Source organism: Coloeus monedula (genome assembly GCF_965178545.1).
Source record: "Coloeus monedula genome assembly, chromosome: 6".
Classification (NCBI taxonomy): Eukaryota; Metazoa; Chordata; class Aves; order Passeriformes; family Corvidae; genus Coloeus; species Coloeus monedula.
This window is the reverse complement of record NC_138786.1, coordinates 39,123,288-39,367,375: the sequence shown is the minus strand read 5'-3', so window position 1 is coordinate 39,367,375 and position 244,088 is coordinate 39,123,288. Positions and strand designations below refer to the sequence as shown.

Sequence of the window (244,088 nt, the reverse complement as noted above, 5' to 3'; positions counted from 1 at the left end):
TCTGCAGGAGCAAGGGGAGTTGCTTCCCAGCATCAACATTGCCGTTGATGGACTTTGTCTTGGCCCCATCTAGCCCAAACATTGTTTCTGGCACAGCCCAAAGCCTCAAAACCTGGTAGGTGACTAACAGCCAAAATCCCAAAGTACACTACATATAGAATATTTTCCCTAAATAAATGTCAGGTTAGAGCTGTTTAATTATAGAAGACATCTCTTAAATGCACTACATGCACTCCCAATAAATTAGTCCAAAGGACTGGGACTCACAGCTCAAGCTTTTTCCTTCAGCTTTTGCACTAATATCCTCATATAAACCTGAGCAAGTAAGGTCTTCCTAACCTCCCTGCAATTAAACCAGTAATGTTGTAAGGCTTTCAACATCAGGCCATGGAGAGAATGAATGTGAATGGAAGAATTATCTCAAGACACACACACCACAAAAACTGATATTAATTCTACATGAGGAGCCAAATAGCTCAGATGAAAAATACAGATCAGAGTATAAAATTTCTTTAAAAATACAATTAAAAGGCAAGCAAGTATCGCAGAAACACTAAAAGTCATCAAGCATTTTTATGACAATTTCATAGAATTGGAAGTTTAAAAAATAACATTAAAAGAAGACACCAAGAATTTCAAAAACCTCTGTTTTATTTGTACAGAGTAAAATACATCATATAGCGAACACTGTTTTCCACCCATAATCTAAAACCATTATTAAATGTTTTCTTTTCACCAAACATCCTGGCCAGAAGCACAGACAATGGAAACAGGAACGCTAATTAGTCTCTCTCTGCCAGAGCTACAAGGTGCACATCAATCTCTGCTTCTGTAAGGATCCTGAAAGAACAAAAAGAAATCTTGAATAGCTTAAATGATTTTTTCCCTTAAGCTCCAATATTACAACCTAATATCTATACAAATAAGTTTTACAGCAATGCATCTTTCTGCCCTTTAAAGCCCTGCTGCCAGGGCCACAGGCTGACATTCCGATTCTTTTCAAAAATAAAGGAAGAATCAAAGGCACTAGAGATTAAGGAGGTAACAAATGATAGAAAATGAACAAGTAATTCTTTGTGAGTAATGCATTTGCAAGTTGAGACCTAGTGAGAAGGTAGCACTTGACCCTTGAGTGGCAGTAGTAAAGGGGTCATGCAGCTCCTGTGTGCTTTCTCACAAACACTGAGCTGTTCTGTTGTCCTCAGCACACACCACCAAATGCAAAACCAGCCATCACCACCGTGTCAACCTTAAAAACGTTAGGAAGGAAGCACTTAAAAGATTGAACCTGTGGACCCCAAATGCTTGAAGCCTCTCTTCAATCCCCACTTACCAAGCAGTTAGACTACACTAACAGAGGACTCTGTCCCCCATTTAACTGTTCCTCTCTTTCTTAAAAAAAACCAAAAAACAAAAAACAAAAAAAAAACCAATAAAAGACTAAAGCAGAAATAACTGAATCCCTCTGCAGCAAGCCAGACTTACCTAAATTTTAGGTAAGCCAAACTTGGAGGGTTCTTTTACATTATAAAAAATCCCCAAAACTTTTTCTCCCACATTTAATTCATACTTCTGCAGCTATAGACTGTGTTGTGAGAAGGCTGCCAAGTACACTGTATCCCATGTGAAGCCTTCCTGCCCTCAGCAGGAAGCCTTCCAGGTATCTTGATACACTGACCAAGCAATTTTGGTGCACACAGTGCACTGCAGGCAATAATGGAGGAGTGAAGAAATAGCAGGTGCCTTGCTTTCATGCTAGATGGGAATGCAGCATACTCAGAAAGTAAATAGTTCAGCCATTTTCAAGTCACTAGTGATTTTTTAAATCCATGATCTTTTAATCTTACCAAATTTAAATACAGTATTTCAAACCATACAAATCCATGATCTACTGACTACATTTTAGATGTTCAGAAATGCTAGCAATTAAAAGATGAGCAAGAATAATTTAAAGATTCAATTTAGAAAAGGATTAAAGAATTTAAGTGACTTGTAAATATTCCATAATATAAACCAGACTTTACTGCATTAGTTAGCATTACTATGATTTGGGAGTGGACTCCAGATACCAATACTACGAACAATTTTTATGCTTCGAAGCATGAAAACACTTCTACACCAGATGTAACTATATTTCAATCACCAGAGGAAACAATATCCTTTTAAGAAATGAAAGAGAACACTTTTCTCTACTAAATCCTTTACCCATGTCACACATTTTAAAACTGTGGGGGTTTTTTTAGACAATGTTTTCCACCCCTACACATTTTGAAGAGGTACAAGTGAAAAACCCTTCAAAATTTCAACCTCTGAAATTTATCTCTTTTTCTCAATTTACAGTTACATAAGAAGGTAAAACTAATTGCACACAACCAGAGAAACACAACAAATTTTATCAACACTGACCACTTACCTGAACTTAGGATTTTCCACTGTGACTACACCAACTTCTATTTCTGAAGGTTTGAAATCAATGGATAGTACAGTAGACAGGCATGTTATTGCTGTCTGAAAGATGACAAAACCCCCTATCATTAAAAAGAAAGCACTAAGGCTTTTTTTTCTTAATAGACATAGCATTAACAACTACCCTTCCTTCTGGTTTAAAGTTATTTCCTTTCACTTCAAAATCTCAGCTTAGAAGTTCCAAATAGTTTCCCCTTGCTACAGAATACAGTCCCTCTCCAGCCCTTTCCCTAAAAGGCCCTATCTACAAAAAGCAAAGGGACATGTTTTCATAGCAGAAAAAACACAATGAAACCAAATCATTTTATCATGCAAAGATACTGTCTGAAATGCCTTCTAAGATTGTTTTAAATGTTACTAGAAGTTAAGTCATACTGGTATCCTCAAAATCAAGCACTGTAGTAACCAAACACTAGCTATAGTGGGAGTGCTACAATTATAGAATCTGCTTCATCTAACCTAAAGCAAAAAAAGCACATTCGATGACTATTCAAACACTTGGAGAATACTTTCAAGCGATTTTCTGGTCGGAATAGCTATATTTGCTCTGGCAGCAATACAGAACTGTAGGAAAAGAGGAAATGCCTAACTGCATTTCTCTACATTGCAAGCCTACATGCAGCATATTCATTAAAAATACTTTTAACAAATTTTCATTTCCTTCTGCTGGCCTACCTCTACTGTTTGTTCATATGTCCAGTCAAATTTCTTCTTTACTTTCTTTTCAAGAAAGCTGGTTGACTCTGTCTGTTTAACTCCTGCAGCTGTGGCCTTGAATCCACAATAGTAACCTGCTGGATCACACTTGTATACCTGAGGGCCATGTTCTTCATCAATACCAATCAAAATCATACCTTGAAGAGAAAATTTGTTAATTTATTTATTTCCCCAACTTCAGCAATTTAATTCAACTGAAGAACAGAATGGATACCGCTCTCTGCGAAAAAACATGCAGGCACAGCAGTTCATCTTTGGGAATCAGTCCCGTACCTGGAGCTGTGATTTCCTTTTTATCTCTAATTTGCCTTTTCTTACCAGCATCACATTACCAGGTGTGCAACTCCTTTTAGCAGACACTGTGTTTTTGTCATTCCCAAAGAAGGCTATTCACTAAACATACAAATGTTTTTGCCATGCTCAGTGTGTAGAGAACCACAAAGTCAGGGAATACAACAGTTTAATCCTGATACAAAGTTTACCCAGCCACAGCTCACATCACATTGTGTTATATGACACAAAAGTGTAAACAATAGTTCTATTACCATGTCTTTTTCTAGAAAGCAACTTCACAAACATGCTGAAACTAATAGAAATATTAAAAGACCAAATTTATCTTTCTTGTTTGTAATCCTGAAAAACACTGCATTGCATACCTTTTCCTCTTTAAATTAAAAAAATCTGAAATGAAAACTGGAAACATCAGGACATAACTGAGTCTTTGAAGACCATCTGACTAAGTGTTTGGAGGCTGGATAGTTTTCAAGTAACACAAACTGACCACGTCACTAAGATGCACCTATGTTCACCCTCACTTCTTGATTTACAGCTGCATTGTCTCAATATGCATATTAAAAAAATAAGTCAAAAGCAATACTTGCAATGAAAACCCAAAACAGAACAAAGTAATGTAGCTTTTAACTAGTAGTTAGAGCTGATAAACTTCTGAGCAGCAATACAATAGAAAAAAAATCCCCTCATATTTTCAAAAAAGGATAAGGGAAGTTTAGAAAAATATATTTTTATTCATGTATTTTAAAAAATAAATTTCCAGTAGTATCAAGGCATGGGAAATGCCATGGGAAGAAAAAAGCAATCCTTCCTGAAAACTACAAGCACACAAGCATAGGAAAATTGCCCCATCATGGAAACTGTGGTGTAACCCTGAATGTTGCTTCTTTAGTCACAAGTCTTAGTGCCTACTACAATTACAAGAAGTGATTCATCAATTCTGAAACTATTCTCCTTAAAAGGAAAAAAAAAAAAATCACCAAAATCCAACCAACCAAAAAGAAACCCAGACAGAATGTTTAATGAAAAAGTAATTGAGGAAACCTGTTAAGTCTTTTACCTCAGTTCCTGAACAGCCTAACAGCACAGTTATAATTTGCTTACAGCCAAACATAAGAGAAAAAACAACTCAGAACCAACCGCAGAACACACAGATGACCAGGAATACCTACAAAAAATGACTCAACACACAACTTTTTTTTAAGCTTGCTATAAAACTAGACATGTAGAAATATTTGCAAGGGAAATATTTTTAGGCACTTTTTCTCTACATTATATATATGATGGCTAAGTTAGGATCAAAAATTATGCAGATCTGTCCTATACATACTACTTAGATAAAAAAGTCACAAAACCTGCACAAGGATAATTGCACTCTGCATCTCTCTTTTAACAGTGATGTTTACCCAATGTATTGGGCTTGCATGGCAAGGTCTTGGTAGTGAGAGGACTACAGGGCTGGCTTCTGTGAGAAGCTGCCAGAAGCTTCCCCTATGTCCAAAGGAGCCAAAGCCAGCTGGCTCCAAGGCCAACCTGCCGCTGGCTGAGGCTAAGCACATCCACAATGGTGGTAGTGCCTCCGGGATAATGTATTTAAGAAATAAAAAAGAAGGAGATTGCAGACAAAGAAGAGAGGAGTGAGAACATGTGAAAGGAACAACTCTGCAGACACTGAGGCAAATGAAGGAGGGAAGGAACCGCCAGAGCTGAGATTCCCCTGCAGCCTGTGGAGAAGACCATGGTGAGGCAGCTCTGCCCCTGAAGCCTATAGACATCCATGGTGGAGATACATGCACCTGCAGCCCCTGGAGGAGCCCATGCTGGAGCACGTGGATGCCTGAAGGAGGCTGTGGCCCCATGTGAAACCTGTGTGGTGCTGTGGAGAAAGGAGCCCACATTGGAGCAGCCTGTTCCTGAAGGACTGCACCCCACGTAAGGTGGACTCCTTCCTGGAGCAGTCTGAAAACACAACTGCAGCCTATGGGAAGGACTCGCTTTGGAGAAGTTCATGGAGGACTGTCTCCCGTGGGAGACACATTGGAGCAGGGGAAGAGTGTGAGGAGTCCTCCCTCTGAGGAGGAAGTAGCAGCAGAAACAATGTGCTACAAACTGACCACAGACCCCATTCCCATCTCCCTGTGCTACTGTGGGAGAGCTAGACAATCAGGAAAAAAGTTAAACCTGCGAAGGAGGCAGCAGGAAGTTGTTTTGAAGATCCGGTTTTACTGCTCAGTATCCTATTTTTATTTGCTTGTTAATAAATTCAATTAATTTCCCCAAGGCAAGTCTGTTTTGCCCATGGTGGTAATTGGTGAGTGATTCCTCCTTGCCCTTATCTTGACCCACAAGCCTTTCATGGTATTTTTTCTCTTCCATGTCCAGCTGAGGAAGAGAGCGATGGAGAGGCTTTGGCAGACACTTGGCATCCATCCAGGGTCAAACCACCACAGACAGGGTTATAAAGATCATCTCCCGCTCACAGACATCACTGCAGTGTGAACAGATCAGTCCCCAAAGACTAATGTGAAATAGTATCAGAGAGGCTACATCATCTCAAATGCTGAGTCAATGGTAACATCATTGCTCCAATTCAAGACTTAAAACACTGCTTTCTCATTCACCTGTTCAGCCCTCTTACTCCCTCAGTTATTCATTTTGAAAATGGGTGAGAATTTCTTATATACAAATTTGCAAACTTAGACAAGAAACAGAAAAGATGATTTTCATACACTATACTTACAGCAACCAAGGGGCCTCATTTCAGCATTCTGTGTATAGACCTGAGAAATATCTGCAATCCTTTTACACAGCATATCCACAGGGATGTCATATCCATACTTGTACTTCCAGTTAGCAGCCTCATAGCGGGCTCTCTGCACCTGGGATCTGCTGTCAGCTAGACAGAAAGAACTAATATTAATTTCACTGAACATGTACCATGTTTATTTCTAGCATTGCCTGAGAATATAAATTCCAGGTCCAACTTTACATTGTCTTTAAATATATCCATTAGAAGTAGGTAAATTCTCCAAAACCAGACTGAGTGGAACAAATCTCCTAGAGCACTTATTTATTTTATATGATGTAACGCTGGTAAACTACATAAAAAATCTGACATATTTTAGATACTTAAAAAAGATGGTGAATTAAATACCTGTCATTCCTGTCATCACACAGCCAATATTTTCAGTAATCTTGAATAAATGAGTCACTGTGCTGGAATCCAATAACTTGTCCTAAAGAGGAAACAGAAATAATGTAATAGCAAACACTGTCCTTGAAGTAAAAAGAAAAAAGACAAAAAAGAAAAAAAAAACAAGAAAAATACCCCCAAGACAAACTCTGAATGCTCTGTTTTTTACAGAAAGGCCCAAAAGGACCCATAGCAGCTAAAAACTGTCTTTCAGGCTTTCCACTTTTTACTGCTGTAGACATGAGAATGGGGAAGACATTGGAGAATGGGGAAGATTAAAACCACAGTATCTGGAGAAGGATAAAATCAAGAACATGATCAACAACACAGTCCTCTTCTCTCTGAAGAAACTTTGAGAACCCACATACAAAAGCTTGCTCTCTTATTGCATGCTGGCCTTCAAACATAAAAGAATTTCCCCACTTTATCAACAGTACATCATCACTGAGCTGAAACACTCATTAAAACCTGTTCTACATGCTATTGGTATAACATTTGCTCAGCAGGAATTAAAGAAATCAGGGAACTGGTTATGAACAGCTCAGCGCTTACAAGCCAGAGCAATGAATGCACGCTCAATTCAGCAGGAGCAACTTCTATTTTAGCTTTACCCCTTCAACAACTACAGAGAAGAGCAATATTGCAGTACTTCGTGAGAAAATGTACAGTTGAGCACTACATGGAGCTAGAACTTGTAAAAAGCAGAATGATAATTAGATATCCAGTTCAAACAGCTATATGTCAGTGCTAATAAGTATAATATCAGTATTGCTGAGTCTCACCCCCACCTTTTTTTTCCTCTCCTTCCAGACTTCCCCTCAAAAACAGACTACTTACAGGTACTTTCTTCTGTGTTACAATTACTGCAGAATCTTTCCCACGAACAGCTACAGATGTAAGTCCACCTTGGTTTATGGCCTTAAACGCATATTCTAGAAAAATATATAAATGTTAGTAAAAAACTTGTGTCAGAGACACTAGTATAATAAACTCTGACACACCTTCCCCCAACACATGAATCTCGCCAACTTATGGCCTTTTTAATACTTTAATACTTGTGCAATACTTTGTATCCTTACGGTCTTTAGTACAATGTGCATTGACTCTCTTCACAAAACCACTGCCACTGCTTCCTTCAAATGTTTCTTATAATTTGATTTTTTGTTCAGTTCAAGCTTAACAATAACAGAATAACTTTTAGAACAAAAAGGCTATTCTGAACTTGATCAAAATTGTCTAACCTTAATGTACAGTAAGCATAAATTCTTACAGAATTTTTGACATGGAGTTTAGTATTTTAAAGGATATAAACTTCTCTTCTAATCTACTGATATAGATGGAAACTGATATGATAACACAGGAGGCAAAGGAGACAGGTTTTAACCTTACTATCATATTTTCTGACTTGACATTCAAACACTGCAATGCTTTTATTTGCTTTTTATAATGAAAGCTACACAGATGCCAACTAAACAGTGTTTTATTCATGTAAGTACAATGGATTAAGAAGCAAACACTGAGGTAATGATCATGAAATGATCCATGAAAAAAATTTCCCTTGATTAATGACTTCAAAAGCCTTAGGAACAACAACTTTAAAAACTGTTTGTCTGGCAACATTTGATAAACATTCAGAACTTCCTAAGTAAGTGAGTGGCAAGTTTCAAACAGCAGCTAAAAGTCGGTGAATTTTTTTGTTAGCTATGCATGTGAACCCAGAATTTAGAACATGTCTACAAACAGCATAGCAAATTGCTAAAACTATCTTAAAATAATGGGAGCAAGAAACTTGTCTGTTTTCAAAGCTGCACTCAGATCTATGGAAGGGATTGCACAACAGAAGAGTAATAATCTGAAGATGAAAAAAAGTCAAATCTTTCATCTTAATATTCAATCTGCTGAGTCAGTGTTAAGGAAGGGCTCATTGTTCTGTATTTATGGCACAGTATTTACTACTCTCAGACACCAGAGCATTTACTGGTTACCCAAATGTGCCATAAAGGATGTTCTCCCTTTCCCTCTGTAGAACTCCGCTCACCTGGGATGGTCAGCGCCAGACTACAGCAAAGCACAAAACCCAGTGAGGCATGAGCCAGCACTGCCCACAAACTGGTCATGCTTGAAGCCCCAAGCCTGGGCTTTGCAGCACTTGTCTGTTTGTCTGTACAAACACCTGAAGGGAGGGTGTAAAGCACATGGACAGAGCCAGCCTTTTTTCAGTGATGCCCAGTGACAGGATCGATTCAGAGGTGATTGGAACAAACTGCAACACAGGAGGGTCCACCTAAACACCTGAAAATATGTTTTTACTGTGATGGTGACTGAGCACTGGCACAGGTTGCCTGTACTACTCACAACCCATCTGGATGCAGTCCTGGGCATCCAGCTCTGGGTGGGCCTCCTTGGGCAGGGGCTTGGGGCCTGCTAATCTCCAGAGGTCCGTCCTAATCTCAGCCATTCTGTGGTTCTGTGACACTTAGGTGGCAGCAGGAATAGGTGCCCTCACAAACTAGTTTTTGCTTGCAACCATCAACAACCAGGCTTGCTAAACTGCAGTCCCTTCTGGCCATTAGGCACTATTATCACCTCGTTTTCAAAGAAACATGCCAAAAGGTGAAGTGGCTCTTACAATGTAACAAGTCCAAGTTGCTACTGCTGTTTTAAGTCTGTTTACTGCTATGTAAGTATTTCAGTAGCACTGCAGACAATCTCTCTCAAAACAGCAGCCCCTTGCAGTTCCCTGAATACATCACAACAGTCAGAAATTTGACTGCAGGAATTTTCTTCACCTCCCAAAACTCCACTTAGAAGAAACATCACCTTTGAAAATAGAAACTAACAGGTAGCAGGAGAACACTGATGCTCTGAGGGATTTTAACCACAGTAATGTGAAATAACTGTTAAGTTTTCTAATATGAGATCACTTCAAATGCACATGAGTTTTCTGAGCTTTGAAAGCAGAAGACAGACCTAAGACAAAGTATAGGCATTTCAGTCCAATATCACTATGCTGGAAATCTCTGTTCCCATACTGCCAAATTCCAGAAATTCCAGAATTGCCTCAAGTTTTAAGGCAGTCTTAAAGCAGCACATGTCCATGCTCATCCTTGAGAGCCCCCAGCTAATCTTAATCCAGCACAGGGACAAAGATAAAACAAAACCACCTAGATCTGGACATCTGATTGCAAGCAAACATGAGATTTCTGCCTGAGGCTAGATGCTGGGAAACAGCAACACCCATGTGCCACCAAGTCCGAGTTACCAGCCTGGCTGCAGGCAAAGTGAGCTCATTCTTGCTTGAAGTTAACTATGCACATCTACATATTTTTCTTCCTATAGCACATAGGTACTTAAAATAGCTTTAAGACAGCTTCAGACTGTGTGCAGAAGCTCTCAAATACACATGCAGATACTTGTTTCTACGACACTATTATGAGGTATGGAGGTACTACACACTTCTCATACATTAACCTAATGGCTAAATATATCCCAGAGGCAGAAAGCCAAGGCTTGGTTTCCTCTCTGCTACAGAATGCAGAAACCATTCCCAACAAGTAGTACAGTGACAGAGACAGTGAAAAGTGATGCAGACCAACCAGCCTGTTTTAATGGCAGCGGAAGGTTGGAGACCTGGCCTCTTCTGTGACAGAACCACTGACACCCTGTGTGAGGAAGGGCTGTCCCTACCACCCCTATGTATAAGGCTCACCATGCAAGCTGCTTGCAAGCATTATACATGCTCCAGATATATGACAGCACCCATATGCAGGTTATCTAGTACAGGTAACTTTCTGTCTGTGTACAGACACCTACACACAGGCACTTTCCTAATTCTTCCTTGCAGAAAGGACTGCTCGAGACTGGGCCACCTGTCCATGAGGCCTAATCCACACAGGCTTCTTCCTGAGAAAAACTCAAGGGCAGTCACAAAAAAACTATATGGCTGCCACGGGCAATTCATGCAATCCGGTCCCAGCAAAAAAGATCTCTCCTTTCCTGGAGAAGACAGCATCTGGATGATGCTGCAAAACAGTTTATCTGTCCCTGTTGTGAGGATCCTCCAGAAACACTCTCAAACTACTGTCCTGCCAGACTGTGAGCTGAACTGTGCTGTCATCAAGCATTCTACACAAGGACCACCAGGATGTGCTTCCGTACAACCTGGTGCACTGCAAAAATAGGAATAACAGAATCAGAGGCCTACAGAAGGAGCTGAAGCTTGGCTTCAGATTTTTCCAAGGAACCTGAAAACAAAGGATGCTTGCTGCTATCTCACAGGCCACAATGGACAGAAGACACGGCATTCAGGTCTAACAAGAAAGCGCATGAGTTACATCCAAGAACTGACTTTGTCACTCTGGCATGCAGGGTTTGAGGCAGTTCAAATCCCATTTCAAACAGCTATCATAGTTCCCAGATCCCAAAACACAGCGCTCCGAGGCCTGGCAAGATTCACTGAAAGAAACGCGTAAGGGGGAATAAACGCCTCTGGATAGCTGCAAGTTTGGTCTCCAAGCATCTGAAATCAAACACCGAGGACTCAGAGGAGGTCGCTCCCCGTGGCGGGGGACACTTGAGGGAGCCCACCACGGCTCTAAGTTTTCCTCATCTCATGCGAGGACCCCTTCCCCGGGCCCCACGCCGGCACGACCGGGACCGCCGCTGCTCCACGCTCCCACCAGGCTTCTCCCACACACCGCGGGACCAGGCCAGGTGGGAACCGAGACTCCCGAGCCACGGGAGGCGCCGCGTCTCCCCCCTCCGCACAGGCTGCCGGGCTCGGCGGAGCTTTCCCGAGCCGGCCACAGCCCCGCTCGGCGGGGAGCGGCGGGGGCGCGGGCCGGGGCGCGGGCAGGCCGGGCCCGTGACGGGGCAATTCGGCGGCGGCCCCGCGGGCCCGGACACGCACCGACTTGGTAGAGGCGGCCCTCGGGCGAGAAGATGGTGATGTGCCGGTCGAACCCGGCGCTGGAGCCGCGGGACATGGCGGGAGCGGCGCGGGAGCGGCGCGCGGCCGGGGGGAGCTGTCCGCGTGCAGGGCCCCGCCGCAGCCGCAGGCACCGCCGGAGCGCTTCCGGGTCACGCGCCCACCCCGCGCAGGCGCGGAGGCGCGCGCCGCTTCCGCACCGTCACGCTCCGGCCCCGGCGCTGCGCATGCCCGAGCCCCGCGGCCGCCGCGGCGCGGCCCGTCCCGCCCGTGGCGGGCGGAGTGCGGAGCTGGGTCAGCAGCGGGTTGCGGCTCTCCGGCTCCGCGGGGGTGCTTCTGATTCATGGAAACCTGAAAGCCCGTCGGACGTGCCTCAGGGAATGCGCACGGAAACAGCAGGAAACGGAATAAAAGTATCATCGCGGCATCCATCAACACTGGATAAAAGAAAACAAAACCCCTCCTAAAGTTCCAAACTAAGTATTTCCACGTGTCCTCTTCAATGAGAATGACTTTAAAGCGAATACTTAAAAAAAAACTTGTTTGAGATATTCATAGGTAGTTGTTGCCGCAGCTGCGTTATAATGCGATGTTTAAAAGACTTTTTGTCGGTGTCCAGTGCAAAGGGAAATTCCCCAAATTTAAACTCGTGAATGTATGCTCTTTTTGCCTTTCAACATCTTGGAATTCCCCTACTCTTTGTGGGAAGGCATTTTTTTAAAGTTGCTCATTTAAAGAGTTGGAAAAGTTTCGTTCTGGTATCCACACCTCTATTTAAAAATTATTAGGTGAGTTTATTCTTTGTTGAAATAACAGATAAAAGGTGGATTTTGTGTATGCCACACATTAAAAGTCTGCATTCTCAAATTTTTCAAAATACTTCTCTTTGTTTATTAATACTATGGGAGAATAATATCCCACTATGTATTACAAGACTCAGAGTTGGTCCCTTTCATTAGGGAAGGACTTTGTGGGCAGACATGAAACGTTCAAAGGTGTAATGCAAGCACTGGAACACGGAGAATGTGAAAATGTATGACTATGTCCGCTGGGTCAGACACGGAGCCCGTCTTATCCAATTCTGCGTCTCCAAATGTGGCCAAAGGGGGGATACCCAAGGTATTCAGATTAGAGAGATCCTTCAATGGTACACTCCCTGAATCCTCTCCCAGTTTCCAACCATCTGGAGGGACTTCCCAAGGCAGGGATAGTGTCTGTTTATTTAGTAACCCTTGCTGGTCTCCCCTTGAACCCCCGTGAACTTCTTGAATCCAAGACATGCCATGGCAAAGAGTTGCTCAGTGTAACAACATGTTGTGTGGTTTTGTCTGAAACCTCACCTTTTATCTGAACCTGCTATCTGCCAGTACCATTTGATGCTTTTTGTACTGACAGAGCCAAGAATGGATCCCTAGGCATTCCCTCCAGAACACTTGTGATTCTTATGACCTCTGTCTCTTAAGACTAGTTTCTCCAAGGTGATGATCCCTACCTTTACAGTTCTTCCATCTACAAAGCTTTTATTCTCTAGAATGATTTTTTTTTCCCTTGAGAAAAAGGGGATGAGAAAATGGAAGTAAGTATCAAGCATTCAGCTTGATTGCCAAATAGTAATCAAGAAAATCCTTAAGTTTGGAATAAAAGACTCAATATTTTAATTGGATAAAGGAAAGAGTAATAGTTGCTCAATACCATGGACACGATGGAGTGGAAGTCATGCTACTTTCAGGACATAGCTTCCAGAGTACAGCATTGTTTCAGAAGAGCAATCACATGGTTGTGGTTTAACATTAATCACTTCTGATCAACCATATGCAGTCAAATTCTGTGTTGTAGGATCGTGAGGAAAGCTGTTCTCACAGTCATCTTTTTAACACGGTAAGCAGTAAGTGGGGAGTCTTTGAGGTGATAACAGCTGGAGTGCAGGCTGAATCAGTTCAGTCCTTCTCAACTCTATTTTGCCAGTGTGTCTCTGTCTCCATGGCACACAGCAAGCTAAGCTAAGGGCACATTCCTTCTGATTCCTGTTCTCACTCAGTATGGTAGTAAATGGCAGTCAGTGTCTATCTGGGGGTACCAATTGCTGTGCTGTTTGGAAGAGTTGCCTTTCTGGCATTCAGCATGAACCCATGTGTAATAAATTACCTTGAATTTTTACTGTACCACTATATAAACAGCAGTAGCTGTCAAATAGATCTGCTATTAGCTATTGGCTTTGGTTTGGCTCTCACATTAATTTTTATTGCCAGTGAAACCCTCAGAATTCCTTTTAGATACTTAGAAGCAAATCCTCATATTCATTGTTATCTTGAAATGCCATATTTCAGTGATCTGAAATTTGAAGACTTCGAGCAACACAAAAATGTTATTTCACAGAGTCTTAAATAAAATTAAAACAATTAACCTCAGTCAGAACTGAGCCTCTGGATAACATGTGCATGTATGTAACAGGTATACAGCTGATAAAGTCTGTATGTTCATCACTAATATTTCCCCTCTGGTTCCAGAGAGGCCATTAATTCCCTGCAAGGATCTATAGAGAAGTGTATTATCAGCAAACATAGAAAAAAGAAGTCACAAGTCTGACACCAATGTTGTAACACCTTCCAATTGTATATTCCGTATTCCGTTCCATCATTCCCTAAATATACTAGTAATGTGTATTTAGGAAGTGTTATTATTTAGGAGGCATTACAGTATCTTTGTACAAACAGTTTTTGAGGTGAAACCCATGTGATTGATTAGGGACATGTCCTCAGTAAAAAGGAAGTAGAGGATGCATTTATTACAGTTACATATGGATATTATGCATGTCTGTTAATGACCAGGTTGAGGTAAAATACAAACTTTAACAGATGAACATGTCTGGCAATGAAATGGATATCCTGAAGGTGAAGTTTCTGCTCAGCTAGGGCTGACCTAAGGCAGAGCTGCTGCAGGGACCCAGCTTCTGCACCCTGACATTTGAACCCCATTCCCACACAGGTTCCAGTACTTGTGCAATGGTGCTAGCTGAGTGTAACAATGCCAATTCTGACCTAGCCAAAACAAATTTTTAAGACCCAGCTCTGCATTGCTTTGGGCTGCATGACCATCAGAGCTAGTACCAAACAAGGACTGTAACAGCGCTGATTCACAGCAGCTCATGCCATGCAGAACTTCATACAGAGGGTGAGGCAGCCTCGTACAGAGCAGTAGCTACTAACTAAGCAGTCCTGTATAGGAGCAGACACCTAGTTTGAAAGCAGTATTTCCACTTTAAAGGAGATGTGGCAGTTCTCTGACTTAAAGAATTGTAAAAGCAATCTTCTGACAAATTAAAAGTATTGAGGATTGAGAGAAGTAGATCCAATCTCTCTGCCTTCCCTAGTGGACTCATAGGAGCTGTTCTGTCAGGAAAGGGTCTGTGATGAACACTACCAACAATATGATGAATTTAAAGCCAAGGTTTTATGTTACCTTAAGAGGCACCCAGCTCCTCTACACTTTCTGTACCTGAAGGACATGACTGTATGCAAATCACACCTGCTGGTTTACAAACTGATAGCAGAAGTAGAACATGTGCCAGGATTGTCCTGGAAAAAAAATAGCAAGGAACATGCTTGAATGCTGAGTCCTGAGGGAGCTTGTCATGGGGCCCTGCAAGAACTCAGAACTGGAAGTTCTATACAAAAAGATCTTCATGGTTCATCTCAGTTTCAAACAGACGATTTTTGTACAAGACAAATGTGACAAATCCAGGATATTTCATCTGAGATTTATGTGGCATTTCTGTTTTTGGGGGAGAAAGGTTTGCATTAAAGCTGTAGGTGCAATAAACATACACGTTTACCACACATATGCTTACAAATAACTTAGAACACTTTTCCTGTAATTTATACTATTTTTTTGCTTTATAACTTGGGACAGATTTTATAGAAATGTAAAAGAATCAGTTTCATCCTATTATTGCCTTTAAGAATTTCTAGCTATCAATTTTAATTTTAAAAAATCCATGCATTTCCATAAGCAAATTATTGCAGTGATTCCAAATCCTGTCAGAAACGGAAAACTTAGGAGTGTGAAAGAGCCACAGACCATTCCACTGGTTGTTTTCTTATTCTTCCAAACAAATTATTGCTATCTATTGCTATAACCAACCTCTTGCATTCTATGTGATCAAGAGGAAGTATTGGGTCTGTGTGTGTCTGGCTAATGATAAATGCACCATCTGTCCCCCTTAGCTTCACTGACCAGAGGTAGACATTGTGCAACTCTGTTGCAAGGCCAGCCCCACAAACTTTGAAGGTACTTTGCAAGTCCTGCTTAATTTCTTCAACATACAGAGTTTATGCATTTCAGTGTAGATGAAAAGCTTGAGAAAAATAAAAGATAAAAATGTCCAAGCTGTAAATCCAACAGGAAAAATCAAGTTTTAATTCAAATCACAAAAATTGCCTGTAAAAATGGAAATAATGGACCTAATTCATCCCCCCTGGGCCCCACTGATGTTAACAGTTGTATGCAGGAATGATTTCGTCAAAATGCAGTCACTGAATTTTCTTTAGTTACACACCTCACACATTAATCCCATAATTGTCCTGCTGAGTTCTCCTAGCCAGCAACAGAGATTACGAAAAAAAAAAAGGCAGCTTCAGCTTGTCCAATTCCATTTTTCATCATTTCTGTTGAATGCAGAGCCATTTTCTTGGTACTTGATATGAATATTTTTCCTCAAAAACATCTTTATAGGGAATATGCCATGTATCACCTGTAGTCTGCACCACACAGTCATAATGGAAAGCAGGCTGTTGGGAAAAAACAGAGGAAAAACGGTTTTTTTTAGACTTTATACAACATATTACTAAAATATCAATTACAGGTAGTTATGACTTCCAATGCTTACCTTAAAAGTCTCCATAGTTTTATCTCTTAACAACTCTCATTTTATTTTCTTACACAAAACAAATTCTAAATTTTAGTACTGGAAAAAAAACTAAACTATCTTTCAGTATTTTGTGGTCTAGGAGTCATTATAAATTCTATCTTCCATCAGCACCAGATACTAATGATTTCAGCATAATGCACTCAATTTCTAGAAATAGCAAAATGATTGTTGTTCTGTTCAGTTAAATGAAATCATATGGGAATTACTCAGGATGTGGAGTTTATAGGCTTGAACATAGGATTTAATGACATTAATGACATCTTGTATTTGTTCTCCCAGTCTCTCTCTTTACAGAGCTGACTTGCTCTGTCCCAAGGAGATGTAAGAAAAGGAGATGTAAGAAGAGGGTTTATCACTAACACTTTCAGAAGCATCTGGTTGAACAAATAGAATAAACAATTTTTCTGTTCTATTATGTTACAGGTATACTAATTCAACATATATAAGACAAATGCAGAAGAAACATTACTGGTTGGTAATTATGGTTGTCAGGACATACTATCACTCCATACGTATAATCTTGGAAATCTACTTTCCTGTGGTAGCTTCCAGAATAACTTAGAAAACAGCTATGACTGGGAATATCAGTCATCCAAATCACTTATATGGGAATTCAGATGTGAAAATTAGTAGTCCCTTTGTACAAAAGAAAGAAACAAGGTGCACCCCAGGTAACCCAACATTCATTATGGCTCCATAAGAAGAAATGTATATATGGCAACACTGAATGAAAGGCTGTGTAATTCTTACAGACTGCTATCTCTGTTTGTAATTATGAATGTTATTTTACAATTTTAACCAGAGAAGGAAGAAAATTAATCTGCATAGGTGCAGTTTTCCTTTAAGCCAGCAATAACCAGACAGACCAGATGACAAAAAACTGCATGTAGAATGTCACAATGAATTTTTCCCTAGAAAAATCTTAAAACAGCTGCAATCCTGTTAATGTGTTGTTCACAAGGACACATGTCTCCTAGACAATAACAGTAGTATTCTGCCATAACATTACATTACTGCATTTTCTGCAGCTGAATATTAACTATAAACCTGACTGTTCTGGGCTTTCCCTCATGAAACTATACCTATGCTAGATTACTATTACAGTAAATACTGAAATACCTGTATTTTTCTGCTTCTTTAAAATAAAGATGAAATAATTTCTATTGTAAAATTAGAAGCATGATATTTTATAATACTGCTGCAGAGGAGAATAAGGGATTTCAAAGTTTAAATAAATTAAAACATTGACACTCAGGTTTTAATGAGGCCAGGAATGGTTACAGAGTTTCCAGCACTGGAAAGATTTGTATACACAAACTTTTATTTATATTTACACTGTAAGCATTTAGGTAGTATTTCTTGGCTTTCTGACAATTTTCTTGTTTGTGGCATGCTCTGTGGATCCAGTGAATTTTCAGTTAATATGGGAGTTTTGAGCACATTGCAACAAATCTATTTCTTAGACTTAACCATGATATTCTGGCATCCAGAGTTTGAAATAATGTATCTTCAGTGAATATGCTCTGTGTGTTTTCTGACTGCAGCGGGAAAACTTACCAAAAACTTCATACTCCTTCCTTCTGCAGAAGGGAAGAACACTATCTGGTGTCCACGCTGCCACTTACGGAACAGATGACGTGTCAGACTGTCGGGAAGACAAGCCTTGTGATCCCGGAGGAAGTCTCTAGTAACAAACTTGCAATGCTTGCCTGATCGGAGAGTGGCATATAACAAGAAGGCATCATCTTCAGAGCTTCACAAAACAAATGGAAAAGACAGTCATCATTCACACGGCAGTAAGTGGTTGCAGGAAGTGATTCAAATGCTGATCAAGATTTATTCATCAGCAACACTGAAAATTCCCACCACTACTCTAGTTCCCTGGTAAAATAAAAAATTACTTACCACAGGGCACCAAAAACTGGAGCGCAATAAAAATTAATTGCATGCTACATAGAGCACTTTTTTTCTCTCATCACAATCTGATAATAGGACAATATAATCTCCTGCCACAAAGTTTAAGAGTACCATGTGATGTGGAACAGAACTGCTAAAACTCAACAGTGTGTGCCCCACACAGCAGCAGACCACAACCGCACACTGATGCTACCAGAAATTCTGTAAGTTCAAGGCACTGTGCTCTTGGCAGTGGTTTTATTAGCCATAAATCCTAATAAACCACACAGCTGTCAATATGATTCTAAGTGATGAAAGTCACCTTTTACGTATTTTTGAAGCAAGTATAGTGAGGGATATGTTTCTTTCACAGAGATAGAGATACTAGTAATGGTACTAAAAACTAGAGCAAAATGCACATAAATCAGGTGTTGGTTTCTATTATATTGAGCCATTTATCTTCAACTTACATATTTTCAGCAAAGAAGAAGTCTGCCTTATTCTGCATCTCCTTCATAATCTCTCTTTTCCAATTTGAAGAGTTGATCAGCATATGTTTGCGGCCCAGCACAAGCAACCGGGCATTCTCTTTTGCCAGGCAGTTGACAGCATCAAACAGCTGCAGAAAACAAAGCAAACACAAATTTTTTTAGCTGTAAAAACAGAGTGACAGGGAACATTTTCATGTGTGTCTCAACTAGAGGGACTTTTAGACTACTCTCGTTTCACAGAGTTCTTAACTGCAATATGAATTAGGCAGTTAACCAATTTAATTCCCTAATCACAAAGAAAAAAAAGAAATGACAAACCAATTCATTGAAGGAAGCTGCTCTCAACCAGACAGAAAATACAGTGCTTGTATACGCCAGCTCTTGCAGTTTAAATGACATGAATGACCTCGGACAGAGTTGTATGGAGATGTCAGGAAGTTCCAAGACAGCTGCGGGAAGTGAATCACGCTGGGATCGAAGTAATGCCCGTTTCTCATCACGGAGCACCGGGAGCCCTGAGCACACCGCCTCTCCAGCCCCACCTGCTGGCGGAGTTGGAGAACTACACGGCCCGAGCTGCCCTGTGGGGAAGCAGCGAGCGGCAGGAGATGGAAATCCCTGACCGCAGGATTAAGGCTTTATGAAAACCACATCCAGACTGGCCGGCCACTTGTGAGCCAACACACTGAGGTGTGTTCACAGGGGCCTTTCAGCAGCCTCTTAGGGCTGTGCCTGTTCGGCAACAAGTACTTCTCAGGACAGACACTTGTGCCCGGGACTTTCCCTCCCTGCTTCACCCAGACTGAGTTCAGGGAGGACAAAGGTTCTGGCTTTCAGCATCCAGGTTATTACTGTGGAATGCTCACAAACAATGGCATTTCAGTTCGACTCAGAAAGACAGAAGAATTCTTTCTTGAGATTCATATATCTCTCATATTTGAAAGACACGGACAGTATGCACAACCACCGGGGAAAGGTATTTCCTGATTTTTACCTGCATTTGCTGCCACTATTTGTCAACATACAATCTCCTGATTATTCTTTAATCCTTCTTCCTGCTTTTCTAGCTACTTCTCTCTTCCTTGTTACTTTTTCTCCCTGTAATACCTTCAATTGCCCTTCTCCTCTTGCTCTTTTCCCTCCTTTTCTTCTATTTGTGATCCTTATCGTTTTTTGGTATCACTCACTTTTGGTTCAGGGAAAGAATTGTTCATGTAACTGTTGTGTGCCATTTTACAATGCATTTTGTTTCATCTACCTTCAAGTACCAAGAGAAAGGAGTGGCCCCACTCAGTCTTCTCTCAACACTCAGTCTTCTCTCAAGATGCACATTCTCACTACTTCTGTTGTGTCAGATCTATGTCACAACTACCCACAAGCTCACTAATCCAACAAAAGACATTTTTTTTGTAGGGTTGAGCTTGCAGCAACCCAACAGACAGACTTGAGTCAAAGGTTCAATGACTGATGGGAACACATTGCTGGAGGTGGTGAGGACAGGAAGTGTGGGACTGCCCTTCACAGGAAAGGACCTGCAAATGGCTCAAATTGATGCCATGAATCTGGATCTGAGATCAGGGAGAGAAGGCCAGAAGATTTTCTACATTAATTCAAACTGTTGAGCTATAAGCTGCTGTTGCCAGTATTGATTCTGAGGGACTAAAGGCTCTGTTTTCATACAGATATAGGGGCTTGGTGCTAATGAAAAGCACAAACACCTAACAGTACCTATTGGAACTGGCTTCCTGCTTCCAGGAGATCACACTGGCTATTGGCTATACATGCATACAATCTACTTTTCCCTAGTTAAAACAAACAAAACATAACATGAGCAGGAAAAGGTCAAATTCAGTAACTTCTCATGCACTGAACCAGGCCTGCAAATAGCTGGATACAAATACCAAAGGAGAATTAAATTGGTTAATCTGAGTTCATTAAAGCTAATGAAACTTAGGAATGTAGCTACTGCATCCACAGACATTTTCATGTACAGAAGTCAACAGTGAAGAAATAATAACCATGAGTAACTTTAGCAAACCCTTACAAATTCCAACTGAAAATACTTTTTGCCTAATGCTTTGCTACATTAAGGGAAGGTTAGCAAAAAATAATGTGAAAAACGAAGTTAAAAAACTGTTCCAGATACAGATTGGTCAATAGTGGCTGTTCCCAAGTTTATGAAAGACTTAAAGTGTCTTGGATCCAGCTCCTGTAAGTCTTTCTGGAGGTTATAACTAGTGGCACTTTGTACCTGTTAGTCATGTGGACTTCCTTGTCCTACATATTATTAATATATGAGGTTTTCTAGTGTGAACTGCTTCTGGAAAAAAATTGAGAGGCTGGTATACATTAGCTACAGCAATGGAAAAACTTGAACCAGGCTTAAAATGTAGGAAAATTAAAGAGTCAACATTTTAACATTTTGAAACTCCTGCTTACATAACAACCCACTGTCCCTCCTCTACTTAACACAGATATTAATCTTACACAACTAAAATACAGAATATAGAAATTATTTCTGTTTTCCTAAGATAAAAATAATTTTGTACTGCACACCCCCCCAATCTGACACAACTTTAGCAAAAAGCATTTTATCTCACTTTAGGCTTGGGCACTTAATGGGGGTGGTCTGAAAGGAGTCACAGAACTTACATGGAGGGTTTCCTAAGTGTGTCTACTCCCATGCCTGGCTGCTTCTCAAGAAAGGAAGATGTGAGACACTCAGTAACACTTTTTTCAGTCACAGAGGAAACTAACTGAACATAATAGTGTTAATACAAAAACAGCAGTAGTGATCTCTCATTTTAAAAGTCAGGGGTATTTTATTAATCTAGTATTTCCCAAAGTTATATGAGTGTATAATGGAACACAAGGAAGACAGATTAATTACTCTAACTCATACAAGGAACTATCTACAGAGCAGGATACGGATTTCCTAAGACTTCACTGCCAGTCCCTTTCTGATCACTAGGTCACACTGTGCCATGTGTCCCCAGTTTCAAAGGTAACCTGGAGGTAGGACAGCTTTTCTCCTTAGGTACTACTGGTAGATTCCCACTTGTGAAATGGGAAATCCCTACACACTGCTGCTGGGAGGCACACAACTCAGTGATTCAGCAAAAAGTGACTCACCTGTATACACCTATAGCATGAAGAAGTAACCACCAAAAAATATTTAAATCACATTTTTTATTAATAAATCATGCTCGACATTGCTTAAACATTTGGTTTCACTAACTGCCATTTAAAAGCAAAACTCACCTACAGGTTATCTGCTAGTAAGAGCAACAAACTGCTCTATTTACACCTGTTGTTAGTGCTGCCTCCCACCCAACTGTAGCTGTGAAACTGCAAAGGAAACTCCAACACAGACCACAGGTTCAGAGCTGCCATTACTGCACTCTGTCAGGCAGGGCTAAGCATAAGCATTGTCTCCAAAGTTTAGCAAGAAATTGGAGCCAGTCAAAAGAGGTGATTGTCCCACTTCACTAGTGCGGCCTCACCTCGAGTCCTGGGTGTAGTTTTGGGCGCCACAATATAAAACAGACATGAAGCTGTTTGAGAGCATCCAAAGGAGAGCAATGAAGATGGTGAAGGGCCTGGAGGGGAAGCTGTACGAGCAGCACAGAGGTCATGTTCAGTCTGTTCAGTGTGGACAAGAGGAGACTGAGGGGAGACCTCACTGCAGTTACAGCTTCCTCTTGAGGGGAAGAGGAGGGGCAGGCACTGATCTCTTTGGTGACCAGTGACAGAACCCATGTCCTGGGAATGGCCTGAAGCTGGGTAAGGGAAGTTTTAGATTGGATATTGGGAAAAGGTTCTTCACCTAGAGGGTGTGTGGGCACTGGAACAGGTTTCCCAGGGAAGTGGTCATAGCACCAAGCCTGACAGAGTTCAAGAAGCGCTTGGGCAACACTGTCAGGGACATGGTGCAATTCTTGGGGTGTCCTGCACAGGGCCAAGAGTTGGGACTTTGATGATCCTTGTAGGTCCCTTCCAAATCAGGACATTCTATGATTCTATGAATGAATTCCTTTCACCACCACATTTATTTAAGAGTTTCACCATTTTTGGTTCCCCTTTTCCATACTGTAGACCAAGAAAATAACCTCAAGAAAAACCTGTTTACTTTAGTCCACACACAGGAGAGAGACACGATGAGAAGCCAGAGATTTTTCCCACAGGACAGCCAGTTATTCAGGGAAGGCATGTGTGCTGCTTGCAAGAAAGGCTGGACTTTCTCACTGAGCCTGGTAATTTCACCAAACCACATTCAATACCATTACCACAGCACCAAATACAAATGCTGCTTATATTCTCCACATTATTATTGATGACACAGTATAAATTAGTCTCAAGTCCTCTTAACTCAAATACAAGGGCAGTATACACATTTCTTGATTTCCCTAGAGATTACCTGTCCCTGACTAGCAAGGGAGTAGCTACTTTGAAGGGAAAGCAGTGATGGATGAGTAAGTAACAGTCACAGATTAATCAGCCTGGTTTACTTTCTGCTCTTCAGACAGCCAACAGCTAACCCTTGGAATTATCCCTTACAACACCAGGGATCTCTGCAATACTGCAGAAACAATTTTGTTGGGAATATTTGTATCCTGTGTTACAGTAAAACTATTTAGATTGATGTAACACATCATGATGCAAAACTCTACCAGTGACAGCACGTCACACATCAATGATGGCAATCACACAATGTTTAACATGTTTTAACCTGTCTGCATTGACTCTGCACCTAGAATTGACTTATCCTCTCTTGACACATTACTAGAGATATGCCTTAACTCCCTATCACAGTTCATTAAAATTTGCAGTTCATTTTTAGATGTTAGCTTTTACTCTTAACAGTCAACACTATTAATCAAAGGCAGATTATTGATTGAGCAGGAAAACTAAACCACAGAAGCAGATTCCCAAGTTGATTTAATATAGATTGATGATGGTACAGTAGCCTTAGTTTGCTCAGATGAGGTGATGCCTAAATATAGCTCTGCTACTTGCAGAGTAAGTTTGTGTTCAGAGGCCAAAGATGCTTTTGCAGCCAGGTCCAAACTAACTGGTATCAAGTGTGTACCAAGACACCTGGTGCTCCTGCACAGTCCAGTGTTCCCACTGCCTGGAGGACTTGGCTCAGTTGCAACACTGGGTGAATGTAAATGCTTTCCTTTCAGGTCAAAATTAACTACAACAATACCCCATGGACTGTGACCAAGCTAATGAGCCATCTTGTATCCTGAGTAGTGGGGAGAATGAAGCAGAGTAGCTGTAAATATATTCAGGTCAGATACAGAAGCAACAGCACAATTTGTATTTTTCTGTATTCATGGTATCCTGGCTGTTATACCAGTAATGGGGATATCTTTAATTACAACTCCATTTGATTTCAACTGAAGATGCAATCTGCTCAAGATAATCCCTGAAACAATTCTGAATGTAGAAGGAATATGTTTGTAAATAATCTCTGAGACTACATTCTGCTGTATTATAAACTGTAGGTAAAGTTTCCAATTTCAAACAGAGCCACCCCTGTCTTTTATTCTACTGATGAGCTCAGAGAACAGCACAATATAAACCAAAACTGTGTAAATCAACTTCAGATTTGGTAAGACTATTATGAATTTCTCCTGTGCAGATAGGGAGGAATAGGTGCCTATCTTTCCAGCAGAGAACCATATAAGAAAAAAATGTTTTGAAATAGGTATTTTCTATCTAATTACAGTCATATTCTGCTCTGTCTTATTCTCAAAAGGCACAAGGAGTAAGCTGACCAGCAGTGAAGCAGTATTTCCTAGGAGAATTAACAGAATCACAGTGGGATGCATGCAGAGAGCGAAGAAATACATACACAACTTAAACACAGAATTGAAGTGTGTGTATGACATGAAGAACGGGGAGGTAGGTGGGGGATCATCGGGGGAGGAGCCACTAGCTTTTTGGAATCTGGCTTTTTAGAATGGACTGTCATCTTCGAAAGATCTCAGCCACTTTGTCAAACCTTACACCTGAGAAACCTTTTAGTGTGAACATTCTTGCTCACGCTTTTTGAATGTCTCTGCTTTTGAATGGTAATATTTTCATCACCATGATCTTTAGATGAATGAAGTTCAACCACAAATAAAAGGAAGAAAAATGGGTAGTGACAATAGTTAACATAGCATGCTATTAAATGAACAATGCCAAGAACTCTAGAAATGATGACTAAAGAAGATATGGACAGCTGGGGAATTGCTGAATTTTATAGTACAAGTTGCAAAAGAGAAAAACAGACAAATTTTTCTGACTCTTACAATTCAAGAAATACACAGACAAACAAATATTCTTCAGCTGTCTAACTGCATTTTTGGAACTTGAATACTGTAAATTATTTCAGTGCCAGTCAAGTTTCTAAATCCAAAAATTTTGTTAATCAGCTACAATACTATTTTCTTTCCCAATCACTTACTAAAAAATGTAATATTGATTTAAATGTACAAGCAGACCCTTTGATGTTGAGTCAGCAATTATGAAGTAGGAATAAAGATGTAAGAGAAAGGGTGAATCTGAAATCCAAAGCAGCATTCTGCTAGGATAGCAAGTGGGAAATGTCCAATTCACCATTAACTATAGCCCAGTCCTAACAACTTACTTTTTTTCTTTTAATTAAAACTTAGAGTTTTCTATTTTAGTTGTGGACTGGCACCAAAGCATTTTTGTTCATGAATTTAAATTTTCTGAATGTCTTCCTTTCTAGAGTCATGTAAAAGGACAAAGGTATTTGTCCTTTTCTGATCTTCTTTGAGGTATTTTTTCTCCATAGCTCATACTGTTGTATACTTTTATCTCTCTTTTTACTCATCTTCTTTCTTGTAAAAAAGAATAAATACCAAGATCTTGAGAATATATAAGGGGCAGCTTACGTGGATTCGATTTTAACCAGACATCTCCTGAGAACCTACTATTTTGTACCAAAACCTGGAGATTTACAAAAGATTAGAAAGTATCAACCTGCCACACCAAGGAGAGGAGTTAGGTGGTAACAGTCTATCTGTGATTATACCAAAGTAGGAAAAGAAATGTGTAAAACCTGCAAGTGTTCCCTTTGCATTTCCACATATCAATATTATCCTTTGTTCTCATCCTTTAATTCTTTCTGCCTGTACTGCTGTTTCTTCAACAGTTATTTTCTTACTGATCACTACACATTGCTTCTTGCACCAATATTACACATACATCATCTTTATACTCTTAAGGAAGAAAGTTACATAAAAATGAACAGGTAGGAGGTTTTACTCTTATTCTTGCATAAGCTTCAGATGTGAAACTTTACCTGTCAGAGCCACTGACTGTAAATGGAATAACTGTCCTGCTGAAGTCACAGCTTCAGGGGTCTGCCTTCTTTCACTAGAAAGCTAGTCTTTGCAATTACATTGGTAATCTTGCTTTTCTACTATTATCAGAGCACTGTATACAAAAAAGTAAGGACATAAGGCAGTTTCTCTTACCATTTTTCATTTTAGAAACAATGTAAAAATATAGCTATTGGAAATGAACTAGAAACCATGTAGCTGTTAAAAAGGAACATTTGTGAACCCAATGGAGCTGTGCCAGTCTTAAGATTTTCACAGAGTGGATCAGAAGTTATATTTAAGTGCTGAAAATCCAGAATGTGAACAGAATCTCCAGGTGGTGGTGGCAGCGGCAGTGGTAATGGGATGTTATGAAAATGAAAGCACAAGCTTGACTGATCCTTTCCACAGATAGGAAATAACTCGGTGCAGGACTGAAATCAGCTTTTAAGACTGAAACTGACAGTTTAAAAGGTACAAACACCTCAGCTCTCACCACTGTCCTATGCAGATGTCTGTACAGCGTGACTGACCTAGTGTGTTGTTAAGTGTTTTCCCTGTGTCCTATTTGTGGTTCAAAAAGTCCCAGACAGTACTTTTTTTCTTTGAGGAAAGGTCCTGCAGCAGCTGGGGACATCACTGTAACAGCAGGCACAGGCATGATGCTGTTATGTTATATTAAACATATGCTTCTACAGAGACATCCCAGATTTTAATAAACTTGAGAGTTCCACAAAATACTTTAACATAAGGACTCTTTCTATGCTCACAGGATAGCAGACATCCAGGTAGAATGACATGATAACCAAGAAAACATCAGTAAATTGACAACTTGCAGTTGAAAAAAAGCATCAGAGTACAACATGCTGCAAATATTTATAACACAATTTTCACACTGCCTTTCTGCTGTTTCTCATTAGTACTATTTTCCAGTTGCCTGCTACAGATTTTTATACAGAGGTTACCTTCAAAACTTTTATACACCTCCTAAAACAATTGTTTCAGTAAGAACCTTTGCAGCTCTTAACACATATAAATACATTAACAAACACTACTGAAATGAGTGGTGATTTCTCTGTGAAGGTCAGGAACAGGAAAATTTTGTTTAATATGAAAGAGAACATATAAAATATTCTTCTTCAACAGTATAAAAATCAGCAGAAGCAAACTAAAGCACAAAGGTCTGAGAGGGAGGAGCAGCTGTGTGGTCAGAGTCCGACCTATCAGTCCTGGGTCAACCATGAAACCAAAGCTTTCAGCAAGGACGAACCTAGGAGGGAATCTGTTTCATATTGATAAGAGCATAACTGTATTTACCAGATTGGAGAAAACCCAGGGCACTTTCATATACATGAGTACACCTTGCACTGCCAGTACCATGAGACAGAGGTTCAACTGTCTCAGTTGGATCAAGGCTTACCCTGGCAAGAAACCCACTGTTCCTACAAAACCAACAAAAATGTGATGCAGTGTAATGCAGCTGATGTAAAATGTGGGTCAGCATTATTTATCTTGACAGCCATTACGTTTGATTGTGAATCTTTGAAGACAGGTCATTTTACTACTAGTAACACTGCCAGCAGTGTCCATGCCTGGAGATCCTAGGCAGTGAAAGTCTCAAAGCCCACCATGATAGCAAAAATCCACAAGATCGAATCTTTTTACTTTGATGCTTTTAATGCAAGTATATTGGTAGCAGTCTGCAATACTCAATACCTGGACCCTGGGCAGGCCACTGTTTTATCTGAAGTATTTTTCTTTAACTCAGAAGATACAGAAATTTGACAAATAGATAATATTGTCAGCTCACACAAATGAATTACAGATAATATCTGCCATTTGTCTAAAGGCTCAACCCCTTGGGAACAACTGGTTATATGAAAAACTTTGTCTACTTAGCCATTTTTTTCCCCTTGTCAAGAGAAACAAGCTTGAGAATATGAAAATATGACCACCAGACAGGCTTGGACAACAGAAGCCAAATAAGAACAACTCCCAAGCCCCACCCCTATTTCATAAAAGGATCTATTTTTTTAAAGCAACTTGTGGCTTGGGGGCTCAGAGTTATGCTTTCCAGGTATCTATATGACTATACCAGCCAGCACTTTTGAGGAATTATATTGCATCTTTCCCTCTTTTGTCCCTTTCCATGGAAAAGATGCAGATACCCAGCTAACAACTCTGGAGCATCCAGGACTGAACAGCAGTGCTCAAGTGCAAGACAGAACTGTAATATCAGAAGTGTTTTGTTTACCAAATTTATCAGATAGCAAATGGTTAAAACTGTTTTACTACTGGTTATGTTAACTAGGCTGGTGGGCTAAATGGGCTTGTGGAAACGAGAGTGGGTGGGATGACAAAAAAGAAATCCCTAACCTATAGCATTTCAGATTTCTGAAAGCCCATTTGGGAATGCCCATTCAATGGAAAGTTAAGAAATTTCACTCTTTAAGGCATGATATGCAGATACATATCAATGAGAAGTGAAAATGTCAAAACCCTCCAATTCTTTAAGACACTTCCTCTCACTATTGAGTCTTATGGCCATTCCACATAAATGGATTTAAAGAGCACATTGCAATGTTTTACAGTGATACCACGTACATGACTTCTGATGATGAAAGAAGCATAGTGACACTAACATTAGAAGAGCCCAGGGTAACTACTCCTAATAAGGTCCTAATAAGGAGCAGGATAAATCAACATCATTAAGACTGACTGGTTCTGCTCTATGACTACTTCTTTGCAGCCCTCTTACTACTACTTAATTTTATTTATTCACATGTGTGGCAACTTAGGGCTGTGGTGGAAGCTAATTCCTATCAACCAATCAATCAGATATAGGTAGCATTCAAGAAATAGGTATTCCACTGTACTTTTCTTAAGCTTGCACTGAGTGTAGAAGCTCAAACTCCAGTGAACCACAGCTCTAACAAACACCTGCATCATACTTCTATTTTTTTTTTTTCCAGTGTATAGTGTAAGCGCTACCTAGCTTACCAAAGTATCACACAATTAGGAAATAAACAAGGAGCGAAGGCAGCAGCAAGGTTGATCTTCCCACACTGATATACCACGTAAGTCAGGAACAACTTCTGAACAGTAACAGCTTCAGAACCTTTGGAACTGAACTGGCTTTTAGCTGCTGTTAGAGAGCTTATGGCAAACTGTCCTGGGTTGCAGTGTATTCTATTACCATCCTCATGAGCTGTTGAAACCAGGTGGGGCAGTGTTTCCTTGCCTCCTACCCCCAGACTATCTTTCTGTTAATGGCCCATCAATGCCATGCCTCAGGACTCAGAGGTAACTCCCTCCGGACTATCTTCTCTTAATGAGCCTAATCAACACTTGGCCTCATGACTCATTACCCCATTGTGAGATGCTCCACCCAGAGAGAGGAACCAAGCATTCCATCCTGGATATAATCTGAGATTCTGAACACCAGAGATAACCTTTCCACTGGATTTCCAGAGGACAGGAGCTACATAGCCACCACTGGACCTTCTGAGGAAGAGCAGACCCTTTTCTACAGGATCACTGCTTCAGGACAGCAGCCACCATTCCACCGGACTGCTACCACCACCCTGACTAACAGGGTGTCAGGTTGTATCTTGACTCTGTCAGTTTGAACCAGTGTTTTCTTTTAGTTTTTTTTTCTTTTTCTTTAATTTCCCCATCAAATTGTTATTCTGACTTGGTGCCTCTCACGGGTTTGTTTTCAAACTAGTACACACACACTGTACACAGCTTGCTCAGCCATGTCAACGTGACTCCTTAAAAACTCAAGACTCAAAAATTCAAAACATTAGAGGCAGAAGAAATATTACTGCCAACTCACTGCTTCCTTTTTGTTGAGCATAGAAGCAAGCAGGTAAATGGATAAAAGCTGGACAATGATAAGGACAGACATAAGCATCACTAATACTTTCTGATTTATCTAAGAGGTAAGTTGGTATCAGCGATATGACTGAAGTACAGGTCCAGTTTTAACAGTCACTACAGGAAGCATTGTGCAAGGATAGGACAATGCAGCAGCTACCTGAATGAGATCTCCTCTTTATATTAACACAAGTAAACATATTAGTTTAATCTGATTTGATCTAATTTAGATTAACACCCCAGATAAAAGCATAAATCTGAATTAGCATAGGGACTATTTTATTTTGACTCTTAGTTTTTTTGCCTTGCCTCCTTGCTCCTCGGTTATTTGGAAGAACTACATAAATGTACCCTTACAAAATAAGTAAAAAGTAGAATAGGGATAGCCTCTTCCCTTTCATGTCTGTATCTGATGTACAAAATCAATACTGGCAAAAGGTGAGGTTTGCATTAAGAAGTGTTTGATACAGAATGTCACCTCTAATAGGCAACAGTATTTTGGGTAAGAGCTCTTACCATTTTATGGAAGTTCAGTTTGAAACAGGAATTCTTGTGAATTGGTTTTAAGCAAGAATACTGCCAGAATGATTGTCATTCCCAGAATAGAATTTTAATTCTGGTGACATCAGTCTCCTAGATTCAAATAGGAGTTTCTATTTCCATGTTCCAGACAACACAAAATAATCAGTTTATGAAGGGATTTAGATTAAAAGCTGTGGACAATTGTACTTGATTTTCTATGAGTCTAGATTAAAAAAATAAAATTACTTTAACTTCAGTGTTAAACTTCATTGCAGGTTATAATAATTTAATAATCTCAATTTAAATATATTTACTTATAAATAAATGTCTCTTCCAATCCTGCAACTAGAGAAAAAACAAAAAGTGCAGCTTAATGGATTGCTCGATCATTAAACATCATGTCAATATGCGGAAATCCCTAGGAATAACATACTGTTCAAAAAAATCAGGATTTCATGGCTTTATAAACAAATCCAAATGCACTTTAGGCTTTTTTTATGTTGTACCTTTTCTCCTTCAGATAACACAACTTTCAAATATGTTTTCTTTCCTACTTTTACTAGAAATAGCATATTAAATGTAAAAGCCAAGCATGAACCCAAAACTGGTTGCTTTTCAAATATATAAATAAATCCAGATGTACATGAATGAACACAATCACTGTCCTGAGGATTATCTATGCTGCCTTTAAGATGACAGTAAACCAGCACTTCTCACATTCAAATAAAATCTTTATTCTTATAGAGAACTGGCCTATAGTAACCCAACCTTCACATTTTCTGGCATGCTTTTCGTAGCCTTGCACTACTACGCAGACTTTTCATATGAGAATCACTTCTTTAGAAGCAGTTCAGTTCCCTGAAGACCAGGTTTCGAATTTGGAGGCCCAACACCTCTTACTGCGCCACTGATTACAATTCCATGATTATGTGAATCAGTTGAGCTACGCACAAAAAAACCCCATCTTGTGGTTTCTAAGGGAGAAGTGAAAACAGCAAGATAGAAGCTCATCCAGGTCAGAAGACATGTTTATTTGACTTAATCACCTAGATTTTAGCAGGCCTTCTCTACAGCAGATAACAACCAACCTGTTTGCTATAGTTACCAAGTTCACTGGAACATGAAGCATCAAGGCAGGTTCACTCTGGTCTGCTGAATTTCAAGCTTATATTCCTAGTGATTAGAAGAATCTTGTTATGAAACATATATGGTGCAAATTCACTTGCAAAGAAAAAAGGTGTGCTTGGGTGTTCCTGTACTTACATTAACTGTTGATTTTCTATTATCACCAAATACAAAGGTAAAAATCACAAACACCAAATGGAAACCAATAGAGATCATTAATTTAACCACATGGGCTTCATTGATTAATAGCCAGATACAAAGGTTACAAATAGTAATGGGAGGCAGCACCAGGAAGAATCTGACTCTGAGAGAAAGTAACAGGGAGAAGTTGTCAAAATGCCTGATAGTCAGATTTCTTTAACTTGATCAATTTCTGCTGCTCTATTCTCACCAGGAAATGCAAAACCAGAGCGGAAACCTCTGAAAGGAAAAGTAATTGCTTACAGTCGACTGATCAGGCATTTACTCAGGGAATCCTGTCAGCTTCCCTTCCCCTATTTCACAATGTTGGGAATTTTTAAGTTTTAAGACAGTTTCCCCTGTATTCACAAGTAGCCAGTCTGACTTTGTGCTTCCCTTCTTAAGATGTCCCATCTACCTCCTACTCTCCTGTCCCAGTGTTGCTGAAGCAGTGAAGGACAGTGGAGCATACCCTTATGGAAAGAGCCAGACTTGGTGGCTTAAGGTGTGTAGTCAACACGGGCATTTCCTTGGTGGAAGCACCTGTGCCAACCAGTTGTAGGAGTACTTCTAAAACCTCTGACACACTGATGTCCAATCCACCTTCACTTACAGTGTATAGGTATACAAAGTTCAACGCAATAAATGCCCTTTTACTTCTCTGTTAGCCACAACCAGGAACTGCTGGGCTTCAGAAGAGCTGCAGGGAGAGGAGAACTTGCAGGCCAGGCCTTCCCTCTAGATTTCACTGGCAACTGAGTCTATCTCCTTCAGCTCTCCTGAGAAACTTAACAGCTTTGTTCTTCTGCATCTGGTGACAAAAATTCTTGAGCTTGAGCTATGCTATATTAGGATAGCCCCAATACAGAAGAGGGGGAAGATTTCAACAGATTGGTATCAATCTCTGAGATGTGTGTTTGGAGAAGAACTGAGTTCTTCTGCTGGGATATCCAAGGAACCCCCAGAAACTAACTGATGAGATATGGATGCAATGCTGAATATTTCAGTCATGAATCTCTAACACTAAAAATACGCGAAGTTTCAAGAGTACCCCTTACTGCTTGAGCATCTTTCTTTTCTAAGATCAGGTTACAGATGCTGAAGGTGATTTTCAATGAAAACACCAAAAATCTTCATCTTTGTGCTTTGTGCAATACTTACAGGAAATGGAAGTACAGGTCTAAAGAATGAAACACATGTTGCAAAGACAAAAATCTCTCCAATCTTGAGCAATAGGCCAAATGTTTTGTTATCATGGAAATGCAAACTTGAACTACCATTAGAAGACAGAAAAAAAAAAAAAAGAGATGGAAAAGGCTGAGAGCAAATGAACAAACATATCTGACTGCTTTGTTGAGTGGTAAGACGAGAGTTGGTGGGAGGAAGAATTGATGAACTGTCACAGTATGACAAATAAGACCTCTGTTGGATGTATTGATTCTGAACAGAGAATGACTCATGGATCTACTTCATTCTTGCTTCATTTACAGACAGTAAAGTACTTGAACAAATCACAGATGCTGCCAAAGGAGTCAGAGAAGAAAAAAATTCTTTTCCATGCATGAGATTTTGGGGTCGAAATTATTAATAACTGCTTGTTTTGTAGGACAGCTCATACAGTAGAGCTAATGTTTTGTACAAAGTATCACTGTCTCAATAACTGAACAGATGATCTTTTAGGCACATTGCACAGGTAAGACAGACTTGAAGACTCGTAAAGATTACCACATGAAAACCTGAGCATACTAGTATGTGTATTTGTCAACTATGTATGCATGCATAGGAACTTTCTTGTGTGTTTCATGGCTTCAAAAACTGTTTAGTAACTAGAGCTCAGGAGAGAAAGTTTCATTCACTATTTTTCTCAAACACTACAAGCTCCAATACATTTTTTGCTCTCCTTGTTTCATCATAGAGGACTTATAGGCATTAGGCAGAGATTTCAAAGAAGCAAAATTATGTTTCAAAATTTATTTGGGTTATTAAGCCAAGAGAATCATGGGTCACAGATGTTCTGTTTTCCTTCTTTTTTTTAACTTTGCCTTCATTTGATGAGCTGATGGGGTTTTTTTTTGTCTTGATAATTGTCTTTTATATTTGGAAAATAAGCCTTGCAAATGTGAATAAAGTACATACCAAAGCAATGGCTCTGAGCTGAATTCACAAAGTATAATTCATCAAGGTTCTTTAATTCTGCGGCCAAAGTCGGTTTTTTTTCAAAAATTTAACAGGACCATTCACCATTTTCCTGTAGACTACTATGCTATGTCCTGTTTTTCTCCCTTATCTTGATGGAACTTCTTTTTCACTACCAGCTTTCCTTTCAAAACTGCAACTTCTCTCTACCCACTCTTTTCCCTACTGCTAATGCAGCCAGGAGTCCAGGAATAACTATTACAGAACCACTAGAATAACTAAAATGATAATATTAGTTTTAAACCTTGAATCCTCTTGTTAAATGTAATTTTAAATCTTTAACATACAGAAAAATCAAAATGCAGTAATATGTTTACACACAACTATTAGTACCACAAAATTCACTTAGTCCCTTCCCCAATTCAGAGAGCAATCCCCACTCAACAAGCCTGCTGCTCTTTCCCTGGAAGAGACAAGAAATAGATGCAAAACATGAGGTGTCCCCTGCACCTGTCACAGAGCAATCCAAATTACAGCAGTCAGGGCCTGGCTTTTTGTGACAGCCTGTGAGAGGTGCAGGAGGGCAGGTGTGGTGGCTTTCCTGGAAGGAGCTGACTGCTGCTTCAGGCCAGAGATGTGGTATGCTGGCTGCTGACACCAGATCGGGATGGGAAGGGAGTGGAGCAGCAAGGATCTGGCTTCCTCAGTTATTGTACAGGCCTACTGCAATTTACATGGGAATTACACAAACTCATGTAGTCCATTTCTAGAAGTGCTGATTAAGTTTAGGAGGAACTACTTTGAATTATCTGCCAAGAGCAAAAACTATTCCTTTGTGCATTGTCAGCCTCGAGTAACTCAATCTGGAACTATTTTACCAATCTTTTAGATGTCTGAGTTTAATACAGACATTAGAGAGGGTAAAGTTAGGGCAGAGCTGACCCCAGCTGCCAAACTGCTTGAAGAAGGGAATTGCGAGTTAGCTTTGATCCAACACACGTTTGAAATGTATGTTCAGTTACTTCTAACACCAGATGGGTACAGTGAAAAAAAAGGACCTGGCTGCATACTTAATTTACAGTATACCAAACTCACTGTAAACTAAAAATACCAAAATACTCTTCAAATTGTTCTTGCAGATCATGCTCTCTCACCCCTCTCTCACCTCCCACCCTGGTCCTCCACAGTTTAGGGGTAACTGAAGCAGAACAAAATGCCTTCACTCCTCTTTTGCAACCAAAGAGAGGTCTCTAGAGCCTAGATATCCTGCTTGCACTGGGATTCCCTCTCACTTCCAAGGAATACTTCTGAAGAAAATTGTGATAAACAGGAAAACATCCATTTAAGAACTATGTAACAGCTTGTTTAGTAGGAGAAATGGACCATTAGTGTGTGGAAATTCCCTCTCTTGACCTTTACAAGGTGAAAGGTGAGAGCACTACAGAGAGTTACAGCAGCAGAGGACAGAGAGTACCAAAATATGATTGTGTTGGGCAAGGATTTATGTAATTAGATACATCTGGAGGAAAGGATTAACTACATGTCATGATACAGCCTGAATCAACTTTGCTTTGTTAAACTGCAAGGATATCTCCATTTACAAACCACACGTTTGCAGCACAGTGACTGACTTAGTCGGGCAAATACGCATCAGGTACAGTCTTAAACAGCAGCAGAAGACTAGACTGAGTGATTTTAGACTTTAGGGAGGTTCGGGGTTTTTTTCTACTGTCTGAATTATATAGCAAAAATAATTTCCATTCTATAATATCTTTTACTAAGGAGTCAACTTTAATGTCTAATTTACAATGCTACAGGTAAGGAAGCAAAGGGTTGAAAGGAGGTGCTGTCCGGTGTTGCAGTTTTACAGTTTACAGTCACTGTGTGTGCAATGCCTTGAAGTCAAATGGTCTTATCATTTCCTAGCCCTCAAAAAATCTTTGTTACCATCCTCATGCTGCCTTTTTTTTTTTTCAGTAACTGATGCAGCCACATGGTGATTTCTACCACAAAACAGACCTAGCATAAGACCCACCTAGAAAAAAGGGGGATTGGGGATTATAATGACAAAGCAAGAGTGTCATAAACCTGAGAAACTGCCACAGGATGTTCCAGTAAATCTGCCAAGTCAGTAATATTCATGATGATTTGCTAAGTGCTGGCTATGAGGACTGAAGTTGCCTGGGTAGTCACATATCTAGTCTTCTAGAATGTCAGAACACTTTGGGAATTAAATGAGTAAAACTTAGTCCTTCAACTTCTGCTTTTTTTCTGTCTCCTCTCATCCCTCAAGGTACCTGTGCCTTGCCACACAACCCAGCCCCTCTCCAAGATGTCTAAGGGATGCCTAAACGGAATTACAAATGTTAGGCTGTTTGAAACAGAGAGGAATATTTCATCAATGTTTTTTTTATTTTAATCATATGAATAAGAGTTACTTAGAGCCTTGGTCTTCATCAGAACAGCTGCAGTTCTGGAAAGACTTCTAAATTATGAAGTTAAACAGTACTTTTTGTTAAATTTAAATTAAGACCAGAATGCATTTAAATTACCATGTTTTTGTCACATAAATCTTAAGCCTTCTCCTGTGTTTAACAACACCCTTTATTTTGCCATTCTCTAAATCACATAAGGGACGTGCTCCAAAGAAACTAATAATTTGCAAATAGTAACACTTAAGAGCGTGTTAGAAACAGAGCAACAATCTCATTTTCTCTTTCAACCATGCTGCATACTAACTACACACTCTAACAAAATAAATTTTATAAAACAATATCCTGTCTGGGTCTAACAGCTGTAGTAATGAACCCCTGAAAAGAACACAGACTCACCCATACCTGGAGACTCAAAATAATTTCACTTCTTGACAAGTAAAATAATTTACCTTTTGACAGGCTGGACAGCTTTATACAGGTCCTCAGAAACACTGCTCATTTACTACCTCTTTAGTCAAGCAGAAGTAGTCACAGCATACCTCTCTTCAAAATGGGACTGTCATGCTACCAAAGTCAGACAGCTTGACCTCACTAGCTTTCACTCTTGGCTTTTTCCATCCTTTGTGCTCTGCCTGTCACTTCTCTCACATTATTTCTCCTCTCCATCTTCTCAGTTCGGCACTGTGTTTCCCTACATAAACTGAAGAACTTAACAAGGCAGGCTGTAAATGCCCCATATGTGCCACTCCACATTTTCCATTTGGCTGTCAAAGGCAGGAGGATAGGAGCCTCCAGAAGAGGATGTTTTGTAGCAGAGTCAGCCCTCAAAGACAAGACTACAGCATTCAGGGAGGTCAGCATTCACAGATGGGGGACTACTTGGCAGCAACACCCATAACCAGAAAAGCAACACGTGACCAGATTACTGTGGCCTTCCCTTCCCTCCTCTGAAAGAAGTTTGGAGACAGAAGAAATGATTGCTCTGCTTTGTGGGTTTCTTTCTGTTTTTAGCAGTCTTGAAAAAACATTCAGAAAACAAGAATACATGCTTCTTGTCAGAAGTATCCAAAATAAGAACAAAGACATAGTCCTTTTTTGACACGTTACAACACAGAAGTTCAGAGTCATGAAGAAATTAAACAGGATCCACTAGCATCCAGCATGATCTCGCATTTAAACAATGTTTCCACTTGGAAAAATCTATAAACTCGATGGTTATTACTGTAATTGTGTACAAAGACATCTAGCATTAATTGAGAGGAACAATGCAGAAAAAAGTCTTTAGTAGTCCATGTGTCTAGAAGATTATTTCTTTTGGGAAATGAAGGAGCTATTTTGTTGCTTAGAGTGCAAATATACACTTCCCATGCCAACACAGGTACTATTCAGCCAGTGAGTATCTACAGGTCTACAGCAGAAATAACAGGCATCTCCAGTCTCTCATGTAATGACTCCATACTCCCAAAAATAGGATCTAGGAAACAGGAGCAGCAAAAGACTGGCTGGTAGAAGACCCAGTGATTAACATTTTTTGTGCATTACAAAATGTAATAATAATAAACAGCAACATAGCTCATAGGACAAGTAAATTCTAGCTAAGAGAACCTTCTGGAGATAAGCTGGGGTGAGCCCAAGTTACTGTTCTGTTGTGTAGGAAGGAAAGGCAGGTCTTCCCAAAAATCCCCTAATCAGTAAACAGCTGGGATTCAAAAGAACTTTGACATGTACCTAAAAGGAACAACCTAAGTGAAAGTTCATGCCTCCACAGAGTCCTTCTGGAGCTCTTTGGCACCAGGGATCCCAATGTCCTTCCATTACAGCATACGCTAAGGAGAAACTCAAAGGCAATTTATGCTGTTCAGCATGCTAATACCACCTAGTAACATTTCTGATCAGAAATCAGGAGTAATGATCTGTCAAAACCAGGCTGGCTCTTAGCTCCATCGCCTCCAGTTTCTACAAACCACACAGAACTCTGTTTAGAGTTCCCACAGAGGGACAGGCACACAGCTGTCCTGAGGAAGGACATTCCTTTCTCTTCCTCATCTTTGGCAGCACAGATCTGTCTTTCTAGATCCTAAAACAATGTGATCCTATGTTCTGCCTGAAATCCTTCTCAGATCATCAAAACTTCTTCCCTGATCCTACCCAAATAACTCGTGAACTTTTTTTCTATTTTTGTACTAAGTAAAGTAGCCTCTTTGTGAGACAGTATCTCACTGCCACTCAGAAACATCTTTTAGGGAGGTTTATGTAACCTCCCTAGCTCACTTCTATCTACATATATGAGAGTATACACTACTTCCTAACAATAGCTTTTAGGTAATTCTTAGAACAAAAATGCATTTCTTGTAATTACTACAAGTGAATTTCTTCTTTTATTATCAAGCTCATTTATAAATTCAATTTAATTTCAAGAGTGTGAAAATTTAAATTCTGGCTTTGGAATACATGTGAGCAGCTCTTTTGCTACTCTTAATTTAAAGTAAATATTTGATTGACAAAAAACTCCAAATAACCTTAAGCCAATTCTTAGTGAAATGCTACATGTGAGTATCAAGAATTCTCAAACATAGGTATTGACAAAAGAGCAGGATTTTTCTCCTACGGATCATCAAACAGAAAGAATTGAAGCCAGTTTGAGCTGCCCTTGTCAAACAGGACTCAAGTCTCAAGGCAATAGGAAGTGAAATAATGTTTAAATGTATACAGGATGCGGTCTGAACTAAGTAAGGGGTTATCTTAATGACAGCTTTTACCAGCATAACTATATTAGACTAAATTTTCTACACAGATTTACCCTGTTCCCCCAAATCCCTATTACTATGAAAACTTACACAATCACACAGTGTTTGTGTAATAATGTTATTATTGAGACCTTAGCTGTTACTATAAACATTGAATACATGATGAAATGTATGACATTTTACAGCTAATACAGGCAAATATATAAGAAGAAGCATCTCCCCACTAATAATTTTTAATTTGTGAAACTTAGGTAACTCTTTGAACTTCACTGTGACATGCTACAAAGTATTTGCTCATTTTCTCTAGAGGATAACTAATAATGAGGCACTCACTGTTTTACAATCAGTATACACAAAACACTTAATGAATATTTAACCAGCACTTACATTTTCACACTGCATCTTTCTGGATTTTATGTGGGAAACATTGAGTCCATCAATAACAATATCAAATGGAAGTCGATTTTCCACAAATGTTTGAAAGGCCTCAAATTCCTGAAATAAATAAATAAATAAACACAGGGGAGTAATACATCGAGCTTAACAGAAAGAAATTCCATTCTGTTTTTATTAAAAAAGGAAACAAAGCCCAAATGTCTCACTTTACCTTTGCTGGCTACACTTCACATCATTACTTGCTTATTTCCTAAAACAACCACACCAGAAAAACCCACCCCATCTTTTAAACCATAAGTCCTACACTGGATACATTCGATAAAATCATTACAACCAAAAATTACATTACAACTGAAAACCAAAACTTTGCAGTCATCCAGATTTTCAGAATTACAATCTGAACTGTACACTTTATATAAAGATACGTGCTATAGTCATTGTCACACAGCATCTGCTAAACAAAGCAACTTTACAAACCAGTAGACACTTTCACTACTACTAGCTCTTAACATATCCAAATGTAAAATAGTCATCATACTTAGGTTCTATGGAAGAATTATGAAATCTCTGAATGCCATTCAGTATTTAAATAAACATTCATTTAGAAAGACAGTACTCCATTTGTGAGAAACACGTGGTTTTAAGGCTAAAACAATGAACTTTCTTACTAGGTCAGAAATGTAATGCACTGATTGAGCAGAACAGCAGCATCCATCCAGTTTTTCCATCAGAAGGAAACCACAACTGCTTTAGGTTTGAGAGTCCATAAGAGGAGAACAGACTACAAAGCTATAATAAAATCTTCAGGAATTTCTCCCTTGATTTTTGAGGAAAGATTTAGTAGTTTTTTTGCAGACACTTGCATAAGATTTCTACTTTTTGCTTTTGACTGTTCTTAATAAGCACAAGAACTTTGCACTATCTGGATGGGCAATGACCTAGTTGCATAAATTACCTTTCTAGTAAGAAATAAGATTTATTTATCACTGACAGAGCTTTCAAAGTCCAGGCTATAAATTAACTTTCACTCAAAGGAACTCAAAACAATTAATATTTCATGCCTTCTGCAAAGGATTCAAGAAGTACTCTTCTAATCTTGCCTTCTTCCACGCAGCAATATGGCAACATATGTCTACATAAAAAACACTGCCTCAGCACCCAAAAACACATACAGCATATACAATTCTTCCTTGGAGAAAAAAAGAAAGAAAGAATTCATTTTTCCAGAAACTACAATGCTGTCAGGCAGTAACAAACGATCACCAACTTCAAATTTAGTTGGAATGCTTATGACAAATTATACTAGGAAAAGGGTTACTTGTATTAAGAGCACAAACCAAGCAAGATAAGATGCCTCACTCAGCTGTTAAAATTTCAGGAATAATTTCCAGGTGAACAGAGGTGTACCAGTCAAAGCACAGTGATAAGAATACAGACAACACAGGGCTCAGCCTAGCACCTAGGAATCAATCACCTTTTATGTGATCTTTCATTTCTCCATTGCTTAAATAAATGTTACTATTGATATAAAAAGCTGGCCAAGGAAATTGTCACCTAAAACAAAAATGAATTGTTGGTACTTGTGAAGTATTTTCCCTAGCCCCGTGCCCTAATCTCAACATATTTTCTACAGATGAATAAAAATTCTCATTGCCATCTGACAGGGACACCAAGACACAGAAGGAAGTCACTAGGAAAGGCAGTGGCAGGGATGGCAGGTAGAAACAAGTGCAAAGCCAAACAACATGGATTCCTGACTTCTGGGCGTACGCCATCCACGGACCTCCGCATGGTTCCAAATCTGGCGAGTCATCACTGCAATACTGGATGGCTGTCTGAAATGTGGGAGAGGTGAAAAGAAGCAAAATACACACAGCCCAAGTGAAGGTAAGACAGAAAAGCTCTGAGACAAAGATGAGTGAAAATAGAGAAGACAAAACAAAGTGGAAGCAGGTGAAACATGTGGTAAATACTCCAAGAGAGCATTATTTTCTCAATGCCAACAAATGGCAATATTATTTGCAGTAACATAGTTACAGTCAAGCAGACATTTTTTAGAAGCAAGCTGTACAAGTAACCTTGTCTTTACAGGCTCAGTTCAATACAAAACAAGCACTTTGCAGAGAATTTTTCAAGCTTTATTTTATTTCAAGGAACAATAGTTATAGAGCAGTTCCTGAAAAGGTGGTTTTCCCTGATGGGCAGAGTAGACTGTTTTGTTCAGGGAATACTACAGCATGAGTTGGGGAAGCAGCAGAGGGGTTCAGTGGGTCTGCACTCTGCCCACTCTTTGCTTGGATCCCTCTCCTCTGCCAGAAGGGCAGATGGTGCAAGGCTGTCAGAAGGGTCCTGCTGAGAGGCACCAGGATAGGCTCAGCGCTCCTCAGAAAGCCATCTCCTGGCTCTCTGGGATTTTCTTCTGGAGCTGGGGAGATGCTGCAGCTTTTTCAGTGTCATTCCTTTGGCCACTCCACCTTTCCCCACCATTTCCTCCTGCCCATATCTCCTAACATTCTCAACAGATGCCTGACAGACAGTATGCCCTGCCAGCCTCCCAGATCAGCTTAATTGTTGTGCATCTTTATGAGTAAACTGCGCAAAACAGGGAGAGAAGGTTTGCTGGTGGCAAGGAGACTTATCCATGCCGGGAGATGAGGAGTTAATAGCAAAGTGCAGAAGACAAATGGCCAACTTTAATTCATGTCACCAAACACAGAAGACTCCAATAAAAAGCCTCAGACAGACTAAAAAAATCCCAAGGGACAGTTCATTTTCTCCTCACCACCCATATTTCCCCAGCAACACACGAGAGTGTGTTCTCTCCTTTTCCAGAAAAAAAATACATTAAGAATGACAGAGAAGGTCTCCTCCCATGAGAGACAGTTTTTGAGCTGCCATATTTCTCATCCTGTCTGGACACAGGGAAGAAAAAAGGGCAAACCCTGGAAATAAGCAGCAGGCTACCTCATCCAGAAATAATACAAACACCCAAAGACTTACACTGTAGGAGTGTACTGGGTCTGGCTGAGCTGGAGTTAATGTTCCCCATAGCAGCCCTCACGGTGCTGTGTGATGCACTGGTAGCTAGAAAGGTGTTGCTAACACACCAGTGTTTTGGCTACTGCTAAGCAGTGCTCCTACATTAAGGCTGTGTCTCCAACATTCCCCTTCACCAGTAGGCTGGTGGTGGACAAAATCTTGGGAGGGGACATAACCAAGACAGCTGACTCAACCTGACCAAAGGGATATCCCATCCATATGACACCTCCTCAGAACAACATCTAAGAGAAAGAAGGGGGCAAGGTGAGGGCATTTGTTATTATGACCTTTGTTTTCTGGAGCAACTGCTATGCATAGTGATGCTCTACTTCCCAGGGAGTGGCTGGACATCACCTGCCAATGGGAAGTAGAGAATAAATATTTTATTTTTCTTTGCTTCTGCATGCAGCCTTTGCTTTTCCTTTAATAAACCGTCTCTATCCTGATTCACAAAGGTTTTTCCATCTCATTTTCTCCCCCTACTGGCCTTGTCCTGTTGAGAGGAGTGATAGAGCAGCTTGGTGGTCAGCTGGTGTCCATCCAAGACCAACCCACCACAAAGAGAGAAAGGAGACAATTCAAAGGATGTTGATCTTTTAAAGACTGGGATTTGTCTGGATTTTATGCAGATCTTATTTCAGCCACAGTGGTAAACAGATGATTCATCCACAGTTCCCTAAAGATATCTCCCCCATTAGCTAACTGTTAGAAGAAATTAAAGGCTTTCTTTCTAAGCAGTAAATGAAGTAGAGCACAGCTGCAGTTAGGGTACAACTAATCAAGAGAATCCAAACATGATGGCCATCAATGCAGTACAAGGATGACGTGAAGGTTACAGAATCACAGAATATGCTGAGCTGAAAGGGACCCACAAGGATCATTGAGTCCAACTCTTGGCCCTGCACAGGACCATCCCCAAGAGCCAGGTTGGTTTAGGCAAAAAAAGCGCAAGCTATTCACAAAGGCTTACTCTTCCAAATGGAGACTGCAACATGATCTACACGTAGCCCTGCGTATGCCACAGGAGCATTTACATGGAAACATCCTGCTCAACAAGACAAAGGGCACTTCTGATTAACTCCTTCAATAAGCCAACAAGTAGCAAATCACACCTCTCTCTTTCTCCCTGCCCCCCCTCCCCCCCCATCCTCCAGGTAAGAGCGCCAAAACAAACACAGCAAATCTTACACTAATTTTTAACTTGTTCTGACTGGGTTCATCTCACAAAGTTTTTAAGGAAAAATCCATTTTCCCAGCCTCAAAAACATGACTCAAACTGAAGGAACTAAACTAAAACCACATTTTGTATTGCTTATTGACGTGACCCTCTTAAGGCTCCGGTCATGCAGAGAAGTACTGCAATACAGCAGGGCTGTTACCTCACTGCACAACTTCCCCCCACACACACGCACAGCACAGCACAGTGCTCACAGTGGCCCCAGTGATATCCTGTTTCACACCACGAACAAAAGAAAAGGGAATTTTAAAAAACCCACCTGATTTCATTCATTGCCTTACTGGGAAAACAGAGGAAGGCCAACTACACAACCTTTAAAAATGATTCACTGCACCTTCTATTAAAAAAATCTTTTCTTCACAAACGGATACACACTGACTAAATCAATTTGAGAGAAAAAGCCAGCTATAACCAAACCCATGATGGAATTTACATTGATGTAAAGAATTTAAGAGTTTTAAAATAATTTATTGTTTAATCATTAGGGTGTGGGTGGCTCAAGTCCATTCATATCTTGGCAAAAGCACAAACGAGTTGCATTTTTTTTGTATTTCACACCAGCTGGATGGCTCATGCACTATTTCACCATCATTTTATACTGGTATGTACTGGTGCTGCCCCAGAAAAGGGTGTTTCTACCTTCTCCCTTTCCTCAGCCATTCATTCCTGGCTTTGTTCCCTCACCTACCTATGCACACATGTTAGCACATGGAGAAAGACTCAAGTGGATGAACTGAGCCCATACAACAGTTTTAGTCTGCACCAGTCTCCCTGTTGAGGTTACAACACAGAGGATTGTCCTGGCATGAAAATGCAGCCAGAATACGGAATGAGATTGGTAACAGCTGAGACTACTGGGATCGCCTTTTCCCATAGGTAGCCCTGACTATGCTGACTAAGTTATGAAACTACAACATTCTATGAAATGTAACTCCCAGCGTGGAATACTACAGAAAAGCAAGAGAGGTTGGTTTTATAAAAAGAACTATAGGAATTATTGTTTGAAAAAGCAAGCAAGAAAAAAAAGACTAGTTTTGCTATCTTAAATAATTCATTTAAAGGGTGCTTTCTTAAGTAAGTGTACCCTCAGACTTCAAAAGTCTAGTTTGCACAGTGAAAAGTATTTGAAATAGCAGTAGTAATAAATATGAAAATAGTAATTTTTGGTAAGACAATACTATTTCTGTAAATACATCTATAGCTTTATAGAACAGAAATATATGTTTTTCTTCTCATACTAGTGCACATACAGATTACAAGCTTCAAAACCACAACAAAAATGAGGGAAGGAATTCATTACTAGCATTTACAGACACTATGTTAAACATGATAACATAAATAAATATTTCAAAACAAAGAAAATATAGCTAAACAAGCATGTCCCTTGGCAAGTGCAATGAGAGTAATCCACATGAGTATTTTGAAATAATTTTAATGTCTGTAACAGTTCTAAGTGTTAAGAATAAAAAAAACTACACTAAAACCTATTCAAATCACTGCAGAAAAGGCTGTTTGTCACTTCCTCTAAACAATAAAGTTTTTACTCACTTCAGGAATGGTGGAGAGATACTAGTTGAATTAAAAAATGGAAAACTACAATATTCAACATGTGTTTTTTCAAGAAGAAGTCACAATAGTTTAAGCTTTGTACAACAGAGGCAGTGCTTCTCCTCTTGTTAAATGACAATATCCTCAAGTGCAAGGAAAGAGCAAATTCTAATTAACCAAATATTATACTGCACTTAATTATAATTTAACTATCCCTATTACCAAACAGGGTGTATTCCAGTATCACAAGAGCAGCTTTCAGAGAAGTGAAAACATTCAATTTTTAACAGTTTCATAAAATACAATGTTATGGGGGTTGCTTTGTTTTCAGCAGTGTTTCCTGATATCAGAAGAAAAACACAGGAATGAATACTAAGTGTGAGAAATAAAATTCAGCTGTCAAACTGAAATCCAGCCAGTTCTTTTTTTTAAGGTGCCTTGGTGGAGCACTCTTAAATCTAGTTGCTATGCCTGAAGGGTTTGAAAACTTCCCCTACAGTTTCAAAGCTTGGAAATCCCCTCCAAACCCTTCTAAACAGGAAGGCTTTTCTCGGTATTATGTATGGTATCCCTAGGTAGCCTGGATTGCACACAATTTGTTTGGCCTGTTACATGCATCTCTGAGTTTACAAATAATCCCAGAGTCAGGAACTCCTGTGGCTGTAGCCTTCAGAGGCACGGTCATGAACAGGAAGGTGCTTGCAGGCACCCTGGCTGCGATGTGTGCCGTGCTGGCCGTGCACAGCCTCTGTCCGCAGCGGGCACGGCTGGCACAGGACTCAGCTAACCCACATGAGAATACTGCAGAGGAGGTAAATGGCACACGTATCCTGGGCTGTGGCACATACTGTGCACACAGTATCAGCTGTTTGCTTGGAAGCGCTTTTCTCCTCATAGCCCCTGATCTTCCAAGGAGACACAGCAGCCTAAGTGAATTAACTAGCCTTCCTGAGCTCAAGCAAAGAAGCCGTGACATCCAAGATGGACAGCCATAATCACCCAGGCATCTCAGGGCAAGTAAGAGTAGCTCACCTTGCAAACAGCTAAAGTGCAGGCAATTTAGCTGACTTTGACCACAAGTTGAGAGTCAACGAAGCAGGTAGAAAAATGAGAAGATCACAGTGGAAGTTGAGAGTGAAGGCATCACCAGGTGGGGTTAGAGCAGAATGTGTCAGACAGAGGCTTCTTAAACATTAGTACATAGAGGCTTTGGAAGTAATTAATTACTCCATTCAGAACAGGACTGACATGTACCCAAAGCCCCCTTTGGGTCACTTAGCCTTTGGAGCAAATCATGGAGTTGGAAGGAGAACCAAAGCTTTACAGAAAAAAAAAAAAAGTATCAATCTAAAAGGTAAGAGTTAGAACTTTATCTTCAAGGTTCCTTGGAAAAAATACCGCCTCATTCAGCTGCAAAAAGAACACTGAGATGAATGGGCTACTTCCTCTTTGTCCTCCCCTTATGTTCTAGAAGAATATGTAAAATCCCTGCTTAGTCCAGATCTAGTGTGGAAACTCACATCCCATCCACAAGCCCATCTCTTCCTGCCTTCTTGACAGCACATAAACGTCTCCAATGAGCTTCCTTCCCACTGCACAACAGTCCTTTCAGGCTTATCAGAGGTATGTAGGAGCACAAAGGGAATGAAATTACAGCATTTGCGTAAACACCCAGGAGCAGCTGCGACATGAAAGTCATCACAGCTAAAGTTGATTCTGCATCTCAGCACACCAATTATAGCCTCCCAGGCTCAATGGCATAGCTCCCAATTAAATGCAGCCAGAGTAAACAAGCATCTGACTGAAAATATCACATAGAAATTTGGTATGAAAGGTGACAGTTTTATTGTAACTGTTTTCTTTCTATGGCAGCCTGCAAGGTTACAGCTCACTGTATGAGATCATCATATGACAGCCTGACAGACCTTCCAGAAGCTATGCATAAGGATCTGAATTGCTGCCTACTTTTCCTTACACAGATTTCCTTATCACAGATAATCATAGTTCATGCAAGCCATCTTTTTAACATATTTGTAAACAGTGTTCACTACCATTCTGATGTACAAACCCATGTTGTTTGATTTTCTTTCCTAAAACTAATTACAAAAAAGGTTTCTTTTTTTTTAATCACAGCACAACAAACCACTTTTGGGGGATCCTCAATAAACCAAGTCTTTGTTCCTAATTTTCTACTCTGATCACATTTATTCTTAAGTGACGGAAATAAAATAAAGCAATGATGCTGTTGCAAAAGTAAGACAAAAGACTGTTCCTCAGTGAAGAAAAAAAGACCAAATGCATTACACATTCAATTTGAAACTGTTGGAAAAAAAATACTGAGCTCAAAATAAACTGTTTCCCTGATTAATCATTTCATTGCAAGAAATACAGATGCACTAAAGAAAACTAGTTAGGAGAGAAGAAGGAATACAAAGCTAAAGTTTCCTACTTGAATTATGGCTACTACAAAAAAAGTGACTGACTGGAAAATGAAACCCCCCCCCCCAGCCTTCTCAGATATGTTTGCTTACATCCTTATTTCAGCCTCATCACCTAGTTCCCCTCTGGAAGCCCCTGGCTGCAGAAGAAGTCACACAGTCTGACATACCTAAAATGGGCAGTGTATTTTCATCACCACATGTCTGCTTTCACAGCACAAGGGCAATTAAAAAGTCCCAAATTTATTTCTGGAAACATCTGATACATCATGACACTGTTTTGCCACTACCCCCACATCCATGCTCAAAATTCACTGAGGAAGCAGGCTTTAAGCTGTACAAACAACAGTAAACTCACCAAGTTCATCTCCATTCAGGGACTGCCTGCTGATATAGAACTGGAACAAGATGAGTTTGAAACTAGTAAGTAGGTGGCCCCAGAGTGATAACTGATGGAATTTCAGCTATCACACAAACTAACAGAATCTACTGACATCAAAATTTAATATAGTGTATTGAGTCTTTGTTTCATTAGATTGTATTCATTTACTCAATCAGGTTCTCACACAGGGGGAACGTAATTTCTACTACTGTTCAGTTTGTGTGTGAAGGTCCTGTTACCCAGAACTCCCTTCCTAAATCTCCCCACCTTCAACTGGTACTGCCAATCTAGCCCTGCCTACTTGACACATTTGAAATTTTCAAGATATACAGCATTCGATAAAACACAGCCTTTTGTTTATTTTATGATATTATAGAACACCAGTACCTATTAAATACTTAAAATTACTGCTACATTTTAAAGGATAATTTTTTTCTCCTACCTATACAATTCACAGCTAGATCAGATCAAAAGTCCTGAACCAAAAATAGAATCTGTGTGGAAATTAGATGTTTGCACAATAGGCTGCACATATTACAAACACCCCAAGATTAATTATTTAAAGTTTCTGTAACTGATAAGCATGTTTAATGTCTGTGCCTGCAGAAAGCCTGAAGAATTAAACCTGGTTTCCTCTTCTATATTTTCAAAGCTGGTGAAGAACTGAGGTGCCAGCTGCAACAAATCCCAAATCAACTCAAAGATAAAGCAAACCTGCCCTGAGATGTGGTGTGGGCTCCATCTAGTGGGGCTCAGCTTTGTTCCATATCACTACCACCAAATCTGTTATCTCCACACAAAATGTGTCAGAAATAGAATCACAGAATCATTAAGGTTGGAAAAAACCTCCAAAATCATCGAGTCCAACTGATCACCTCCTTGTCAACTAGGCCATAGCACTCAGTGCACCATCCAGTCATTTCCTGAACACCTCCAGGGACGGCGACTCTACCACCTCCCTAGGCAACCCATTACATGTTTTACCACCCTTTCAGTCAAGAAATTCTTCCTAACATCCAACTTCAACCTCCCCCAGCACAGCTTGATGTTATGTCCTCTTACCCTGTTGCTAGTTGCCTGGGAGAAGAGACTGTCCTCCCCTTGGCTGCAGCCTCCTTTCAGGTACTTGTAGAGACCAGTAAGGTCTCCCCTGAGTCTCCTTTTCTCCAGGCTGAACAACCCCAGCTCCCTCAGCCACTCCTCATATGACATACTCTCCAGACCCTTCACCAGCTCTGCTGTCCTTCTCTGGACATGCTCCAGCATCTCAATGTCCTCCTTACAGCAAGGGACACAGAACTGGACGCAGGATTAGCAATATGGCCTCACCAGTGCTGAGCACAGGGGAACAATCACTGCCCTGATCCTGCTGGCCACACTATTTCTGATACAGGCCAGGATGCCACTGGCCTTCTTGGCCACCTGGGCACACCCTGGATTATATCCAGCTGCTGTGAAGCAGCACCCCCACGTCCTTTTCTGCCGGGCAGCTTTCCAGCCACTCTGTCCCCAGCCTGTAGCACTGTCTGGGGTTGTTGTGACAAAAGTCCAGGATCTGACATTTTGCCTCATTAAGCCTCATAGAGTTGGCCTCGACCTACTGATCCAGTCTATCCAGATTCATCTGCAGAGCCTTCCCACCTTCCAGCTCATAAACACTCCCAACCCAGCTTGGTGTTGTCTGTGAACTTGTTGAGGGCGCACTTGATCCCCTTCATCCAGATCATCGACAAAGGTATTAAACAGAACTGGCCCCAACACTGAGCCCTGGGGAACCCCCCTGGTCACTGGCTGCCAACTGGATGTAGCTCCTTTCACCACTGCTGTCTGGGCCCGGCCATCCAGCCAGGTTTTCACCTGGTGGAGAGCATATCTGTCCAAGCCATGGGCTACCAGCTTCCCCAGGAGAATGCTGTGAGGCAAAGTCAAAAGCTTTACTGAAGTCAGAGAACTGCAATATACTATAGTGTCTGGAAATTGTGCCCTCTCATAAGTTTACCACAACCTTTGAAAAGCTAATGTATACTGTAATTATAAATATGAAAGTGTATCTTTAAAACTTTAAAACTGAGGAGTACTTGATTGGTTGGTGGGCTGTGAAAGGTGACAGAACAAAACTATAACTGGTTCTTTTACTTTTTTGCAAGCTCAAAATACTAGACGTCTTATTTTGTTCTATTTACTGGGTTTTATTCCATATTTTAAATTTAGCTTTTGGAGGATTAAAATATTTTAATTTTTTAACATTAAAACCCCCACACTTTAATTATTTCAGCATTCATTAATACCTGGCTGAAGATAAAAGAACAAATAAAATATGAAAGATGCTGAGATTTAGACCTGAATTATAAACACAACTGAAAAAGACACATAGGATACTTCATGGTGTATCTAATGGCCCATCAATGTTTAAAACAAAGAAAAAAATTTGTAGTGTTTTTGAAGTGTCTGAACATTACTTGTATATTACCTTTCTAGCCAATGAACCTGGCAGTGTGCAAGACCTACCTGTGGACTTGTCTTTCTAAAAGTGTCGGTTCCATGTATCACATCCCTTACTATTCTCTCGCTGAGATTACTGTACTCCTCTTCGGTGAGGTTACTATCCTCCAGCTGATGGTTGCAAACTGGGCATTGTCCACTGCAGTAATAGCAAAACAAGAAAATAAAAGGAAAAAGGCTTTTAAATAAGAAACTCCTTTAATATTACTAACTTATCAACGAGCACAATTCTTTACAAGAACCCCAACAGAGTACAATCATCAGAAAATCAGCTGTACTCTTTCTGTGATGCATCCAAACCCTACTAAAGTCACTAGAATTATTTTTATGTGATTTAGTGGGATCAGCACCAAAAATTTAATTCTAGTGACATCTGAAGACTTAGCAGTAAAACTCTGCAGGAAAGCAAGGGGGAAAACAGAATATTTAATTCCTCAGCATTTATTTATACCTTGAGAGATAGGAGTTCTATCCTAAGCATTACCACAAATTCCCACATCTCAAACATTCAAAAGTTTCCCTACTAGACAGGAAAGTCATTACGGACACACAGAGCCCTGATGTCAATGTGGGAAGGTGAGCCTGTTGCACTTGCCTGAACAGAATATATGAAACAGCTGTAGACATGTTAGTTGAAGCTAGCAGGCACATCGCAGAGCCTTGATCTAGCTATAAATCCATTCCGAAGTCTTACAACAAGAAAATGCACCAGTGAAATGCTCCACTGTTGTGCCAACGACTGCTCCTAACAAAAAAAGCTAAGCTATATGTGCCTGGTTTATCAAGGTTTAGAATAACCAAACCTGCCACAGGTATAGGAATAACCCTGCCCAAAAGAATAAGGAAAAATAAAATAAAAAAAAAAAACCAAGGAAAGCAAGAAAAGGTAACATAAATCTGTTGTACAGTTGGAAAAGCAAATAGTGACCAATACTGACTTATTTGTGCCACTTGTCTTTCACTACCAGACTTCCCCTTAATTCTAGGCTGTTTGCTCAGATCTCTCCAAGGTGGTCAGAGAGAACAGACTGAGAGCAGAATGGGACTAAGACAGAAATACTCTTTTCTCAGGAAGCTCTCAGGAATATTAAGTCACACTGGCATACCTGTACGATGCCCCATAACACCAAGGACTTTCTAATATCTGGCTGACTGCACCCAAACAGAAAGCAGCTTTACATTGCTGTCTCCTGACAACTAATCACTACATGTTTATTGCTAAAATACTTCCATTCCTGCTCTGCAGCACAGGCTGAGTCTCACACGGATCTAGAAATGCAGACTGCTGCAGATGAAAAAGCTCTGCAGGTACAGTCAACCAATGCCACCAACTGGCATTCATTTCCCAGAGCCACAAACACTTCCATGAGGCACAGCTGTGTCACGGACTGTGTGACTGCAAGCACTGGCACAGTTTCCTTATCACTTACATCATCCACTTCTCAGTATTCTTTTTTCCCTGTTGCACGGCCAGCAGCTATGGTAGCAACTGTAGTCTGCAAATCCCAAATCATACATTTTTTTGTCTCTGACACATGCAAGAACTCTCCACTGATTAGTCCATGCATGTTTTTTAAGACTAGAATACCAAAGAGATTGAAAATTCACCATAAAAGAAATGATCACAGTATAGAACAATAGGGGATGTGAAGAAACAGCCCTCAAACTCTTTAGTTTCCTTAAGAAGAGTGCTGGCATGTTGCAAGAGATCCTGAACAATTTTCCAGAACAGCATGAGCGAGGTTACACTACAGAGAACACTCAGATCTATGCCTGCCAAGAGGCACAACCACATATCTCACCAACTGAGTGCTGCAAAACCTTACCAGCACTGGGAAAAGGCCACAGATGAAAAGTTTTGTAACTCTCAAAAGAAAAAATGGTCAAATTTCAAGGTTTATTTGCAGGGGGTTCAAGTTTCTGGCTATCACTGTTTAAAGAAACTAGGAACTCAGTGCTAGAGGAAGAAGAAAATATCCTGCATATAAGCATCTTAGATATAACTGCCAGTATTTATACAAAATCAGAATAACCTATGAATAAGCCTATTAACTTGCCAAAGTCAGTTTCGGAAAAAATAGTTTTTAACCATGGATTTTTAAACTCAAGACTCATGTTTTAAGACATCAGTTATGCTGACTGCAGAGAAGAGTCTAGTAACAATCACTGCATGAGTTTCAGAGATACATTAAGGGCTTTGTCCCTTATGATTAGGGCCAAAAAGAAAAACCAAGCCCACATAAAAACACCAACAAAACCAATGAACTCTTTTTTGGTTTATCTGTCAGCATCCATTTTATTTAAACAAAACAAAGCTCTTTTATTATTTTTATTTTCTTGAAACTATTTTAATTTTATTCAAATACTTATCCAAGTAGGCTACCTCAAACTTGTTTAGTTCAAAATAAAGTGTTCTTACAGTTCTAACAGCATAACTACTACGTAACAACTTGTCATCACTTTGTTCACAGATTCTTAATCCATGGTAAAAGGTGAGGTGATCTAAGTCAGTTTTAGCTCTCAAAGTCTTTAACTGTTTACAGACAGTAAGATAGAAAACAGACTCAGCTCTTAGTCAAGACAAATGACTTTAGAATTTTGAAGCTCTTAAAGGCTGGAAAAGGTTGTCTAAAATATTATTTATTATTATAACAGAGTACAGTACCACACACATTCATACACAATAATAATCTATTGTATAGAAAACAATTCTTAGGAGAGTGAGTTGTGCTGCTGTTTCAAGGGCTTCAAAAGCTGCAGGCTCTATACGAGCTTTTACTTCAGAGTATGCAACATAAAGTATTTTTATAAACCACCTAAAAAACCCATAATCCATTGGAGACATTCTCCTAATTAATACATTTATAGCTGCCAAATTGCTACAAAAGCATAGAACAAGGTTTCAAATAGAATAACATTTAAAATAGCAGTTTACAGACATTAAGAAAACTGCACTGTAATAGAAACACACATCCAAGCTATGCCTGTGAAAACCTAAGAACCATTTTGTCTTCACTGATAATCAGATAGGAAGGGAGAAACCTTCCATCTGTACAAATTAACTGCAGTGTGCAAACAGTATCAGTTTTCAAGAAGATAACACTTTACACACCAAAGCTTCTCCGCTATACATCATGTTAAACAGCAGTATTATAAAGCCAACAAAAAATAAAGTCTTTAAATCCTAAACAGTAGACAAATAAGCCACACAGTAAAACTTTTTTACTTAAAAACTCTTATATTTTGCTGTGTTTTTCCATCCTGGCTCTGCTTAGCATAACGCTTTTCCAAATGTGCATGTTGGGTCTTGTTAAACGTACAAGAAAGAGCTGGAAACTGAAGTTTGTGAAATCATACGTCAGAACAAAGGCTCATACCCTCAAGGATTAAAATATTGTCGTATATAAGGAAAACTATTTTTGTTTTTGAAAGAAGATTTCAAGATAGAATAATCAAGACAACACCTCACTTATAAATAAAATGCTGCATTTACCTGTCTTTAATGTTGGTCAGGCGTCCTCTCCAGTTCCCTCCTGGTATACTAATATGTACAGAGGGAAAGATAAATAAAAACATTAGATTCTTATTTAATGATATCTGAATTACCTGTCAGAATGATTACATTTTGGTCAACATTTAGAAATAAAAAACCAAACAATCATCTACCCTGCATAGGAATTACACAAAGATCCATATTAATTTAGTAACACCTGGAAATATTATATAAAGAACCAGCATTTAACAGCATGCAAAGAACTAACACCATCAACCTCCACAGTTTATATTGTCCCCAAATTTTAAGAACCATACAAACAATCAGGGTGCACTGACAACTTTTAAGTTACTGCCCTACACATTCATAAACCATTCCAAAAATGGTAGTGCATTCCCACTGCCACATTTTCCATCCAGGAAGACTAACCTGTAAAATGGCTCTGTAGCCCACATAAATCAAAGCCAACAGTTTAAAAAAAAAAAAATTACAGATGGGCTCACATACGAGCTCACGACAAAATGGAATGGGCTCAGGTGAACCCCACTGTGCACGCACAGCGTAACAAGCAGAGTCTGACAAACACTTCTCATGACAACAAACTGTGTGACCTGCTAAATACTGTGCTGAAACAAAGAGCCTCTTATAAAGATTGTATAGAATACTAGGAGGTGAACAAAGTCAATACATTTAATCTTCACTTTACCTAGTGGAATTTGCTGCCTCTTTCATTTAAAAAAAGAAACTACCTTTCAACTAGCTTACTACTTCTACACTTCAATAAATTACAGGCAAAGCCCTCGTACACCTGTCAATATTCCTCATGTACCACCCCAGAAAGACATTAAGTCAGCTATTTTGAATTGCCATAACCCACCATGATTTCCTAATTTTTGTACCAAGGAGTAATATTTAACAGGTAAAAGAAAAGATGAAATCAGTACAAATTTTAAACTTTCACAATAATTTGGGAACAAAAATAAAATGCAATTTTTCATGACAACAAGTCTCTTGTGGAGAACCAAAAATCAAAATGAGACCTTGAGGGGTCTCAGAGTTGATCTGTAGGAAAATCTGAATCCCTCCTCCTCATGAACTGCACCTTGCTATTGAAACATTAATTACCTTTCAAACCATAGCTTTATACTCCGCATAAATGTTTTGTGAGGATATATCTGGTTCTCTCTCAAATATAAGAGGATACCAAAGACCTCTTTTTGTAACTCAGCATCTTTCATACCCCTGCTGTAGTCAAAAAATGATTGCAGGACATCCAAGGTTGGGATCACATCTTTAGCCAACATTTCATCATACAGTTCAAAGGCGAGTTTCATTTCTTGGTGACGGCTGGCTGCTTTGATACAAGATTCATAGCATGTCCGTGAGGGAATCATAATCTTTTTTACTTCTTCCAAAAGAGTCAAGGCCATTCTCCATTGATCTGAGTTGCTCAGCCCCCTGATTAGAAGGTTATAAGCCCCACTTTCTAAAATCTTAAATCTGACTTTCATTATATCATACACATCACGGATTTCTGAAACCTGTCCCTGCTGGACACATAGTGTCAGGTATTTGACCAACACATTATATGCAATGTCACCATTACGCTTTGCCAGGTGGGTCAGCAAGGACTTGGCCACATCAATGGGGCTGTTGCACCTGATCATACTGTTCAGCATCACCTCTTCAAATATTTCAGGTGATTGGAAATCTTCCCGCAGTTTGTTCCATTCCTCAGCCTGCAAAGGTTTTTCTGGAGGTTGTACATTGCTAAACTTATGTCTTGACTGAACATGACTCATTGACCACTTCTTTGCAGCTCCAAGAGAGGAAGAAAAGCGGAATTTCCCTTCAGGTATTTCTTTAGTCTCCTCATCCCATCCTTTTCCTTCTTTGCAATCAATTTCAGATCTTTTCTTGGTAGGCAAGATGTCTGTTTCTTTGGGGTCCACTGGTAATGCAGTGCTGGAAGATGTCATAAAACTGAAATAGTTAATTTTTTCCCTATTGGGGACGCTGAAAGAGGCAGCAAACAGTTGTCGGCATCTTGAAACAGGCCAGAACATGTGACATTTCCAGAGCAAAGCCTGAAAACCCTGCTGACCAGTTTGAGAAAAGAGTGCCATCACAAAGACAAAATTATCTCACTATTAGCTCACTGTATCTGATGAAGTTATAAAATGAAAAATACAGTTTGCATGGGCATGTTTATTAATAAAAGCCCAAGGGCTGTCAAGCTGTATAAGCTTCTGTTTCAAAATGCTTGTTCTTTGAGTCCTTTCTGTCTCTTATGGACACAAAAAACAGTAAAATTTTTTTTCACAAAAGTTAATCTCTTAGACTGTAAGGACAATCATCCAAAATGAAAGTATCTTTCTTTCTAGAGAAGATCTTTTTCATATTATGATTCCTGTTTATTGGTCACAGCAATGATGAGTACTGTCTATGTTGTACGCAGAAAGGCAACGCTGATATAGCTATGCAAAAGCACCGGGTTTTTCTTCCTGCCTTTGTCCAAGTCGGGAGATTTCCTAAAAAAAACCAACACCACGACATCATGACCTGCTCCGTGGTTTCCTGTGATATTTACATCTGCATGCTAGCAAACACGAAATTCAAGGTTACTCGATGATTTCAGGTGAGGAATCCCAATCCTGATCCTTCAGGCAGTCCCAGGACGGGGTTCCTACATTGCTTCCCTCACATTTTTCACCTGGTGACAAACTTCTCTATAACTTGTTTCCCCAATCCCAAATCCTAGGTAACGCCGCTGCAGAGGCGGAGCAACACTGCGGGCGGTAATTATACTGAAATCCCAGGTACAAGTTAGGTTATCCAGGTAAACACCGGGAGATCCGCAGGCGGGTCCGCCTCACGGGGTGACCCCGCATGGCCCCACATTCCTCACCCGGTACCCCGCGGGCCCGGTCCAGCCGTGCCGCAGAACTCCCAGCCTTTGGGAAAGTCGCTCCCGCTCCCCCCTCTCTCCCTCATCCCCGCTCCCTCACGCCTCCGCCAGAAGCCCACCTGACGCCGCGCGCGGCACCCACGCGCAGCAGGCGCGCGCCCACAGCAGGACGGGCCAGCTTCCCATTGGCCCGGAAGCGCGCGGAGCCAATCGCGCCTCACCGGGCGGGGCGACGTCCGCCATGTTGGGTGCGGGCAGGAAGCGCCGAAGGACGGAGGCGCCTCGCGCAGGGCAGCGCGCGTGCGCGGGGAGATGGACTGGGAGCGGAGGCTGCGGGCCCGCCTGGCCGCGCGCCGCCTGCGTGAGTGCCCCGGCATCGGGAGCGGGCGGGGGAAGCGCCCCGGGGTGCCCGCAGCCACCGGCGGGGCGGAGGCAGGGCCGGCGGGGCGAGCGTCGGCCTCTCCGGTGCTGCCGTAGTTCGCCGTGTCCGGGCTGCCGCAGGGGCCGGGCGGGTTCCGCAGTCGCCCTCCTCAAAAACAAACTGCTATCTCTCAGGGGTCAGTGAGAGGCAGCGGTGAGGAGCTGTGAGGGCTGCGCTGCCCAGCGCCTGGCCCTGCGGCGGCCTTGGCTGGGAGCGGTGTGTTCGCGGTGAGCGCACCCAGAGCTGGCGCAGGTGCGCAGCGGCGGCCCCGGCCCGGCACGGGGAGGCGATCTGAAGCTGCGGCTCGCCCCTCGCAGCGTCTCAAACAGGGCTGCCACTGAAGCAGGAGCGCTGCTGCTCTGTCAGGCATCCCCATGTAGCTGCTACCGCTGCATACCTTGCAGTGACTCGGGTGTGAACAGTCATTCAGTGAAAGAGGTGCTGTGTATATCCTCAAAATACTTATGTGATGTATTCTTACGTAATTTATACGATTGGTCTGTGCTCCACTCATTTCCACCTAATATTTGTGTTACTAAACCGCACAACCGGATAAGCCTCAGTATTAACTGTATTTTTCAAGCCTCTCGTTATGTTAGAACTCTGGAGTACAACGTGAACATTCTTTTCTGTGTCAATCAGCCAAAAAGAGTGAACAAGAGCTGAAGGATGAAGAAATGGAATTGTTCACAAAATATTACATGGAATGGAAAGGAGGGAAAAAAAGTGACAGTATATCATATGCAAACATACCACGATTTTACTACAGGGTAAGTGAAGTATCCAGATAAACTTTTAATAAGAGGCTGTTCTGTGTTGTAAAGAAAGTTGTCGTCACTCACAAGGACCCTGCACCTTCAGAAGCTAAAGTAGATTGAAATCTGACTGACGTGGATTGATTAGTCCAATTTGTTGTTTTATTCAATTGTGAATTTCATTAGTTTTAAATAATTACTGAGAATCTTATCGAAGGCAGTGAAATGGGTTGCTAATCAGCCTGATTGGTAAAGATAGGAAGTTCTCTTTCTCTTTCAGAGGCACTTAATGTTCTAACTAAATTTTGACGTCCTGGTGTTACACATATCTATCTTCAGGTTCCTGTTTAGACATGATGGGATGCTGCCTAATGAAAATGGTGGGTCTTTGGTTTTGCAGACTAAAGATAAATCTGTTGCTTGCATCATCCAGCAGAAATGCTTGGTCTAGCAACCTAATTGTGAGATGAATCAGATTGGGATGGGAGCACATGTTGACATCTTGATATTGCTGGCACTCATCAACTTGACCACTCAGCTTTTGTCAAACCTCTCATGGTCATGTATTCCTTAGGATCTCATGTTTCTGCCAATTAAGTTCTGGAGTACCTATGTTTCAGTTGATTGATACATGTGCAACTCTCCAAATTCTGGTGGTGCTGTACAGTTTGGCACATAAATATTGGCAGAATTTTTACACTAGGTGTTCTTTCATCTTATTTGTTGGCCAAAACACGTCTAGTAGACATTCACACTTTTGAGAATCAGGCCTACCACAAAATACAATGTGCTGCTCTCTCTCAAGTAGAACACAGCAGTAAATGTCTTTTATGTGTGAGCCCTCATATCTAGCATGGGAAAGTGCTTACTGGATGGGTACCTCAGGTATGAGCTACTTAGAGTGTCTTTCATGTTAACGATGTCCTGCTTTAATTAAATACTTCATTATTGAAATGGTTTGAGACAGTATGCAAGTGATATCCCTTGTAGCAGAAGCAAGTCTGGTAGACTGGCTGTCTTCTGTCACGTAAACAACTTCAATCAGAGTATATGACTCAAGACTACCTAAGACTACTTGCTATGTGTAGTTTTTGAATGCTACCACTGTGCAGAAAATTAAAATGCCACAATGTTTCCAGCTGCCAGCTGAAGATGAAGTCTTGCTTCAGAAATTAAGAGAAGAATCTAGAGCTGTCTTTCTGCAAAGAAAAAGTAGAGAACTGTTGGATAATGAAGAGCTGCAGGTAGAAAATTATTTTCTGTATATCTTGTAATGGCTTCTGAATGGATTTAGATTATCTCCTATCACAGTTTGATTATTTCCTGTGCACCCACAGAATCTTGTGGTAAGATGCTTTGTATTTGGACACACAGTACTAGGTAAAGCTGAAGTGCTGCATAGCCTTGAGCTGGTAATGCCAGCGTGAAGCTTCCTCGTTATGATGTATGTGAGGACAAAATTGATGGCTTCTGGTTTTCCAGCATGTTGCAGTGATTCCCCTGGTGGGCCCAGATGATGAAATAGGTTCTGTTTATGTATCACTGAGAGACACTCCAAAGATGGTTGATTTTATTGCACTGCAAAGACAGAAGTGACCCTAGACTTTTTAGTGTGACCCTAGAAATCCTAGTGAGGGAGAGAGAGTGTGCATGTGTTTAACAGCATGTAAGGCAGTGGAAGTAGTGCATATTCACTTTTCTGGCTGAACTGACTGTGTGTACTGATTAACTGAGAGAGCCTTGCATCAAGCCCACATTTTTGCTGAGTTTCTTAAAACAGTGTATCTTAAGTTCATTGACATCTCTTTAGAGATACCTTCTTAACCAAATATAAATACCTTTTAAGAATCTATGGTTTCTACTGGACAAACATCAGACATCACCAATGATTGGGGAAGAAGCAATGATCAATTATGAGAACTTCTTGAAAGTTGGTGAAAAAGCTGGACCAAAATGCAAGTAAGGCGTTCTTCTGTTGTATGTGCTCATTTTGACTGAACCTAAGTGCTGCTGTAACTTTCAGTTGCTAAAATAGATGGGAACAGTTTAATGGTGAGAAGAAATCATATCCATGTAGTTACTGATGAACTGGTTGCTTGACATCCTTGCAAAGGTGTACTCTGCATCTCTTGAGGTGACTTTTAACAGAGGTGCATGAAAGAATGGTAGTGCATCCTTTTGACGAAGAACTTTTTATCAGCATTAGCATTTTTATGATGTTAGTGGTCAGCAAATAGCACATTATGTATTTGAACTGGAAGTCATGTCTCTAGTGATATTGCCCGACCTTCCCTAATACCTTCTGATGCAGAATTTTCTTCCAGATGTTCCGTGCACAGCATGCAGTGAATGGTCTTCTTTGTGCTCCTGTTGGAGATGGCTGTTGTGCACATGGCTTTGTGATTGAGTTTTGGGCAGGAGCAGATTATTTGTCAGTACTGGCAGTTTCTTTTATGAGCATATTGTTGTAGAAGATTGGAAGCTACCAAACATATTGTACTAAAGAGAAATTAAATTGAATAAAAGCTCTCAAAAGTTCTACATCAATGAAGAGTCTCATGAGGAGAAAAGGTAGCTGCTTTTTATTGAGTTTACTGTTGTTACTTGGTAGGATCCTACTTGATGAGTGTAATGTAGCATATTAACATATTCTGTGTTAAAACATTGTTTTACAGGATCTGTAAATTTCAGATACTGTAACTGGATTTGTCAGTGCAGTGTAATCGGATGCATAGAAGTAGCTTTGTGTTTATGTTTTACAGACAATTCTTTACAGCGAAGATCTTTGCTAAATTACTCCATAATGATCCTTATGGGAGAATATCTATCATGCAGTTTTTCAATTATGTCATGCGAAAAGGTTAGTGGATGCTTCTTCTGCTTAGAGAGAAGTTGTTTCATTTTAAGGCTATTTTCAGCCTTATTAGTTACTTGATATTCCCTTCAGCAGCAGTGAGATCTGCGCTTAACTGCAAATGCTGTTTTTCTTGAGGCTTGGGATTTTTTTCTGATTACTAAAAGGTGGGAGTCCACCATACCTCTAAAATCCACCTCTCCCTGGCCACAGTTATCCTTGATCTGTTTGTTATGTATATTGTCATTCTGATTTCCTTTATTCAGGCAATGTTGTGAAGTGCAAAACAATAAAGTTCCATGGCAGGTGTGATCTTAACCACTATGATCAGGCAGATAGCTTTGTTTGCTGTTTGTCCTTTTACAGAGTGGTGTTGTCTATGTTTTCTAACTGATTGTCAAATATGTGAGTATGTTTCTGTGCTTGTCACTGTAGCCTTACCATATTTTCAGCTATTTTTTATTATAAATAGCCACTTGGGCTGAAAAATGCCTTTTTTTTTTTTTTTTAAATCTGTATTACACGTTGTTTAAAACACTAGGCTGGCTAGCAGAAAGGAAGATTGTGTTATTATCTTTTGCCCTGGCTACTGTGTTCTTAGATCTGCTAGAGCCTTCAAGAGAGGAGAATGGCACCTTTCTCTGAGCAGCTCAGACTGCTTAACTTAAAATCTTGTGGTGCAAGGGATGAGAAATGTGTTGAGTAGGAAATGTGATATGCAGGTGTGTACAATATGCGAGAAATTAGTCACAGACCCATTTCCAACAACGAGCCCAAAAGCTGCAGGATAGGAGACTTGTGGCAAAGTCTGTTAAAATTGTATGCATTTCAAAAAGGCCCAACCAGATGGACACAAACAGAGGTTTTTTCAGGGCTTTGTTTCACCCAGAAGTTTTAAGTCTTGTGTATTTAGGATGATGCCTTTTTTCTAAGCAAACAAATATAATAATAATAATAATAGCTGCCACCACCAAATCATTTCATGTGTGATGCATTTACCTTTAAACTTAAGCCAACGAATAAACAGCCTCACTGTAAACCCTCTGCCATCTGAATGACGCTTAGCCCACCATGAGAAACACTTACCTTGAAGAGTGAATGTTTTGAAGGACAGCTCATATTGCATAAGAGGAACTTTTGAACTGTTTCTTCATAAAATGGGAGTTAAATTTAATGTTGAGTTTGTGAATAATAGTTTTTATGCCTAATCTATTCTCCATCACTGTTCCAGTGCTTTAATAATGGCCTCAAGCACATTGTCCTGTAGATTGTCCAATTAATGTGCTTTCTCGTTACAAAATAGACGTTTGTGCAATTCTAATTCTCGTAGCTCAGAAATGAGGGCAGGATCTTTGGCTGTAGCTGCAGTGTCTGGTGCTGTACAAAGGTGTTGTAGCAATCTATATGTATATGACATTGTACAGCTGTTTAATGCAGTGAAAGTGCACTGCTACACATTTCTAAGTGAGAGAGAACAAGTCCATATGATTCTGTATAGCCAACTGTGTGTGCTTGCAGCCTGGAAAGCCTGGGCCGCATCAAAAGAAGTGTGGACAGCAGGTCAAGGGAGATGATTCTTGCCCTCTGCTCTGAGACTTGTGAGACCCCACCGGGAGTCAGCACAGGAAAGATGTGAGCCTCTCCTATGACCACAGGCTGAGAGATCTGGGGTTGTCCAGCCTGGAGAAGAGAAGGCTGTGTGCACTTTCAGTACTTAAAGGGAGCCTATAAATGGAGGGAGAGCAACTTTTACACAGGCATATAGTGATAGAACAAGGGGAAACAGTTTTATATTAAAGAGGAAACGTTTTAAAGGAGATGCTAGCAAAAAATACTTTACTCAGAGGGTGGTGAGGCCCTGGAACAGGTTGTCCAGAGAGGTTGTGGATGCACCATCCCTGGAAGTGTTCAAGGCCAGGTTGGACGGGGCTTTGAGCACTGACCTAGTGGGTAGCACCCCTGCCTATGGTGAGAGAAGGTTGGAACTAGGTGATCTTTAAGGTTGCTTCTAATCCTAGCCATTCTATGATTCTGTGATACACCAAATAAAATGTGGTGTCTGCTCAGCCATTTTTCACATCTAGTTATTATAAGGCAGTCTTGGCAACGGTGCATATTTATATTACAAATAGTACATATTTATAAAGTGTATATTTATAGTATATTGCCAATGACTTTTACAAATTTAGAGACTGAAACAGTGTTTCTAAGCAATAAATGACATGGCTTTGCTTAAAGCTCAGAAAAATGGGAAGAGGCACTTAAAATCCAGCTGTGCCTTGCGGCATCTAGAATAACTTCAAATTTTGGCAAGAACTCAAAAGCCCCATAGGTTTCTTGCATTGTAATTCTGTTTTCTGTTTCACAGTATGGCTTCATCAGACAAGAATAGGTCTCAGTTTATATGATGTGGCAGGACAAGGCTACCTCAGAGAATCAGTAAGTAAATTCTTGATTAACTTAATGTCTCTCTTTAATCAAATGACAGAGCATCAGAAAGATTCCAGGTTTTTTCTAGTCTTGTCTTGTAAAAGCTTGTATCATAACATAGATTTGGGGTGGGCACGTTTGTTTGGATAAATTGCAATTCATGTGTTCAGGAGATTTGGTGGTGAGAGTGGTGCTAGCCTTTCAAAAATATGGGTAATTTTCTGAAAAGGGGATTGTATCTACAAAGATTTCATGTCATTAGCACTTTACTAGATTTATTAGGATATGGTAAAAATAACAAATTATTCTTCAGTGAATTATTCTCCTGCTCTAACGGGAGGCGATATTATAAAATAAATAAAAATGTCCTAGTTACTGCTCAACTTAAAGAAAAAAGTTTTATTAAAGAGTATTCAGCAGTGGGATAATCCAGTCAGGAGTTATGCATTGATATTTGAAAAAGGTACAGTTGACTGCATTTATATTTACATATAAATATCATGTACTTTGTTAAATTCTGCTTTATTATAGATTGTTTCAGCCCTAGAATTGCAGGTGCATATATATGATCTGGGATTTCTTGCACAGAGACAGAAGCTTTTTTACCTGCTTTCTTGCTCATTTCTGCATTGTTTCAGGACTGTTTATTTTTAATAAAATACACTTGAAAGCCAGGGAGGAATATAGCAAAGATGCAACAATAGTGGTGTTTAATGCTTGTTTTCTTTTCTTAATTCTGCAGGATTTAGAAAACTATATTTTGGAACTCATCCCTACTTTGCCACAACTGGATGGCTTAGAAAAATCTTTTTACTCCTTTTATGTCTGCACAGCAGTTAGAAAGTTCTTCTTCTTTCTGGATCCTCTCAGAACAGGTAGGTCTCTTAAAATGTTTCCACTGAAGCTACTTGTGTTTTCAAAGTAATATGTAGTTGTCTTTGTAGGCTTTTGTTCATCATTGAAGATTCATTTCCACTGAAGACCACAATTCTTTATTGTGGATCTAATAATCTACTTTTGCAGCTAATGAATTTCTGTGAGATATCCATCAGTTGAGGTACTATAGATTTATCTCATAGAAACTGAGAAACAAGATATTGTTTCATCATAATGAGCCATTAGCAGTAGCTAATTTTATAAGTGTTCAGGGTGAATGGAAAACACTGCAACCAACAACACAACTGCTTGTCAGGACCTCCGCAGAGCTGGAGATGGTCAGGAATGGTTGCAGTGATGTGCTTTTCCTGTGATTAAATCTGTGTGTGCTGTGTAGACCCACTAGAAAAGGTCTGCAGTTAGGTATGATAATCCTTGTTACAGGTGTAGCTCCCTTGTATGCCCTCGATTTAAATCGCAAACTGCATGTGTTTTCAAGGTCAGCTGTGCCCCTTGTAAAGGTCAGAATTGTGTGGGCAGCAGCCTCTGACAGAGGTAATTACAAACGTGTGGAGAGGGTGTGTGGAAGTTACAACGCCATTATTTTGCACAGCGGTGAGCACAGTGTCTGTGCACCAGTCAGAGCTGCACCAGCAGAAGTGCATTCTTCTACCTTAGCTTTGTGTCACATCTGTAGTTTCAAAGATGTAAGAATATCATGTCACTTAGGAGACTGTTACTTCATCAAATGTTTTAAGCATGCTTTCTTTGCGTTTTTTATTTTACATTTTGAGTTGATGTTGAACACTCACATTTATTTTAATCGAGTTTTCTGGCTTTTAAGGCTTCAGGATAACTCCTGCCTATACCAGGCTAGTTTTGTCCAGTCATTTTAAAAGGTATTTTATTTTATCTCTGAAATTAGAGTCTTATCCTTGATGTTAGAAGTGGGTTTTGTTTAGCTTTGGTTTTTTAAAAAGGCATTTTTTTCTGCTCTGAATACTTCTTTCTTAAGTAGAACCACCTAAATGAGAATAGTCAAATGGAATAGTCAAATGGCTGAACAACTGTTAAAATGTATTTTCCTTTTCTTGCTACAGGGAAGATAAAGATACAGGATATTTTAGCTTGCAGCTTCCTGGATGATTTACTGGAGGTAAAGGTCTCTAACATATACTGTTGTATTTTAATTTACTCTTTCTGAATTCTAACTTTATGTTTCACTTAGTTAAGGGATGAAGAACTTTCTAAAGAAAGTCAGGAAACAAATTGGTTTTCTGCGCCTTCTGCATTAAGAGTTTATGGTAGGTCCTTTCTATGTCAACACTTCTTTCTTGTATGACTTAGTCACATTATTACTGTATTTTTCCTCTGCTTTTGTCATGTTAAACCCTCCTGCTAACTCGTCTTTTCAAATCCTGTATCCACCCTTTCAGTATATCTTCCGGACTTTCTTCATAGTTTTGGTTCTCTGCTGTTGCTCTTTATCATGGTTTTATAATCAGTCACCTTGTTGCACAAGGTACAAGATTCCTGTGTAACCTTCTCTTCTGGCTCTGTTCATGCCTTTGAATCGTCTTTAGCTCTTTTTTCATGCTTACAGCATATTTGTATAAAATAATATGCTCTCAGCCTTCTGCTCCTCTCTCTGTATCCACAGCTATTAACTTAGATCAGAACTACTAACACCTCATTATGGGAATCCCACTTCCTTTCCCTCCATGTTCTGCACTTGTTTCTAATGCTTTATAAATATTATTGTGGATCTAGCATATTCTCACTTAGCTGCATTAATTTTATTATGGATTTGACAAAATTTCAGTGTTTATTTTTCTCAGTTGAAACAGTTCTTTTCTGATAGAGGTATATTATGGCTGGATTTTTTTATCTACTCCCTAGGTCAGTACTTAAACCTTGATAAAGATCACAATGGCATGCTCAGCAAAGAAGAACTGTCCCGATATGGAACAGGGACTCTGACCAACATATTTTTGGATCGTGTCTTTCAAGAATGCTTAACTTATGATGGTGAAATGGTAATCACATATTTTCACTTTGTCCACGGCATAAAAGCTTCGGCTTACTGAGTTGAGAAATGTCTAATAATCAGTATTTTTAAAAGAAAGAGTAGCTTGAGGTAACTTTTGTTTATCATTGTGCACACAAATGACCGTGCTCCATATTAGACAGCTAATTCTCTTAAGAGCAAGGTGATTGCTTAAAAATAAATTGCTTGTTTGAAAAAGCAGAGGTGGTACAGAATCCAGACAGGCTAGGATAAGGCCACTTGTAGATCCAATTACAAAAGTGCATGTTGAAAAAATGTGTAGATGCAGCAGTACTTTTTAGTTAAATGTAATGCTTTAAAGAGAGCCAAAGACAAGTGGCACACTTGAGATCAGTGCAAGTTAGCTAAGCTGTCTACTTCTTCATGAAGACAATTGTGTTTTTCATTGTAAGCTTTCCATAGCTGTGAAAAATGAGAAGTCTACCTAATTTAAAAGGAGTTAAAGTAACACCTTATATCTATATTTTTTGAAGGTTTACTTAATGTTCAGCCACTATTCTTGTCTGCATTCAGATGACTGGAGTGTACAGTGAGAAGTTACAAATTCACAATACAGCCCTTTTGCCATTGAGGTCATGAGGGATCCTCGTAGTCGTCCTTTCCTGGACTTGCAGCAGTAGGTTCATCTCTCTTGTGTGGCGGAGACCAGAGCAGGACCCAGTGCCTGGATGTAGTGTAAGCTGTGCTGACTAGAGAAGGATCACTCACCTTCCTCAACTTGCCAGCAAAGTGTTTCCTAATGCAGCTGAGGGTGCTTTCAGCAGCCTTTGCTGCAAGGGCCTGTTTGTTGCAAAGCTGCTTTCTTACTGGTCAGCCCCCAACTCTACAGGTACATGGGGTTATTCCTCCCTAGATGCAGGGTTTTGCATTCCCTCTTCAGCATGATGAGGCTCCTGTTAGCCCATTTTTCCAGGCTGTCAAGCTCCCTCTGAATGACAGCACAACTCTCAGATGTTGCAGGTAAACAGGGTTATTAAACACACAGGGCTGTAGGATTTCTGTCCTTGTCACAACTGTATCTTGATTGGGAAACCAAGAATCAGTTCTAATGAAAAAGAAAAGTGTGATACTTACTTGTAATCATGACCAATGTTTCTAGCACATGATTTGCCAAACCACTGACTCTGGTCTAAGGATTATATACTTAATTAGCTATTTGGTAACAGCAGGCTCGCTGCTGCTAGACATTTAATTTGTGGTAATGAAAACATTTTATATGTTTTTTCTTCACTAGTTGGGTATGTTCAGCAGTTTAAAGATATATTAAACATTGTTTAAAAGCATATATATGGCATGTTTAATTTGGATTTATGCTTGGAATACTGTTTTGCCTCTAAAATGGCAGGATTTCCCATTATCAGCAGTCATTAAAAAGTAACTTTCCTGTGCACATTAGTTGTAGCAGCCATTTTCTATTTCATGTTGTCTTTTTCAGAAAATAGACTGATCCCCTACAATGAAATAGCTGCCAGTTAGAGAGTTCCTGCTTGCAAAATCAATTTAGAAAGAAGACTATAATAAACATGATTGTATCTACTTCTAGGACTATAAAACCTACCTGGACTTTGTGCTTGCATTAGAAAACAGAAAGGAGCCTGCAGCTCTGCAATATATTTTCAAACTGCTTGATATAGAGAACAAAGGACACCTGAATGTCTTTTCCCTTAATTATTTCTTTAGGGTAAGTCTCTTTATACAAGTAGGCCATTTTCTGTGTTTCTAGTGTTATAGCCTATGTGCTTCTGCATGCAGACCTGCAGGAAATCACTTTAAATTACCAATAGCCACAGGCAGGCTAGTAATGACTTCTAAGAAGATTTAAAATATTTTTTTAAAAAAGACAAAAATTGGAAAGATTTCAAAAGGTATTTTCAGTAGTTCATCTGTAGTTGAAGTTAACTGTTTTGATTTTGGTTAGGTTAGGAAAAATATTTTCTATTGATTTGGGGTTTTTTTAAATGTGAATTGTCCTAAAATTGCGTGATGATTACCTATTAAAATTTTTTATGATGGTTCTAACTGATTATTGCCCATGGTTTTAATTTCAACTGTAATCCTAAAATTCAGTAAAAGAAAAGAAAATGAAATTTATTGATAGGCCTGTACAGCTGTGGGATTTTTCATTCAGTGCTTTGCTTGCAAAAAGCTTCTTGCATTTTTCATAGTCTGCATTTTTACCTGTTGCTTCCAAAATAGATTTAAACTAAGCTTAATTTTTTTTAGTTGCTGTTAAAATTAACTTAAGATTGTAAAATCTTCCTCCAAACTGTGGTTTGTGTGTGATGGGGTTTTTGTTGTTTTGGGTTTTTTTCCTTCTGATTAGTGGTGATTTTGGTTTGGAGAGGGGGCAGGTATTTTGTTGTTTTGTCTTGTTTTTCTAAAAGATACCTGAGATATCTTGGGAAGGGAAGTGCTATGCAGTAAAATCGCATTTTTTGCTGTGGATGGTTTCAGCTGAGTTGTGAGCCTGATGCTTTATTCATGTACAGGATCCCCTCAGTGATATCTATTCAGACACGGGCAAGCACTCCAAATTTCTTTATGTGGATCTTTGTATTATAACTGTAAAAATAGGTAATGTCATTGTACTTAGCTGTATGCTTAAAGGATGAAGAACAATGTATGTAGTTCATTAGTCATTAAAGCATTCAGGCCTGCTCAAGGCATAATCTTACATCCTCCTTATTTCTATATTGTAACAAGTCTCCTTTTGGACATGGAATGTTCTAAGTTTTCCTTGAAATCAGAACAGTTCCTCTTGACTCTGAATGATTGCTTTTCTGCTAGCATTAAGTGTCAATAGGTCTGCACTTCCAGAGGTTGTGCTGGCAGAACTGTGCTGACAAGGTTGTGCAGCTTATGCTAGTGAAAGAGTTTTGTTCATAGTTACTTGCAGATGCAGGTTTGGTGATGCAGGTGTTTAAAAGAATTGATCTGTCTTTCTGCTGATGGGTCATTTTCCTTCTCTCTTTCCCTAGCCTGTATTTCATACTGTGTCAGAAAATGTAACCTTATAGTTCGAGTGTATGAATATCTTAAGTTTTGAGTGCTGAAGGATAATATGCAAATTTCTCAAACACTGGTCATAATGAAAGTGAGATTCATGTCGTACTAGTTAAGAACTGTGAACCTAGAGATGTATATCATTGATAATGCCGTAGCTCACCCCTGCCTCACCTGTAGAAGAAAAGCAATTGCAAGCTGTACCATGAATGCTTTGTTAGAGGGCAATACAGCTTAAGATGCAGAAGCATTAAAAAACTTCCATACAGTGCCAGTATAATACTGCACTAGCCATTGCTAACTTCTCTTTTTTTTAGGCTATTCAGGAACAAATGAAAATTCATGGTCAAGAACCAGTTTCTTTTCAGGATGTCAAGGTTAGCTTTACGAAATGGAGTACTATGTATAATCTTTGAATAAGCATTTAATGATTTAATTATGTTATGTCATAATTTGTAGGTTGCTGTATACTTACCTGCAGAGTAGTAGGAATAAGCAGACTTGTCCTACTCTTAGGTTTGAAAATTCCTTTCTGGTCAGCAGTTGCTCTCCAAAATAACTGATACGTTCTAGTAGTTTCCTTAATAATAGACAAATTACCTGTTAAATACATGTTGCTGTTTCTTACACTTGAAGGTACTTGCTAAGTCCATTTCACAGTTCTGAGGATCATTCCTTGGGGGACAGGGGATAGACTAGTGACTTAAAAAACCAGCCTATAAAACTGATTACTGCCTACTTTATATTTAGCAGTTTTAGTACTTAAAAAAAAAAAAGTACAGGAGTTTCTGCAAAACTTAGCTCATACAAGTGAACTGAGTTTCATTTTACCACTTTGAGGCTGAAGCCTCCCCACAAAATCAAATTCTTAGTTGAGATGTGGGAGCTGAGGACACTGCTCTGAACTGTAGCAAGTCAGTCAGTGTGCTTTGTATTTTCAATGCTTTGGGACTTAACAGCTGCTTTTTGTAAATTGGTGTGGGTGGCACTAGTTAGCCAAAGATCATTCTGTATATGGTATGAAATAGCCATTATTCTGCTCATTAATGTGTGGGGGTTTTTCTCCCAATTTTGACTTGTCTTTCATAGGATGAAATCTTTGATATGGTGAAGCCTAAGGACCCTTACAAAATCTCCCTTCAAGACTTGATCAATAGCAGTCAAGGAGACACTGTTACCAGCATTCTAATTGATCTGAATGGGTTCTGGACATACGAGAACAGAGAGGTCCTTGTGGCAAGCGATAATGACAACACTGCTGATGTTGATGATACGTGACTTCGAATGGGAGCAGACTGTACCCATAGAGAGATCTCAATCTGATGGGCCAACTGTTGGAAGCTGGAAGCATTCATTATCTGAATCAATTCCTCTTCCATTTTACTTCTCCCCCTTCCTCCTTTGCCCCCACCTAAGATACAAAATGTGGTACATACATGAATCACAGAACTAATTTCTGAAGCCAAAAAAGCAAGTGTTGTTTAAGAGGCAAAAATTACCTGTTTTTTAAATAAATATTTTTGGACTTTTTTCATGTATACCAAGCCCTATTCTTATTTAAATACCTTATTCTAAGTGTGAATTTCCCTGAAAGTAAGAATGTGGTTCTTGGTATCTTCAGCACTGGCCTATATCCACTCAGCCATCCCAAGCCTCCCACTCCATTCTGTATGGCTTCCTCTAATGACAGCACCATTGAACATTCTGTTGTGAAAGCAGTAGTTTTCAGTAAGAAGTAAAGAATTTAGGACTTTATCTTCTATGCATGACCAGCTTTAAGTGTGTAACAGGAACGATAAGTAAATTAAAAATTAAAATAACTGGACACCTAATTTTTAAGAGGTTCATTAACAGAAATAAAACTGCACTAGCTTTAAATCTAGTTAAAAGTAATCCAAACAATCCAAACACCTGTACAGAGGCTTTCAACAAGTTAACCTCCTGTGCAAGTATTTTATGTAATCTATCTTAATTGTACAACTGAACTATAGCAGTAGTTAGAGCTGCGAAAGTCCCTTAATCCTTAAGAAAGCCATAGAAATGTTTCAACTTTCAGACAGAATTACAATAGCTCCAGGCCAGAAATGTTTGCAATTCTGCATGATTTATTAGTTTGAGGTAGTGCTGAACACAGAGTACTACACAAGAGTCTAAGGAAGGGGTGGGGGTAAAATGATATTTTGAATTCTGGTGCCTGAATATTCAACCAGGATGTGTGACTTAGTAAAGATGAAAACAGTAAACAGCCACGCGCACCTGTGTACAGGCATAAAGTTTCAAAGACCACACAGTTTTAAAGAAAAATCCATAGCCAACTTCCAGTTCAAAAATTATATTAAATATAAAATAACCAATTAATGCATTTACAGAAAAATTAAACCAATATGAAAGTAACCACTTTCATACAGTTTGCAAAAAAGGAAGGATTAAGTTAAGGCACAGTGAGTAATACAGTATTTTATACAAAGAAGGCAGTGAGAGCATTTGTTATGCAAGAAATAGTAGGGAAAGGAGATAAAAAAAACCAACTGACATTAATTTCTTGGAAGAAAAGCAAAGTATTCTCCAGCTGTCAAGATATTACTCAAGCTATGTGAGGTTTTCTTTCTTTGACGCTCTAAGAACTCTTAAGAGAACTCCTAACTCCATAAGAGAACAAGCTCGTTTTCTGTGTATTCCCCAGGTGTTGAACCAAGCTGTCCCTTGCAGATGTTCAGGGCTAAGGAGTGATTTTACACAGTGGTCAGCACCCTCCGTCTTACAGTTCAGAAAAGGCAAAGAATGGAGTGTCTAAACAGATGGCCTAGAGCTGAAGACTGAATCCTCCTCCTTAGATTTTCTGTGGTGCTGGAGTGCCACAGACAGATGACAGGAAGAGTTTGTGCTGTACAGGACACTGGTTCAGGCAGAGGGTCATCTGAAATACGTAACCATTCCAGAAACTAAGAGCCAAGTTACCTGGCCTGTGGTGTTACATCAGGCTCCTCAGTTGGCAGTGGGAGCAAGGCCAGGGACACGTCGTGATACCAACAACCCAGTTTTGCTGAAGACTGTTTTTAAATTTTTTTTTAGAAATCTCAAGGACAGAAGTACTGTTTTACACGCTAACTAGTGCAGGTTCTCTGCTCCTTTGCCTGCAACAGTTGTCCACAGAAAATGACTGGGGCAATGACATCTGATTGTTGCGAAGTAAACCATTCACCTTTTACAAGCTACAGGTGCAACAGTCATTGCACTAAAAGAGCCTTAATTGCTATTTGCTCTGGAGCTACCTGCACTTCATTTAGACAAAAATTTCTGTTGTTCCAAGTGCAGTATCACAACACATTTAAGAGAAGGAAAGAGTCGTAAGTTTGGTTTTGTTGTTTCTAGTTATTTATGTATTCTGTGCTAACAGGGTGAAAACCATCTGCAGTGGTACATCCCTTCCTGGTAATTTAACATTAGACACAGAGTTTGTTTAGGTTACTGAAGTACAGTAACCTAATGTTTGTGAGTGAAATAGGACTACAGAAAACCATTCAGGAAAGATGGTGATAATTTTTATAATAAAACTGTTGTTAAGAATTTTCTTCTAGATCCTAATCATACGTGAACCTCTCTTTATTTCCTAAATTGGGTAATCGATGTCCAGAAGAGTTCATAGTTCTAGACTGGTACTACATAGAATGTCCAGTGCACTTAACATAATTTAGCAAGACTTTAGTTTCTTTCCAGGACCATTGAGAGCATGCATTTAAGCACACGGGTCTCTTAATTCTTGGGTTAGGAGTGAGAACATCCTACACTGATATTAGTTCTGAACTTTGCTACAGCACTGCATGGAGCAGCTGAGCACTATTAGCCTCCAAGAGTGCTGGTACTTGTCCTAAGTTCTTAAGGGTGCTTATAGCCTCCTGGAAAGTTGGAATTTCTTTACTTAAAAAAAAAAGTCAGTGGACCCTTAAATCTAATTAACATTAAATCTAACATTTTTCTCTTGTGTTAACAACAGAAAAAAATACATGCATACAACAGTGACAATAAATAGGGGAAATAAGACTCTATTATAATTATTTTTGAGTTACAGGATATTAATTCCTATTAATCTATTCATAGAGAGCCGAGTTGCAAACAATGTGCAAATCAGGTTTTTAGAAGTAGGAAACAGCACTGCCTCTGCAATCCACAAGTGTTGAGAGACACAGCAATTCAAAGAAAAGACATTTCTACTTGCTTTACACAGAACTTAGCTCACACATTCAATTTCAGACCAAATGTTTGTAGTGCAATTTTCATTTTAACTGAAGTGCCAATTTGGCAGAATGCCTCAGCCTTATTAGGCAGACAGACTGAACAGACATCACCTAGCTCTCTCCTGATCAATAAGAATGGTAGGAGTTGTATTTCACTGAACAAGTATAATCCTATTTTTCCTGTTTATAGGCAGATTGTGACACCTGACAGTTCTTATTTCCTACATTATACAGAGCTTTACACTTAAGGAGGGACAGGAACTACATCTTCTTTATTTTCTGCAATGGGCGGGCAATCTCCCTCACTTTCAAAGTTTACATTCACGAATGAAGAGCATGCTGTTGCTCCAGGCTGGTCTGTCTGGACGGGAGCTTCAGCTTGTGGCTTGTTCTGCTGTTCCTGATGTTGTCTTTCTGCTTCTTCTGACATTTTGTTTTCCTGTTCCTCCTCTTCCTCCTGAAGAGAGATAACCAGATTCATATGCTACTATTTACTATTTACCACTTACTTAGATTAACTTGAAGCCTTTCCATAAAAGCATACCAGTTGCTATTACAGGGCAAGGACATTTGTTCCACTAGAAAAGTCACAGTTGATCGTAAGATGAGGTACATTCTAGAAATCCCATTATGGAAAAAAAAAACCCACCAAAAGTGAAGGATTAAACCTTGTTAAACACAGAAAAAAGACACATACCTAGATAAGCAGTTTTAGTTAATAGCAATAGTGATTGGTCTGCCTCCTCTAAAGCTTTTTCAGCTCTCAATAAAAAAAAATAACTAATAAAGCTTTAAATATGTTTTTCATCTCTTCTAAATGAAGATTTTTAAGGGTTTTTTTTTGCCTAAAGCACTGGCTACCTATCAGTGTTGTCCAGTTAGGCTTTAGAACAAATGGTAACCTTGTGTTCAATTTACCCATGACACTGTGTTGAACAAGTTTTACAGCTGGAAAATGTATTGCTAGCAGCCACCTCTACAGTGCTCAGCCCTTGTCCATCCAACTTTGTCACAGTGTTGACTTGAAAATGCATTGTACAAGAGAAACAGAGCAGAGGTCAGGACCCACCCATTTCTAAGACTGATGAGCTGGAGAGAAAAGGCTGATCGATAAAAAATTGTTAATCATGCATCCAATGAAAACTGGAGACAAGCTGAAATTGAGGATCTAAAGCTTCATTTTAATGCTAGAATAAAAATTTAATTTTTTAGAATACCAGGAAAGAAAAGTTGGGAGAAAAGGGAGTGCAAGAACCCTATCTCACACACATACCTCTCTCTTCATTCTGTAATACTCATCAATGGCATACTGATATTTTGGTGTGCTTATCCCCAGAACAGATGCAATCTTTTCTCCCAGGAAATCACACACTGAAAAATAAAGAGAGGTTTACATATGATTAGAATCTAGAAGAAAATTCTTAAGAACAGTTTTATTATAAAAATTATCACCATCTTTCCTGAATGGTTTTCTGTAGTCCTACTTCACTCACAAAATAAAACAAAAATCTGTGAGGTTAATCTCCTTATAGGTAATTATTAGCTGAATATACTAATAATTGTTCTTTAGGATAAAGAATGAACAAAAGGAGAAGGATATGAAATTCAATGAAAATGTATATGGTTGGTAGCGTTTGAATTCTGCTTGTTTCAGCTTTGGATCTAAGTTTGTTTTGCTAGGAATCAGTTAAAGGGTAAGCATTGAGCTGAACTTCAACTGAAAATTAAGGTTAGACAAAAGTACATGGGTACCAGCTGTACTGGCAGTTCAGTCTAGTGGTACTAGCAAACCAGACAGTATTTATTGATACAAGCATACTTCAAGTCACTTTTAACAATGTTCTGTGTTGCGTACTAATGGATTAATAAAATATTTATGTTTCAGCTGTCTCAATTTTCAAGCTGTAGGCTACATTCAGTGCTACTTTGCTAAAACAGGTAGGGCACAGTCAAAAGTATGGAACAGGGGGAAGTTCGTGTCATTCAGTTTCTTTACCATGGTGATGGCTACAGCACTGGTTGACTAAAGGCAATCAAGAAGTCAAATATACTGCACTTCAAATTGTAAATCTGCCCCAAGGAAGCAAATGAGTTCGTCATCTTCAGGGAAAAAAAGTTAATAGTTAGCAACTGACTACTTCAATGAACATTCACAATAACTCATTTTACAGATATCCCGGCATCCCAAGCATTGGGCAAAAGACCAGTTCAAATTACAAATGTAAGAGCCAAAAATGAAGTGCAAAGAAGAAAGCACTGACCTTCAAATTCATAAAGGACTTCTGAAAAAAGGACAGCATTACCTACCCTTGCGTATGAAGAACAGATGAGTCAAGGAATTTAATTACACTGCACATTAGAGAAAAAGTGTTTCTAAAAATAAAGATAGGTTAACTAATACAACAGACTGCCAGAAAATTTTAAAATATTCAAAACTCCGTAATATTTGCGGAAAAAAAGCCAATAAAGATACTTTACACCTTGGAAAGAACACAGACTATGACAAGCATTTTTAAAACTTGGCAAAATTCTAAGAGGTCCATGAGTCATACAAATTTCTGTGCAGTGAGTTTAAGACCCTTGACAATAGTCTGCTTATTTTGTAACCCCAGAAGTTCATTGTACGCCACACAACTGGATGTGTCCTTGGGATAATTTCTAGTTGTGTTCAGAAAAACTGTCAGTTTAGTCACACCAGCCAGCATTCTTTTCAGGTAAAATCACACAGAATGGTTCCATACAAAACCTAACAAAAAGCTGATACATTCCCTTGCCAACACCAACCTATCTCCATATGAAGAAAAAGGGGGAGAAGTGTTCATCAAAAGGGTATTTTCCAGTCATTCTTCCATGCAAGAGTTGTTGATGGAAAGTAAAAAAAAATTTTTAAAAGTGCCTAAGGCAAGAGAGTACATCTCCACAGATTAAGTACAGTTTGATTCATACTTCTGAAAAAACAGCAAGTAGAAGAACCCAAAGATGATTTACAGTCTGTCAACATCACTTTGTGACTTTCAGTATTCCCTTTCTGGTTTACCCAAGAATTAAATAAAGCAGTACCTGATAAGGTTGATGTGGCAACTCGCAGCATGTGAAACCACAAGTAGGGTCCCCACGTGAGTGTTGTCTGCAGGAACAAGAGTAGTATGAATACGTACAGCTGTATGTTCATGGCACAAAATAACACATGCAAAACCTCAAACAGCTTGAGAAGAAAGACCTGCAATGTCTTCTGTTTTCCAGCTACTACAATATTTTTGCTTTAAAATAAGTGTAGACCAGACAAATGAAGAAAAGTATCACCACAAGATATAAATATAGCCATGGTTTACCTCTGGGAAAATTTCTTTCACTGCTTTTTGTTTCCTGCTCCCAGACTTGGGAAATGACAAGCAGCCAACTCAATCCCTGACTAGAAAAAGCTCTCCACAACATTCTGAATTCCATCAGGCCAAGAGGAGAAGTGAGGTAACAAAGTAGTCGCTCATTACAATAATGAGTGAACTGCAAATGACTGTTTAAAATCAAACCAAACCTGCAAACCTCTGAGGAAGAGGCTGCTTTCAAACATTTACAACCAGACAGGAATTATCCCTTGAAACTGCACCTGAAAAACAAAACCAGGAGAACCGAGGGAGGGGGAGAGTTACCACAGCTCTGAGGGAGCAGTGGAGATGCTGCCAAGCAAAGCGCCGGGGGTGATGTGAACCACGAGGAACACAAGATGAATAAAACAGGGCTCAAGTGGAGTCACCTCAAGCATTTGCATGTGAGTGAGGAAGTGTCTCCAAAGAACCTCCACACCAGGGCACACAACATAAACATGAGGAATTGGAGATCTGTGTGCAGCTGCAGGGGTAGGATCTCGTCATGATCCCAGGGATGGGGTGAATGGACTGAGTGCTGCTGTGGAAGGGTACAGACTCTTGAGGAAGGGCTGGCCAGGAAGACAAAGAAGGGGAATTGCTCTTTGCACAACTATGGTGTATTCACAGCTACAGCAAAAATACTGCAGCCTCCAGACAAACTGATACATACATATATATATATATATATATATATATATATATATACACACACACACACATTGTAAATTAAAGATTTAGAATTAAATTAATTATAAAATAATGGGCATGCACAGGCTATGCTTTTCATCAAGGAAAGAGACTGTATCTGTTAAAAAAAAACCCCAAACAAAACCATGTAATAAAAAGGAAAAGGGGAAAAGCAGATTCCAAGGTAAAGCGGAAAAAAATTGTAGGCTTTCATTTTTGTGAAAAGGCAAATTCAACTTTCATAGTGAACCAAAACATGTTTATAGTTAACAGGCTGTTGTATTCAAGCAAGCTCTTTGTTATGTATTTCCTCCCAGAAAAGATCTCTGTAGAAGTACTTTTCTTCTGGAACGTAGCGATTAAAAGTGTCAGCTTTCATTACGTAAAACACATTAGCTCTACTCACATACATAAGTATTTATAACATATAAGAACTGATTGGTAGTAACCTTTTTCTATTTTCTTATTTAATAGATATCTGTACAGGAACAACCAATATTATTGTAAATAATACAGCTACAGAAACTAGCTGGTATGGCCTCAGTATGCATGTACACAAGCTACCTGACTTTGGTGCTTTCCAAGCATAGTCTCTACAAATCACTGCAGCAAGAAATTGTCTGTCAAGCCAGAAACTCAAGTTGGGCAGGCTGACAAAAAGCCAGATGTTATATATTTTTGGCAGTGGATATGGAAAATGTCCTGCCAAGGTAAAAGTGTAAGCAAAATCAGCTGCTATCCTGCTCACACAAAAGCACCTCCAGCTCATTGATTATGTGCTCAGTTGGCAGACAGGCTAACGAGGAGTTTGTTCAGTTGAAGAAGTCAAAAAAAGTGCTGGAAAAGCTTGTTGCCACAGGTGCAAATAATGGCACTGACAGGGCTCTGTACAATCCTTCATGATGAGGTGACAGGGTTAAAAAGCATTCACGCAGGGCACAGGACAAACAAGGGCCTGCTGTGTGCTGTAAGAAAGAAGCTACAAGAACCCCCGTAACATTTCAGAGTGGAAAGACAAAGCTGAACTTCAACGTGACAGAAGAAACTCGGACCCAGAACATTCTAACAAGTTTGTGGTAACACAAACGTGGGTAACAGCTGAGGCTCGGCAGACACAGAGGTTCTATTTCTACTCTTCCCCCAGCACAGTTAAAAATCAGTTTGGTACATTAGAAGCACTTCTAAGTTCACCTTCATGGGAACCTCTGCTTTCTGACAAAGCCCAACCAGACACTTCCTCATCCCTGACAAGCAAGGCTTTGCCAGACCCCTCAATTTAAAAGGTAACTTTCTTTCCAGTGTCTCAAAAGGCAGTATAAAATCATGGGAGAGGCTACTCCACAAAAATTCAACAGGAGAAAGGAGATGGCATGGAGAGCAAACCACCAGGAACAACCAGGAACAAAGGAACGCATCCAAGGAGTCACCTTCTTTTTCTACACATTCCCCCTTTACCTCCTCAGGGTAAATTTTCGTGCCTTCCCAGAGCACCTCAGAGATGGAAGCAGAAATGGCAGATATGAGGCAAGAACTGGTACTGGGGAAACTGGAACTGTTCGAGTGACATGAACAGGGCTGTTAAGTAATGGCTCATTACAAATTAATCAAATTAATCCTTGCCTGTGAAGTAGCTTTAATGCACTGAGCTGGAAACTGGAAAACCATACCCAAGCCAGGTCCTACAGACCGACACAACCACATACCCAGATACTGTATTTCAGCTCCTTTGGCCAGCCAGAGAAGCCTTAATGTTCAGTCTTTAATCAACTCAAGGACACAGCAGTACTGTATTTCTTGACTGGGAACAAGGGACAGTATGAAACACAGTATACTGGTTTACTGTATTTCTCCTGCAATCCATCTCTTTAGTATACGTTTCTACGATGTTTAATTATATTATTCAGCTACCCTGACTTTATTTTGTTGTTAAAATGGAAAACACAATGGTTTTGACAACTGATTTTTAAATTACAAAAAATCTTAATGTACAATTTTAATTTAAATAGGAATGAACATAATGGATTCAATCACTGATAAAACCAAGAGGCCTCTGGTTCAATAACAGAACAGGATTTTGTGTCCAACTGTGGGGCTGCCAAAGGGAGCACACATGTTCCCTTGAATTTCTGAGTGCACCATGTTCCTAAACAATCCATATATATATTTATTTTTGGCAGATTTCAGCCCTAATAACACTTAAATTTTCCAAGGTATGTAGGGTTTCTTTTTGTCAGAGAAAATGGCAAAATGAGAAAAATAATAATTTCCTTGATTTCAGAAAAACAAAATCCTGTATTCAGTAGTTAATATACACCACCAAATAGATACTTTTTCATTGATTACCATGCCAAGATACATTTTTAATTAGTTTAATCCTTGCCTGTTCATTGCTATAATAGGTTCTTTAGCGTATGCACCACGTAAAACTGTGACATCTAAGACAAGCCAGTGTAAACAAGATCAGGAACACACATACCATCCTCCATCAAGAGCTTCTACCATATTGTGAGTAGTTATTACTTGGTCAGTGACTATTTTTCTCCTTCATCCCCAAATTGTTAGAGAAAATCAGAGTTGGTCCTCAAGAGAAGACTTTTTTCTATTTGAAGTTAAAGCCCTTGTGACTACAGGATATCAAGATAACCTTCCTGCAAGGCTGTGTTTCAATCTTTCTGAGCACTGAAGGTTAATAAAGTTAAATCTCTCCTGGAGTTTTGTTGCAGATGTCTTCTCGGGATGAATTCTAAGGTTATCACACCAACAGTCATGTTGCTTACAGCTCCTCTGTGAAGACTTACACTCCACCTTCTGCCTATTCATCTAATAGGTGAATGCAGCAAAGTGCTGCACCACCAGGTGTCCCTCCAAGGATAAACAGAAGGATTATCTTCTTAGTTAATACAAAATAAAGTTTTGGTGGACAAAAGCAAATTTACATATAGAGTGCAAATATCTACATTTTAGGACAAAAGAATCAAAAATACATTTATGCTATTAAAGCATTTGAATTTCAATGTGAGAACACTCAGATAATACTGAATGCTACTATCTAAAAAATAATGTGTTCTGGATTAAAAAATATAAAACATAATAGAATGGACACCCCAGTCCAACAGCATTAATGAACTGAGTACTGACCTACAGAAGCACCAGAAGTTGTTTCAAAGAAAATCTAAAACCCAGTTCTTTTTGAGAATTTGTTTTGTTATGAATAATAGGAATCCACCCCACCAAGTGCTCTGGCTATGGTATTACCAGGATATATACATACTACTTTGCTTAGTAAGAAACACATTGTCATTGCCTGCTTAGCTCTAAAAGACAATTAAACCAAGGTACTTAAGACATTTCTTTACAACACAGCAAAATATTTGTTTCCCTTAAACTCATTCAAAAGCTGCCAGGATGCTAATAACAGCACAGCTTTGAAATTTCTTGAAAGTTCTATTCAAAATACTAAATGTGCTTTTTCTAAAAATAAACTGGTCCAGAAACAGCTATTACTTGCAACATACTTTTTTGTATCCCAACTGAGATAACAAGTTTTAGACATGCTGGTCTCAGCAAACAGACAATTTAATTGCTTTTATAGAAATCCTACAATAAAAACATTTTAAAAGCAGCTGTTGGCTAAAACATCAAAGCTCAGCTTGGACTAACATTTCTTCAATTGTCTGGCTCAGCTGGGATACATGAAGCATGCAGGAGATAAAGTAAACCTCACTTAATGGCAACCCCTGCTCTAATCAAGTTCATTCTGTCCGAGGTAAAAAGCAATACATAATAAGGTATAGTGTGCTCCACAATAAACTACTCCTGGTAGTTTGGGGGGTCCTTTTATTAAAAAGTGTATTCAAAATTAAGGATTTAATAAGCTATGAAAGGAGAATAACACAATCTTAACTCCACCATACAATATACTTTTTGGTATTCAGAAAAGAAATCGGTATTAGGAAAGGAGGGGAACAATCATACAGCATTTCTGGCTGTTGTGCATACTTGAGGGCTCTTTAGATAAGTGTCCATTTGCACAGCAGCAAGCACGTCTCTGCCCTCACAACACCTACACCAAGGCTCGTGAGCCTTCCATCATTGCACCACCACAGAACTCTTCCACTGTCAGAAAATGGCACAAAAAATTATACAAAACTTGTTCCCTGCTCATTATAATTGGGAAAAAATATATCTCAGACATTCACAGGTATCTGACATGACTGCCTAGTGGGGAACAGACCTAACTCTGAAGATACCTGAACATTACCATAATAGTCAGTAAGTTTCACACTTCTTGCATTTCTTTGAGAAGATCCTTAAGGAGGAAAAAAACACCCTAGCACCCAGCAAGGCAGCTTAACACTTTACTCATTGTTTGTGACTACAATACATTTCTTTTCCAACTATAAACTTCATGTGTATTTTATACTGATAATATCCTATCTGCTATCAGGCTAATGTCATTTTTTGTTGTATACAAGAACTGCCTGCCAAGAAAGAGAGCACTGCCATCAATCCATGCAAAACGCAATGCAACAGCTTAACCTGTGAGTCATTAGGAACCCCAATCCCAGCTAAATTCCCATAGTCTCACTGGAATTTAGTCCTCAATCCACCTTTTTTCTTCTTCAAAATAAATGCATTTTACAGAGGGGAAGAGAGGTACTGCTTGACAGTCAGAGCAAACCTCTTATGGTTCACCACTTCTTCAGAAGAGCATAACCAGAAAGTCAAACCCTTCAGTCCCTTCAAGAAAGCCAAGCTCTCCCAAGATGGATACACATATTAATAAATACAGGACCTACTACTGGAGAGTAAATAGAAAGCTTCGACCACAACATTTCTTAATTATGGATTCCCAAACAATGGTGCAGGAGTCTCTTCAACAGCAATGTCAAGTAGAAAGCAGGGCGCTGTTTTCTGTACATGCAGGGACTCTGAAGTATGGGAAGAAGCAGCTCTACACCAGTGTCTGCCTTCAGTGTGCAACCAGGCAGGACTAGCTGCTGCATGAAGCCCTGGCTCCTGGCTGCCTGACCACACTCCAGCATATCAGGGAGGATCCAGCCGGTTTGGGAGCCTCCACCTCAGTGGCACCCAAGCACAGAGGGGCGAAGAAGAGAGCTCCACCAGCAGGCAGGGCATAGGACTGCAGACTCAATTTACTGGGGCGAGGATTGTTGTACAAGGGTAAGAGAAGAGGTGGTTGGGACACCAGTTTCTGGGGTTGTCATGAAAGAAACATGAGACTGGGCATGTGGAGAGAAGAAGAGCAGGATGTGGATCTTCTCTGGGACTGACTGCCAGAGGGTGGGGAGCTGCTGCCGCTGGTGTTGGCACATGCAGCTGTAAGCTTTGCAATCACACTATCACTACAAAATAGTTCATCAGGCAGGCCAACAGAATAAAACAGATTAGATATTTCATTTTACCTCTAAGTATAGATCCAGAATCATTTACAAAAAGGAAAATGCATTTTAGCAGCTACAATGCACACAACCAGCTTTAATTGTTGAGACTTCACTGGAATCTGGACCAATAAAAGGAAACTCCATTCACAGGCTGAGCAACATCTCAATAGCTTACAAGACAGATAACATTACCTACAGGGACAAGGCAGGTCCTTTAAAATCTGGATTGTTGGCATGGTAACCCTAAACTACAGGTTTAACTCTCCACTGTCAACGAACATAAGGAAAAAAAAGTCTCCCCTGCAACATTTTTTTTTAAAACAACAGTACAAATCAAGGAGATACCAGGCAAATATTATTAGAAAGGGACATGCTGGAGAAGACAAATTAGAACTGTGAAGAAATTAAACCCATTTCTAATTAGTAAGGCTACTTTAGTGGAGGAGAACTCCAGGACAAAACTTCCCAAGAATACTTTTCAAAGATTTCTGAGTCCCTTAAGCCAATCAAATTATTAGAATTTATAACAGTAAAGACTGTATCAGATTTATGACACAAAAAATTAAGTATAAAATGTTGTTACCCAGCAAACCAGAAGTAGCAATTTATCAAGTAAAATACCTACAGGATCTACAGGTGGCAACAGGTCTTTTTTCTCTTGTTCATCTTCCTCTTCATCTGTGCTGTATTCTTCCATTGTTTCTCCACTTGCAAAATGAATAACCCTCCTTGGAATTTTCTTTTTCTTTCCTATGACACCCAGCTCCACATTCTCAAAGCCACTATCTCCCTTTGAAAGTTGCTATAAAGGAAAAAAAAAAATCATTATCTCAAGTACACGCTTCTGGAACTGGAAAGTTCCCCCTTAGCAAACTTCATGAGATTTTAAAAGTATTTTAGATTGGTTATCATATCCAGTGGACATTTAGAAGACATTTGCCTGTAGGTAAAAGACTGAAACATTCTTGTTTGCAGATATGTAAAAACTGATCCCTTCTCTAAAAGTAACAAAAAGGTTTCTTGTTGGGGCATGTTTCATTAACTAATTTGGTAAGCACATAAATTTTAATATTTAAAAGTATTGTTGGGTTTGGAATTAGTATCTAATGAAATTAATCAAGAAGCTCATAAGCTGTAGCCACCTCTTTGCAAGTTCAGACAGACACCTCTAGCACAAAAGAGAACTGAATAACTAAGCAGCCAGGCTCAAGCTTTAAAAAGATGCACCAAGGAATCTGCCCCTGGGGGCTTTCATCAGTAACCATGACTAGTACAAGGGACCATGGTAAAAGGACAACACTTAGTTTTGCGGCTAAGAACATACAAAGTGAGAAGTACAATGTCTGACTGTGTTCTTCCAGCTGCTGAATGCTACAATGCAGTCTTTGGGTCACAAGCATTATGAATATATACTTCTAATTCAAAGGCCAGTCAATAAATCTTTAGGCTAGTCACTCCTGCACACAGAGAACTTTAGTAAGATTTTGTATTGCAGCTATCAAAACAGAGCCTTCAACTTGGTAGAGCTTTAAGAGGCTACTGCAATAAATGCACAAAACTGCTGGAAACACTTCTATCATGTAGAGAAGGCCACAGAGGTTAGGAAATGTCAACCACATGTTTTTAATGTACCATGAAGGTTTTTAAAAATGCATGAGCTCATGTAATTTGAAACTGTATAAGGAATGACATGCATAGTGTGTGCAGAATCCAGGTTGCATAAAATGGGCACATTCCAATTTCCAACTTCTTCCCTATACAGACCTAATGATCTCCACAAAGCACAGTTCAAAATTATAAATAAAAATACATGCTTTATCACACAGTTGTAAGACATCCCTTAATCACTGCAAGTGCAGCATCACCATCCCCATCTCTCACACTAGATTACACAACACAGCTTTGCAAGGCAAGCAGGCTTGGTTAGCTGGGAAAGAATGTGGGCATGGGAGAGAGGGGCAGCAGGGGATCACGGGGAGCAGAACAGCTTCCTTCATTCCAGCCACAGATTCTTCTCATGCCCAGAGAGAAGAGGGAGGGAAGGTAAAGATCACGTGCTGAGCTGTAGTGTGGAGAGGGAGCGCACTCATTCATCATCTCTCCGAGCCCTGTACCACCGCTTCTCAAAACTGCAAGTCATCTCAGCTTCCCCCAGCATTTCTCAAGCCATGGTGACACATTTCAGGCTTTTTCCTGGAGGAGCAGAGCAGAATCCAGCAGCAAGTTTTCAATGGGGTAATTCAGCTGAAACAGGATTGTATTTTCATGCAGAATCACATTTTCATGTAGAAAGACAAAACTGACTGTCTGGGGCCCAGTGCAATCTCTCTGCTATCAGTCTTGGGACCAGAGCAAGACACGAAACACAAATGCTGAAAACAGTGAAGCAACCTGAGCACAGGGAGCACTCCTTGCTGGCATTATAAAAGCAGGTGCCACTTCCTGTGACGGGGTTCTGTATCTTTTTGTGCAAAAAGCACCACGGAATCAGCTTTTTATGAACATTCCACACTCCTTTATTGGCATCGTACAATGACTGTTTTTATATTTAGTCACAGTACTGAAGAGCACTGTTTCTTGCAAACACTACATCACAAATATCACTGTGATTAATAACAGCAAGCAATGTGAGCCCCTCCTTAGAGTTCCTTTAAAAGCACAGTCTCTTTACCTGATTTAGGCTCATTTAGTGCAAATGCTTAAAATATTTTAACTTTTTAAAAATGTTGTTTAATATTTCAAGTTTAAAAAGCAAGCTTTAGTTCCCTGCACACCCATCCCACATTCACACAACCTACAGTGAGCAGCTTCACAGCTGGTACTGCTACAACATTTCAGACAAATGCAGTACTTCAAGACAAGGATTCACCAAGGAACAGTGAATCTGGTTCCCTTAGTCTTACATTAACAAATAAAATAAAGTATCAGCTGTTGTTTTGGTTATTACCGAGTCAACAAACCTGAGTGTGGGTTTTAGTCAACACTGGCCTTTTAAGTTTTACCTGCTCAGCACGAATAAAAGCCAACTCTCCCAGGTACGACCAGGAAGTTCAGCACCAATAAATTTTATCTGTCCAAAACTGTGGTAATGGAGATCTATTCTAGAGCTATCAGCTAGATTCACTTTATAGCTCAAATGTTACAGTATTTCTTGTTTGAAAATTTATACTTTTGATCTTCCTTAACAAATTTGATCTTCTTTTCCAATTTAGGAAGTTTTTTTAAAAAGATCTTTCTTCTAGTGCATGGCTTTAGTCAGGTTTCTGACCTCATTTTTTTTCCACAGGCTCCTCCTTCTCTAGCGTATTATATGGTCTTGAAAGACTCAGCATTTGTCCCCACGTCACAGAAGTATTTACTTTGGCTTCTATTCTGGCAACTATTAGACACCAAGGCCGGTCACTCTTGTGCTTCTGGCACACCAGCTAACACTCTTAAGGCACTCGGTAAACACTGTAAAGCGACTTCCCCTTTCTTTTAAATGCCCTCTTGGGATTTTTCTTGGCTTTATGGCACACATACAAACCTTGTCTGTCAGGCAGTCAGGATCTGAAACTCATGTTCATGTTTACTCTCTTTATACCCACTCTATCTCACCCTTTGTCCAGAAACAAAGAGAAAGCAGGGCATCTTTTGACAGTGTTGATACAATACCCAGCACAACAGAATTTTAATTTATATATAAAATGCCCAAATAAATAAACTACAATTAAGGATAAGGTGTGCCTGGACACCTGGAGGGAGAGCTGACACAAGCAATATTAGGTGATGCAATAACATAAAGTTTCATGCAGGAAGACAAAGAAGAAAAGCAAAAAGTAATAGGGATATCAGGCTATTCACTTTGGCATCCTTTAACCTTGTGAGAGCTTATGACCCAAAGCTACAAAGTGGGTGAAGTCCACTCTCCCTGAGGAAGATGAGTAATTCAATATGCACAGGTCAACTGACGTGGTACTGCTAGTCACTAGAAGGCTGGTAATAGCTATTGAAAAATATTTCTACCCTGCTATCTTGACTGTTTTACTGGTTTTTTTGATAATTTTTTTTGGCTAGGGTTGGTGGGCGGGGGATTGTTTAGGCTTGGGTGGTTCGGGTTTTTTTCGTATTGCTTGTTTGACTTTCCACCCTTCTGTTTCAACTGAAATTAAACAGCACTGAGTCTTTCTGAAACAAAAGACAACGAGATGACAGACCCGGAGGACGACTATTAGAAAAGACACCCTCCCAACAAGCCTCGGATAACCATAACCGGTGAAGGGGCAGCGGCAGCGCCTGCAACACCCAGGGCGAAGCCGAGGCCGGTGCGGGGAGCGGCCGCGGCAGTGACAGGCGAGCTGCCCGGGCTGCAGTGTAATTAAGAACTGCTGTCCGTGAACACCTCCCACGCCTTCGCCAACTTGACAGCGCGGAGGGAAGTGGAAACCTGTCTCACTTTAATATTCATCAGGCTCGTTTGTCTGAGGCATTGTCCGCCGACGAGCAGGAGACAGCGGAGACACGCGCGCCCGCCGCGCTGACTGTAATTACAGCGCGCTGGATGGAAGGGCAGACTGGCTGTCAGACAGACCTCGTCTCCCGCGGCCGGGCCACTGCACCCCACCGCTACAGCGGGGAACCGGGGGCTCCCACCACCCCCGCACACCCCCGGGAGGTCAGGCCGCGGCCACCACCCACGCCTCGGCCGGACCCGCCGCGGCCTCGCCCCCCTCCGGAAGCGGCTGCGCCCGGGCCCCAGCGCCCGCCCGGGGCGACCGGGAGTGCCGCCCGCCGGCCCCGCTCACCTGCTCGGGCTCCATGGCGCCGGCGGCGGGCGCGCAGTAGAGGGTGATGGCGGACAGCCCCTGTTCCATCCTCCCGCCCGCCGCGGCGCCGGGGGAGGGCGGCAGCGGGCCCGCCGCGGCCCGGGGAGGCGAGAGCGGCCGGGCGGCACCGTCCCTCGCACCGCCCGCCGGGGCGGTGCTTGCGGCCCGCCGGGGCTGGCCGCGCACAGGAGCCGGAACGCACCCGGCGGAGGCTGGGGTACTCGGCACACCGACCTCGGTCATTTCGCTTCTCCCCGCAGCCCGGCATTAACCGGAGGCGGGAGGGAGGCAGAGGAGAGGCCAGAAGCAGCCGGGCTGCCAGGGACAGCCGCACGCACCTCCACAGAGGCTGAAACATACCCCCGCGGCACGGAGGGAAAAGTACAAGTTCTGGGGCAACACACACATCATCTTCCCAAAACAGTGTGAAACCTTGCAAAAGAACAATATTTTAAGAAGTAGATGGAGTTCCTTGACAGTAGTTAGGGGTCTTGCTCGTCCAGGACCATCCTTGCTCAGCTTTCCAGGATTGGGTGTTGGCTCAGGCAACTCAGCCCTTTTTAAGTAACGAACCCTTGAACAATAAAGAAATGCACAGCAAGGGTGCCATGGCCCCTGAGCTGCGGCTGGGCGAGAAAGTAACATGCATCCCCAGGAGGGTAGGAGAAGTGTTTGCCAGGCGAGAGGTTTGCTCCGCTGCTCGTGGGAAGAGCCCTTCTGTCTCCCGTATATGCTGAGGCCTCCGTGCTGTAGGGAATGGCCCGGCCTGAACAGAGAAGGAGGGCTAACCCCGGCAAAATGTGCATTAGTAAATGCCAACTGCCGGTGAAAACAGCTGGAGGGGGAAGTATTGGAAACCTTCTTTTTATGGGATTGAGAAGGGAGTCGTTTTAATTTTTGGGGGATCTAACCAATGGCTGTAACATGAACTCGCATGACAGCAAGAGCCATCTTTCAATCCTACATCATTAAGAATAGTTTCCAACACATTACACTCTATAGCACATATGGGCTCTTAGACACTTTCTTAGTCATATTATCAAAGCATTATCCAGAGCACAAGACAAAAGCCCAGGGAAAGTACAGACACATCAGACTTAAAATTATACTAGCATAAGGCAGAAAATGCTCCCTTGTGAAAAGGGCTGACATACAATGTATAATTACAGAAACATGGGAAGGAAAGGTTAGAATATTATTTTAGACAGTACTGGGCTGAATACCTGCTTAAGGGATTACAACAAACATACATCACTTAAAGTTGCAAAGAAACAAACTAATGTTAGGGTACATAAATATTTTTTACTCCCAAGTCCCAATACTTGGGACATTCTGTTTAGTAAAGGACTGGTTGGAATAGAGTAACAGCTCCCCAAGAGCATTAAACCATCAACTAACCAACTTGCTTTCCTTTGCCTCTACTGTGATTTTAGCAACTGTATAGTCATATTAAATCTAATCTTTCACCTCCCAGAAAAATTAGCATTTGCAACTTAGGTTTAATACATTTAGCACATTAATATTGAAAGGCCTGTGGAAAGGTAGAGAGTTAACAAATAAAGCCGTAACTATTTGTGTGTGCTAAGAGTTAATTGTCCAGCTTCTATCACACAGCTATCTATTGACCATCATAACCATTTCCTCTCAGTAGGCTGCTCAGCAGCAGACTGAGCTCAAACAGCTCAGACAAAAGCTTGTCTGACAGCAGCAACAGCTTTCAGCAAGATATACACAGGAAGACAGACCTCAGTCTTCTAAGCATTTCCAGTGAATTTGGCTTGACTCTAGCTCTTCAAGGTTCTTGTATGCCAGAGAAAACTTTTCTGCAGACTTTTCTGAGATCCTGTAGAGGATGAGTACAAAAACCCCTAATGCAAGAAAATGGTGCTGGGAGTATTGTTACACACTTGCCAGGAGAGCTTTATTTGCATCAAGCTGTGAGAGGCCATCTAAGTCACCAATCCATTTAGAAGTACTCCTATACAGCTGAACTCTTGTTCTTAGTGTCTCCATCATGGATGTGGTTTTTTTTTCCAGACTTGGGATCATCAGGCAATTTTTCTAAGCAGGCTCCTAAGTATTTTCTGCCTGGCTTGCTAAGGTGAGAGCAATATACATGTTATTCATTCCAGCATCTAGCTTAGAAGTAATAATTGACACATCTTATACTTTAAAGAAAATGCATTCTCTACTTGCCCTTGTCTCTGCCAACACTCAGCTAGTGACAGCTCTTCCTATCTGGTTGCAGTTTTAGTACTTGGGAAATGGTGAACTAAAAGTTAAAACTAAATGTAGGCCACAAGCTGAACGTAAGAGTTAATCGTTGGTAACTTGACAGTCTGACTGAGCCTGTCCTGGAGCACAGTGCTTCACTGTTCATCCTCAATATCCCTATTCATGTTTGATTTCCATCAAAAACATTAACCATCCACTCTCCCCTAAGGACTGCATTTCAAACCAAGATTTCATACTCTTTTCTGCATGGTTCTGCATATTGCATTGCTTTATACCGCTGAAGAACTAAAAATACTATAAAAAAGAAAAATCAAGTTTTAGTAAGCATACCACTTCAGTAGCTGAGGACAGCTTCCCTACAAACTGGTGATATACAAAGACTCATTCTTTTGTCATACTTAAAATACAAAGATTCAACTTAATTGATCAGTTTACAGATTAATGCTATGCATAAAATGCAGTGCATTTAGGGAGATGGCGTACTTGAAGATTTTTCAGCACCTTCCATATATTGAACACATACCACTAATCAAGCAGGAGATAGTTTCACATTACAGCATACCTTACATTTTATTAGTGCAAGAGTATAATTTCCTATGTAAGATATTCCCTGTTAGCTGCCACTATCTCAGAGAACTGGCTGACAGAGGGACCCACTTGTTTTAATTGCACTCAACTTTTATCTAGACAGCAGCAAGAGGTGTCCATTTACAAACCAAGCACTCTGCAGTATATTAAAATTTATAATATACCCTCTTACCCTAAGATAAGGGTAAAAGATCTTACCATATTTGCCAAGATCTATGTTGGATTTCAAGGTTCATCTTGGTCTACACCTAGTTCTGAAGCCTGCCTGTAGATTCTACCCTTTTGAGACCAACAGAGTAAACTGAAATACTAAACAAATGCTATAGGAAATGAAGATCAGACTGTAGCTGAGTTGGGGCAGTATGTTCTGTTAGATACAGCTGTTTTAAAGTTCAGTACCAGCAAAAAATTTCACCGAATATGCATTACAAACTATCTCCAGAACAAAAGAACTGCTTAATTGGCAGCCTGGTATGAAGATTATCTTCAGCGTATGAGACAGTTTGATATCTGCATACCTGTATTTTTTCAGTCACTTGATTCTTTGTGTATAGGGGAAGAATGATAAAATTCTTTACAACAAAGTCTTGTACAAACCTGAGCACAACACATCTACTTTCTAAAAATGCTCCACAGCTGAGCACCAACAGCACATTTTCAGGTACTGACACAGTCTTATAGTATCTATGCCAAACATAAGTTACAACAGTCTTTAGAAACAAATCAAACTAAGGAAATAATCTCATTACATACTGATAAAAGACAGTTAAAAGGAACTGAAGAAACAGGCCATTCCCTTGTTTATAACCACTTAAATTTTATTTTACATTATATTTGTGACATTTTATGTTACTATAACCAAAGATCAGGGTTGTTTACAAATATAATGGCTGCCATTTGATGTAAACGATTAAAAAGTGTCTCTAAATATTAAAATTTTACATCATGATTTTGTTTTATTAAACTGAATTACTCTTTGTGCCATCAGTTATTAGTGGAGAGGAACTAATTTAAGCAAAAATAGTTTTCAGAAATTAGATGTAGAAACTGAGAAGCCTGGATAAGATTTCAAAAGACCACTCTCTCATCACTGTAAAAAGGAAGAAAGCAAATTCATTTACTCAGGTTGCAATGAAGAGTCAACCAAGTCCATTTGTGTTAAGGCTTCTTTACATATTATTGAATCCCATCATGCCTTTCATATTCCCAGCAGCACCTTGTTGAAATTGTCTCATCATTGACTGCAAACCAGCCATGCCACCTGGAGAAAATAAGTGAGAACGTGAATGTGTTAATTAACTCTGAAGCACAGCTCTCTTGCTTGAGGCACCATTACTGTACACACACTATTCCAGTAATTTACAAAGGCAGAAGCCCAAGACTGAAACCAGGTTTAAACAGCTATTGAAAATAAAGAACTGAGTGAGTAATTACAGAAAGGTCTGCAAAACACCAGGCTTTAAGATGACTTGTGTATTAAGAACTAGACAAAAGAAAAAACCTTGATGGAATGACTATTATCAATTAGTAAGGTTCAGGTATGGGGGGTCTTTATTTAAAGCTGCTCTTGTCAAATTTAATTACTTGAGGCAATCTTAGAAGAGAAGGGAAGTCTAGGAAGATTTGTTTTACCACAGACATCCTTCAAGTCATCACTATTCCCAGACACCATCCCAATTGCTCATTTTGAGAGCTGAATCCAAATGAAGAGACTAGATTAAGCACTGCTAAGTGCAAAGCATTTGGACTAAATTTTCTGATTCTTGTTAGAAAACCCTAGAAATACTTAATACTGATATATAATGCATATAGTCTCCCATCCCCCTCCTCACTTCTATATTTCAAATGCTCCACCACAATCAGCAGTCTTCTCTTCAAGCTATAAAAATTCAGTACATACCCATATGATGAAGAACTCTTGGATCCATCATCTTTGCCATCTGCTGGTTCAGTTTGGCCAGCTGAGATGGGTTTACATTCTTCGACATATCACCACCTAAATAAAAAGAAAAGAGCAATCATAAGAAAGCAGATTAACGTGCGGGGCTAGAAATAAAATAAATCCAAATGTTACCTCCTAATTCTAGACTCAAATCAATGAGTCCATTATTAGAAGTTACTACATCAGCCACTTAAAAGTCCATTTAGGATCAGCAGTCCCTGCACTCCACAAAACAGAATGGAGTGTTAGTACTGTAGCAGTAATCAAGTCTGCATTGCTAGAAATACAGTAGCTTTCCTTGCTAAGTTACACATGGGTGGCATGAAGAACAGTGCACCTCTTACCAGCCACACGAAAGAACTTTCGAACATCATGAGAATAAGTGAGCTACAACTCACTTTCTCCTCTCCCTAATCGGTATGCTCTCATGTCCTCTGTGTTCACACATCAAGTGACCGCCCCAATGAGTTAATAAATTTTAGGGTGGGGTGTTTGGTGTTGGTTTGCAGTCTTTTGTTTGTCTGAGGTTTTTTTACCTTTGAAAAGCCCTTTGATGCCTCCCATCTTTTTCACCATCTGTGCAAATTTAGTGTATTGGGTCAAAAGCTCCTGAACATCTCTGGTAGAAACACCTGATCCTCTTGCTACTCTTTGGATTCTTCCTGGCTGCTTACTGAAAACTTTGGCACCATCTGTACTGTCAAGTTCTGCAATTACAGTGGGGAAAAGAAAAATCCGTTGAGTTACTGACATTAAAAACTGTTACAATTGGAAGTAAACCTGTTCTCATTGTTGAGAATCTAATTTTGAGCCAGAGAATAAAAACTTAGTTTTAGAAGTGACAATGTAAAATTTTACATAAATCATTGAGACATAATATTCTAGGAAGTAATACTAAAAAGCTCTTATAGTCATATGTTAATCACCATGATAGAAGAAAAGCTGTGTGAATAAATTATGCTCTTGGCATACTTGGTCTTAAGCCATATTAATGGGTTTAGCACAAGGGTCAGAGCATACTACTGCAGGAGTTATGGGTGGATTAGAAACAACACTTCGAATTCTAGAGATCAGGCTATGTCACCAAGTAAATTTGAGCACAGGTAGGAAAAAAGACAGCAATGCCAGATTAAAGATTAACATAGCTTTTTAATTTGCAAGTATAGCATTAATAATTTATGAACAGTTACAATACAAAAAATAAAAATATATTAATTTCCAATAGAATGGAAATTATTCAAAATTCTACCTACTCTACACAAGACAGAGCAGCAACAGGCAAAGTATCTCTAAATATTTAGATTTATTAAGAAATCTGGAGACACAGGTACTCCTTGCTATTTCCAAGAATGTTAAATGCTTGTCATTTTCTATGGTTGTACATGCTACAGTATGTCTTTTTGTTTCCAGGAAGATCTCTCTAAATAAGCTTGTTCAACAATTAATTAAAAAGTAGTCAGTGAAATTTGTTTTACCTTGATCATTCATACTGTCCATTATAGTCATGAGTTTCTTTAGCCTTGCCATTGATTCCTGTTCATTGCCTTTACTCATGAAGTCAGTTCCAAAACCAGGGATCATGCCCTTGTTTTAAGAATGGAAAACAAAAGCTGTGTCAGAATAGGCAAAGCTATAACTTTAATTAAGCAGAAAGATACATAGACAACAACTGTTAGTTCAGTAGTTAAGATACTGCAGTAGGCAAATCATTTCACCTTTTTGAAAAACATAGAGCACAGATTGTAACAAATTTCAATTAAGAGTTTTAAGTTTATAGAAATTTGTCAAATATCAATGAAAATCTGATAAAATAAAATTATTTTGGGGATAACTAACCAAGATCTGACTGAATGGTCCCATTTTCATGATGTTTTGGAATTGTTCATACATATCTCTTAATGTAAATTGACCTGAAGCACAACAAAAGAAAAGTTAGCAGAAGTCACACTAACATTTTGGTCTTACTCTCCTTTTTCAATTATTCTTCATGTTTATAAGGTAAATACTATACTACATAGATAAGTGGATAAATAAACCTCTAATATGGCCAAACAGTTTCAGATAGCACATGCTGAACCATTAAGCTAGTTACTCTGCAGTTATAGTCTGACAGACTTATCATTTGAAAAACACAACTCAATTTACTTGGCCGCCACATTTATTGGAGAAAGAATAACCATTCTTCACTGTGCACATGAACAAGTTGTTTCTGTCTACACACAGCACAAATTAACTCAGTGGTCTCCATCGCAGAGAACCTGCCACAGTCAGGTCACTGTAATGCATCTGCTATTCAGGCCTTGGGAGTAACTTACCATGTTTTAGCTTTTCTATGAGTGCTTCGTTATCATCCAACTTTAACTCATTTACTTTATCTATCAATCCTTCAATATCACCCATACCTGGAAAAAGAAAACAGCTCTGAAATTAGCATTAAGATTAAGATTACACTTTGACTTTCCATTATCAATTAAAAGTGTCTTTTAAGTACAGTTGTACATAAGACATACCAAGCAGCTTGCTGATGAAAGGCTGTGTTTTAAAGGGTTCAAAGTCATCTATATGCTCGCCAGTTCCAATAAAAATAATAGGACTCTTTGTGGCAGCAACTCTGCAATAAAATATATTTTATGAAATGGCCTCTCAAATACCATCTATCTTTTGTACCATCTATTAACATAATCAGCTAGGCAGCATCAACACTATGCATTCTGTCTGAAGTATCTGCCTTACTCCTCAAACTACTAATGAAAAAACATCCAGCACTGGGATGTTTAGCTCAGAGTAGTTAAAAAGATTTTTCTCTAATTAGTACTTTATGAAATACAAACTCTGTTTGGAAAAAATCATCAACAAAAATAGAAGTTGCTTATTTTCATTGCTGAGTTTAAGAAACTTGAGTGGAAAGAAAGAAAACCAAATCATCTCCAAATTATCCTTATACTGGGATATTACTGATCCATACTGATATTAATGATAATACTGTCAGATGACAGGTATCGATTACAATTTCTTCAAGGTACCTCATACAAAAGGCAATCTCATTTCCAACACAGGAAAAAGCTCAAGCATAAGAAAACTCAGAACCTTTCCACCACATTTGTACTAACTTTTAGATAAAACTCAGTTTTCAGTCCACAGACAGTACAGAGCAAACACAGCAGACTTAAGGCACACAAGCACATGACAACTAGAGCATGAGCAAAATGAAAATATGGAAAGCTTTAGTCTTCCAACATTATGCTATTAAAAAAGCAAAATACATATGGCAGTTTAGGAACTCTTAACACTTCAGATCAAAGACAGGCAGTGATTTAGTAAGTCAGTGTCAGCTAATTTTGACTGTTTTGACAAATCATCTCAGCTCCATACAAACTACATCATTGAAAGGCAGCTGGAACAATCATAAAAGGCTGAAGATAAAATGTAACATTTTCTAGTCCACACTCTGCCAAGATACAGCACATGGGAAGTCCAACAAGAATGGAATCACCTAAGTATGACCACAGACAACTTTTCACCAAGTTTCTGGACGCTGACAATCCAGAAGTTTAATTTGCATCACAGTTTTAAGGTCACTAGATATGACAAGGTACACTTTTTCCCCTTTTGGAAAAAACTCTCGGGGTGCAAAACTTTTCATGTCAGTCATATCTATTGAGCCCAGATTTATCTTTTTGGAAAAATGCCTGATACACAATATGCAGTGAATATTGCTTGATGCTGATTTCAGAAGATAAAAGTCTGACCTGTGACAATACATACTACTGCACTGAAAATACATCATATCATCTGATTCTGACATTAAATATCAACAGGTGATCCTACCCACCAGAAGAAGGGTAAGAATCTAAGTGTGACTGACTTAGATTCTGTGCAGTGTGACAGTGACACTTCCACAGAACAGGTTTCTGCGAGACACAAACGCATTTCATGGCTGACTGTGCATGGCCAGATGTTGGACACTATTATACCACAGTACTTACGCACTAAGAGCTCCACCTCCTTTGGCATGTCCATCAAGCTTAGTAACAATAACAGAAGCTACATCTACTTTGTCTTTGAAAGCTTTAGCTTGAGCTTCACAAGCTTGGCCAATGGAAGCATCCATCACATAAACAATGTTATCTGGTTGCTAGGAGAAATGAGATACACAAAATAATCAATTCCTGCTTTACAAAACAGTGTTCATGCGTTATTATTATGTATGTTCAGTAGCAGAACTTACTGCAATAACAGTATACAAGAGCTGTATGCTAGAGTTTAAAACAGGATCACTGTTTTATGAACAATATTATCTAAGGACCGTTTAAAAAATTCTGATGCTGTATGACTACATGATTTATCTATAACATGAAACATTACAATTTAATAGGTTTGTGCTTATTAGTTATGTTTCAAGTGATTTTAGCCAGTATCTTGAGCCACTAAGCTAATTAGTATCTACAAGCAATTAATAGCTAACATCTTCCATTTGGTTTTACATTCAGATATTTAAGACATCCATTCCTCTAAAAATAAGTTAGCCATTAGAAGGAATTGTGTGGGAAGTGTCATATTGTCATGCAAGACCACAGAATCAAACAAATAGCCAGACTTTTTAAAGCCATAGAAACACCAGCTTCATTTACATATCAAAACTGTTGAAAGTTATCCAATCATCATCTCTGTTTCAGTGCAATTATTTGTAACAATCACAGAAAGTTTAGTATTCATAGTTCAAGGAAACCAGATCAGACTAGTTCTTTTATCTAGTTTTTCAATGCAAAGATCCGGAAAAGTTAAAGCAGGAATGGCAGTCTGGTTATATGCAAGCATCCTTGAACAGAAGAACAGAAGAATTAAAACTGACACAAAACTAACAAGCACTGCTCATTCAGCCCTTGCTTATTCATACCTGTTTGTAATTTCTAATATAATCTAGGAGTTAAAGCAAAATGCACACAGAACATTAGAATAAAGATCAATCGTCATCAAATGACTATGCCAAGTTACTGTATTTCTCAAAACTACTTACTATGGCATTAGCAACTTGTAACATCTCTTCAAACAAAGAGTCTTCTTGTTTGTGACGTCCACTTGTATCAACAATGATTATTTCGAAGTTTTCATTCTTAAATTTCTCAACACCTTCTGAGGCAATTATTACAGGATCCATTTCTGTATAACTGGTCAAAAAGAGAAAGAGACTCAGAATTTTGTCACTTGACTATAAACTTGTTAACTATAAATCTATCTAGATTTCAAGAAGGAATTCCTCTTATGCCAAGTGAAAATTGGTTAAAAATACGCTTTCCTAAGCCATTTACCCTTACTGTTCAGTGAACCAAAGCACATAGACTGAAGTCTGTCTCACCTGCTGGAAGTTGCAAAAAGTTCTATTACACCTTCCCTCAAATTAGGTGATGCTAGATGGGGTTTAGTGCAAAATGTTCAATAAGGAACAATACATAATTGGAGTTGAATTGTTCTCCAAAGTGATTCTGAAAGATGCTTACCTCCCATAAAAGGGAATTCTTGCTTTTGTGGCATTCTGCTTTAACTGGTCAAAAGCACCTGTAAGACAGGTATAGTCAAGGGACTACATAAGAAAATCTGCAAATATTATAGATAGAGAACTACATCATTAAAGTCTGTGTTACCTGCTCTGTATGTGTCTGCACATATTAAACAAGTCTTCCAGCCTTTCCTCTGATAGAAGTACGCTAACTGTGAAATAAAATCCAAAACAAGTAGTTACACCAAAGTCCCACTGACATGACACTTCCAACATCTTGTAAGTCTCACACAGAGGACACAAAGTCAAGCCAGCCTTTCTATAACTGAGGCCACAGAGTAAGACTGTTCACTATTAGCATGGCCATTATTTAGAAAAGCACGTTATAAATAATTATTAATGGCAAGATGAAAACACCTGCTTGACTCTGCTTCTGATTTCAATTTCTTGAAATGACAATTTCTAGGAATGACTACAAATAACTTAAGTTCCCATTTTACTAACGCCTGAATTCTTCTTACTGCAGATAAATTAATCCTGCAGATTGGACTAGGATGTAGAAACTACCCAAAGCAATACTTCAATATCAAGTACCATAATGGCTACAACTTGTACAGCTCTATGTTTCTGTACTTCCACAGGAACAAAGATATTTCCCTTTAAAGGACATGTTCAAAAGCAGTGGATAGAATCCTTAACCTTCTTACTCAGCTTCACTGGTGCTATGTACGTTCACAAAACACTTGACTGACCAAAGACAAATGTTCAAAATAAAGTTCACCTACAGAAGCATTGAAGTCTTCTGAAATCAGAGCAGGCTATACTGAGTTTATCACTATATGTAAATCTCAAAAGGAAATGACAAAAAACAACAAAGATGCATCTTTTTCCACAGGATAATTTCTCCTCACAACTTGGAATATATCCAGCTCTGTCTCGGGGTAAATGATGAGCGAGTCAAGAGCTTATGGTTTAAGAGAAAAGGGCAGATTAGTGAGGGTGATGTTGTGGGTGTTTGTTACAGGCCACCTGATGAGAAGGAGCAAGTGGATGAGGCCTTCTACAGGCAGCTTGAAGCAGCCTCAAAGTCACAGGCCCTGGTTCTTGTGGGGGACTTCAAGCACCCTGACATCTGCTGGAGAAGCAATGCAATGAAGCACAAACCATCCAGGAGGTTCCTGGAAAGCACAGATGACAACTTTCTGTCACAGGTAGCAGATGATCCCACAAGGAATGGTGTGCTGTTTGACCTTACACTAACAAATGGGGAAGGCCTTGTTGGAGAGGTGAAGATATGTTGATTCAGAGCATTTCTTTTTTAGCCTTAAAAAAATACAAATGCAAATTTTCTCAATGAATCAGGGGCTGGAAGAGGTTTCATATCACCCATTTATACTTAACTGAGGTATCTAATACAAAGGCCAAATTCCTCTGGTGTTCCTAAATAAGTAATAGAATAAGCATCCAGTCTTAGTACTAGTCTTAAACCTAGAAAGTGAATTACAATGTTGTGGTTTAACTCCACTAAGTTCAAGGACAAATAGAAAGACTCTTACCCATATAGGGTATTGTTTCATCAAAAGTTTAGTTTAAAAAGTTTTGAAGGGAGTCCTACAAGCCATAAATTGCCCCAACAGAATATTACTTTGAACATTCATCTCATCTCAGAAACCCCTCTGCAAATGTATCTCTACGTGGTAGTGAGTTACAGCTTTCCTACTAACAAAACCAGCACAGATCACAAGCCAATCCTACCTAAGGAGTCCAATGACCACCAGCTTCCCCAAGGCAAAAAAAACCCCAACAAACAAACCAAAAACGATGCAAAGAGATTCACTATATGTTACCTTTGAACAAGTTGTTGTTTTACCACTTCCTTGCAAACCAACAAACATTATAATATTCTGTTTTCCTTTGGTAGGTGTCCATGCCTTGACTCCAGGATCTACAAGCTAAAGAACAAAGAGTAATATAGGTAGCAAATTTCCAAAGCACAGAACAGCTGGTGTCAGTCATGCTAGGTGCCTGGTTTCATATTCAAAGGAGCAAATCGATTTTTGCACATTGTCATCTTAATCTGGCTTAGGTTCTTGTTGATTTACAGTGAACAGCAACAGCCCGTGCAAGATATCTATACTACATAATGTTCTGCATGATAATTCTGCAACAATAACAGCATTAATTTCTTTTTTAACACCAAGCACAGTCAGGGTGGCCTGTATATATGGCAAAAGGATAACAACCAACACGGAAAGGTGACCTCTGCCCCTCTGTTACTGCTCAGGATGGGCTTCTTCTAGTAAGAATCCTACAGCACAGAAGGCTTTTTAGGGTTGCTGCCTCACTTGTGAAATGAGTAGAAGGTACATACATTCCTGAGAGCCACCATATGTCTGGGCACAGACTACAGAAGAACAAATGATTACACTGTTAACTGGACAGAGGTCAGAATATGGATACCCAAGTCCTGATTTGACCAAGAAGGCAGATTTATGAGAAATGTTGCTTTGGGCTGTTGGGTTATTACTTAACATGTTCCCAAAGGCTTATAAGTAGTCTGAATATTAGGGTAGCAAAGGTGTGTTCTGGGATAACCGAAGACAGTCTAGAAGCTAGCAGTACTTTACTCTTGTCTTTACCTTCCAACTGAAGAATAAGAACAATTGAACTTAAAGCTTAAACTGAAGTTAGTTTGAGAAATGCCCAGGATGTAGTTTCAATTAGAATACTACTGTTTGCAATAGTAAGAAGCCTCACATCAGAAAGCATAACTGCAGGTACCACATAACCACTTAAAATCTTGGCTTGCTACTGCACTACTTCCAAGCCCAGACTGTACAAGGAAAGTGATGCAATGCAGAATTTTTAAGTCCTACCTTAACAAGCTCTTTAAAGACTGCATGCTGGATCATTTTTCTTTTGTTAAGGCCAGATGCCATTTCTTCAAGATCAATTGCAGACCTGAGTTTAAGAAAACCATGAAACAACTAGCATAACTGAATGCATCACTTGAACCTAGTAATAAACTAAGTTTTTGCAACTGCAACAGCACCCTGATTTGTTCTGAGTTTTCAGATAGGATGTACTTAAGAAGTGACATGCACTGGAGACATTCTTATGTGGAGGACAAAAACAGGTTTCTAAAATACATCTTTCAGACTTGCATTTACTTAGATTACACATCTGAAAATAGGCAACGTAACAGTACTAGTCACATACACGTATCTATTTATAGCCAGCACAGAACATGTGAAGATGATGTGTCTAGGAAGTAATGAAGAACTTGTTTATCAGACAACTCAACTGATGACAGCAATAGATATTTGAAACAAGCCTGTAACAGCAATAAATGACTACATTTGACTGAAGATTCTTTTGATGGAACTGGCTAAACATTTAGTTCAAAGTAAACTCGGTGTGTCTAAAAAACCCCAACATATAAAGTTACAAATTAGTTGTTCTTTGTAAACTCAAATTACAACTTTTACAAATATCAAAAGTTAAATGCATTTTCACTATTTCACTTACTTGACATTTTCTCTGAGTTGCTTCACAAGTTTGATATTAACATCAGCTTCCAGTAATGCTGTACATACTTCTTTTAACATAGCATTTAAAACCTTTGGAGTATAAAAGAAAAATTAGAGAAATTGTTTTACAATACACAGACATTAACTAGGCCACTATTAGGTCAAAATAAGAATGTTAAAGTCTATTTATGATACAACCATGGCTTTCACAAATTAAATGCATGTAGTCCTACCATTAAATCAACTGTCACAAAAAAAATCTGTGCATTTGTTCCTATGTAAATACAATTTAAATCTGAAAGGGTAATACTGAAAGAGAAGGGTTCTCAATTTTAGCAATTGCACACTGTATAACAGTAACACAAAACACTTCCTATTGCATTATGGCCAGCAGCTCATATGGCAGCAAGACTTCCTAAACTTCCCTCTGGGTACTCCTTAGAGAGTACATAAAAAAAAAAATCTCAGATCACAACCCCATTTCTGTAAATAACAATATTCCTTAGCTGTAAGATGGACACCCTGCTAGCTGCATTTTCAGAAAGTGGACTGCTGCTCTGATTGTATGCCTTTTAGGTAAGCAGGTGCCTCAGCTAGAAACCCTGTTTATTCTGAGTTTTCAAAGTCTTGAACAGAAAGATTTTTCTGGAAGTAACACCTGCATAAATGATCTCATTTTCACATCTTGAGCTCTTGCAGGATAAAAGCTTCCATAGCTAAAAAAATTTAATTGGGCTGTATTTGCTTCAGTTAAGGATATTTGTCTCCCAGAAGAACATATATTAGAAGTTTTTCTCTGTGCATAAGTTCTAACCCTACAGCTCTCAATGAACCTACTTTTTAGTTACTTTAAGCCACCCATCTTTCCACCTGAAAAGCGTTTCTAGCAATCTATGTACTCAGAGACACTTTGAAACCATCACATTAGTTAGTTTTCCATCTTGTATTGCACTCCTATGACAGAACACACCTAGTTATAATTTCAAACTCTTAATTAGAAAAAATACAGACCATACCAAGCCAAACAAACTTCCAGAACCACACACTGGCTTGAATATAAAGGCAGCAAATGCAAAACATCCCTCACATTTCAGACAGCAAAGCTTACATTGAAACATATTTGTTCTTCCACATTTCAGTTTCTAGCAGCCTAGTACACATCTCCATAGTCTGCCTGTGCACACACAAATCAGAGCAGGCACCTACCTTTCATCCAAACTTAGGTACACATTGCCTCCCTCCAGCATTACCTCCACAGAACACTAATCTCCCTAAGTACAGCCACCAGGCTCAAGGACCCTTTCACCACGGGACCCACTATGTCTGAGGTGATGACCCAGGTATAAATCTAGTTTTATGTTCAGGCAGTACTCTTAGGGGGTTAAAACCTCTAGTAGAAATTTTACTTGAAGGAAAAAAAAAGTCTAGGGAGAACATCAGCCTACTTCAAGCTTCTCACATCAGCCTTTGAGAGCTTTTTCTCAGAACTTTTCAAGTGTTAGTGCCACCACATTTGTACACTACATACCTCTTCATTGATAATTGTAGCATTGCTCAGTGAGCGCAATGCTGAAGTTATTTTTCTTCCAAGATCTGCCAGAACCATTTTGGCGGCTTCAAGTACAACTCAGAAGGATCTGGAAAAAAATTTAAAAATCAAATTTTAAACTATTTAAAGCTATGTCATCACAAATTAATTATTCAAGTAACTTTTGGGTAAGAATCCTGCTTTGCATTCTAGAAAGTGCACAAGTTTTACTTTTTAAAGTTATTTTTAGGAAATATTGGCCTGAAGTTAATTTTAGGCAATTCTGATGGCCTACTTAAAAAGGGAGATACCACACTTCAATTAGGAAGGATTTCACTGTGTAGAAGAAATGTGCATTGAATTCACCATGAAAAAAACCAGTCCAGATAGACTTCCAGAAAGAATGCTAAATGCTTTTTATCCTCTTATCAGCAATATACTACATGACAGAATAAAATCAAGCAGAATAGCCTAGAAACTCTGCATCCTGCAAAAACAGTATGACCAGAAGCAAAATATTTTGCTAGCAAAATTCAACATTATTTATCAGTTGCATTTTCTCCAGCTTCCACTAAATCAAACTGAATTTCTCATTTCAGTAACCCTACAAACATACTTGCATTTTGATAAGCAAAATTAATATAGTAGTTTTTAACAGCTGTATTGGAAAAACAGACTATTTTTGTTCCCTAGAAACACCAATCTCATATATAAGCCTAAAGCATACCATAACTTACAGTTAGGAAACCATAAAAAGTTAATTTCTGAAAGGTACACATTCTAGTTAACATGCTAAACCACTCCACTCCCTATATAAGGTGGCAAGATATTCAGGAGAACGCATGGTAGAATCAGCAATCTAAAATTCTGAATAAGGGCAAACCAAAACTTGTCTGAAGAGCAAAAATTTGCAACACCACAGCTACTGCTGGAATGAAGCACTTCAAATACTTCTTATCTTCCACTTACAGTGTTGCTTTCTTGTACTCAACTGAAACTACTCCCTTGCTGACAGCCAAAATCAGAATCTCACATTTGAACTCCTCCTTCCAGAACTGAAAGCCAAGTTCCCAATAATGGGAGCCTCTGTAATCAAAACAGAGAAGAGTTGCAAAGATTTTTGGGACTTCCCCCTGCCTCAAATGAGAAGAAAACAGAGAAGAAAGGCCAGTCCATTTATTGAAATGCAGAATGCACCATTAGCTATATTCTGATTTTATTTAAGAGAGAGGGCTCCAACACGGCTAAGAAAGCAGCTCACTGTATATACACATCGAGATTTACCAGCTGCAGAGACCCCAAAAAGCATTTTAAATGTGTTTATAAATAATAAAAGATATATTCCATAAGAGCTGAAACAATGCACCCATGTAAGACAACCTCCAGATTGCTTTGTAATTGAGAGTTATTATTGTCACCAACTTGGCAGGTTAAACCAACAACAAAGCCCCCAAAACAACTGCCAGTCTAACCCACCTTCCCCTGATACTGAGGCCACAACGTAGAACAAAGTCTCCAGGAGCTTCAGAAGACATAGGACAAATAAACCCAGTGTAAGTGCAGGAGTTGGATAAGGCAAATGACACAGATAAATATATTCACACATTTTTTTTAGATTTAATGTACATTGAATGTACAAGCAATGATATCCCTTACCATCTCAATATTAATTAAAAGATTAGTCTATGCTTCCTAAGGAACTCTGCCAGTAGAGTATTTGCAAACCAGTACACTAACAGAAATGGATGTCCATCTTCTTACATTGCTGGAAGGGGATTTCTACATGATATCTGAAGTGGTAAAACTCCAAGGTTTCCTTACAAGGCATACAAGTCACATTATTGCAGGATAATTCTAAAAAAGCATTATTATCAATAGGCTCTACCAAAGGGTCTCAGCAAAACAGATGTTCAAAACGTTTTCCAGGTCATTTTGGATAATCACAATGTGTAAGAAAAAACAACCCCCGAAACCTTTAAAAATAGCTTTGCAACTCAGTAAGCTTGAGCTGCTAAAATGGCAACCAATGACAAACTTAACTATAATGCTTGGATATATCAGCTAAGAAATTTGATAGGATGACCAACATACAGAAGTCACGCGAATACTCAATATTTAAAATTAGTTTCCAGAGTTCTACAGATTTCCAAATACAGAAGATTAATTATTTCCTAATAAATGAATGTTTCCTTTGCAGAATTCCAAAAGCTTCTTCTGACAGCCCTACAATAAGAATAATTCAAATCCTTTGCTTAAGGAGATGAGTTTAAGCATTTTCATACAAACTGCTCTCAGTAGCAAATCATGAAATCGTAAGCCATGACAATTTCTAAGGGCTGCCAAATACAGAAATTAATAGAACTTGTGACACAGTCCATCCAAGTCGAAAGCCACACTCCAGACAAAAACACACATAAGATGTTTTAGCAGGTAGGCAGCTTGGGCTGGCAGATAGCCAGAAGAGCATTAGCGGTAACTGCACTGCAGAACGTGTATGTATTGAGCAGCCCTGGTTCTGGAGACTTTAGCTTGAATGCAGCACCCCACAAACACACTGAGCAGGGCTAAACCCGGCAGGGCCCCCCAGGACACAGCCAGGCTGCCTGGAGCAGGCCTCGTGCTGAGCAAGGCCACGAGCTCTGTGCTGTCCGAGTCCCCTCTATGAGGGGCAACCTGGGCACCTCCACACTGAGCTCCCAGGTCTTCGTGCTGCTGCAGTCCCAAGACCTCTGTGCTTCAGCCGTAAATGGGCATTTCAGGAATAAAGGGGCAGCAGAAATAGAGGGTGTCTTTCTATGCCATAGCAAACCAGCAATGAAGCAACTCTGAAGATACAGACCACCCATCCCTGCCCACCCATCCAGCATAAACCTCCGACCAAATCTGTCTAGTTAAACTAGCAATACTCCAATGTACAAGATTTTGAAAACAATATAGGTCTAACAGGTAAAAGCAGTTTAAACAGCTGCTTTAAAAGATAACAGCTCTTTTAAAAGATAACAAGCAAAATAAACACTTAAAAACTGTACAATAAAGTTATACTACATGTACACATACATGGATTAAGACCAACTGCAAGTCCAACACTGTTAACAGAGAAGTGGCTGTTTCACAGGTGGGAATGCCTTAAGCTACTGCAGCTACGCTCAACCTCAACTTACGAGCTTCCACCTCCTGCAATTACCCAGCTGACGATGGGAAGCGCCCCCAAGGCAGCAGCAGGGAACAGCTGTCTCGCTTACGGCCCAACGCCCTCATTTTCACGGGAAAGGAGATGAAGACAAAAGATGGGATACATGGCCGGTCGCTGCCTTTCCCCCAGGCACCCAGGGCTGGCCACAGACAGCGGCCGGACACCGGCTGGGCCAGTCCCGTCCCGGTGCTGTGGGCAGCGGAGGCTGGGTCCGGGAGGCCCAGAACTGCTCCCCCGGAGCTCCGCCGGACTGAGGACCCTGCCCGGCCCGGGCTGCCGCAGGACAGACCGCCGCCCAACGCCGGGGTCGGCAAGCCCTGGTGCCTCCTCCTTCCCCGCCGGGACTGGGCCGGGGGCCCCTCCGCGTCACGAGAAACTGCCGCGGATCGCGGTGCCGCTTACGGAGCGGCTGCGGCGGCAGTGCAAGCACTCACCGAGAGAGCGGCGGGGGACCCGCGGGCGGAGCCGTGCCCAGCCCAGCCCAGCCCGCCGGGGCGAGGCCGCCCAGCGAGACGCCGCTGGAAGCGCGAGGAGTCGCGGCCGCCGCCGACCAGGGAAACGTCAGCACTGGCCGTCGCCCCACCGGCCCCCGTTGGCTTCCGCTTCCGGGACGCGCGCGGGCCCGCTGCGCCGTTAAGGTGCCTCGTGAGAGCGTCCCACCCGCGCCCGGCGCGGCACCGGCGGGAATAGAGCCTCGCCGCCTTAAGGCCGGGCGAGAGGCGCGGCCGCGGGCGGGGTCAGAGAGGGCGGAGCTCCGCCCCCGTGGCCACGCCGTCACGGTGGGGCGGGGCGGGGCCGGGCGCGGCGCCGAGCGGCAGCGCGAGCACGCGCCGAGGGAGGGCGCCTGGGGGCGGGGCCGAGCATGCGAGAAGGGCCCCTTCCGGTCGGCGTCGCCCTCCCGCGTGCGCACGCGCGGGCAGCGGCTGGGTGGGGGCGCAGGGGGCGGGGCTTCTCCCGGGGCGCCCATGTGCGGGCGGCGGTGCGCGTGGCGCCCCCACGCGGCGGCGGCGCGATGGAGCTGGGGGCGGCGCGGCGCGCGGTGCTGGCGGCCGTGCGGGGCACGCGCGCCGCCGACCTGCCGCGCCTGCTGCACTGGATGCGCAACACCCGTAAGCGCCGGCGGGGCCGCGCCCGCACCGCGCCCGCGTCCCCGGCTGGGCCCACACCCCGCTCGGCCCTGCCGGCGGGTCGGGCTGTGGGGCGCGGTGCGGCAGCCAGGGTGGGGAGTGGGGGGGGGGGGGAGCGGACCCTGGGCGAGGGGCACAGTGCCCGGGCCGGGGCGCCGCCCCCTTCCGGCCCTGCCGGGTGCCCGCGGCTCGCAGGGTACCGGCGGGTGCCGGCCGGGCGGCTCAGCCGGGGTGCGGCGCTCGGGGAGGCTGGAGCAGAGCGCGGCCGGTGGCGCCCGCCCTGCCCGGCTCCGATCGGGGGTGGCCGTGCCGCAGCTGCCCGGTCCCGGGCCGCGCTCGCCCCCTCCGCCGCGGCCTGGGGTGCCGGTGCCGTGTCCGGGGCCGGAGGTGTCGCGGCGCGGGCGCGCCCGGCAGCGGAGCAGGACGGGCTGCGGGGTAACCCTCAAACCCCGCGGCGGCGCAGGTCGTGCGGTGCCACCCTGCTCCTGCCGCACCAAGAGGTGTTTGGGTATTAGGCTTGTCTTGTTTAACTTCACACGTGTTCACAGCAGACTTTCACAAGTTTGGAGATAGCGGTTTGAGCTAATTTACAAACGCTACTTTCACCACTTGATGTCACCTTAAGTTAACATAGTTTTCTGTTTACTCCCTTGTTTATGCCTGGATATAATTTCATCAGTGTGCTGCAATCAAGCATTTTGTGGCAGATGAAGAAGGGAAATATGGGTCAGTGCAGAAGCTGTTAATTTGCAACTGAACACAAAGAATGACACGGAAAACCTCAATATAGGCAGTGTATTAAAGCTGTACGCACACAGTGCCATGCTGAATAAAGTCTAAACGCTGCTTAGTCTCAGGATATATGTGCAGTTTGCCATTGCAGATAGGAATCTGGAAGACCCCTCCAGTCTTGTGATCCAGTCCCAAGCATCCAGTATGTGTGTGTCCTGTTTATTAATGATTGTCTCCTGGGATGATAAATCTACCCTGATGATCACGTGTTAGGAGAAATTCATCATATGATAACAATACTTCTCCAAGTCATGCCCTGCTGTGCTCGGGTTATGCTTCCTGTTTGGGTCTTTGTTCCAGCACTTCCACTTCAAGGTGAAAACTTCATAAGCCAACACACAGGCACCGTGGCACAAAGGTAGCTCTGACACCAAGAAGTTGTCCAGCTGTCCAGGTACTTGGAACTGCAAACTCATTGTTGCCCTGTGGTTTGCCGCTCCCATAGTCACTCGGAGAGGCAGGGCAGATCCTTCTCAGGTGGAGTAGGCCCTCTGCTGGATTTATGGGACGGGAGCTAGCTAGGAACAGCATTTACTGTCCAGTGACAGGCATGCAGCCCTCCCACCCAAACGGGTACTTTCTTAGAAGAGACACTGCCAAATGTTCCAGAGCGTCTGGGCGTCAGCTGCCGTGACTAGAGCAGAGATGGGCCTCCCTAGAACTTGAAGGCTGAATTTTGATGGAAGTAGTTAGTGTTAATTGTGGTTAAACATTCTAATTTTCTCTGTGTGTGTATGTACATATACATATCTGTGTGTATATATATATCTACACATGCATACGTCTGCATGTGTGTATAGACATAATGCTGGAGCAATTGGCTGTAAGCACTTCATCCTTCCATTTTTGAGGTCTTGTCTGGACACAGTAGCATGCTCTGCTTGCTAAACAGGGCTTGGGTTACTGTAAATAATCTTGTTAGAGGTGGTTTTCTTCTATCCAGTATGCTCTAATATAAAAATCTCATTGAATTTAATATGCAATCATTCATATTGCTTATTCACATAACAGAAATCATCACAGCTCCTATACACTATATTAGTTCGTGTGGTGTGCATATATGGCTTTCTCAGCTTCCTGACTCCTTTACAAATACAGTAAAGCACATGGAAACTTACTAGTGAAACTTGAAAATGCTGAACTGTTTCAGTTAGGAAACTAATACTTACTATTTTCTCTGTTTTGATTCTATGATCGTGTTTTACTTCTGCCATAGGAATTTTTAGCCAATGGCGTAGTTTGTGTAGACTCCAAAATCCTTTGTCAGTGAATACATTTTAATATTTTTTTTATGTTGCAGCTTCCAAAACTTACCATAGATGGTTTCTGTGAAAGATAATATGCTACGGTTCCTAGTGTTTGTTAGATTATGATCTCTCAAATATTTTTCCTGAATTTTAATGATGCAGCTCTTTGCCTAGTCCTTTCAATGAAAGGACACATATATTCTTGCCTCATATTTGCTCTTCATAATTAAGATACAAGCCAAAGTGTAAATTAGGTTCCAAATTTTGATCTACTTTGTGTGTGGTACATCTGAGCAATCTGTGTCCTTCTATTTTTATACTGTTCACATCAGTAGTGATTGCTGCTGCTTCACTGTGTGCATCATCTTTAAACATAATTAGCTTTACAGTTGCCATTCAATGGCTTTTCAGCTCTTATGCTGCAGATCAGAGAAGAGAGTGGACAGGGCAATGAGGATCAAGCAGCTGAAGTAATTAATATAATTTCATCTCTTTAGTCTCTTTGTCAGGCCATCTTCAGAATCTTTTTCGGTTTAGAATTCTTTCTTTACAGGCTTGTGCTCTGGTAATATTTTATGCTAATTTTCTCTTTTAAAAAATGCTCATTGTTAATATCCTGGCTGGATGCTATTAATTAATATTCTGAGAAATCAAGTTGCACTTTAGGCATCTGCATCTTTGGCATTTGCTTACACTTTGTGTCAAGTGCTGATGCAGTATAGAATTATAGGCAACCATATTTGTTCCCAGGTGTGTCATTTAGAATGTGTGACTTAGTTAAATCATATTTCCCTGATTGCCACATTTGTGGAGGAATTTAGAGCCCATAGGATTTGGTCTCATGCTAATGCTTGTAGAAGTTACCAGTTTCTGAATCTGTTGCTTATGGGGTTTTAAGGAAAAGTATTAATGTTTGTCCAATTCTTGTACTCTCTCGGTGCTGCAGTCTCTCCCTCTCTAACATACGTTTATGTTTACATAGTAAAAGAGTGGGAATTAGAAAGCTTTTTGGCTGTGTGTAAAAACTTTTCATTGTTAAACAATCAAGATATGTTTCATTGCCTCTTTGGGTCATTAACCTGTTCCTGTTTTTCTAATCTCCTTTGTCTGAATGGCTGTGTCCTGCTTTATCTCTAGCTTTCACCCTGATGAGTACAGGACTGGAGTACAAGATCAGTATCTCCCTTACTGGTTTTATTTTCTTGCAGCGTTGAACAGTAAGGGAGGAGAGGCATTTGTCCTGCAGGTCACATTCCTTTATCCTTTGTGCAGTTTCCTCAGAGATGCAAATATTTTTTGTGATGTCCCCAGCACAGCACTCTTGATGATACTTCTCTTCGATTGTTTCTCTGAGCTACTTCTGTGGCTGCATACTGGCAGTAACTTTTACTGTGGCTTTTTTTTCCCCCTCAGAATTGTTGCATTTGAATAATTATACTGCCCATTTTAATACCTAGATAGTCCTGTGATAATTAATACTAGTTGGACTGAGGATAGTGAGGAGCTGATAGAGGTTTCTGCTGCTGTACCCTGAATACAGCTAGGGAATATGGTGTTCTCTCTGTGCAGAGAAAAGACTGTTTTATGGAAGATGTAAAATTACCAGATCTCTTTGCCACATGGAAATAAAAGCCTAGTCTTTGGTGATATAGACGTAGGAAAGAAACAAGCCTCTGATGAACAAAAGAAAAAAAAAAAGTGGTAGGGATGGAGAGATAATATTCTGAATGAAAACTAGGATAGGATAAATGAAAACAGAAATGGTATCCCCACAGACAAACTGTTTTTCTGTGGTGTATCAGTTCCCCACCTCATCCTCCTGAATCCCATTCCTGTTTCTGTCAAGATGTTGAGCTTATAGTTTTACCTCCAGCTGAGGGGAACTGGGCATGATTCCAGTGTTAGCTGTAGTCAGGCTTTTTTCCTTCATCACGCCGCTCTCTGAATTAAAGTGTACATGCATCCTTAAAGTCCTGCATAAAGTGGTTGACCTTTAGGATTAGTGTTGTTGCAAAGACAGCCTTATTTATTGGTTAGTTGGTGTTTTCTGACTTGCACACTGAATGCATGAAACGTTATTGAGAAAATTCCGTAGAAGAGACAAATTTATTTATAGTAAAGCCGGTTATCTTACCTGAAGTAAAGCCTTACATATTTTGAACTGAGAGAACACTGAACGTGTTCTCACTGCGATGATTTCTGACTAACCTTCCTTAGTAGTTATGGGAATGTAAGTGAATGCAAGATTCTATTCGTTTTTTCTTTGTATGAATGTGGGGATTTTTTGTGTTGAGAATTTTAGACATTCCGAATCTTTATGTGTGATGGAAGAAGACATTACTGTTTTAAAACAGCTGCTTAGCAACACTGCTTGGCTGTTTCACAATCAGCTAGCTCTTCCCACACACTGCAGTGGAATGTACGTCATTTCACGGTGACTTGCATTCCAGCTTTTCTTTTGAGTTACTCTTAGATCTTAAAGAAAATAAAATAGTAAGAGTTGGAAAAAAGAACAGGAACCTTTGGTGTCTTAACTTTTTTATAATAGGATGATTAATGCTTTAATATCCTTTTGCAATAACCATGTTCCAGAAGTTCCGGCTAAGAAAACCTGGGTGAAGCCCAAGAGCTAATTCAAACCACTTGGAGAAACCCCCCTGATGATTCTCCTCAGTTGGGTCCAGCATTTGTTGTATGTCATGTTCCCACTTGAACCTCCACTGCTGAGATTCTAAAATTTTCAGTAGCAGAAAAGGTTGCATTTGGTAAGAATGAGTGCTGGAGGAGATAACCAGTGAAAGAATTGACCAAGCTATGTGTTTACATGAACAGGAAGACAGGAATCAGGGGAGGTAAATACAGGAATCTGAATCTTGAGTTTGAGATTGAAGTCACCAAACCACTCTACCTACTGGCAACTACTGAACACTTCGGCTGTACTTAGCACTTAAATGTAGATTACAAAGCCTGTCTCTCAGTTAATGTCAGTGAAGCACAGATACAGTGATAAGACCCTTTATGCTTCTTGTGTTCTGTTCATGGGGTCTAAGATTGAAATATTTTTCCATCAGGGCTAAAACTTACTGTTTTGATACTAACTTAAAAGTTTTTTTTAGCTCATGTAACAGTGTAATAAAACACTGTTACAAACCTTTTCTAATCTCTGCATTGCCTTAGAAACTTTTAAATCTGAAGCTAAGATTTCAAAGTGATATACTGGTCTGAATTGCTGATTGTTCCTACAGTATTCAAAATATCCAATATCAAGAGAATTGCTCAAAATAATAATTTAATAATAATCCTTGCAAATCTCATTACAAATCTTATAATTTAAGGATAAGAAACATATAATTAAGTACAAATTAATTTTTTTCTTGTGGTTTCACTTGTACTGGGAGCAACCAGCTGTTTAAGAGGTTGAAGCACAATTTAGTCTTGTGACTTGAAAGTTGAGGGCAGTCAGTGCTGTAAATTCAGGCTTTTAACAGGCAGTGAGGGAGGAGTATCTTATAAAATTAACCTAACTGATTATGGAGGATGTGCTGCTTAAGGACAGAGTTCTGCATACGGAGAAGAAACTTCTCATCAGACACTTGGGAGCAGACCAAGTGTGTCCAGAATTTTCTATCATGTACTTTATTATCTAGGCATTAGCATGTTCTCAGACCTGCTAGGTAAAGTTACCAGATGATAATTTTCACAAGACAAGAAGAGGAAACTGGATAAGAAAAAGCTTGATTCTTTTAATGGAATGGAACTAAAGTGGAATGAGTAGCTTTAAAAAGGATGAAAATTTGGGCTTCTGCAATTGGGGAAGTATAGTATGCGCTTTTGTGCATGTGCATGTGAAAAAGCAATTTAGTACAAGGCTTCATATCCAAACTTGTAGAAGTGATTTATTCAAGTAAAATACCCTTTCAGAAGAGATAAAAATAACACTGCATTTCCACATTAACTGGAATGGATTTATTTGTTAAAATTATACCATACCAATTCTTTTCCACTATTGTGTTTGATAAACTAAAATGGGTTGTTACGTTTAATGTCATGAATCATCAACTTTGGGAAGTGTCATTAATTTCCTTTGTTGTGACAAGGGATACTGGTGTGAGAGAGGTCTCCAGAGTACCAAGTACTTCTAAGTTGTTAGTCACTGAAATTTAATAGTGGTGGGGAAAACTAGTGATTGTTAAACAGGTATGTCACTTACCTTGTTTAAAATTTAACTTTAAAGCTTCTTTCAATTAATCAATGTAAAAGACTTAAACTAACAAAATGAGCTCTGGTTATATTTCTGTTGGGAAAAGCCAGTTACTTTCCACTAGTGGCTATGTGTGCTTTGGGATAGAAATAATATTTAGAGTTCCTGAGGTACTTGATATACTGAGGTCACATATTGCTTCTCAAATGGTTTAGCCAAAAAGGGCGATACTAAAGTTTTAGGGATGTGGTGCTTCCTCCTTGACTGGGTTGTCCAGTATTATGAAAACATGCTGAATTACTAAATTAACCTTGTATTAAGTAACATGGCTGTTAATATTTGCTTTTCTGTGAGTCGGAGAATATATCTAGAAGACCATAAGGTGCTTGCTGTTATGGTTGCCTTTGCTAAATCCTCTTCTTTCTGTAATCTTCTGTTGTCATTTGGAAATCACACATTGCTTGTCTTCAATCCTGTATTTTGCAGTGCCTGGGTGTTCAGATGTTGGTATAGTGGTGCTCTCTGTCTGGTGTGAAGCTTTGTGATGTTTTCTTAGCTTGTGTAGAAAGGCTGACTAGCACCAGGGTGATAATGAGGCTTTTTGCAATGTGTTAATTAAATTTTATAAATGCATGTTGAGTAAATCCAGTGGAACCGGTTTTTGAAGTAAAATACAAACACTACGCACTCAGACTTCCTCCATAAACAAATGATTGTGATTCATCTTGCAGTGTTTCATGAACTGTACATTGTTTCCTGGTTAGTTGTCTGTTCAATGAACACAGGTTGGCTTGCACACTCTCCATTTCATGTTATATATATTTTATGTATATAACAAGTGCAAAAATGATGTATAAAATAGTTTTCTATTTTTGTTTCCTCTTAAAGATCCCTTGTAAGGTGATACTGAGATTCTCAAGAGTGAACAATTTGTTAAACATAAGGGTGGAGTTGATAAAACTATACCAGCAGAGATGCATATTTTCATATTTGGCACTGGTCTTTCCTACTTGATGGCAATCTACAAATATTTACATACTGCAAAAGTAAATGAGTTATTATGGTAGCTGTTGCTGTTTCTTGCTTTGACAGGAATGAGTCGACTCTCCATGTCAGAGTTCAGTCACAGACTATACACACAGGTGTGGAGTGTTGCACACACAACTTCTGCTGCAGCTGCCATTTTGTTGTCTCAGATGGAGTCTGTTCAGATGTCCTTCTCCTTTTTTGTTCCTGCTTATTATGTTTTAGAGCATTAACTGATAGTCAGAAGGGAGCATTTCCATTCATCATTATTTTTCAGTGTCAGTGTTTCAACAGTTTTTCCTTGGGCTGCATGTGTGTTGTCCTTAGGACCTGTTTTGTACAGAGCATACAAGAACCTGTGTGTGTCCTACTTTGTTTTGCAAGAAGAGATCGGAGGGCCCCATGCAAGATGGTCAGTGTTGTGACAGGTACCATACAGATAGAACTCAAGGCAGGGAAGGGATATTCTGGATTAGAGGAAGACGGATGTGCTGCCTGTCTCCCACTGAAGGTGTGTGTTTCTCTACTATGGAGCTGGAACACTGAATAGTCTGGAGAGCTGTTAGTCACTAATGTTGGCCAGGAAAGGTCACCCAGGCCATGAGGAAGCAGATCCTATTGATGCATTAGATCTGTGAGGAAGAGAGCTGAAGTTCTGTATTTGCAGTGTGATGTGGCTGGCCTGGTGGTCTAGGAACACTTCCTGCGTTTCATTAAATACTGTATATGAATTTGATACTCTTAACAGGCACTATAACAGCTGGATGAGCTCTCTTGCATAGTAATAGTATTGTTTTAAAGCAAATGCCAGATGTAGAAGCTTATTGCCCACAGGCACTGATCTGTTCAGCTGCTAATATCAGCTTTCTAGTCTCTTGTTCTGTCTCTAGCACGATTTTTCCCCTTGCTTCCTCAGATGTTATCCACCTCAGCAAATTGGCACCTTGGCACTCTTGAGGGCATGTCGTGGTGCTGATAGTCCCAGTTAAGCTACAGTTAGATTTGCCCACCTTCTTTTCCCATAATATCTGGGTTTATTCTGTGCTGTTTCACATCCATAGAAATCTTCCCTGAGCTGATCGGAAAAAATCACTCACTGCTGCTGGGATGTTCACAACAAATCTACAAATTGTTGGATGGACTGTGAGTTTAACAGGATGGGTGCTCATTAGAGGTTTCAAATTAAAATGCTGACAAGCTGGAGCTGCTACATTGCACCTGTTGTGTTGGTGTTGCTGCTGTCGCAGCTGCCGCCTCTATCCCTCCTGTGTTCCTCACTGCAAAGTCTGCATCTCTTTAGGAGCTGAGGTTCAGGAGAACGCAACTGTGAGCACTTTGGAGCAGTGAATTGTCTGACTGAAGTATAACAACTACCAATGGCAATGGCCCATCAGGGCCTTGGAGCATTACTGCTATGCATTTAATAAATTATAAACCAAATACATCTTAAGGGAATACGGATAATTTAAAGTTTCTGTTGCTTACTACACAGCAGTAATAAGGGGGATTCAGGATTATCTGTTCAAGTCCATTTTGGGATGGGTTGAAAGAACCATTTACATTTGCTCTGTTAAGAGGAGAGCATTTTGCACCAATAAATGATGGTTTCTTTAATCATACTATTCTCACTACAGTGCTTAAGCAGAAAGCATTTCAGAAGCATTTAAAAGGTTAGCAGGTTTCTGTTTTCTATACTAGCCTTAAAATTTCTCACTCTTTCTAGCATTTCCCATGATCCACAGGAAAGATTAAATATATTAGCATAGAGAAACTTGTAGTGTATGCTGTAGATTTATTTTGAACCTGTTTGCCATCAAGCTTTTCTGTACTAATGTTGCCACCTGGAACAGCAATGCTAGCAAACACTGCTTTTTTAAAAAACACTTGTAAAAGCTGTCAGATTTTCTTTTTGTAAGTGATGCATGTACATGAAAAAGCACAGTTGCTGCCCAGCATGTTGGCAGTCTCAATAAAACAAGAAACAAACCAGAAGGGGTGGGGAAGAGAGGACATACATGTCTGTTTTTAGATGTGACTTAATAGATGGGTTTGGTGTATTTTTTCAGGATTAGATTAGTGATTGCTTTTTGGTGGTAGCGGTTGTTGTCTTTTACAGGTATGTAGCTTTGATCTGAGATGAGCCTTTGTTTAGATCCAGTTCAACATCCTCAAAGCAGTGAGATGTCCAGACAAAAAGGAATTTCATCTAGTCCTTTTGAGGAAACCATAGCAGGAAAAGCTGCTGAATGCCAGTTAGGAACATCATACTCTCAAGGTGAAATTGGGGGGGTGTAAGCAGGATGTTAGCTGCAAGATGTGAAAAGTCTGGTAAGTGCAAGTAAACCTTTGGCTGGTGTGTCTGGCACTCAATACTGCAGGTCATAAAGGATGAGAGAGTCCAGAAGATCCAAAGGGAAGTGTTGAGAATGATCATACTCCAGGAGAAAAAAAATCAGGAAGGGTCTGGATAGGCAAATCTCATTTTTTCTTCTAAAGAAGACTGATGTGATGCACGCTAAGTCTTCAGGGAAGTAAATAGTTACTATATAATGGAAAGGAATAAGTAGTGGCAGAGGAAGTCTAAATCAGTAATTACGAAGAGTATTCCTTTCTAATATTAAGGGTAGTCAGACACTGGAATAGATGGCTAAGGGTGGTTATAGAGTCTCCAGGATTAACAATCATTTTTAGAAGAGCAGTTTGGAGAAGTAATGACAGTATTGATTGAGCCTTGGAAGAAGAAAGGATTAGTGACTTGACATGGTTTCCTTCTCAATCTTTTTTCTAGATGTCTTTTAAAAAAATGTGCTAAAGTAATGCAGGAATATCCTGGAAAAATGGCAAAAATTTACAGTGTCGCTTTGCAAAAATGTATTGGTTTACATCCATTCCTATTTTCCTTCCCACTTGAAATATTTTGATAGGTTAGGTAATGTAAAATATATTGGGAGTTGAACTGTTGAACTGTGCATTAGCCCTGATTTTTTTGTAAATTTATTAGAAAGATCATATGTATAAAAAGAAACTTGTATTAAAAAAAAAGAGCCTGCATTCAGGCAACTATCGAGTTTTGTAATTTCTCCAATAGTTCAAAAACATCTTTGATGTTTTTTATATCTTAAGCTGAAACAGTATCACTTTGGTGGCAGCCCAGACCATCATATGTGAGTTATAAATTTATAAATATGAAAATAATTTGAGATTTCAGAAAAGCAGTGCATTTATTTTACATGGCAAAGTTATTACAATCCAAAACTGTCATTGGCTGGAAAAGCTAACAAAGGCTGAAAAATGCATTCAAATAAAAAACTTTATCCATCTGGTGTTGTTTATGTCTTGCAACTGTATTGTACTGGTCATCACTTAGTCCACGTGATCTGCATGTGATTGTTCAGGGGGTTTTTTTTGTCTTGATTTATAGATGACTTTGATGAGTTTGTGGTGAGTAACAGCGATGTTGTGCTCAGAAATATCGCTGAAGATTTGCGGAATCGTTTACCCGTTGAGGCAATGTTCACTTCGGAACATCAAGCTGTTCAGAAAGTAAGCTAACTGTTATGGTCTGCTTTTGCTGAACCACATCATTTATTCTGATTTCATTTTTAGCAGTAGTTCATAATAGAGAATGAGCATGGATTGAAGTGTAGGAAATCTCAGTTTGGTTCTCAGGTCTGTTGCTCTGTGTTTGCATGACTCCAGGAAAGTTTCTTCATAGTTCTTAATACTTTGATCATGAGTTATTTGGCATAGCTTTAATTCTGTGTGGTATGGCACCTGTCACAGTGATTCTTTAATGCTAGCTCTGTAATAGGCTCTAACAGCCCCCTTAAAGGCAGCAGGAACACAGGGCCAGTGTTTTGCTGTTGCCATAATGTGGGCAGCCCAGAGATGATAATCCAGCTCTTTTCAGATTCTGATGGCTCAGAAGAGGTGGGCTGTGAGTCCTGTGGGAGGGGAGTGCACCTTTTCTACTTGAGCTGTCAGTATACAAGGAAAGTTAATGCATTTCCCAGAAAAGTGGTGTATGGCTCTTCAATGGGAAAAGTGGATTGGCCACATGCAGCAAGCCTGGAAAAGGGAGGAAAGATGAGTAGGAGGATGAAGATCATATCCCTTGAAATGATGAGAAGGCAAGCATCCCACCTGGTGTACTTTTGATTGAAAGTGACACTCATGTTAATCAGGGGTGCTTCTAGGTAGAGGCATAAGGCATGATGTTAAAATAGTCAGTTGAGGCTGAGAAGCAAATTGACCTTTCTCCTAAATTTAAGTTACATTCTCCTCATTAAAAGAAGAGGAAAAGCTTCCTTTACCGTGTATCTTCTCTATAGCCAAGCAAGCGCTAAGGAGACAAAACTTACATCGGGCCCCTGCTCAGGTATCAAAACTAGCTTGCTTTCATTTGTCGACTGTCACGTACTGGTTATTTCAGTGGAATTTGATGACCCAGTTTACATGTAGGATTTCCGTTGTTTAATTTTTTTTTTTGTAATTGTTGCATAGGGAAAAACATGGATCTCTGAGATTTTGGGAAAGATAGGATGGTGGAACAGTTAACATGTGACAGTGTAAATGAAATTAAGAGACTTGGTTACGCCTTTCTAAGGTTTTATTCCTCTTCTCAGATACACCAGCATCCACTGCCCATGATTCATGTTGATGCATTCCTTTATGATGATGATGTTGTTGATTCATTGTGTGAGGAGGGGAAAATGAGTAGGAGCTACTGCACAGAGTGTGGCTCATACAAAACTGCATCTTTAGGTAAGTGTTCTTTTGGGAACAAGAGAAACAAATTGAGTTTAATTAAACTGGTTTGTGCAGTGACTCAGCTGGACAAGACAGCATCCAGCTGATGGAGGACTCTGTCCAGACTGGTGCAATACACAGGCCAGAATTATTTCCCATAACCAGTGGAAGGAGCCTCCTACACATGTAAGTTGAATTAATTTGCAGTGTATGAGTGACGGTTGTTGCCCACAAAAACTGGGCAGGTAAGAGGCAGGCTATTTACCCCTGGAGAGGAAGACAACACTGTAGGAGTCCATGCAGCAGCCTCAGTCTCCTCTCACATGCTGAAAAACAGTAGAAAACACCATCTGTCTTAAAGCTTTGGTGTGGTGTGGTACAGATCAGTGCTGTTGCCAGTATAGCACAGCCACTGAAGGAATGGTTTATATGGAGAACATTTCATTCATTAAAACCTTAGAGTTGAAATTAAAGCTATTAAGGTGTCTGCCCATAAAACGTTATGCACAAATTGTATTGAGCCTTGGATACCACATTTCCTTTTTCAGTTGAACAGTTCCCAGTTACTTTGTTTTGTATTCTTTAACATATGTTACTGTGCAGAAAAAGGTAATTCAGTTTCATGAAGGATTTCAAAATTCTCCATGTAAGGCAAAGAATCCCCAGACTTGGGACAGATTGCTTGGCAGATTACCTCTGATCTGCAAACCCTGGTGTTCCAGGGTGCCCAGCACTAGTGCAGGCAGGAAACCATACAAGTTTTCAGTGAAGATAATTCTTTGGGTTACTATTTCAATAGTTAATTACACAGTAGTTAGTACTGCCCACCCAACACCTTTGTTCTGTTCTTATTTCCCAGAGTTTATTTCGCATTCCTTTTCCCTCATGGAACTGAAGTTTCTTTATCAACATGTACTGCCTGACCTGACAGGAAAGGTAGTGGTTGACGTTGGCTCCAGGCTTGGTGCAGTGCTATTTGCGGTAACTTCCAGCACAGGAATTCATATTTTATTACTTTGACAAACATTTTCCCTCTTTTCTGACTGCCTACTGTCATTACTCAATCTTGGATGGGTCATTCTGAGAGGCACCTCTGATCTGACTCTCTGAATAGTGTAAGGTGCTGTTTACTAGCGATTTCAGTTCTTCCGCTGTTCCTCACAAGAGGGAACACAAATGATCTTGCTTATGGAGAGGAAAACTGTGTTGTCCAACAGAGTAGCATATTGCTGTCACACATGCTGCTCTTTTACTCGTTCCTGCTGTCTCTTTCATAAGTAAGTTTGTCCTCTTATGTCTTGACCATGCCTATATATAGATTAGTTATGTTAAATTCCTTTATGAAGCTGACAAACTGTTAAATTACACAAAGGAAGACTTTGATATGAATTTGTCTCCAAAAACATATTGTCCTGCTCTGCGTTTTAAAATGCACATAAAATACTTCATCGAGAAACTTGAGTGCAATTTTGATTGCTTTTGGCATGACTGGTGCAACATATGGCCAACAGCAATGCAAAACACACATTACTATTTTCTTTAAAAAGTCAATGGCTGTTTAGGGCTCAATCTTGGAAACACTTGAGCATGTGATTTTACTCATTTGAATAGTCTAATTTTGGGATTACTCAAATGAGGAAAGTTACTCCCATTTGTAAATATTTGCAGCATTGGGTCCTTAAATGGTAACACTTTTGCTAGGCTGAATTTGTTTTGAAGTATTTAAATGCTTGTATTATTACAGTAGAAGGTACTCTCAAAGCACTCTTTCAAAAAAGGGTTCTGCTTTGTTACATGTCCTTGCCTTGGAGGAGGGGTGACTTCACCTTCACAGGTCGCTTTTCTACTCTCTGAGTTGAATGGTTTCAGAAAACTTAATAATGAAGTTGTAATACATGTGTATCTCAGATACTCTGTATCTTCAGCAGTTTGCCTTTGCCATTGTTGGCAAGGTGTAACTGTGCTCAGTGGAGACAGTGGTACTTAAAGCAGTATCTTTGTTAGGGCCCTGTATGCTCAAGTATTTGTACTTTTTCTTCTCTGACGTTTCCAACAACTTCTCAAAATCTTAGTCCAAACTGAACTGGTTTTTGGGCTTAAGATAAAGGCATAGTTTAGCTTTTTTTTTGCTCATGTACCTGTATGAAGCATCTGAAAATGTCAGTAATACAGTAACTTAGAGGTGCTGATAAAGACTTGGTATCAAAATATCCCACTATATTACTGGTACATTGTCCTCCATTTTCACTCACTTTGACTATGTTATGTCTCCTGGTTTTGTTCTTTTCTCTTGATACTTTCTTCAATTCTCCCAAGAAACAAAAATTACATTTAGTCTTTTCCCTTCACACTATTTTCATAACTTGTTTGGTACACCTTTTTTTTTTTCCTTGACTATTTTCCATATGTTTTGCAATTGAAGTGAACTTGGAGCTTTCCTTCTTGTCTTTTTGACATGTCATTTCGGATCTCTTACTAAAATTCATGTGACGTAAGTGGGAATTGCCATATCAGGGGCTTAGCTCTGAAAAATATGTCACATCCACTGAAAGGCATTTCTCAACTCGCTATTTTAAAATTTTTTCAAATCTTAACTTGTGTTTTATTCTCTTCTTTTTAAATTAAAAATTTGAACTTGTTTAAAAGGCATCACAGTTACTAAATTTCCTTTTCCTAATGTAGGGTTATCTTTATAGCTCAGCTTCCCAGCTGCACGGAGTAGAAATGAATGCAGACTTTTGCCAGTTGCAAGAAATGATGATTACAAAGTACGAGTTCATTGACAGAATAAAGGTAACTAAATATATGTTTTAGTTTATGTATTTTTAACCACTGTGTACAAGATATCTGGCTTAAGTGAGTGGCTGGTAAATCAGCATTCTGAGAAGTTTCTGCCTTTGCTTGTTTTGATCCTATACAAAGGCTTTGCATTAGGAAAAAAGAAATCTTATAGCAGAGAGGAAGAGGGAAATTATCAAAATATGAATCACTTAGCCTTTTTCCTGACTGGACTTTCCCATTGGCTCACACAAAACAGATATATCTTAGCTGATTCTCCCAGTAAAATCAATGATATCATTGCCACTCACTTCTGTGAAACTGAGTATATAAAGAATTTCTGTCATGAATACAAAAGTATATGTCTGTGATTCACTTTTGTTAGCAGAAAGATGTTTGTAGGATTCGCAAATTTGCATCTAAGGACTCCTAAAGGACTTAGAATTATCAGTATTTCCTTCCATAGAATGTCTGTGTATATGTACCTTCCACAAACAAAATGGGTTTCAAACAAAGTGCTATCATTATGGGAACCATTTCCCTAGTTTCATTATGGGAATAGCTACTAATATTTTAAAGAGGAAAAAAAAATTCCTTTCTGGACAATACCCATTATTTTGTTACCAGCAAAAATTGGTAAATAGAATATGCTGGGTAAAATACTGGCTTTAATTCTGTGTTGTATGCATGTGCTCTTGAATGAAGTCACACAAACTGCTGAGTATAGTAATTTCTTTGGAATTAAGGTAACCCAATTTTAAACTAGAAAGAAATAATAAACATAAAATATTTAACACAGGGTAAGCAGTATCATTGGGTTGCTCAATTCAGTTGCAGTTGCTGACAGTTTATCCATAACCTTTGGGTTTTGCATATGTTTTGTGTTCATAACACTTTATTGTGATGAAACTGAAAGTACAGTTAGGAACTCTGTCATGTTAATTCAGTGGAGCTGGAGATCTGTAAGCATGCTTTTCAGCCTTGTGTATTTTTTTATTATAAACTTTTATGGTTTTTCTTCACACCTTGTAATTCTGCTGAAGTATTAATTTTGGAGCATAAAGATAAGATAATAGGTTTTCAAAGCAGTGCCCGAGGACTTAGCTATTTGAGTCTCATTAAATGCTAATTTAGTCATGTGACTCCTGTTATCACACTGCTTTGAACATTTAAATCTTAGATTTTTATTTCACCCCCAAATGAATCCTCTCTAGAGGTACATATCAGCTTGAAAAATTGTGAGAATCCATTTGCTGGTCATAATTCATGACACAAGTTTGAAAAACTTTTAAGAGACTCTTCTTAAATAGAGATTGTTTTTCTCAAGATACTCTGAATTTTTATTAGAATACGTTCCTAAAGGATAGCAAAGTGAAATGATATTTTTAGTGGCTCTGAGTGATCCTTGTGTTTCTTTGATCAACACTTGGTTTGTTAAAGTACATAGAAGGTTGCTCAGCATCTTTTGCCATTTGAGGAAACAAATACTGGGAGGAAAGTAAACAGTTCAACAGATCTTAGGAAACTTGTGACCTCAATTCAGAAATTGCCTGTAATCATGAAAGGCTTGGTGTGTATTCCATTGGACAACAGGGCAGTTTTAAAATCAGTTGCTGCTTCCTCTGTTGTGCCAGCACACAGCCAAGCAGATCAGAGAACTGGTTGAGCTGAAACTGGACCCAGCAATATTGGAGTTTTGACTAGAGCAGTACCTGGGTCTGGCTCACTGTGCAACCATACATGCTTATGTGGTCCCTAATTCCCTAACAGGAATGAGGATGTATTTGGGGAGAATGAGGTGCTTAGGTCACTTTGGTCAGTATGCTCACCCACTCTGTAAATGCAGAGTAATTTTAGGTCAAGTCTTAAGTATCATTCAAGTCAAGGAAACATCAACTTACGGTCAAAGTTTGCCTATAGTTCAAGCATCTCTCTGAACTGTGGCCTAAAATATTAGGACTGCCATTAGTATCCTATCCTGTGCATGGGGTTATTCCTCTCCCAGTGCAGGACCCTGCACTTGCCTTTGCTGAATTTCAGAAGGTTCCTCTCTGCCCATCCCTCCAGCCTGTCAAGGCCCTTCTGAAGGGCTGCACAGTTCTCTGGGGTATTGGCCACACCTCCCAGCTTCCTGTCCTCAGTGAACTTGCTGAGGAGGCATCTCCCCTTCATCCAAGCCATTCATGGATAAGTTAAACAATACTGGACCCAGTACTGAGCCTCAGGGGACACCAGTAGTGACAGGCCTCCAACTAGACCCTGTGCCACTGGTTATGACCCTCTGGGATCTGCTGTTCAGCCAGTTCTCAATCCACCTCACTGGGCACTCATCCGGTCCTCACACCCTGAGTTTGCCTGTGAGGATGTTGTGAGAAACAGTGTCAGAGGCCTTGCTGAAATCAAAGTAGACAAAATCCACTGATCTGCCCTCATCCATCCAGGCAGTTGGTTCATCACAGAAGTCAGCCAGGTTGGTCAAACATGATTTACCTTTAGTGAATTCATGCTGACTAGCACTTACCCCTTCAAAAGATATTCCAATTTACATTTCTCATCAGATTTGGGATGCAGAATAATAGAATATCCTGAGTTGAAAAAGACCCATATAGATCATCAAGTCAGACTGATAGATTTTTCTGTCTTTAAGAGGAAATCAAACACATCAGAGTGTTAATGAGCATCCATATTCTCCCATCTCACTTGTTTTGAAAAATGACATGATGTGCTAATATCCTTTTTGGTAGGTGAAGTTAGATGAAATCAAAACAGCTCCTCCTGTGCTGACTGGAGAGGAAGTTGTTTAGTAAGATCCTCCAGTGCTGCTGAGCATCCTGCCTTTCCAGCATTCCCAGTCCCAATATGCATTGTGAGAATTCGGCTGTCAAATCTGGGTCCTTAATGTCTTTTCTAGCTATAATCCTTCAGTAACCCACTGACCCTGTGAGATACCTTTTAATATCCTCAAAATAGCTTCAAGTAGCTTAACATCTTTCCTGAAATCACTGGACATTTGTTATAAAATATAGGTAAGTGGAATGTAACAGCCATCACGTACATCATCTCCTCTTTTATGGCACACAGTTCTAAACCAAAATTAAGATGTACTTTATTTTACTTAACATAATGGATTGAGTATTTTATTTAGAAGAGTTAAATCTGATTTTGGTTTTTTTTTGGTTTTTTTTTTGTTTTTTGTTTTTTTGTTTTTTTGTTTTTGTTTTTGAAAGGTTATTATGGTTTTGTATGTCAGTTTTATCTCCTGGGGAGCCGGTGAAATACCTGGTTTTGTGGCTGGTTCAAAAGGGTGGTAGCAGGTGCTGTATTAGGCTGACAGGCTTCATGACTACTTGAAGGCTGTATTTGTCTCTTAATTTATGCCTTGGGAAATTTTTCTCCTTCAGGTGGTTCATGCAGACATCTGTACTCAGCCCTCACTTCTGCAGAAGGCTGATGTTGTTGTAATGAATAATGTCTTTGAATATTTTCTTGACAGACAGGAACAGGCCAGGTAAGCTCTGTGTCCAAACAAGTTACCTATTTCTTTGGGAGTGTGTGTGTAACCTTGTGAATTATGGAAAACCTTAAGGTTGTGCTTTTTGAAGGCACATACATAATTTATATCAGGAAATTGTTTCAGACTGCCTACTTTTAATTGTTATACTTAACTGCTAAGGTGTTCTGGCAGTTGCTTGTTGTTAAACCCACTAAACCCTGCTGCTTTGTTTACCCAAACCTTGGCTTGAATCCTTGCACTGATATGTTAAAATAGTATCCTGCTGCTAAAGAATCTGAAATTTTTTTTTTGTATCAGCATAAAGCTCAATCTTCAGAAGTAAGATGGGTCACTGACTTGCAGATGTCAGAGCTGTAATATATACAGACTACAAAGCATGGTTATTAATTATATTTCTAATAGATACTCATAAGGATGTGGTAGCAAACAAACATGTGGCTAAGGTTCTCTTTCAGGTACAAGACACTCACAGATGAGCTTTTGCTAATCCAGCAGCATCCATTTAAAATGTAAATAACTTGATCATCTGAAGTTTAGAATGGGCAGTCAAAAAGAAGGAGTACCTGTGTCTCCACTTGGCCCTAGCCAAGTCTGACATTTTGTACCAATTTCAGCTAAGGCTTGCCCTGCTGCGCTGGATACCAGATGGTAATGCCAACCAGAGAGGCAAAGAGTGGATGGGTGAAGGATAGTGGGTGTTTCAAAATGCCAAGAGATATGTTTCCAGGCACATGACTAAGAATTCATTTGATTCTGTCTTAACTTGGGGATAGTGGTTTAGTGTTGCATTAGTAGCATGAAGACAAATGACATTTGAAGAATGTTGGAAATTAAATTCTTTTTAGTCTGAATTACCATAGTGTGAGAAATTATCTTACTTGCAAAATCAAAAAAAAAGGAGTGCTGGGGGCTATATTTAAATACTCTGATTACTGATGTCTTAAGAGAAGTACTTTGTCACGACTGTACACGAGGTATGTATGTAAAGAGCAGCTTGTTGTGAAGCTTAATAAAAGACTGCACTTCAGGACTGGATTTTCTTCAAACCCAAAGATTTAAAGGGACTAAATGTCAGTGTTTAACGCTTGTTCAAAGTGAAAGTCTTGACAATACCAAATGATATGCATGTATGTATGAGAAATAAAAAGTTACAAAATCTAACATTTTAAGACCATATATTCCCTGTGTTTTTAATACAAAGCTTGGTTTTATTCCTGCAAATACATTTGCTTAGATATTAATAATGACTGATAAGCATGTATTGCAAATCTTTAAGCTTACTCTACCTCTGGCCAAAAAACTAAATAAAGTGTTAGATTCATTGTATATCAAATATGGGTGGTTTTTCCCCAAAAAACTGGTCATCTACCTTTAAATATGTTTCAGAGCTTGGGAATTTATTGCCTGTAATGTAAGGAAAAGAGGGTCCCTGTTAGTGACAGTTCCAAGTCTTGAAGAATCACTTTCAAAGCTCCAGGTAAGTTCCCTCAGCCAGTTTTAGCTGACACACTTCGTTATTTTCTATCAAAGTGGCATCTCTGTAGCTGAAGTTAGCTGCTTGCCAGTATTGCTGTAAGGAAGGATATACAATTTTGTGCAGAGATTAAAAGGTGTAAGACTCTGGACTCTGTTTTGACCACCAACACATCTTCCTGTGCTTCGATTGTCCTCATGTGAAAATGAAAATCCCAGCCTGTATCAGTAGTCTGCATGAATCATTGTATTATCATGTGTATTAAATGCCAGTAGGAGCTTTTGGAAGTACAGATTAGTGAGAGATGTGGTCTCCCAGCTAGCCATGTGACTACCATCAGGCATCCTGAATCAGTTACGTAGCTTTAAATGGCAGTTGGAAACAACAACAGTGCCGTCTTTCATTGGTAGATCATGTATGTGATACCTAGTCAAATTATGTGGTCTAGCTTTAGTTAGGAAACAAAACACTGATCAGATGTGACAAGGTTATGTATAAAGTGACTTGCTCACCACAGTAGTTAGTTAGTTTTAGAGAAATTGAATTACTTGTTGCCTGTATGCTGATGGGTGAAGTAGATCCTCAGACCCAAGAGCAGCGATGGTGTCATTTGAACTTTTCTTGGAGCAGGCTGTTGTCACACAGCAGCTGACAAGCCCTTTGTAGCCTTAATACAATACTCCCTGGGTGTAAAACAAGAAAATACCTGCGATTCTTCCATGGTACTGTTAGCTGCTCCCTCAGCACATCTGTCAGTGTTGCTCTCTGATCAGGATGCTTGAGGCTTACACAAATGCATACAGAAAGGCAGTTGGAATATGCTAACAAAATATCTAGACTATTGACTGAGATAATTTTTAAAGTTATCTTTGTTATCTCCTATTTGAATTAAAATGGCTTTTCCAGAAATTAATTTATCATTGCCATATAATTTGGAATGACTAATCTCTCATATTATGTCTTGCCTTCCTAATGTTGTATTGACCTTGAAACTCCTGCTGTTTTTAAACATGGTGTTGATTTAAGGCTCTGCTTTCATTGTTTCAGACAGATGTACAGCTCAGTCAATGGGTCGAAGAGGTGCCACTAAACTATGATGTGTATATGGAAAAGGATGTTGACAGAGAAGCACTCGAACAGATACATTTATACAAGATTCTCTAGTACCTGGAAAAATTTACTAGTATCCTTATCATATATATTTTGGGCCTAAAATGAATTTGGATTGATTTGTATGAATAAATCAGGTCAAAATTCATATTGTGATTAATTTGACTCGTGTGTAGTTTTTAATTAAAAGGAGTCTTTTGAAACAGGTTTTCTTACAGAGGCATTTTGTCTCAACAGGGTATTTTGACTTTTAACTAGGAGATATCCTCATGGTTTATTTTTTTCAGAAATGTTAAAATGAATGTCTACATAGTAATGCTAAAAGAATTTTTGGTCAGTAGCATTGTGTACTGCCAATGTTCGCTAAATATATCAAACCTAAGAATAGTGAATCCTTATTAATGTGAATGATAAGAATGCATTTAGCATAATGTTAAAAGATTAGTGCTGTTCCATTTTGCTCTAAACCATTTATTATTATCAGTAATAACATTTATTATTAACAGTATTATCTTTGGTGTTCCTCCTATGGAATTTGTAGGTTTTTTTCCCAGGGTCTGCTTGATAACCAGATTATCTACTGGCATATGTTATGAGAGAGGCAAGTTCATCCATTTAGTTAGTTGTCCTTAAAGTGGGTATTAATATAAAATACTGAAGGACACTGAGGAGCCATTGAGAATTAATACAGCAAGTCCGGGATGATGGAACTCTTTTCCACCTTCTGCTGCAGATGGTAGGAAGTGTAATAAGGGGTTAAGAAGCTGAAAATTCTGAACAGGTGTCACGGCTTAGCAGAGGCTTGGTGGTGGCGTAAAACATTGGAAATTTGTAACAGAGCCTCCTCAGAGAGAAAATATCCACATACGCCCACCACATTTATATTTAGATTTTACGTTCTAAGGATGTAAAGCTTTTAGTCAGCTGAAGAATGTTTCGGGTTTTAGCAAACATTAACAATCCCAAGTGCAAAAATATTAACTTCAGGAGTTTTAGACTAAGTGTGTTGTGAATTTAGAAGTGTTGTTAAAAAGTTTTCTGCACAATTTATGTCTAGTGTAAATGGGAAGTCATTAAATTGGATTTCAGTCTTCAAATGATGTACAGGTCAGTGACTTTGATAATACATGCTGTAAGCAGAAAGGATCAGTGACCTTTAGGCACTCACCGATGCAGTAAATAATTGGGACTGTAGAAAGGATAGTGAGTTTTAAGAAGTCTTACTTTCATGGCCTGTTTGGAGTGGAAAAGAATGTTTTAACTTGAGTGATACTGAACCGCTGCTCAAATACTGTGTTGAATTTAATCTTCATGCATTTAAAAATGAACAAAGATAGAAAGCTTTTCTTAAAACATTTATTTTATTTAAGTACAATAACTGAACTGTTGGTTACTTTGTTGTCAGAGAAACAAGTGCCCCTAGAAAGGAACCCTGGGAGAGGCTAAGCAACAGGGTGGAGGGGTAATGCAAGGCCAATAGGTCTAATAAGGAGAGAATAAAAATTGAGAAAAGAAATGCATGCGCACTTCAGAATGAGGAAATGAGCACTGTAGTAATCAGTACAGTGGAAGCTGTGACTGAAGTGGAGTGTATAAATAGGCTGCTATAAAAGGAAGACTGAATGGGTCATAAAAAGTTACTTCATAACCCTACTACCATGTGAGAAGAAAACACCATGTTGGAATGTTTTTTACTTTTTCCAGAGGTCCTGCAAGATCTCCAGAATCAATTGTCAGGACGTAGAGCTCATGAAACTGGGTATGATCTGTGCCCTGCACCTTGTTTTGGTAATATGGGAATTACAACTTTCATTGCAGTTGTTTCCCCTCTTCATGCTGAGTCTTCAAATACTTTTTTTGGGTGTTGATCTCAGATAAAAAAAAAATTCAGTAGACTGGAGCAGATCACCAGCATATTTAATGACATCTGTATCCTCTGACTCTGAAAATAGCATGCACGCATCTGGAGCTCATATGCAACAGAGAGTGCAAAAGGGAAGGTCCCCCTGTCTTTTTAGACATCAGGAGAAACTCAAGAGGTAAGTTTGAGCTGCTGAAATGTGTGTTTTCCTCTCCCGCCCTTAATGGGTCCTTGGTTAAAACCCTCACATTGACACGTTCACCGAGAAGAGGAGGTGGTAATTCAGTTTGGTTTGATTAAACTGATACTAAGAAATACAACCCCTCTGTCCTTTTAGAAGCCTCTTCCTAACTTGACTTCATAGGGCCAGAGATTATAGGGCCATTCTTAAGGATGTTATGACCTGCTGGACTCACCTACTGAAGAGCTAGAAACAACAAATGTATGAATGAAGGTAGTAATTGTCTCTGGCCCCTTTTAGTCCTGTTATACATTCCCACACACAGGAGTAGCAAAGGTAAAGTATGAAGCAGAACCTCGTGTAAAAGGGGGCAATGCTTGTGCATGCTCAGAAGGCGTCGGACATCAGCTGAAATCTCCTGAGAGTGTGTGTACTGCCTCAAGTCAGGTTTTGCTTGTTCAGCTCGAGGAAGCTGCCAGAGTATACTCACCATGTTGAGTCCTTGTTCTTGGTTCTGCTACTGCTGAATTGCATGGTATTTGGCCAGTGATTGAACTTTTCCATGGTGTCTACCAAGTGAAAATGAGAACAACAAAATCAGAGCAAGGTTGTGAATTAATTGAATATCAATTGCTTTGAGATTGTCACATAAAAAACATTAAACAGCGAAACTCTTCTTTGTAAAGTGACCTAATTTAAAAGACCTGAAAGGCAAAGAAAATACCAGTACCTCTCTGAGACACTTTTCTGGCTCTTTCCTACACCTGACAGCACTGAAAAGGAAGCACAGGTTAACCATAGTACAGTGTTGAAAATGCATAAATAATTATTTCCTAGTGCTCTCAGTTTTTACATTTCCCTTGCTGTTAGATGGCCACTGGTGTTGGGAGGAAGGGAGAGGGGAGAAACAAACTCCCACTGGCACCCAGATTTTCAGGTCTGCATGCAGGGCAGCCCTGTGACAGCTGCTGCAGATGTCACGGTGGCTGCCAGAAGCTGCCAGCCCTCGCTGCTTGCTGCCCCACACAGCTCTGGGGCTGCACGGCTGGTGTGTGCTGCGAGTGCCTGTGAAACACAGCTCCGTATGGCCTGACAGAGGTCCCAACCCCAGCTACAACAGCAGTACACTGTGGTCATGAACAACTCGTAAATCACAACATTTCACTATTGTATGCCTGAATTAGAAAAAATTAATGAGGGAGGTGCACATCTGCAGTGCTTGTAATCACCAGGAGTTCCTGTCACACATGGAAAGCAGCTCTGCTATTCCACAGTAAGTAGCATAACTTCCCATGCAGTACCCTGGTTTCTGCAGGAAGAGCTATCTGAAATTTAAACCCATCAAGAACTACTTTTGTAGTAGTAAAAGAAGAAGAAGAAAAAAAAGACTTTCTGGATCTTCTGTAACAGCACAAAACTGTTAAGCTGTAAGAATGATAGATTCACTTTGCAGACAGGAAACATTGCAAATATTTTTGAGAAATCGTTTTCAAAAAGTTGCCAAATGCCTAATAAGGGCAGCCCGGCCCTCAAAGGTGTGTCATTTTCCCTGTGTCTTTTTTCACAGCAAGCAATACCGGAAGGGGCTAATGACCCATGCTTGGGAAAACCCAAATCCAGCTCCTTCATTCCTCAGCATCCGTATCCTACTCTTTTCCTAGGTTTCTTCTGTCTCTTGTCTCTTCTCAGCTGTATTTTCTCTCCCTGCTGCCAGTGCCAGGACCAGCCTGTGGTGCAGCAGGAGCTATGCTTGAGTGTGGCAGCAGCCTGCACGTTCCCTCTGTTACTGGAAGACAATAATAGAAAATGTGACCGGTAACTTCAGCTGAGCAACTTCTAGGGTTCGCTGCAGGCAGAAACATTTTTAAGGGGCTGCTTTGTGCTCTCCGGGAATTCCTGGTGGGGACTCCAGTGAAAAGCTGCTCCATCTCATCTCTGAGGCCTCACAACAGACTCAGGCTCTGGCTGCCCGCTGCCCACCCTCGGTAAAGCAGGAGTTGACATGCACAATGCCAGTACTCTTTGCCAGCATTTTAACAAATGGCCTCTCATATGCCCTTGGGCTGTCACAAGCCCTCTGCAGTAGAGGGGGTTGTATTCGTAGAAATAAGTGGGAGAAGAAGGCAGTGCTGCTTCTTTTCCAACAAATGCATGTTAAATGCTCCTTCTGGAAATGTCCATACTTCCACTCATTCATTATTTGAGACCAGATTAATGTGGCACAGTGTTTTGGGGAAGGAAGAGGGATGGAACATCGTGCTTAAGTACAAACGTTTTTTAAATTCCTGAAACTCAGTGCAGCTTGTATCTCTTAAAAAACTGCCATGTTTGTGTCGCCCTAGTGGTGAGTCTTTTCCAACAAGAGCAAGGTAGCAGTGTGCTTGAAGGCTTAGAACTGATCACCTCCAGAGTCCCTTGTTGCTTTAACATAGGAGTTCTCTGCGTGAACACATGGTGAAGTCACTCCCCATCCAGTGAAGAGATCTTAAAACCCCAAGCCCAGAAGTTCACTATTCCATGTAAGTCTTTTGTATTAAGCCTTTGCTTCCCCCTTTTTTTTCTGCTGCATGACTCGTGTGATGTCCCAGCTCCTCCTGCAGTTGTGATACTACTTTACCTGGACACCCTGTCTTGGGGATTTTTGCATTCATGCTTCTCTGGAGACTCCCTTCCACTTGGTGGGACAGAAGGAGAGGAAAACACTTTTTATTCTTCATCACAGGGTGCATCAGAGTCCCAGGTTCTTCCTGATCTGCCCCTTTCTCTGTGAAAATGACTCTGAGGGCTTACTTTCCATCACCTGGCTCAAGCCCCACCAAATATGTATGGGGCAGGTTCTGTGTCTTTGCTCTGCTGTGCTTCCCCAGGTTTGCCCAAGCAGAGAAGGCAGCCAGCCAAAACTGTCAGCCTGAGCTGGAAATAGCAAGGATGGGGAAAGCTGGCACGTGATTTCATGCCAAAATTTGAAGCCCAATAATTTACCAGAGCTGGTAGTAGCCCAGAGATCAGGCCCCGATTGTCTGCAGTATTGTGTGAGCATATGTATTGTGTATGTGTGTGTATATATATCCACCCACAAAATGAGACTCTGGTTATCCTCGAGAGTTGGCTATGTACATGAATAAAGGTAGAAGAAAGGAAACAATATTTCCTATCTACCAGATGGGGCATTGAATTTTGTGTGGTTATTGTGATTGTGTAAATGAGGTAATTGCATGCACATGGTCTGTAGGGCAGCTGAGTGTATTTTTTGTGGTCAGTATTTTTAGGGACTTAAAATTGGGAGCATGAAAATACATAGCTGTTAAAATAAATAATCTCTATTTTAAAAATGGCATTAAAAAGATAAATAGTACACAATTTACTGGGGGAAGTAAAGGAGGGAAACAGAACATTACTGACAGCTTCCCGGCAAAACAATTTAAGACACTAGAATACAAGCACCAAGCTGACACACAGATAAACATTGTAAGGGCACTGGTGTAATGAAGAATTTGGGTGGAGCTGCCTGCTTCCAACTGCTTGAACAAAGAAACTAACAAAGGAAAAATTACTAATTTTAAAAGTAAGCTAAAGAGAAAGCTAACAAAACATTGGGCTTAGCATTTTAAAATGAGACTAAGCATGATGTTGCAGAAGCACTTTCCAACTAACTAGGGTTGGATGCTGAGGAACAGTATTCTCTACTAGAGATCACAGATGCCTACATGTTTTCTTTCAGTCCTGTGTAAGGTGTCCATGCTGAGGATGTAAGTAAACACGCACATTTGCTTTGTAATTTTGAAAGCATTTTGAATAGTAAGTACATTTCAGTTAGGAGCTGTGGCAACTGGGGAAAATAATTATTTGAGCTCGTGAGCTCAAGTAATCTTGAACTACTGTGCTACATATTTTGCACTAGGGGTGTCACTCTCAAGAAGTCTACACAGGAACATCTCAGGCATTCCCACTGATCCTTTCCCACTTGTGTATATTAGAAAGACTGGACCAGTGACTGGTAGGTCATTGTCAGCACTCCATTCCTGCCAGGGCAATAACCCAAAAGGTCATCAGCAAAAAAATCCAAACCAGAGCCAGGCAATGAGGGGGTCACCAAGCATTCAAGGATTTTATAGTCAAAACTACCACATGTGTGAGTACAACATGTGGTGTTGCAAAACTGTGAGCCTGTGTTTCTAATGCACTTACTGGAATTAGTAAGGACCACCGCTGTTTAGTCAAAATCTCTGTGTCATAGACTGACTCTACTTCAGTGTCATCAAGGTGTCAGCCAAAAATTCTGAAGTGGCAGTAAGATTTGCTATGGAAGAATCCAAAATGTGTACAGATTTTGGCCCCCTTTCGGGAAGGGGCTAATTGTGGAGTACAGTACATGTTGTTGGCCTTTTTTTATTTTTAATGACTCATATTTTGGACCTTATTCCTGTTTGTCTTTCAATGCCAAACAGAAACTACTATTTAGGTCAAACTGCTGTTGTGGTACTAATAGAAGCAGACATCAGTTTTTTCGATGGATTTCACAGCTATGCATTTTCCAGAGTGAAATTCCCTCTCTAGGCTACTTCTGACATTTAGCTGTGATGGTGTTAATACCAACTTCTAGTGCTGCCTCTGCCATTTTACTTGCACACGCTCAGCTGGGGAATAAAGCTGGGGAGCTACCTTTCAGCTTTTTTTTTTCATGGAGGCTCTGAGTACAGCATCTTCTCCCAGATCCAGCTTTTGGGCGACTTCATGCTGCTGCTGCATGGTCCCAGCTCTTTTCAGCTCTTCCTATCCACTGGTGTGATCCTGCCTCTTGGCATGTCCCTGGCTGCTGCCAGCTTTGCTATGTTCTGCTTCTCTACAGGGTTTTTTTCTAATTCTGACTCCCCAGGCTCTTGCCTACTGCTTGCTGATGAGTGACAGCTTTGGAGAGGAGCCTCAGCTCATGCCCAGAGGTTTTTAGCCTGTGTTCTGGTCCATGCCTCGACTAAGATGCCTCTGCAATGAGGCTTGCTGCACTGCTGCCCTGGAACCAGTGCCTCAGGCATGCGTGGGAAAGGGAGACTTGCCAGCTTACGTACCAAAAGGCTGGCACCAGCAAATGAGGTTGCTGCAGGCCTCTCATCCCTTCCCATCAGGTAACAGAGTGAATTGAAGTGTCTCTGCCATACAAAATTGACACAATTTAAGCATCTTCCCTTTACAAGAGCCACCAGGACCCATTAGATGGTCCTGAGCATTGGAACTGTTAGATAAAATTAAAGGGATATGGAGCTGGTTTGGTTGCTTGCTGGTGTAACTCCATGTGTGCAAGACTTCACTGAAATTCCCCCAGTTCTCATCATCTGAGTATTTGGCTCTCCACCTTCAACTCTGAGCACTGAGACTTCTGAAGATGGATCTTTAAGCCTGTTTATGCACAGATAGTCAGATCCTGAGCTACAGCCAAAGATATGGGCTGAGAGAGTACAAAAATGGATTTAGGTACCTTTGAATTTCTGCCTTATCTGTATTATTTTGCTTGCTCTGATTAAAATAAATAATACTTTAACTTGCAGAATAGCCAAACATGAGCTCGTTAGCAATCCCAGGGTCTCTACTACCAGCTAATGTCTGGAAGGCTGAAAGTACCTCTTAAGGCTGCTATTTTCTTCCTTTCCATCCTCAGATTTTTCTCCAGGTAAGAGGAACCCTAAAATTACTTGGGTTTTGTTCACTTTCTGAGAGGGATTTACTAACAGGAACAGCATGACTGAGCACAGCCTGATAATTAGGTTTGGTTTTACTTGCATAGATAACAAGATGGTTTCTGTGAAATTTCCCGATCTCTTTCAAACTGATCCTCTTTTACAGTACATGTATGATATAAAATCCACCACTGCATTAATTTTTTCTGCTCTTCTTGGTTTTGTCTCTTGTTTTTGTGTTTGGTTTTGTTCAGTGGGGTTTTCTTTCCTGGTCAACTGTTCCACCCAAACTTTCCACGCAGAACAGGTGATGCCACCCTGAAACTCTCATAACAGAAGGATGTTCTTACCACTTATTGCTTTGAGTTGCTTGTCGTGCTCTGAATTAACAGAAGTTAGTTGCAGCACCCACATTTAATCGTAACTGTGCATATGGTTTAGCTCTCACAGATAATAGGAATGCGTATTTAGTAGCTAGAAAGAGCTATTTCACTGAGACTTTGAAGCAGACCATTCAACCCAGAGCTAATGGCCTTTCAGTAATAAGGATTTACTTTATTTTACTGCCTTGTAGCTACAGTGTTATGGTACCCAGACTTGGGATTATTCCTTCGTCCTTTCTGCAAGTGGCTGCAAAGGGCATGGAGGGAGTGGAGAAGACACAGCTGGTCAGAAACTAATTCTGTCCCCTCCCCATGCAGGCCTTAATAGTAATGAAGGACCTTGGCAGAGAGGAGAGCAGACAAACATCCAGTACGTGTGCATGGCGTCCCTGCTCACAGCCTAAATTAACTGACAGATATCTAGGCTCCAAAACAAGTATTTCCAGCGCATGGGAATGGGCTAACCTTACTCCTGGGATCACAGTACAGGAGAAACAGGGTGCAAACTTCTCAGCATCACCAGAGCAGCCTGGTGGCTGTCTGGTGGGAAAAGCAGTCATACACTGCTCGGTGCCCCAGAGAGGAGGGAAAGCCTACAGACTCAATGATGACCTGAGCCTAGTGATAAGCCCTGTTCAGCACTGTGCCACAGCTGAGCCCTTTCCATCACTCACAGCCCTGAGCAGCCATCTGTCTGTTGCTGCAGCCACTGGGTTTGCTAAGTCAGTCAGGAATTCTCCCCATAGATTCCCACTTTGCTTCTAGCATGACCCGGACTGTTTTCTCTGCCCTGCCTTGCAGAACCATCCCAACTCCCCCATCATATTCCCTCCTTTACTCTTCCTACAATGTTTTTAGAAATTTACATGAGCTATCCAATTGCCTCACCCCTCGGTGAGGGAAGTTGGACTACAGAAGTCAATAGACTGGGATCTGTTTCTGCCCAAACTGGTTCACCTGGATGCTGGTTCCCAACCAGACTTCCTGTGAGGTGGGAAAGGGGCAAGGCAAGAAGGAAAAGTAGGAGAAATCAGGAGCAGCAAGGCTTGTTCTGAAAGAATTAGGGGAAAATTGCTCCAGGCAGGGAGTCTGTGAATCTATCCCTGGGAGCTGGGGTGATGTACAGCTGATGGACAGCCTTCCCTTTGTGTGCTCCCCATTCCCAGGACAGTTTTAGGGCACTGGGCATCCAGTGAAGAGGAAGAGGTAGATTAGGGGGAAGAGGGAGCAAGAAGCCAGCAGAGGACTGGCAGCACCTGATGAGTCTGCAGCATGGGATAGCAGTTAGCACTCCTCCTTCCACGGGGATAAGCCCTCTGTCAAGTTCTGGTCTTCCCCTGCTATGCTCATTGGCCACAGAAGATCCTGAGCTGGAAGAGACCCGTAAGAACCATTGAGTGCACCTGTTACCTGTGTTTGCCACAGAAAGGCTTTCCAGTCTGGCTATCAAGAAGGCTCTTTCCATCTCCACTGCACTCAGACCCTGGTCTTTGAGGGAGCTCTCCCTGCGAAGCCTAGGCTCAGCCTAATGCTTTTAACCACCCCTACCAGTGTTTTTTTCAGAAGCCATATTTATGACAATATATACATTAGATACAGATTGCTTAATTTGCATAGGTGCCAGACACAGAGATGCACAAAATTTGGCAGGTAAGCCCAGACACAAGGGGTGTGAGTGTTGCAAAAGGGAGGAGACAGGGCCCTAGTTTGTGTACTTGTGGGGATTGCTGCTGGCAGGGCCAAATGGGTTTAACTGGAACCCAAAAAGTTTCAGATCAAAGCTGTGAAAGGGCTTTAAAACACTTTCTGCTCTCCTCCTGCACTGCACCAGCACTCTCTTATGCTTTGCTTTAAGCAAAACCTTTGACTGTGGTCAAATTATTATGCATGTGAAGAAGGTGCCACATGAGGCAGCTGCAGCAGGTTTTGGCAAATCAGCCAAGTGTGAGACATCCTGGTGGAACCCTGTCAGGTTTAACAGTGATGGTTACACACTGTCTACCTCCCGTCTTCCCCACCTCACTGCCAGGGTCCTTGCACTAGCAGTGGCCAAAGCAGGGGCTTGCTGCCTCAGCCGGCACAGTCCACCAGCCAGACTTGGAGAAATTGCCCTTATCAGCATCTGCTTTTGTTTCCCCTGCTGCTGGGACTGCTGCTGGGACAGACGGCACTGGGAGAGGGCACAGCAGACATGGGGGAGGTAAAGCGTTACAGATTGTTGCTGTTCAGTTCATCAGAGCCTATCTGTCAGGGCCTTTAAAATGCATTCAGTCCCAGTACAAATCAAGAGGCTTTAGTTTGATGCTATTTAGTAGGATCTGCTAATAATGAACCAAAAACTTGGACAGGCACCTCTGCCAAATCTAGCTAAGCAGTTCAATGCATTAGCATAACCAACTTGCTACTCCTCCCTGCAGAGTCGAACAAGATGGGTAACACACCTCATCCCTTCCTGTTCACTGCCCAGGGTTTTGTCTCAAGCCAATAAAAATGGTGGCCTTGTGCAAAAACACCAAGCTGTAAATGAGGATATCCCTCACAAATGTTTGAATCCTGCTCTGCTACCTGGCAAAAGAGACTAACATTTTGTGACTATGATACCGCAAGAAGGGGAGATCCATTAGAGTTTTACAGACCCTTTGCTCTTGAATGAGAGGATCTATGTAGAGTTTAAGATGTCTTAAACTGTACACATTTTAGCTGTTCGTCTTGAGGGTTTTTTTGGCAGAAATTTGCTGAAAAGCTAATTGAAATTTTGCCTGTTGGCAAAAGGCCAACTATGAATAATTATAGCAAAGGCAACTGTTGACAAGTGAGGTTACTTAAACCCTCTTTGATTTCATCACTTGTTTTTGGTAAGCAGGAGGCACATCATCGGAAATTCTGCTGTCTGAGGATGACAGCAGATTGGGGATGTGGTTATCTGCCTTCACTTACTACATTCTGAACTCTCCCTCTCAGAGGCTGAGTGGGATGGCCAGAAAATAGGGAGGATGTGGTTTCTGAATTCTGAATCATGACAGTTTTCCCCCAATACTCTTACCTGTAGTAATTAAAAAATTCCAGTCTGGTAATTAGACTGTAGTTGGTCTCGGGCTCTATGGGCCTTGACACTAGCTTCTTAAATTTCAGGACTAACCAGACTAATGAAATTTAATTTTTTAATTAAAAGTTCTCCTAAACTGATACTCAATTGGAGGCCAAGCTGAGCAACTGCATTTTAGAAGTCATTCTGTTACTTCCACTTCTGTTTGCATTTCTTCCCAAGGAACTCTTAAGTCCCACACTAATCCTTTTTGTAAAACCTTGCAGTAGAGTCAGATCCAGGCTACGCACTAGAAATAGGTAATATGAATGAAAATATTCCAGCAATTTTATGTTTGCTATTTCAACCTGTGTTTGAATAGATGACCTTCAGAGACCCCATCCAGCCCTATTTGTTCCACTCTTCATAATATCCATGGGAAAATGATGAATGAAAAGTGGTGGGTGCCTCTTGCTTCCAAAGATTTATTCCTAGCTGGTAAACAAGTTAACTACATGTGTAGGAAAAAAAAAATCAACCAACCCCAACCAAACAACCAAAAAATAACCCCCAAAAAAGCTTAGGAGGCCTCCAGAACCTTAAATATGTACCTCAGAATTGCTGAACACTATTTCTCTGTTTTAGACAGTAAAGATATGATTACTATTTCTTCTCAGATCAGGCTAAAACACTTGGAAGGGAAATCTGGTACTTTTGTCGGTTTTTACCCTAGTCCTGCCTGTCTAGGGAGTTGAGCTGGTACTTGGGTCACTTCTCTCCTGCATCTGGGTAACAGCAAGTGAACAAAGCCTCAAGTGATGAGCAGTGGTTCCTGCAGGACCCCAAGAGGTGGCTTTCAGAGATCTCTCAGCAGATGACAGATCCTGGTGACAGGAATATTTTGGTCCCTGATTAGGACAAAACAGGCATGCAGTGCATCCCACAGATATTCCCCATGAGAACTTGTGCTTACAGCCTGAAGTTCTGCTGCACTAAGCACCAACTCCAGTAGTATGCACAGCACTAGATACTGGTGTAGTACCTGATCCTCTGTGTAGTTTAACACCAAACTCAAATTCATTCATACCTTCAAGCTTCACTTGATTTAATGATGACCTCTTCCAGTGTTTTCTCAAGTTAGCGATTAGCTGACACATATAAATCTAATATTAACTGTGATATTAACCTTTTTCCTGGCTACTGTTCAGCTTATCTCTGAAATTCATTTTCAGGCTTTGGACCACTCTTACCCTGAAAGCTGAGCAACACTAAAATGCAGCAATCTTACCGTCACAGTACATCTTAAACTGCCTATACCTCATGGAAAAATCTGACAGATGCCTTCCTTAGAAATGCTTTGGTTTAGGTATGTCATTCTATTTTGTTTCTTTAATACTTTTCCATGAAAACAGGGTCATGGTTTAGAATTTAGTCTTCTATGTATTCCTGACTTCAGTCATAACCTCTGTCCACATCAACATTAGCTAGGGCATCATCTTTGCAGCATACACCAGATTTGAAAGAGATATTTTAATTTTTTTTTTTCTGTAAAGATCTGAAACCTGAGCAGAAAAATAATCAAAGTTTTCTCATCCTTTTAAATTATTCTTAGTGTGAATTGATTTTGTGGTATTGATTCTAGGAATACTGTCTGTAAGCAGTTATATTTTGTGCAATATATTACATAGTAAAAACAATTCAGTGCATGTATTTATAAAAAATAGAATAATTCTTTTATACATATAACACATGCCCCTACATACACACACATAATCATAGAAATTCAGTCAATCAATGTAGCTCCTGGTTACATTAATGCATTTCTTTTTCTGTTCTGTGTTCTCACTAGAAAAGATGATAATGGCCTTGCAGTTGTCTTTTTCAGTGTAGAACAGCGTATACATTTGAAACTCATTGGGAAAAAACACCTCATGAATTTCCATGCATAGCTGAAAAGCTGAGTAAGAAAACGGGCAAAAGATGCATTGTAGCAACCAACACACAGAATAAACCAGGCATCACTTTATACATAAAGTTACATATTCACTACAGGAAGGTGGATTTAAATTCAATGTCAGAATGCCATCACCTGCCCTAGCTGAAACGACACCTTATTTTGGTTTTAAGGTGGTTGCATTCGAGCTCTTAAAAAAAGAATCCCAAAATAAGTAAACCTACTTTCCCTGGAAATTTGCTGATTCTTCCTTGCCTCAGAAGGATCCAGGAAATGGTAGACATATACATACTCCAAATTTAAGTCCAGAGCTTGATTAATAGGCTACCTGACCTTTCCCAGGGAGACACAGCAGCGAGGGCTGGAGAGGGCCGGTGCAGGGAAGAGGGGCTGCACAGCTCCTCGGGGCTCTCCCTAGCTGGGACAAGAACTGCATTCATGCATAATAATTTCTGAACTGCATATTTTCCAGTCTTTTATGAGTTGTCTGCCACTGCTTAAAGGTTCACCTACATGCTGGTTTTGGGATTCATTTACCTGTAGATCAGTTCAGAAAGAGGTGGTTATATATGGGTATAAGCTATAGTGCTAAAAGCATCGTTAGCCTAGTATAACTGTGTTCACCCTATCAGGGTAGGAAGTAATTTTAATTATATTCTTAAGTTAAAACATTACAAAAATGTGTATAAATCATTCCTGGGAGCAAAGATAACAGATGAATGAGCTATACTGCAAAAGCTGGTTGAAATACTTTAGTGTTTATAGTGCTAATGTTGGTACTTTAGAATAATCTGCATTGTAACTTAAAAATAAATTCATTAATCTTTCAATTTATTTTAGTTGTGATTATTTTGTCTTCAGCTCCCTTGTCAATATGTGGCTGGTTAACAATAATTAAATTGCATCTTATGAAATGCATTTATCCAAGATGGTTTCTTCCCATGAAGAAGACAGCTTCCCATGGATTGCTTTAGTCCACTTGGAATTGCAGGTTGGGACTCATCTGCCTCACCAGGATAAGGAGAAAAATTTAAGTAATTTCACTTGAGGTCTTGGTTAGTATTTTTTACCACCATGAAACAATCTAAGAATTAAAGGATGACAGAAAACCCCCTCAAATCACATTTTCAAAAGCATTTTCCAAAAGTGACTATGTTAGTAGATTTTATTGTCACCAGAAAGCCTCTGGTAATCTTACAAAGCATCTGCAATGAATAATCTTCCCCTCCCCCATCTTCATTTGTTGCCAGAAACAGCTTATAAATGCTCAGTTGAAGACTGTGCCAAATTTTGCTTTTAGGCACACTTGTAAATAGAAAATATTTCCACTGATTTTGGTAGAATTATTCCAGATTTACGCAGATGCAAGTGAAAGCCAAATTTTGCCTGGGCCTTTCCTCATGGGTGCCACTTGGTGCCCTGATCAGCTCCAGAACTGCTGCCTCTGGTGTCAGTGGAAGGCAAGTGCTTGAGCTGAGTCTGCCCATAATTTGACAAATTATTATAAACAGATTTGAACAAATATTTCTTTACAAAACAAACTGGTCAGCAGGCTCCAGGCTTTTTTCTCCTGATGCATTTTACAGGAAATAATATTAAGTTAGCTATTATGAAACTACCCCCTCCTCACACACACGTAATTGCTTCCAGCTTGCTGATTATTACCCTTTCCTTAACTGATAGAGTGAGAAGAGAAATAAAAATATCTCCATACAGTAGGCCAAATCCTCATCTGGTATAAATCGACATAGCTCCATCAAAGTCAATAAAATCATCTTGATTTACACCAGTCAAGGAGCTGATGCACTATGATTTTTTTACTTGCTTTTAAAAATAAAACCTTATGTGATTGTGTAACCAACATTGCAACAGAAACCGGCATTTTCTTTTGTGAAGTCAAACATGCCCTCTCTTTGACTTTCAAACATTTTCACTTAGATAGTCCTTCTATAGCTTTTTTTCCCTTCTGTCAGAATGCTCCTACCACCCTGGTGTCATGAGTGAGGTACAAACTGGACTGAAAGATGACCAAGCACAAAATAATAATTTCCTGGAGTAATGAGGACAAAGAATCAAATGCTACCACTATTCTTTCACCCAAAAGAGGAAAGAGGGCTAAGCAAAATGCAAGATTTAAAAAAATTGTTTCTGACATTCTCTCTGATCACCATTCTCCAATTAGCAAACATATATCAAGAGTTCCAAGAAATTAGTAATTCCTACTCAGGAATGACAGTACTGTAAAGTACTATTGTAGATTAATTTTTTAAAATAATCTTTAAAATATTACAACGAGACTTGTTGCAAGGTTTACCAGAGATGATAGAAACTATGTGCTCTCCCTGGACAAACAGATTTCTGAAGTCTTTTTTCAGTGTTCTCTGGGGGCTGTGAAACACATGGTGATTTTTTTGGGAATACTCTTTGTCTCTTGTACTTCTCAAAAGCACAGCGAGCTGTTCACAGCAAATCTTTTACATCCATTTCAGGGACTTCTAGGCATTTCAGTGTGGTACATTGTCAAATAAAGGTCTGGTCTTTCCCAAAACCTTAATTTTTTTCACTGGTTGTTTGGATTGATGTGTATATTCAGAAATTAATGATAATTTCAATAGCATCTTGAAAAATTGGAATGATTTCATTGTTAATGCTGACATAGTTTTGTACTGGTTCAGCAAAGACTTTCAAGAAAATGTACATTTATTAATTCTTGGTATTTAGCAGCCCCTCCTAACAGCATGCTGGTAGCTTTATTAAAGTTAATGGTGATATTTGCAGGATTGTAGCCTTTAATTTCCAATAGCTATCTTGAATACTGTAAAAGACTGAAGTGTAATAAAAAATTTAATTAGCATGAATTTCCAAATGTTTTAATTCAAAATTCAGTCAAGATTAAGCTTGCTTTAAGATACATATTCCATTGCTTTGAATAACATCTTGAAAAACATTCCAGGATGTCTGGAATTCAGTTGCAAAGACTGAATTGGAATTCAGTCACACATTCTAGTCTCTGTTTTAATACATATTTTTTGATTCATAGACCAGTCTGAAACACATTCAGAATTGACTGGAAAAGTTTTTATAGTAAGACTTGAAAATTTGAGTATCATATTTGGTCGCTATCACTACACTACTTATTTTGATTTGGAAAAGATTGCTTACCTCTATCATTACACTGTGAGCCCTTTGGCTTTGGGATGCTGCTTTCTCTGAAACCATCATTTTAGACTGCAGACTTTATTTTGTGATACAGCTTTTCCACCTGGTCAAATGAATGAATGACTGAGATGTTGACGCAGAAAAATTAAATTCAGGTCCTTTATTACCCCTCTGTTTCCATGGCAGGATATGACTTGAAAACATGATCCCTGGAGAAAACAGTGGTTTCCCAAGTACCCTATAAGCAAGTATTTATAGGCAGGCACTATCCAGATCTGTGCAGAAGAAACTAAAATAAAACAGAAATTGACAAACACTTTCCATTCAGTTGGCATTGAAAGAGTGGCCCTGTCTCAGAAAGGCCCTTTTTCAAGAAAGGTGGTGGTAGATCTTGCCAGACAATTCTCAATTGTCACATGTAGGGTAGGCCAGGCTTGCATAACATGGGCAAGGAGTGTCAAGTCCTGCTGGGGACAAACAAAAGTTTTTCAAGAAGTCAGGTCCTGTCCTCTGGTACTGATGGGGACAAACAAATTGCTACCAAATGAAGACAATGAATCAAAAAGATTTTACTTAGCTAGAAAGTGCAGTCCTTCACAGGGCCACAGTTCAGGCTTGCAAACTCTCAGGACGTTTCTCGGGCTGCAGGAAGTTGGCTTTCAAGCTGCCAGTTCAATAACCCAGAGCAGTCGAGAGGCTGCTCTCTACAAAGTTGGTCCTGTTTCCTTCATAGCAGTGGAGCAACAGTGTCATGCCAACATGGACACTTGCAAGACTTGTGCTTTTCCTGGAAAAATTACAATTGTTCTTTGAGGAAGTTGTCAGCTGGTATTGAGATGGATGATCTGGATGCTCTACGCACAGACCATTTGCCAACAGGTTGGACACCAGAGATCTGGGCAGTGTGCTGCCCCATTTTGGGGAGATTGGCTTCAGCTCTGATTGCTGAAATTTTGTCAAAGCAGGGTGCTTCCAATGACATGCTTCAAGCTCAGAACTTGTTTCAGTAGAAAACACAAATGTAACCAGTTCCAACTCAAGGTTCTTTCCTCTAAGCATAAATCACATATGGAATAAGTGTAAAAGAATTTAGGTAGCATCTTAGACTGCTTTTATTTTTACCTACAGCAAAACTTTTATTTTATTCCAAAGTATAGCAACAAAGGTCGAAAGAACACGGCACTGTCTTGCCTGAAGCATTCTGAAGCTTTGTGGCATCTTTAGACTGGATTCTTGGCTTTGGAGACTAGAGAAACCTGAAAGTGTACTGGAAGCGAAGTCAAAACAGCTTGTTACCCAACTTGCTTTTTCTACAAAGTATTGAAATATTAAGAACACAGGCAAATAATGCTTGGATTCAACTCTCTTTGTTTGTGTTGAGTTCCATTTGTTTGTCTGAAGCCAAACTAGGTGAATAATTTTGCATTCTTTATCTTAGCAGTGAATTGTGTGGTACTGAAATTTGAGTAAGATAAGATCACAAACAAGTGAAAGCATGTGTAGGCTGAAAAATCAATATGTTTCAAAGTAACAGCTGAGAAACAAATGATTCCTATACTAATAGGCTGAAAACTAGGTTTAGAGATTCTGCTAGGGCTGATAGTATTACTAACAGTAAAGCAGTATTAAAAGTGATTTGAGCTGCCTTCATAGTCAGATGTTAATCATGCCATCACCTAGAAATAAGGTGGTCAAAAGACTGAAAATGTAACTGTAACATTAAGGATTTTTAAGCTTCTCAGGTTTTGCATAATAATTAGATCTTAACAACTGTAGTTCTTTTTAATTACTCATGCTGAGGTCTGCTCTTTCCATTTATCCTGAAATTTTCTAATATTCAATTATTCAGAATAGCTACTCTTTTGCTAAGATGTTCTTATTTTTCAGTTCAGGACTCAACGTCATTGTCACCAAAGAGCAGCAGAATTCCTACTAACTTAATCACATTCAGACCTTTACCATGTCTAACATCAGAAAGCCATTAATAACTAGCTTATACTAACCCAAGTCTGTTCTCTCAGTGATGACACATCTTAAAAATAGTTTCCTGTAAATGGAATCTACATTTCTGTACTTAATTGTAACTTTCTAGGAGTCACTCTTCTGGTAACCTTTACACTTTGCTGAAACAAAACACTCATTGCCCTTGAGAAACACCTGAATAAGCCATACCTAATATACAATTCAAGAATAATTAAAGGCAATAAGTGAAAACTGTAGGCTAGCAGCAATATAATATAAAAGTTCCCCTTTGCCACCAGAATCTGCCTTTTCCAGCCCCTGCTTCACCTTGAGCATTTAAAATGGTGTAGAACTCAAACACCTGACTGTTCAAAAGTAATCCTCAGAACCTCCAGTCTCTGTGTCTGGTACATAATTCACTAGGACAGAACTAAACATCACCTGTTTATAGCTCTATCTAGATGCTGAAGTCTCACAAGCAAGCCATACATGTTCTATAAACATCAGTGTATTTATAACACAGAATTCCCCAAATTCTCATCACCTCAGCAGATGATTGATTTTTTTAAAAAGCTACACATGCAATAGCAGTCTCATCCTCTTTGAAGGTATTTGTTTGGTCAACAGCATTCTTTAGAGAAAAGCTGTGTTGACAGGAAAAAGGACAGGTTGTTGAGTTATAAGGCTGTGGAATAATTGCGGTAAGGAGGACTCGGCAGCGACAAAAACTGTAAACCAAGATGGGTGTCAATTCAGTGCTTTGATGAAGCCAGAGTGACTCAAGTGGCATGTCGAGGCATACCACACAGAGCCTTATCTGCTTAGTTCTACATAAATGTATTAAAATGGAAAAAAAAAACCAAGGGAAAAAACCACTCAGAAATCAGCAGAGCTACATCTTCCCAGTGTGGATCTTACTAACAGTGCTTAAGATGGAGTTTGGACTAAAGGCCTTAACATGTGAGAAGCTCCCAGTCCAGACTCTTTGATTTTTATGAGATGGAGAGAAGTGCTGATTAAGGGAGCTGTGTAACTTAAAAAATTAAAATCCTCACACATGATGTTAAATGGCTGAGGAAAGAGTAGAAATGAAAGAAGACTGACCTATTTTTTAACCTATTTAACAATGACTGTAAATAGTTCTACCTACATGCCCCTGAAGTTCCAAGTTTCTTTTCTTAGGAGTTTTTCAACAGCTGTGAAATCACTAATCTGGAGAAGCCTGAATGAAATGTAAAATCTTATCCAATTTGGCAATTTCCGTTAGAACATGGCCTGCTCCTGTTCTAAGATTTGTGGTGTTGTGAATTGATCCTATCACTTACAGGTTAATCATTTCTAACTCTGATTTTCCAGCACATTGACAACTGTTAGCTCCATGTCTGGGATCCTTCTGGACCAGTGACTGGAACTTGTTTAGACTCCAGATCTGGTATCCCAGTCCCTCTGAGTTCCCAGTGGTCCTCCAAGTCCCTCTTGCTCTTCTCATCGAAGCCAGGATGCACTGTAGCCCTCTCAATGTTTCCAGCAGCAGCAATCCACAGCTACATACCCTGGGGGAAGAGAATGCACTCCTGTGTAGTAGAGGTAGGAGGAGGTGGCCTGTGGAAGGGAGGAGGGAGCCAGCACTTGCAAGAGCAGGACTCTTAGTATGCAGGCCTCTTGCCCAAGCCATTCAAGGTTAATTCTGTTGTAACAAGCCCATTACCTGTCCAATGGTAACACCATTTAGCCTGTGACATTGGTACCTGTATTGGAGCTTTAAATGTAATCCAGTGAAATCCATCATGAAGTCCATCCAATCAAATTGATGGCTAAAAACCCCACTTAAAGCTGTATTCAAAACAAAAATCAAAACACAACATGGCATTAACAAGATCCAAATGGAATTCATACAGTAATTCAGACACGGTCTTTTATTTTTTCTATGAAGTTTAATGTGGGCCTGGTTTGAAATGTACTACAATATGCATTACTTGTTATGAATAAGAAAACCACTTATGACAGAGTACCCAATGACATCTGCCATTACAAGTGACTTAAAAGCATTCTTAAATACTATAAATATCCCAAGGAATTGTGACTCTTTCTCCCACAAAAACTTTTTTTAACATCAGTGCAAGCTAACTTTTGACTTACCCTACTGCTGTAAGGCTGGATATAACAGTTCGATGCTGAGCTGTGTTTTTGATTGATAAGGATGCACTTAAACTAACACTAACAATTGATTTTGCCTAATGATCTAAACTATTCCAGAACTGTAAGTTCTAGGAAACTGTAACAAGTTCAGAGATAAAATGAAAAACAAATAAGAACCAAGCTGAAAAGTGTGACATTAACAGAAATGTTATAAATCTAATATTTTTGAAATCGGGTGGTGAAGGGCAAGGTGAAATTCACCTTGTACAGATAACATCTATATACCACTTTCTTTGCAAAGTGTCATAATAGGGAGCCATCTGAATCATCTGGTGCATAATATTTTTCTTATCTTTTTGTGAGACAAAGTTCACAAAGTTACAAGTATGAAAAGAGTACTTTCAAACAGGTGTCTGTGTTGCCTTTTAATTTTTTGGTTGTCACGTGTTCATCCCTGTTGCTACCTAACCTTCCAAAATAGGATATGGATGAAAATCTTTCTTTGAACCAGAATTTCATGCATCTGCAGAAAAAGAGGACAGAAAGTGATCATTTACACCAGTGAAGCAGGTTTAAACAGGCTGAAATCAGCATCTTTCTCCAGAGTCCTTGTTCTGTTCCCTTCTCAGTCAAACCTAGAAAGAGCCAAGCCTGAGTCTGGAGAACATTAGCCATCATTTCATTTTGCTAAGTGAGCCATACAAATTTATGGTGTCTCTAGATAAGGGGTTTTATGTGTTACCTACTACACTTTAAATTACTGTAATTCTATCCCTGCACTGTTCAGGCTGCTTACTGTACTGGCAACCAAACAGGTTTAGTTTGAGGGTGTGAAGTCCTCTTTTTCTCATAACTGGCATCACCTATCTCTTAGATGCACATTGAGCATTCCTCCCACTATACATCTGATTGTCATAAAAGGAAAAATAACATTTTCTTCCTGGCATGAGAAGTTATTATTGGAATGTTTGAATTAGTATATCTTTCAGGAGGATAATAGGGCAGTATCAACTCTATCCCTTCAAGTCTTCCTAAATAAACAGACAGTAAGAAATTTCTTCTTCTCAAACCCTGTGCTTGGCCCTCAGATCCACTCAGTGCCCCAAATGACTCTCTCTTTTCTTTCTTCTTCCTTCTCACCCAGTGTAATACCCAGTCAGCCCCAGGATTTGTAGCTAGTTATAACAGGGCAAAGGTTTTACATCACTCTAGGCAATAAGAACACAAAACCAAAATTTCCATCCCCTTGCTCTAGGCAACTGCTAGAAAGAGGGTTGGGTTTTTTGTTCTGTTTTGTTTTGGGGCTGGTGGGATTTTTGCTCCTAGAGGCAGTGTCTTTGCTCTTAATTAATTCACATCAACCTGGGAAAATCACATGTACTGCCTGGACTACTTCTTGTTCAGGCCTTCAGCAATGGTTCAACTCCTTGCTTAGGAGAGCTGCTACCTCCATGTTTCCAGAGTTACCACTGTACTAAAGGAGCAGCCTCCAGTTAGCCTGAAAGAGGAGACAGTAGGGCAGCCAGATGTATAAATCAAGTGGACAACTGTCAACAGATTGAAACCTTTTGATGTTGATTATTAACAGTTTTCAACATTGTAAAATATTGACTCCTTTTTATTACTCCACAAATTGTCATTACTTCCTCATCAGACAGAAGCTTTGAGAGCATGTTTGTATAAAACAAGCAACAGGAATTCTAAAATGATACCTTGGATGATTCACTAAAGACCAAGGAAAAGAAAACATGCCCAAATCCTATCAGTTGACATTAAATAGTTTCTCAAGGCTTATTCTATCCAATCTCCAAAGATGAAGAATTAAAAAAAAAAAAAAAAAAACCATGAAGGATAGGGGAAGAAAGACATGACGAACATTTTGTTTAATTATCTTGGAGTTTGTTTTGTTGTTTAAAGAATTAATCAGCTGTTCCTAGCCCAGGGGGAGTATTCTGGAGGCAGAGACACACTGCAGAGCAGGTCCATGCTTCCCATGCCTTTTGTTTCTTTGTCTGTGTTCTGGGAGTCAGAGTTCAGAAGTAGGGAAGTGTACACTGTCTCGGCAGATCTATGCCTGGCAGAGCTGTTTCTGGAGATGTGAAAATACTTATGGCTGGGGCAGTTAAGCTGGCTCTAGACCTGTTTTGAGCTATTGGAGTACAGCCAAGGACCTGGCTCAACTGATAGATTTTGTTTTCAAGTTGCATAAGCACAAGTAACCTGCAAGAGTTTATTATTTTTCTATGTACAAGTTAAGTTCAGATAGGTTTATTAAATAGCAACTAGAATGGAACCCATATAAGCACCTTTCATTTTACCTTAATCACCTTCCTGGATGCTGCATGCTTGCCTGTTGGCCTTTGGGTTCTGATCTTATAGCTGCTCCAGTGTTTTGACATACTGAGCACCACCGAATATTTAAAGAATCTATATACACGTATTCCTTCAGAAAAATTGCAGATCTTACTCATCCACATTATTTTTATTAGGAAAAAATAATCGTGTTTCATAATGAACAAAAGAATAATTTTAGTATGATTGAACTTACGTTCACTTACGTAACATGCCATCCTTCTGAATACTTTTTCATCTTACTGTGGACTCTTCATTTAATTTCATTAGAAGTTCAAACACACTAATAAGCTTTTCCCCTTGCAGACCTTTTGCAAAGGCTTTAGAACATATTCATCTAGGGGAAAATAATTATCTCTTGAAATACATGGTTATTGATTGTCAAAGGAATTAATATATTATGCTTAAGTGTAAAGGAAACAATGTGTAAGTCAGCTGACAGAGATGGATTTTTATCTTTACTACTACTGTAGGAGGGAAGCATACTAGGAGACATATTTCAGATACTTCAAGGCAAGTCTCCCTTTGGTGGGACAAGCATATACTTACACCAGTCATCTGATACAGAATTAAGCAGAGTTCCTACACAAGCAAAATCCGGACAAAAGGAAAAACTAGTATGTGCACAAAGCTTTCGCTGGCTCATCTAGACCCCTTTTTACTCCTACTTAACTAAATACCTTTAAACCTCTGTGTTAATGTGCTAATGTGGTGTTTCCACCTTGTTTCTCAATGTGTTCACCTGACAGTTCACAGCACAGCTACTAAACTGATGCCAAAATAACTCTAGTTAAACTAGTTCATGGTCTGGTCTGCATGCAAAGCTTACGGTACATCTAAGAGTAGGATTTAGGAGTAGAATGTGTTAAAAAAAATCAGGAAAGTTCTGTCCTGCATTCCCTAACACTGTAAAACCATAACTATTTACAGGAGCTTTTATCTTTCCCTAAATCCTTATGAACTGATAGTTTACAAAAAAAAAGAGAGAGAGGGGACAGACTTAATTTTAGAACAAAGGATGGTCACATGCACAAGGTTATACACCACTGAAATATGAATCACTAGTAGATTCATTCTGGCTTAACTGAAGAAACAAAGTCCAAATTATTCCCAGGAGCATTTTGTTGTTTGACCCCCACTGGAACTGATTACATTTTATGACTCTCAGCAGAAGGACCTCTTAATTTCCGTGAGGTTTTATATATACCACGCACCGATGCTAGCACTGGACGTGATCCGGCTGGTGTAGGAGGAATAGCCCAGCTTACAGTGCTGAACTCAGTGCTGTTTCTTACCCTGTCGGCTAAACGGGTGGCCAAACCCAGTGCCCGTAACCCACAGGCTTCAAAGCTTTTACCTGGCTTGGAGCCAAGAGACACCTCCTACCCAGTTTTGGCAAAGGCCTAAAAGGTGGGTATGGCCATGGGCCTCCTTGGAGCAGGTGGTGACCTGCTCCATGGTGTGCTGGTGGCGCACGACTGCTGTGCAGGGGCCAGCAGCAGCCCCAGGGTTGCCCAGGCTCCCGATGAGCTGTTTGGAGATGTGCTGGACGGACATGAGGAGGAGGCCATGGTGATGGACTTGCCATGGCAGCCGCAGCACCGAGCCTGCCTCCTCAGGCTGCAGGCCTGGGCAATGACTGCTTCCAGCCCCTGCACACCCCTGCAAGACGGTCAGGTCAGCTGTGAGGGCTGTCCCTACATCACCTCCTCTGTCTGCTCAGGTTAAGCTTTAACCATCTGCCTTATCCAGAGGTGAGCAGGTGGACACTCCACCTGCAACAAGGCCAACCATAATGGGCAGCTGTGAGGGTCTTCTCCCATATGACTGCCATGTCCCACTACCAGCCCCCCCATATGGATGTCTAGAGACCCCCACCCCCAACTGCTCATGGTTTAGGCACAAAATGTGTAGTTCCCAAAAGTGTTTTTCTTCCAGATCCCACTGTTAGTGCCAAAATCCATCCAAATCCCACAGACAGGCCAGCCTGCGAAGTGGTGCCCACCAGGGTGGCAATGTCAGCCTAACAGATACAAATTGACGGCAGTGAATAAAACTCCTCTGGCAGCATTTCCCCATTCATACAGTCGGACTGAGCTTCACCAGGCAAAGAGCAGTTCTGTTTGGTTCTGCAAAGCTGTTTGGAAAGTCACCACTTTTTGTAACCAGGTTTTACATGAATGTTAAGAAGAATCAATATGTATTGGACTCAGAGATGGGCTGTACTCACAGGCTGTTGTTGAACTCATTGAGAATCCCACCATCGTCACAGACATGAGCTGTGTTTCTTGGCATACCTTTCCCTTTCCTCCTCCTGATTTTTTGACAAACTGTCCTCCTGCCAAGGAGATTCCTTTAGATGGTGTGAAAGAAGTATTATTGGAGGCAGGAGGGAGGAAGTATTTTATTTCAACTTGTGTCAGCTGCTAAACATTTTTATCCAAGCATGTGCGCATGCAATATGCACAAGTATTAGATAATGCTGAGATTGTAACTCTTTTGCTGCTAAACTCTCAGTTGCATAACAGGCAAGAAATGGAGAATTGAGGTCATGCATATGCCTTGCATGCTTAAAAATCTATCTGTGAAGCAGGAAATTCTCTCACCGAACTCCAGTTTTGTCACAGAGGCACAACACACCCACTCACAAACATTAGAAAATAAAAATCAAGGCAGTTCAGGGCAGTAATGGGAAGGTATGGCCATTTTAAACTTCATCTGATCTTTTAAACCTTTCTTCTTGGTATTGACTTTAGTGGGGATACCAACCGAGATAAGGTGTAAAAGAAATATTTTGCACATTTTCTCCTTTTTCTCATTATCAGCTGCATTTATTTCACTGTACCTCAGATGAGTCAGCGGTACAGAGTGCAACTGAAAGCTATTTTTAAAGGAGGGGTCTTATCCATTGCATCCAATAAGGACTAGGCAGAGCTGTAGATGACTTTTTTTTGCACTAAAGGAAGCTTGCAGTTAAGATTTCTGGGGGCAACACAGTGGTTGGTATGCTGGTTTAAGTGCTCCTGTCTCTGTAAATCTGCGTTTACATGCAATGTTTTACAACATTCTGTAATTATAACAAGGATGCAAACTTTCAAAATATATTTTAGGCTGAGATATTTATGCCAATTCAACCTTAAACATGGGTACATTTAGAGATGTATAATGATACATTGAATCACTAGAAAGTGTTCCTATAGAACAATAAACTATGTGGATATAAGCATTTTTGCAACTTTATATCTGTGACCACACTACAGTCTGTAAGTTCCATGTGTGAAGGTAGTCTTAGGATTGCCTTTGCCTTTGTTTTTTGTCTAAGAACTTCTTGGATGACTGGAAATTACAACTGAAATAATTGTTGGTTCTTAATTCATAAGTTACTGAAACTAGCAATTTCATTCTACCAACTGTGCACTAAATTGGTACTGGTAACAAAAAGGTTTACATTGTCTTCCTTGCTATGAATGCTTAGCAACTCTATCGTAACAATCCGAATAACTTTCCAGCTGTCCTAAGTCTTCCAAAGACAGCAAGACTAAAGTATGCACTGGATTTACCACCTTTAAAGTTTGTTTCCTTTAGTTCTGCTCTACATGCGTGCTTTATATAAACCAGACATATCTATGAGTGCCTGACTTTTAAGAAATGTAGAAATTCTGTCAGTATATCGCTTTCTCTTGGGTGTGAGGTCCCAGTGTGGGTATTGTGGACAGTGGTGTCCACCTAAAACATGTCTGTCCCTGGATCTGTGGGAGAAGGGAGAATGATCATTTGGACTTGTGCCTGAGAAGCTTTCCTTACAGAGGATTTCCCCAGAGTATAGCATTCCCTAAGGACTATGTTCTGTGGCTGTGATGTAGTATGGTTGGCTCCCCTCCAGCTGTAGGACTCAGCAGACTAGGCTTGGAGCATCCTGTAAAAGCATGAAATCAAAACTGAAGCTCACTTTGTACCCAGAGCAAGCCACCAGTTTACTCCAGCCCTCGTCTACCTTGGCTGAAGTGGTGTAAGCATGCGCAGAAGCATCATGGTGGGGCTGTTCCACCTGTACGCACCGTGACTCACCCATGCATTGTCAAGTGGGGAGACAGAGTCTTTGTCAGCCAGCTACTCTCTCCTTCCAATTCTGTGCGTATCTGGGATCTACCAGCAGCAGAGTGCCTAGATAGTTAAACTCTTTGCCTTAACTCTTAGGGTCTTCTGTGAGAGATCAGTAGCAGGACAGAAGAAAATAAGGTGGAGGCCAAAGCAGTTTCATATTAAAGGGATAAGTAAGTCAGAATACTGGTCACAGTTGTGAGTCATTTGTCGAATGAATGACTCAAAGAAAATCCAGCACGGTCTGTATTTGATTGAGCAGATGTATATGCTTCAGATTGACTCATCACTTTAAACTTTGACTAAATAACTCAGATCAACTACTGGGCCAACTTCTCTTCATGTGCTCCTCAACAGGAATTGCACAGCATGGGATCATTTCAGTGTGCAAGCAGGTTTGTCTCATCTCAGTATTAGTGACAAAAAAACCCCACAAAATCCAAAAACAAACAAAAAACCCCCAAAAAACAAGTTGGGACTGTATAGTCATATAACAAAAATCATAAAGCAACATCCTTGAAATTATTTGTTCTACTCATCGACGACAGAGAGGGGTTCTATGTAAGCAATTCAAATAAGATAAATGCAAACTTACTATATGGTAGGTTAGTATTATGCAGCTTGAGAGTTTCCAATCTTAAATTTGACTGCATAAATAATCTCTTAATGATACAGACCCAGGTTTCAAACAGGCTGATGCAGGATATTCAAGTCTATTGTAAAATGCCATACATTACTCCAGTAGTGACAATGTGCATATGTAGCAAAAATTAGCAAATCTGCCCATCATTCATTCATTTATTCAAAATCCTTAATCAGTCATCATTCATTCTAAATATTAGTTAGCAATAGAAATTCAGCATATTTTAGTGTTAGAAAATTACAGTAGTGCCAATACTCTGTATCATGTGCACTACAACTGTAAGAGAGAAAATGCAGTAGCAATTCTCTCAGAGTTTAAGCTGGTTTTAGAGACACTATTAGGAAATGAATAGTGGTTTCACAACATGATTTTATCATTTTGTAACCAGGTTAGAGGACAGTCATACATGGTCATTGCTGTAAAGTAGATAAGGTCAGAGTTCCTCCCCCCTAGTATAAAGTTATCAGCTTAAATACCTTTAATAGTATTTTCTGAGAGAGAAAAAACAGGATATGATTAAAGTAAACTTTAAAGGAACGTATCTCTTAATTTCTGGAGTTGCATAGAAATTAAACGTGCAATATTCATTAAAAGCAGTGAGAACCATATGTCTAAATCCTATTAAACTGTGAAAAAAAAATTAAGAACGTGAATGCCTTTCCACAGAATAAATCTGATGATAGAAACATCCCAGTGCTCCCCAAGGGCTTTGTTGAGGGATGGGTTCTGCTGTACTGCGTGTTCTTTAACCTCAACAAGAGCCAAAGCAGACTCTGGCCATGACTTATTGCCCTCTATGATAGCAACAGAGCCAACAATTATGCCTGCATTTGCAACTGTGGAATGCCTGTTTTAAGATTATTAAGAAACTACCTAAAATTGTGACCACACCAAAAATTCACTGTCAACAGGGATTGTTTCTTTACCTTTATTTGTGACTCATGAAAGCAACAAAGAGATGAACATATCAAGCAGCTGCAGAATAAGGAACCTCCTGTCCTTGTTATTACAGAACTACTTGAAAAGAATGTCGAAATATAACTGCACTAGAACGAAAGAAAGATTAAATGCGTTGTGAAAAATCATCTGTGTACTTCTTCCATGGTTTCTTTTTTTGACTGAAGTATGTTATTTATAAGCGAGTATGTTATTAAACACTGAACATAGTGCTTTACAGCCAGTAAAAGACAATAGACCAAATGTTACTGTTACCCACAGCTGGAGTGGATTGATAAAACTAGCACATTGTCTTTGCTCACATAGTTTAAAGTCTAAATAAAGATATGTGATCAAAAGAGTGAATTGACTTAGCTAGGTGACAGAGAAAGGGCAAAAGGTGAAAAAAAGCTGTATCAGTAAGTTATAAAATGCTTAACTGGATAAATATTTTGCTGTGTGCCCTAAGCTTTAAAAAAAAGTGATCTATGTTTCATGTTTACATTACAGAAATGAAGGATTTTCAAAATAGCATTTGGAATGAAAAAGGATGACACTATTCCCCCAAAATCTACTCAGTGCATTAGAATGAGTCAATGCTTACATATATGTTATACTTCCCCCTTTATGTATGATCCAGTAAACTGGGAAAAAGGTGGACAATATTGGTATCATGTCATTTGACAGAACAACTCACTAGCAATCTATCATTTACACATTTTCACATTTATCTTTTCAACCATATGTTTTTTACAAAAACTATAGTTGAGAACCTAGCATGCCATTCACGGTCCAAGGATGTTCTTGATGAAGAAATCCAATTACTTTTTTTCTCTAACTTCAGCCAAACCTTGAGAGAACAAAGTGGCAACTTTGGGGAAAAAATAAAAAGAACAAAAAAAGCAGAAGAAGTGGCTAAACACACTCTACAGAAAATACTCTCCCGGTTGCATGATAATATAGGTAAAACTGAGTAAAAATTCTGCATTTGCACTGTTCCAAATATATGATTTGGGCAAATACTAGTTATTCCAACATAAATTTAAGTGTGATTTTAAAGTGACAATCCTTTAGTAAAATATTGCATGTGCTCTACTCGTTCCCGAATAGCAGCAGTCATATATGGGATTATTTTGTAATGAAGATAGCTGAATAGATATTTTGGAGCGTCTTTGTGTAACGCAGTTCTTGGTAGTTTAAAGAGGGGAAGAAATAGGATACGGCAGTGAATCTGTAATACTGGAGGGATCCAGTGAAAAGAAATATAAAATTTTCAGATTGTGGGGAGCTTTGAAGGAGCAGCTGGGCAGGAGTGGGGGAGGCTGCCCCAAGCCTGGGTTGACTCTGTCCCTAGGAAATTGTTCTACCCTTGTACAGCATAGAGTACAGTATAGTGTTTTATAAGATTTTATGTTTCAGATACAGCTATTTTTAAAGTTCTGTGAATGAGAACTGCAATCTCCCCGGCTAGGGAACTAAGTTTAATATATCTGTTAGTGTCTAAGTCATCTTTTAAAAGAAAGCAGCTTCATTTTTGCTGCTTGTGGTAAAATCCACATCAACAGCACCACTGAATGTCATCAATCAATCATCCCAATTCCGCATCTTAAATTAAAACTCCTTTGAGTAATTTGTAAAAAAAGTCCCAAATTATTGTAAAGATTAAACATAGTGTTACAATAAAATAAATATTCCCATGGAAGGAAAGTAAACTTTTTCTGATGTTTCAGAATTATTTAACACTGATTTCTCAATGCCCACTCAGTAGACATTTAGCTGGCTTCATAAAAACTTGTTCTAGGTCCTGTTGACCTTATTGCAAGAAGAACCAGAGCCTGGATTTGTAGATTTTAAAGAACAAAGGTGAAAACTAAATGAACTGCTCCTCTCTGTCCTAAGAACATGAAAACACAGTGCAACCCTATTACTCAGTGAGGATCTGTTCACTGGAAAATCACCGAGGGAATAATGAGGGGGGAAGAACAAGAGGAGGAGGAAAAGGTGAGAAGAAAAGAGAAAGAGGGCAAGACAGAGCAAAGAGGAAAAGGGAATTTGCTTTTGATGTCACAGTTCTATCAGCTCATGCATTTTTCATGGATACCAACTAGTGCTAAAATAATGCTGTGCTGACAATACAAGCATGAAAAAAAGTAGCCAGGTTCTCAAACCAAATGATACTGGCTTAAAAATAATAAGATTTAAAAGAATTCGAAACTCAGAGCTTTTCTTTCCCTTCTAATTAGTAAGCCTTTTGGGGCTGACATATTCCAGCATTTCTCTCAAACTTGAGATTTAGGAATGTAATTATTTTTAAGGTAACCTGAGGTTCCAATTTAATTGCATCTGCTGAAGAGCTTAAAACAAAGTGTTGCAAAACTTCACTGTAACCCTAAGAGTTGGCAACACTAAATGTCATAAGCATGGCATACTATACAGTTTTGAAGCAAAGCAGACTAAAAATTATCAGATGTTAGATACAAGTGCATTAATTCAGGTAGCATTTGTGCCCTTTGCTAGAAGGAAATTAAAAACTGAAAGGGAAGCCAGCTGGTAAATGAAAATAAACTGGTAGGACTCAGGAGTTAACCTGGTGTCAGTTCAGGCTTTGTAAACTTAACTTGAGGAAGTGAACATTAACATTTCTCAGTGCTTTTGATTAAAACCTGATCATTTTAAAATAAAGTCATTAATGGATTGTATGTACACATTCTTTTAGGCTTTAGTCACACGTGCTACAGCAGTGCCGACTGCTGCCTTTACTTGCAAAAAGCAAATCATGCACAGGTGCAGGAAACAGCATGGGACCTTTATTTGCAAAAACGGCATTTTCAGTTGTTGAATTATTTAGGTATCAGCCTTCAGATATTAACCATCTCAATAGTTCTGAGGACTTTCTACAATTATTCTGTAGATTTTTAATATAAACACTGTACTTAGTTGTGATGAATTATAATGGATGTGGACTTTCTGTGGTTTTTGTCTTCCAACATGGCTAGCACTCTTAGGAACACAATTAATTTAATACTCCAGTTTTAATTACCTATGGTACTGTAAATGCATTAGTGCTAAAAAAAAAAAAAGGCGGTGAAAAATGAATACACTGATGAAACCATTTAATGGCATTTTCGGTGAACTGGAAGGAAAAGCAATGTTATGGGGCCCACGTATAACCCTCCTTGGTCATCTTAATTATATACAATGGCACTTTCTGCAAAATACACCCGTACGCCCCCGCACGCGCCAACAGCACTATGGCTCGGGGGCTGTAACTGAGCGAGCAACATCCCCGGCACTGCACTGTCAAACGCCGAAATCCGCTGGGGATCAGCCCCGCACGAGACGCGCCGGGGCCCCTGCTCGCAGGGCAGGTACAAAGGGCAGACAGGGGTGGCTCCGGGGCCGAGCGGTGGGTCTCGCCGCGGCCGGCGGTCTCACAGCTGCTCGGTGACCCCTCGGCACCGGCTGCTAACGCCGCTGGCGGAGGCGCGGGTGGGCAGCACCGCACGCCGCAGGCTCGGCCACCCCGTCGAGCCGTGACCGCCGTGCCGGGGTCGCCGTGCTTGTGGCGCCCGCAGCCCGGCCCAGCCCGGCCCGGCCGCAGCGCCGCGCGGAGAGAGCCGCCTTCCCCCACCGGGCAGCCGGGCTGTGCCCACCCCCCGCACAGGAGGTCTCCGGCTGATAATTCAAAAATGGAGGATGCGCCCTCTCAGCCATTAATTAATAATGTAGCTCGCTGTCTTCCTGTGTGACACACGCTGGAAGGCACCGAGCGTCCAATAAAGATGTAGGGGAGAGCAGGGGAAGGCTCCTCCCCGCAGCTCTTCCTGATTGAGGGCTTGAAGAAGTAGATCAAAAACTTCCCAGGAGCCGGCGGGGGGGGGGGGGCTGAGGAAAGGAAAGAAACGCGGCGAGGGGGACCGCGCTCCGTACCGACCGAGCAGCGAGCGCAGCCTGCGGCCGCACCAGGTGGGCAGGAAGGGAGGGAGCCCCGCAGCCCCCGCCGGACAGGCCGGAGGCCGGGCTGTCCCCCGCGCCGCGGCCGCGCTGTCCCGCGTCGGCGGAGCCCGGCAGCCGCTGGGCCGGGGCGAGGCGCGGGGCGGGAAGGGCGAGGACCCCAGTTAGGCAGCGACCCGGCAGGAAGGGAAGGAGGGAGATAAGTGGTCGGCGCTGCCCCTCCTGGGTGTTTGCTTTGCGGAGAGGAGGAGGAGGAGGAGGAGGCGGAGTGGAAGTTGGTGTCCGGCCCGGCGTGTGTGGGTCAGAGGCGGGGGAAAGGGGGTGACCCAGAGGCAGGGGCGCCGCAGGAGACAAAGCGCGGCCGGGGTATCCCCGAGCCGAGCACGTTGCGCGGCTGGCGCGGGGGTTGCCGCCTCCGCCCGCCGCTCGGCGTCATGGCCCCATTGTGAGGCGGGCGGAGGCGGAGGAAGGTGCCGCCGTTGGTCCGCGCGCAGTCCCAGGCAGGCAACGGCGTGTCGGGCACACAAAAGGCTCCGCCGAGCCGCCGCTCCCGCTCGCTCCTACCCCGGCTCCCCCGGGAGGAGGGACACGCCGGGCCCGCTCCCTCCTCCCCGGGCTGGTGGGCGCCGCTGCCTCGCTTAATCCCTCCGTGTTTTGTTTTTTTCTTTCCTTTATTTTTCCTCCTACCCCGTGAAGCCGATCCTGGGGCAGGAAGAGAGCCGGGAGCGGGGCGATGCCGCTGCTGCACCGAAAGCCCTTCGTGAGGGTGAAGCCCCCCGCCGACCTCCGACCGGACGAGCGTGTTTTCTACTGCAGGGTCACTAACGAGATTTTCAGGAACTACGAGTAAGAAACAGCCCCGTGTCGGTGTCCGCGTCCCTATGTCCGTCCTGCACTCCCCCGCTAACCCCCCCGCGCTCCGGCGGCGGGCAGGGAGCGGCGGCAGCCCCCAACGACTCTGACACCTGGGCGGGCAGGGAGGGAGGGAAGGGGATTCCCCAGAACGCTGCGGGGAGCCTTGCCGGGCGGTGTGAGGGGGGACCGCGGCTGGCGCCGAGCCTGTGCCCTCGCGAGGGGGGTGGGGGAAGAGAGGGCGGATCTCTCGCCTGGGGCAGGGGGAATCCCTGCCCCTCCTCGGCGGGGGTACCCCGCAGCCCCCTTCACTCGCGGGGAAGGAAGACAGCCGGCTCCTTTTCCCCCACTCCTGTCTCTCCTTCCGCGGTGTCGCCCCTGCCCCCGCCGGGGAAGTGAAAGTTGCGCGTGTGGGAGGCGGCGGGCGGCAACGAGCGTCTGCCGGGCTCGGGCTCTCCCTCCCGTCCGCCCCCGCCGGCAGCCGCGTGTCGGCGGCGCACGGCGCTAGGCCGCCCCGCGGAAGGAGCCGCGCCGGGCCCGCGTTCAGCCGGCGCAGCGGGGCCGCCCGGCATGTGCCGGTCGCCCTATTGTTGTGGTGACGGCCGGGCGGGGGGCACCGGCCGCCGGGCCCGCTGGACTCCCCGGCCGGCTCCCGCCGCGGTTAACCCCTTGCTGCCGGCCCTCGCCGCGCCGCCCAGGGCCGCGCTCGCCCCGCCTCCGCGGGGAGCCGCCGGCTGACGCGGTTGGAAATGGCCGGCGGGGGAGCGCGGGCGCGGGGTCGCTGCACCTGTCCGGCGGGGTAGAGGTCTCGCCGCCGGGGCTCTCCCCTGCCGGCCGGGCGGGTGGCACCGCCGGGGGTTAAACCCGGCCTGAAAGCCAGCGAGCACACCTGTCCCCTTAGGAGATTTCTTTCTAGTGAGGCTTTTATCGATCTTCCCATTCTCCTTTTTCTTTTTTTCCCCTTACTCTTCCTCCCCCCCATTTTTTTTTCCCCTTCTTCCTCTTTTCCGCGTGTGAAAAGCTGAACAGGAATGGTGGAATTCCCGTTAACGGTAGAAGGCGGATGGGACGGGTAGTCCCGAACTTAGAGCCACTCACTTCAGCGCTTGTAAGAACAATGGACAGAAAGTATTTAGCGAGACGTTTATCAAAGGCCGATTAATTACGTGTTTTCACCACCGGTCTGATCCAGCACCATCCCTACCTACAAAAGGCCCCCACATCCAAACTATAATTTTTTTAAAGCTGTGCAGACTAACGAGGTTAAATCTAAAATGCTTTTCATTTGCAACATACAAAATAAAAGCACACCTAAATCTTTTTCATGCTTAGACTTGTTTTTCTTACTTAAATACACTTCACTTAATAAAATTTTTAAGAAGCTAGATTAGGTAACTTCGAAGGGTAATGCCTTACTGTTCCCTGAACTATATATTCTAGGGGTGTTGAATATGTTGTTGGGAGTTCTAGAAGGAATATTTTCCTTATAGGATGTTTAAGAACCTAACAAGTGAGAGCTGGCAGCCTCCTGTTTCTGTAGGAATTAAGTCCCCCTCCCCCAGCTTCTGATATTTTGAAGCTGCTTTTCTGGTTAGAATTATTATCACATCGTTAGATGATTCTCATGTATTTGTATAAGTTTCAGGTACACGTAGTTTTACTGAAATTTCAGTGTGAAAAGTATCCTTTTAAAATGTCTGTCTGTTCTCAAAATGTTTGGTGACTATTTCAGGTATTCTGACAGGCTTACTTATACGGTAAAGGTGTTGTCCTTGAGAAGTATGAAAGACCAAATTCCTTACTTAACCAAAGTTCATGAATTAAGGGGTAAATTTAGATGTGTTCACACAGGCAATCCTTAGAAATGTCAGTAGGTGGGTTAACTGAGAGGTCAGGTCTTAGAATGTGGTATTTGGGAAGACTGCAGAAAACTCTGCTATGCTTGTTTTTTTTTGTGTGTGTGTTTCAGTAGTGTGTTTGTTTTTGTTGGTTTTGTTTTCTGGATTTTTTTGTTAGGTTGGGTAAAATTGGTGTGTTGGATTGAAAAATGTGGTACTTTTTACTTAGCAAAGTGTTCTGGCACAGATGGGTGGGTAAGTTTAGGTTAATGTTGGTTGTGTCATAATCTGCTGGAGAACATAGGGTTGGTCATCTTTGAGACAGTTTTAAAGATGCTGATCCTTGTCTCTGCTGGTTGCTGATGGATAATGTCTTCTGAAAACAACATTTCCTATTTCTTTGTCCAAGCAAGGGCAATTAGATTAACAGGGATAGGGAAGGCCCATTTCTTAAAAATTGTATTAGCTGTTTCATGAAAGAAAGCCATTGTCTAAATCGGGCTTCTCTGTATCTGCTTTTAAGGGGAGAATTTCAAAATTACAGAGTCCGACTAGATCAAGAGGGCTGTATAGATATATATGATAATCTGAATTCACCCGCTTCATCAACTGTATTAGTGCTTTTAACTAGTACAAACAGCTAAGACAAGTTGGTTTTGTGTTTGTTTTTTGTTGGGCTGTTTGGTGGCTTTTTGGCACAGCACAGACTTAGTGTTGAAAAGCTGCTTTCATGCCTGTGTCAGCTTTAGTAGAGTTGAACACAAATCATACATTAGTATTCATCTTTTTTCTATATAAGAAATGCTTATACTAATATGAGAAGAATTTGGCAAGACTAGTATTTTGTAAAGTGACTTTCCTGTTAAGAATGTATTTCCTCTTTAATCTGAAATACAATCACATAATTTTGTAACCCTTTCAAAAGGGGGAGGCCATGTCCAGTTGTGTCTATCCTTAGTAAGAGAAAGTGGGGGAGCTGATGTTCTTCATGCTTGGTTGTATTCCTGGTTAGAGGGACAGACCAGCAAGGAGAGTCTGTGAGACCATAGTAGGAAAATCAAGTATGGATGTGCACGAGATATATGGGATGCATGAAAAACGTATTGAACCAGTGGGATGTTACTACCAGTCTTTGACGCCTTGTCTGTGAAAGTTAATAGCTGATATAGATGTGCAGAGAAAACCACTTTTAAAGTGTGGGAGGTCCTGCATGTGAAGACAGTTTGAAAAAGAAAATGAGTAGTATAGATATAGTGGTAGGAATGTTTCTCATTCTAGAACGTGAGAGGGGGAGGAAGAGCTGTTTCTCTTCATCTTCAAAACTTAGTGAAACTTCTTTGCAGGTTGGCCTGTGGAGTTCTTGGTTACAGTCAAATAGAGATCTTTCAAAAGGCTTTTTAAGTGTCCTTAGTTAAATTAGGTGAATTTTCCTGTTTCCTCGGAGAGAAACTCATCACTTTAAATGTATTCCTTAATGCATAATTAACCTGTAAATATTAAGGAATAAATGTATCATGGTTTTTTTGCTTGTTTGTTTTGCGCATTATTTGTAATATATATACTTGACTACATCTGGAGATGAAGAGTATAAGAAAACTCAGATCCAGGATGGCAGAGTTGGTCTTCTCTGATTACCCTCGTGTGGTACACTAAATGACTTGTTTTTAACATATGCTAAGAAAATGAATGGAAGTAAATGCTTTGCAACAAATGCTCTTGAAGCACACTAAAAATATAGTAGATCTTAAACTCAAGGGGAGTATTTGGTTAGTTCAAGCAAAAGATAGCCATAATTTCTGGGCTGATTTTTATACCCATTGCAAATGCAGTAAGTACAGAGATTGCAAGTAATTTATTTCTAGCTTCTGTTAATGAACTGCCTCCTATCAAATACCTACTGAGTAGCAGTATTAAACTGCTACTCAGTGATTTTGCTGGTAATTTTACAGTTAGTCTTACCTTGCATAGAAAACTTAACTAATTAAATGAAAAGAGACATCCCGCTGAGAAGTTGGTGTTAATTACAACTACAAAGACAACTTAGTTTTAGTCCATGCTCCTTGAGTAGTTGGGCTGATGTGGACATCACCAGGGTGCTGCAGTCACATTTGACTTCTTGAATGCAGATGTGACCATGGAAGTGAACTTCGTGGGTGTGTTTTGTACGAACTTCTTCCTGCATGTTGTCAGGAGTCACAGAGATCTTAAACCAGCAAGGAAGCCCCAGAAACCGTAATACCCTAGATAAAGATGTAAAAGTAAGGCTTTAGATGTGATGTAGCAGCAGATGCTTTGCTCTTGTGAAGTTAAGTTATATGTAGAATATGATCAAGGGCGGGCATTATTACCCTTCAAATAAGGGGAAAGCATATTGCTGCTGCTGCCATTCCCTTGGTTTGGTAGCTGTTGTGTCTGGTCTATGTCAATCATTTTGTGATAACTGATGTGCACTGGAGAGAGGGGCAGAAAGAGTATATTTAGTGCTATACTGTGGGATTTTGTTTGCTCTCAAACCAATTAAAGTGACATCCTTAAAACATTGCAATGAAACTCTGTTAACAGACTAAGGCACAGATGATTTTGATGTACTATAGGTAATGATAGCTTAAGACAAATACTTCTTTCAAAATTGAATGTAGGTTTTTTTACACTGTTTTTTTTTTCTTCCCTGTGAATTCACAGGGGAAAATCCGCACAAAACAAAAGAGGAAATGAGGGAGAATGAAACTAGATACACAAAACATGCTCATATGCAAATGGAACATGCTTTCTTCAAACATGTTTCAGTTAAAGTAATCTTAGCATTTTGTACTTGTAATAATCATAGATTAGGAATTTTTAGAGAAAGGTTTGTTGTTTGGGATTTTTAAATTTTTTTTGGTTGGTTTTTTTAAAATTTTTTTCTTCTTCTAAGTTCAATGCTGCTGCTTTAAATAGCATGACTGCCCAGCGTCCCCTCACAAAGAATAACAGCAGCTCTTAAAGAGACACTGTCATTGTGAACCTCTGTCTCTCCCTTGCTCTTTGACACCACCTTGACTTTTTTTTTTGAACTTTTACTTTCATAGTTTTTTAAAAATTATATTCTGGTACATTTTTAGTAACTCTTTAGAGTGTTTTTCTGTTTCCTGGCTAAAGATAATTATGAAGAGCCTCTTTGGTGAGACAGAAAAACATGTAGAAACACAGCTGAATGAAGGTTTAAGTAAGTGTTATGTTATCCATTGAATATCCATCCGTAAAAATCAGTCTGATACAGAAATACTGAAATGTAGGGCAGGACAAGACCTGAAGAGATCACATTTTATCTATTCTATCACCTCACAAAAAGCCCCAAACCAAACTCGTGAAACAGATTTTTGTCTAACCTGTTCTTTAATATGTTTAAGTAAGTATAATACACAATAAAGATGCACAAAGAATGACTGACAGCCATCTGTTCTTCATATATTGAAGAATAATTTATCTAATTCTCACTCCTTTGTTGTTCTTCTTTTCATGTTTAGAGTAAGCAGGCCCACATTATCCATGTACTGTCAAATATATTACATAGATAGCAGGATAGCAGGTGATATAAAATCTGAAAGTTTGTAGCTATTAAATATTATTCAGATAATTTATCTCTTCTGTCCTTTTCCCCTTCTCACAGCTGATGTTCTTCCTAAAGCATATCTCACTCAGAGGAATCCTGTGCTCATACAGAAAGGATTATCTGAGCCAAGGCTCTTCATTGTCCTCAATCTGGAATTTCCATTTTCATTTACAAAATGTTATGGTTCATCTGTCCATCTGCAGTGAACTCTCATCTGCATCAGTGTCACCAATGAACGTTTGCCAGCTTGGGTTTGCAGGGACACTGCAAGAAAAAACTCGGTGTGAACTGTCCAGTTCTCTTAACCTCATTACTAGAAATTATTTGAACAGGTCTATCCTTTTAAAAATGGGAACACTCTGGTTTAGTTTTGGAATTTTTTTAAAAAGGAATTAAATGAAACTTCAGTGCAGGTATCTCATGTGGCATGCAGTTGTCTGAAAGTTCTGTGTGCTTTGAAATAGCTATGTTGGACTGATACAAGACAGAACAAACCTTAGTTTGTCATGTGTGTTCAGTAGTTATCAATACTAATCCATTAATATTTCTAAAGGCAAATAAAAGCATTGTCTGAACTGGGGCATATTGAAAGATTGCTTTGCTGTCTGATCACTGATCCATAGTATATGATATGTTTAAACATGGCTTTGTGAATAGCTACATCATCTACTTCATCTAGAAAATGTTTTAATAAACTGCTGTTCTTCTCATACCTGTCATAAATGGACTGATTTTGACTAATGAAAGCTCTTCATTCTTGATTCCAGTATAATAGCTAGTAAGCAAGCAGTGACAATGCAATTTTAGCCTTAATAGGAAATGTGTGGAAGGAGGAGAATCAATATTTACTAATGGAACAAGGGAGGAAAAGAATCTGTAGGAAAAATGTTTCAGTGCTTTTTTGTAAGAGGTATGCAAACAGTGAAGGAATAAAAACTATTTAGAGAACTACTTGACATTGATTTTTTTACCTCTCTCATCTTTTCATTTGTGAGTTAAGGCACTCAAAATCTGGAACTTACTCAAGTTGCAACATGTTTCTGTGATCTTAAGTTATTTCGTGTTTGTACAGTTTTAGGTGCTCGGCTTGCAAATATTTGTGGAAATGGGGAAGATGTGAGTGTGATATGACACCTATTAAACTCAGTATGATTATTATTATGCAAAAGGCTTCTTATATATGAATATTTGTTTGAAGCATTTCTAGGTCTTGATTCTCTTGCTGTAGTCTGTAACGAGAGGAGACTTGGTTGTACGATAGCAATTTCCCATGCCATGGCTGAAAAATGGCAAATAACCCTTGGTTATCTACAAACTGTAGAGGAGTAGAGCTGCTTTTGCATTTCAGGCTTGTAAAAGATATTTGCAATTTCCTGCTCTGTTAACTGTGAGCAAGTTGAAAATGTTAGTCAGAACTCAACTGTTTTCTTTCTTTCTTCTCCTTCTGGTCTTTCTTTTCAGTGATTTTTTTGAACGCACCATTCTGTGCAACAGTCTTGTGTGGAGCTGTGCTGTCACAGGTAAACCAGGACTCACGTATCAGGAAGCACTGGAATCAGAGAAGAAAGCCAGACATAATCTTCAGAGTTTTCCAGAGGCACTCATCATTCCAGTTCTCTACCTGGCCACCCTTACCCATCGCACCCGACTTCATGAGATCTGTGATGAAATCTTTGCTTATGTCAAGGATCGCTATTTTGTTGATGAAACAGTGGAAGTACTTAGAAATAATGGTGCAAGGTAAGTGTGTATAAAAATAAATACTTCTTTTTGTTTGATGTTGGTTGGGTTTGTGTGTGCATTTTTGAACCCAAAACCCAGGGTAATAAATTCCATCAAACAATTATATCCAGGTGAGGTGTGATGTTAAGCTGGTGATACTATTACTGCACTTCCCTACGTTAATTGAGTGCAGGATTGTGTGGCTGTGCTTGATACCTTTCCTTAGCTTTGACGCAGCTGTGGAGATACGGCAGTGCTCTCAGGTCTTGACACTGCATGTTTTTGGGTGTATGTGGTGGATTTGCAAAGGCATGTCGGTTTTTTGATGTGAGAAAGGTGGGTTGTTCTGTAGAATGAGATTTAATGAGAAGTTAGGGGAAGCTATGTCAAAAAAACATACAAAAGTTTTGATGAATCATTCAGAATAAATGGCCAAACTACTGAAAGCTTAAAATAACGGATAAATGTTGGATTTTTACTTTTTAGGTAGTGCAAAAATTGTGATTGCATTATCAGCAAAGTTGGGAATTTATTGTAAGATGTTTATAAATAGTTGATTATCTGGAATTTTGGTTGATAGGGGTTTCTTCCCACTCAGAGCTACTGTTATGCTTACTGTTATACTGGTGTATTTATTGCAAAGTTTTTTATTGTTGTCTTAGACTGTTTAAAACCTAGGAAGAATTTTGATGCTTTCTTTCTCATATCTTTGGTACATAATGCTCTATAGTATAAATAAGCTTGAGTCTTTCTTTAAAGCTGCTTCTGGGAGAGGTCTAGAAAAGGTCCATGTTTTGTCTAAATGAGTTTACAGTTTCACTTAATTGAAGTTTAAGATGTGAAAAAACATGCTCAGTTTGGAAATACCTCCAGAATGGGTACTAAAGCCTTTGTGGATTCAGCTGCTGCTGCTGTGGTTTTTGTTGTTCGTAGGGTCATTTTATTTTGCTTTTTTTTCAGGAGGAAGGTGACAGCTTACACTTCAGAGTAGAAGGGACTCCTGTGGGTAGCCTGATACACAGTGCATAGTCTGGTGTTTGTTGGGTTGATAGGAATGGGCTGGTTCAAAATGGTCATTGGAGAACAGTTGTTCTGTGTGAATTTTTGTAGTGGCTGATCCAGGTATTATTTATGGCAAATTTTGTACTACACCAGGAAGAAAAATCTTGATGCACTGCAGGAGATAAGTTGTAAGGAGATTGGTATGTGTATGTACATAAGGTTAGTGCTTAATAGAAAAGCTTTCCATCTCTTCACTGCTCTGTTCTTTTCAGCCAGTAAAGTCCCAGTCTGTAAAGCCAGGACAAGAGCAACTTCAGTAGAGTTACTGCCTTCTGTGTGGAAAACCTATATCCAAAGTGTCTTTCTCTCTTTCTCATCTTTATGCTTGTCAAATGACTAGACTGAGGTTACCACTGGTATTACAGTCATTTTGCTTAGAGAATAAGGTGTTTGTTTCATTTGTTTGTTTTATTTAGAAACGAATATTACGAACTGTCAGTATAGTTCAGGTGTTCTTTTTCATTTGCTCAATGAAATGCCTTAGTATCTTCAGAGGTAGAAAACAGTTAGTTTCCAAAATCATAGCAAAAAAAAAAAAAAAAAGATTGTACTTCTAAAAGTTTTTTCCCTCAAGAATGACTCTATTACTTTACTAAAATATTTGTGTGTGTGCATTGTAGCTTTTCAAAGATGTTTCCAAAGGTAAAGTTGTGATATCTCTTTAAGAGAGTGCTGCAGCTTTTTTAACGTCTTTAATTCAACCTTCTTGGTTACTCAAAGCTGTGTAGAGATAAACACAAAATTGTTAGATATGTATATTCTACTTTGATCAGTATATGAATAGGATATAAGCTAAATTTATTAAGCCTCTGAGATGGGCTGGATACCATTCAAAAGATGAAAGTTTCAAATAAAATTTATTTCCATCAAAAATTATCCTGTTAGAGATTTTATGTTTTAAACTACATAACTATAAAGTGGTGTAAAATCAAGAATAAAAAACTTGCCTGAGCTGATTATATGCCACTGATATTCTAGACAGAGGTATAGCAGGGAGCTAGTTCAGACCTTTAATACTAAATCCAGGAAAAACTGCAAATAGCGTGGTAATGCGGAGGGACTTGTATTCTTTAATTATGTACCTCTAAGCATAAAAAGTGGGAGGAGGGGAGGCATTGTTATTTGTCTGTCAATTAACAGTTGACTTTGACCTGTATCTTGAAGTACTACACTGGGGATTAAGTGTACCAACTCATGTTACTTGTGCATAACATGGCTTTTCACCGGAGCTCTTTGCGCGCATTTGTCATGTACAGCTACGTTTTTGTGATATTTTCTAGCAAAAACTATCACAGTCCATCTATGTTCTAATAGCGTCCTATGAGGCTAGTAGAATTTGGAAGATCATGAAAACCCAGTTGTTTTGTGATGGTGTAAATTCTTCCACTGCTTTTATGTATGTTTTTTGCGTGTGTAATGTCAGCAGGATCATTTGGTTTTCTGAGCTCTGTACATCATTTAATGCCAAGCCTACTGTATAATGCATGTGTAACCAAGGGTTGCTCAAACAATTAAACTATTGTTATTTTATAACTCCTAACTTTGCATGTGTAATATGCTTGTAAGATAGACTGCAGCTTTCTAGATTTTGAACAAAGTAAGCAGTAGGGAGCCCAAACACTAGAAGGATTAGCATTTTGGCTTTATGCAAATGTGTTTATCTTGAGCATATGAAGTTGTTTATAATACTGCAGGGAATGACAGGTGATCTGCGAAGAGAGGACAAGTGCTTCGTTCAGACGTTTATAGAGTCTAGGTAGATACTGGGTTTTTTGGTTGTATGAAACCTGTGTGTTCTGGTTGTTGCAGTGTCTAATGTCCCATTGCTTTTTCTGGTGTTATGTCTCTTCTGGTTTCTAGCCTTTTGCTGTGCTGCTCAGTTTTGAATTTGGCCACTTCTGCCTTGTTACTGAGGTCTGGCAGGAGGAACTCAGGAGAGTTTGGGATACACTGTCCTCCTCTTAGTTTGGTATGTCTGGTGTCTCCAACAGCCCTTGTCAACCAGAAACAAAGTGTAGAGAAAGCCCCCCCCCCCGCCCCAGTCCTATCACGTGGCTTGTTCAGGTGGTCTCTAAAAATTATGGGTGCATTTTGGTAATCTGTTAGAAGCAATGAGATAATTCTGCTTGCTTTTTAATCCTTTCAAGTGATGTTTTGATTAAAAATGGCCATCTTTCTTGGTTTGTATGTGTCCTGACTTTTCTGGCCAAACTGGGGCTGACTTTTCTCTAAAGTGGAAGCTGTGCTATGCTTTAAAACACAAGGTGCTCAGATTTCCAGTTAAAGAAACATAGGAATTGTGTAACAACATTTTCCTAGTACTGCCTTCACAAAAGACAAAATTATTATTTGAAACATTGGTCAGAAACATTAAATAATACAAAGAGAAAGCTTAATCTAAAATTAAGTTTGAGTTGCTAAAGAATTGCAACCAGTTGACACTGTAAATATTATCATTCAGAATGTCAAATTGCAGTTTATAGAAAGTAGCTTATTGAAAAAGGCATGGAAGTTATTTGAGATTTTGTTGTGCGGGGATTAGAGCAATATTTCATGTTAGCCATGGTCAATTAAGATGTAAAATAAGCAGCTAATGTTTTAGCTCACACTTTATTGAAGGAGAGGAAAAATGTTGATCACATTACTGGAATTGCTTCCTGTATTTGACATTCAGAACTAGAAGTTCAAGACCCATTACATACTTGTTGGTATTTTGATTTTCCACAAGGAATGGCATCTCTTGCAGTAACCTGTCCATTTGTTGAAGTCTTAGTACTGTGTTTTACTACTGGTACTTGAAACTTGAGAAATTGATTTTCATCATCTTGATGTCTGAAGGCAGTTACCTGAAAGCTGGAACTATGTGGTATGGAAGGTCTAGCTGAAATAATAATCTCAGCTAATGCCTCAGACACACACACAAAAAAACCCCCTTCAACAGCCTAACTTGCTCAGCAGTAGGACCTGTTCTTTTCTGCCTGAAGACAGCAGCATGCTTTTTGGGTTTTAAAGCTATTTTAATTTGTTGGAAGAAAAACTACATTTAAAGTATGTGTAAGCAACCAGTTGTGATTTATTGTCAGTGTTCTGAGTCTGGGTGCTATCACAAAAAAATATTTGTCTTTATTAGGATATACAAGTGAGCAGTTTGATAATTAGTTAATTAAATGACAAGCTTTTTGTCTGACTTGAGCAGGGAGGAGATTTGAGGCTTTAGGTTGGACAACTCTACCTCCACTCTTAAAAATAGCTTATGTGGTGGTATCTTCCCCATGTAGAGGTTGGGGCACTACCAATTCTTGTGCATCAGTTAGTATGGCACTTAATTAAAAGGTCAACCACTTACAGACTAAAATAGGGTCCTTAAAGGTCAGTGTATAAGAAGGAAGAAAATCATACAGAATGTGGCAGATATAAAAAAGGAATATCTTTTTTTCATTGAATTTGACCACTAGATGACACCACTGCAAAAGAATACTTGCCTAATGTCTGTGAGCAAGCAACACCAGAATGCTTTTAAAAATGAATCTACTTGCAGAAGTAGTAGATGATGTTCTGTTAGGAAGATTGCTGGATCTGATCATATGTTTGATACAGGTTAACATCCTTTCTCTGCTTTGAGTGATCTGATGTTGACAATTGTAAGGCTTCAGGAAACAGGTAATCACAGATGGAACTTTTTTTAACTCATCAGTTGTTTGACTGGTGTCCCAGTGCTTTAGGAGTGCTCATAGTGGATTAACCACTGCATTAGGCCAATTAAAAGATTTGCGTACTGTTTTCATCTCTCTAAGTCTTAACTGGGGCACAGGAAGCATGTTGCTGGTCATGACTATAGCTGATAAGGAGTTAGGATGGTAAAAGATAATCCTTGTAAGAGATAAAATTATAGCTAATTTTCCAACTTTTTTTTATTCAAACTGGCAACTCGCTTATATCCATATCTATATCTCTGTAGTTGTCTTCTGAGTACTAGGATGAGTTGTTATAAGACCACTAGGTAGTAAGTGACAAAGTGTTTTCCATGTTTAGACTCTTTATGGAGAATTTAAATTACAATTACTAATTGTAGTGTGCTTTTTAGTGGTAAGGCTTAAATGTAAGTTCCTGTATACAAAGGAAGTTTGCTACTTTATTTTGAAAGGTGAATTTGGAATTCCAGAAAGTATCAAAACTAGTGTAGTGTCTGAAACAGCATCTCTTATAGTACTGGAGAGCAGCTTACTGATTCACAGAGCACATACAGTATGTGTTTTCTCAGCATAGCTGTTTAAGGATCAATCAGCTTCTGGCTTGGAAAAATAATGTTTAAGGCATTCACTTTCCAGTGCCCTTAAATCCTTTGGGATATAAATCTAAGTGTAAATTTGTTGACTAATAAATATATTTGTATTTGACTAGTGGAAGCTATGAGATGATGATACATGGGAGAGAACCTGCAAGTCCTTTCTTAAAGGTTGTTGAACAGCTGTTACAACAATTGGCACTGCCAGTCTGTTAGATCTCATTCTCACACTCTCTACTTTTATAACTAAAAATTCAAAGGTAAAGGTTTGGGTTTGTTTTTAATCAGTACAATGTTATGAACCCAAGGCTGGGCCATCAAAATAATGCATGTACCAGTGTACTACTGCCCTAATTCCGCTGAATTAGGAGCTAGCTGATGCAGCTATTCTCTACGTACTCTTGTCCTAAGCAAAACCATATTTCTTACTAGTTTCTTTGAAACATAGAATCTTAACTATAACTTGACAGACAAATGAAGATGCTAAAACTCAAAAGCAGCAGCTCATTCCGTACTTTAGGAAGCCATTATGTGCATAAAACCTGTCTCCTTGTTGTGTGCTTTTGTTTTGCGTGTGCATTAAACAGTACCAGTTAGCTTAGGAAAAGATGTCGCTTACTCCTTCAGATCTTGTGTCTCTTTTATCTCTTTAATTACTTTCAAGCGTATGAGAACTGTTAGGATGAGGATATTAATTACTGCACTTACTTGACATTTACTTCTTAAAAACTTACTAAAAGCTGAAAAACAGAACGATGCTGTAGCTTTTTGGTACTTTTTGGCAATTGCTAGTGCAGCTTCTTGTATTACTCTTCTGGGGGTTCCTGTATTCAACTAACTTTACATACTGTTAGAAAAGGTATGTCAAAATGTTAACTTTGACATTTGAAAAACTTTGCTTTCATTTGTGTGTCTTAAAAAGTGAATTTGCCTCTAACTCACTGATCATTGTGGGTTTATTTTAAAAGTTGGCCTCAAAGTGTTGCAGTGTTACCCCAGTGTCCCATTTCAAACAGCCATGTGCCATCCAAGGGATGGTTTTGTCTGCTTGTTGCAAAGCATACAGAGACACATTTATAACTCATCTGAGCCTTCAGGGTATCTTGGTTTTTTGGCTTGAAATGGGGACATAGCAGAGTGCTAGACTGTTATTTCTGTAAGAGTGATTAATGCCAGCCAGATCAAAAGCTGCTGTGTGGAATGCTCAATTGAGGAGCTGTGAGAAGTGGTCCCTCCTCTCAGAGCCTCTAACACCAGCCTTGGCTGGATGTAAAGGCCTACTTGGCATTTGGGAAGAACTTCTCTGGGAAATGAAAGTGCCAGTAATTGCAAGGTCGAGCTTTTTCAGTTGGTATCCTGTAATGGTTTTGGCCTGTTACATAGTGGAGTGCAGAGACTGATGGAGTTGGGTTTCCTGAGAAACTGTCCTGTGCCACAGTCTGTAGTCTCTAGCCCTTAGATTGCTGCTGGAGTCAGTTCTGTTCTTTTGCTTGTGCAGCTGACCAGCCCTGCTCGACATTCATGGATATCAGTGGGACTTTTCAGACTTTTTCATTTGAGAGAGAAGATACATTCAAAAAAATAATTATGTTGGTGATATCACCACTGGCTTTGTGTTGAAAACTTTTGGACTCCTGTGTTGTTCTTTGTTGTTTTGGTTTTTTTTTTTTAAGAAAGCAAAGATAAAACCGTAAGGCCAAGCATTTATTGGAGCCCTTCCCATAACATAAGAGACCTTAAAGAACTTAAGTTTCTGACCCTAACAAAAAATAGATCTGTAAGCATGAGGCCATTCTTTCAAGAAGCTGGAGGACCCCATTGTTAAAAACAGCCTGTAGTGCAGAAATAGGTAAGCAAAATTGTTTTAAGTACAGTGTCGTCTGAGGTAGAGTTGCTGGGACTGTTGAGGGAAAGTTTCTGATGGTTCTAGTCTCAATTTATTTTGAAAGCTTTTGGGATTCACTCAATGTGACTGTAATCTTTATTGTAATTTGAAGAAAATGCTTCCTGACTGATGGGGATATTTAGGGTACATATTGACATACTTCGATGCTGTCTTTTTAGATTGTGTTATCCCCAAATGTTGTTTTATGGGAAGTAGTGAGTATGGTTTGACTTAAGCTGTGTAAATATCTTGGAGTATCTTTTTTTGGAAGTAGTTCAAGTAGTATGCTTCATTTAAATGTCTTGATTCAGCTTTCAGCTGTGCTGTTTTACGTGCCTTCTAAGAGTTGTAATGAGTGAACTCAGGGAATGCTGAAGATAGTTGAGAAGAGCAAACTACTTGCACTTGAAACAGTGTGTCTTTGCTGCTTAGTCTAGGGAATTGGTGCTATTAGCCATGGTTTGACTACAGGCTAAAAAAAGGCTAAAAAAATCATTAATAAATTAGTTCTTTAGTGCCAGAAGGAACGGTTGCATCACTCTAATCTCCCGTTTATCAGTAAGCACTGAATTGCATGGGATTGTGCTTTTATTGAACCAGGTAATGTGTGTTTCACTTGATTCCTTCCCCAAAGGTTTCTGGTAATGATTTGAATAGCATAGAAGATGGAGTATCACTTCCTTTCTGGGATAGCTTAATCTGTTAGTCATTCTTCCTGCTGAAAAAGAAAGGGGAAAGGGGGGGTGTGGTGTGTGGAGTGCAACTGTATTGGGGATTTTGCTGCTTACTGAATCAAGCGTGTAGAATGTATAATTTCCATTCTTAGATAAGGAGATGTGATGCCCTGTAAATTACAGGGATGCTCGATGGATGAACAGGTAAAATCAATGTTGGAAAGCTCCTCGGTGGCTCGAATATTGAAGTGTTTTTGTGCAGGACGGCCCGGGGGTGTGTGCGTGGAAGCCTCTTTGTCCGTGGGCGCCCCGGGTAGCTCGGGGCGCGGTGCGGCGGTTGCGCGGTGGCTGCTGCGTGTGCCGCCCCCTCTAGTGGTGAGCGGGGTAAGAGTAGGAGCGTGTCGGGAGCTTTCGCTGGATTTCCACTAGAAATTAAAAGCGTGGTTTAATTTGAATGGGACTCACGAGGAAATATATTTTATAATCTGAAACAAAGTCGTTCTACTAAGAAGTCTTTTTTCAGCAGGTGATCTTTGTTGGATTTAAAAAAACCCAGCCTAATAATACACATTCTGCCATGCAGTCAGCTCCATATTATTTACTATGAAGAGGTGACTGTGAAGTTCCAAATATTTGAAAACCAAGTTACTAATAATAGACTTTTCTTAGAGGACTCAGAGTCTGGTGCTGGGCCAGACCTTAATAAGCCTTGTGGGACTTGGATTTACTTAGGGAACAGTCACCAGGTTCTACCTCCACTGTACTTGGGTGCTCTTGGTTCATTATACAGAGTCTATATAATTTTTTACAGTTAATTAGCTTGGTCTCCACTGGCTGGGAAGACGTGTGTTCCAGCCCCAGACCAGCTTTGGAAACGAGATAGGCTGCATTGGAATGGCGGTGTGCCTGTGGCCAGCAAGTCCAAGCGGGTTCAGGCTGACTCTGTGTGCAAGCAGCTCTGGTGTCCCCATGGATACTGTAAGCACTGGTCATATTGTTGTCTTTAGGAGTATATAAGGATGTTAACAGTTATGTTGGTTGGTTGTTTTTTTTTTAATTAAATTATTTTCATATTTTTTTAATATTTTAACAGTTCTCTTCCTGTTGGAGAGAGCAACTACAGGGTCTAACTGCATTGCTGATCGTTGATAATGCCACAAGAATACTACCTAGAGTATTTTGATGTTATCATGTTATTTTAATTCTTCGGGTTTTTCTCCCGCTACCGCCATCTTTTCTTTCCCCTTCCCCTCTTCTCCTCCCCTCTCCCCCCCCCTCCCAGTGTGTACAAGTGTGGATAGTACTGCCTGCTTGCAGAAAGACATGTTCAAGAAATATTTTGATATTCCTTCCTTTTTGCCACTGTTCAATTCAGATAGAAGAACATTTAAAATTTGTCATGGATGTTGTGAGGTTTGTTTGTTTTTAACTTAAGTGTGACACCACACTAATTCAAGCCCAGGACTTCATGTGTTCTTCATCTTACGTATTTCAAGTGGGAGTTCTTGGTGCTCAGAGAAGAGAATTATTAGATGTTCTTTTTCCCCCTGCTTTGAGCTTTTAGTGGTAGAATGTGACAATGTCCATTGACTACAGCAGTTAATTTTCATGAATCAGACAAGGCTTTTGGATGTTAAGCTATAGGATAGGAACCATGGCATTCTAGAAAGGGGTGAAAGTTAGTGGTTAAGAACCAGCTATAGTACAGTTACCCAGCATGAAGTGTTGATTAATTATACTTTTTGATATGTAGTTAATTCTCCCTTTTATAACTAGCATTCAGGATGGGAAAGGAATAGGCTTGTTTTGTCAATTGTGTGTATGCCAGATGGAGCCTTAATATGTGTCAGCAGATGAATGGGCCATTATTAAGATTAGATGCATAATGATCATTTCAGCCTTGTTTATTTAGGTCATCGACAGTAGTAGAAGATGATCTCGTACAAGTAAAAATACTTTGGGATCTGACAATCTTTTGCTTTTCTTAGACTGCTACGAAAATAACAAAAGAAGCTTTGTTGTGTAGTTTTAAAGCAACACACTAAATTAACTTTTTAGTTTACTTAAATGAGAACTGAAAAAAAACCTCACAACCACAAGTAACTTGATTTGTTTTCCTGAGAAGTGAAGCTGATAGCTGTATAAGCAGATTAATTTCTCCATGGTACTTATGAAATTAATATTTTACCAAGTGTTGAGTGCAAGGCTCTTAGTTACTTATTTACTAAAGTGTTCAGTTATATATGTATTCTTAAAATAACATCTGCTACAATTTTAGACTCCTTGTACTAGTGAAAGACTTTTGACGTTAATAAATGTATGTGTTTTATTTCAGGTTGCAGTGTAAGGTTTTGGAAGTCATAGCTCCAACCCATCACAATGGAATGGCGAATGGCCACACCGGCAGTGCTGATGGGGACACAATTGTCATCAGCGACAGTGACGACTCAGAAACGCACAATAGCTCTGCACAAAATGGGTACATGATGCTTTTACTGTATGTCATGCAGACTGGGTGGAAATGAGACTAAAGCAGATGTGTCAGAGTCTGACCAAAACAAATTACTTGATCTGTATGGATTGGGAGTGTTCAGAGAGCTGAAGGTTGACAAGCTGAACATTCAGAGGTGCCAGTTATGCTAATGAACTAGAAAACTCTGCATTATGAGAAGTGGAATACCTACCAAATAATCATTGTTAATCTCTTTGCAATGACAGTGTTTTTTCTGTGAGATAGTGGAAGAGCTGTGTTTATCTCTTGGTAGTTTCCTGTGCTGCAAAACCTGTGCTGCTGTAGCAGAAAGTGCAGCCATGTTCTGCATTTCTGGAGTCTGGTGTCACTTCACTTCCATCATGGGGCTAAGAGTTGAGATTGCTTGATGACAGGAGGACACACTTTTACTGGAACTCTCTGAAAACCTTCCCAGAGACTTCATGTATTTGTCCAAAAAACCAAATACATACAAAGCTTTCTTCATTGTGCATGTGTCCATATAAATATGTCGTTGTATTTAATGAATTTTATTATGATTTTAGGTGCGGTTGAAACTGTGTGTGTCCTGTCTTGGGGAACTTTCTATAGGCTGGAGTAGCTTAATAACATTGAATAGGAGAACCTGTTGACTGTAACTGTGGTATTTATTTTGGAGTATCCCTTTACTGACCAGTAATTGAGCCTATCCTAGCAGTATAATGGGATGAAAGACTTCTATGCTTCGTCATCATCATTTCATGATGATGAAAGAGGAAGGTTTGAAGTGGGCCCTAATCTAGGATCTAGCAACGTGCAGGCTTTGCATGAACTGTTACTGATTTCAAGATGTCACAGGGATGCAGAAGTTAATCTTGTTGATTGCAGCATGAGGAAGTCATGTCCTGACATGCCTAGAATAACTAGGGTGGAGCTCCTCACTCACTTCATTAAGAAAATAACATGGGATAAATAATTTTAAAATTTCTTTGCTGTCTCTTGAAGGCAGTGTCTAAGTTGTCCGTGAAGATGTCCTATGTATTTGAAAAAATAAATGCATTTTCAGTATTCCAGAAAGCATGTGGCATTTGAAAGGAGGTTATTCTTGGAATTAGGCAAGCATGCACAGAGCTGACTGTAGGATTGGTCCTGTTACAGTGCTGTCACTTCCATGCATGCAGAGCTGGTGGTAAGGCTTAAGTCTTGCACTCCCAGTCAGTCGGTCATTCTCCCCAGCTGATGAGTTACTTGGACAGTACAGAGAAGGGAGGGAAAATATTTTCTTTCTCTTAGAAAGGGAATTCTTGTGAGAATATACAGACTTTGAAGCAGTGTTCTGTGACATATCTAACTAACATTTATGCTACAAGTTAAATTGCAAACCTCTTGTGGCTTTAAAGTGCTTACTGGAAGTTTTAAGTGAGTCTGTTTATAACAAATGTGAGAGTGTAATAACAGTTATTTTCTAGATATATTCTGGGTATATGCAGACTTGAAAAGTATTATTTGCTATGTGTAAAACCTATCTGAAAGTAAAGCATTGCTGTGAATTTTGTATGCTGGCAGATAAGATTCTTTATACCATTGCTCATAACAGTAAGAAATCCCACTGAACTGAATGACATTGTTTTGCAGCCCTAATCTTTCAGAGACTATTATTTTGCTGTTTATAGAGAGACTTGCATGTGAAAAGTATGGATGTTAGTCACCTTGGGACCAATGTCAAGTTGATATGTGCGGGACAGTTCTGCCTCAGCCTGCACACAAATCTCCAGATTTTGAGACCCAGCCTTTGTGCAAACCTGCAGTGCTGTTAAACAATGGTACAGCAGATGCTCAGGGTGTTTGTGAGGGAGGGGGAGGGGAGCCCAGCACAGATTGATAGGCCATCTGCAAATATTTTTCCTAAAGAATCTGTAAGGCTAGAGAATCTTAACTGAAAATAGATGTCATTAGAGAGATCCCAGCCTTTCTGTGACCCTACTCCTGTCTGTATGGAGCAGAAATAGCCATGTAGTTTGTACAAGTGTTCCCGCTGACCATTTCTGTTGTGTTCTGCAGTAAAAGTTGGGATGGTACAGGGAGAAAGAGTCTGTAATGCTCTTTTCTTTCCCTCCGAAAACAGGCTGCTTTTTAAGGCCTGGGTTACAAAGCAGGAGGTAGCAATCTTCTGATTTCTTAAAACATTTATACTGTGCCCTGGGAGCCTCTGGTACCATAGATTAGTGGTCACATGGAATAGCAGTATTCCCAGCTTAAACTGCTAGACTTTTAAAGGTGAGGTTGAACTCTTGTGTTGGCTTTAGCACTCGGCAGCAGCCTGGAGGTGAGGGGCTTTTGCTGCCAAATGCATACAATTCAGCTGCAACTTAATTATTCATGTCATTCCTTTTGCCAGGGCAGTGAGTAGTGTGAATCATCAAGCATCATCAGAAATACTAGAAAAAAATATTTTTGGTTTATGAGCTGGTTTGTGGCAGTAAATTTGGATGTTCAATTTGAATTAAAAGTTTAATTTTGGGAAAGTGCTAATTGTTTCTGCAAATTCTGGGTTATAAGAGAGAACAGTTTTTGGAAATAATGTCAGTGGAACCTTACCATCCAAGCCTTTTACCATCTTTAACTTTATGTGGAGAAAAAATTATGAACTGGATATGTCAAAATGTGGGCATAATTTGTCATTAAAGCTATACAAATATCTTCAGTACAGTAAAATCTTCCTTCATCTTTAATTCTTACCTTTCCTTTCTTCTTCTCTCATTCTTCCATCACTTGAATCCAAGAATAATGATGATGGGTATTCGTCCTCTTTATATTATAAGGAAAGACAAAGTACTTGAATCAAAGACACCTTAAAATCGTCACCAAAAAGTTAAAAGTCAGGATTTTGTTACAAAATGGTGTTGTCTTGTCCCTAGAGTGTTGTTTTTAACAGTCTTCAGGTTGCTCTGTTTTGTTGTTGAAATTTTATTTAAGTTACAGGAAATATTTGAAATTCCAAATGGGCAGTTATTACTGCGCAGGACAGTTTCTTGTCAGTGGCAACCTTCAAAGATGTGCAGAGGCAGCTTTGCTGTGGGGATCAGTTTACTGCCAGGTTACCTCTGTGTAAGGCACAAGGAGACCATAAATGACTGTGTTATTTAGCTAGCATTCTTCAGGGGAGTTTTTTCCATTCCCAAATTTAGTCAAAGAGAAGAAGAAAAGCTACTGCCTCTTTCTGAAAAAGTGGGACAGCAGTCATTTTAGCACTTCAGGACAGCGCTCCGGATCCTCTAACTCTCAATATTTTTCTGTGCAATTTTTCTACTTCTGTTAATACAGTAAGATAGAGGTAGCTGTGCCAAGACTCAGACCAGATGGCGTAGATAGGTGTCCTGGACAATTGAGAAGGACAAGATTAAGGGAGCAGGGTTTGCTTAGCCTAGAGGAAAGGATGCTTGGGGGAGACCTTACCATTTTCTACAACCACCTGATTGCGAGGGTGTGGTGAGGTGGAGGTTGGTCTCTTCTCCCAGGTAACAAGTGTCAGGATGAGAGGAAATGGCCTCAAATTGTGCCGGGGAGGTTTATATTGGATATTAGAAAAAATTTCTCCACTTAAAAATCAGACATTGGAATAGGCTGCCCAGGGAAGTCATGAAATCGCTGTGCCTGGAAGTGTTCAGAAGGGCATGTGGATCTGGCACTTGAAAATGTGGTTTAGTGATGAACAGGGTTGGTAGTTGGACTCGATCCTAGAGGCCTTTTCCAATCTTAATGATTTTATGGTTCTAAGGTCTCAGAAGTTACGGTACTGCTCCCTTAGTAACCGTGCTGTCAGGATGTAGGATAGCAGTACTGTAGGAAGAAATTTATGTTCAGGTCATGTGGTCACCATGCCAAAGTAATCGAAGGCTTGATGAGATTATTACCTGTCAGTGGTTCAGTATAATCTTATTAAAAATGCAGGATTTTGATGCAAGTACTAGCCACATTCACTTGAGTGCGGTAGAAAGTAGTGTAATATGGGTGAGTCAGTTGCAGTTTTTTACATACTAAATTACAAAATACTATGTATTTGGTTGTGTGTCAGAGCTATGCTGTGAAGATTTTTTGTAAGGGATCTCTGCTATGAAATGGGTCTAACCCTTTCTAACTCCAATGTGTTTTATATAATGCTTTACAAAATGAAATATAACCAGAACTAAGAATATTTTTATGCCAAAGCAGCTAGATAATCTATATAATTTTTAAAGCTTCTATGTGAATTGAATGACCTTTTTCTTCCTCTTCTGCAGTAAGCAAAATTTTTACTACAAATTTGGAAGAAGATATCAGGAATGTATTTACTTCTTGGGATAATAACTGGAAATTCAGAAACTAAGCAGAAAAAATGTAGTGTGTTTTGAAATTATGTTTGGGCTATTATATATGATCCACTGAAGTTGAGAAAGATTTACTCAAATTAAGAAGTAAAGATTAACAATAGAGTTGAAAATTTGATTATTCTTTGGGCTCTGAATTTGACTGCAGACAGTATTGAAGCTTAGAATCTGTTCAAAATGTATAAACAAACTGATATACTTTTGGTTTAATATTGGTACTCTGATGCCTTTTATTTTGTATCTGAACATCATCTGTTTGGGTCATTCTTCAGCTTATTAGACTAAAGGACTGGAAATGCAATGGTGTGTGAGGTGCAAGTTTGTCTTCCATAGTATCCAGAAATTCCTAGGGAGAGCCTTCATTACTTTCGCTTTCCTGTCTTGAGGCTGAAGATGGTCTTGGAAGACCAAGCCACGGTACGACCAGAATATGAAGGCTCTTTTAACAAACTTAAGTAGAGATGTTAAAATCTTGCCAGTGGATATACTGGATTACAGTTCAGCTGTGTTTTGCTGGGTGGACTTTTTTCTGTTGTATTTCTTAAATTCGATTTGGTCCGAGTGACTCAACTTGAGACTTCAGCAACTTGAGACTATCGTGCAAGACAGTGCATGCATATCACAGCACTTCCCTGTAGGTCTAGTAGATGTGTTGCTGTTTCCAAGTCTGTCTTGGTTTTTTTTGTCAGTCCATTTATTATTAACTGTGCTGCTAATTTAATCATTATAAACTATTTTCCTTGAGAAATTTGCAAATTCTTCTCATCTGAAATGACAATAATGGTGAATATTGTTTTCATTTTGTTTGTATGAATTAATGTGTTTATTAGACATTGGAATGTTAACATTTCTTGTATTTATCTTTCACAGAGTTAGTGGGGAAAAACAAGAATTGTAGCAAATTTCATTTTCAGCAGCCTTGCAAAGTACAGTTCTCAATATCTTGTGCATGTTTTTCACAAGGCTAAAGAACAGCAAGTGATGTTCTGGTTTATTTTGTCACAAACTCCACCTGAAAGCATTTTGTGAATGCTGGAAGGGCTGACAATGATGAAATGCATAGTTTTAAATCTCCTAGTTCATCTACTTAGGTACTTTAACTTTACTTACTGATGAAATAAGATGATGACTGAATTCTTCCTGATAAAGCAGTACAACTCATGATTACAAACTGTCACCTCAGGAGAAGTTAGTTCTGTTGTTTAATAGCAAAATGCAACATTATTTAAGTAAAGCCTTATTAGTTTAGCTCTGTTCATGAAGTCTGTCCATAAATACACTACTCCTTTGAAAGTATGTTGTCTGTGGCAAAACCCCTCTCATGTAAAGGAGTGATTATTTTGGTAGCACACCAGACCTGGGTGTTACTCACCTAGGAGGAGGTGTAACAAAGCAGTTAATGCTATGTTAAAACTGAAGAAATATTTCCTATGAGGAGCGGAAAAAATTTAGTTCTCTGTAGCAATACCTGTAAAAGGGAAGTGCACTTTGGCTAATAAAGCATGTAACCTCGTAAGCATTTATTTTGAAGTGTAGATATGTTGCCTTATGATTTCTGTTACTTTCTGTTATGTTGTTGGTAAAGTGTTTGGTTTGGGGTTTTTTTCTAGTGTTATTTTGGAAAAATATTTTAGGTGTTTATTTGTTTTGCAACGCAATTGGTAGATCAAGAGCTACTATTTTTATTCATTTGATTTATTTGTGTCATTTGGACTCCTTCCTCATCATCTTTTTCTCCTTTTTCTTGTCTTCCTGTTACCATCATGAGTTCTGAGAGTACAAAGGAGACAATTTTTTGAAGTATAGGAATGTTACTTGTCTCTCTCTCTTCATCCTTCCTTCCCTTCTTATCTCCCATTTCCTTGCTAAGAAAACATCCCTCATTGTTCTTCCTGTTCCTTGCAGGAACTGTTTTTGATGCAGATTTAAATATAGTAGCAGAAAAGTTGGCACAAGTTAATAGGCCAGCTTTGGTCTTTGGTACTGGTGGAAGTTACAAGCTGGGTATTTTCAAGAGGTACATTGTGTAGGCATATAAATGTATTAAATGTGTACAATATGAGGCTGATGAAGTGTGAATGTAAACTTTAAATTTTTTTTTTCCTAGGGAGAAGAAAGCCATAATTGATCCTTCTTTGTTCAAATACAAAGTCCAACCTATTAAAAAACACCTTTATGAACCTGTTGTTGTTAAAGCATCTCAACTAAGGTAAAAATTAGTATGTGGAAGTTAAAATTGTACTTTATAACTGAGTTGTGTGAGATGTTTTTGATATAAAATGGCATTTTAAAACAATGTTAGAGCTGTTAATTAAAAGCAGTGGAACAAAATACTGTACTACAGGCCTTCTGTATCAAGGAATCCAAGCTTTGCTAGCATTAACACAGGTTCCAGCTCCTTGCAAGTCTCCGCTTTCGTTGGTGCACAGATGATACCTGCTGTTGTTGTCTGCAAAAATTGGATCAGTTACCCAGTGTGCAACAAGCCAATAATTACACACTCAAGAGAGATGCTGGTTATTTATTTCAGAGGTGCACAAGCCTAGGTGATCAGTGGTATTCCATAAATCAAGCACATTTCAGCAAGCAAAAGAATTAGTGTTCATTGGCTACAAGTTACGTAGTTCTCTTACTAATTAGTATTCTATTTTCTATTGGTTAATGATTCCAATTAATTAATTGATTATTGCATCTTATGGTACTTAGTCTGCATGCTCAGTCTTTCTCTTTCGAGTCAGTGGGTTTCTTGGGTCGGTGGTGCTGCGTCCGTGGCCGCAGATCTCCCTCTGCAGAATTAGCTTTTACCCAGTTGGAGTTGATTCAGCACAATTGCTCAGTTGTATTATACTGTATTATATTTCCTTATCTTGGGAGTTCTGCTAGATGTCTTTGTGACCCCTAAATTCTGCATTCTTTGTGCCCACTGTCAGTGGGCATTCTTCTTCCCAGGCTTTGTTAACCTCCCCCCAGGTCTGAGACCACTGAAGCATGTCCAGCCCTAAACCTTAACAAAGCAGTTCTACTGTTGTTGTGGTGACCCAGCCAACGCTGCATTTTCTTCTGACTGAGGACACTTCAGAGCTCATGGAAACGAGCCAGGGACAGCATTATACCAACAAATAATTTATTTTTCTAACACCTTGACATCACTTATAGTAGCTAACAACCAAGTTCTCTCTTTCATGTCTTAAATTTCCCTTCTTGTTGATTAGGCTTGAAGGTATACAAAGATCAAACATCAAAGAACGTTCTTTCTTAAGAAAATTTTTATGTATTCCACATTTTGCACTCTGACTTCTGGTACCTTGGCTACTGTTGTGATTGATGGAATAGGGGGAAAAAAGTTTAAAAACTATAATAATAATGAACTGTTGGCATTGTGGGCACTCTGACAGCATTGCTGGCTTGAAATGTTGGAGCAGACATTGGCTATCAGATTGATTTTAAAATAGGTCTAGAGGTTTTGCTTCTTAAGTAACAAAATTGTCTCAAATTTAGCTAAAATATATGTTTAGAGTAGATTGTGCATCAAAACTTTATATTAACTGGATGCTGTAAACAAACTCCAGTTCGTGTGATTACAAGTCATTTAGTTCCAGCACTAATCTGGATTTGTTTTTTCATTAACTACTCCTGTGTGGTGAAGTTTTTTTCCTTCCCACGAAGTAATGCAGCTTCCCTGGAATGCCAGGAGCCAGTAGAGTTCACACTCTCCTGTAGAAAGGAGTGGCATAGCTTGACTGAGAAGTGTGTGGATTCACCTTGTCACTTCTTGGCTTGCCTCCCCACTAGAGAGATGTGAATGTTGCTTTCCGCTGTCCCTGTTTGCTTGTTTGTCCTCCCTCTCTTCTGAAACAGTCAGACTTGAGTTTTATTTAGGAATTTTAAGAAGTATTTGGAGGATCTACCATGGATGAAAAAGCTATGGAGTTTGTACATGTTTATGAAAGAGGACATAACAGAATCTTCAAAATAAAAATTGCAGATGCATAAACCAACTGTTTATGTACTACTTGAGTTCCGTTTTATTCATAAAAAAATTTTAATTCAGTTGGCGTATCAAAGAATGTTTATTAATTACAATTGTAAGGATGTTACTTATAATTAAGAAAATAAGAAAAAGATCAATCATATGGCTTATCACATGTGTTCTTGCACATATTTTTGGCTGTGATTAAACACTAATTAAAGATGTTAGTTGATAATACTACCTTTCTTTCCTAATACAGCCGAAGGAAACATCTCTTTTCTCGTGATAGACTTAAACTTTTTCTGAAACAACACTGTGAACCACATGATGGAGTAATAAAAGCTAAGGTAAGCAAGAAGAAATAATTTATGGGATAGAATATTGACACTATTTAGTATCTTTTCTGTACAGCTGCTCAGAGTTCCTTTTTAAAACTGCATCGAATTTAGGTTTTTGTAAGTATAATACAGTTTTCCAAAACAAAAGGTGAATACTTCAAGTTTTTGTTCAAAAGCAGTTTCTTAACTTCTGTTTGTAAACAAGATAGTAATTTTTCTGTACGTGAAGCATAATTTTTAATTCCTTCTTTAGCTACTAGTTTTAAAAAGTCCCCAAAATAAAAAAGAGCAGTTATCTAGAAAAGTTGTATTTGTTAAAACATAATATACTTTTGCTTAGTCTAGCACATGAATTGTTTTCATTCTTCAAAGTATGCAGCTGGTATTTCTAAATCAAATGAAAACGAACTGTTTCTCTTTCGGTACAGTAAGCCAGTATTATTCTGTTCTAATGCTTTTAGCTGGAAAATGCTTTAAGATAGATTGAATTCAGTCTCCAGATCTTCAGTGAGACAAGTACCAGAGTTTAGGTGGCTGGAATGGGTTTTTGATAAGGCCTAGGATGTTGAGTATGTATGTTTTTGTAATCTTGGGTATGTGGTGATACTTAGTGCAACTCAGACTAAAGTTCACATCTTAGTGGGCACCAGATAACTGAGAATTTGAGCAGCTTTTCCCACAAGGCAGCAATTTCCTTTGCCTTGCTTGCTGTGCCACAAGAGACCGTGGACTCTTTCACTGTGTGGTGCAGCCTTGACCCCGAAATCTTTGCTATCTTCTTGTTTTTAGAAGGTAGTAGGGTTATTTATTATGTCTGGTATTTTCTTATACAGCCATGTAAATGCTCATTCTGCACAGGAAGGCTCAGTGAGATGAGAGTCAGTGAGAGTCTTGCCTCTGAAAGTTGTGGAAAATAACAAAGGCAATTAATTTCTAAATAAGTTTGTAACTCCTGGAGTCTGTCTCTTCTAAAGAAATTGAAATAGAAGAAAATAGAGCTGAAAGGGATAAACCACCCCATTCCTTGGACTTGTTAGTGGTCATGTTGACCCCGCTCACTGTACCACATTAAGAACTAGTGATCTATTAGTGATGCTTTCTGGAGCCCCAGGAAAATTGTTATTTTCTGTATGTGTGTATTTGTCATCTTGTCTTTATTTGGGCTTTCTGTGGAGTGTTGTCCTTGTGCTGATTGCCTTGCCTTTCAGTTACATGAACATGTCCTATTTGGAATGTCTCCTTTGTGTCCTCGTCTGTATTGTCCAATAAGGGCAGATTTCTTGAAGTCATCAGGTTGAGAAAGTAGACTTGAAAAGAAACTGACAATTTGGAACAATCTTCCTCCAGAAATAAGTACTGTGTAATAGACAATTATGTAATTCTTCAGTAAGTTAAGTTTCTGCTTTTATCTGTCAAAATGTATTCTTGACACACTTCAGTAACTCGCTAGGAAGACATTGTCCGGCTGTGTTTGCTAAAAGGCATGTAAAGAAATAACATCTTACCAAATGAAGCCAAATTCTAGTTGCAGATGTGTGCTGCATACATTATTATCCACTGGGTAGATTAACTCTTCATTTAACACTATTTCAGAGCTTTATTTCTTATCCTCAGTTAACCAGTTATGGATATGGTTACTTTTATTGCCTTATTTTGTGAATTAATGATTGATTAATTAGCTTATATTTATAGAGAGGTAAGAATTTCACAATTAATATCTATTTTCATTTTTTTTACTAAGGCAACATCAATTGAAAAATATAATCTAGCAGAACAAAACTTCTCCTATTTCTTTCCTGATGAACCACCCACATTTGTCTTCAGTCCTGCAAGCAGACGGCGAGGGCGACCTCCAAAGAGGGCATCTGCAAGTCTTGTGAGTAATTACATCTCTAATCCCAGATGAAGACACATCAGTGTAGTCTGTCTTCTATTTGTCTGAATTTTCAGATCATTTGAAATGCAAGGTTGACATTGTGCTTTTTTCATTTTGAGGGCAATTGGAATACATTCCACAATTGCTCTTAAAGTAATTGCTTTATAGTTAAGCTGGTAAAAGGGATCATACTTGATATGTTATCTTCTTATTTTTATCATTATTTCTGGGATCCCATCAAGAAACTAGTTTTTCAGTGTGTTGTGATGACACACAGGGTACTTGTCCATTCTGGGATGAGTAAATAATTTGCTAAAAAGCTTTAATTTGAACTCTTGGATACAATTATGTCACTTGCCCTCGGATTCAGGTATGTCACTTGCCTGTATTTAAACACTGAGAATCTTAGGTACTGTACAACTTCATTGTGTTCTAGAGAACAGTTGAAAAATTTGGAATATCTTTTGCTGGTCATTTCTCTTTAGTTATTATGTTCTTTTTTTTCCCTTTCTACCTCCAAATTCTCTATCAGGAGGACAACATTACAGCTAAAAACACCCCAGGAAACAAAAGTAAAGTATCAAGGGAAAGGGCAAGGTTCCAGAAGCAAAAAGATGATGTGCAGGCCATAGGTAAGTTGAAGTTTAGTCATATGACCAGTAGAACCAGTTTTTGCAGGTTTGAGAGCAGGCCATAATTATAGTATTTTTGGTGTTGCTCCTTTCAAAGGGAAAATGTAATAGGAGTGTACTGCCACACCACTATGGCCAAGTGCTCCTTTCAGTGGTTAGGATGGTTGTCTCCTGATTTTTTGACCTAGCTGGGGAAATGGTAGGAAGCTTGTGGTCCAACTGTGTTGATTTCTCTCTCAGATAAATGAAGAGCTGAATAATTTTTTGTAGAAGCTTGGATGGTGAAGTCGTGTAAATTTTGCAAGCTGAAAGTATATCAATGCTTGAATGTGTAACACAAATCAGTTAGTTTTTCTGTTTATGCATTTTCCTCATACAACAGTCTCAAAATTTAAAAGAACTGAAATGCATTCTGAATTTTTCTGATGTAAAAGAGCACAAATTGCTTCAGAGAATTTTAGTTTGGACTGATTGAATTATTTTGGCTTAGTTTTGGCCTGTTTCTGATCAATTTAAATTTGATTTCAAATGAAGGAAGGGGACCCATATGCCTTTTGTTTAACTAGATAAACTGGTATGCCTTCTTGAGGAGACAAAGCTCAGACAAGGAGATATTCTTCTGGATTGTAAGCACTCATGTCCTTCCTAAGGAAAGGCTTTCATCTCTGGAAATATTTTAGTGAACTTCTGGTTCCAACCTCTCATTTATTTGAACATGGAATTTTTTAAGATGGCAAGGACATTTAGAAATTACCTAGTCCAACATCTGCTTAAATAACTGCAAAGTTTCCTGATGCTGCTTTAGGTCTTTCTTTTATAGGAGACGGGGACATGAGAATTTCATGTTTTCCATTAAATTAGAGTGTCCACATTTTTGCACAACAAGTTTTGTTCATGTGCTAGGAATGACAGCATAGAATGAGATGACAGCTGATCAGCATCAAAGCTGCTTCCTCTCTTGTGTGGACAGAAACTACAGCTTCTAGAAGTCTAGTTAAGACGCATTTTCACAATGTGAAAAGGTAGCAAAATACCAAGTACTGTGAAAAATGAACCTTCTCAGTATGTTGAAGACCCTGGGGATCAGCTTCACTGCATTTGTTTGCTGGGTATGGACATTGCTGGTATGTGCAGTAGCTCTCTGTAGAAGGAACCTAGCCCATTTTCAGAATATTATAGGAAAATACAATAAAAATCTTTCTTTTTACTACTATCCACTTGGTAAGAGCGAGGAACATTTTTCATTTCATTCACTTACGATTCTAGCTTTCCTGTTTATTCAATTAAAACAGTAAGACCCCCTTTTATTTGTTAGCCTGTGTGTGGGCTGACAGGCATTGTCTGTCCACAGAAAGTGGAAATTTGTATCCTGTTGTTATTCTACAGATGACTACAAAGAGATCTGCATCTCTTCAGGCAGCAGCATTTATTATCATTTAAAGTTCAGCTTAAACTGTGTAACTGAAGTAAAATCTGAACAAAACACAGAAATACTATATAGGTTTCAAATGTATTGACTGCAGTAATTCAGTAATAACTAAATACTTAAAGATCACTTATTTAAAGGTTTTTACTATCACAGATACTTCACGGTTGTGTGCCACACCTGGTTGTGACATGCTTTTATTTACCAGTCATTACTAAATATGTTGTTGTAATTATATGTTGGAATGAGTTCTCATCTTTATATGTCAATTGATAGAAACCAGTAAACAAGTAATTACCTTCTTTAGACTCATAAAAGCAGATATATTTAACTTTATTACCATGTTGACAACCTTGTAAAACATGTCTAATTCTTAGGCTTGAAACTGTAAAGAACTTTCTGTAAAGAACTTTCAAGTGTTTGAATATCTGGTTGGTGTGGAAATAATTCAGTCTTCGTAACAGTATCTTTTTCATATGGTAATTATAAAAAGATCAGTCTGTTTATCAGTTAAAACTAATATTTTACAAAAGGAAAAATAACTTAGGTTTGTTTTTTTCCTTTATAGCTTTTGAAAAAGCTAAACTAAAACAAGAGAAGGCAAATGCTATAGAAGCTAGGAAAAAGGAGAAAGAAGATAAGGAAAAGAAGAGAGAAGAATTAAAGAAAATTGTGGAAGAAGAAAGGATGAAAAAGAAAGAAGAGAAAGAGAGACTCAAAATAGAAAAGGAAAAAGTAATGCATTTGAAGTATATGTGTTTTATATAGGAGCAATATAATGGTTTTCTAATTTCCTTGTTTCTTAGTCACTGTTTCGAGTTATTTTCCATTAATCATTTTCAATTCCTAGAAGTGCACTTCAAAAGAATAGGCAATTACAAGATTTGATTATGGGTTTGTATTTCTGGATAACATTCTCTATAATTTTAGTTTACCAAAAGTTCATTTTGAATTTGAACTTATTTCTGAAGTAATATGGTGGGTTTGGGGTTTTTTTGCTAATAATGCATAAAACTATTTGATTTGATGGTTGTCTTCTTTTTGAAGAATCTCTGCTGCATCAGACTGACAGCATATCTGATGCTTGGGGGTTTCTGTGTGCATTCTCTTTGGATGTAAATTGCTAAATAACTTTTTGTCAATTGAATATGAAGAAATTACATATTCTACTATATTTTACCACAGCCACATTCACTATCTTATTTTGATGGTCCTTCTGAGGCAACTTTCATAAATGCCATCTAATTTTTGGTATTTTTTCTTCAGCCACTTTGATTAAAAAGAAAACAAAACCCGAAACAACCCCCCCCCCCCCACCAAAAGCAACAACTAGTCCAACAAAGTATCACCACATTTAAATATTTTTGCCAGTATCATTTTATACAAAATAAAAATTAATAGGTCACTCCATTCTAATGAAATGTAATGTTTTACTTTTCAGTGTGATTGAATAGTAAGTGGTGCAGTTTTAGAAATTGCAATGGGGCTATGTAACGATATTTTATACACAATTGTGACTTTTTTTCAGGAAAGAGAGAAGCTGCGTGAGGAAAAAAGAAAATATGTGGAATACCTGAAACAGTGGAGTAAGCCTAGGGAAGATATGGAGTGTGATGACCTTAAGGTATGATTGAATTTGGAATAGCTGAAGATTGTAGTTTGCAGGGTCTCCAGATTGATTAGATTCCCTAATGCAGAGGCAAACCTAGATTTGATTGGAATGCTTCAGGCTGTGAGTCATCTGCAGTGTGTAATACTTATTTCCCAGTGGCAATGTTAATAGGATCATCTGCATTTTCAACCTCCAGAAAAGCTTTACAGGCTGTGCTCAGTCTACAATGGAGTATTTCAAAGTGCTGGCATTACTGTGTGGTGGGTATTGAGTATACCTGATTCTTCTGTTAAATATACAAGATGAGCTCACTTAGAACAAACGTGAGTTGCTTAAAAGATTTGAGTAATGAAAAAACTAAATTTCTGGCTGCAAAAGGTGGAAAAGACATTGGCTTGTTACTTCCTGTGGCATTCTTTCGATTTAAACTATAGCAGTATACTATGTATACTACAATATACTATATATATCATGTTTAATGAGCATCTTTCATGATGGTACTGGAAACCTGTAGAAAGTAACAAGAATTTGCTACTCAAGTAACTTAGGTTTCACACAAGAATATAGTGTGGCTGTACATAACAGAAGATCTTCCAGTGTTACACATTTATGTACACTTTATTTGGATTAATTTTGGCAGGAGATAGTGAAAGGAGGCAAATTGTCAGAAACACAAGGATGAGAGTTTGCGATACACAAGGAGATGTAACAGAAGTGCAAGGAGGGCAAGTGGAAATAAGGAGAGTGTTACATGAATTCAAGTCAAAGCACTGATTGGGAGGAATATGAGAGCTGTATGTATTTGCAAGGAGAGCTGTATGGCCATTGAAGATGGGAGTGAAAACTCTTAGCTGTGTAGAAAGGGAAAGGAAGCTGAAGAAAGGGAAAAAGACCATTGCTGAAAGGGGAGAGCAAGCTGTGAAAACAGTGCTGCTGTGTTTCTACTGGAAAGAAAAAAGGAGAGGTGGAAAAGCAGTGTCATCATTACAGTGAGACACTGCTGCTCTACTCTGCCCACTCTACTCTGCCAGTGCAGCCTCACCTTGAGTGCTGTGTGAGTTTTTAGGCACTGCAATATAAGACATTAAGCTATTAGAGAGTGCCCAATGGAGGGAAAAAAGGATGGTGAAGGGCCTGGAGGGGAAGCCGTATGAGGAGTGGCTGAGGTCACTTGGTCTGTTCAGCCTGGAGGAGACTGAGGGGATGCCTCATCACAGTCAAGTTTCCTCGTGAGGGGAAAGGGAGGGGCAGACACTGATCTTTTTCTCTGTGGTGACCAATGACAGGACCCAAGGGAATGGCCTGAAGCTGTGTCAGGGGAGGTTTAGGTTGGATATTAGAAAAAGGTTCTTCATCCAGAGGGTGTTTAAGCACTGGAACAGGCTCCCAAGGGCAGTGGTCACAGCACCAAGCCTGACAGAGTTCAAGAAGCATTTGGACAATGCTCTCAGGCACATGGTGTGATTCTTTCTTTACGTGGATGGTTTTGAAGAGATTCCCTTCTCTGGAAATTTATGAAATAACCTTCCTGTGTTCTTCTGAAGCATAGTATTCAGCTTTCTTCTTCTTAATATTTGTGAGCTACCACAGTTGTGGAAAGGAGACATCATTCTGAAAATTGTTCAACTATGTCTGCTAAGAAACAGTAAATGAAGACAAATCTTAGAGTTACATGAATATACAGTAATTTCAAAATCAAACTTGGTGTTAGGTGCTGTCATCTGTGATTTGGAGGTGGTGTCTCTGTTAAGTGGTCTTGTGTATATATGGTTACATCAGCTCCCTTTAACATGTCTTCAGCTACCGTAAGTGCCTTACAAATGCAATAAACCCAGTACCAGAACACGCAGTTGTTAGACGTGATCTTGCATATCCTAGTATTAGAAGGGCGTGTTTTATGTGAATGTGTTGGGTTTTTGTTTGCTTGTCTTTGCGAGCAATCATAAGTAACTTTTAAGAGTATGTTTATTTTTGCTTGTCTGGACAGTTCAGGAAGCTGAAATGCAAAACTCTTGTGAAATAATACAGGTATGAAGCAAAAATCTTGACAGCCCATGTTATTAAGTTGTGGCAGGATTAACTTCATTTAATAAAGATACAAACATCATGGACGTGAATAAACTTCTTTTTGAAAATTTTACATTCAAGTTGCATGCTCGTTGGTTTCCAAAGTTAGTGCTATCACCACTGTTACCATGATAAATGATTATGTGTCCTGTGGGACTCTTTTTAGTAAAATGTAAAGAAACTCAACAAATACATTCCTTAGAATAATACACTCTTTGGTTTTAATCACTTGTGTACTCTGCAGAAACTAAGTACTATATTAAGTGGTCCCATTTGGTTTGCAGGAACTTCCCATTCCAATGCCAGTGAAGACGAGACTTCCTCCTGAGATCTTCGGTGATGCTCTGATGGTTTTGGAGTTTTTACATGCTTTTGGGGAACTTTTTGATCTTCAAGATGAATTTCCTGAAGGAGTGACTTTAGGCAAGTTGTCATTTATGTGGCAAGATGCCCCATTTTGATGGTTTCCCTTCTACCAACCAACCAAACATTTTAAGTACACACAAGTACCACTGCTAGAGAATTTTCTGTGTGGCTTTAATCTGTCAGTGCTAACACATGCACATCAATCCAGTTTTCAGTTCACGGTCAACTCCATGGTGTTTGTAAAATGAAAATTGATTTTGGTGTACAAGTTGTTATTCTACTTGTACTTTTTTTCTTGCAATTGTATATTAAGAAAACGAGGTTTCATCAGCACACTTTCTGACACCATGATTTTAGGAATATATACAGTAAATTATGGAAAATAACTTAATTATCATACCTGAAGGAAAAAAATGTTTTCATTTTTTAGTACATAATTTTTTTTCCAACTTTGCGGCAAAAGTGACGCTTCTTAAACTTTATTCACAGAGGTTTTAGAGGAAGCTCTTGTAGGAAATGACACTGAAGGCCCACTATGTGAATTGCTGTTTTTCTTCCTGACTGCCATCTTTCAGGCAATGGCCGAAGAGGAAGAGGAAGTGGCCAAAGAGCAAATAGCTGATGCTGAGACCAAAGGTCAGATCCTTAATTTTACTGCTGAAAAGCTGAAATTGCACTGGAATTAACTTTAAGCTGCATGATTTATGGCATTCCTTTGTTAACGTTGCCTTATTATGCATGGATATTATATGTAAATGGGCTTGTTTTTTCTCTTTTATCTGAAATTAAAGCCTTAAACTGGGCATGGACCACAGGGTCTGCGGGGAGTAGAGAAAAAGGAAGCTCATTGTTACTATGATTGTATCCAGCAAAGCATAATAAGCTTTTAACAGCATTGCTTGTGTTTCGGAGGTGCAGGAAGCATCTTTACCTTCCTCCTCTTCCTCCAGCACTGTTACGTGTTTCTCCTAAGGGTCAGGAAACAACTAATTTTTCTAAGTCTTCTCAAAGGTATCTGTATCTATAAAAAAATCTGTACCTAACTAGATTAAAAACTAAAACTCCCCAGCACAACTGTAATGGAGAATTGAATATTCATTGTTCTTCAAGACATGAAGGTATGCATCCACAGCTCCTGGATACTACCATGTGTGTTCTTTCAGTGAAGAGTCTCACAGTCACTCTGACTTTGGTCTTTGCTCTAAGGCTGATGATACGCCCATTTTCAGAGGCATTCAGTGTGTACTAACCACTGATCAGAAGGAAGTGCAGGCTTTGTTCAAATTTGTGGTTCTGTGTTTTTGGGTTGCCAGATTGCTGACTAAAGGCGAAGCTTTGACCCATCCTACTAGCCTTTATTTCATTAGAGGTAGATAGATACGTAAGAGCACTCCCTGTTCGAGGTTGAGTGAATTCCATGATGCCCCTACAGGCCAGATGTGGGCGCTATCTTCAGTAACAGAGGCTGCTCTTGGTAGTTGAATAAAGTTACAGTTTTGAGACGGTGTTAATAAATTTAGACTGTATTTTAATTACTGTTGAATTTAGTAATTAAGCTATATTTGTTAACTGCTGAGTGTATTGCCTTGGCAGTACAAGCAAGGATTCCATTATCGGGTAATCAGAGAATAGTTGATTAGATTCTATATTATTCATATGGCTGATCAGAAAAAACATAATGTAACTTTCTTATTTTAATTTGACTTCATGGGACTGCCATGTGCAAAAGTCTGCCATTTTCTTTGTCATTTAGCCGAGTTGTGGGTAAGGCACTTCATTTCTTATGTTTTACTTACCTCAGAACTTTCATTTCTTGTCGCTCTTGTTTAGACATCTTCTTTCCCGTAAAAGAATTACGCAGTCTTGGCTTTGTAATTCTGGCTAACCAAACCAGCAGTAGTCAGCATGTTTGCTCAGTTAAATTCTGTACAGGCAGCATTTCTGCAACGGAGAACACCATGGATGTGTGGTTTTGGGGTGTACAGTACTTTCTCAAACTGTATTACATAGTTAGAGTGAGAGGGGAGGTGCAGAGATTAATTTCGCAGTGTCTGGGTGACAGTTTTCAAGCAACATTAATCATCATAGGGGACTGTTGTGGATTTGCGTTTTATGCAGTCTTTGTGGTTTTATTTTGACTTGGTGACTTTAAGTGCTTAATAATTTGGATTTAAATAAAGTGAAATTGTTGAAACAGCATGCAGTGCTGAAAATATTCTGTCAACCCTCTGGAGAAATACCTGTAAGTGCTGAGGAAACCTTTGTTTAAGAAACAGGAATTTGCTGTTTCTCCCTTTCACTTCCCTGCTTTCCTGGTCAGTTTGCTTATGTATGGTGATCATTAAGTGCAGGTGCTTGGTTTGGTGAAATACGATTTATTTGTAATGTCTTAGTAATTGTGTTTGTGCAGAACAGGCTGTATCGAAGTTACAGATAGAAAGTATAAAGTGAATGGTGATAGCCAGTATCAAAATATGTGATTGGTTTGAGTTATGCTTCCTAAAAACAAAATTATAAGAAAAACAGTTCATTTGAGGAAAGGAAATACAGGTGCTCTTGCATTGCTACTTGTCTGCGCTTTCGAGCGTGTTCCTGGATTTGCTTTTGCTGCCTTTTATGTTGCCGTTGTGCATGTTTTGTGTGTTGCGGTTGCTTTAACAGCTTATATGGTTCTTGCTATATATAGCATGCGATGCATGTCCTTAGCTTTTAGCTGGGTTTTTTTTAGTCGCATTTCTGTAAATTTTCATTTGGATGTTGAATTGAGTTTTGAATACATTGATGCATCTGTAAATATCATCCCTCTTTTTGCTTTGTCTGCAACTCTTAAAACACAGCTTCCTTTCCTCCCCTCCACAGTACAAGTTTTAATTTGCACTAGAATAAAGTGTTTATTTCCTTAAAGATTTAACAGAGGCTTTGGATGAAGATGCAGACCCCACAAAATCTGCACTGTCTGCAGTTGCAACTTTGGCAGCTGCATGGCCCCAGTTACATCAGGGTATGTGTGGGTTTCACTTCTTGTTTTGTTACTTTTATTATTTTCCTCTGTATTTAAAGCACTGTTTTTATATTTATGTACATTTAAATGTCTATATAAAATGACTGTTCATTCTTCTCAACTGTAGGCTGCAATTTGAAAAACTTGGATCTCGATAGCTGCACTCTTTCTGAGATTCTCAGACTTCACATTCTAGCGTCAGGTGCTGATATAACATCAGCCAATGCAAAATACCGTTACCAGAAACGAGGAGGGTTTGATACTACTGATGATGCTTGCATGGAGCTGAGATTAAGTAATCCTGGTCTCTTGAAGAAACTTTCAAGTACCTCAGTATATGATTTGTTGCCAGGTAATAAAAGATAATACATGTTAGAGATTATTAGATTGCTCATTAAGTGATCAAGCTTGCAACTGCTTCAGACCAATAATGGTCAAAATTTACTGTATCATAGAATAATTGAGTTTGGAACGGATCTCTGGGGATCATATGTAGACCAGCAGTCATCCCCTATGCTTCTGTCCCCACAAGTGCATCCCACCCCATCAGAGATTGCAGAGCTAGGCAGTCTCATTACTTCTGAGTAGCTTTTTTTTCATCCCATTTTAAAAGTGTTGGTGTTACTTGCAGAAGGGGATCTCCCTGGAGGAGGAACTGAAGTGTTTGATTCAGCCCCTGCTTTTTTTTTCCCTGTTCTCATTTGGGTCTTTTGTTCACTATTTGGAAATGGGGAAAAATTTCTGTCTACTGTTCCTTTATCTCTATTTTGAAGATAATACTGCATTTTACTACTTCTTCTGGTGGCAAAAGTTAATAAATTAAAAATAAAGGCTTGTGTGTCTGAGCAAAGCAGATACACTTTCAGGAAATGTCTCTGCAAGTGCAGCTGGTGCACTACAAATGTTTGCTCACTTGTTCTTGAGTGAGAACAAATCCAGTCTGGAGTCTGTAGGAGTTAGGCTTATTATCAATTGTATCAATAGTGAGATATAAACACTGGTCTAAATTTTATTAGGAGAAAAGATGAAGATCCTTCATGCTCTCTGTGGGAAACTTCTGACTCTTGTCTCCACTCGAGATTTCATTGAGGACTCTGTTGACGTGCTACGACAAGCAAAACAGGAGTTCCGGGAATTAAAGGCAGAACAGCATCGCAAAGAACGAGAGGCAGCAGCAGCAAGGTAGAACTAGGATATGGAAAACTAAATTTTGGTGCTTCAAGTGAGATTAACTCCTCAGTTGCAGAAGGCATATGAGAAACAATAGTAATCTTTCTGTTCTGTGCTGGTTTCCTGGGACTGTAGACAGGAGTGAAACAGTTATGCGAAATGTTGTTTTCCCATGTTGCTGCTAGTTTTGGATGATGTTTTAATATAAAAGAAAAAAGATGTGGATAGATCCAGATAGCAGATTAATTGCAACTGGTTTTCTTTGTCTTTCTTACTATTAGGATACGTAAGAAAAGAGAAGAAAGGTTAAAAGAACAAGAGTTAAAAATGAAAGAGAAACAAGAAAAGCTGAAGGAAGAGGAGCAAAGAATTCCTGCTGTAGAAATATCTGTTGGGTATGATACATAGTATTACTGTTACGTAGATCATATAGCACTTTTACAGCTTCATGGCCAGACCCCACATGTGTAGTTTCATTGACTTGATCATATACAGAGGTATGTTTTAAGTACATAGTCCTTAATGTTGATTTTATTTTTCTTTATAGTTCTGTAGAATTGGTTTATGAAAGTGATTTATTTTTAAAATCAACTTGTGTTATACTCGTAATTCTGTTGAAAGCTTGACAAGAGAAAATTGCAATATCTAGGTTTTTTTGCATTGATTTGTCTTGCGTTGATTTCACTTCTCTAAATATCTTCATACAGGCCATTATAGTTCATTTTTGAGTTGAGGAATTGATCTGATCTGAGCTAGATAGTACTAACCTCATGTAAAAATTTATTAATCAAATTTAATAGCATTTTTTTAAAAAATGCTGTGTTGTGCCAGGTGATCTCCATACAACCAGAGGGTTTTTGTTATGTTAATAAAACTGTATGGGTTCAGGTGGTAACATTCAGGCATATGCAGCTGTACATGATTCCAGGAAGAAAATCAAACAACACTAAATCTTTGCCTGCATGACAAAGATAGTTAGGTAAATAAATCTGCTTGTAAAGGGTGAGCATGGGCCAAAGATGGATTTGTGCTATGCTTTGGAAATTATAATAAAGAAAAAAAAATAAATGTTGCCCTGTAAAAACTGCTTGTGTTTTCTGAAGGTTTTTAATTATATTTGCTAGATGAGGCAAAAATGTGTTATCAAGCACTTTACAGAATGGTACACATTTTGGGGAGGAAACTTTGCTTAGACATGAAAAAAATTTATATCAATAGAACTACGCTAAGATGTCTCCAAAAATGACCTGATTATAATAATACTCTTCAAATGAAAAAATCAAAAACCAAAGAGCAGGTTTTAGTCTTTAATACAGAACTTCACATTTACAGTTCAGTGGATTTCTTTTGGGCTTTAATATAGCCTGTGACTTACAGTTTATTTTTTAAAAGCAGCATAGGTATTTTACTAGCTTAAGTACTTGGGAGAGAAAAGTACTCTTTGTGTCAAAGATGCCATATTTTACTGTGTATTTTTCATCATTTAGCTTATATTGCACAGTTGGTTAGTTAGTCAGCTTTTGTTTATTTTGTTGTGTCAGGGAGGAGGAACGGGAAGACCTCGATACTAGTACAGAGAGCAAAGAGATGGAACGTAAAGAGCAAGACATGGACACAGTCACAGAGGATGAAGAAGAGCTGGGACCAAACAAAAGGCGACGAAGAGGTAATGCTATAATGAATTTGTTTGCATACCTGTATTGCCTGCATGCATGCAGCTGGCAAGCTCTTGTGTTTTATAGTAAAAGTATCAATCTTTGCTGTAATTATTTTTTAAGGAAAAAACCCACACTCGAACATGAGCATAATGTGCTATTAAGGACATTGAGCCAGCCTGGTGTAGTTCTTACGGTCAGCTCTATGTTCTTCCACACTGCTGTTTTTTCTTGTCTTCCATACTTGCTGTGTGGATTCCTCTTTTGTCTAAAAGATGTTAGGATGTTGCCTAACAAACCATTATAGGTACTTGCCCTCATAGGAGCTGTTGTAGGAGTTTGGTCTAATAGGAGATAGTGTAGGTTTGATACATTGTTTTAATTGGGTTTTTTTGTTTTTTTTTTTAGTAAACTGCAAAACCAACTGGTATTTCGAAAGAAAATGTTAGATCAGGCATTTGGGTGTAGTTTGCCTTTGCTAATGAAGCAGCATGCCTCCTATACAAGAATAAAATCAGACTTACGTCTAGATTTAATTTCCTCAGCAGTGTGCTAGTAGGAGCTGCAGTGCAGTAAATGGTGCAGCCTGCTGTTCCTAATAAAACATAGATGTCACCACAGGAGGATGAATTGTTGATGGCTTTGGGCTGCTAGCTCATCTGTCTTTCTGCTGGGAAGGCTTTGTGCTGGTGTCTTTGCCAGTGAAAGTCCTGGACGATTGTGGACTTAAGTTGAGAACTTGTGCAGTTCCTAACAGTACCTGGGATGGAAATTCTGAGTCATCCAGTAATACAGATTTACATGTTTACTACACTACAGTTTTGTCATGAGATCCTAAACAGAATTTCAGGTTTCTCAAATACCCATGTTTGAGCCATTGTGACTGGATGACAAAGAAGTGTTTTTATTTCATTCCTACAACTGGGGAATTGAAGGTCACACTGGAAACACGTAGAGCGTGAGTGTTCACAGCACACTTCAGGTTGCATGTATCAATTATGAGACATACTATTGTAGATGACTACCCGGACTTAATACTTTGTTAAACTAAAGATGGGAGCTTGTACAAGTTGAGGGGGGAAAAAAATAGTTAATACACTTAAAAATTTAAGTGATCAAGTAAGATACCTGAGTTTGCCATAAAAGCTGTTATGTAGAGATTCTGGTCTTTCTGAGACTTTTGGAGTTTTAAGGTCTCATCATTTTGAGTATGATAAATTAAGTCTAACTCATAGCTTGTATTCAATAGTGAAATTGCTAGAATTTTACTTTATCATCATAAGATGTTTCTATAATACATTTTTGAGTTCTTAAAATTTTGTTTCTTTTTGTATGATATTGAAGATGACAGTGTCAGTAAATGAGACTTAGTCTAGTTTCTGCAAAATGAAGGTTGTATTTAAAGTGGCTACCTATTCTGTCAAGGGAATGGGGGTTAATCACTTGAGTTTTTCTTTAAGAAAACCGGTGTTGTCTCTTGACTGAGCTGATGGTCTTTGACAGTGTAAATCTAGATAACCAGAAAGGGCCCGAACTAAAACTTGCTCTTTACTTGAGTTTTCACTTTTAAAAAAAAAAAAAAAAAAAGTTGTAAATGAATTGCTTTCATACTTCTTTTAACTTTAGGAAGGAGAGGGCAAAATGGATATAAAGAATTTACAAGACAAGAAGAGACCACTTGTGAGAAGAGTGAACCCCTTACTGCTGAAGATGAAGAAGCTTTAAAACAGGAACAGCAAAAGAAAGAGAAGGAACTGTTAGAAAAGATTCAGAATGCAACAGCCTGCACAAATATCACCCCGTTAGGTCGTGACCGTCTGTACCGACGCTACTGGATTTTCCCTTCTGTTCCTGGGTTGTTCGTAGAGGAGGACTATTCTGGTCTCACAGAAGACATGTTGTTGCCTCGAACCTCTTCCTTTCAGAATAGTGGACAGTCTTGCACAAATGAACCTCAGGTATTCAGTAAAACTGGAGAGTCTTTGAAATCCTCTGAATCTACCTCCAATATTGACCAAGATTCACACACCAGTGTTGTCGTAGAGGTGCCAAGGCCAGTATACAAACCAAACCGTTGGTGCTTTTACAGTTCTCGGGAACAACTGGACCAACTCCTAGAGGCTCTCAATTCCCGAGGACATAGGGAGAGTGCCTTAAAAGAAACTCTTTTACAAGAGAAAAGTAGAATATATGAACAACTAAGCAGTTTTCCTGTGGAGAAATTCCATATTCCAGGTACATGAAAGGGTCTTAATCTGCTTCTACAGATATAACTTCTATATAATAGTACAGAAACCTCTATTTCTAATTTAATTGTAATTTCTAAGATCTAAGAATTATTCTTTAGCTTTCTTTCACTCGATGGAAAACATGTTTGGTTTTTTCCATCTTTCCTTTTTTTTTTTTTTTTTCCCCCACCTCTTGACAGACCTTTGTGGTATTTTTCTGGTTTCTCATGCTAAAAAAAATAGGCAGTGATTTGTGTGTTATCTTACTGCTTAGTAAACCGGGAGTGGCTTTTAAACAGACAACTTTAGGAAGTAATTTTAGCTTTGGAAAAAGATTAACTGGGGAATAAAATTTAATATGAGCTAAAAAGTAGCATAGCTGCGTTGGTTGTTACATGGATTAACTTCAGTGCAGTGGCTTTTTGTGATGTTACTCTTTTCTGGGTTTTTTTTCCCTTTTCTTGCTTTGGCAGACACTCAGTACAGAAGGAAACAGCAGGATAGCAGATGTTTTTATGGATTTTTAAACATAGGAGTGTACTGAAAACCATCCTAGACCTAGGATTTAGGAGTTTTTTTCCATTTTCTCCTAGCCAAATACTTTGCAATTTATTGGCAAGGCATTGGTTCCCATCACTGATACAATTTTACACATACAAGCTTACAGCTGGCTTATTTATGGTGTGTTGGTGGGTAGAGAATGTTACCAAGGTGAGGCTCCCTTGGGTAATGTTTAAGAAATTACATTTTGTTTTTAATTATGACAAATTACCATGAGGATTTTGGGTTATCTGTATTGGGGCAAAGGAAAATTATTCAGAGCAGACGCAAATTCTGTTTTCCTGAAGTGTGTATGCTAGGACGTGCTGTGGGCACATCAGATACTGCTAAATTTATAACTGACCTACCATTTCTTTTGGTGGAAACTAGCAGAGGACAGAGGTTTTGTGTAGTAATTAAGCTATATTTTGAGGCCTTTCTTCTATATTTGGGGTTTTTTTTTGTGAGAAAATCTCCATCATCTTCTGATACATTTGAGTTTGTATGTATGGTTCCTTATTTTCTTAATTGCTGCACCTTTATCTGTATTTTGTGTGTTGCTTTGTGTGAAGCAACTTGATTTCCACACAGATTTTTCTTCAGTTTCAATGTTAGAATTGTAGAATAACATCGGGGAAAAAAAAAGGCAGCTTTGAACTTCACTTTAATAGAGATCATGGAAATTCAGATGCAGTGGTCCAGTACCAATGGTGCCACCACTGTGATAAGCAGGAATAATAGCCACATGTAGATGTGCTTGGTTGGGAGTTTTTTTGCTGTGGACTCCAGATGCTGCCCTGTTATTGTCACTCAAATGACTTGCAGGACAAGAGGGATTCTTGTGCACTGCAAGCTGTGCTTCTGCCTTTTCCAGTTCCCACTCAAAAGAGCATGGAAATAAAATTGATATGTGCAGTTAACTTGATTTTATTCCAGTATCCACTAACTTTTCCTTGTCAGTTGTTTGAAAAGCAGTTGCTGCTTTTCTGATTCTGCTCAAGAAAGAATACTGCATTTTTTCTTTGCTTTTAAACTAGAAAGGACATTTCCCACATCCAGGCGTTAGAGTCTATATTTTGAGAGTATTTGCATTGTTACTTTCAGTTACAGGGAGTTGTTTCAGCAATTGAGAGCACCTTAGGAATTAATTCTGTGCTTTCTTAACAACAGCTTTATGGTATGGTATTTATTAAATACCTCTTAAATTCTTGCATGTACCTTCTCATCACTGCACTCAAAAGGTTTTAAGGTAAATCCTGTGAACAAAAATGTTCACCACCTATGCAGACTTGCAAGCACTAATTTAGAATTTGGGCAAACTTTCAGCTCTTTACTGTGGCTTTTTGAGTTTTTGCATGAACTTTGAGTTCTCTTAGGAAGAGGTTTTTACTTGACAGCCTATCATCATCAGCTCTCGCCTTGTTTTCATAAATTATCATGTTATCTTGCTCGTTTTCCCCCTGCATTTAATTAGAGGACACAGTCAGTCTCATCTGTGCCTGTATCGTCATTCCTTTTTGTTTTAAGGTTAGGTTTTTAAATGAGATTTTATCTTGTCTCATTCTGTTAGGTTTTATGATTTTCAGTTGCACATGCTTACTTTAAGTGTTTCTATGATAAAGATACATGCAGGAAAGACAGTTGAAGAGTTCTCTTGTAAAGTAAGAGCTATCAAGTAATAGGAATATGACTATTTTCTTTTTTTTTCTCCTTGCACTTAGAGCAGGGTTGGTGTTACTTAACCTACTACTTTCAAAAGAATTTTAAGACAAAAGAACTACTTCTAAATTAGTGAGGATTTCTCTCATGTGTTGTTGAGTGGATGCCAATCTGTTGGTCATCTCTTGAAAGAATACCCTGCTTGGTTGAATCGGATGGGTTAGTTGGTTCAGATATTGGTGTTGGCAGCTTGCTACAGGAAGGGAATTTTGAACCCATGAATTCAGCTTGCTCTGGCTTGTACTGTTGTTTCCTCTGCCAACAGCTGCTTTAAAAGAACAAGGTCTACTGACGCCAAATTACTTGCTGTTCTTGCAGAAAAACCTCAGAGTGACATCAGACCTCCTATAGGACGGGGAAGGATGCAGAATATCCATGATGGATCTCACCTACCTGCAGAGAAGCAGCTTGAACTGAGACTTAGAGACTTCCTTTTGGACATTGAAGACAGAATCTACCAAGGAACATTGGGGGCTATTAAGGTATTTGTAAATGGTAGCATGTAGGAACACAGTGGTGCCGTCAAGTCTGTAACTTAAATGAGAACTCTTGAATGCTGTGGTTTTACTAAAAGCATAATTAAATTAAATGTAGACAGTAATGGGTACTAAAAGTTTGTGTCCTTTGATTCTTTAGAAACCTCAAATTTGTATGTTTGCTTCAGGTTACAGACAGACAGGCTTGGAGAGCAGCCTTAGAGCATGGACGATATGAGTTTCTGAATGATGAAAACAAAGAAAATGGTATTATTAAAACTGTGAATGAAGAACCTGAAGAAATGGAAACTGATGATCAAGATAAGTTCATTGTGAAAGACAGGTAAGAGCTATAGCTTAAGTAATGGTTCTTCTCTTTGAGTTTTATAGCAGTGCTCTGGTTTTGTTTGGTTGGGGGTTTTTTGACCTTCAAATTATTATTACCCTCAAATTCTTCCACATGGTGATTTTTAAGATTGTGAATCTTAAAATGTGAGATTTTGCGTTGGTTTATAAGTCTCTAAATGATGCTGTTCTATTACCATGTAAGACTAAGGCACCAATTTTTACAACTTTCAGTAGTCAGATACTACACTGTTCAAAGTGAACATTAATTATCAAAGAAGGAACATGTGGATTCATTTTAAAATAATTTTAAGTGCAGGGAAAAATTAAACTGGCAATTGATGTTTTGTTTTCCAGAAGAACCCCCCCCTCCAAAAACCCCCCAAACTGAAAAAACCTCACACAAACAAACAAAAAAACCTCCAACAAGACACAAAACCAAAAACCACCAAACAAAACAACAAAACAAAAACTCCAATTTCTGAAATGAATAGGAGTGTTGAAAAGGAAAAATGGTAATAGCACCATATCGCTGGTTGAACTGGCCAGTGTACCTCATGAGTCACAGTAAGAACCACCAGGGTAACAGGCCATGGTCTGGATTAACTTTAAGCATGGCTGCGAAATGGAGATGTGATCTTACAAGTTTAGGAATGATAATACTTCTGTAGAGCAAGCTGCAACATAGTAAAAGAAAGGAAACCTCAAATCCTACAGTGTTGTAGCTGTTCTGTGGTGTTCTGTTTGGTTTTTAAACAAAGACTTGAGACAGATGTGGGTCTCTGATACCAGTTCTTGTTGTAAATCGAACTTCAGAAATCACGGAAATGGTGAAGATTTCCAAATTCTTAATTCTCAGAAGTTATATACTTCTCAGAAATAAAGGTCCACCTTAATATAGTTAATACATACAAAATTGTATGTCTTGATAGGGTGTGAATCTTGAAATACTTCAGGAAAAAAGATTCATTCAGGACAATCATTGTACTAACATACTGTTTGCCTTATGTATTTTGTGAGGCTTTCTGCTGTTAGACTTCTATAAAAGCTGTATTTCTGAGTGGACTAATGAGTGCTGTGTTGGATGTTAGGAATTTAAAGTTCTTCAAGTTGTTCTCCCGTTTTATTTCAGTTCTTGTTCATCACTCTGAATTAGAGTTTTCCTTTAAGACTGTCCTTTGAATCAGAGTTCTCTAGTTGCATGCAAAATGGATGGGGTCATCCTTTATATTAATCACACAATTTACAGACGTTTGGTTCCTGAAAACCACAATAGAGAAATAATCCACTGTTTTAACTGAGAAGCTGAAATTTATGTTTCCACTTACGCTGGGTACTTGTTCAGTGCCACCTCTCAGCTCAACTGCAGAAGTTTGTAGCTTAATTTTTTTCCATTCGATACTGACTCCATCAGAGTTTCTGAGTAAAGTCTACTCTAATAGAGTCTTGCATATTAAATCAGACTATGGAATTCTGAAATCATGTTACAGATTGCTTTTGATGCAGGGCTTTTTATCCATTTCAGAGCAAGTGACATCTCATTAAGACCTTGGAGTTTGACTAGTGAAATGTAAATAACTATGCAGCTTTCTTTCTGTTTGCTTTCAGGCTCTCAAAATGTGTGTGACTGCAAAATACAATGAACAGCTTTTAAGTGTGAAAAAAGAACAGGGACAACCAAAAGCATTGCTTATTCACGAGAATAAAGCAGAATCCAGACAGTCTTAATTAGCTGGTTTTTTATAAACCCCAAGTAGAAATTGAATTTTATTTTCAGTGGTGTGAGTTGCTCTCATACATGTTGCTTAATGCTTGTGGTTCAGAATGATTAACTACACTTTGAAATGATTACTTAGTCTTTTGGTCCTGTTTTATTGGAAAACGACCTCTTTGGGGTTTTGTTTGATTGGTTTCAGGGGGTTTTTAGGTTTGTTTTTTTTTATTGTTTGGGAGGTTTTTTTAGCACCCCTACATAAGAAGTTAATATTTTAGGGAGATCCTCCAAGGATGAGAACATACAAGTTAACAGTTCTTGATTTACATTTTTAAATTACTTTGTTTTTATTTTGTTTATTTCCTTTTCAAAAATCTTTTGAATTGTAGGGATCTGTGTACTTCTGCAAATGGATGTGTTCTAAAAGGATACACTTCACCACTGAAAGTGTTTTCACCGATGAATGATTGGGACTATATTCTTCACTGAAATCTGTCATAATCTAGCTGATGGAGGTTGTGTCAGATTTTCTGGAAACATTAATAATTGTTTTGAAATTTGTCATCCACATTTCTTGCAATTTAGATAACTGTTACCTAAAGATGATTTATCTGGGTGAACTAGGCTAACTGAGAAAACGTAGGAACTGGGATAACTAATGTGTCGTATCGGTTCATGTCCGTAATCCATGTGCATGAAGTTAAAGTAAGAAGCTGCTGTGGATACATACATCTGCAAATATCCCTGGTGTTAAATTCAGAGCCAAAGATAATTTAATACCTTTCTCTTTTAGACTTGTTGGGTTAAAAACCGAAGCTCCAAGTGCTGCATCAACAAGTACAAGTACTCCTCAGCCAGTCAGTAACGTGGTCCACTACTTGGCATCTGCACTGCTTCAGATAGAGCAAGGAATTGAGCGCAGGTTTCTCAAGGCACCTCTTGGTAAGTCTCAGAATTGAAACTATGTCTCTAATCCTGTGTAAGATTTTGTAACTAACAAACCAGCCAAGCACATCCACCCCAATACTGCAGTAAAACCCCTACCGGGAACCCACTTGGTTTTTTTGTAAGACTGGGTGCTTTAGAAGGACATCTTGGGGAAAAGAAAAAAGTTAACGCACCCACATATATATATATGTATATATTAAAAAAAAAAAAAGAAAAAAATATATAAAATGTATTAATTAACAGCAAATTTTACTCTTAAGTACATGCTTATTTAACATAGATTGTTTCAGTGAGTTTATGTGGCCGTACAGTTTTAGTGATGCATTGGGAGACAAATTATGCCCTTAGGCAGAAATGATCAAGCTTTGTGGGGGAATACTATAATTCAGAATTACTGTTGAGGCCAGTTCTAGGTTGTAAAAATGTGTGCTGCTTTTTATACCGTTTCAGTGAAAGCAATATAGGCCTGGTGTATCTGGATCACCTTGTTCAGCAATAACAGAATACTTATAGTAAGTGTAGGAAAGATTTACATTGCAAACTTTAAGATTCTTAGGTTTTGCATTTATACTGTAAAACTTGGAAATAAAAGGTTGCAAGAAAAATTTAAACCAAAGCTGGATTATAGCTTGACTTTGACACATATTCCTTACTTGGCTTCCTCTGATGGGGCTCCAGATGTGAGAGAGAGGGTCCAAAGTGCATAAAGTCACTTTGTTTTCCCGTGATCCCTCAGGTCTGGATTCCTTAGAATCCTTTTACAGCTCAGAAGTGGAGTTATATCTTAGAGAAATGTGTAAAGGTAGTTCCTACTTCCCAAGGTGGCTGTCTTAGTCAGATTTCCTGTCTGGATGGCACACTGGGGATGAGCTGTGCTCTGTGCTTGCCAGGCTGCTTTACCTCTCAGCTCTGGTTTGTCAGCGCAGCGCGCTCCAGGATCCTCCAGAGCACCAACTGCTACGCACCCTGATAGACTGATACTCTCCTCTCATAATCTCTGTGTATAAAATCCTTATGCTCTGGCAGACTCTGCCGTAGTAGTTGAAGACGAAGATGCAGGTTTTGGTGCATGAACACAAGATATTAGTGCCCTGTGGTGCAGTTGACCTGAAGTTGTTTCTGCATTTTGGCAGCTCCTGCATGGAGCCTGCTGTCTGGGTATCAGTTGCCACTGAAGATGGGTTTGTGCTAGATCTGTGCCAGAGACTGACACATGGGCATGGGTTCCCTTCCACAAGCTTTTGATATCGGTGTGATGACCTCTAGAGGAGGGAAGTGCAGCAAATGGTTGAGATGAAAGGGGAGAGCACAGGAATAGTTTAAACCACAGCTGTTTAAAAGCTTTACTTGGCTTAGTGTTCGGTCAACTCAGATATGTGTGCAATTTCTAAGCCAGGCATGATACAGCTTATTTCCTGCTATATGACTAGATTTGCAACCTGTGCAACAGTTAACTGACAGTACCTCTAGCATTTGTCCTACTTTTCATGTACAAGTTGTAAATACATTGTTCATTATATGCTTCCATTTCTACCCGGGGTGTGAGAGTGTTTTGCCAACAGCCCCCTTCTGACAGTTGTAAGTTTACTATTCCCCTAAGGGGAAAAACATGGTTATTAGAGGTTATGGCCATTGATCATGGATCCTGAGTTAGAGGAAGAAGACCAAAAGAAGAAAAATGTCCTAGAAGAATTGGAAAGAAAGTTTCTGTGTCTTTTTTTTTTGGTAGTTTCAACTCTACCATAACCTTACATTGGTTCATGTTTTTGCCTTACCTTTGGAATGATAGTGTTGTGTTGTTTTTTTTTTTTTAACTTGGAAATTCTATTCCCTCTTGGGTGTTTTATACTGAGTGACAGAGGGAGTATATAAGGAAAGCAAATGTACATGTTTTGCATGTCTTAAATCTCTGATGTTTGTTTACTGTAGTGTGCCCGTGCATCTCTTCTGCTGTGAAAAAATGCTACTGCTCTAAGATTACAGTAATGTATAGAATAACCTACATTGCTGAGGAGCAGGAAGGATCCCAGGTGTCCTCTGCTCTGGCTTACTGCCCTAACCATTAAGCGACGGTGTTGGGTTCCCTCTTCCTTTTTGGTGCCAAATATCTCATGTTTTCAGTTTCGTAATGGGCTGCTTTTAGCAGGAGGTGAATCTGAATGAAGGCAAGATTGCATATGTGTAACAGACAAAGAAAAGTTCTCTACTGAGCTTGGCAAGGAGGTGTTTATAGTGCTACCAAACCATTTAATGAAAAGTGGATGCTTCATTTTCAGGACTGTTATGTGCTCAGAGCTGTGACGCATCTTTTTCCTGACCCCTGTAGAGTGTGGCCATCATTATTCTTATGATAGAAATTAGCTATAAGTTTGTAACCACTGGGTTTTAGTTTGAGGAGTTACTGGCTTTGACTGTTCCTATACAGATTACTGTGTCTCTGCAGCCATTTTCTTTTTTTTTCTAACAGGAGGGGTGTTTTTTTAGTAGTTGTTCCAGTTACATAAGGGAACCAGCTCCTAGACAAAGTGCCTTGCATATCTGTTTCTAATTTTAAATCTCATAATCCCAACTTTTTTGGCTGATTGACTTACCATTGAAGCAAAAATATTGGAAGTCAAGGAAGTGCTAGGAGTTCTGTTTTAGTAGCAGTACGAGGGAACACTTGCATTAAAAAGTGGCCCTGCATTTCTGCTTTAAACCCCACTGAAAATGCTCTGTCTTTGTCATTGTTTCAGTTCTTGTTTTCACTGCAAAGTTTCTTTGCCCTCTCCATCCCCCCCTTTACTCTACTCTGTTCCTGTTAGAGAATGGAGCCATACTTAACAATTTTTAGTTTTCATTTATGGCTGCTAGTCCTAAAGCCAGCACACTGAAATTCCCTGCAGTCACTGTCAGGTTTATGCCGGTGGCCTCCAGGGTGCAGAGCAGACAAAGGGACCCGGCACAGCAATAAAAGGACCAGCTGCTCCTCCCAGCTCTGTTTTTGTCTGAGGCTCTATCAGGCTGCCAAGAGCCTTGCTGGTGATTCTGATAGGTTTAGAGTTGAGGTGCATACCGAATGTTCAAGTGGAAGAGCAAGAAAAGACTGACAGAGAAGATAGTGATGTGAAAGGAGATCTGGAAACCCCAGAAATGGCCCCCTCAGCCTCTCAGAGCTGCTAGATGCCCACTAATCTTCTATTGTCTGGTGATTAAATGTAACATGATTTGAATTGTATGCATTTCTTAATTTTGAACTGTCTTTTAGAAATCCTTTCATTAAATATTTAATATTATTATGAAAATTTGGTTTTTCTTCCTTCAGTGCAGCCCAAGGTAATGTTTGGGAAGAGTCATGGAAAGGAGGGGGTGCAGTTGCAGTACGTTGTTTTCCTGCAAAACTTTTGGAGTTAAGATGTAAAAAAGCCTTTTTCTTTTTTAAATAGTTGTTTGAAGGAAACTCTGAAGTGCTGCTTCTAAGAAAAAAATGGTTTGGGAAAGAAGAAATACAAGCAATTTTTGTTATGAATTTTGTTTCTTTCATGTAAATTTACTTTTCCTTACATTTCAAAATACTTTGTAGTGCAGTAATAGGTCTCATCATTCCTTTTACAGAGATGTGAAAGTTGAGGTATAAAATGATGAAGTGATTTGGTTGCCCTGGAGTTCAGTGAGGCATCCATAAAAAAAGTCTGCCTTCTGTACTAGTTCAGGACTTCAGTCATTTAAGCATCCTTCAGATTTCCACGCAAAAGGTTGGATTCTTAATTCATGGGAGCACCTTTGAGACTGATGGAGGGAACCATTTGCCTACTTTGTAACTTGTGCCACGCACTTCTTGCGAGACAAAAACCCCCAAACTAACTTTTTTTGCTCATTTTTGCTTGTCTTTATTCCATTCCTTTCTTTTTAGATTTTGATTATCTTTGTTTCCTCTACTCCCAAAGTTGTTTCCTTTCATATTTATAATTGCCCTCATAATAGCATCAGACATCTCCCAGCAGTATCCTGGGATGTGATTAGTGTATGCACATACTTTGTTCTCATGCTTTCATTACTTCCCTGCAGAGTTTCATGAGCAGAGGCAGCAAAGGTGGAAATGGGCTTCTTTATGATGAAGAATTTTTGTTTACTCTTCAGAGAAGACAGTCAAGGAGGGTGTCTTGTAGTTGGAGCAGATGAGGTTAACTATGGCTCTTCCTTCCTGGGAGGTTAATTTCATCATTTTAATGCTCAAGATCACTCCTGCACAAAAATACCCAAAGTGTGTTGTTTCAGGTGGACAGATGAACTAATTCTCTTGGTCCTTGAGAACTGTGCCCATAACCTGGCTACATTTTTTGAGATGTGAGGAGGTTTGTGGTAGCACAGACCAGACAAACTGTTTGCTGAGAGAGAAACCTGTGGTTAGTGTCTGCTCCTGTGGCCATTTTACCAGAGATGGACAGAAAGGTAAGGCAGGGTAGGCTTCAGAGCTTTCAGTTCAAGCCTTCTGTTTGTAGTGGGAGTCAAAGTAGACACTGGGATGTGCAATTCCTCCATGCACAGTACTGTCTTACCCTTCACTGTGTGCACATATTAGAATCACTGTTCAAGTCACATTTTTAGACTACGCAAGTGTAGAATATAAAAATTAATTAAAAATAATCTGCCATGCTTCAAAAAGGTATTTGAAATAACTCTATGAATTTAATGTTAGGTAATGCAGAAGATGATGAAAGGCACCACTGGGGGTATAAAAGGAGGAAGAGAGTGAAAGACAAGACTAGTCAGAGAGATGGTAAATTTTAAATGTTATTTGTATTGCTAAGAATTAGAAAGCATTGACTATTTTATCAGGTTTTCTTTTTTTATTGTTTTTTATTTAATTAATTTTGTAGCCAGTTCCTTACAGTGAAGGAATTGTGGTATTGAAGACAAAGGTTTAAACATGGGTACTGAAACAATACAGCTCAAATATTTAAAACTAAGAAAAAGATTTCTGCAACCAGAAATAAAGAACTGTATTTTCTTTTTACCACTTGGGGACCAAAATCTGCGTGTTCACATAATCCTGGGGTTTTTTTCCCCTTCCTTTTAATGTCCCCATTTTTTCTGAAACTTACAGCATTGTGCAACTGCATATCCTTTCTAGAAACACTAGAATGGAAAACCCTTCCCTGAACTCAATTAGCTATTGATAGATGAGTGCATAGATCTGTCAAATGACTTCATTTGCATTGTAGCAAGGCTTGGAGGACTTAGCTGACAGAAGGGTATCCCACTGTGCAGTGTAGAGCTGCTCAGACACAAAGGAAGAGGCCATTTCTCCCTCCAAGTTAACAATGTAAATGAGAAAGATGATGGATGGAAGAAAGAAGTGTTATTCTTATTTTACAAATTGGGATCTGAAACAGTGAGTGTTGTTTGGCTTGTTTGTTTCAGCAGCAGGACATGCTGAAGCAGGTTGTGGCCAGTGATTTTCATCTCTACTTTCTCTGCAAATTTGCAGTTGCAGTGTATTTGTTGTGTTGCGTGACGAACTATATTGGTGAACCAATCCAGGCTGAAAATAACCTCCAAATAAAAGTAATAATGCTCAAGCTGCCATTGTTAGCAAAAGAAATGCTTGCCAAACTATGTATGTGCTTAAGATAAAGTTCTTTGTAAGAGTTACAGTACAAACCTGCTTTAAGTGGTTTTAATTTTCGTACTGAATTTTTTAAAAATCCATGGAGGTATACTGCAGTGCTGTGAAAAGGACCTTGTCCGCTGTCTTCAGAAGACTGAACTTAACACCGGAAGCCCAAGGACTAGTAATAGGAAATGTTAGGAAATACAGGTTTGCAGTTCAGGAGTGGCTGTATTTTATTGATGAAGCTGTGTTGCCTGTTTTATCCTCTGCCTTCTCCCATCACTTCTCTTGTGCTGCTTGCTGCTAATGCAAATGTATGCAAAATTAGACAAATCCTGGCAGCCCGTTGATGAGAAGGCAGAAGGACCTTGCCAGGAGAGCAATTAGTCTCATTTTTGTTCTTTTTTTGTTTGTTTTAGATATTTTCTCTTCCTATTCCTGAGAATAAATCATTTGGCAGACCAGGTGCATCACAGGCCATTCGTGTGCCCACTGTCAGTAGTGCAGCAGGCAGGGTGGCATTTTATATTAGAGTGCATTAGTCAGCTGAGATCACGCAGCAGTAGCTGGACTGTCACTTTTAGAAGGGAGGTCTGCAGACGTTTCCATAATCAAAAGCACTGTTGTATTGTCTCTTCCTGTCCTCAAACCTTCTTACTTTAAAATGCAAGAAATAACTTTCAGCTTCAATAAAGAAATTAGCTTTCTGCTCAGCAGCAGCAATGCAGGGTGTCATTTATACCTTCTTTTTTCTCTTGGGTCCTCAAACATCCTCTTTGCTTCTCTAGTTCCCAGCTGCCCATTCCCATTCAGTACTGTCCCCCTCCCTATTCAGTCTGTGTGTTTGTTTGTGTGGCCACTTCCATGGCCTGGATTGCAAACCAAAACTATTTGAAAATACCATCTAATTTCCAACTATTCCCCCCCCACCATTTATTTCTAACATCATTAGGAACCCAGGTGTTACTTGGTTTCACACTTGCGTTCCACAGATTCCTGTGTGCTACATTGCTTAAAAGGTATTAAGGAAACAGTTATATTTCATCCAGGTCCGTCACCCAACCTGGTCAGCCACACAGAGATGCAGGTGCTTGTGAAGGCAGAGTGCAGGGCAGGAATGAAGGCACTGAGGCATGGGCAGAGGGCTGAAAGGCTCTCTGGTAGACTGTACTGGAGCGAGTGTGGGTGAAAAGTGCCCTTCAAGCTGTTTCTTGCCAGTGAAGTTTCAGGTACTTTTTAAACACTTGGGGATTTCCAAATGTAAATACAAAGGCAGGTAAATTGTACATGTGATCATTTTTTCATAATCTTAAGTAATCTTTTATATTTTATAAATTAAATCAAATTGTTAGGTTTCCAGGTTGATATCAGAGTTTACTGTTTAATTCATGACCTATGTATGTACAAGTTCTAAGTTGAATAGGTATTGAAGAGTAAAATCTTAAAGCTTTAGCCTCTTGGAAACTATGGAGAAAAAATACTCCAGTATTGAAGAGATAAGACAAAGGCTGAGGTATTATCCCAGATTGCTACTGCTGTCTGCTTGACAGTCACAATATTAACTCATATTCTAGAATAACCTGGATCTTTGAAAAACAAGTTTGATAATTCTGTGGGGGTTTGTCCTTTTTCTTATTTTTTTAAATCCCTTTCTTCAATGGAAGATGCCAGTGATGGTGGACGGTCCTATAAAACAGTTCTGGATCGCTGGAGGGAGTCACTTCTTTCTTCTACCAGCTTGTCCCAAGTCTTTCTTCATCTGTCTACATTGGATCGAAGTGTCATCTGGTCCAAGTCCATCCTCAATGCTCGCTGCAAAGTGTGTCGGAAGAAAGGCGATGCAGAAAGCATGGTGCTGTGTGATGGCTGTGATCGAGGATATCATACCTACTGCATCAGGCCCAAGCTGAAGGTATCTCAGGAAAAAGAAGTGCTTCCTTTTTACGCAGAACTTGAATAGTTCTTATAACTTAATTGCATATTGCTAATGCTTTTTCCTCTCCTTTTCCCCTTCTGTTTCTAGGTCATTCCTGAAGGAGATTGGTTTTGCCCAGAGTGCCGACCAAAACAGCGCTCTAGACGCCTCTCCTCCAGACAGAGACCTTCTGTGGAAAGTGATGAAGAGACTGCTGAACAACTAGAAGGGGAAGAAGAGGCAGACTACGATGAGATGGGACAAAGTGAGGAGGAGCATTATGAAGAAGAGCAAGATGAGGAGGATGAATCTCAAGAGGAGGAAGAGATAAGGTAAATAGACTTTAAAATACCACCTTGATCATTATGTGGAGTAATTGTTCACATAAGCATGTCTCTTGAAGCTCTAGTTTGAAAAAGATGTTTATTTTTAGACAAACGGCAGCTCTTACAAATTTGGCTCTTACCAAAGATTTAATTCTGACAAAAGCTTGAGCTCCTGGACTTAGGCTCACTTTTCAGGATAAAAATTCCAACTTTGGATGTATGGGTGAGAGAAGGCCATCAGAGCTGCAGTTCTGTACAGCTACTGTTGGAATGTAAAGTGGAGAGGGTTTCAAACAGTGAAGGTTTTCTGGAGAAACCCTGGAGTTAGTTTTGTCCAGTTTTGAATTTTGGAGGACTAGATGCATACTGTATTAGAACATTAGAGAAAGCAATCCATCGGAGGCCATGTGGCATTGGGAAGGCTTGTGAGGACTAATGCAGTAGCTGTTTAAAAAAGGCCAACAAACAAACCACACCACCCTTACCCCCTGAAAAAGCCCCCTAAAGCCATAACAACACCAAAACTAACAAAACCCGAACAAACAACCCAAGAAAACATCCTTGAAAAACAACCAACCAAGAAACCCTACACAATCAACTAAATAATACAAAGTGATCATTTCAGTAAAAATTTTATTTGATACACATGCCAGCAACATAAAAATGGAAGGAAACTTTTCTGATCTCAGTATTTTTCTTCTTTTTGGTACAGTCTTTTGAACTGACTGAAGCAAGTTATTTACAACTCTGACAGTTGAAATGCAGTAGTTGGAGAGAATGTGCATATCCTTGAGAAATAAATCTATCTTTGGGATCTTCTCTCTCCCCTGTAAAGGAAGGGGAGTCTTGAGTATTAGTTATAAACCCTGACCAGAGCATAACTCTTATATGTATCATTTTACAACTGTAGTTTATTTATGCGGCTGATAATAATGTTCAGAAATCCTAATAGTTAACACTTGCTGTGAGAAAGAACTGATTTAAAGAAATTGATAGCTGGTGCTCCAGTTAATGTATTCCTGTTGCATAAGTTGCAAAGGTGATCAGAATTCTGAGCATTTCTTTAAGGTATGTACACCACATAATATTTCATTAAGAGACCCCAGAGCAGTATTTAAGGTAATGGTAATTATGGGTGATGGGTAATAATGGGTGACTGCATCAGGTTAGAAGCCAGCTGCTTACCAGTTCAACCTTGGATGGCTGGGTTTCTTAAATGCTGAATTCGAAAACTGAGGGAAAAGAGATGAATGGAATTTTGGAATAAATAAACGTAACTGTTCACTTTGCAGCCCATCAAAGCAAGGAAGATCCCAGGTCAAGTTTCCATTAAAAATGAGAGCAGCCAAACTCAACAATCCGTTCTCAAGTCAGAACAGCCAGCGTCAGGCAAGATACGCTTCTCGGAGCCAGCAAATTGAATCTTCATCAAAAATAACCAGAAGGGGTTTGAGAAACATAAAATCAGCCTCTTCAGCAGTGACAAAGCCTACTTTAAAGCTTAATAGCCGGACCACTCGTCAGAGCCAAAGTTCATTACAAGCAGATGTTTTTGTGGAGTTACTTGGTCCTCGAAGAAGACGAAGAGGAAGAAAGAGTGCTGATAACACACTGGAAAACAGCCCTTCCAACTCCCTTGGATTTAGAATTGTTGATACAGCAGACTCTAGTGAACGGCTTAGGAAGTTTCCAGTTTCTGCTTCAAAGCTTTCTCTTCCTGTTGCTGAGCCCAAGAGAAGAGGCAGAAAACGACAATCCACAGGTTAGAGAAATGCGTTTATCACAGCAAAATCCATGTTCTGTTCCTTGCTAAAATATTTGTGTGGTAGAGCAAGGAGACTAGAAGTGGTGGTTGAAGGCAGTTTTGCCACTTCCAATGAGAGGTTTTTCTTCTGCAGTGACAGAAGTGAAAAAAATTTTTTTGAAATTAAAAATAATTTCAGCCATCTGAGATTTATCGTATCCATATTTGAAATTCCATATTTGCACCCAATATGCTCTATAATAAGTGGATAGAAAATTTGAAAATGCTTTAACCCACACAAATGCAAATATTTACTCATAGCTTTTTGGTTTTGTTTTATTAAAGAATTAAACAGTGAAGAACACAGATAAAGGCAAGTTAGTGAAATTGGGAATGTACACATGCAATGAGAAACTGCTGCCAGTAAAAAAATGTTGTCTGTCTGGTACAGGGCCAACAGTGTCCTTGCTTGTTAAGGCAATAGTTCGATGGTAAGGAAGTACTTGGAAAGATACAATAACCTTTTAAAAACAAAAAGGACCCAGTGCAAGACTGAAGAGTGTAAAAGAGCTTGCCACTCCAGTGTGGCAGCCTTGTATTCTGCACCATTTCTGTCCGTCACCATTCAGAATTTCTGAGCTTTTCCTTTAACCACCCTGCTGACTACTCTTGAAAGCAGATAAAACCACTCTGAATAGAGGTTTTGTGAAAGTAAAAGTTATGAGCAGGCGGCTTATTCTGGTTTTTCTCTAATAGGGCTTTTCTTCAAGTGTTTAACAGATTGTTTTAAGATTGAATTCAGTGGAAAAAATCATTTCCAAAAGTAACGCAATGGAGGAGGCACCCAGCTAAGTCCTGATACTTAGCATTTTGTATGACGAGAGAGACATTTTAGTAGTAAGACACAAGACTGGAGTATAGTTAATACTTTAGGCCAAACTACATGCCTTGTGCTTTTAAACTATAGTTTTAGTACCCCAAAATAATGGTGTTTCACTTTCTAAAATTTTTTTTTAAGATTTTACTTGTCAGGCTTTAATTTTTATCTGGTGGGGTGTTTGGTTGTTTTTTTTCCAGAATCTCCTCCGATACTGAACAGGAGAAGTTCAGGACGTCAGGGGGGAGTCCACGAACTCTCAGCTTTTGAGCAACTCATAGTGGAACTGGTACGACATGATGACAGCTGGCCTTTCATGAAACTGGTTTCCAAAATCCAGGTAACTGACAGAACTGTAGAGGGAATAGTAATGGCTGAGAGTCTTGCCTGCTGCCAGTAAACCTTGGGAATTTATAGCATGGTCCCAACAGGGGGATAGAGCTAAGCAGTGGGATGCAGGAGAACTCGTGCATTTCAGCTCAGGTATTTGGTGCCAGCAATAACTTCTACAATTGATAACAGTATCGGGAAAATTTTAAATATGCTTTTCATTGGGCATTTAAAAATGTGAAATGCTTTGGTTTGAAAAAAAACCTAACCAACAAGTACAGCACAGGACTGCTAAAGGTAAGCTTGTGGTTATTAATTAATTAGTTGAATTAATCTTTAATTTATGCAAAGACATTCTGAGAACAGACCTGCCATAAATAATAAGATAGAAACAACTTCATGCTGATGTTAACTATAATGCAGTAAAAAGATCTTGTAGCTTCATTCTGAATTTCCCTCTTGTTTAAATTTCAAAATATTGCATGATAAAGTGGGTACCCCAAAGTAAGTGCTGCTCCAGAGGTTCTAACTACAATAAAAGTTCCCAAAGCTGCTTTCTGCAGGCTCCGCTGGCTTGTCAGTTGTAAGGCACTGCTGGAACTATCCAACCCTGTCAAAGTGCCTGTCTTTTCCAAGCCCTCTGGGGCAACTTTGCACAGATGTTCTTGGTGATCTAGAGTTTTGTGTTTAAGTGCTCTGTTAAAATGATCAGTGATAACTGTTCAATGAAGATCTGAAACTCTGAATTCAGAGTCATAAATAGTTGGAAGGATTAATCTGTCTGGACAAAGAGAATGATGTACAAATGTAAATGAAAGAAGTAAGCATAGAGGAGGAGGAGAGGAATTTTGAATGAAATGGGAGATTCGTGATTGCCTACTAGAGTATTGGAATTATGTTGGGAAAGGCAAGAATCTGGTGAATGCAAGGAAAGATGGAGAATTCAACTTAATTTTGATCCTGAAACTAAACTGCTAGAATTCAGTGCATTCTGGTTTGCCTGAATCAATCACTAAGAGAGAATCTCTATATAGTTGGAGGGAATAACCCATACCTGACCCAAACTTTCTTCATCATGATAGAAATTTTGGTTTAAACTTTCAGCTGCCTTTAAGACAATGTAAAGAATACATCGAATGGTCAGTGCACAGCAAGCCAGAAAGAATGACTTTTCTTTTTAGTAATTACATAAACAGCACTTCTAAAGGGAAAGGAATGAAAAATGTCAATTTCATTCTGTTTCTCTACTCATTCTTCCTTTAGGTTTATTTGCAGGTTGCACTTGATCTGTAGTAAAATTACAGGCCATAACCAAAACCTTGGTTTTAAAACATACATGATGGTGCATGTGGGTATCACATTTGGATCAGATAACCTTTTTCTTTTGCTTCCCCCACCTCACTTTGTGAGACAGTCACCCTAGACTTGGTGCTGACTGGAATTCAAAATTGGAGCCAAGTGATCAGTACACTTAAAGGTTAGGCAGTCCTTTTCTCCCCTCACTCTTGATCACATCGATGTTGTTCTGGAGTGGCAGTTTGTCTCTGGTCCTTGCGTACAATCTCCTGCTTGCTGCAGAAAGGTTCACTACCTTCTCTTCAATGCGAGTAGATGGAATCTCAGAATTCTGAATGAATAGTGGTGGAGTCAAAATGGTCATTACTCAGGATTAAAGAGCTTTTAACATTGTAATATATTACAGGAAAAATAAATTTTAAATATTGGAAATAATTTTTGTACTTGACAGGTGGGAATGGATGGAACAGCATAGTGCTTATATGTTCAAGCAATTTTCTTACAGTTGTTCACAGGGCATTTAGGAGTAGATTTATTCATTTAATTTCTGGCTAATGTTTGTTGTAGTCTGCTATTTGAATGATACAAAAAAAGGAAAAAGCAGTGCCTGAAAACTAGTATTCAATTGAGGAAATGAAGGTAGTTGTGTAGGACTCCTGTGTTTATTTAAAAATAAAACATAAATGCTTTTTGCTGATACATGATTTCCTTAATGTTTTACATAGGCAGAATTTAAGCTTCCATTTGTTTGTCCATGAATCTTTTTGTTTGGATTTTTTTTTAGGTACCAGACTACTATGATATCATCAAAAAACCTATTGCCTTAAATATAATCCGTGAAAAAGTGAATAAATGTGAATATAAGTTAGCATGTAAGTATTATTTATTGAAGGGGGTATATTGTACCATGTTCTCTCACTTTAAATTCTTGTCCTAAAATAGAACTGCATCAGATGATTAGAAAGCTGAAATTGTGTTTGGTTTGGGGTTTTGTGGTGTGTTTTGGTTTTTTTAAAAGAGCAGTTACTAATTTTTTTTAAGTAAGATCTGTTGAACATAGATCCTTCACTACTAACATACATGATGGGTAGATAAAAAATGGGCAGCTATGAAACTTCTAGTAATTTCTCGAGCCTTTGATGTCAATGAGTGACACTGATGAAATAATTAGAAAAGGTACTGGTGTTCCTGTCTGATTTGTGTTTCCTGTACTGATAATCAGAGAAATTTTAGAATGTTTACATGGCACAGCACCGATACAATGATACAAACTCGATACACGTGAAGACATTTTTGTGTTTCAGCTCTGTGTAGGATCACTGTATTAATTTACTGATGTCATACTGCTTTATCACACTGCTGTCTGATGACTTGAGACATGCTAAATTAATTTATTTTATTCACTAGCTGAATTCATTGAAGATATTGAGCTGATGTTTTCAAACTGCTTTGAATACAACCCTCGTAACACAAGTGAAGCAAAAGCTGGAACTAGACTTCAAGCTTTCTTCCACATTCAGGCTCAAAAGCTTGGACTTCCAATCACATCTGGTAATGTGGACCACACTGCTCCCGTGGCAAAGAAGTCACGAATCTAACCTCTGCCTTCCAAAGGATTTTTTGAGGGAATTTATTACATTCATTAAAATGGATTGTTAAATTGCGCAGTCGTCATGTCTATTTAAAGCAATAACAACTGTTTAACCACCTTGAAGTGTGGCCTGCACTATATTCTCAATATAATATTAAGCACTCAGGAGAATGTAGGAAAGATTACCTTTGCTACAGTTTTATTCAGTGTCTAATAATTTTGATAGATGTACTGGATACAGTACTGGTTTACAGAGGTTTTGTACATTTTTAATACGTTCATGTGTCCAGATATCTTCCAGAAGTACTTTGTTTTTTCCTGCACAAAATAACCTTGTTTCATCCTCTAGATTCTGTGGGAGCTGTGGTATTGAGGGCTTTATCAACTCAGAGAAAATCTTCTGCTGTAGCACAGTTGAAGAAACTGTGTGTGTTTTTAAAACTTGTTTGAGCATATCTTCTCAACACTAATGAGTACAACTGCATATCTTTTCAAGTACTGTACCAGTGCTGGCTGGAGGTATTCGGTCTGAGTTTATTAAGTAGATATTTATTTAGCATCAAAGTAATTTGTGAATTTGTTTTGTATTTATAAAATTTGTACTTGGGGCAAAAAAAAAAAGCCCCATAACTTTTTTAATTTTGGGGGGTGGGGTTTTGTTTGTTTGTTTGTTTATTCCCCTCTGACTTGATGATCAATCAATAAATACTTTCTTGTGTCCCTGGCAGTTCTTCTAGCAATGAGTAAATTTGCAGGACTGTACTCGTAAATTTCTACATACAACTTTGGAAGTGTACAAATAAAATGACACATTTTTTCAAAGTATGTTGAGCTTGGACTTCCTCTTGAGTTGTACTGCTACACCACCTTCCCATTAACTTATGAGGACAGTCTGCTGGGGGCAACACAGCAGAATCTGGTTCCAATATGAGTACCCCAACCAGCACTTTGGGCAGCTGTAACCACTGTGATACCTGGCCTCTAGGGATGCAAGTGTCCATCAGTATGTACAGAGTAACTTAAGTAGTGTAAGTTATGTAGATCTTTAATTTGGATCTCTTACAGTGTAAAACCTCACAGATTTGCTCAGTTGACCAGCAGTTTCTTTAAGCTATCCTTACTATCCTTGATAGTTTTACTTTCAGTATTTATTAATTTAAATTTATTAGGCTCAGTTTGAGTGAATATCTTTAAATCAGTCCTGCCCTCTTGGAGATATGCCACACTCTGTGCAAAAAGTATGGAACGAAGTTTGGGGGATAGGAGAGAGAGGTAGGAAAAACTGAAACATGAGGCTTGCTGCTGCAGCATCTTTTCCCCGTGTTTATGCAGCTTGTGTTAAAGGGTTAAAACCTGAATATGCTCCTAACAATTGCTTGCTATGTAGTTGTGGGCTTTCTTTGGCTGCTGTAGTGCTTACCTTGCCTTAGAGGTGGGTAAGAATGGGCATTCCCTTGAGCCTAAGGAATGGGTGGCAGTAGATAGGAGACTGATCAGTTTGAAGCGTTGCAGTTGTGGGTTGGGGATTTTTAAAATAATTAAAATCTAAGAATAAGAAGGGGGAGGGATGTTGGTCAGAAATGTCTGCTAATACTTCAGAGTTTCTGTGGAAGCTTTCCTGTTAAGAGCTGACCTCTCTGTCCAGATTAGAGACATTTTTTGTTCCCACAAAAGAAATGCTCCCGGTAAAGAATGCTAAATTCTGCAAAGAATATGAGCAGCAGCAGACTTTTTTGCAGGGTATATGTACTTGATACCCCTGCATCTGTCCAGTCCCGAGAGGTTTTGAAAGTCCTGCCTAGCAGGTTGTGCGAACAGTTGTGCTTGTTCTTGTTCACATGAATAATCCCCATTGACTTGAATGTGAATACATTTTGAGGAGGGGCATGGTAAGCTGAATAAGTCTATCTGTGGCAGATGCAATTTAAATCATTTCTATCCCAAACCTACTCCCAGCTGTTCATTCCTGTCACTCTTTCCAAGGTTATTTCCTTCAACAGCATCCCTTCAACAATGCAACTATAATTTTGAGTCTGGGTAGAGCAAGTGGGAATAGTCCAACCCCTATCTGTGCTTATGACAATAGTGTTTGTGTGCTTGTGCTGAGCAAAGTTATAAATTTCCCATTAAGTTTGCAAGCCTAAGGCCTCATTTATGTAGACTGAAGGTGAAATACAGGAGGTAATATTCTGCTTTGAACAGCTGTGCTTAAAATACTCCTGTCTCCCCTATGTGCAGTTCAGATCTGACTCTCCTTTGCTTTAGTGGTGCTTGCAGGGCATGAACCAAGTTCCTCAAAGCAGACTGCCTGAGCTGGTACTTTCCTTGAAGCTTTTTCAAACTTCAGTGATGCTGTTTCTGAGCTATGTCAGGATGTCTTTTTTATGGCCTTTGGAAAGAGGGCAGTTACTTCTATATCCCTCCTTGTCTTAGGGGCTGAAATATTCATGCTCCTCATCCATCTTTGCCCCCTAACAAATGTGTGTGTTACCATGATCAGCCATCCCACTTGATCTTACCACCAGGGTAAGGCCTATACAGTATCTGTCAGGGGCTCCAAGCAGAAGATTTTCACAAAGGTGTCAAAATGAATAGGGCAAACAGCTTCGTCTTGGATTCAAACTAGTGAGGCCCTACCAGGCTTTTAAAAAAAACAGGCAGTAGGCTTCCTTGAGCTTCAAGTGCAGCACCTGTTCTCTAAGCATTTTAACAAGCTGCAACAGTGAAAGTCTTGCCCTTCTTGGTAGCTCCAATATATCTTAGCCCTGGCATGTATCCAGATACTGCTATACCAACTGGTATAGCAGTACCTGTGCAAATTCTGCCCCTTTCATTCATGTCAGAGCTGAGTAGCTGCCCTAGGCAATTTCTTCTGATGTTTTTTGTACATAACTCTTTAATAGCCATGGAATCAGTCCCTTTGGGCTCCCAACCCAAAGGATTCTCTTGTCCAGGAAACACCAGCATTTCCTCAAAGACAGCTTGCTCACCTCCTGGCTGCCACAGGCTCCCAAAGATTTAGACCAATCCTTACAGTAACTGCAGGTATTAGAAGCAGCCCTTCCTACCCAAGCAGGATGAGGTCACAGGAGAAGGCCTCTTCAAATGCTGGCTGTAGCCTTCTGTGGTGGCTGCAGTCAAGCTGGTACTGGCTGTTCATGTTTAGTCCAGTGTAGCTAGGACTTGTTGTATCAAGTCCTTTCACCTGTATTAGGAGGCAGGTGATCACCTTAACTGGCATATCCAGTGTCAGATTCACCTGCTGGAAGTCTAATGTCTGGAAGCCTGTAAAAATGCTGGAAAGCTTGTGTTTGCTTTGGTCTGGCAGCTCACGTCATAGATGTGAGCTAGCACTCTTCTTTGTAAGGGGTTTGAGCTGGGGCCAGTTCCCCAGTACCCACTGCTGGATGCCTCTTTTGTGGCAGGGTGAGGTTTTAAGTACTTGGGAGAGAGCACTTAAATGTTAGTATTAATAATAAAGAAATACAGTCTTAGCAAATGTGGGCATTAGAAACCAGTAAGTAGCAGCTGGAAACCTATATAGTTATAAGGGGGCAGACCCTGAACAGCCCCATTCCACTTGCTGCAGTCACCAGCTGCCCCACAGCCAGCCATCCTTGCATCTGTCACAGTCCAGAAGTGAAGAGTCTTCATGGACACATGCAGGGAGCAGGTCTCTGGGGACGCCAGACTGCACCGGAGTCCTGCCCAAGACCGTGTTTCTGCTGCACTGGTAATCTAGTGCTTTAGGATTTAGGAGATTACACTTGTGGTTTATGAATCGTTGATGTAACCACTGAATTAACCCTTACCCTGCAGCGATCTTATCTCTTCCAAGTTTTATCTGTTTGTATTCAATAAATAATATCTAGCACTGGTCATGTTACCTATTGTTCATCACTGTGATAACTGATCACAGCAATTCTAGATAATGCTTCTTGAGGTTACCAAGGACTATTTCTACCCTGCAAGAGCCTTCTCACTCTAAAGAAATTGCCAGTGTCCAGATTGTTTTGTACAGCAAAGTTTTTTGTACAGCATTTGGCTGTAAATCCAAGAGATCTTCCCCTTGCATTGCTAAACTGCCTTGATCTTCACAACAGCAGCACAGTCTAGTTCTGCAGAGGTGCTCCTGGTGCTTTATGCAGCTTGCTGCAAGGGGATATTCTGAGATTTCTCAGCCTGCTACCAAGTGATGTATTCTTCCTCCTCCCCTTCATCAGCTACCTACTCCCCTTAATTTGGTGCTTCCTTAGACAGTGCTCTGCTAAAACCTTGCCTTTGAAGTGCTCGACTCTGTATGTGCCCAGTATCAGGCCTGTGTAAAAACCCTCAGAGGATCTCCAGTTACCACCAATAAGAAAGCTTCCCATTTTGGGGCACTTGGGTTTGAAGATGATGTCTGGATTAAGACTGATGCAAAAGGTAAAATAACTTGTGCTGCAAATCAGAAGAATTATAAAGACAGGTAAGTAAACTGATTACCTTGTTTTCCAGTAGGGATGCTGATGTAGCACTATCCCTGAAATATGTTTGTGTATTTGGGGATATGTATGTATGTACTTGGGCAAAGTTTGGGATTTTTAGCTGCTCTAAGTCACTGACTATTAAAACAATGGTTATCGTTCGTGAATCATTCATTTATAGAACTCAGAGAATGGCTTGGGTTAGAAGGGACCTCAAAAAATCATCTTGTTCCAACCCAGCTGCCATGGGTAGTGACACCTTTCACTAGACCAGGATGCTCAGAGCCCCATCCAACCTGGCCTTGAACATTCCAGGGAACACTGCCACAACTCTTCTGGACGTGTTCCAGTGCCTCACCAACCTCACAGTGAAGAATTGCTTCCTCTTACATAATCTAAACCTGCCCTCTGGCAGTGGGAAGCCATTCCCCCTTGTCCTGTCACTCCATGCCCTTCTAAAAAGGCTCTCTCCAGCTTTCTTGTAGGCTCCCTTCAGGTAATGGAAGGCATTTTGGAGTGCATTAAAATGCTCATCAGTACAAGCTACACGTGAAATGTTGTCAGGGCAGAAAGCCACAGACTGCATGATTTTTCCAAAAAGTGCACTGAGGCCAATTTTAGGTTTGTTTCTTTACCGTAATGTATCAGTTTCCTGGGTTTGCAGTGCTTCTTTCCTGGAAAATTGCTGAAATTATTTTAAATATATTTTTTTAGGTGCAACTCAATCCTTTAAATTTTTTAGGTATGAAAGAAAGAAAAAAAGTGTTTCCTGTGTCTCCAAAGACAGGGCTGTATCAGCCACTGCCCTGCAAGAGGCTCTGGGTATGGCCAGCAGCCGGCCAGGCTGGAGGTGCTCAGCCCACGCAACGTCCCACAGCCTTTGCCAGAGGGGGGAGAAGGCAGCAAGCTCCAGCATTCCGCCTGTGCCTCCCTGCTTGCTCACAGCATTTATCCAGCTGTTCAGGTCACTCCCTTTTGATGAGAGAAATGTTTGATTGGGCCAAGTTTCCTACAAGGATGTTACATGACAGCATACTCTCCAAAATGCTGGCCAACGGCCATGGAAGATCAGCTTTCACTTCTTTCTTCTCTGCTGTTGTTCGTCTATTTCCTTAGATTGATTTCAAAGAAAGGGTCTTTATTTGACTAACAGAGTGCTGCTGCACCAGCATCGTGTCACAGCATCGTGGTCTAGAGTTATTCTGGTGCTTGTGCTGCCTGCTTTAACCAAGCCATGTGGAGGGACTGAAAATGGCATGCTTGTCCCATAATTTCCCTGTAACAAAGTTAGAAGGAATCCTCAATAGGATAACACACAGTCCAACTTCAGCTTTGTCAATTTGCTAGTCTTATCTTACCAATTTATTTAGGATTTATATTGATAGTTCCTAGGTTAACAGTCCTATAAGAATTTATGTTATAATCTATGTACTTTCCAATTTTTCTCCATCGAGTGCCCTACAGATGAAATTAGCTTGGAGAGGAAAGGAATGAAGAGACAGGCAGTGCTGTGGCTCAGCTGCTGTGAATCCTGTGTTCAAAACGGCAGAAATGGAAGCCAGGATGCTAAAATGTTTGGGGTTCGGGCGGCAGTTCTGCATTTGACTCTGGGCAGTGTGGGGCTTCATAGTTGCCTTTCATGAGCATTCCTGTGCAGATCCCACCATCAGTCACATGCTGGGCTCTGCAGTCCTGGCACAGCTTGTGAGCGCTGCTGTCACCAGAGGACACTTCTGCACTGACCGACAGGTCCCACAATCCAGCAATGGTTATAAATATTCCTGTGCTTCAATCATCCTAAAGCCCATCCTCAACCACCAGAAAGTGATCTCAACTCATGTATTTAGCATGTTAGGCTTAGCTAATGTTTTATTTTTAGATTGTCTGAAACAAGAAAAACTTAGGGGTTTCAAAAGGGACTATCAACTTCGTAAGCACCATGTCTTCTGAGGGGGCTTTGACATGCTTGAATGGATTTAGACTGTGCATCTTTTGTTTTCATAGTGGTTGCTTTTAAGAGGTTTCTTAGAACCAATCCTTGGGTTCAACCTTCATCAAACAGAATTTCCTTTCATTCAGATGCAATGCTGCAAACTGAGTCCGAGATCTGTCTGGAGCAATTTTAAGAGTATTAAAACTCCAGAACCAAAAGTGTCTGTCCTCTTTTTTGTCTGACCTTTACAACTTCCAATCTAAACAGGCCATATGAATTAATCTCCAACATTTAAACACTTTTGTCATGGCTTCCTCTATCTCTTGGAGAGTATTTGATTCTTTGCTGGTGATTCTTTCTTGTATTTAAAAGATGTCTCCTTAAATCAGACCTGCAATGTCATAGAAGTGCTGATCATGATTAGAAACAGTCCATTTTCCAAGGACCTTATTCCAACATGATGACATAACCCCAGCAGGAAAAAAAGCCCAGAGCAATGAAGGTTAGTAGCAGAATCAGGCCAAGCCTGGAAGACTTGAGATTAATGCCTGAAATCTGTGTACAATCTGTGTATAGTGCTGCTTTGCACTTGTCCAGGCACAGAAAAACAAGGATTCCTTGTCCTACCAGGAACCCTGGCTGTCTCAGGGAGCCCATCTTTTGGGGGGCTTTTCTGTAAAAAAGAACATAACAAAGTTGAATCATTATACACCTTATGTGTCAGCCAGCCCCAGCAACTTGAAGGTCTGCATGCACCTATCCTAAAGGGAAAGAGCTTTTAGAAACCATCGCCACCTTTTCCTGGAGGTGCACCAGTTAAATTGTGCCGTCTGCTGAGATGGCTGACTGTGTCCTAACCTCTGGCACTTGTCCTGCAAACCAGGCTGAAGCTGTTCAAGAAATGACTCTTTCCAGCTGTCATGCTCGTCTGCTGAGAGGAGTTGCTGCTCTGTGGCTCAACAAGTTTTCAGAAACCTAAACAAGATTAACTCAGTGTTAGGAGAGTTGTAGATATGCACTTTGGTAACATTACTGTTGTCCTTACTCCTTCTTTGTGTAAGATCTATTATATTTAGATATTAAATATAATATGTAATGTAATATAATATAATTAATGTAATATTGTGAGCAAAGAACCAACTGTTGAGCCACAACACAGGGTAAGTAAAGAAACCTCACTTTTATCTCTGTTCTGATTTTTAAAAGAAACAAAAACTTCTGCTTATGTGCTGTGGTAACTGCTGAAATCCTAGCACAAGAGGCAGCAGAATTTGACTTTCTAAGCTTGAGGAGAGAAACTTGGAGACTCCCAGCATATGGACTATCACTCAAGTTGTAAGACATGGGGAAAGTGTAAAAATTGCTGAGTGCTGTCGATGCATGTGCATAGCAAAAGGACACTGCAGCAGTTAGGCACATTTTGCAGGGCATACAGGAATTACAAAGGCTGGCAGGATAAACAGTAGTTATTTCTTCTAGTGCTGCAAATGTACGAACCTTTGTGAAAGTCGAATATGTGCTAAGTATGTAAAGAGCGAAGTTTCCCTGTATTTTAGACTTTAGGGGATTTTTTCGTTCTGTTCCGCCATTATTTTCTATGTTTCTCTCACAGGAGGAATTTTTATTTCCTTTTTTTTTTTTTTCTGTATTTAAATGCCATCCCTAACATGATGTCATTACAAGACATAACATTTTAATTAAATCTCTCTTTCGCTGTCCATTGGCAGGCCCGTGGCTGCCCGGTGTTGTGATTCAGTGGCACGTGTGAGTTACCAGCACGGCGGGAGAGGGGGAATTCCTCCGTGCCCCGAAAACCATGTGGCTGCTGCTCCTCGAGCATCCCTGCTGGGCTTACGCTGCTGCCGCTTCCAGCTGCGTCCTTCTGCCTGCTCTTCTGGCATACGGCCATCAGGTCAACTCGTCCAGGGAACGCGGATGGTTGACGAGCTTTGCGGGGGGGGGAGGGGGGGGGATGGGGAGAGAAAAGGAGCTTTTCCTCAGCCGCATCCCTGCACGGGCTAAAAAGAGCCTTCCCCACTTGGCAGAGGAAGAGGCTGCTTTACCCAAGTGAAGCATGACAGCCCTCAGGCCGGCATCGCCGCCCGGGGACCGCGCACCCCGCCTCTCGCAGCGCATCCCCGCGCTGCGGCCGGAGGGGCGGAGCGGGAGGCTCCCGGAGCCCCGGGTGGTGGCTGGGGAGAGCGGCGGGAAGGCAGGCAGCGCTCCCACGCCGGGGGCAGCAGCTGGCGGGCCGGGGCTGTGAGGTGGCGGCAGCGGGAGCAGCCGGGCCGTGACTCACCCGAGGAATGTCCTGGCACGGGCGGCCGCGGCTCCCGGTGAAGGTGACGCAACGCGCTCGGCTCGCCCCGTCCCCGCCGCGGGCAGAGCCCACCAGGCGTGACCGACTCCTCGGGAGCCCGCAGCCCTGCCCAAGCCACTGCCAAGTGGAACGATAGCTCGGAGCCCCAGAGGGATTTTGGGACAGTATCGGTGGACGAGGCTGCTTAAACCAGCAGAAGTGATCCGTGGAAAAGGGGTAGTGGAGTTTGGAGCTTCCCTTATGGGGCTTGCTGGGGATCCGTGCCTCACACTAGCGCAGGCATCCTGCTCCTCGCTTCAGGCTCCTGGAATCAGCTCACAGGGAGGCACTGCAAATCTTGCTAACTTGCAGCAAAATCGTGCCAGGATCCACAACTTAAGAGTCAAATATATTTACTGTATTTTTTTGTAAAGGAATGTATCTGCAGTGTAAGGAGAGAGAAAAACTCAGAGTTAGCATTTCACGGGTTTTCTCCAATACTCTTACATTACCAAAAGTTAGACTTTGTCTGGCATTCTTTGCGCTCCCACTGAAAATACAGAACTGTTAGAGGGAAACTTGGTATTTTGCAGGGGTAAACAGGACATCAAAAGGGAAAAAGAAGTGCCCTGAGCAACAGATCCCATCAAATGCAGTTTCCTATGGATTTCTCTCCCTTGACAGGTTGATTTTTTTGAACTAAATGGTATTAAGACTCTGTTATTTCAGTGTGCATCTATGGAAGTTTCTCTGCTTTACCCTTCTCTCTGCTTAGTCCTCTTCTTGAAGGTAATCTGGCTACATCATAAGAGCTCCGATGTCTCCTAGCAGAAACAAACAGGTTCCTGAATTGAACTGGTAGACATATAGCCCCACTTTCTTCTATCTCAAATGAAATATTTTATAAAATTTAATTAATTAAGGATCTTAATTACTTTTGTGACCTCTATTCTTCTGTCAGATTTAACTCAAATAAGCTAACAAGTTAAAAAGTCACTGAGACAAGGACTAGCATGAGTGAGAGAGGGAATGCCTGAGGAGGCCGAGCAGAGGCCCTGCTTCCATGGGAAATGAAGCTGGAATGGTAACACTGAGTTCAGCGAGGACGACAGAGAAGCAAATAGGATGCACAGCATACTAAAGGAAAGGACTGCGATACCAAAGAGCTTCAATGCATAAGGCAGCTTAGTCCATTATAATAATTTCTCACTAATGAGCATCCAGGAGTTGAATCCAAACAAACAGTGCCTCCTGCTTCACGGTGAGTCATTGCTTCCATCCACAGAGGGTGAGGGGAGGCTTGGAGGGCTTCCTCAGAGGCATGCACTCCACAGAGGGTATCATTCACAAAGCTTTTAGTGCTGCTGCTGCTGGGCTCTCTGAATCATTGGGCTATTTCGGTGTTGCCTGGTGGGATGCAGGTCTTGTGGCATAGGGGTAGTGAAACTCGATGCTTCCTGAGTGCAGTGAGATGCCGAAGTAGGAAGCAGCTTTGTCTGAGTGTGCTCCAGCAATAAGATTTGCTTGGTCATTATTGCTTTTGGCTGGATACTGGCCATTTCTGTGGCCTCTAAAGTTCACCACTGGGCTCTATCACAAGTTCTTCCTCTGATCACTGCAGTCACCAGGAGTTCAAAATTAATTTCCTTGAAAATAAGAAGCTCCTTTCTGTTTACCTGTGACCTGTTTTTCATCTCTAAGAAATGCTCTCAAATTCTGGTAAGCTCATTTCTGTCTCAGAGATTTCTGTAGTCAGAAAATACTCCTTCAGCTGTGCTGCTTCTGTACTCTGATGGCTGCCAAGTACCAATCAGTGATGTGCAGCAGCAGCAGCTCTTAGTGCCTGGGTACCTCAAGTATGCACCTTGTGAGGTGAAGAGAGTAGCAAGCACTTCTGATTCATTATTCGGTTTCCATGGTGTTAAAAACAGAGGGTGAGTCATGCACAGTTTTGGAGTTGTCATCCCTGGAGTACACAACTCTGGAGCTGGTAACTCCCCACCTTTCATTTTAGGAGCTTGGGATATGCAGTGCAGAGGCCCCATGTGGGTGGCTGAGGGTGCTCTGCAAGGGCACGAGATTAGGGCACTTGCACACAGCACACCCATGGTCTTGTGCACATGTTAGAAGAAGTTTGCTGAGCCCACAGCAGTGACTGTGGTCAGCAGCTCTGGAGGATGTACTGTGCACGGGCACAGCTACACCTGCTTGCCGAGGTGAAGGAACTCCAAGCTGCCATTTGCCTCCTGACATTGTGTACGGCTGCAAGGACCTCTGTCTGGGACACTGAGCAGAACATGACACACAGCAGGCCATGACACAGCATGCCAGTCTGGGACACACAGCATGCCATGACAGCATGGCTGCAGTGCCATGAAGGCTGTTTTGGCATACATTAACCTATCCTGACGATGAGGATCTGAGACCACTTAACTCCACCCTAGCCCATGACATTGCCCAAGAGCAGCAGGTGCCCAGGAATGGGGCTGTCAAGACATTCTCATGGACTTACGTTGATTTAAGCCAATCATAAAACTGCGTCTTGACAGTTACCCAGTTTAGGATTTCAGCTATTAATTCCCTTAACAATTTTCACCTCTCCTAACTAGTCACTTGTTTGAAAAAAAGACAGCATTTATTGTATTTGAAAACTGAATTGGATAATGGAGGATTCTTTGAATGCAAATATACAATTAAAGGTACTCCTTCCTGAATCCCACAGTGCTGGCACTTGAACAGACAGTAAGAGTAACCGAGTGGCCAGCATCTGGAAAAAAAAAAGACTTGAGTCTAACAGAGCTCAGTGGCAGCAGGAAATCCTGAATGTGTGGCTGTAAGGAGCTGAGGCGTAAATATAGCTCCAGATTAGTGATTTCAAGGCTGATGGATCGAATTTTGAATATTGATGAATGCAAATCAGTGAATTCTGCAGCCAGAGGGCAGGATGTAACTCAAAAAGGATATTGGAAACATAGTGTCTCATCTAGTCAACATGGTAATGTATAGTAATGGAGAAAAGGTGGGGGGTGGGGAAACATCAACACACCCCTCACACAATGCAGAATGAATATGTGTGTGTATATATATATGTATCTAAAACACATAGATGTATCTAATACACATACATGCGTGCTGACAAACACTGGCTAGCCGGCTTCCACCACCATACTAGTAGCAATTAAAATGTTTTGGGGAGAGAGAGCTGGCTGGTCACAACGCACGCTGGAGACTCACAGGTACAGCTGCTTGCAGCCCTCGATGTTTAGGATTTCTTGGTTTTCAAACACACCACTTCAAGGTGCACAGGACTGAGAATCCTCTTGTCCACTTGGATCGGCTAGAGGTAAAATGCTCTGTGTTTGTTATCCTGTGCCTCAAGCTCTGTCCAGCTCAGTATGGAACAGCACAACATTGTCGAGAGAGTTGTCCTTGTTTTCCTGTAAGTCATTTTCCCATCTTTTAATGCTGCATCTTCCGCCCTATGTGCTGTGTCCCGCCTCACTGTCTGAGCAGCTCTTCCAAGACCCCAGAAAGAGCAGTCTTTGTGCCAGGCCCCTTTGTACCCAGGGCCTTTCCCTACAGAGCCCGGGGCAGCCGCAGCAGCAGCACAGATCCTCTTCGAGCGGGGACAAGGCGGCGTGGCACACGGCAGCGACACAATGCCTGACAGCGCCCGGCCACGAACCGCGAACAGCGGGCAAACCCTTTAGAGAAGGAGAAAGCGCCTCGGCCAGGGAAGCAGCGCCGGGCAGGCGGTGCGGGCCGCCATCGTGCCCCGGCCTGACGCTCGTGCTCCAAGCCCAGCGAGGGGCCGCACTGCCCCCTCAGCAGCCAGCCAGCCACCCCCGGGGCCGGCTGAGGGGCCGCCCGGGGCTGCGGGGCCCAAGGCAGTCCAGCCCCGGGCAGCGCTGACGCCGCCTCCGCCCGGCGGACGACCGAGCCCCGCCGCCTGCGGGCCCTGCCCCGGGGGGCCGGCCCAGCGCGGCCCGGCGGCGGCACGTGGTGGCGGCGCGGCCCATGTGACCGGCCCTCCCCGGCCGCCGCGGCTCATCCCCCGCCCGGCCGAGTCCCCGCCCGCCTCGCCCCCAGCGCAGCGCAGCGCTCTCTGCGTGCAGCAGCCCCGCACCGCAGGCAGCCGCCGCCGCCCCGGGACCCGGCGCCATGGTAAGGGCGGCGCGGCGCCGCCGGCCGGGGAGGGCGGTGCGGGCGGCTTGGGCGGCCCGGCGGAGTCGAGCGAGGCTGAGCAGAGCAGGCCCGGCCCGGCGCGGCCCTGCGGCCTCCGGCGGCCATTTTAGTCTAATTTTAGCCGGGTGCGGGGGGAAGGGGCCGCGGGAGCGGCCGCGGGGCAGCTGCGGGCGGCGGGGCTGGGCCCGGGGCCGGGGCCGGGGCTGGGGCCGGGCGCGCGGCGCAGCGCTCCCTGCGGCACCGCCCGGGCGTGCGAGTGCCCCACGGTGCGGCGAGGGGCGGCGGGCGCGGGGAGAGAGGTCCCGCGCTCCTCCCGAGGAGCCGCCGCGGCGGCCGCCTGGTGCCCGGGCCCGAGGGGCGGCCGGGAGCGGCCGTGTTGGGAGCGCTGGGGCCGGGGCGGGTGTCGGAGCGCAGGGCCGGAGGGCGCGGGGCGGCGGGATTCCCTCCGTCCCCGCGAACAAAGCGGGGAGAGGGGCCGGCGGCGCCCCGGGGACAAAGCCGGCGGCTCCTTGCGAGCCGCGCACCTGCCTTTCCTCCCCGGGCAGCCTGCGCTGGCAGCGCCCGCCTCGGCAGATAAAATTGCTGGACCGAGAGCAAGGGCGCTGCAGATGGGCTGAGCTCGCTTGCTCACTCGCAGTGGGGTTTGCTGAATTATTTTCATTTTGCCTTGAGCTCCCCGGTTGCCCTGCCGGCGTTTTGTTTCCTTGCTGCTTTAGGCTCGTGTTTTGAACGGCTTGCGAGCCTTATGGGCAGCTGTACGGTTGTAATTGATATTTTTATATGAACGAACAGTAGTCAAACAATACTCCCGCAGTAGCATGAAGTAAAATTCGGGAGTTCTTAAGGCGCAGTGTTGAAGCTGACACAATGCAGAAAACATTTTTGCTGCTTGTAGAGCCTTACCTCACCCAACAAAATGAGAGTCATGACAGTGCTGGATATGAGCTGCTGCTGTAGCGTTTGTTCTATGAAAAAAACCCCAAACCAACAAAAAACAACTCACCAAAACCCCACCCTCTCCTATCCCAACCGAAAATTACAAAGTTCTCTCCTGTGTTCAGTTTCTACCCCCTCATCACTCCCTCTTCCCCTCCCCCCAAATAAGCCAAATGCATGATAAGGTAAACTGTTTGAGTAGTACAGTTGTGTGACTAGTTGTATGAAACTGCTATTCAGAACTGCAGCAGAAGATGCTGAGATCTACAAGAAGAAACTACTGATTTTACTCCTCCTTTATATCTTCTGCTCCAGTCCCACAAATATTATTAAATTCATAGTGTGATCAGGTTGAGTATAGTATTTTTATTCTTATGGGGGCAGGCAGACTTCTTTATCTAGCACTGTGGGCTATCATCTTTTTCTAGTGAGTGTTAATTTTTGCTGTTCAAATTATTCCTTTGATCTCATTTTACAGGCTTCTGGAGTAACAGTGAATGATGAAGTCATAAAGGTTTTTAATGACATGAAAGTAAGGAAATCTTCAACCCCAGAAGAGATTAAAAAAAGAAAGAAAGCTGTTCTCTTCTGCTTAAGTGATGACAAAAAACAAATAATTGTAGAGGAGTCAAAGCAGATATTGGTTGGTGACATTGGTGATACTGTGGAGGACCCCTATACAGCCTTTGTGAAGTTGCTACCTTTGAATGATTGCCGATACGCTTTGTATGATGCCACATATGAGACAAAGGAATCTAAGAAAGAAGACCTGGTATTTATATTCTGGTGTGTGAAAGCAAAGCTTGCTGTTAAAATTGAATATTCTGGAGCTACCACTGGAAGATTTAATAACTGTTCTGTTGTGGCTTTCTTTTTTCTTAAAGGGCTCCTGAAAGTGCACCTTTAAAAAGCAAGATGATCTACGCAAGCTCTAAAGATGCCATTAAAAAGAAATTTACAGGTATAGACCTGAAAATGTTTTTCTCGTTAATTACAATGCCATTTAGATGTTGAGGTTCTCACAAGCATATTGTCCATCTGTCTTTCAGGTATTAAACATGAGTGGCAAGTAAATGGTTTGGATGATATTAAGGACCGTTCAACACTTGGAGAGAAATTGGGAGGCAACGTGGTAGTTTCACTTGAAGGAAAACCCTTATAAAAAGACAGACAAGTGCCATCTGGATCTAAGGAGCTTCCATTTCTGCAGCTCGTTCAATTGGAATAGTATTAGTCTCCCCATCCCCTCCCCTCCTCAAAAAATAAGACCCTTCCCCACCGCCCTGAAGGAGATGTCATTGTTAAGCAGTCTACCAGTGATTGCCATTAGACTGTTTAATCCTGGTAGTTTTATGTAGGATTCAAGGAATGCTTTCACGTCATACTCTTGGCCAAAACTGGCGTTGCAGGCATTCCTTGCAACATGTACAATGAATGTGATAGTTAATGTAAATAGTCTAGCAGACAGCAAAGGGTAAGCTAATTGAATGCCTTGAAAGTATTGTCCTCTGGTCGGATGGTAGACTCTCTACAGTATTACTTAACAGGTGCACTTGATTGCAGTTCCATGAGGCTCTTGTGCATTCATACACCTCACCTGCCTTGACAAGCCTATTTTTGTGACATGGCAGCACACAACACTATGCATTTAAAGCACTTTTTTGTAATATGTTTGACCCGCCCCCCCCAAGGAATGCCAATTAAGTTGCTGTAACTGTGTCATCAAATTATTGTAGTACCTCAGTTTCATTCCTGTTACATGCATATCTTTATTAAATGAAGTAGCTGTTACGATGCCTTTCGTTTTCCATTGAATGTACACTACTGAACAGGAGTAGAAGTTCTCCGTTTACCATGTGAGTCTTGAAACACTAAAGTTTTGTAAAACATCAGTCATAGTGGCAATTTCTGTATTAAAAAGAGCCTTAAATGGAACATTGTTTTTTGAGATCAAAAACTGGCCACGTTGCAATAAAACTTGTGGCTTATTACAGAATGTTGCCTTGTTTTCATTGGAAAATATAGTTTTTAAGTGTTTAAGCATATTTCAAATAACTTCTGTGGAAAGTATTGTAAAGGTAAACAATCATTAATCTCATCTTCAATAATGCAAGTTTTTAATACTGACTTAGGCACTGCTTTACAATACTTTGTGGCTCTGTTCTGGCCATTGAATAAAGGATCTGCTCCTAATTTACCGTAAAGTAAAGAAGCTACCACTACTGGAGACCGTTAGTTCCATGAAACACTTGTGTCAGAAACTTAAAAATACAAAGTAATTAACCATGCAGTGTGTTTCATACCTGAATGTTCTTAAAGTTCTACATGCCAGAGTAAAACCTTGCACAAGTTTTTACAGCTCACGTCTCTCTCGGTAAGATGATGTGTGATGACAGTTACGAGCAGAATATGAAGCTGGGAAATAATTTTTGTTTCTCGAGTGTTGCAGTTAGACCGACTCGGTACAAGAATTAGCCTAAATGAACTGTTCTACTTGTTAGCTTCTATGTAAATAGAACTGGAAAGTGTTTGCCACTACTGAGGCTTGCATAGGGGACGTGTTTTGGCTGGGAGCCAAATAATGCTCTCCTTATAGAGAATTTGATCTGCTCTGTGTGAGCAATCCTCCGTTAGCCAGAGCTATTTATGGCAAACACATGCTTTTGTATCTTGTCATCGTTATCCAGAAATGGCAAAACTGGACATGATTCTCCTGGTATGCATAAAGGAGCGCTGTTAGGCAGCCACTGGCAGCTGAACTGTACATGCTGCTAGAAGGAATGCTCTTTTATCATTACCTTATTTTAAAAAGTTGGTAGAGTAAAACTGGGGGCTTTTAAATACGGGCTCTTTATGTTAAGTCCATAGCCCTTTTTCAACAAGGAAGGAGATAATAATCCAAATACTTTCTCTTCTTTTTTTCCCGCAATAGTTTAAGTAACCTAGTGGTACTGTGTTTAGGCTCTCTTGTCCTGTAGAACTTTAAGACTTTATTTCAGGCTTCTGGCTGTCCCTATGACTTGCACACCTCATTGTGTTAGCTGTTCTATGTAGACTAAACTTTATTAGAATTTAACTAAAAAGGCATGATGACCACTGACTTACTAAGTGTATTAATCAGTCTTGGTTTTGTTCTACAAAACTCTCCTTTCAGGTACCTTTTAAGGTTGCGAAGTAACTGATGGTATGCATGTTGTCTAGATTAAAAAAACCCCACAACTTTTTATTCCTCAAAATAGTCTATTTCTGATCATTCATGTTGTATGCAAAGCCCAGTTTAATGTAAAGATCTTTGTGCTTTATGTTTGACTTGAGTTCGGTACAGTAAAATGAAATTATCTTTTAACTGATTTTTCACAAGGAATAAATTGTTTCTTTAGAAAAAGCCAAAATGGAAAATGTTAAATTTTAATAAACCATTTGAATTTTCATTTTAGACAGTAAACTTTTTTTAAGGAGTACTGTGTTTAAATTTATTGTTTGTCTCTGCTGCAGTCTAGAAAAATGTCTGTGGCTTCTTAGTTGAATATTATAGGTTCCTTTTTTTTTTTTTTTTTAAACTAGCTTAGGTGTATATTCACTCAGTCCCAACTAGCTATGAAATTGAAGCACAAACTGTATTTATGTAAGATTCCTACCAAATTAAAGTTTTGGATCCAAAAGGATCAGCCTGCCTTCAGTTTGTTCTTGAAATGAATGACTGACTGACTGATGTGAGGTCCAATTCAGATGGCTTGCTTTTAAAAAAAAAAACAAAAACAAAAAAACAAAAACCAATAAAGTGCTACAGAACTGTTACTGTTTGAATTATAAAACAAATGGGAGACAGCTGGCATCTGTTCCAAAATGGTTTGTCAGCTGTTGTTTTCTGTCATTATGCAAAATGGTGAGGGCCTCATTGTGATCGAGAAGGGGAGGAAAATCCTCTCAAGTTGAATATCTTCTGTGTATCTCCGTGTAGACGTGGCTTTTGGATATCTTGGCTTCAGTTATTTTATTGATAAAGAAATGTTAAATAAATTTTTCATGAGAGTAGCTTGCGCAGAAATGGCATTTTTCTTCTAAAAAAATACTTCAAAGCCAGCAGTTTTGTTTGATTTGGTAAATCCTGGAAGAGGTATAGATAAATGGGACTGATTTCTCTGAAAAGGGAAATCAATCCCAGACTAGAGTGTGTTAGTGAGGTTTGTATTTTTGGTGTGATATTAGAAGTGCAAAGCTTAAATTTGTATGGACTTGAGTGTAAAAATCACTTCTAGTTCAGATCATGAAGTGGAGTTTGAGTATGCTCAGTTAAAACCCAAAGTGTTTCTTTAAGTGGAAGAGTTTTCCTGCTCTACCATTCCCTCAGAACGAGTGATGGAATACAGCAATTGCCACAATTTGATAATAAGCTTTACTCTCTTATGCCAATTCCAGTATAAACCAAATTTTCATGTCTGCCTATTTTTTATAAACTTCTGTAAGTCCCCTTTAGTTTGTGGTGGTGAGTTAATGATTGTAGAGTGAAAACACGGCACTAATGGTGGATCAAAGATCATCAATGTAGCACCTGTCTCTGAGTATTGAATTTCTTTGAAATATTTCTGATTTTGAAAACCTGGTATAAATAAAATTAATTTAAATGTCTTCAGTTGTTGAGTTTGTTTGTGTGCTAGACAGCACCTACACTAATCGCTTTGTTGTGGTCTTTGGACTGGGAGCAGCCCAGATACTGTGAAAGGAGAAGTAGTGGAATACCTGGGTTTTTCTAACAGGTTTCATCTGCTACCTCTTCAGTTCAATATCCAGCTGCAGCAAAAGCCAGCACCAGTTGCTCTGGAGATGCATATAAAGAAATTTTTAGTGGGTTGGTTCTAGATAACCTTTTGCTTTTGTTGGATCCCAGCTGATGTGTTCAGAAAGTTAGATGGATTTTATATAGCAAATGTAGCAAAGAAAGTACATTTACACTGGCAAGTCATTTCTAATACAGGGAAGAAAGTGAACGGATGCAGTGTGAAAAAGTTGACTCCATGAAGAAAGATCAAAATATTATCATCTTGGTACCAGTGGCATCTCTCTTGTTAATATAAAATTTCTTGGATCTAGGAATATGTTATCTGGAAGAGTTAATTTTGTAAACAAAGAACTGTCAAGAAACAGCTTCATTGGATTCCCTTCAGAAGGCAGACTTTTACAATGTACATTAAAAAACCCTTTACTGTTTACCTAACATAAGCCTTCTCTGTGGCTGTGGGGAATGTACATGAGAATATGCATTTTAAAAAAGAATTAAAGGTCTCATTCTGAAGTTTTCTTAATAGAAACTACTGTTTAGTTAAAATATGTTCTATTCTTACTAAATTCATATCCAGTGCTTGACCCTATTGAATTTGGACATTTCTCTGCCTCACCTCCCATGCTGTTAAATCTACAATAATCCCCATACATCTTACTCTTCCTTGCATTACTTATCGATGCATTGTACTAGTAACATCTGAAAAATAAATACAACAGTAAAAATGAAATCTTTTCATAGGAAGTTCAAACAGGTGACATAATTTATGTTCATTTGATGATTTCGTAGAGTTGTCTTTTTACATTGTAGAGCTTAGAGAAAAAATGTGCTAATTGGAGGTACTGAAAGTAAGTTTGACATTCCTAAGATTCTGTGATTGTCTTTTTAACTCCTCATTGTAGGTTAATGTTTCTGTTGTCAGCTTTGCTTCGTAGTTACTTAGAAAACTAAAGATTGGAAAAGAAACTTGAAGGTGCTGCTAGTTATTTTCAGAAGTTTCTAAATGCCAGTTCAGACTATAATATACAAACTTCAGTTTCCCACTGCTAGCCTAATTTTTATTCTCGTGTGTGTAGGCTTAGAAATGTATGTGTAACTGTAATCATGCCTCTCGTCTTCCACTTCTTTATTTTTAAAAACAGCTGTGTCACTGCAAATCCCTACCATCTGCCCACCATCTTCTCTAAAGGTTTACAGACAATCTCCACTTGTACCTTTTAGTATCTATTTTTCCCCTCTCGTTTGTGATTGTAGGAGTTTGATTTAGAAAAACTAACCGCTGTAATACTGTGCTCCTCAAAAGCTTTTCTATTATGCAGAAAGTTAAAAGCATCAGTTAAGTCTCCGGTGAGCACAGCTGCAGGGTGTACATTGGCTTGAAAAAAGAGATGTGATTTTGAGAACCAGTTTAGAGAGCCTTATTTGTGTCTGCTTCCTCTTAGTGGCAGCACTGCTTTCATCTGTGACCTTCTATTAAAGCTGATGTGAGAGCTAAGCTTTTCTTCCATTTTGGCTGTTTCAACAGAAAATGGAATGTGCTTGTAGCAAACAAGGTGCAGAGAAGCAGAGAAGGTTTAGAAGCAGCAGTTTTTCATGGAGACCTGTACATCTGGTGGGGGGGAAAGGGTTACAGCAGAGGATTTGTTTCCTTTTAATTTCAGTAGGAGCTTGCAGCTGTAATGACTAGGCTTATGTTATCTTTTGCTCTGCCTGAACATAAGTGATTCCGCAGTCTCAACTGTCTCAATGCTTTCATGCAATGAAATGTGAACATGCAGCTCTTTATCAGTGAAATGTGGTTTACTCCTACAGAAGTGAAGCCCTGCTACAACAGGGCTCTTGGTTAGCCATGTCATGTGGAGAGATGCACCTAAGCTGCATTTGAACAGTCCTTAAAAAATGTGTGGGTTTTGATTACACCAAATACAATAATTAAGCTATTGCACAGGGACTGAGGATGAGAGGGTGTAGTTCTTAATTGGGTGACTGCAAGTGACAAATATAATTCATGG

At 40.1% G+C, this 244,088-nt stretch overlaps 8 protein-coding genes across 11 annotated transcripts; 4 read left to right on the top strand and 4 right to left on the bottom strand.

The window, feature by feature from the left end:
- Positions 1 to 633: 633 nt before the first annotated feature.
- On the bottom strand, positions 634 to 11,751 carry PSMA6 (proteasome 20S subunit alpha 6). Its single transcript, XM_082282997.1, has 7 exons — positions 11,577 to 11,751; positions 7,505 to 7,599; positions 6,629 to 6,710; positions 6,215 to 6,370; positions 3,142 to 3,320; positions 2,414 to 2,508; positions 634 to 840 (listed from the first exon to the last, which is right to left on the bottom strand). The coding sequence occupies exons 1-7, from the start codon at positions 11,650 to 11,652 to the stop codon at positions 783 to 785; spliced, it is 741 nt and encodes a 246-aa protein (XP_082139123.1). The 5' UTR covers positions 11,653 to 11,751; the 3' UTR covers positions 634 to 782.
- A 4,132-nt stretch (positions 11,752 to 15,883) lies between these two features.
- Positions 15,884 to 57,401, bottom strand: PRORP (protein only RNase P catalytic subunit). Its single transcript, XM_082283925.1, has 8 exons — positions 57,335 to 57,401; positions 55,433 to 56,838; positions 54,308 to 54,355; positions 50,821 to 50,953; positions 39,660 to 39,767; positions 18,888 to 19,036; positions 18,079 to 18,274; positions 15,884 to 16,381 (listed from the first exon to the last, which is right to left on the bottom strand). Exons 2-8 carry the CDS (start codon positions 56,431 to 56,433, stop codon positions 16,253 to 16,255), a joined length of 1,764 nt encoding a protein of 587 aa, XP_082140051.1. The 5' UTR covers positions 56,434 to 56,838; positions 57,335 to 57,401; the 3' UTR covers positions 15,884 to 16,252.
- A 72-nt stretch (positions 57,402 to 57,473) lies between these two features.
- On the top strand, positions 57,474 to 71,160 carry PPP2R3C (protein phosphatase 2 regulatory subunit B''gamma). Of its 2 annotated transcripts, none has more exons than XM_082283230.1 (13): positions 57,474 to 57,576; positions 58,279 to 58,406; positions 59,531 to 59,635; positions 60,238 to 60,350; positions 61,154 to 61,251; positions 63,614 to 63,684; positions 64,418 to 64,550; positions 65,652 to 65,707; positions 65,780 to 65,855; positions 66,451 to 66,587; positions 68,163 to 68,300; positions 69,940 to 69,999; positions 70,712 to 71,160. In XM_082283230.1, exons 1-13 carry the CDS (start codon positions 57,528 to 57,530, stop codon positions 70,898 to 70,900), a joined length of 1,353 nt encoding a protein of 450 aa, XP_082139356.1. In that variant the 5' UTR covers positions 57,474 to 57,527; the 3' UTR covers positions 70,901 to 71,160. The 2 variants fall into 2 exon arrangements, with proteins under 2 accessions (XP_082139356.1, XP_082139357.1); XM_082283231.1 differs by lacking the exon at positions 57,474 to 57,576 and adding an exon at positions 58,672 to 58,771 and having other exon boundaries at positions 58,322 to 58,406.
- Positions 71,161 to 71,707: 547 nt separating this feature from the next.
- FAM177A1 (family with sequence similarity 177 member A1) lies at positions 71,708 to 88,254 on the bottom strand. Its single transcript, XM_082282844.1, has 5 exons — positions 88,102 to 88,254; positions 83,943 to 84,119; positions 76,918 to 76,984; positions 75,131 to 75,228; positions 71,708 to 74,314 (listed from the first exon to the last, which is right to left on the bottom strand). Exons 1-5 carry the CDS (start codon positions 88,168 to 88,170, stop codon positions 74,102 to 74,104), a joined length of 624 nt encoding a protein of 207 aa, XP_082138970.1. The 5' UTR covers positions 88,171 to 88,254; the 3' UTR covers positions 71,708 to 74,101.
- Positions 88,255 to 91,746: 3,492 nt separating this feature from the next.
- On the bottom strand, positions 91,747 to 107,201 carry SRP54 (signal recognition particle 54). Its single transcript, XM_082283485.1, has 16 exons — positions 107,070 to 107,201; positions 103,443 to 103,551; positions 101,913 to 102,004; positions 101,261 to 101,345; positions 100,232 to 100,336; positions 98,530 to 98,596; positions 98,386 to 98,443; positions 97,905 to 98,055; positions 96,874 to 97,022; positions 95,398 to 95,498; positions 95,203 to 95,289; positions 94,724 to 94,797; positions 94,363 to 94,471; positions 93,424 to 93,594; positions 92,846 to 92,941; positions 91,747 to 92,206 (listed from the first exon to the last, which is right to left on the bottom strand). The coding sequence occupies exons 2-16, from the start codon at positions 103,518 to 103,520 to the stop codon at positions 92,115 to 92,117; spliced, it is 1,515 nt and encodes a 504-aa protein (XP_082139611.1). The 5' UTR covers positions 103,521 to 103,551; positions 107,070 to 107,201; the 3' UTR covers positions 91,747 to 92,114.
- Positions 107,202 to 107,620: 419 nt separating this feature from the next.
- On the top strand, positions 107,621 to 128,801 carry LOC309573751 (uncharacterized protein). The gene is made up of 8 exons (XM_082282929.1): positions 107,621 to 107,744; positions 118,450 to 118,571; positions 119,654 to 119,792; positions 120,637 to 120,713; positions 122,460 to 122,570; positions 125,957 to 126,063; positions 127,456 to 127,546; positions 128,591 to 128,801. The coding sequence occupies exons 1-8, from the start codon at positions 107,648 to 107,650 to the stop codon at positions 128,705 to 128,707; spliced, it is 861 nt and encodes a 286-aa protein (XP_082139055.1). The 5' UTR covers positions 107,621 to 107,647; the 3' UTR covers positions 128,708 to 128,801.
- A 32,070-nt stretch (positions 128,802 to 160,871) lies between these two features.
- BAZ1A (bromodomain adjacent to zinc finger domain 1A) lies at positions 160,872 to 224,197 on the top strand. 3 transcript variants are annotated; one of them, XM_082284493.1, is made up of 27 exons: positions 160,872 to 160,987; positions 161,672 to 161,821; positions 168,719 to 168,997; positions 179,221 to 179,364; positions 185,830 to 185,931; positions 187,952 to 188,039; positions 189,772 to 189,906; positions 190,439 to 190,538; positions 192,533 to 192,699; positions 193,493 to 193,588; positions 195,928 to 196,066; positions 196,499 to 196,645; positions 198,915 to 199,010; positions 199,138 to 199,362; positions 200,027 to 200,192; positions 200,462 to 200,575; positions 201,722 to 201,846; positions 203,462 to 204,070; positions 206,641 to 206,804; positions 206,987 to 207,141; positions 209,651 to 209,799; positions 217,063 to 217,310; positions 217,422 to 217,645; positions 218,932 to 219,401; positions 220,461 to 220,600; positions 222,671 to 222,758; positions 223,294 to 224,197. In XM_082284493.1, the coding sequence occupies exons 2-27, from the start codon at positions 161,709 to 161,711 to the stop codon at positions 223,482 to 223,484; spliced, it is 4,674 nt and encodes a 1,557-aa protein (XP_082140619.1). In that variant the 5' UTR covers positions 160,872 to 160,987; positions 161,672 to 161,708; the 3' UTR covers positions 223,485 to 224,197. The 3 variants fall into 3 exon arrangements, with proteins under 3 accessions (XP_082140619.1, XP_082140621.1, XP_082140620.1); XM_082284495.1 differs by lacking the exon at positions 198,915 to 199,010; XM_082284494.1 differs by lacking the exon at positions 160,872 to 160,987 and having other exon boundaries at positions 161,530 to 161,821.
- An 11,993-nt stretch (positions 224,198 to 236,190) lies between these two features.
- On the top strand, positions 236,191 to 241,925 carry CFL2 (cofilin 2). Its single transcript, XM_082284037.1, has 4 exons — positions 236,191 to 236,339; positions 237,775 to 238,082; positions 238,181 to 238,257; positions 238,346 to 241,925. The coding sequence occupies exons 1-4, from the start codon at positions 236,337 to 236,339 to the stop codon at positions 238,456 to 238,458; spliced, it is 501 nt and encodes a 166-aa protein (XP_082140163.1). The 5' UTR covers positions 236,191 to 236,336; the 3' UTR covers positions 238,459 to 241,925.
- Positions 241,926 to 244,088: the final 2,163 nt, after the last annotated feature.

What these genes read in the sequence shown, in the direction of transcription:
- PSMA6 (XM_082282997.1), bottom strand. Translation starts at nt 11,652, where the DNA reads ATGTCCCGCGGCTCCAGCGCCGGGTTCGACCGGCACATCACCATCTTC. An exon ending in AATGAGGCCCCTTGGTTGCT is followed by an intron (nt 3,321 to 6,214) that starts GTAAGTATAGTG and finishes TTTCTCTTCAAG; the next exon opens with GTATGATTTTGATTGGTATT. An exon ending in GTGGAAAATCCTAAGTTCAG is followed by an intron (nt 841 to 2,413) that starts GTAAGTGGTCAG and finishes TTGTTCTTTCAG; the next exon opens with GATCCTTACAGAAGCAGAGA.
- PRORP (XM_082283925.1), bottom strand. Translation starts at nt 56,433, where the DNA reads ATGGCACTCTTTTCTCAAACTGGTCAGCAGGGTTTTCAGGCTTTGCTC. An exon ending in ATAAAGCTATGGTTTGAAAG is followed by an intron (nt 54,356 to 55,432) that starts GTAATTAATGTT and finishes TGTACATATTAG; the next exon opens with TATACCAGGAGGGAACTGGA. An exon ending in GAAAGATGCAGTGTGAAAAT is followed by an intron (nt 19,037 to 39,659) that starts GTAAGTGCTGGT and finishes TGTTTTCTGCAG; the next exon opens with CTGTTTGATGCTGTCAACTG.
- PPP2R3C (XM_082283230.1), top strand. Translation starts at nt 57,528, where the DNA reads ATGGACTGGGAGCGGAGGCTGCGGGCCCGCCTGGCCGCGCGCCGCCTG. An exon ending in AAAGCTGGACCAAAATGCAA is followed by an intron (nt 60,351 to 61,153) that starts GTAAGGCGTTCT and finishes TATGTTTTACAG; the next exon opens with ACAATTCTTTACAGCGAAGA. An exon ending in AAGGCTACCTCAGAGAATCA is followed by an intron (nt 63,685 to 64,417) that starts GTAAGTAAATTC and finishes TTAATTCTGCAG; the next exon opens with GATTTAGAAAACTATATTTT.
- FAM177A1 (XM_082282844.1), bottom strand. Translation starts at nt 88,170, where the DNA reads ATGGAACAGGGGCTGTCCGCCATCACCCTCTACTGCGCGCCCGCCGCC. An exon ending in TGTTGCCACCTGTAGATCCT is followed by an intron (nt 76,985 to 83,942) that starts GTAGGTATTTTA and finishes TTGTTCCTGCAG; the next exon opens with ACAACACTCACGTGGGGACC. An exon ending in ATTACAGAATGAAGAGAGAG is followed by an intron (nt 74,315 to 75,130) that starts GTATGTGTGTGA and finishes ATCTCTCTTCAG; the next exon opens with GAGGAAGAGGAGGAACAGGA.
- SRP54 (XM_082283485.1), bottom strand. Translation starts at nt 103,520, where the DNA reads ATGGTTCTGGCAGATCTTGGAAGAAAAATAACTTCAGCATTGCGCTCA. An exon ending in AGAATTCCCTTTTATGGGAG is followed by an intron (nt 98,056 to 98,385) that starts GTAAGCATCTTT and finishes CTTTTTGACCAG; the next exon opens with TTATACAGAAATGGATCCTG. An exon ending in TTTCATCAGCAAGCTGCTTG is followed by an intron (nt 95,290 to 95,397) that starts GTATGTCTTATG and finishes TTCTTTTTCCAG; the next exon opens with GTATGGGTGATATTGAAGGA.
- LOC309573751 (XM_082282929.1), top strand. Translation starts at nt 107,648, where the DNA reads ATGGAGCTGGGGGCGGCGCGGCGCGCGGTGCTGGCGGCCGTGCGGGGC. An exon ending in GCACTGGATGCGCAACACCC is followed by an intron (nt 107,745 to 118,449) that starts GTAAGCGCCGGC and finishes CTTGATTTATAG; the next exon opens with ATGACTTTGATGAGTTTGTG. An exon ending in AATCACTTTCAAAGCTCCAG is followed by an intron (nt 127,547 to 128,590) that starts GTAAGTTCCCTC and finishes TCATTGTTTCAG; the next exon opens with ACAGATGTACAGCTCAGTCA.
- BAZ1A (XM_082284493.1), top strand. Translation starts at nt 161,709, where the DNA reads ATGCCGCTGCTGCACCGAAAGCCCTTCGTGAGGGTGAAGCCCCCCGCC. An exon ending in GCTGTAGAAATATCTGTTGG is followed by an intron (nt 200,576 to 201,721) that starts GTATGATACATA and finishes TTGTTGTGTCAG; the next exon opens with GGAGGAGGAACGGGAAGACC. An exon ending in CAGAAAACGACAATCCACAG is followed by an intron (nt 219,402 to 220,460) that starts GTTAGAGAAATG and finishes TTTTTTTTCCAG; the next exon opens with AATCTCCTCCGATACTGAAC.
- CFL2 (XM_082284037.1), top strand. An exon ending in GACCTGGTATTTATATTCTG is followed by an intron (nt 238,083 to 238,180) that starts GTGTGTGAAAGC and finishes TTTTTCTTAAAG; the next exon opens with GGCTCCTGAAAGTGCACCTT. An exon ending in CATTAAAAAGAAATTTACAG is followed by an intron (nt 238,258 to 238,345) that starts GTATAGACCTGA and finishes TCTGTCTTTCAG; the next exon opens with GTATTAAACATGAGTGGCAA.